Source organism: Ahaetulla prasina, chromosome 8 (genome assembly GCF_028640845.1).
Source record: "Ahaetulla prasina isolate Xishuangbanna chromosome 8, ASM2864084v1, whole genome shotgun sequence".
NCBI lineage: Eukaryota > Metazoa > Chordata > Lepidosauria > Squamata > Colubridae > Ahaetulla > Ahaetulla prasina.
Window position 1 is genome coordinate 81001383 of NC_080546.1, and position 277101 is coordinate 81278483.

The following is a 277101-nucleotide window of genomic DNA, read 5'->3' on the forward strand; positions in this document are numbered from 1 at the left end:
AATCTTTTTGTATGATGTTGTGACAAAATAAATAAATAAAATAAATAAATGACCTCCAGGTCCCTTCCAGCCCTGGATCATCCTCTGAAGCTGCGTCTAGTTCCAAGTTCCTCTCCTTCCTTCCTCTCCTTTCTTTCTCTCTCTTTCTTTCTCTCTCTCTCTCTCAAATGAACCCCTCACTCCCCCCCCATTTTTTGCCTACACCCCCCCCCCATTTTTTGCCTAGCAGGCTTCAGCTTTTTTACCTTTTAAAAATTGCTTTTAAAAGTAGGGGGAAAAAAGGTGCTGACGATCGCGTGGCTCAGCTGGGCATGGGGTGGGGGACAGGGATTTTTGCTACCAGTTCTCTGAACCACCCGCCGCCATTGCTATCGGATCGACCGATCCGGTCCGAACCGGGAGCATTTCACCCCTGAGCTGGGACCTCAATTTAACACACGTCAGACATAACGGGACAGAATTCTAATGCACAAAAACACTGGAAATAACAGACAAGTCTATTGTATTTATAACTGATGTCCAGAGGAAGGAATTTTACTTCTAGCGTCATTTGTGGGTGATGTCATACTACAAATGACGTTGTGATGTAAAATTCCTTCCTCTGACGTCACTATAAATGATCTGAATAACTATTTTTTATTTATTTATAATTCAATTTTATACCGCCCTTCTCCCGGAGGACTCAAGGTTTACAGCCATATTAAAACCGACACAAAATACAAACACAAATTTAAAACAAAATTAAAAACCAAATTACTATAGGCGAATCAAACTAAAATGGTCATAGACCGACATAAAACCCATTAAAATTTCCATTTAAAATTTCGCTTAGGCCAGTCCATACGGTGAAATAATGTCTTAAGTTCACGATTGAAGGTCCGGAGGCGGGAGTTAGCACAACCCGAGGCAGCTCATTCAAAGGGCAGGTGGCGCCACAGAAGGCTCTCCCCTGGGGCCGCCGACCGGCATTGTTTGGTCGACGGCACCCTGAGAAGGCCCACCCTGTGGGAGTGCACAGGTCAATGGGAGGCTATCGGTGGCAGCAGGCAGCATAGCAGGCAGCTATGACTGATGTTGTTTGCAATTGAACAGATGTTTGGGGGGGAGAGATGCTCCCTGTTCCCTGTTCCCAGGCTAATTTGAGCTGCCTACAGTGGTGGCCAAAATTGTGGAAACCTTTTGAGAAAAGTATTTTTGAGGTTTGATGGCTTATAACACCACTTTTTTTGAGGAGAGGGGAGTTTCAAGATAATCCTATTCCACTGCTGGAATGACCTGGGAATAGCCCAGACCTTCACCCAATTGAAAATCTATGGAGCCGACTAAAGAAACTTGTTAGTCAGACGCGACCCAGAAGTAAAACCCAGTTAATAGAAGCAATCATACAATCTTGGTTTCACATCTTAACAGCTGAAGAACTAAAAGACTTGGTTCACTCCATGGGAAGACGTTGTAAGGCTGTAATTCACGCTAAAGGTTACCCAACTAAGTATTAACTGACCTGGTGATAATTTATGTATATCTCGTTTTTTTCTATGGTGATAATTTTTATATATCTCGTTTTCTCTATGGTGATAATTTTTATATATCTCATTTTTTCTAAATGTTTCACTTTTCTTCTTTATACTGTAACTGCTCTTCTAATAGCAAATCCTTCCTAAAAGTTATTGCATTGCATTCTTGATTAAATTATCTTTCCATTGAGATATAATTTTATGGTATTACTCCCAAAACAGAGTGGTGTTATTAGCTATTAGCTAATTAGTTAGCTAATAGTTATTAGTAATTAGCTATTAGTTATTAGTTTTAGAAAATACACTTTTCCCAAAAGGTTTTGGCCACGACTGTAGATGCTGCTTTATAAACTGACAGAATAGGCTTAAGAAAACCTCGCCGCTGAAAAAAAATTCATTATAAATATCTTATCCTATTCTAACCTGCATAATTGTTACAGAGGAATTTTCATATTTTAATCTCATGTATTACCGTGGTCTCAATATCACTTTGAGATAAATGGTTCCTCAAATGACTATAAACTCGAAACTCTCATTTAGTGATGGCGTTAGGTGCGTATAATTCTGTATCTGTAATAGCTTACAAACAGCTGCCTTAATATTACATACCTGGATGGCAAAGCAATAGACACCTGTGTCCACAAGAAGGTTTGAAATCTCTCTCACAGACCTGGCCACAGGAATGTGGAACCAGCCAGGGGTCGAGAGGTGGATCTTCAGTCTTCCCGCAATAGCAGTAGTATCGAGTAGGAATCTCAGATCGCCTGTATTCAAACCTGCATTTTGGACTGAAAAGGAAAAACAAAAATTGAATAGAATTTTTAGAATAGAATAGAATTTTTTTATTGGCCAAGTGTGATTGGACACACAAGGAATTTGTCTTGGTGCATATGCTCTCAGTGTACATAAAAAAGATACGTTCATCAAGGTACAACATTTACAACACAATTGATGGTCAATATATCAATATAAATCATAAGGATTGCCAGCAACAAGTTACAGTCATACAGTCATAAATGGAAAGAGATTGGGGATGGGAACTATGAGAAGATTAATAGTAGTGCAGATTCAGTAAATAGTCTGACAGTGTTGATGGAATTATTTGTTTAGCAGAGTGATGGCCTTCGGGAAAAAACTGTTCTTGTGTCTAGTTGTTCTGGTGTGCAGTGCTCTATAGCGTCGTTTTGAGGGTAGGAGTTGAAACAGTTTATGTCCAGGATGCGAGGGGTCTGTAAATATTTTCACGGCCCTCTTCTTGATTCGTGCAGTATACAGGTCCTCAATGGAAGGCAGGTTGGTAGCAATTATTTTTTCTGCAGTTCTAATTATCCTCTGAAGTCTGTGTTTTTCTTGTTGGGTTGCAGAACTGAACCAGACAGTTATAGAGGTGCAAATGACAGACTCAATAATTCCTCTGTAGAACTGAATCAGCAGCTCCTTGTTGTCACATTCAGCAATATTTGCTCCCTGCTCAATCTGCTCACATCCATATGATGTGAGAAGATGCATTGTTACATTTGTTATATTCAGCAGGATTGAAGCAAAAGAGTCTGAAAGTTCACTTTCCCCAAAAATGTGACGGATATACTGTGAACGGTAAACTAAATTCAACTCAACGCTAACTAACAGAGAAACTCACAGATTACTTGTGTGCCAAATACCGTACTTTTTGGAGTATAAGATGCACTTTTTTTAAGGAGGGCAAACAAAAATAAGGAGGGAAGGAAGTGTCGTGTCCCACTCCTCCGCTGACGGCCGGGTCAGGGAAATCCGAATCAGGCGTGCCTCTGCAGCTCTGCCCAAAGTCCTCAAGGCAGGCAGGAGACCAGAAAGTGACTTCAGCAAGATATGTTCGACTTTGCCTGACTCAGAGAATGCCAGAAAGCAGATCCTTTATATAGGCCATGGGGTGTGGCTCCATGACTCAGTACTTATCCAGGCCTGCCCCTCCCTTCCTTCTGACGCCGCCGCCTATCAATTCTTCTGAAGCGAGGGTCACTCCAGTCGGTAGCTGTTGGTAATTGGCCTCCCTCAGGCTCACATGCTGTGGGGGAGGGGGAGGGGTCTAGTTGCTCCGTTTGCCTGGGCATGGAGCCAGGGCTGGGGCCGGGAGATGCTCCCTCCTCTGCAGCCTATCTGGGCATGGAGCTAGGGCTGGGGCCGGGAGGTGCCCCCTCCTCCTCAGCCTGTCTGGGCATGGAGCCAGGGCTGGGGCCGGGAGGCATACTAGGACATTCCTCAGCGTTCGGAAGCAGATAAGAAGACCCCGGCTGCGGTGAGAGCGGGCAAGACACAACAGGAAGAGACGAGGAGAGAAAGAAGGGAAGAAAAAAAAATACAAAGTTAAAGGATCACTTTGGGATTAATAGAGAAAAGATAAAAACGGGGGAAGAGGGGAGAAGGAGAATCGATGGAAATACAGGACAGGCAAAGAGAGTAGAGAATTTTAAGAGAAAAAAAGAAAAAAAGAGGAGGAAGAGAAAAAGGAGGAAAATAAAAAAGGACTGAAACACATACGGGTTGAAGTATCAATGAAATTGAGAGCATAAAAAAGAGTTGGCAATATATTAAAATATTGATAATGGAATTTAAAATGAGAAAAAATGTTTGAAGGTTATTATGGATTTTATTGATGATATTCTAGAGATGATATTATAAAGAAAAACTGAGTGTTTTCTTGCTTTTTCTTTTCTTTTTTTTGAGAATGGTTAATAGTATATGAATTGTCAATGAATTGTAAAGACGGGATTGATGTTGATGTTGGATAAGTAGAAGATATAAAAGAATACAAATATTAAATGGGAATATAAGGGTTTAATATAAATGGGAGTAGAAAAGGGAGGGGGGAAAAGAAGGAAAATTAGATAAAAGACTAAAATTTGGGGTGAAGGGTAAGATTAGGTTTATAAAGAGAAATGAAAAAAGGAAAATAAAAATATATTTAAAATATATTATATATTATAAATGCATTGATGAAAGCATGTAAGATGTGGTGGAGGAGAACTAAATTTGGTATGAACATGTAACCTGGCTGATATTCTGTTCAGAAAAGATGCATTATATGTTGTTGTTTGTGTGTAAAAAACAAAAAAACTTTACAAAATGCACCCTTTTCCCCGCTAAAAGAGGGTGGAAATACCGGTGCATCTTATACACCAAATACAGCCATTTTTAGCCTCCCGAAGCCCCACCCTGCGCGTCCCGTTTTCGCCAAAAACAGCCCCGTTTTTCACAAAAACGGGATCTGCAGAGGCTTTGGGGGGCCTGCAGAGTGCTCCTGGAGGCTGGGGAGGGCAAAAGCTTTTTTTCCCCTTGTTTACCTCTTCAAAATCTTGGTGCATCTTATACTCCGGTGCATCTTATAGCCCGAAACATACGGGTATAAATATTTTCAAGGTCCAACAATCCTGAATGGAAAGCAAAGGTTGTGCACAATTTTGGATGAATTGGTCCCGGTGAATATATCACAGTGGTCATATTCTTAACTTGTACGATATCCAAGATGTGCTAGATTAGCTAAATAAACTTCAAAATAAATGTAACATTTATCAGCTATGGAGCTTTTACACTGAAATTGCAGCATTTACGGTATAGGCTCCTGGCTACATCTTTTCTTTATTTTCAAAGCTATTGCTCCATTTCCCCCTCCCCATTCCCCGATGCATAGACCACCTTTCAGAACAAAATCTTAAAAGCTTACCATGGCCATGGATAATCTTTCTTTCCAAAATCATCATCTGTCAGAGGAGAAGATACTAAGAAAAGGCTATCCTTCGCCCACTTTTGTAGGCACGGCATGTGAAATATGCAGAAACATCCAGAGCAACTCCAGACCTTGGAAGAAAAACAAGGATATGGTTAGAAGTCCTTCTTGGCAATGTGTTGATGTAAACCGTAAACAATTATTTAAAAATAATATAACTAAGAAAAGGTTGTGCTTCTGTCCGATGTGAAATACCTGGTTGTCTAACTGGCTGGGGCAGCCACTATATTAACTTTGCTCATCTTCATCTTCTGAAAACATAGCATTTTGTGGCCAGAGATGTCTTAAAAGGTAAAGGTAAAGGTTCCCCTCGCACATATGTGCTAGTTGTTCCCGAATCTAGGGGGCGGTGCTCATCTCCATTTCAAAGCCGAAGAGCCAGCGCTGTCCGAAGACGTCTCCATGGTCATGTGGCCGGCATGACTCAACGCCAAAGGTGCACGGAACACTGTTCCCTTCCCACCAAAGGTGATCCCTATTTTTCTACTTGCATTTTTTTACCTGCTTTCGAACTGCTAAGTTGGCAGAAGCTGGGACAAGTAATGGGAGCTCACCCCGTTACGCGGCACTAGGGATTCGAACTGCTAACCTTTCAATCGACAAGCTCAGCATCTTAGCCACATGAGCCACCGCGTCCCTTAGAGATGTCTTAGCCATTAATTAATAACAGTTAACTTTCTTACTTTATTTTTCCCCAAACGTTTCTATCTCCACTTGTGTTCAATGAGGTATTTTAAAACACAAAGCCAAATACCCCCGCTACAGGTAGACCAACTTACAACTGGTAGCTTGGCAATGGACCCCACAAAAGATACTTACTGTCAAGTTCTGACAGCCACTGCCCTCCGCAGTCACATGGTCACATTTTGGTCACTTGGCAACCAGCTGACATATATGGCTGCTTCAGGAGTGAAATGCTCCCGGTTCAGACTGGATCGCCCGATCTGGTAGCAATGGCGGTGGGTGGTTCGGAGAACCGGTAGCAAAAGCCTTTTTTTTTTTTTTAACTTTTAAAAGCAATTTTTCTTCGGCCGAAAAAATGCTTTTAAAAGTAAAAAAAAAAAAAAGCCTCCAATGATCGCGCGGCTCAGCTGGGATCGTCAGAGGTTTTTAAAAGCATTTTTTTACAACCTCTTTGGCTGAAGCGGTTGTAAAAAAAATGCTTTTAAAAGTTTTTTTTAAAAAAAGTTGGTCACGCCCACCCAGTCACATTACCCCCCCCACCAGGCCACGCCCACAAAACTGGTAGTAACAAATTTTACATATCACCCCTGCATAAAGGGCTTTAAAATTAATAACCAACATCTTGAATTGGATTTGGAAGCAAATTGGCCTAATCGTCTTTTAAATCTTTTAAGAATCTTTTAACATCTTTTAAAAGCATTTTTAAAAACCTTTTCGGCTAAAGAGATTGTAGAAAAAATGCTTTTAAAAGCCTCTAACGATCCCAGCTGAGCCGTGCGATCATCAGAGGCTTTTTTTTTTACTTTTAAAAGCATTTTTTTTTGGCCGAGGAAAAAATGCTTTTAAAAGTAAAAAAAAAACTTCTGATGATCGCGTGGCTCAGCTGGGCATGGGTGGGGGGGCAGCGATTTTTGCTACCGGTTCTCCGAACCACTCACCACCATCGCTACCGGATCGGGCGATCTGGTCCGAACCGGGAGCATTTCACCCCTGCCTTTATGGCATGTGTCCAGGTATCTGAGGTGCCATCTTGCCCCAATGGGATTGGCCCACCCAATTCACTCCAGCAAAAGGGACTTGCAACAAACCGCATCAATCAAGGAACTTTGGCAGATGGGGGGTCAAGGAGAAGGCCTTTTCTGCTGTGGCTCCTACCTGGTGAAACGTTCTACCACTGGATATCTCGTCTCCCCAACCCTTCTGCCCTCTGGAAAGGATTTAAAACCTGGTTTTGCCACTTAGCTTGGAGCATCGCTGAGGGAGCGCTTTGCTAAAAATGGTTGATGAGGTAAGAGACAAGATCCTACCCTATGCCACTGGTTTTAATTTTTATTTAAGTCTTAACGATGTTAGGTGTTTATAAATTTAGTAATTTGAACTGTTTGTATAAACTTAATAAGGAAATCTTTTCACTCAGGTTGATTCAATTACCCACCACAGAAAAGGAGACGTGGAATACACCAATGGTGAAATTCAAATATTTTACTACTGGTTCTGTGGGCGTGGCAGGGGAAGGATACTGCAAAATTTCCATTCCCACCCCACTCCTGGGGGAAGGATATTGCAAAATCTCCATTCCCTCCCCACTCTGGGACTAGCCAGAGGTGGTATTTTCCGGTTCTCTGAACTACTCAAAATTTCCGCTACCAGTTTTCCAGAACCTGTCAGAACCTGCTGGATTTCACCCCTGGAATACCACCAGTTGGAGATTCCACAGGGGAACTCTCAAATAAGCATCCTGATCCATTTTGGAAGCCAAGATTATTTCAAGAGATTAGTGAATACAGATTGGGGAAAAAGATAACACAGCAATGTAAGATACTTACCGCTTGGTTTCTCTTAATTGAAGCAATGCAAATCAGACACGTCAGTGCCCCAGATTGAAAGGCGTCATTCATATACTGCTTTGTACGCTCCAATTCACTTGCATCTCCATCTTTGAATAGAAAAAGATCGTAATAAATTTTTTATTATGCTAGCGTATAAAGGCAGATGGGTAACCAATATGTCCTTTTAGAGTTCCATGCTGGTCATTTCTAGCTTCGGCCTCCATGGGCTAGAAAGTGTAGAATCTCAAAACCACTTATGTTCTTTTGAAGCCTCTATCACACTAAGTGTGAAATATTTCCTTTCACCTTCGTTCTAATCAATTCTACAGAATGTCCTCTTTGTGGAACTGTTTAAATTCATTAATATTTCAAAGCTATTTTGCGTGGCCTTGCTTCAAGTCATACCACCTTTCAATTGGGGAAAGTTCAGGCATTCCAAAAAGTGAAATTTCTCTTGCTCCAGCCGTTCGATTATAGAGTTTACTTGTTTGTAATCACTGTGTGATCATTCTTACAACGTGTATTCGTTTAAGCTTCACTTCGTAGACAAGTCCCTGGACATTCCCTCACAGAACTTGCTGGTACAATCTAGATATAATGTTCCCTCAAAGAAGAAGAGCCATCCATATTTGTAGGCTAGCAAGCAGCCTCAGTTTATTTTAATCACCATGCTTCGCGGAGAGGAGAGTCTTTTATAAAAATGTAGTGTTGTATTCTAAAAACTATCTGGATTATCTAAATGATAACTAGCAAACCTGAGAGGGATGGCAATTATTCCAGGGAACAGTGGCTGCCTCCCAGTGGTGGTATTAAGCCAGTTTGGTTGAACCGGTAGTGGCAACCTGCGGTGTCATGCCCCTATTGGAGTCTGAATCTGAAGGGGAAGAGGAACAGATGACAGAGAGTGAGAGTGTGGATCCGTTGGCTGTGGAAGAAACTGGGAAAAGTGCCAAGTCAGGCTGGGCAGAGCAGGAGAGAGGTAGAACAAGGGAGAGGGGGTTCAGATGAAGACCAAGGCCCACCCCCTCCTCATCCTAGGCAGCACAGGGAGGAACGGAGAAAAGAGCAACGTGAGTTGTGTGGCTTACGAGGGAAGAAAGGGACCCGATCCTCTTTACAAGGCACAGATGCTGCTGGAGTTTAAAAGGAAAGGCAAATGGGAGGGGCGGTTGTCGGGAACAAATGCTGAGTTTATCTGGTGTTTCTTTGAATCCTGGCATCCTCCCAACTGGCTTGATTTATTGCCGTGCTACTTTACCTGTGGAATTCCTTATTTTGCTTGCCCTGCCGGATTAATTACTTGTCTTGCCTTGTTGGATTTTTTGTTAGAAGTTTTCTGCTTACAACGTTTGGAACTGTAGTATTGCCAGCCAAAAACTATTACAGGTTGGTGGAAGAGCTCTCTCCAGGCTGGAGAGTTGAAAGGGACATCGGGGACACAGTTGGTGATAATAAAGGGACTCATATCGGTTCACTGGCTGTCTTGCCTTTGTGTCACGCCCCGAGTCATCTTGCCATCCTATTTAGCCACGTTTTCTAAGATGTGCACATGCGTGCAAGATGTGCGCGTGAACAAAACACATGCGCGGAAAGCCGGGCGCATGTGCGGAAGGTGCGCGCGCTCACATTTTTGGTGCGCGGCAAACCGGTGGTAAAATTTTGTGAAACCCACCTCTGCTGCCTCCCTCATACCCTTTCATGCATACACCTTGTATTCAATAATTTCATAATGTAAGAATTTTAAACACTAATGTCTAACTTTGCAAGAGCGACTTGCAGATCCTTTGCTTTTACCCTGAGGTTGTTTGTAATCTTTCCAGGTACAAGTACAGTACACTTGCTTTGAGGGGAATTTTTTGTCTGGCAATCACTCCTAGGATAGTACTGCACACATTTTGCCTGTGAAACAATGAAGGCCAATTTTTGGCAATGATTTTTGTAGCCCCTTTGGGCCTCAAATACTTATAAACCCTTTTGAGTAATCATCATTCACTTCCTCAGATCCGTATCCTGAAGGGTAAATTTCAATTTCACTGGCAGGAACAGCAACCACAAGTTAGCACCTTGAGGAAGCAAATTATCCTGAGATTTTACATACTTTTTCCAAAACACACGAGCAAAGGTTGACATAATATGTTTAGCTTACCAAGTTACGTGAACACGAGCAGCAGCTTTCCAAATGTAGCAAAGTAATATTCTATCGCAAAGATGGAAATTAATCTCTAAGCAATATTTTTAATGTAATGCTATGTTTTTCTTTGAAATGAAAAGCTGGGAAAACAATATAGAAAAACTTACCAGTCTGATTAGTATATTTTGTAAACGTTTTGGCCAAGATTTGTCCGTGCTTTCCTTCAATTTCTTCTTCTTCATCATCACCTTCATCATCGGATGAGGAACTAAATTGATTTTCAACAAGTCTCTTAACTGCAGCTTGATTAGCCTTCTTAATTTCGTCGAACTTTTTCTGTGATGCAAGTTCTGTTAAAATAATAAAATTACACATTAGGAGAACCTGAAACAAGGAATGGTTTGTTCAACTACAATGTTGAATAAATCACATTAACATTGTATCTAAGTATACTCCGGCCAAACCAAACAACCCACGTAACGGTTTAGCATGAACTATGAATCCAGACCCTAGTTTTTCAACATTAAGCTCAATAAATTGAAGTTCTGTGTAAATATTTACCTATAATAAATCTATATAAAGATCAGACACTTTAAAAAGAGTTTTTGATGTGAGCTTTTCTCCAGATACTATAATCTCAATTATCTTCAAGCATGTACGACCAGGAAAATTAAGGTTACTCTTGCCTTATGGTTAGATTTCCTATTTCTTACTGTACTTCACTAATAGCACCCAAAATTCTAAAATAAATAATCTTTTCAATATAATCTTTCAGATGAAAGCAGATCTGAAGAAGGTCAGTCAATGATAGCTTGAATCAAACATTTTATCTAAGCATTAATACAAAAACGCATGAAACTCTTTTTTTCAAGAAAGGCTAATTTGGAGCATAACTATCTGGTTTGGTTCTGCAACCCAACAAGACAGACACAGACTTCAGAGGATAATTAGAACTGCTACCAACCTGCCATCCATAGAGGACCTGTATACTGCACGAGTCAAAAAGAGGGCCGTGAAAATATTTACAGACCCCTCACACCCTGGACATAAACTGTTTTAACTCTTACCCTCAAAACGATGCTACAGAGCATTGCACACCAGAACTTGACACAAGAACAGTTTTTCCCCAAACACCATCATTCTGCTAAACAAATAATTCCCTCAACACTGTCAAACTATTTACTAAATCTACACTACTATTAATCTTCTCATCATTCCTATCACCCATCTCCTCCCACTTATGACTGTAATTTTGTTGTTTGTATCCTTACGATTTATACTGATAGTTTCCTGATTGCTTATTTGTAGCCTATGACTATCATTAAGTGTTGTAAGTTTTGTACCTTGATGAGCCTATCTTTTCTTTTATGTACACTGAGAGCAGATGCATCAAGACAAATTCCTTATGTGTCCAATCACACTTGGCCAATAAAAAATAAATAAATTCATTCATTCTAAAGAAACAGGGAAATTCTTTCTTCAACCTCCTGGCTTTCTTTTCTTGACATATTTTGGAGAAAATAGAACAGGAATCATGGCTTGCCCATTATAAGAATCAAACTATAAACTTCCTGATGACAAAGGAAAGTAAGCTACAATATTTAAGTAATACAAATTAGAACTCTGCTGTTTTGCCCAAGATGTACACGTACCCAGCTATTACTTTGTAACCTGTTTCAAGTAATTTTTCTCTTCCTTTATGAATGTTTCTGTGCCTTTTGAGAATCCAATTTCAGTTATATTAATATCCACAAATATTCCATTAACATGTTAGAATTTAGCTTAGTTCTAAGCTTCCTTCACTCCTTGATTAGTTTGTCACCCGTTGCTGCTTCTCCTGCCCTCAGGTGTTTTGGAGAAACTCCCTCTTCTTTGGGGCAACCCCTGAGATATTGGAACACTGCTATCATGTCTCCCCTAGTCCTTCTTTTTATTAAACTAGACATACCCAATTCTAGCAACTGTTCATTGGATCTCCAGTCCCCTAATCGTCTTTGTTGGTCTTCTCTGAAGTCTTTCCAGAGTTTTGACATGTTTTCCACATCGTGGTGACTAAAACTGGATGCGGTATTCCAAATGTGGCTTTATCAAGGCTTGTGTATATGATCAATGCTAAGACTTTAAGCTAAGGAAGAGGAATGCGTTGCTCGTTTCCATAACTACCATGTGCGGATGCAAAATTGGATCCCTAGCAAGTTTCTTTTCCATTTCTATATCCCTGGAAGGACGAGAATGAAAACTGGAAGCTACTGAAATTCCAAAGACCGTTAAGCAATTGAGAAGCATAGATAGCCTTCGACTTAAACCAAACTGCTTAACAATTGTTCAAAGTGAAATGTATTAAATGTGTTGAACAATTGTTCAAAGTTACGGCTGAAAAAAGTGACTAGTCCTCACATTTACAACCCTTGCCGTGTCAAAGTCACATGTATGTATTAATGACGGTTGCAGTGTCCCAAGATAATGTGATCACTATTTACGACCCTCCAGGCAGGGGGAACCACTTCATTTGTTGACCTGCTTAATGACTGCAACAAAAAGGTTATAAAATTGGATGTGCTTCTTTTAATGTCTGTTTCACTTAGCAGTGGATGTTCTAAACCAGGGGTCACCAACCTTGGCAACTTTAAGCCTGGAGGATTTCAACTCCCAGAATCCCCCAGCCAGCACTGGCTGGGGAATTCTGGGAATTGAAGTCCTCCAGGCTTAAAACTATTACTATTAGCCTTCTCATCGTTCCTATCACCCATCTCCTCCCACTTATGACTGCATGACTGTAACTTGGTTGCTTGTATCCTTACGATTTATATTGATTGTTTCCTAGTATGATTCGGTTGTTTATTTGTACCCTATGACTATCATTAACTGTTGTGCCTTAGGATTCTTGACCAAAGTATCTTGTCTTTTTATGTACACTGAGAGCATGGGAACAAAGATAAATTCCTTGTGTGTCCAATCACACTTGGCCAATAAAGAGTTCTGTTCTGTTCTGTTCTATTCTATTCCACAGCAAACTCACCACGGCCAATGCAGCACAGCCAACTCGCCAAGGGACAAGTCGCTGCAGAAAAATTCGAAGAACCGGTAGCAAAAATCCCTGCCCCCCACCCTATGCCCAGCTGAGCCATGCGATCATCAGAGTTTTGTTTTTTACTTTTAAAAGCATTTTTTCTTGGGTGGAAAAAATGCTTTTAAAAGTTAAAAAAAAAAGAGCCTCTGATGATTGTGCAGCTCAGCTGGGTGCTAGCCAGAAAACAGAGGTGTGGGGGGGGGGGGGCTGAGTCCATTTTTGCTCCCAGCAGGCTTCCCTGAAGTCTGCAAGCCAAAAAACGGGGGGGAGGGGTGTCCATTTTTGCTCCAGCAGGCTTCCCTGAAGCTTGCTAGACAAAAAATGAGGGTTCCCCCCCCCCCCATTTTTGCTCCCAGCAGGCTTCGCTGAAGCCTGCTAGCCAAAAAAGGGGTGGGGGTGGGGGGTTCATTTTTGAGAGAGAGAGAGAGAAAGAAAGAAAGGAGGGAGGGAGGGAGGAAGGAAAGGAGGAGGAGAGGAAGGAAGGAGTACAAACCTGGCACTAGACGCAGATTCAGAGGATAATCCAGGGCTGGAAGGCATCTGGAGGTCATCTAGTCCAGGGATCTCCAACCTTGGCCACTTTAAGCCTGGCAGACTTCAACTCCCAGAATCCCCCCTCTGGGAGTTGAAGTCCACCAGGCTTAAAGTGGCCCAAGGTTGGAGACCCCTGATCTAGTCCAACCCTGCTCCAGCAGGACATTGTCAGTAAAGTTTCTTGTCTTTTGATTTCCCCCCCCTCCGTCACTTGGTTGCATAGCTACGCCCACCCAGTCACATGACCCACCAAGCCACGCCCACCAAGCCCCACCCACCCACCGAACCGGTAGCAAAAAAATCAGATTTCATCCCATCACCCTGGGACCCCCACAAAGGTGGAGGGCTCCAGGTGAGCAGGAAGCCATGGTTCCTCCCCCTCCCCAATTATCACCTTTCGGATAGTGGCGGCTCCAGAAAGCTTCCCATCTGGCCAAAGATGAAGCGCCCCCTCCCCGCCCCGCCATTCTCCTTTGCGGCACAGCAGGGCGGGATACTCACCATGGGCTCCCCCTGCGCTGGCCGGCAACCCTCCCGCTCCTCTCGCCTTTCCCCGCCCGCCGGGTCCGTTCCCCAAAGAGACCCCGCCGGTTGCAGCCCGGCCCCTGCCTCTCCCGCGCCCTCCCTGGCGCCAAGCAGCGGCTTCCATCCCTCCGCTTAGTGGCTTCCTCCGGCCGCCGCTCCTGCTCCTCCGGCCGCTCTTCCGCCAGTGCGAGCCGCGGAGAAAGCGACGTAACACCTTCGGCTCCCGCTCCAGCCGGTTCGGCGGCTCAAACTACGATTCCCAGCCACCCCTTGCGCCGAATGCCGGCCGAAGAACCGGAAACGCCGCCATGAAAAAGGCGAGGGAAGCGGCCATGGGCGGGACTCAAACTACGATTCCCAGCTACCCCTTGCGCCGAATGCCTGCCGAAGAACCGGAAGCGCCGCCATGAAAGAGGCGAGGAAAGCGGCCATCGGCAGGACTTAAAACTACGATTCCCAGCTACCCCTTGCGCCGAATGCCGGCCGAAGAACAGGAAGCGCCGCCATGAAAGGAGAGTGAAGCGGCCAAAGGGCGGGGCTTCGCTGATCGAAGCCAGCCGAAGCCGCCGGAAGTAGCGCGGCCGTGCCGGTCTTTCCGCGGTGGGAGCGTGTCTATGCTTTTCTGATCGCTGTCCTTTTATGTTTATGTTTATGTGCAAATCAATTCGGATAGAAAAAAAAAATCGTCAGTGTCACGTCTTCCGCATCTATTGCAATGCATTGGTTAAAGGCTCCCAAATCGGTTCAGATGCAAACATTAATACAAAAAAGGGGAAGAAGCGGTTATTTATTTATTTATTTATTTAATTTTGTCATAACAATATACACAAGCATCACACAAAGAGATTATATAATATATAAACATATATATGGGGAGAAACAAGGAAGTATTTATTTATTTACCCTCTGCATTTATGGATTAGTATCGAGGTCTCGAACCTTGGCAACTTGAAGCCTGGCGGACTTCGACTCCCAGAATCCCCCAGCCAGCTTTATTTTTGCTGGCTGGGGGATTCTGGGAGTTGAAGTCCACCAGGCTTAAAGTCGCCAAGGTTGGAGACCCCTGGATTTATTTAATATGCCATCAAATCGTTTTCAGCTTCTAGAAACCACATCAATCTACATCCGCTGTGGGTTCCCCTAATTGCAGAAATGCCGCCCTACCTTTTTTGTGTGAAAATAACTCTGCATGGAGCAAGTCAACGAGAAGTGTTAAATCATGTATTCTGCTCCTTAAATCTGAATCTGCACTACTATTAATCTTCTCATCATTCCCATCACCCATCTCCTTCCACTTATGACTGTATGACTATAACCTTGTTGCTTGTATTCTTAATATTGATATTGTTTCCTGATTGCTTATTTGTACCCTATGACTATCATTAAGTGTTGTACCTTATGATTCTTGATGAAGGTATCTTTTCTTTTATGTACACTGAGAGCGTATGCACCAAGACAAATTCCTTGTGTGTCCAATCACACTTGGCCAATAAAAAATAGAATAGAATTTTTTATTAAGGAATTAATGATTAAGGAAAGAGTATTACCTGAGATCAAGTAGGATAAAAACCTAATGGGAAAAAACCCTACAGATCCCTCTTTTTAATTTTTAATTCTTAGAATAGAATAGAAGTTTTTATTGGCCAAGTATGATTGGACACGCAAGGAATTTGTCTTTGTTACATATGCTCTCAGTGTACATAAAAGAAAAGATACCTTCAAGGTACAACACTTAATGATAGTCATAGGGTACAAATAAGCAATCAGGAAACAATATCAATATAAATCGTAAGGATACAAGCAACAAAGTTACGGTCATAACTGAAAGATGGGTGATGGGAACGATTAGAAGATTAATAGTAGTGCAGATATAGTAAATAGTTTGACAATGTTGAGGGAATTATTTGTTGAGCAGAGTGATGGCATTTGGGGTAAAAATTCTCTTCTCTTCTATATAGTTTAGATAGAGTTGCCCACAAAAACCCCTTGGAAGCCACAGCTGCTACAATACAATAATGTGGGCATTGTGCTACTCTTAACAGTACTACTGGTTACCAGTAGGCATTGCAGTAGGATTACTGCAATGCTCTCTACATGGGGCTCCCCTTGAAGGGCATCCGGAGGCTGCAGTTAGTCCAGAACGCGGCTGCGCGGGTGATAGATGGAGCCCCTCGTGGCTCCCGTATAACACCCATCCTGCGCAGACTGCACTGGCTACCTGTGGCCTTCCGGGTGCGCTTCAAGGTCTTGGTGACCACCTTTAAAGCGCTCCATGGCATTGGGCCGGGTTATTTACGGGACCGCCTACTGCTACCGAATACCTCTCACCGACCCGTGCGCTCTCACAGAGAGGGTCTCCTCAGGGTGCCGTCAGCAAGGCAATGTCGTCTGGCGACGCCCAGGGCAAGGGCCTTCTCTGTGGGGGCTCCCACCCTTTGGAACGAACTTCCCCCCGGACTCCGCCAGCTTCCGGACCTTCGGACCTTCCGCCGCGGGCTTAAAACATATTTATTTAATTGTGCAGGACTGAGCTAGGTTTTAAATTTATGGGTTTTAATTGGGTTTTATTTGTATATTTTAATTAACGGGCTTTCAAATAAGTTTCTTAATTGTTTTTATTCTGTATTTATATTTATATGTTTTTAAATGCCTGTGAACCGCCCTGAGTCCTTCGGGAGATAGGGCGGTATATAAATACGATTAATAAATAAAATAAATAAATAAATAAATAATCTGGTTGTAACTCAATATTTTGGTTGTCATGTACAAAGCTCTTCATGGTATAAAGGCTTGGATATTGGAGGAACTATCTAGCTCTGATTATCTGACTGCCCAACAAAATCAAATAGGCTTGGCACAATGCCATCCTTATTACACATTGCCATCTGGTGGTACCCAGGAAGTATCTCCAGTGAGATCTGGATAGTTTATCTCTGATGACCTATAAAAATAAATAAGAGGAGTGAAATACAAAATTGGAGGTCAGGTCAAAAAGCTCCTTACATAAATACATTTTTCCAGGGGAAATGAAAATGCTAGCTCAGCTATGTTTCCTGTTTCAGTCCACTTCAGGGTTTTTTTAAAAAAACTGTTACATAAAAAGGATCCACATCCTGTACTAAGTGGCTGCTCTTCAGTAAATCTAGTTTGTTCCTGGGATGCTAGTTGCTTTCGGGTTGGATCACTGAGTAAGTAAACTAGCAGTGGCTTATGCTAAATACAGCTATTATGCAAATAAGCTATATATTATGTGAATCTGGCCAGTATGGTTTAGTGCAGGGGTCTCCAACCTTGGTCCCTTTAAGACTTGTGGACTTCAACTCCCAGAGTCCCTCAGCCAGCTTTGTTTGAGAACTTTGCTGGCTGAGGGACTCTGGGAGTTGAAGTCCACAAGTCTTAAAGGGACCAAGGTTGGAAACTCCTGGTTTAGTGCTGTATCTTTATTTTATTTTATTTTGTGCCTTCAACTCAGTGTTGACTCCTGGCTTTTCCTTAGACTACTCTCTAGTTTCCTTGGCAACATTTTCAAAAGTGGTTTGCCATTGCCTTCTTCATAGGGCTGAGTGAGTGTGACTGGTCCAAAGTTACCCAAGGCAAGATTAGACATCATTGGTCACCTAGTTTTTTAGCATAGCGCCTAAACCTGTGATGTCTCCCTTGGATGACTCCTCTGACTCTTCCTCGGAGGCCGGCTTGGGGAAGGATGAGCTCGTTCCTGGCACGTCAGGAATGGGGTTTAATTAATGACTGCGAACTGCCAGCAGAAAGAGAATTATAGACTTTAGCTAGGGACAGTTTGCAGATCAATGAAGAGGAGGAGGAGCTGCCTTCTTTGGTGGAATTGAAAGCAAGCAGGGCAGAGAAAAGGTAACAGTAACGGAGGTCTGCCAGATTACTCGTAAGAAGGCCCCATCCGTCTTGATGGGCTGCACCGGAAAGCTAATTATCAGAACAGGCAGAGGGAAGCGTGTTGCTGGGAACGTCTTTGGGTTATGGTTGTGTGTTTGTTCTTGCTTCCGGCTTGACTTTTGAGACTCTGAACTTCTCTTGACAAGTGAGCTCTCATGGATGTACTTTGCTTGGCAGTGTTGTGATCCAGGCCCAAGTAGGTAGTAGGAAACTCAGTCAGCGTAAAAACAAACAAACTTTATTCGAACAGCTGAGAATTACTTCATTCTCAGCGTAGTTCAACTAAATTAAAGCAAATTCCTCCCAACACAAATTCCTCAGTCCTATCACCAACCTTGGTCCAATTAGGCAAATCACCAAAGGCCTTTCTTGGAAAAAGTTCAGAAGACACTGATACAAAACAAACGCAAGAAGACGAAGCTATCAATGTTGTTTTCCAGCAAAGCCCAAATGCTGTTGCTGGTCTTTTAAGACTTATGGGATCAAGAGATGATTGGCCTACTCCCGAGTCGTCCTCTTTGCTTGAGCTGCTCTTGCCTTCTGGCAGCTCTTCTCATGCGTGCATTAGGAACAGGCTCCTCCTGTTCCTCTGCCTCACTACTGTCAGCCTCTGGAGGCTCCGGAGTCTGCACCTCACTCCCTGATGGCTCTGGCCCCATCTCAGCTTCTGATGCAGAGCCCTCAACCAGGCGTTCCCCAACCTCCAGGACTGGCCCATGTTCTTCCTCAGCCTCAATGCTGTCCGACTCGGTTGCCAGCTCCGCAGGCTGCTGGCGGACCACAACAAGTGGCTTTGAATTAGTTTAATGGACTTACTTGTTGGAGCAGCTTTCTGTTTACTTTATGGACTCTTGGCCATTGCCTGGTGGACTAATCTTAGGTTGCTCGTGGCTGCCTTTATTTGGAACAGTTCTGAAGCTGGGTGAAGAGAATTGCTGAGGAACATGAACAGAACTCTCTAGACACCACACTGATGCATGTGTGTGAGTGAGTGGGACAGCACAAAACCAGTATAATAAATTGGTTCTCTTTGTGTTGTATAAACCCAAGTCAAGAAGATTCCATTAACCACAGGGACATTTCTTAGACAACTGAATGGAAATGGATCAGTGGTGGAATTCAAATTTTTTTTATTAATGGTTCTGTGGGCATGGCTTGGTGGGCGTGGTGTGGCTTGGTGGGTGTGGCAGGGGAAGGATGCTGCAAAATCCCCATTCCCTCCCCACTCCTGGGGGAAGGATATTGCAACATCTTCATTCCCACCTCACTCTGGGACCAGCCAGGGGTGGTATTTGCCGGTTCTCCGAACTATTAAAAATTTCCACTACCGGTTCTCCAGAACCTGTCAGAACCTGTTGAATAGCACCCCTGAAAAGGATATTTTTTTCCTTAGCCACTATCCTACATACCAAGTGTCTCCAACCTTGGCAACTTTAAGACTTGTGGACTTCAACTCCCAGAATTCCTCAGCCAGCAGCCAGCAGGTCACTTCCCTCTGAGAGTGACCCTGGTTTAAGACTGGAAGGGAGTTACTGGTCCAAGGTCACTCAACTATCTTCCAAGCCTAAGTGATGATTAGAATCTGGATCCACACTACCCCAAACACTACACCATATTGGCTCTCAAACAATAACATCAATGATACGGTTTTGAGGGCATTTTAAAGAAGAAATTTAAGATGTATAATACAACCTATTATATTATATTATATTATATTATATTATATTATATTATATTATTATATTATATTACATTATATATTATATTATATTATATTATATTATATTATATTATATTATATTATATTATATTATATTATATTATATTATAGAATTATAATTATATAATATAATATAATATATATATATTATTATATATTATATTATATATTACCACCCAACCATCCATCCAAACAACCATCCATCCAACCAGCCAAACTACCATCCAACTATCTATTCAACCATCTGTTGTACACAACCCCCAACCTACTAACATCCAAAACTAGGTATGCACGCCCCTTATCTCTTCAACATCAATCACTACAGATCTCAAATGCAAATTGATAAATGCAAGAAGCATTGTTAACAAATTACCTGAATTTATCCTCTTATTAAACAGTGGCACATTTGATATCATTTTTGTTTGTGTAACATGGCTGAACTCATCCCTTCCTGACTCCATTATCTCAAACAAAGAATATCAAGTCTATTGATCAGATCGTGAAAACCGAAGAGGTGGTGGAGTGGCTATCTTTTATAAAAAGTCACTGAATCTAAAAAATATCCAAGTAGCACATTAACTTTCTCTTCCTGAAACTATTGTATGCGACCTATCCCGTAACACTACTCTTCGATTCTTACTATGCTACAGAGCTCCTGACTATGACATTACCTATGCAAATATGCTAACCTCAATGCTAACATGGGCTACCTCTTGCCCATATCCTCTCATCTTCCTGGGTGACCTAAATCTACCTCTCATTAACTGGATAACTAATGATTTTTCAACTGACCCAATCCATACTACACTATACAACGCTGTTACAAACCTAGGTCTCGAACAACTTGTAACCAACAATACAAGACTCAGCAACTGCCTTGATCTCATCTTCTGCAACAACCCAAATTCAATTTATGGACTACAAATTAAAGAACCTTTTTCCATCAGTGACCACTGCATGATTGATTTTCGTCTCAATATACGTCCATACTTAAATCATCATAACAATAGTATTCCCAACTAAAACTTCAAAAAAGCCAATTACGACCTTATAAACAACGATCTTTCATTTCTGGACTGGCAAAATCTGTTTGCAACCTGCATAACCGCTGAAGACCACTATAGAGTCTTCCTACTTGAAATCAATAGAGTCATTAAACTATATGTACCACAAATGACTACCATGATCAGGAAAAGCAAACTACCCATATCAATAAAAAAGCTTCAATCAAAAAAAAAAATCCCTCTGGAAAAGAAACAAAAAAGGCTATGTTGCAAATTTCAAAATCCGCTACAGAAATATATGCAACCAAATAAAAACTGAATGCACAAATTACCACACCAAGCAAGAAGAGAACCTTCTGCGCACAAATTCCAATCGTGCCTTTTATAATTTTGTTAACAATAAACTTAAAGACTCAAGATCCATCCCACCACTAAAAGATTCTAACAACAAAGAATGCAATGACGAAACAGTTAAAGCAAACCTCTTCAACATTTTCTTTGGCTCAGTTTTTGTTAACTCCGATAACACACATCCGACATTCCACAAATGTACCAGCAATGATTATGATGACTTAACTCATATAGATTTCACAGAAGATAACGTTGGAAAAGCTCTTCATAACTTAAAACCATCGCTATCTATTGGACCCGATGGACTATGTGCATACTTCTTAAAAAAACTTTCCACTAATATAGCAGAACCCCTAAGCATAATCTTTGATAAAGCCTTCACTACCAGTTCCCTTCCCAAACTTTGGTCACTAGCCACAGTAATCCCTATCTTCAAAAAAGGAGGCCCCAGCTTAGTCGAAAATTACAGACTAATTACGATTTCTTTGTGCTGCGTCACCTGCAAAGTCATGGAATCAATCATCAACCAATTCATTACTTCACACTTAGAAACGAACAACCTACTCTCCAATAAACAATTTGGTTTCCGGAAAAAATTAACATGTAACTTACAACTTCTCCACTGTAAAAACATATGGACTACAAATCTTGATCAAGGCAAAACAATAGATGCAATCTACATAGACTTCTGCAAAGCTTTTGACTCAGTAGTACACGATAAACTTCTCCTAAAACTAAAATCCTATGGCATCTCAGGACCCCTTCACAAATGGATATCTGCTTTTCTGTCTAACAGACAACAAGTGGTCAAAATTGGCAATGCTCTATCAAATCCTGTTCCTGTCAAGAGTGGCGTCCCTCAAGGCAGCGTCCTTGGACCAACACTCTTCATACTATACATTAATGATCTTTGTGACCATATCTCAAGTAATTGTGTTCTCTTTGCTGACGATGTCAAACTATTTAACACCACAGACAATACATCTATCATTCAAAAAGACCTTGATCATCTAACCGCTTGGTCTAAAACTTGGCAACTCCAAATCTCAACCAGCAAATGCTCAGTCTTACATATAGGAAAAAAGAACCCAAACACTAAGTACATACTAGATGGACATTACCTTACAGATGACCCCCATCCCGTTAAAGACCTTGGAGTTTTCATGTCAAATGATCTAAGTGCCAAAGCCCACTGCAACTACATAGCAAAAAAAGCTCTAAGAGTTGTAAACCTAATCTTGCGTAGCTTCTTTTCCAAAAACACCACACTACTAACCAGAGCATATAAAACATTTGCTAGACCAATTCTAGAATACAGCTCACCTGTTTGGAACCCTCACCACATCTCTGACATCAATACAATTGAACGTGTCCAGAAATATTTTACAAGAAGAGTTTTCCATTCCTCTGAAAACAACAAAATACCTTATCCCACCAGACTTGAAATCCTAGGCTTAGAAAACTTGGAACTCCGTCGCCTTCGACAAGACCTAAGTTTAACTCACAGAATCATCTATTGTAATGTCCTTCCTGTTAAAGACTACTTCAGCTTTAATTGCAATAATACTAGAGCAACCAATAGATTTAAACTTAATGTCAACCGCTTTAATCTAGATTGCAGAAAATATGACTTCTGTAACAGAATCATCAGTGCTTGGAATACTTTACCTGACACTGTGGTCTCTTCCCATAATCCTAAAAGTTTTAACCAAAAACTCTCTACTATTGACCTCACCCCATTCCTAAGAGGACCATAAGGGGCGTGCATAAGCGCACAAACGTGCCTACCGTTCCTGTCCTATTGTTTTTTCTTTTCTTCTTCTTATATATATATATATATATATGCTTATACCTCCTTATATTTACTCATATATGTGTTTATATATTATATAATCTTTTTGTATGATACCTACATATATTGTTATGACAAAATAAATAAATAAATAAATAAATAAATAAATAAATAAATAAATATGCATTAAATCAGGAGTCCCCCAAACTTTCAGACCTCAGGGACCACTAAATTCATAATTTTAAATCCCCCAGACCACTAATATGATCTGCCTAATGACTGGCTGGGTGGGTGTGTCTAGGTAGTCATGTGACTGGGTGGGCGTGGCCAACTTGATGTTACTCACATTGAGGGGTGCCTCGACAGCCTCTACTCACACCTCCGCTCCCAGCCACTCCTCGCCTCCCTGCCCGGGCTCCTTAGGGCCCCAACAGGAAGCAGTTGCTGGAGCTAAGCAGCCACCATGAGAAAGAGTTGGCAAAACAGCTCAGTTCAAATTGGATCTGACCGAGAAGAAGGCTCAGTAGAAGCACCTCACTGAGGACTACGAGCATAGGCTTTTCAAGCAGAGGGAAGACCTGCGGGAGTGCAAGGCCAGGTACTGGCGCCTGGAGGGTCAGAGGGCTGAGATGGTCAGCCAGTTCCAGGCCATGATGCAGTCCCACTGGAACAAGACCCTCTGGCTCTTCGCCACCAGTGCCACTTCCCTCCAGCCTTCGCCCAAAGCCCTGCATCAGGAGGCCAAAGCAGACCCCAAGTCGGAATTTCTATCCCCCTCTGATTCACACAAAAAGACCCCGAAGGTAGAGATAATAATTTTTCTGCGGACCACCAGTGGTCCAAGGACTACCAATTGGTGACTGCTGCATTAAATTGTTCTTTCCAGATTCAGTTTCCTAGAAACCCACCATGTTCCTTTTGGTTGCAAACCAGCCAGAGGTTTGATTCTTTTTTGACAATCTGTAAACAAAATAAATTGTTTCTTTATAAAGTGATAATGGTTTCAAAAGCACTTTCTGTATGGGGATGAAGATATATTCCAACAGAAATATCAGTTATGGAAAAACAGCACAGAATAATTTGCACCTTTAAAAACGAATGCTTTTATTATGGCTTAGGTAAATAAACAACTTGTTGATTAGTCTTTCAACTGGGATATGTCATCTAACAATAAAATACTCACAAAGAAATGCAACACAATTTAAAAGGTCATCAGCATTAATATAGATCCAATCATTTCATCTCCTCTACAATTAACCCCAATTTGTACCAGATGATATTTTTTTCTGCATTATTCTATATATAAATTGGCCAGCTGTTTTCCTGCTGTTTAGACAATTTAACCTTGGTCACCAAAAGAGTCTAAATTTTACATAATATTCTAACTGATCAGCCCTTTTTACAGCATATAATCAACATTCAAGTAACATACAGACAATATCATCAATGCCATTTGTACAATATATGCCCAACTTTTCCACAACTCTATAAAACCTCCCCAGTTTAACCACTGCTTTGAGCTGTTCAAAAGATGCCTTGGTAAAAACTCATCTATGATTATTAGAATGCAGTAGTGCAGGCTAATTCTGCCAACTGCTAGCTGTTCGATCTTGACCGGCTCGAGGTTGACTCACCCTTCCATCCTTCTGAAATTGGTAAAACGAGGACCCAGATTTTGAGGGGCAATATGCTGACTCTGTAAACCACTTAGGGAGGGCTATAAAGTGGTACATAAATCTAAGTGCTAGTGCTATCAGTTGACTGGAGACATCTTGGGATATCATTCATGTACCAATAAAATAGGATAGGAGCCAAAATACATTTCTGCCTAACCCTATTAAGGTGCTAATTTACTGAAAGCACCATTCATAGCAGATTTTTTCTATATAAAGGCTTGCTGAAATAGCGACGTCTGGTCTCCATATCCAAAGCCATAGTTTCTTGCAAAGTGTATCTATTAATTGAATCAAAAGCTGTGCTGAGAACTGTAAGAACTGTGAAGAAGCCTCACTTTTAGTGCATATTTGCTAATAAAACGACATTATTAATGGTAGAACTATCAGTTCTAAAGCCTGATTGCTCTTCAGGGATTAAAGCTTTTCTAGTACCCAGTCCTTAATTGTAAGCGAAAGATATCTAGCGTACTATTTTTGCCACAATGTAATTGAGGCTTATTTGTCTATAAATTGAGGGACTGTCAACTTTTTTGTAAATAAAAAGCATTGTGATGCTTTTGTAAGCATTCTAATTACTGGAATACCACAGGTAATGCTCATACGTATAAGTAAACTTCCCAAGGGTGGGACCACGGGTGCTATTCAGCAGGTTCTGACAGGTTCTGGAGAACCGGTAGCGGAAATTTCGAGTAATTCAGAGAACCGGCAAATATCACCTCTGGCTGGCCCCAGAGTGGGGTGGGAATGGGGATTTTGTAGTATCCATCCCCTGGAGTGAGGTAGGAATGGAGATTTTGCAGTATCCTTCCCCTGCCACGCCCATAGAACCGGTAGTAAAAAAAAATTGAATTCCACCGCTCTTCAACAATTTTGGCAGAAATTTTTTTTTAATAAAGCCAGGGCTATATTAAATTTCACAGTCTGAATGATACATTTAATTGGTTGTACAAACACTGGAGGCCAACAGGGGTGAAATATTATAAGCAACAGCAGCTAATTATAAAATTCCTCCTTTTCTTTTTCATTTGAATCCATAAATTCTTAACTCAAAAATTCCTCCCACCCAAACGGCTGATATGGCTATGTCCAAGGAGAACCTGTGTTGTCTTGTTACACCTGTCACTGAGTGCAAAAAATTAGGCTAGGACTTTTAGTGCTAGATCAGACCAGACCAAGGCCAAACATTTTGGGTTTTTCACCCAATTCCAATAGAAGAGAATAATAAAAAAACAATGATATTCTGTGTCTAGGTAAATCCATCAGTGCAAGCGAATATGAGTTTGCTCCCTGTTTTTATATACAGCACCCTGCCCAAGTGGGGAGGGGTCACTTTAGTAGTGTTTTGATGAGCATATTGTTTTCTGCTCTTTTGTCTGGTGTTAATTCCTGCTTATCTGATTGTTGGTTGCAGAATATGCGTTCTGGTCTTTTTGATCCCTTCTTCATTTTTTAATTCTCTCTTCTGAGTGGTACGTGGTTTATCTTTTATGTGTCTATTTGTGATTTGTCTCAGCGCCAAGCTTCCAGGAATTAGCTTAGTTAAGGCCTGCTCAGTTTCCCAGTTGAAGCCATGGTCAAGTCTACCCACACATTGTGAAATTAATTTCATTGTTACTGCTAGTTGGTGTTTGTGGATGTGTTGTGCTGGTCTTCTGCCTTCCTATCCTACATAATGACTGCTACAATCATTAAACTATATTTTGTAGATGACTCTGTTTTTTTTCTTCTTGAGTTATTGAATATTTTGGTTAACCTAAGATGTTTTTGAGGGTTTTAACTGGTTTGTGTGCTACGGTGATGCTGTGTGGTTGTAATAATCTGTTGGCTGCTTCTGAGATGTTTTTCATGTACGGTAGTGTTATCTTTTTCACAGCTTGTGTTGGTTGTGCTGTAGGGTGTTGAGTGGTTTTGATAAAGTTGCATGACTGTTTGTTTTGTTGGTGGATGTTCTCTAGTTGTTCCCTTTTTCTGATGTGGCTGCAGTGCATTTCTCATCTCATGTTCTTACACTGCTCCATTTGAAAGAAGTTTGGTTGCCACTTTGCAATGGGACACTTAGTGCAGATTATTTTTTGATAGGTATCAAAGCTTTTTTTTTTATTCCAAGACCCAAGCTCTGCCTTTCCAGGGAATCTTTATGAAAGGTTACATGCCTGTACTATATCTTACATCCGGGGTAGTCAACCTTTTTATACCAGCGCCCACTTTTCTATCTCTGTTAGTAGTAAAATTTTCTAACCACCCACCGGTTCCACAGTAATGCACTGGGTATTGTCGTCTGTGCATGCCTCTCGCACATCGTGGATTGGGTTTGGGGTGGGGGTGATGGCTACCAGCTCTGCTTGTCTGTTATAGCTGGGTGGTGTGGTGGGAGATGCACGAGCTATTCTGGGACGAGGCTCTTTTGTTTGCAGTCGCATTATAGTGCCATTTAGTTTCACTTACGTGACGTGAACTAAACTTATGTGCGGGCGATACAAATAGTATATTTTCAGAAATTTAAATTGTCACAGGGAATTTTATGTAAACCTAACGGGAATGTTTTTAAATAATGCTATGAAATTTTTTTAAAAAGTCAATTAAATTTAAAAAAAGGAAAGTGCTTCAGTATCGGACAAAACCCCTACCGCCCACCATGAAAGCTGGAATGCCCACTAGCGGGCGGTAGGGACCAGGTTGACTATCACTGTCTTACATCTTCATTTTGGATTCCTCAATTAGGTATCTTCTCCATTACTGAGTCTTATAATTTGACAGCAGGGCTAGCTTCATTTCACTTGTATCATCTGGTTGCTACAGAAATTATACTTTGCTGAAAACACTGATAAGCAAAAAGAATAACTCTCATAGTAAACATTGTGTCTGTTTATCCAACAAATACTTCAACTTATGATGAATAGCTTACAGTCAATACAACTAGCACAATTCTGCAAAAACATCATTATTATATTACTAGCAGTGCAGGATTTTCTTGTAGAAATATTTCCACATTACACAAACTACTTTGAGTTTTCTGGATAGTTATGGTAACAAAGTTGTCCTGAATCTAATACGATCAAATAGTTTAACAATGTCCATCAATTGTAAACCCACAATAGCTACTGAGTAGCTGGAAAAAATGTTTCTTTCTAGATGGATTATACAGACGAAATTTAGAATGAAACCTACTGATCCTTCATTAATTCCTTGAGCTTCCACGTTTCCAAATTGAATCATGAAATTCTGATTTGTAGAACCACAGTACATGATGGCATTCTTGTATTTTTTCCAGGGACAAAATTCAAGTTCTTAAACATGTCTGTTAAACACGGTTTATTTAAAAAAAAACACTGCCCAGAAAAAAACCTAGTTGTTATGAATAGTTTCCCATATCTAATGGAATATCTAACATAACTCTGCCCATCATTTATTAATTTATCCTCAAGTATGAACACCTGAAAGGTTGTTTTTTTTAATCCTTAATGACCAGATGTTCTCTGCAGTTCTTCTAAGTCTGACAAATCATACTCTAGGGATGGTTTCACAATGGTCTCCACTTGCCTTAACCTTATTTTTAATTTCTGCTGTGCAGCACTATATTCAGCTAAAAGTTTAGCAAATCTTGTTTGTAAATTATCTAGCATTCCTTCTATTTGGCTAACCTTTTGCTCCAGGTTTTCCGTGTCTCTTTTCATGTTTACTTCCTCTAAATCCAGTAGCCCATCTTTCATAAGGATTTGCTTTCCCTTCTCTTCCAACAAAGTTTTTGCCTCTGGATATTCTATTAAAGCTTCCATCAGGTCATCTTTACGCAGACAAAACAAATCTGAATAGCCAAGACTTCTAATATTAGCTGTCCTCCTATTTCCAGCTTTGCTACCTTTAATGTTAAGGATGCTAATCTCTCCAAAATAGCTGCCATCGCTAAGAACCACAAACTGAGTTATTCCATCATCAGCGACCACTGCCAGTTTTCCTTCTTTGATAATATACATTTCTCGCCCAATATCACCTTTCCGGCAGATATAATCGCCTGGACTATATACCTGAGGTTGTAGTTTCAAGACCAGCTCAACTAACAGACCGGCTTCACAGTCTGAAAAAATCTGGACTTTTTTCAATGTCTCCAAATGAACATTAATAGCAATTTCTGCTCGTAATTTATCTGGAAGAAATTTCAAGACTTCTCTTTCGTCTACGGCCTTTTTATTTGTCCACAAATAATCAAACCACTTGATAACTCGTTTTTCTAAATCTTTGCTTACATTACGAAACTGCATATACTGCTTGATAGCATCAATCTTTGCTTGAAATTCCTCCCGGGCAGCATTCATATTAGAGATCATAGATCCAATATTACCAACAATAGTAGCGAAGATTAATACACCGACCAAGAAATCAACAACAACAAACCAATACTCAATATCTTGAACAGGAGGGGGTGTTTCACCAATAGTTGTCAGAGTCAGTGTTGACCAGTAAAGGCTATACACATATTTTCTAGCGAGCCTGCCAAATTCAGGATGAGTAACATTGGGATAGACCCACGTGTCTGTTCCAAAGCCAATCGCTTTTGAGAGGGAGAAATATATACAAGCATTCCAGTGGATGATAATTATAATGTACATGACAAGATTAGAGATTCTGAAGATATTTGGATAACTTGTCCTCATTTCTGTTTGCTGGAAGAATTCAAACATACGTGATATTCTAAGTAATCTGTTTATTCTTATTTCTGGGTAATTCAGTCCAAATTTGAAGTAAAGTAGATCAGTTGGCAGGATGGACAGCAGATCTAATTTGAATTGTGATGTTTGCTTGTATCTTTTCTTGAGCTTAGATTTTTCTTTCACCAACAAGCCTTGCTCCAAGTAACCTGAAGCAAAGTGTAAGCAATTCTTTATTGTACAAATCTGTTTTTAACGGATGACAAGAGGTTAACAGAATGTATTATTAAACCATTATCTATAACTAGAGGCATCTCTCGTCGTTTTTGCAAGTAGTCAGAATTTTGACCCTTTCCAGTTCACACTTAAAACTAAAATGCGAAGAACCAAACCAACATTTAGAAATTTATCATCTTTTTTCTCCAACAGCACTTTGTTAGGACAGTGAACTTCCATGAAACTTTATCACACTTAAAATTCTGAATTAACTTCTTAATCTGATTGTTCATTATATAAAATTGCGCGGAAACACTGCTAAGTTCTTTTTATATTTTTATGCAGGGCTTACAGTTTTCCCATAACTTCAAAACCAAGAAACTAAGCACCTCTTTCAAACTAGGATTTGGCCTTGGTTTGTGATAATTGGGAATTTGGAAGACCACCTGTTTCCTATTTCTATCCAGCATTATGGATAATTAAGATATTCATCCCCAGAAATTAAAAAATGGGGATCTGAAATTTATTGTTTTTATTTAGTTCCTATCTTAATTTTATTTTTAATACTCAACATACCTAATACTCCCTCCTCCTATTTCCCCCAAAACAGCAACTGTGTGAAGTGGTTTGGGCTGAGAATGAGTGACTGCTTGCCCAGCTAGCATTCATCCTTAGGATTGGACTAGAACTCACGGTCTCCTAGTTTTTAGCCAGTGGTTAAGGCACTGAAACTAGTCTCCGAGTTTCAGCGCCTTAACCACTGAATGAAACTGTGTGTTCTTTTTTCTTTTTTTTTTGTGGTAAGAAATGAGATTCTGGATCTAGCTAATTTTAAAAATTTCCTCATAAAATACATCTCAAACTGTTCCACATTAAAAATAAACACATTCAAATAGAATTCACAAAAAATGCATAAGGTATATTGAATGTATATGGATAAATATCTAGCGCATAAGTGCTATTGAATTTTTGAATATTGAATATTGAATATTTGAATTTTTGAATATTGCTGTGAAAATATTTACAGACCCCTCACATCCTGGACATAAACTGTTTCAACTCCTACCCTCAAAACGACGCTATAGAGCGCTACATACCAGAACAATTAGACACAAGAACAGTTTCTTCCTGAACGCCATCATTCTGCTAAACAAATAATTTGCGCAACACTGTCAAACTATTTACTAAATCTGCACTACTATTAATCTTCTCATCGCTCTCATCATCCATCTCCTTGCACTTATGACTGTAACTTTATTGCTTGTATCCTTACGATTTATACGGATATTGTTTCCTGATTGCTTATTTGTAGCCTATGACTATCATTAAGTGTATCATTAAGTGTTAAATTTGTACCCTATGACTATCATTAAGTGTTGTAAGTGTTGTACCTTGATGAAGGTATCTTTTCTTTTATGGACACTGAGAGCATCTGCACCAGGACAAATTCCTTGTGTGTCCAATCACACTTGGCCAATAAAAAATTCTATTCTATTCTATTCTATTCTATTCTATTCTATTCTATTCTATTCTATTCTATTCTATTCTATTCTATTCTATTCTATTCTATTCTATTCTATTGAAAGTTGATTTCTGGATACATGTGTCCATTCAGAGATACCTGCAAGGTAGAGGACAAAAAACTCAAGATGGCAGCCACAAACATGCAGTCGTATCTGGAAAAGAAGGATGTGGTTTTGATTGCACAATTGTGATCTCCAGCTTGATTTTTTTGGACCACTGTGGACCCTCTGTTTCATTTCTATATCTTGGAGATGCTGTTTAGCCAGTTGAAATACCAGTTTGATTAAATATGCAAACAATAGCTCAGGTAAAATTTATTTAAACACCAATGCCTAGAATGAACGTTATTACAAAAAGATGATTAAACTATTTCTCGTTCTTGGTTTTCCTGTGCACAGTGACAAAATAACAAAAACTGAAAGTTCTACTGGAATTTAGATAGGAAGGGAAAAAAGGCACGAATACTTGGCAATTGGCATTACAGGTAGTCCTCAAGTTACGACCAAAATTGAGTCCAAAATTTATGTTGCTAAGTGAAAATGTGTTAAGTGAGTTTTGCCTCACCATACAACTTTTCTGGCCACGTTTGTTAAGTGAATCCCTGCAGTTGTTAAATTAGTAACCAGGTTGTTAAGTGAATCTGGTTTCCCTATGGACTTTGCTTGTCAGAATGTGGCAAAAATGGTCACATGACCCCGGGACACTGCAACCGTCATAAATGTGAGTCAATTGTCAAGAATCTGAATGTAAATCATGTGACCATGGGGATGCTGCCACGGTCATAAGTCTGAAAAATGGTCATAAGTCATTTCTTTCAGTGCTGTTGTAACTTGGGACGGTCACTAAGTGAACAGTTGTAAGTCGAGGACCACCTGCATATTTATGAGAGCTGTACTGTCCCGGAGTCACGTGATCGCTATCTGGAAACTTCCTTTGCTTCCGATAAGCAAAGTCAATGAGAAAAGCCAGATTTCCTTAATGACTGCAATTTAACAGCTGCAACGATTTGCTTAATTGTGGCAAGAAAAGGTCGTAAAATGAGATGCAGCTCATTCAATAACTGCCTCGCTTAGCAACAGAAATGTGGGGCTCGATTGTGGTCACAAGTTGAGGAATATATGTATCATTGTACCAATTTTCAAGCGCGCAACAGAGACAACAGAACACACTCTTACCTGTCCTCGTCCGCACAAACATGTCAGCGATATAAATAAAATCTGCAGAATAGTCCAAAATCAACCACATCTCTACATTGTTGTGATTAAGTTCATCAAAACAGGCCCTGAGTAAGAACAAATGACACCAGAAATTTAAAATTAAGCATCAAATATCATCATCAACAACAGCAGCTATTCGTTTCGGTGGAACTGAGGAGTGACTGCGTGGCAATTTAGGAAGAGATTCTGGAGAGGAGTTGCAATTGCAAACTTAATGGGCCACAAAATTTGATTGTGTAGCGTAGCCGTTCTACTTTATCTGTTAAAAGAGAATGAAGATTTGCGTATCCCTGCAAATTTCTCCTGCTTTGCAGAAAAACTGATAGCATTCCATTGATAAAGTTCAGATCTATTGTAGCAGAATAGAAAGAACATTGTTAGTCTACATTGGCACCTTTTCCAACTAACAAATTTTAGTAAAAGCTTTTGTCAGCTGCAGTTGGACAATCAATTAAATATGAGCCAGCAACCAAAAAAGCCAATGCAATCCTAAATTGCATTAACAGAGGGACTGAATCAAGATCATGTACTAATACCACTCTATAAAGCCTTAGTAAGACCACATTTGGAATACCGCATCCAGTTCTGGTCACCACACTATAAAAAAGATGTTGAAACTCTAGAAAGAGTGCAGAGAAGAGCAACAAAGATGAAAAGGGGTCTGGAGGCTAAAACTATATATTTAGAAGAACTGGGCATGTCTAGTCTAATGAAAAGAACGACCAGGGCTGACATGATAGCAGTGTTCCAATATTTGAGGGGTTGCCAAAAAGCAGGGGTCAACCTATTTTCCGAAGCAGCGAAGGCTAGGCAAGGAACAATGGAAGGAAACTGACCGCGGAGAGATTCAACCTAGAAATAAGGAGAAATTTTCCGATATCGTGTTTCCGATACGACTCAATCTTGCTCAGTCCTAGCATGATTTTTCCAGATGCTCGTAATATAAGTCCTACCCCAAAAATAAGCCCCAGTTAAGATCGCCAGCTAGATGGACACATTTCCCTGAAAATAAGACCTAACCAGAAAATAAGCCCTAATGTATCTTTTGGAGCAAAAATTAACATAAGACCGGGTCTTATTTTTGGGGAAACACAATGGTAAGAACAATCAATCAATGGAACAGCTTGCCTTCAGTAGTTGCGGGTGCTTCATCACTGGAAGCTTACAAGAAGAGACTACACAGCCACTTGTCAGAAATGGTATAAGGTCTCCTTTTTTTTTAAATTTACATTTATATCCCGCCCTTCTCCGAAGACTCAGGGTGGCTTACAATGTATAAGGCAATAGTCTCATTCTATTTGTATATTTACAAAGTCAGCTTATTGCCCCCCCAACAATCTGGGTCCTCATTTTACCTACCTTATAAAGGATGGAAGGCTGAGTCAACCTCGGGCCGGGCTTGAACCTGCAGTAATTGCAGGCTGCTGTGTTCTAATAACAGGCTTCTAACAGCCTGAGCTATTCATGGCCCTGAGCTATTCTTGAGCCAAGGGTTGGACTAGATGACATACAAGGTCCTTCCAACTCTGTTATTCTGTATTCATGGTAGAATGGCTAGCCAATGTAGGGTTTAAATTGGGATGAGGTGGGGTATGTGTGTGTTAAGGAAGTGGAGATTAGGTCGATTATGCAAATCCTGGTTGTTTGAAACCTTCTGAGTTTCTCAAAGCTACATGAGTTGCTTTGGAGAAGCAGGATTTTAACAGCACCATCAAGTGGCAAATTATTGAATTCAGATAAAGGAAAAGGCTTGGCAGGCACTACCTAGGATTTATGAAAATCAATAGACATTGGGGCTTATAGGAGGGGTGAAATGCTCCTGGTTCGGACCGGATCGCTTGATCCGATAGCGATGGTGGCAGGTGGTTCAGAGAACTAGTAGCAAAAATCCCTGCCCACCCCCATGCCCAGCTGAGCCGCACGATCATCAGAGGTTTTTTTTTCCTTTTACTTTTAAAAGCATTTTTTCTTTGGCCGAAAAAATGCTTTTAAAAGTAAAAAGAAAGCCTCTGATGATCGTGTTACTCAGCTGGGATCATCAGAGCCTTTTAAAAGCATTTTTTCTACAACCTCTTCAGCCGAAAAGGCTCTGACGATCCCAGCTAAGTTGCCTGATTGTCAAAGGCTTTTTTTTTCTTTTAAAGGCAAAAAAATGCATTTAAAATAAAACAAAAGCCTCTGACGATCAGGCATCTCATCTGGGATCATCAGAGCCTTTTAAAAGCATTTTTTTACAACCTCTTCAGCTGGAACCAGGAGCATTTGTAGAAAAAATGCTTTTAAAAGAAAAAAAAAAAGTTGGCCACTCCCACTCTGTCACATTAACCCACCAAGCCCCACCCACAGAACCGGTAGTAACAAATTTTACATTTCATCCAATTTTACATTTCAGATTTCAGTTACTATATTCACAAGCCAACATCAGCTTCGCATGTTAATTACAAGCCTCGGATAAACCTCTAAGCAGGGGAAGAAGGTGCTATTCCTATTTAAATTAACCTTCCTTGAAACATGGGATGTTACATAATTTAAAAGTTTGAACGTTCAGCAAATGACAATTTATAAAACCTTTTTGGAATCTTTGAACAGTCTACGTACATTTTGTCAGCAGCCATCCGAGTGGCTGTTGGGTATTCTTATGTGAATATCCTTATTCCCGTATTGCAGACTTGAGAACAATATACATTTTACACTCTGTTACTGTAAGTTGTTATTTTGCCGAGACCTCCATTGTTTGGCAAGATGTTTCTTAAACCGCAACCCTGGACAACCAATATTTTCTCGATGAACTTAACTGCCTTCGTGGTAGGATCGCATTTTCTGCTTATTTATTTATTAAATGTGCATGCCACACAATTCCCAACAACTCTGAATAGCTTACAGAGGAAAACGGCTTCAAAGAATGCAACAAGAATTAAAAATAAAGATTAAGAAAGAAAGAAGTTCTTTCCCTGTTTAAAGCAACCAATTGCTTTGACGGGTAACAATTATGGGAGTTAAAGCTCACGAGAGTTGAATGATGCCAAGTTGGGAAGCTGAGTTTAAGAAACAGCAACACTTCTAATATTTCCAGTTTTTGTATAATGTTACAATACCTAGCGATGATCATCGTCCAATTGTACATGACAGGCAACGTGATGCAGAACAGCCAGTTGTAATAAAGGTTTCCAGAGGGATCAATGACAAATATTTCTTTCTTCCCCCTGAAGAGGTAAGCATAAGGAAAAATCATCCATTCATACATTAACCGTTCATACAAAATGGTGGCCCAAGTTGAAACAGAAGTGATTTCACTGAATCAACTCTTTCTTAGAAATCTCTACAATTTAACTTTGGCTCCAGGTGTTGCATAATGAAAATATTCTGTTTGGATGCCAAGATATAGGTAGTTATCTATAATTGCTACCAACCTGCCTTCCATTGAGGACCTGTATACTGCACGAATCAAAAGAGGGTCGTGAAAATATTTACAGATCCCTCACATCCTGGACATAAACTGTTTCAACTCCTACCCTCAAAACGACGCTATAGAGCACTGCACACCAGAACAACTAGACACAAGAACAGGTTTTTCCCGAAGGCCATCACTCTGCTAAACAAATAATTCCCTCAACACTGTCAAACTATTTACTAAATCTGCACTACTATTAATCTTCTCATCGTTCCCATCACCAATCTCTTTCCACTTATGACTGTATGACTGTAACTTTGTTGCTGGTAATCCTTATGATTTATATTGATATATTGACCATCATTTGTGTTGTAAATGTTGTACCTTGATGAAGGTATCTTTTCTTTTGTGCACACTAAGAGCATATGCACCAAGACAAATTCCTTGTGTGTCCAATCACACTTGGCCAATAAATAAATTCTAATTCTAATTCTAAATTCTATGTTATTGCTAGGGAGTTGAACTAGAACAGAGTTCCCCAATTTTCTGGTTTTGCGGATGAGTGACGGGGTGGTGGTGGAAGATCGGATGGTTCCATGTAAGTGGCAGGCAAGCATGCATATGCGCAGCTCCATTTTCATACCCGCCACTTGCGCAAATCCTCGCTGGCTCTTTGTGCAGGTGAGATGTGCTTGCATACACACTCGCCCACCACTTCCGCAGCCCGGTTCTGAATGGTTCGAGGCTCAGTAGTGGGCCGTGGGCCGTGGATTGAGGCCCTCTGAAAATAGAAGACCTCCAAGGTCCCTTCCAGCTCTATGATACTGTGACGATAGACTGTAGAAAGAGTTTTCAAGTTACAGCAGCAATGGGGGCTGGAATTTCTATTGCTAAGTGGCAGAGTTGTAAAGTTCAATGTCCCATGACCACCACATCATTTAGCAGCAGCAAAACCAGCATTCTGCATGGCCATTATTAACTGAATCCCACCAGTTGTTAGTCAAAGAACACTACGATCCAAGCTATTCCTGGCTTAATCTTTCCCAGCATGACCCTCAGTTCTTCCAAGGTAAGGGACTGCCTCTCCTTCAACTGCCCACAATGCTCTATTCTTCCCCTACCTTTGTCCCCAATCGTGCAGTTCTGGGGCTGTTTGCCACACAGCATAGTGTGGCCAACACTATAAACAAATACCTCCATAGACTAATGTAAGGTCCAATATTAATATGTTCAAGCTCATAAATGCCAAACAAGAAACTTAAACAGAGGCTTGAGTAAAATAGCATTTAATCTTGATTAAGCTTAAATGGTTAGCTGTTCCAAACACATACAAGATATACATGCAGGGAAGAACTACAAACAAGAGAGGGAATCCAAATTCCCTTTTATATTCTTTAGGAACGTCATAAACCTCCAATTCTGGCATCTTTGATTTGCAAAGCAATGTCCTCTCTTATACCAAAAAGGTCTTTGTAGTATTCTAATTACTACGTTGTAAAAGTCAGTAATGTAATCTAACTCCAGATTTACATCTAGTCATATAATCTAACTACATTGTAAAAGTCAGTGATGTAATCTAACTCCAGATTTACATCCTTCTGCAGTGTTATCTTTTCCTCCTTTTGTCTTCTCAATTAGCCACTTGGTCCCTTATTAACAGTACAAAAGGTGTGTAGATTGCTGACAGTTTCTGTGGGAAACAGAGTGGCATTTTATGGAGGTTTTAGATCTTAATGCAGGATAATGCAGGAAGGATGTACTTTAGTGCAAGCGTATGTTCTTCATAGGAATAGAGAAAGGAAATACTTTTACAGCAGTATAACGTATGTATACATTTACAATAGAATAAATGTCTATAGAATGATAAGTTTCTGTCTATTTATTGCTATTCCCTTCATTTCTCCCTTTTTCTTAAACGATAGAATTCTTTCTATCGTGATGGATATGTTGCAAGAAACAATTAGCAAGTTTCTACTAATTCTAGTATTTCAGTATATCGATTCCCTTACACTAACATCAGAACCAAAGGATTTTGCCTATAAACTGGCTTGGGTAGTAGAATAGAATAGAATAGAATTTTTATTGGCCAAGTGTGATTGGACACACAAGGAATTTGTCTTGGTGCATATGCTCTCAGTGTACATAAAAGAAAAGATACGTTCATCAAGGTACAACATTTACAACACAATTGATGGTCAATATATCAATATATATCATAAGGATTGCCAGCAACAAGTTATAGTCATACAGTCATAAATGGAAAGAGATTGGTGATGGGAACTATGAGACGATTAATAGTAGTGCAGATTCAGTAAATAGTTTGACAGTTTGATAGTTGATGGAATTATTTGTTTAGCAGAGTGATGGCCTTCGGGAAGAAACTGTTCTTGTGTCTAGTTGTTCTGGTGTGCAGTGCTCTATAGCGTCGTTTTGAGGGTAGGAGTTGAAACAGTTTATGTCCAGGATGCGAGGGGTCTGTAAATATTTTCACTGTAAATATTTTCAAATATAATGCATTTTAAAAGAAGATGGTTCTGTGTAGAAATTTAAAAGCACTTACTCCTCATTATTTTTCTTCTCGGGTTTACTTTCATTTTTCTTTTCATCCTTATCTTCCTTGTCCACTGTGTTATTTTTCTTTGTATCACCAGTTTTACTGAAACAAAAAAAAAACACCTATTAAAAATAGCAACCTCATCATAAAGTTACTTTTATTCTGTCTTATTTTTGAATTAAAAATTAAAAACGCTCCACAGCTCTGTATACGATGGTTCATGCTTACTACTTACTGTTGGGAATCTTATGTGTTCATGTTGAATGTATTCCAAATTGGTCTATGACCCCGATAAACTAAACTAACTACAGTCCCATAAAGTATTCTGATATTTCTTTCATTCTTTACAGTACTCTATTTTATGCCATCTTTTCTACCTCCTGAATACCTAACAAATTACTCTATAGTCTATTACACACATAACTGTTATGGCTACAGATTGTATCATAACAGTCTGATAAACCTGTTGGTTGGGGAATGCCGGGAGTTGAAGTCCACAGATCTTAAACTTGCTAAAGTTGAGAGATACCGGTCTCTGCAATCTGTAACTGTTCTTTATTAAGTCCTGATTCATAATGAAAATGCTGACTCTGTATGCCGCTTAGAGAGGTCTGTAAAGTACTGTGAAGCGGTATATAAGTCTACATGCTAATGCTGTTGCTATCTATGTGGTCCCTAAGAATCACAATGATGATAAAACCACTCAGTGAAAACCTAGTGTCAGGCTGCCTCTGATTATATCTAGGAAAGAATACACCTTGACTTCATTTGCAAATAAAGAAAAGTACTTTTACTAGTTACATCTGGAGAGCAGCAGTTCTAAGTTGAATCTGAGACAGAATATGGCTGACAATCTGTATCACCCTATTCCTCCCTCCTCTTCCCCAAAAGGTCATCAGGTCTGGTCCAATGCCAGCTCCTTCCCGGGGTCCCGTGGTAATCTTCTTCCGCAGGTCTCCGGTTGTCAATCAAATCAGGAATGCAATGTCCGTTAGAGTTCGCGCTCAAACATTCCTGTTGAATTCAAAACATTAATCTCCCCTCCCACCTTAATTATGTCAGTCCGACACTCTTAAAGGCCCCTCTCTACTTAAGTTGAATCCAATAGCTATTTACATTAGAAATACAATCCCATTCTATCTAACAACTGAATATAAGGAGTACAAAGAGATACGAAGTTTGGAGTGGAGGCTGACACCTAGGAACTGTGACATTAACCCAAATTTATAGATTACATGGGATTACAATATACATGTTACATTGTAAACCACTCCAAGTTGCCTTGAACTGCGGGATAGATAGCATTTGAATTGAATGAATGAATAAATAAATAAATAAATAAATTCATGCACTCCCACATCTTACTTGCTTTCACCATCCTCCACATTTTCAAGACTTTCCTTTTTACTATGGCTGGCTAAATTACGAGGGTCTGAATCTGAGTGTTGAGTTTCACTCTCCCTCATCCTTGTGATATAATCTGTTATCTGAAACAGAGCGAGAGAGACAAAAATATCTTCAAAAGTGGACCAACACTTTGTAACAAAGCTTTGTTTATAATGATATATGGAAAAAGTCCATCCCTTCTCTGGCAGGCCCAGCGGCTTAACCAAAGTATTATTTGTTTGTTTGTTTGTTTTCCTTATTTATCCATACCACCAAATACCAAGATCTCTCAGCAGTTTGCATTAAAAAAAGAAAAATTAAAATCTGAGGTATTAAAAAAATATTTTAAACCACCATTTAAAACAATGGTTAAAAGCCTGCTTTAAAAAGGTGTGTTTTTGAGCTTTTAAAAAAGTCAGAGAAAACACATGAGGTGTGCAGGGTATTGAAATGGGGCATCTGTTGAGGACCTGTATACTGCACGAGCCAGAAAGAGGGGTGTGAAAATATCTACAGACCCGTGGTGAAATTTAATTTTTTTTACTACCGGTTCTGTGGGCGTGGCTTGGTGGGCGTGGCAGGGAAAGGATGCTGCAAAATCCCTATTTCCTCCCCACTCCTAGGCGAAGGATATTGCAAAATCTCCATTCCCACCCCACTCTGGGATCAGCCAGAGGTGGTATTTGCCGGTTCTTCAAACTACTCAAAATTTCTGCTACCAGTTCTCCAGAACCTGTCAGAACCTGCTGGATTTCACCCCTGCTACAGACCCCTCGCATCCTAGACATAAACAATTTCAACTTCTACCCTCAAAACAACACTATAGGGCACTGAATGTCAGCACAACCAGACAGTATTTTTCCCTCATGCCATCACTCTGCTGAATAACTCATTCCCACAACACTGTCAAACTATCTAAGGTAAAGATAAAGGTTCCCCTCGCACATACGTGCTAGTCGTTGCCGACTCTAGGGGGCGGTGCTCATCTTCGTTTCAAAGCCGAAGAGCCAGCGCTGTTCGAAGACGTCTCCATGGTCATGTGGCCGGCATGACTCAATGCCAAGGGCGCACGGAACGCTGTTCCCTTCCCACCAAAGGTGGTCCCTATTTTTTCTACTTGCATTTTTTACGTACTTTCGAACTGCTAGGTTGGCAGAAGCTGGGACAAGTAACGGGAGCTCACCCCGTTACACGGCAGCACCAGGGATTCGAACCGCTGAGCTGCTGACCTTTCGATCGACAAGCTCAACGTCCTAGCCCCTGAGCCACCACGTCCCTTTTGTCTATCTAGAAAGGCAGTATTACCATCATTATTCTCATCTTCCCTATTCCCTATTTCCTTATCTTCTTATGACTATAACTTTGTTGCTTGAATCTTACACTTTATATTGTTTACTTAGTATCCAAGTATGATTTAATAAATAAATTTGAATAAATAATAACAATAGTTACTCCCCATGGTTATTGGCCCATTAGGTGCCCTGGTGGACACCACTTTAAAAAATCCGCTGTCTGTGACAAAATGTCCATCTGACAATTACAAAGGCCACACCGCTTGATCTACACATATACAACATCCATGCATTACGGGTTCCTAGGTTCTTGGGAGGAACTCGATGCATACAAAGGCCAATATTGGCCAAGAAACCAGCAATAGTGATTTCACATTTTTGTATATATAATAGTCTAATATCTTTGGATTAGATATCAAGGCATACAACATGGTACAATAATCCGACTCAGAAATGTGTTGTGTCTCGTCCGATCTCACCACAGCCGGGGCCTTCTTATCTGCTTCCGAACACGGAGGAATGTCCTAGTATGCCTCCAGCCCCCAGCTCTGGCTCCATGCCTAGGCAAACAGAGCAACTAGACCCCTCCCCCTCCTCCACAGCATGTGAGCCTGAGGGAGGTCAATTGCCAACAGCTGCAGACTGGAGTGACCCTCGCGTCAGAAGACTTGATAGACGGAGGCAACAGAAGAAAGGGAGGGGCAGGCCTGGATAAGTGCTGAGTCATGGAGCCACACCCCATGGCCTATATAAAGGGACCTGCTTTCTGGCATTCTCTGAGTCAGGCAAAGTCTAAACATATCTTGCTGAAGTCACTTTCTGGTCTCCTGCCTGCCCTGAGGACTTTGCTAGGACTTTGGCAGAGCTGCAGAGGCACGCCTGATTCGGATTTCCCTGACCCGGCCGTCAGCGGAGGAGTGGGACACGACAAAATGACAGAAAATACAGCACAGTTTTACAATCTCTTTTTTTCCAGTTACATATCAACAAGATCTTACGAAGCACCATCTAGGAAACCATCAAGTAATCCAGATATACAAGCTGATGATCCGTTACCTTCTGGGAGACGATAACTCCGTTCAAAGCACACTAAGAACTACGGTACTACCTTTCTGGAATTGAGACTCATCATGATGACACAGTGCTGGAAACTATATGGATTTTGATGGGTGAAAAGTGAATCAAAGACAGAATCCCAACAGTTATTTTTGCCACAGAAACCAATTATATATGAGTTAACGGTGTGCGGCGGCAGCCAAAAAAGCCAGCGCAATTCTAAATTGCATTAACAGAGGGATACAATCAAGAACAAGCGAGGTACTAATACCGCTCTATAAAACCTTAGTAAGACCACACCTAGAATGCTGCATCCAGTTTTGGCCACCACACTATAAAAAAAGAAATTGAGTGCAGATAAGAGCAACGGGATGATTACGGGACTGGAGACTAAAACATATGAAGAACAGTTACAGGAACTGGGCATGGCTAGTCTAGTGAAGAGAAGAACCAGAGCTGACATGATAGCAGTGTTCCAATATTTGAAGGGCTGCCACAGAGAGGAAGGGGTCAAGCTATTTTCCAAGGCCAGACAAGGAATAATGGATGGAAATTGATCAAGGAGAGATTCAACCTAGAAATAAGGAGAAATATTTTGACAGTGAGGTCAGTCCACCAATGGAACAGAAGTTGCCTTTGGTAGTTGTGGGAACTTCATTGCTGGAGGCCTTCAAGAAGAGACTGGACTGCCATTTGTCAGAAATGGTGTAGGGTCTCCGGCTTCGCCAGGGGGTTGGACTAGATGACCTACGAGGTCCCTTCCAGCTCTGTTAATCTGTTATATTGCTCTGGACATGCCAAGAAAGACCCAGTGTTTAACTGGTGTGTTTGGGTGTGCGTGCGCACTCCTAGAGAGAGATCCAAAGGAACAATCATTTCAATTTCATGTTGACATAATGCCTATAATTCTGTTGAGGAACCATAAATGTCTGGCAGTATAACAACATGTGCTTTCTAATCAGACTTTGTACTTTAGCTAAAGTGTGCTTGTGTGTATGCGTGTGTGTGCGACGACTTGGCAGTTAAAGATGCTGAGCTTATCAGCTGGAAAGCTGACAGCCCAGGTCGAAAATCGAGTGTCACATGATGGGGTGAGTTCCCGTTGCTTGGTCCAGCTCCTGCCTACCTAGCAGTTTGAAACCATGCAATTGCGAGCAGATAAATAGGTACCACTTGGATGGGAAGGTAAAAGCGCTCTGTGGGGCTTGACATATAGTCATGCAGGCCATGTGACCATGGACATGTCTTCGGACAATGCGAGCTCCCTCAGCTAAGAAAGTTCATCGGATAAGACTGTAACCTTTAGCATTTCTTTTTACTTTAGCTAAAATGTCTGACATTAAAACAAAGCCTGACGTAAGTCAGCGCAAACATGATCCAGCAAATTGAAATCAGATCCAACTGATTTTCACGGAAGCCATAAAAGCATTCTCCCACCGAAAGCAACGGTATTTATGAAACAGTTCTATACCCACTTATGTAGATGTAACTTAACTCAGGGCCCTGCCTCTGACTAGAGATGCACAGAACTGCACTTATAAGAAAGACTAAATGTTCCTTGACGTAGAGGTTATGTACTAAGAACAAGGCAAGCTTCAAAAACCAAGAAAGACAGGTTGCAAATTTTTCAAAGCAGATTTATTTATTGTACCTCTCCTTTAGACAGAAATCTTGCCAAACTAAAGCAGGCTATTTGCACCATAAAGTGGGAACTATTGTGAAGGAGCTGCCTTCATCCTTTTTCTCTCACACAAACTAAACTGCATTTTCTCTCTGGAATGCATTTGTTGTGCCTCGTCCTCCCTTCTCTCCTCAGCCGGGGCCCTCCCATCTCCTCCTGGGCCTGCTATCAGACTCGGAGTCTGATAATGAAGATGAACGGCCTGTCATGCCTCCAGCCCCCGGGTCTGCCCCATGTCCGGACAGGACATGCCCGGACAGAACAAACAAATCTCACTCCTACAGCATGTGAGCAGGGAGCCAGCCACATGCTGGAATTACCGACAGCAGATCTAGCTGAAGAGAATTTACAGTGGGAGGATCCTCGCTTCCGGAGATCTGAGAGGCGACGCCAGCAGAAGGAAGGGAGAGGCAGGCCTGGATAAATGCTGAGCCATGGAGCCACACCCCACAGCCTATATAAAGGACCTGCTTTTGGCATTCCAACTTTGAGTCAAGCAAAGTCTCCTCTAGTTTGTTGAAGTCACAACTTGGACTCCTGCCTGCCCTGAGAAACCTGGAAGGAATTTGGCAAAGCTGCAGAGGCTTCGTTGCCACGCTTGATAGGGACTTCCTAGACCCGGTCGTCGGAGGGGGAGGGGGACACGACAGCATTGCCTCCTTCCTGGGAATCCAGACTACATTCCATTACAGAAAGTATGGTAGACGGGCATCAACTAAATGCAAGTAGGTTTCAACCTCACTCTATAAAAACATTGGGTTGGTATTTCACTCCATGTCACGGGAATTTTTAGGCAGCAAACCTAAACCAAGCAATAATCCCCATAAACACAGTTGGAACACAAATAAGCAAGAATTCAAATACATTTGCATTTAGATGGATTATGCAAAAACTGATATTAATCTTCTGTTTCCAGAAGATCGTTATACATTTATGAATAAACAGAGGTTTTGCAGCTCAGATGCAGTTCTAATTTTGCATTCATAACCTCTACCATAAAAAAATATATTTTTGCACAATATATTAAAAAAATAAAAACAAGCGTCCCTTCTTTTTGTGACTTGTAATTTCCACATTTCTTTCTTCCAAGAAACAGTTAGCAACTTTACTCAATCACACATATTAGCACTGTCTTTTTTCCCCTTCCGCTGACCGTTCCCAAATTCCGTCTATTCATTCATAGCAGGCTGAATTTTAAACCAAGTTAAATGAAGTAGAGGTAGCCCTCAATTTACAATAGTTCGTTTAGTGACCGTTTGAAGTTAAAATGGCACCGGGGAAAAAAATGACGGATTTTCACACCTATGACCGCATCCCCAGGGTCACATGATCAAAATTCAGATACCCGGCAACTGACTCACAGTGTCCCAGGGTCACGTGATCACCTTTTTGTGACCTTCTGACAAGCAAAGTCAATGGGGAAGCCAGATTCACTTAACAACCGTGTTGTTAACTTAACAACCGCAGCGATCCACTTAACAACGGTGGCAAGAAAAGTCGTAAAAATGGGACAAAACACACTTCACGACTGTCTCTCTCAGCCACAGAAATCTTGGGCTCAGCTGTGGTCGTAAGTCGAGGATTACATATAAACCGTAAACACCAACCTTGTTTCTTCCTCTGCGCTGTAATAAATCCAAAGCGATCATGAAATCTTCAATCTTCCATTGAAGAATAAACCTATAATAAAGTAGCTGGGGGTAAAATAAATGAGCTGTCGCGGAGAAAGGATTCCAATATCGCTGTTGGCGATACAATGGAATTAGGCTGCAGCCCCGCTTACCTTGGAAATGTAATCTGCAAATGTAATGAAAGAAATCCTTTAAGTCCCCATACCACGGCAACCACACACATAATGGGAATTAGGAATCAAATAAGGGCCAATAAAATAAACCTATAATAAATATTGACGTCAGGTTTGGAAATGTCCTCCAAATCCAGATTGTGGCTGAAATACGTGAGTGACAGTCACACATTTTCAGAAGGGAGAGGTAAGTTCTTTCGTTGAAATCTTACTGTACTTTTAAAGCAGGGGTCTCCAACCTTGGTCCCTTTGAGACTTGTGGACTTCAACTCCCAGAATTCCTCAGCCAGCTTTGCTTTGCTGGCTTTGCTGGCTGACGGACTCTGGGAGCTGGAGTCCACAAGTCTTAAAGGGACCAAGGTTGGAGACCCCTGCTTTAAACACAGGACAAACTCAGATTTTTTTACTGGTTTTTTTCTCTCCTTTTATAGAGGAATATACCGTATTTTTCAGACTATCTGGGCTATAAGATAAGGGGGCGTGCACAACCGCACCAGCGTGTCTACCGTCCCTGTCCTGCTGTTCCCAATTATATGTAATCATTCTGTGTGTTTATGGCTATGTTTTGCCTATTTTTATTTATTTATAAGATGCACATTCGCTTTAGAGGAGGAAAACAAGAAAAAAAAAACTGCCTCAGCTTCCGCCGTCTGTTCACTGCAGCAGGTTCGCCACAGTCCGGACCATTTACCGCCGCTGCGGCCCGTTCACCGCTGCCTGTTTGCCACAGCCCCTTTCGCCACCATTGTGGCTCGTTTGGGCGATAGATGGCGGCGATTCCTGCCACCTAGAACAGCTGATCGGCGCCGCACCAACCTCCCTCCCCCCTACTACTTTTCACTGGGTGGGGGGGAAGTGTGTCTTACAGTCTGAAAAATACGGGTACTTCTTGTTGCTATTTCAAGCAGCACCTCTATAACTGTCTGATTCGGTTCTGCAACCCAACAAGAAAAATACAGACTTCAGAGGATAATTAGAACTGCAGAAAAAATAATTGCTACCAACCTGCCTTCCATTGAGGACCTGTATACTGCACGAATCAAGAAGAGGGCCGTGAAAATATTTGCAGATCCCTCGCATCCTGGACATAAACTGTTTCAACTCCTACCCTCAAAACGACGCTATAGAGCACTGCACACCAGAACAACTAGACACAAGAACAGTTTTTTCCCGAAGGCCATCACTCTGCTAAACAAATAATTCCCTCAACACTGTCAAACTATTTACTGAATCTGCACTACTATTAATCTTCTCATAGTTCCCATCATCAATCTCTTTCCATTTATGACTGTATGACTATAACTTGTTGCTGGCAATCCTTATGATTTATATTGATATATTGACCATCAATTATGTTGTAAATGTTGTACCTTGATGAACGTATCTTTTCTTTTATGTACGCTGAGAGCATATGCACCAAGACAAATTCCTTGTGTGTCCAATCACACTTGGCCAATAAAAATTCTATTCTATTCTAAAATTCAATTCTATTCTACCTTGGCTCCCTAGGAGCAGCAATCCCAAGGACTGGAGGAAAAAGGAAAAATACCCAATTAGTGATAAAAAGAACTAACTTGAATGTCAGCAGAATGAGGCAATACTATTTTGGGCCCTGAAAATGTACATATTTTGCTCTCTTCTCAAATTCTCTCTCCATGAGGAATAATTGATATTTAAAATCATAACTCCCAGATGATTTGTGTATTTCTGTCATTCCTTTTCAGACCAATGTTAACAGCAAAATAAGTCTACTGTCTATAAACAAATGCAGAAATGTCTAATTTCTGGAGATATATATATATGTGTGTGTGTGTGTGTGTGTATTTACAATTTGAAATCTTAGATGGTTTGGAGAACAGCAGCACTGGGTCAGTTTTAATAGGCCATCTTTAATCTTGTCTCGTATTTTGCTTAGTCAAGCATTTCCCAATTCCTTTCAATCCCATTAAGGCAATCCTTCTTACAAAGCCTTCCAAATCTTCTGAGGGAAAAAAAATTCTGGATAGTTCTTACAGTTTTATTCTGTACATTCCAGAAGCCTGGATTGATTCATACAACCCATTAATATGTATTTGTTTTCATTCTGGTTAAGCAACATAGTGGCCTGCTTCACCCAATCCACTATGTTAGGGGGTCTCCAACCTTGGCAACTTTAAGGCTTGTGGTCCCATTTTACGACTTTTCGTGCCGCAGTTGTTAAGTGAATCACTGCAGTTGAGAAGGTTAGTAACCCAGTTTTTTAAGTGACTCTGGCTTCCCCATTGACTTGCATGATCTTGGTGATCACGTGACCTTGGGACACCGCAACGGTCATAAATATGAACCAGTTCCCAAGCATCGGGGATTTTGACCGGATAGTCATGGGGATGCTGCAAAGATTGTAATTGTGAAAACGGTCATTAAGTCACATTTTTCTGTGCCGTTGTAACCTTGAAGAGTCATTAAATAAACTGTTGTAAGTCGAAGATTACCTGTGCAGAGTGACACCCTGTAACATATTCCATACTCTCTATCATTTCGGTCTTCAAGGCTTCTAATCACCTAAGTCAGGGGTCCCCAACCTTTCGGACCTCAGGGACCACTAAATTCATAATTTTAAATCCCATGGACTACTAATATGATCTGCTTAATGACCGGCTGGGTGGCTGTGGCTAGGTAGTCATGTGACTGGATGGCCATGACCAACTTGATGTCACTCATGTCGAGAGGTGCCTCGCCGGCCTCTACTCACCCCTCCCCTCCTACCCACTCCTACCCTGCCTGGCCGGGCTCCTTAGGGCCCCAACAGGAAGCAGTTGTTGGAGCTAAGGAGCCACCACGAGAAAGAGTTGGGAAAACAGCTCAGTTCAAATTGGATCTGACCGAGAAGGAGGCTCAGCAGAAGCACCTCACTGAGGACTACAAGCATAGGCTCTGCAAACAGAGGGAAGACCTGCAGGAGTGCAAGGCCAGGTACTGGTGCCTGGAGGCTCAGCGGGCTGAGATGGTCAGCCAGTTCCAGGCCATGATGCAGTCCCACTAAAACAAGGCCCTCTGGCTCTTCACCACCAGTATCCTTCACCTGGAATGGAGTGGGAACGGAGATTTTGCAATATCCTTCCTCTGCCACATCCCTCAAGCCATGTCCACAGAACCGGTAGTAAAAAAATTTGGATTTCACCACTGATCTAGACTGCCATTTAACATTTACTGCCCCCACTGACTTTTATTTGGATTTCCTGGGTTCATATACTGCACATGGTTTATCTGTTCTGTATTAGCCTGTGATATACAGGAAGGACTGGAGAGGTTAGTGAGCTCTTCCAGTACCTGAGAACTAAAAGTAAAAAGTAAAAGTAACAGGAAGGAACAGTTTAGGAGTTAGGGTTCTTCATTTTCTTTGGGTTCCTTCAACCCTCTAGGCCAGGGGTAATCAACCTTTTTATACCTACAGCCCACTTTTGTATCTCTGTTAGTAGTAAAATTTTCTAACCGCCCAACGGTTCCACAGTAATGCACCGTGTATCATCGTCTGCGCATGCCTCTCGTGAATTGGGTTGGGGGGGGCGCCGGCTACCAGCTCTGCTTGTCTGTTAGAGCTGGGTGGTGTGGGGGGAGATGCGTGAGCTATTCTGGGACGAGGCTCTTTTGTTTGCGGTCGCACTATAGTGCCATTTAGTTTCACTTACTAACGTGAACTAAACTTATGTGTGGGCGATACAAATAGTGTATTTTCAGAAATTTAAATTGTCACGGGGAATTTTATGAAAACCTAATGAAAATATTTTTAAATAATGCTATGAAAACTTTTTAAAAAGTCAATTAAATTTAAAAAAAGGAAAGTGCTTCAGTATTGGACAAAACCTCTACCGCCCACCATGAAAGCTAGAACGCCCACTAGTGGGCGGTAGGGACCAGGTTGACTACCACTGCTCTAGGCTAAACTACAACTGCGAGTGTATGATGTACAAAAATAGATATGTTTGTGTACTGGGTACAGCCTGGCACATACAGATAAGAAAGCACTTAGTGAAGTTTTGCTAATATTCATGCTTATCTTACCATGATTTCAACGGTCCTGTCTGAATATGGAGCACTTCACACCTATCTTGTAATAATTGGAGTTTCTTGGTCGTTGTCAGGGTTTGTGATCTTGTAGGACGCTTCTACCAGATCATGGTGATTGGGGAATTCTGGGAGTTGACATTCACGCACATCTTCACATCGCCAAAGTTCAGAAACACTGGGCTAGACATGAACCTCGTTGTACAAGAGATGAGAGAGGGATCGGTAGCCTTCATGAAGTTTCTCTCCGGCAATCCATAGGAAGGCAGCTACTACGCTCAGCTCCATGTTGTGGTGCATACTCGTAGACTTGGGCTACTTCTGTAAACCATTATTTCAGATGGTTCAAAACAGCTTAGCATGTTACACGTAGGAGAACGTCTGCAGTGCTTCAAAACTCAAATCTGAAAACTGCTTCAAAGGACGCCTGGGTTATCTGCAAATCTCAAAAACAACTCTTATCGTTTCTTGAAACCATGTGAAACCAACCCTGAAATGCTTTAAAGAACAGCAGGCCGCATTTGCGTTCCGAAGCATCTTTTTCTTCAAAAGGTGGCATAAACCTAGCTTGTTGTAACCATTGCTTTAAGGTAGGGGTGTCAAACTCGATTTCATGAAGGGCCGCATCAGGGTTGTGTTTGATCTCAGGGGGCTGGGGTGAGTGTGGCCAGGGTGGGCAGGGCTAACGCAACATCTCTCGTATCAAGGGCGCCTGCGGTGGTCCGAGCGCTCTTCCAGGCAAAATGGACTCCTGAGCTCCGTTTTCGGCTGCGACGGCCTCCTACAACCCTCTGCCGGTGAAAACAGAGCTGGGGGGCCCCCTGCATGCTCCGTTTTCGCTGGGAGAAGCACTGTGGCCCAGCCCTTTGTTGTTTCCAGGGCGGGCCCACAGGCCAGATCTAAGCCCCCCATGGGCTGAATCCGGCCCCTGGGCCTTGAGTTGAACATCCCTGCTTTAAAGCTAAGCCTGTGTACAAGGGAACTTCAGTAACAGAGTTGTTAATGCCTGGAATGCACTACCTGACTCCGTGGTCTCATCCCAAAATCCCCAAAACTTTAACCTAAGACTGTCTACTGTTGACCTCACCCCATTCCTAAGAGGTCTGTAAGGGGCGTGCATAAGAGCACCAGCGTGCCTACCGTCCCTGTCCTAATGTTCCCTTTGGTTGTATTCACTTTGTGTGGTCATTTCATGCTTATACTTATATATATTGTTGTGTTTGACAAAATAAATAAATAAATAGAATAAACTTATTTTCTCTTATCCCAAGGGCCCTGCCAGGAGCCATACACATTTTGTTGTAGGCCTCTCTAGTCTTCCTTAAATTCAACAATCTGAAGTCAAAATGGCAATCATGATTGTATTTCAAAAATCAACACAGAAGCACGAAGCTGAAGCCTGAAGATGACGAATGAGACTTCGTCGAAACGTCGCCAAGACACTTCCAATTTTACGCGGGAGAAAATGCCAAAGTTCTATCCTACAGTGTTCAGATGGGTTTATGAGTTTCTGAGACCTAATTAATTGCTGTTTCCATGTTGCTCCCCAGAAGTTCCCAGTCGAGCACATTTCGGAGTCAAGTGTGTTTTTAATAATTTTTAATTATAGTGGGGGAAATGACTGGATTCACTAAACTGGGGAGGGGGATGCTAAACCACAAGGCATGAGTTTGGATGCCTGGGATTTGTGCATCTTAAATCTTCTAAACTATTTCCTTTATGAAGGGGATTAAGTTTCTTTAATTCCTTACCCCGCGTTTATTCCCAAACATTCCTAGAGAAGGTAAGGAAGACGAACGGTAACATCCACCACCGCATCCTTTGCTGTACAACCGGAGACTTAACACACAAGGACTAAGGGATCGGGCAGGATGAGGAAAGCAGTGGAGTTAAGATGAATCAAACAGAATAGCAGAATTGGAAGGGACCTTGGAGGTCTTCTAGTCCAACCCCCTGCTCAAGCAGGAGACCCTGTACCATTTTCGACAAAGGGGGTGACATAGTAGCAGTATTTAGGGGTGACGTGATAGCAGTATTTTAGTATTTGATGCGCTGCCACAAAGACGAGGGGGGTCAAATTATTCTCCAAAGCACCGGAAGGCAAGGCAAGAAATAATGGTTGGAAACTGATCAAAAGAGAGAAGCAATTTGGAATTAAGGAAAAAATTCCTAACACTGAGGACCATTAACCAGTGGAACAGCTTGCCTCCAGATATCGTGGGTGCTCAATCACCGGAGGTTTTTAAGAAGAGACTGGACAGTCACTTGCCTGAGATTGTATAGATTCTCCTGCTTGAGCAGGGGGCTGGACTAGAAGATCTCCAAGGTCCCTTCCAGCTCTATTTCTGTTTCTATTATTTCTATTACAAATTCTTATTTCTATTCTATTCTATTCTATTCTATTCTATTCTATTCTATTCTATTCTATTCTATTCCTATTCCTATTCCTTTCTATTCCATTCTATTCCTATTCCTATTCCTTTCTATTCCATTCTATTACTGTTCCTTTCTTATTCCATTTCATTCTTATCCTTATCTATCCTATTCCTATTCCTATTCCTATTCCATTCCATTCCATTCCATCCTTATCTATCCTATTCCTATTCCCATTCCATTCCATTCCATTCCATCCTTATCTATCCTATTCCTATTCCTATTCCTTTTCCTATTCTTATTCCATTCCATTCCATTCCATTCCATCCTTATCCTTATCTATCCTTATCTATCCTTATCCTATTCCTATTCCATTCCATCCCATCCCATCCTTATCTATCCTATTCCATTCCATTTCATTCCATCCTATTCTGTTCCATTCCATCCTTATCCTTATCTATCCTTATCCTATTCTATTCCATTCCATTCCATTCCATTCTTATCCTTATCTATCCTATTCCATTCCATTCCAATCCAATCCATTATCCTTATCTATCCTATTTCTATTCCTATTCCATTCCATCCTTATCCATCCTATTCCTATTCCTATTCCTATTCCTTATCCTATCCTATCCTATCCTATCCTATCCTATCGTTGTCCAGTTATCTGAAACCCCCAACCCCCCCCCAACCCAAAAGACTCACATTCAGCCCAAACTCGGTTGCTTGGACTCGTTTCTGCAGCCAGATAATAAAGCGCCGCTTCTCCTCGGAAGGAACCCAGGTCAGGATGGAACGTTCAACCGATTCCTGGCCTTTATGACGTCACAATGGGTGTGTGTATGTGTGTGAAAGAGCTAGAAAGAAGCGGGCCAGCACCGGAGGTCTCGCCGCGTCTCCCGCCCCTCGGCTGGGATTGGTGGCGCGGCGCGGCTCGCCGAGCGAGGAAGGCGGCTCCGAGCGCTGGGCTGCTGCGGTTCCCACGGGAGCGGGGAGGCTCTCGTTGTCCCGTTGAATCCGAGGGATCGTCCGTCCCTGGCGGGTGTCTGAGCTGCCCGAGCGCGGGGAGAAAATGGTGTTGCTGCCCCAGTCCTGCAAGGAAGGTCAGTGGCTGCCTTTAATTTCTGCCCACCTGGGTCGCTGAGAAAGCTTCCGTGCGTCGTTGAGATGTGAGCAGCTTTGTGTAGCCGTTATCAGTAGTAGTAGTGCTACTACTACTACTAGTGCTACTACTAGTAGTGCTGCTACTACTACTAGTAGAGTCGCAAATAGAGAGGGATTAGCGAGGGGTGGTCCTCGGTTAGGAGGTAACACGCTTTGCGCGCTTGGGTTCCGCCAATTCTCCGCGTGGAAAGTTTCCCCGATCTTTGCGTCTTTTTAAAGAGCAGGTGGCGCCTCCGAACGCAACAGGTGAGAAGGCGGCGAAAGGCGGAACCCTAAGCGCTGCTGAACGGAGCGGCTTTCTTGCGAAAATCGCTACACGAAAAAAAATCAAATGCAAATGCAAATGGATTTCGTTTAAAGCTGGAGGGGGTTTGAAACCGGACCTTGGAAAGGGAGGGGGCAAGGATCTTTAGGATCTTGAGGACCAAATCCGAAGCACAAACCCCCCAAAATAATCAATCAAAGCACAAAACCCACAAGATAATCAAAGTACAACCCCCCCAAGATAATCAATCAAACAAGGAGGAAGGGAGTGGTGAGAAGGAAGGGGGAACTCAATAACAAGGGAAGCCTGTAAAGAACTCGCATGCCTCTACTACACTAATGCTCAAAGTATGAGGAATAAGCAGGGTGAACCTGACCTCCTAGTGCAGGAGGGCAGGTAAGATATAGTTGCCATGGCCGAAGGTAGGTAGAAACAAAACAGGTGCTAATGTTACTTTATTTATTGATTTGATTTGTTTGTCAAACATGTACAAGGTAACCAGTATAGGTATGAACATAAACAATTGGCAACTCCAGATCTCAACCAACAAATGCTCTGTCTTACACACTGTCAAAAAAACTCAGAACACAAAATACATGCTGGACGGATACGACTTAACAGATCACCCCTCACTCTGTCAAGGACCTTGGAGTACTCATCTCAAATGATCTAACTGCCAGAGCTCACTGTAACGGCATTGCTAAAAAAGCATTAAGAGTTGTTAATCTTGCATAATTTCTTCTCTGGTAATATTGAACTGCAAACTACAGCATACAAAACTTTTGCCATACCAATTCTTGAATACAGCTCATCTGTCTAGAACCCACACCACATATCGGACATTAATACAATTCAATGTGTCCAGAGATATTTCAAGAGAAGAGTCCTCCACTCCTCTGCTCGCAACAAAATACCTTATGCCACCAGACTCGAAATTTTGGGCTTAGACAACTTAGAACTTTGCCGTCTTCAGTCTGACCTAAGCTTAGTACATAAAATCATCTGTTACAATGTCCTACCAGCCAATGAATACTTCAGCTTCAACCACAACAATACACGAGCACATAATAGATCCAAATTCATGGTAAACCGATCCAAACTAGACTGCAGAAAATACGACTTCAGTAACAGAGTGGTCAATTCCTGGAATGCACTACCTGACTGTGTGGTTTCTTCCCCAAATCCCCAAAACTTTAACCTTAAGACTGTCTACTGTAGACCTCACATCATTCCTAAGAGGTCTGTAAGGGGTGTGCATAAGCGCACCAACGTGCCTACCATCCCTGTCCTAATATTTTCTTTTATTTGTATCCTGTGGCAAGTTGACCATGATGAATTGGCCATGAGGAAAATACCAGAGAGCACCTTGAAATGAAGAAGACAATTACTTGAAGCCAGCATGGGTTTGTCAAAAACAGATCCTGCCAGACAAATCTTATTGCCTTCTATGTCAAAGTGACTAAATTAATGGATAAGGGAAATGCTATGAGCATAGTTTACTATGGCATAGTAAAGCATTTCACAAGAGGGACACAGTGGCTCAGGGGCTAGGACGTTGAGCTTGTCGATCGAAAGGTTGGCAGCTCGGCGGTTCGAATCCCTAGTGTGTAACGAACGGGGTGAGCTCCTGTTACTTGTCCCAGCTTCTGCCAACCTAGCAGTTTTGAAAGCACGTAAAAATGCAAGTAGAAAAAATAGGGACCATCTTTAGTGGGAAGGTAACAGCGTTCCGTGTGCCTTTGGTGTTGAGTCATGCAGGCCACATGACCATGGAGACGTCTTCGGACAGCGCTGGCTCTTCGGCTTTGAAATGGAGATGAGCACCGCCCCCTAGAGTTGGCAACGACTAGCACGTATGTGCGAGGGGAACCTTTACCTTTACCTTAAGGCATTTGACAAAGTAGACCGCAGCCTACTTCTTGGCGGATAGAACAATGTGAAATAGACAGATGGATTTGCAACTAGCTGACCAAACATTCTCGGCAGGTTCTCCTCAATGGAACTACACCTACATGGACAAAAGCATGCAATGGGGTACCTGAAGGTTCTGCCTTAGGTGGGGAATTCTTGAATAACTTCATAAATGATTTAGATGAGGGGATAAAAGGGGAACACAACTACAAAAAAGATATTTGAATTAATGGTCATTAAGCAAGAACTTATTTTCTTCCATCAGGTGCTGGGTGATATGGGATAGGTTTTTTAAAATTCCCCAGGATTGGTTTTCTGCCTGATGCACTGCAGTTTTGCAAGACAGCTGTACATCTTCTCAGTTGATCTGATGGAAAGAGATACAGGTTAATACAGATACAGATTAACAGAATTGGAAGGGACCTTCTAGGTCATCTAGTCCAACCCCCTGCCCAAGCAGGAGACTATATCATTTCTGAAAAATGGTAGTCCAACCTCTTCTTGAAAGCCTCCAGTGGTGAAGCTCCCACAACTTCCGAAGGAAACTTCTGTTCCACTGGTGCTCTCACTGTCAGAAAATTTATCCTTATTTCTAGGTTGAATCTCTCCTTGTTCAGATTTCATCCATTATTCCTGCTCTGGCCTTCGGGGGCTTTGGAAAATAGCTCTGTGGCAGCCCCTCAAATATTGGAAGGATGCTATCATGATGTTCTGTCCCTCTTTGCCTCCGTCCAAGCGATGGCTTAATTAGCCAGCACTGTGAGCTCTGGCAGCAAACTGGTGAGCGTCTGCCAAGTGACTCTCTTATCTCCCTCGATGCCGATGAGTCACCCAGGAACGAACAGTACTTCAGCTCTCAACAGTTAATTTGCCTGCTACAAAGAGGCACAGCAGCTCTTGCTGCCTTTATATCCTGTGGGGTGTGGCTCCGTGACTCAGCACTTCCTAGGCCTGCCCCACCCCTGCTTCTGTTGTTCCCTCCTCTCCTGCCTGCGAAACCTAGGGTCCAGCCAGGCCTGACTGCCATCAGCTGGGTCTGGAGGCGTGGTCTGGGGGGGAAGAGTCAGGGGACGGAGGCCTCGTTATCTCTTCCACCTGGCCTGCCTCTGGCTCCTGGAGCTGAGCCAGGGAAGCCGGTGCTCCCGAGGTAAGTCCTGATGGCCCTTCCCCCTCACTTTCCAAATCACTTTCTGGCAGGAGGCCCAGCTCGGGGGGCGCAGACACAACACATGTGTCCCCTGGTCGTTCTCTTCACTAGACTAGCCATGCCCAGTTCCTGTAACCGTTCTTCATATGTTTTAGTCTCCAGTCCCGTAATCATCTCGGTTGCTCTTCTCTGCACTTTCGTTTATTTTGCTATGCTCTGCAAACATTTTCTAACATATATGCATCAGATGCTGAGTCCATCCTTTTTCTGTTTTTCCTAGGGGAAGTGTTTCCTTTGGCTTGCCCCAACTCTCAACATGCATGGTGCCAGATCCTCAATGTATCGGAGCTACAAGCGTCTTTCTTTGCCTATTCGGGGAGATACCCCAACGAAACAGTACTGAACGTTTCCACTCCCCAAGGAAGCAAATACAGCTTATACCTAGGTGTCGCATTGGCCATCGGCTCCAGTATCTTTGTGGGTTCCAGCTTTATACTGAAAAAGAAGGGCCTTTTGCAAATGGCTGCCAAAGGTTTCACTAGAGCTGGTAAAAAAAAATTAATACTACTTTCAAATACCTTTTTCTGAAATTGGGAATCAAGTCTCAAAGCATAGCTTGGCTATCTGTCTCCAATGTGTATTTAATATTTAATAGTTCGTGCAAGTTATACTCTTGTGGAAAGCATAGGGCAATGTCGGTGAACGCAACATCCCGCAAAGAATGCGCGGCCTTGCTGGCTCCTATTCCATGTTCCTGTGATCACCCGCACGCTGGTCAGCTGGCTGTCGTGCGTGCAGGAGCGGCGGAACCCGGGAGAGGGACGTTCTTTCACGCATGCGCAGGCCGACACTTGAACTTCTGGGTTGACATCGCGTGCATGTGCGATGGCCAGCTGTTCGTAGGGCGCGTGTCCATGCTGGTATCTAGGTGTTCGAGTGCCAGCTCGCGCATGAGCGACGGACCACCGCTCTTGCAAGTATCGGAGCTGTCGCATGCGCCAAGGCCAGCAGGGCGGCGCATACCTCGCGGGAAGGTTTTATGTGCCACTTCCGGCATGCAGGCCGGTACACAGTGACGTCAAAGGTTCTCCATCACTGGTGTAGGGTATATTCTTCATCAAATATGAAGCATTCTGGGTTTTTTTAGGTCCCCCCCCCCGTCATATCATAGGAGGTCTAAAAAGTGTATTTGGGGCCTTTTGACAAGTAAATAAATTAATCATAAAGAAGGGTGTTGAAAAAAATTGCATTCACAGTATTTTGATCTTTACGTGTGTACATAACAAAAAGTCTTGAAACAACATAAACACATTTACTCTTCTGTTAACTAAGTTTAATAACTTAGTTTCTATATAACTCATAACCATAATATGATTCATTTGCTTTTTATTCCACCTTTATTATTATTTATAAATAACTCAAGGTGGCCAGTGCTTCAAATACCCCTTCCTTCTCCTGTTTTCTCCACAACAACCCTGTGAGGTGGGTTGGGCTGAGAGGAGATGACTGGTCCAAACTCACCCAGCTGGCTTTCATGCCTAAGACAGGTCTAGAACTGACAGAATCCTGGTTTCTAGGCCAATAGCTTCATAAATGATTTAGATGGGGGACACAATGGTTAGAATGCAGTACTGCAAGCTACTTCTGCTGACTGCCGGCTGCCTGCAATTTGGCAGTTTGAATTTCACCAGGCTCAAGGTTGACTCAGCCTTCCATCCAGTGGTGGGTTTCAATTTTTTTTACTACCGGTTCTGTGGGTGTGGCTTGGGGGGGCGTGGCATGGCTTGGTAGGGGTGGCAGGGGAAGGATACTGTAAAGTCTCCATTCCCACCCCACTCCAGGAGAAGGATAGTGCAAAATCCACATTTCCTCCTGATCAGCTGGGATTTGGGAGGCACAGAATAGATGATGGTGGGGCTAGTCAGAATTTTTACTATCGGTTCTCCGAACTACTCAATTCCGCTACCGGTTCTCCAGAACTGGTCAGAAGCTGCTGAAACCTACCTCTGCTTCCATCCTTCTGAGGTTGGTAAAATAAGGACCCAGATTGTTGGGGGCAATATGCTGACTCTGTAAACCGCTTAGAGAGGGCTACAAAGCTGTGAAGCGGTATATAAGTCTAAATGCTATTGCTATAGAAGGAGCATAGTGACACGGTGGCTCAGGGGCTAGGATGTTGAGCTTGTCGACCGAAAGGTCAGCAGCTCGGCGGTTCGAATCCCTAGTTCTGCTGTGTAACGGGGTGAGCTCCCATTACTTGTCCCAGCTTCTGCCAACCTAGCAGTTTCAAAAGCACGTAAAAATGCAAGTAGAAAAAATAGGGACCACCTTTGGTGGGAAGGTAAGAGCGTTCCATGCACCTTTGGCGTTGAATCATGCCGGCCACATGACCATGGAGACGTCTTTGGACAGCGCTGGCTCTTCGGCTTTGAAACGGAGATGAGCACCACCCCCTAGAGTCAGCAACGACTAGCACGTATGTGCGAGGGGAATCTTTACCTTTACCTTATAGAAGGAGCACTAATCCGAATTGTTGGAGATGTGGTCGCAAACAAGGAATGTTCTACCACATGTGGTGGACCTGCCCTAAGATTAAGAAATTTGGGTGGGAGATAAAAAAACAGGGCAGAGAATAGAAAAAACCCGGAACTATTCCTATTGGGCATTTTGGAAGGGAAAATAGAAAAATATATAATATATCATATGACACATACTGAAGGCATGTAGAATTGTGATAGCACAGAATTGGAAACATCCAGGTATCCTTCCGGACCAAATTATAATAAAAAAAATATATGAATGTGCAGAAATGGACAGATTATTGATGGAAATGAAGGAGAGGGAAGATACTGAGTACTATCGAATATGGAATAGATGGTATTCCTGGCTGGAGAGTAAGCATAAAACTTAAGGGAGGTTTTTGTCATGAGACTGAATTCTGACTAGAGGTTAAAGGTAAAGTAAATAAGAATGTTGGTTTATAGAGATACTTAGAAGTAGAATCTGTATATAGAGGTTAAATAGGATAAGAGGTACCGATGTAGGAAAAGCTGTTATGAGTAATGTAATTTTGATGCGTTTGTCTTTGTGTGTTTTATATTTTTTTTGTTTTGTTTTTGTGTATTGTGGTGTGTTTTTTTTGCATTGTGTATTTTAACTTTTGGAAATTCAATAAAAATTATTTTTTAAAATAAAAAAAGATAGAGCACTGATCAAATTTGCAGATAACACCAAACTGGGGGAATCGGAATATAGACTGAAGATTCAGAAAGATCTTGATTGGGCCTAGCCAACTAGATGCAGTTCAGTGGTGAGAAAAGCAAGTTCCTGCATTTAGGCAGGAAAAATCAATTGCACAGGTATAGCATAGATAGTACATGGCCCAACAATAGTAACTAGTAGCGAGAAATATCTAGGTATCCAGTTGCAGGGGTCCTCAACCCCCCGGTTCATGGAAAGGCAGCAATCCACAGAATGTCAGAAACCGGGCTGTGCAAACAAACAAAGCCCCATTCGCAGGATGAAGACAGCACACGAAACCACGCCCCCTCCGGTCTGCAGAAAAAACTTACTCCACGGAACCGGTCCCTGGTGCCCAAAAGGTTGGGGAACTGCTAGCCTAGCAGACCACCACTTAAGTATCAGCCAAGCAGTTTGCAAATGCCAACCAGGTCATTTGCAGTCTTGGGCTCCATCAACAAAGAGACGTCATCAGGATCATGAGAAGTGATGGTACTGCTTTATACTGTGTTAATGAGGCCATCCTTGAAATACTGCATCCAGCTCTGGTCCAATACTGCATCCAGTTCTGATCACAGTCATACAAAAAAAAGTGCAGAGCCACTTATCCTGAATACAATAAGATCTCCTGGCTGTTAGACCAGAAGACCTTCAAGGTTCCTTCCAGCCCAAAGGTCCGTGATGATGATTCTTATTAAATCAAATGGGTTGCTGCAGAGGTGGGTTTTCAGCAGGTTCTGACCAGTTCTGGAGAACCGGTAGCGGAAATTTTGAGTAGTTCGGAGAACAGGTAGTAAAAATTCTGACTGGCCCCGCCCCCATCTATTCTCTGCCTCCCGAGTCCCAGCTGATTGGGAGGAAATGGGGAGTTTTCAGTATCCTTCCCCTGGAGTGGGATGGGAATGGAGATTTTATAGTATCCTTCCCCTGCCACGCCCACCAAGCCACACCCACAGAACCGGTAGTAAAAATTTTTTTTTGAAAACCACCAGTGGGTTGCTGGTATAATTCTGCCTGCAGTTACAATGGAATGACGCCAAAACCAATTATCCTTTGAGGAAAAAAAAAAAAGAGGGGGTAGTTGAGGTATTTGAATAGAAGCCGAGTTGTAGGTTTTCCTTCCGAAAATGTTTTTTATGGTGGCTTTTCTCTTCCCTAGGAGAGGGGGGCTATTCTTACCTCAAAGAATGGTTATGGTGGGCAGGATTGCTTTCAAGTAAGTATTAAAGCTTCAAAGCTTTTCATTTCTGTGTCGTTATTTTTGCATAAAGTAGTTACGCATGTAGTTATTCTCGCTAAAAGAAACTGGCCGTAGTTGTTATTAGTAAGGCTTCCTCTGCCTTAATATTACTGTCCTATAGTATGAATGGAAAGCAGGTCCATTTCCTTTTTTTAAAAAATAATTTTTATTAAACAGTTTGTCTTTAAAAACAACACAAGAAACAATCGCACACACATATATAATAAAAACAAACACCTCAAAACGTAACGTATTGAAAATTACATTCCGTCAAGGGTAATTTTACAGCAGTCCGTATCGACATACGTATTTTGCTTTTGTAGTTCTCTATCATTCCTATTTACTTCTCAGTAGTATTATAATCACATTACTCCAACACACACATATATATGTGTGTGTGTGTGTGTGTGTGTGTTTGGTTATTCGGGTTTTCTCCCGCGTAAAATTGGAAGTGTCTTGGCGACGTTTCGATGAAGTCTCATTCGTCATCTTCAGGCTTCAGCTTCGTGCTTCTGGGAGCAATGTGTGATCGCGAAGCTGAAGCCTGAAGATGACGAATGAGACTTTGCCAAACGTCGCCAAGACACTTCCAATTTTACACGGAGAAAACCCGAATAACAAGACTACATACAAACACCCGCGAAAACCTGTGAAAACGAATATATTTTCTGAGGTTTTCGCAGGTGTTTGTATGTAGGTCTTTGGTTATTCGGGTTTTCTCCCGCGTAAAATTTTACACGGGAGAAAACCCGAATAACCAAAGACCGACCTACATACATACATATGTGTGTGTGTGTGTGTGTGTGTGTGTAGGTCTTTCAGCTTCGTGCTTGTGGGAGCAAAGCTTTGCTCACACAAGCACGAAGCCGAAAGCACCAGCCTGAAGATGATGAGTGAGACCTCGTCGAAACGTCGCCAAGATACTCTCAACCTTACACGGGGAAAGACCCGAAAATGCCAAGACCTACATACCTATACGAGTGAAAACCTACGAAAACAAATACACACACAAACACACACACACACACACACACACACACACACACATATTATAATATTCATTATTCTTATTTACACATTTATATTTGTTTATATTTACATTTCTTTATTTAATGTTGTTCAGTTACTTTCATTTAAGTTTCATCAGTATTAAGTTAAACATTTCCTGTTCTGGTTTCTATTTTCAAGGATGAGAATATCTTCTTCTTCTTCTTCTTCTTCTTCTTCTTCTTCTTCTTCTTCTTCTTCTTCTTCTTCTTCTTCTTCTTCTTCTTCTTCTTCTTCTTCTTCTTCTTCTCCTTCTCCTTCTCCTTCTCCTTCTCCTTCTCCTCCTTCTTCTTCTTCTTCTTCTTCTTCTTCGTCTCACAATCTTCCATCTTGGGAAAATGGTACCATCCTTGGGAGGTTGTATAGGGCAATCTGTTTTTAGTTTGAATCTTTGTAGTCAGTTTTTGAGGCAAGTGGTTTTGGTATTAGTTTAGTGTAAGTAAAAGTTTTAGTAAAAAGGAGTGCTGAAAGATTATAAAACATTGTTTATACTGGGATGGATGGGCATGGAATGCCATTCTCTTCCTTTATCTTTTAATAAGGATTCATTAGAAAAAAATTGTTTTAGTCTGTGTGTTTGTGTGTGTGGAGAGAGAGAGAAAGAAGGAGGGAGAGAGATGGGAAGGGAAAGAGAGAGGAGGAGAGAGGGAGGGAGAGAGGGGAGGGAGAGAGGAGGAGGACATGGGAGGGAGAGAGGGGGAACGAAGGGAAAGGAAAGGGAGAAAGGGCAGAGGGGAGAGAGAAGGAGGAGAGAGGAGGAGGAGAGGAGGACAGAGGGAAGGAGAGAGGTGGGAAGGGAGAAATGGCAGAGGGAGAGAGAGACAAGGAGGGAGACATGGGAAGGAGAGAGGAGAGGGAGGGAGAAGGGGAAGAGGAGGAGAGAGAGAGAGAAGGAGGGAGGAGATGGGGAAGGGAGAAAGGGCAGAGGGAGAGAAGGAGGGAGAGACATGGGAAGGAGAGAGGAGGAGGAAAGAAGGAGGAGGGGAAGAGAAGGGAGAGAGAGAGAGAAGGAGGAGGGAGAGGGGAAGGGAGGGTAAGGAGAAAGGGCAGAGGGAGAGAGAAGGAGGAGAGAGATGGGAAGGAGAGAGGAGGAGAGGAGGACAGAGGGAGGGAGAGGGGGGAAGGGAGGACAGGGAGAAATGGCAGAGGGGAGAGAGAGACAAGGAGGGAGAGACATGGGGAGAGAGGAGAGGGAGAGAAGGGGAAGAGGAGGAGAGAGGAGAGAAGGGAGGGAGGAGAGGGGAAGGAGAAAGGGCAGAGGGAGAGAGAAGGAGGAGAGACATGGGAAGGAGAGAGGAGGAGGAGAGAAGGAGGAGGAGGGGAAGAGAAGGGAGAGAGGAGGAGAGAAGGGAGGGAGGAGAGGGGAAGGGAGGAAGGAGAAAGGGCAGAGGAGAGAGAAGGAGGAGAGAGATGGGAAGGAGAGAGGAGGAGGAGGACAGAGGGAGGAGAGAGGGGAAGGGAGGAAAGGGAGAAATGGCAGAGGGAGAGAGAGACAAGGAGGAGAGACATGGGAAGGAGAGAGGAGCGGGAGGAGAGAAGGGGAAGAGGAGGAGAGAGAGGAGAGAAGGAGGAGGAGAGGGGAAGGAGAAAGGGCAGAGGGAGAGAGAAGGAGGAGAGACATGGGAAGGAGAGAGAGGGAGAGGGAGAGAGAGGAGGAGGAGGGAGGGAAGGAGAGAGGAGGAGGAGGAGGGGAAGGGAGGAAGGAGAAAGGGCAGAGGAGAGAGAAAGAGGGGAGAGATGGGAAGGAGGAAAGGGAGAAATGGCAGAGAGAGAGAGAGACAAGGAGGAGAGACATGGGAAGGAGAGAGGAGGCGGGAGGAGAGAAGGGGAAGAGGAGAGGAGAGAGGAGGAGGAGGAGAGGGGAAGGAGAAAGGGCAGAGGGAGAGAGAGGAGGAGAGACATGGGAAGGAGAGAGGAGAGGGAGGAGAAGGAGGAGAGGGGAAGGGAGAAGGGAGAAATGGCAGAGGGAGAGAGAGACAGGAGGGAGACATGGGAAGGAGAGAGGAGAGGGAGGGAGAAGGGGAAGAGGAGGAGAGAGAGAGAGAAGGAGGGAGGAGATGGGGAAGGGAGAAAGGGCAGAGGGAGAGAGAAGGAGGAGAGAGAAGGAGAGAGGGGAAGGGAGGAGGAGAGAAGGGAGAGAGAGGAGAGAGGAGGAGGAGGGGAAGGGAGGAGAGGAGAGAAGGGAGAGAGAGAAGGAGGAGGAGAGATGGGAAGGGAAAGAGAGAGGAGGAGAGAGGGAGGGAGAGAGGGGAGGGAGAGAGGAGGAGGACATGGGAGGGAGAGAGGGGGAACGAAGGGAAAGGAAAGGGAGAAAGGGCAGAGGGGAGAGAGAAGGAGGGAGAGAGGGAGGGAGGGAGAGGAGGACAGAGGGGAAGGAGAGAGGTGGGAAGGGAGGAAAGGGAGAAATGGCAGAGGGGAGAGAGAGACAAGGAGGGAGAGACATGGGAAGGGAGAGAGGAGAGGGAGGGAGAAGGGGGAAGAGGAGGGAGAGGAGAGAAGGAGGGAGGAGATGGGAAGGGAGAAAGGGCAGAGGGAGAGAAGGAGGAGAGACATGGGAAGGAGAGAGGAGAGGAGGAAAGAAGGAGGAGGGGAAGAGAAGGGAGAGAGAGAGAGAAGGAGGGAGGAGAGGGGAAGGGAGGGTAAGGAGAAAGGGCAGAGGGAGAGAGAAGGAGGAGAGATGGGAAGGAGAGAGGAGAGGAGGACAGAGGGAGGAGAGGGGAAGGGAGGAAAGGGAGAAATGGCAGAGGGAGAGAGAGACAAGGAGGAGAGACATGGGAAGGAGAGAGGAGGCGGGAGGAGAGAAGGGGAAGAGGAGGAGAGAGAGGAGAGAGGGAGGGAGGAGGGGAAGGAGAAAGGGCAGAGGGAGAGAGAAGGAGGAGAGACATGGGAAGGAGAGAGAGGAGGAGAGAAGGAGGAGGGAGGGAAGAGAAGGGAGAGAGGAGGAGAGAGAAGGAGGGAGGAGAGGGGAAGGGAGGAAGGAGAAAGGGCAGAGGGAGAGAGGAGAGAGGGAGAGATGGGAAGGGAGGAAAGGGAGAAATGGCAGAGGAGAGAGAGACAAGGAGGAGAGACATGGGAAGGAGAGAGGAGGCGGGAGGGAGAGAAGGGGAAGAGGAGGGAGAGAGGAGAGAAGGGAGGGAGGGAGAGGGGGGAAGGGAAAAAGGGCAGAGGGGAGAGAGAAGGAGGGAGAGACATGGGAAGGGAGAGAGGAGAGGGAGGGAGAGAAGGAGAGAGGAGAGAAGGGAGAGGGAGGGAGAGAAGGAGGAGGAGGAGAGGGGAAGGGAGGAAGGAGAAAGGGCAGAGGGAGAGAGAAAGAGGGAGAGAGATGGGAAGGGAGGAAAGGGAGAAATGGCAGAGGGGAGAGAGAGACAAGGAGGGAGAGACATGGGAAGGGAGAGAGGAGCGGGAGGGAGAGAAGGGGGAAGAGGAGGGAGAGGGAGAGAAGGGAGGGAGGGAGAGGGGGGAAGGGAAAAAGGGCAGAGGGGAGAGAGAGACAAGGAGGGAGAGACATGGGGAGAGAGGAGAGGGAGGGAGAGAAGGGAGGGAGAGGAGGGAAGGGAGGGAAAGGGAGAGAGGAGGACAGAGGGGAGGGGAAGAAGGGAGAAGGGAGGGAGAGAGAGGAGGAGAGGAGAGAGATTGAGATCTAACATAGGCAGGCAGAAATTACTGATAGAATTCCAAAAAGATCCTCATATTTTTGGAAAGGTTATATCTCTCGAGTAATTCTGCTTTGCCGTCGTATTTTCTGGCAGTGGGAATAGGAGAAGCTGCCAACTTTGCTGCGTACGCCTTTGCCCCGGCAACTTTGGTCACTCCCCTGGGGGCACTAAGCGTCCTTATAAGGTTAGTACAATTGCTTTGCCAACGAAGACATCTAGGATGAGAGTTCAACAGTGGCTCAACAGGACATTGTAAATACATTGCGGGCTCTTATGCTCCTATTTTAATTAAATCATGTCTATATTGTCTTTCTTTCTCAATATTTGAGTATTTCTCAAAACTGGCAACTTGAGGATGTGTGACTTTCAACTCCCAAAATTCCACAGCCAGCCAAAAAACACAGTTCGGAAGAGTCCAAAGTGACAACATACCTCACTACATATCTTAGTTAGATTTTGGCAATATAAAGAGACCTTTGGACTATGCACAAATACACAGCACTGCCCCTGGGGTGGGTTCTAAATTTTTTTACTACCGGTTCTATGGGTGTGGCTTATTTTGTGGGCGTGGCTTGATGGTCATGTGACAGCGGGTGTGGCTTGATGGTCATATGACTGGGTAGGCGTGAACAACTCAATGTCTCTCATGTCAAGGGGTACCTCGTCTGGCCTCTCCCCTCCCAGCTATTCCTTGTCACACCCAGCCTCAACGTATCTATAGTTCTGCAAAAATGTTGTTCACCTTTTTTCAACTTTACTATCTACATACTATAGACCAGGGGTCTCCAAACTTGGCCACTTTAAGACTTATGGACTTCAACTCCCAGAATTCCTCAGCCAGCTTTGCTATCTTAAAGTGGCCAAGGTTAGAGACCTCTGCTATAGATGCACTTTCATGGGCCACTGAAAGGAGGAAATGGCTCACATGCTTTGCCCAAGAGTATGATAGGCAACAGTCTTTTAAGGGGCTGCTAGAAAGAAGGGGGGGGGAAGTATTTTCCAAAGCACCAGAAGGCAAAACAAGAAGCAATGGATGGAAACTCAACAAAGAGAGAAGCAACCTAAAACTAAGGACAAACTTCCTGACAGTATGAACCTATATAGGTTTCAGTCATAATTTCACATATAAAATAGTCATTCATGTGATACAACCTGCATATTGTTCAAAACAGTCATTAGTATTATGGCTGATGTTTGACAGCAAGCCTAAAATCCCCATTCCCTCCCCACTCCAGGGGAAGGTTACTTCAAAATCCCCATTTCCTCCCCACCCCACTAATTTGTTCTGGGAAGGAATCAAACGCCCCCCTCTTCATTTCCCAAATAAAATATCCCAGATAATTAGGGAATAATCAAGCTGCTAGCAAGGAACCTGCCTGGAATTCCACATTCCTGCCAGCTGCATAAAGGAAACTTTGTAAGCAGAAAACAGCTACCGGTGCTTACAGATAATATAAAGTAGAAGCCGGAAGTTCGGCTCCATTTACAAGCAGGCAGAAAACTCATTCAAGACAGGATACTTCACAATGGAAATCGCCCAAACCTTTTTACAAACACAAAGCCCATGTTGCACAAACCCCAAAACTTCAAAAACATTGAACCATATAAGAATTCCTCCTCTTATCCAATTTGTTGTTCAGCTGACCCAGAAAGGAGCTTCTAGCAAAGCTGGCTGGGGAATTCTGGGAGTTTTTTTTTTTTTTTTACATTTATATCCCACCCTTCTCCGAAGACTCAGGGCGGCTTACAGTGTATAAGGCAATAGTCTCATTCTATTTGTATATTTACAAAGTCAACTTATTGCCCCCCCCCAACAATCTGGGTCCTCATTTTACCTACCTTATAAAGGATGGAAGGCTGAGTCAACCTTGGGCCGGGCTTGAACCTGCAGTAATTGCAGGCTATTGTGTTCTAATAACAGGCTCCTTACAGCCTGAGCTATTCCGGCCCCTGGAGTTGAAGTCCTCCAGCCTTAAAGTTGCCAAGGTTGGAGACCCCTGGTTTATAATATTGTTCTTGGTTCTTATTCATTCTAGCTATTCAGAACATCGGTTTCTAGATTAGTTTTTTTTAAATTTGCATTTATATCCCGCCCTTCTCCGAAGACTCAGGGTGGCTTACACTATGTCAAGCAATAGTCTTCATCCTTTTGTATATTATATACAAAGTCAACTTATTGCCCCCAACAATCTGGGTCCTCATTTTACCTACCTTATAAAGGATGGAAGGCTGAGTCAACCTTGCGCCTGGTGGGACTTGAACCTGCAATAATTGCAAGCAGCTGCTGTTAATAACAGACTGTCTTACCAGTCTGAGCCACCAGAGGCCCAGTTACATTCCCAAGGGTTCCATTTTTGCTTAACTTCTCCTTTTTTTTTTTTTTTGGGGGAAAATTTCAAAAACAGTGCGATCTTGTCATCCTATTTCCTGGATGAGAAGCTCAACATTCACGGAAAGCTGGGCTGCGTGTTAAGCATTCTGGGTTCCACCGTCATGGTGATCCATGCTCCTGAAGAGGAACAAATCACATCATTGGATGACATGGAAATAAAACTGAAAGATCCAGGTATGTGTTGTGGCTCCCGCCCCCGAACCTGGTCCCATGCCCGAAAGTGCGTTGGAGCCGGGCCTGCTGCCAGAAAGTGACTCAGAGCCGGGCCTGCTGCCAGAAAGTGATTTGGAGAGTGAGGGGGAAGGGCCGTCAGGACTTACCTCGGAAGCACCGGCCTCCCTGGATCATCTCCAGGAGCCAGAAGCAGGCCAAGCGAAAGAGATAACGAGGCCTCCTTCTCCTGACTCTTCCCCCCCCCAGGCCACGCCTGCAGACCCAGTTGACAGCAATCAGGCTTGGCTCAATCCCAGGTTTCATAGGCAGGAGAGAAGGGAATGACAGAAACAGGGGAGGGGCAGGCCTAGGAAGTGCTGAGTCATGGAGCCACACCCCACAGGATATAAAAGGCAGTAAGAGTTGGTGTGTCTCTTTGTATCAGGCAAATCCACGGATTGACTAGAGCTGAAGGTTGTGACTCACCGGCGTCTTGGCAGCTATTGCGGGCTCTTGGCAGACGCTGGCTCTTTTGCTGCCAGAGCTGATAAGAGCCAGCTAATTAAGCCATCGTTCGGATGGAAGCGAGGAGGACACAACAGTATGCTTACTAGAGAGCTATCGTAGAATGTGAGGACTCCCCCAAAAGGTTCCCCAGTTGCCTCTCCAGTTGTGAATTCGGAGGATGAGCTGATCCTGGGTATGCTAGGAGGGGATGCAGCTGAGGGCTAGGAGCTGTAGTAGTGATGGCTAACCTTTTTGCTGTCCCATGCCAAGAACAGGGGGAGCACGGGGGGATCACATGCGCGTGTGCCCACACCCATCATTCAATGCCCCCCATGCCCCTCCATGCATGTGCACGCGACCTCTCCCTCACGCTCCTCCCACTTTTGGCATGCAACAGCAAAAAGGTTACCGGTGGGCCCGGTAGGCCCATTTTTTGCCATTCCCCAGGCGGCAGAATCTTTCTTGGAGCCTGGGAAGGGCGAAAACGGTCTCCCACCCCCAGAGGCCCTCTGGAGGCCGGAAACGGCCCGTTTCCCAACTTCTGGTGGGCCCGGAATGCCCAAAAATCAGCTGGCCAGCGCGCGCATGTGCGCTAGAGCTGAGCTAAGGCAACGCTCGCATGCCCACAGATGTGGCTCCACATGCCACCTGTGGCACACATGCCATAGGTTTGCCATCACGGAGCTATAGTGTTTCCACAAAAATAACACCTCCCCCCCAAAAATAAGCCCTCTCTGAAATAAGCCTTCTCCGAAAATATTTAAATGCATGCGGAGCCGGTCCCTGCCATTTCCTCTGGTTAGAGTTAGGGAGACAGAGCTGGAAATCAGCTGAGACGGCAAGAGGAACCCCGTCTTGCTCCACCCGCCCCAAAATAATAAGACCTCCCCGAAAATAAGGCCAAGCACTTATTTCAGGCTTCAAAAAAATATAAGACAGGGTCTTATTTTTGGGGAAACATGGTAGGAATGGAGGGGCTGAGGAGAGGGGAGCAACCGGATGAGCAGCTGGCTGAGTTCGAGGCACAGCTGCAGCTGAGAAGCCCAAAGGTTTTGGGTTTGAGAGAACACAAAGCTGCAGCTGGTCAATGGAGATGCTGCCTCCTCCCGATCGGAGAACACATAGGGCTGAGAGGAGGCAGGTACAATGAAGGTCAGCTGGGGTGAAATGTTTCCGGTTTGGACCAGATCAGCCGATCTGGTAGCAATGGCGGGGGTGGTTTGGAGAACTGGTAGCAAAAATCCCTGTGGGGCCCGTTCACCCAATGCCCAGTCTCCCGCTTCCCCGCTTCTTTTAAAAATGCTTTTAAAAGGTTAAAAAAAGGCTCTGATGATTACAGCTGAGCTGCTGGATCATCAGAGCCTTTTTTTTTTACCTTTTAAAAGCATTTTTTACAACCTATTTGGCCGAATGTGTTGTAAAAAAATGCTTTTAAAAGGTTAAAAAAAGGCTGTGGTGATTATCGCTGAGCTGCCGGATCATCAGAGCCTTTTTTTTTTACCTTTTAAAAGCATTTTTTTTACAACCTATTTGGCCGAATGTGTTGTAAAAAAATGCTTTTAAAAGTAAAAAAAAAAAAAGATCACGTGCCACAGCTGATCACACACACACCACACATGCTGTTCTACTTACCCCATGTTTCCTTTTGGCGTGCACGGCACGCGTGCGCGCACCTTGCATTTGGTGTGTGGTGCGCACTGAGTATGCGCGCGCCCAGCGCATGCACAGCCAGAGAACCCATAGTAAACTGGTTCAGAGTTCACCACTGAGGTCAGCCAAGCTACTTGCGAGAAGGCAACCTCACTCCTCTTGATGGGCTGATCATCGGAAATACTGGTTCATCCGAACTGGTAGCATTTTTTACTACCAGTTTGGCCGAAACATTTCAAACCGGTAGCATGTCACCCCTGGCTACAATCTATTTATTTGTCCTATAAACCAGGGGTCTCCAACCTTGGCAACTTTAAGACTTGTGGACTTCAACTCCCAGAATTACTCAGCTGGCTGAGCCAGCTGAGTAATTCTGGGAGTTGAACTCCACAAGTCTTAAAGTTGCCAAGGTTGGAGACCCCTGCTATAAACAGATTTGAGATTGTGCATGTTCTTCCGCATGTTTGTTTGTTTGCATTTATACCCCGCCCTTCTCCGAAGACTCAGGGCGGCTTACACTATGTTAAGCAATAGTCTTCATCCATTTGTATATTATATACAAAGTCAACTTATTGCCCCCAACAATCTGGGTCCTCATTTTACCTACCTTATAAAGGATGGAAGGCTAAGTCAACCTTGGGCCTGGTGGGACTTGAACCTGCAGTAATTGCAGGCAGCTGTGTTAATAACAGACTGTCTTAGCAGTCTGAGCCACCAGAGGCCCCTGGTGTAATATTACAATATTACAGCAGAGATGGAGATACTGAATGGAAATACGTTAGAGTCTGTAGCTATCTAGCCATCCCACAAGTAAATAATTCAGCAGGATTCATTTATAGAAGAAACTTCTTTATATACAATAATATAAAATGTGATGCATGTATACAACACCCATGCAGCTCTTGCAACATAGTAGAGAAGTAGAAGCAAGAACTAGAACTAGAAGCAAGGAGTAAGGACAAACAAACTCTTACATACACAGAACCGCTAAGTTAAGCCACGCCCAGGCTCCGAGCTGTCTGACATGGTTCACAACAAATCCTCTGTCTCAGTCACCAAACAGTTCCCATTGGCTGACTTCTTGTTACGGCTATTCCATTTATTTTTTAATAAAACATCCAGAACTTGAAGAGGAACCTTGGGTTATCAGTTTTCCTCCTAATGCTCCTCACATAGTTCTAACGAGCTGCCTCTACCGGTTCAGGAATACAGTAGAAATTAATACCTATTCTTGCAGATATGGGAAGTATTTCATAAGTGGTTCTCCATTTAGGGAACACCAACTGTGATTTGACATCTTGGCTGTTCTCTAAGTCCTAACCAGTAGTGGGTTTCAATTTTGTTTGCTACTGGTTTGCTTGCGGGCGCACACGGGCTCCACTTCTGCGCATGCGCAGAGATGTCCGGGCAGGTGGGTGGAGCCTCCTGCTGCCGCCACCATTTCGCCCAATCCAGGGCGAACCTGTAGCAACCCATCACTGGTCCTAACATGTATTTCTTTTCCTTTCCTGCAGTCTTCGTTGTGTTTGCTGCCGTTATAATTCTGACCTCACTGGTACTTATTTTTGTCGTCGCTCCACGTTTTGGACAGACCAATATATTGGTCTACATCTCCATCTGTTCCCTGATAGGGGCCTTTTCAGTCTCTTCCGTCAAAGGCCTGGGTATCGCTATTAAGGACCTGCTTTATCAGAAGCCAGTCTTCCGAAATCCGCTGCTCTACGTTTTAGTCGTCGTTTTGGTGCTGGCCGTCAGTACTCAAATCAACTACCTCAACAAGTCGTTGGATGTGTTTAATACGTCTCTGGTCACCCCCATTTATTATGTGTGTTTCACAACCACGGTGGTGATCTGCTCCGTTATCCTCTTCAAAGAATGGAACAGCATGGAACTCGGAGATATCATTGGAACCCTGAGTGGATTCTTCACCATCATCATTGGCATTTTCTTTCTCCATGCTTTCAAAAATGTCAGCATCACCTGGAACCAGTTGGCGGCTTCCGTTAAAAAAGACCCCAGCTTGCCTCTGCACGCTTATGAATCTCATCACACTTTATTAGAAAATATGGACGCGCCCATTTTGATAGGCGACGAGGATAATACTCTGTTCAGCCGAGGAAATGAGCGATAGTAACCACCGTTGAAGTCATTTCTCAAGGCTTACCGCCCACCGGAGGAATATCATCATCTTCACTATCCCAGAATTTGGAGGAACAGAACGGGGGGCGTGTCATTTGCTTTTGGGTTAGAAAAGGAAATCCTGGTATTTCTGTATTTGCCACGTTCGACAGTCTGCAAAAATCACTGACGGCAGTAAAGTTATTTTAAGTGATGGCTATGGTTGCTACTAAAATGAATTACATATGTAAATTGCATTTTTCTAAATCGTATTTTTTAGTTTCAGCGGTTTTAAAATGAGAGTTTTCCTGAGGGCTAAGTGAAGGTATTTTGTGAAAACCACGACTTTTTCTAATGACCAGCATGTTAGTAAATTGGGAATTAATTTATTCTAGTTTCCCAAGCAGGAAATGTCCAAAACATCTTCTCTTTTTTAGGTTTAACTTCCAGCAATAAAGTTTAAAGTCTTAAGTACATTAAATGAAAACAGGGCCTTTCTATGCCAGATAGCAAGAAATCCCTTACAGGTTGAAATCTGGGAATTAAGTTACTGTATACTAAACATTTCTGGAAAGCCTTTTAAGTTTTATTCTCCTCATCAATTCCTTTTAATTGTTCAGGATGATAGATTAGCTTTTAAAACACACACTGTATTCAACACATTAAATTCTCTTCCCTTTTACATAGAAGTATATTATAATACAGTGTTGAGATTTTTAAAAAAATCCATGATGACCTCCTTCGTGATTTTGTGAACTGGAAAGTGATTTTGGTTACTTGTCGATGTCTGAAATAAAATGATCAGTGCCAATAAATCTGGTTTCGAAATAGAATTCCATCTGTAAACACAGGCTTGGCTGCGTGGAGATTTTTGGTCATCTTTTCAGTATTTAATATTAACGCTTTAATTGCAAAACTGCTTAAGAAAGAAAGAAACGGCTAGACAGGTTTTATTACACAAATAAACAAATTATATATTTAGCTCACAGTAATGGATAGGTATGGACTTGGATAAAACAACCTTTTTAGCTCTGATTTTTTCTTATTACTTTCGTTTATTAAGAATTGGCACCTGTCTCATGATAAGGAACCATTTAAGGAAATGCAGGTTTTAATTATTTGAAATGGTCACTTACTGTGTGGCTCATCCGAGAACCATGAGCAGTGACAATGAAGTGCCATTCAGGGGAAAAAATTGCTTTTCTGCATCTGTATGAAGTTTGCCATAACTATTTAAAAATATTTAATATTTAATTTTCTTAATGGAAAATCTTCGAAGCTTTGATACAATATTGACAAAAATGAATAAAAAATGTTTTGACAAAGTATATATATCCTAACGTTGGGCCAGTTTTTATGTTTTATATCACCCTATTCTATCTGGGACCCGTTGGCTCATGGGCTAGGATGTTGAGCTTGTTGATCGAAAGGTCGGCAGCTCGGCGGTTCGAATCCCTAATGCTGCCGTGTAAAGGGGTGAGCTCCCGCTACTTGTCCCAGCTTCTGCCAACCTAGCAGTTTCGAAAGCACATAAAAATGCAAGTAGAAAAAATAGGGACCACCTTTGGTGGGAAGGTAAGAGCGTTCCGTGCGCCTTTGGCGTTGAGTCATGCCGGCCACATGACCACGGAGACATCTTTGGACAGCGCTGGCTCTTCAGCTTTGAAACGGAGATGAGCACCGCCCCCTAGAGCACCGCCCCCTAGAGTCGGCAACGACTAGCACGTATGTGCGAGGGGAATCTTTACCTTTACTTTACCTTAATCTATCTGGAGGATTCTCCTATGGAAAACCTGGATACAGGGAATCAGAGATTTATATCAAGAAAATATTTGGGCAACCCACCCAAGAGTGTGAATTGGTTGCTATTGAAGACGTTAACAATTAAGACAAAAGACAGCTCACCCTTCTTCTGTATGAAGCTCCCTAAATTTTAGCTATTTTTGGGAATATCCCATATTTTTAAGGTAACAAATCATAGGGCAAATTTCTTAGAAGCAGAGACCACGTGTGCTGCAATTTTGCAGAAAGTCTTGATGTAACATGGTAAATAGAGCATTTCTCTTGGAAGAATGTAATCTAGTCCAGGAGTGTCAAACTTGCAGCCTGTGGACCGGATGTGTCATGCGCTGGCCATGCCCGCTGGCCAGTTTAGCAAAGGGGGGGGGGAAGTAATGATATATCATGTGATGATGCGAGTTTGATACCCCTGGTCTAGTCTTTATGTTAAAAAAATGTGGGGCAAGGGGCTTACCAAAATCTTAACTATTAGAAATAGCTAAGTAACAGTTAGGGGACGTGGTGGCTCAGGGACTAGGACGTTGAGCTTGTCGATCGAAAGGTCGGCAGCTCAGCGGTTCGAATCCCTAGTGCTGCTGTGTAATGGGGTGAGCTCCCGTTACTTGTCCCAGCTTCTGCCAACCTAGCAGTTTTGAAAGCAAGCAGAAAAAATAGGGACCACCTTGGTGGGAAGGGAACAGCGTTCCATGCGCCTTTGGTGTTGAGTCATGCCGGCCACATGACCACGGAGACATTTTCAGACAGCGCTGGCTCTTCGGCTTTGAAACGGAGATGAGCACCGCCCCCTAGAGTTGGGAACGACTAGCACGTATGTGCGAGGGGAACCTTTACCTTTTAAGTAACAGTTGGGAATGGTAATGTCCTTTAGCTGCTATTCGTCACACCTAACCTCTTTTCAAATGTAATTATCTTGGATTTATGCAAGCAGCGTCTGGATTGTTTGGGTGAAATTACTTAATGGGTAGGATTGTATAATTTCCCTTCCCGCCCGCACCCAAACAAAAGTCCAAAATGACCTTTGCTGATTTTTGAACAGTTTCAGGATAAAGCAAAACATATTTATTTTCCTTTTTGGAGTCTGCGATGCACTGGGATCTAAGATGGTTTCGATGCTTCTGAATCTGAACCATTGTGTGACATGAGAAATGACCGTACGTCCCCATGCAACTTTCGGATGAACTTTGGGATGGTCATAATATATGACATGGTGAATAGTTTAGCAACTATCTTAACGATGAGCGCAAAGGTTTCATTTTGCTCCACAGACCCACCTGAAAATGAAAAACCAGTGGTTCAACCTTTCATCACAACTTCATATTTATTATATGAAGTACATTTATTAGACATGTTTTGCTATACATTATTTCTTTGGCAATATAGCACGCTTCGCAGTTGGTAAAAAATCAAAATAACAATCTGATTAAAAAAAAACAACCACCCCTCTCCAGTTTGTAATAAAGCTGGGAGCTTGTTCTTTTTTTGCTAAACACCAAACTGAACATGCGGCATATGATAAAGTAGTCGATACGTTGTGCTTTTAAATAGTGTAGGACATACTACATTCTCCCTTGGTACGAAAAACTATGTGCAGTGAGTATTTACAATCCATAAATGGTATTTAGAAGAGGGGTCTCCAACCTTGGCAACTTTAAACCTGGAGGATTTCAACTCCCAGAATCCACCAGCCCGCTTTGCTGGCTGGTGGATTCTGGGAGCTGAAGTCCTCCAGGTTTAAAGTTGCCAAAGTTGGAGACCCCTGTTTTAGAATACATTTATGATGAGTGCCGTGTTTCATTAGGAGCCCTTCTGGTTTCTAGAAAGTTTTAAAGAGGCTTTAATAATATTTTTCTTTTGTGGAGAAATGATATAGCAGATCAAACCGAAAGGGCATTTTTCATCATTAGTGACTGCTTAAACAAGTCACGAGTACTGGAAGGCAGGGGTGAAATCCAGCAGGTTCTGGAGAACCGGTAGTGGAAATTTTGAGTAGTTCGGAGAACCGGCAAATACCATCTCTGGCTGGTTCCAGAGTGGGGTAGGAATGGGGATTTCGCAGTATCCTTCCCCTGGAGTGGGGTGGGAATGGGGATTTCGCAGTATCCTTTCCCTGTCATGCCCACCAAGCCACACCACGCCCAACGAACCGGTAGTAAAAAAAATTGAATTTCACCACTCTTGGAAGGTCATTTGATAGTCTTGTGTTCTTCCTAACGTCTGTTTCGGGCCTGATGGAATCTTTGAGCAGCTTCTAGTCAAGGAGATCTGGTACTTGTGTACTAGTCTTTCTCTTTGTCCCTATTTTCCTGACAAGCCACTGAGATCTTGTATATAAAGACAAGTTCTATAGGATACTCACGGCTCTAGTTCTCCATCTATCTAGTGTACACCATCTCTCTGCTGGCTGGAAACGGAGATGTGGCCAAACACATCTCGAGGGGTCAGCAATGGGCAAGACTATAAACGATAATCGCTTTAAATATTGTTCTTTCACGTCAACAGCTGACTTAACAAAAGGCTTGTGCTGAATTTGGGTTACGTTGTACGGTAGCTTTGTCCTGCTACAAATGGGCATTTTCCCCCCCTCAGGAAAACCACACTGTGGTCCACTTGATAACCATATTATCTGAATAGCCAAATGGACTTTAAATATGCTGGTAAAACTTTCTTCCAGAGAGAAAAGAGCAATATGCACAATTGCCTTATCTTCCCACGGTCCTTTTAAGCAGCATCCAGAGCTGTGTTTCTGGGAAGAATCCAGCAGCATCTCTAAAATGGTACGTCCTTATTGTGAATTCTTGCACCTGCTAAGCTTATAGTCAGGACGAAGAGTCTTCAGCTATACATTCAATCATATGCAGGAGATCCTGAAACGTAGGGCGTCCTTCCGGTTTCTAGAGATAGAAAAGTTTTAAAAAGGCTCCAATTATTGATATTTCTTTTTCTTTTGTCACGCACGATACGCAAATAGTCCTCAATTAGCAATGGTTCAAAGGTGCAACCAACCCTTCAAAAGCTACTTATCGCCAGGTGTGGAGTTCAGATGGCTGCATACACCTGGAGTCATCTTTTGGGAGCTTGGCAATTGGCTCACCTTTACAACCTATTGCAGTTTTTCAGTCAAATGACCGCAATTTATAAAGTTTTCTTATTGGTTCCTGGCTTCTTTGGGCTGTTTCCAGCGAAAACCTTGTAGATGACCCTCACTCCGTCAAAGACCTTGGAGTTTTCATATCCAATGACCTAAGTGCCAAAGCCCACTGCAACTACATCGCCAAAAAGGCTTTAAGCGTTGTAAACTTACTCTTGCATAGCTTCTTCTCCAGAAAGATTACACTACTAACCAGAGCATATAAAACATTTGCTAGACCAATTCTTGAATACAGCTCACCTGTCTGGAACCCACACCTCATTTCGGACATTAAATACAATTGAGCATGTCCAGAAATATTTTACAAGAAGAGTTCTCCACTCCTCTGATCACAACAAAATACCTTATGCCACCAGACTTGAAATCCTGGGTTTAGAAAATTTAGAACTCTGCCGCCTTTAGCATGACCTGAGTATAACTCATAAAATAATCTGCTACAATGTCCTTCCTGTTGAAGACTACTTCAGCTTCAGTCACAACAATACACGAGCACTCAATAGATTTAAGCTTAATGTGAACCGCTCCAATTTTGATTGCAGAAAATACGACTTCAGTAACAGAGTTGTTAATGCCTGGAATGTACTACCAGACTCTGTGGTCTCTTCCCACAATCCCCAAAGCTTTAACCAAAGACTATCTACTATTGACCTCAGCCCATTCCTAAGAGGTCTATAAGAGGCATGCATAAGAGCACCAACGTGCCTACCGTTCCTGTCCTAATGTTCCCTTTGATTGTGTCCAAATTTCGTATAGTTATTACATACTTATGCTTATATATATGCTTATATATCGTATAGTTATTTTATGCTTATATATACTGTTATGACAAATAAATAAATAAAATAAATAAATATAAATAAATAAATAGGGTTTTTTATAAGAGGCACAGTGGGTAGAATGCAGTATTGCAGGCTAATTCTGCCGACTGCCAGCAGTTTGAGTCTCACCAGTTCAAGACTGACTCAGCCTTCCATCCTTCTGAGGTCAGTAAAATGAGGACCCAGTTTGTGTGGGGCAATATGCTGCTTCTGTAAATGGCTCAGAGAGGGCTGTAAAGCACTATGAAGCAGGATATAAGTCTAAGCGCTATTGCTATTGTTATAGGAACATATGAATCTACTTAACAATTCACTCAAAAGTATGGCATTCACGTAATAATTTCGCATTCACTCACCAACCGCCATAAAAAAAGTTGTAAAACTGGGTCTGTTTATGTGGGTGTCTCAACTTACAACCATCATTATTTATGATGGAAATTCTGGGCTCCATTACAGTTGTAAATTGATTAGTAACTAGAAAATCAAACTGAAAGGGTACTTTTCTTCCTCAACTTACGTGACTGCTTAAGTAAATCACAAATACTGGAAGAGGCCATTTAACACAAAATTGTGACGATTATAAATAATTAACATATTACTGCATATGTTTTGAGAGCGATAAGAGCCATGAAATGGACAGTTATCTACATTTTACCCAATTATAAAATTGTTAGTCTTTAAGGTACCACGTGTTTCTTGCTGTTTTGCTGCACTGTCATATTTTGGGAATACAGCACTCTGGTGACAAATAGGTTGACAAACTAAGCAAGCTCAATTCTTCTTTATTCAGTGTTGTTTCAACCTATTGGAATGCACCTCTGAAGTATAGAAGTTATAAGAACATGATAGTTTTACTAAGAGTGAGACAACATTTTATTAGTATTTAATTTCTGTGCTTAGCTCACCCAAATTTTTCTACCTAATACCTCTCTTGTAGATAAAGGTAAAGGTTCCGCTCGCACATATGTGCAAGTCGTTCCTGACTCTAGGGCGCAGTGCTCATCTCCATTTCAAAGCTGAAGAGCCAGCGCTGTCCGAAGACGTCTCCGTGGTCATGTGGCCAGCATGACTCAATGCCAAAGGCGCATGGAACATTGTTACCTTCCCACCAAAGGTGGTCCCTATTTTTCTACTTGCATTTTTTACGTGCTTTCAAACTGCTAGGTTAGCAGAAGTTGGGACAAGTAGCGGGAGCTCACCCCGTTATGTGGCACTAGGGATTCGAACTGCTGAACTGCCGACCTTTCAATCGACAAGCTCAGCGTCTTAGCCACTGAGCCACAGCATCCCTTCCAACAGTATAGTATAGATATATAGTAATAAATCTCCATAAAAACAAGTGACTGTAATTATATAAAATTTATTTACTTATCTATTTAAGTTTGTATTCTGCTCATCTCACTATGGAGAGCAAATCTCACCAGGCTGAAGGTTGACTCAGCCTTCCATCCTTCCGAGGTGGTTAAAATGAGGACCCAGCTTGTTGAGGGCAATAGGCTGACTCTGTAAACCGCTTAGAGAGGGCTGTAAAGCACCGTGAAGCAGTATATAAGTCTAAGTGCTATTGCTATTATTGCATTGACTTATGGCCTGGCAATTTTCACCCGACTGATCGGCAGGGTGCAAAGAACAGTTGCATCTACTTTGGGTCACTCTTCATTCTAGAACAGGGGTCACCAACCTTTTACCCCTCAGGGACCACTAAATTCATAATTTTATATTCCGTGGACCACTAATATCTCCCTAATGACCAGCTGGATGGGCGTGGCTAGGTGGTTATGTGTCTGGGTGGGTGTGGCTAATTTAATGTCACTCAGGTCAAAGGGCACCTCACCAGCCTCTACTTGCCCCTCCCCTCCCACCCACTCATCCCCTGTTTGCCCATGAGAAAGAGTTGGCAAAACAGCTGGCTCAGTTCAAATTGGATCTGACTAAGAAGGAGGCTCAGCAGAATCACCTCACCTGAGGACTACCAGCATAGGTTTTCCAAGCAGAGGGAAGACCTGCAGGAATACAAGGCCAGGTACCGGCACCTGGAGGCTCAGCGGGCTGAGATGGTCAGCCAGTTCCAGGCCATGAGGCAGTCCCACTGGAATGAGGCCCTCTGGCTCTTCGCCACCAGTGGCACTTCCCTCCAGCCTTCGCCCAAAGCCCCACACCAGGAAGCTGAAGCAGACCCCAAGTCAGAATTTCTGCACCCCTCCGACCCACGCAAAAGAAGACCCCAAAGGGGGAGACTTTCTGCAGTAACACAGGTGTTCATTGGACATATCCGGGCCAGGGGCTAAAGTTTGAGGACCCCTGATTTAGTGCAATATAAAACATGCAAATATTTTTTTCTGTGGACCACCAAAATTTTCTCACGGACCACCAGTGGTCCATGGACCACCAGTTGGTGACCGCTGTGCTAGAATACAATATTAGGACTAATGCAAGTGAAATGCAAGTGTAACGTACCTCATGCCAGCACATTACCATCAAGTCAAAAATATTCTTAGAAGCTAGCTTGGGTCGAAATAGTCGGTGTCCTTGAGTAATCATGGTCACTACTTCGTAGTTTGTGTTTGTCTCAAAGGGCATCTTCCCTTCTGTAAACACTTCCCACATGAGAACGCCTGCAAAATGAGAGAGAGAGAGGGATTAGTCAAAGTTCATAGAAATAACTGAATTGAAACATTTCAATTCCAACATTCTGGGTTATCCTCCACGGTGGCAAATACAAATACGTTAATAGAAAATTAATCCTAATGAACTAAATAATCACCTCGCCTAAATCTTCTAAGTTTATTTAGTTTATCAGCAATAGAATGGTTAGACCAGGGATCGGCAACCTTAAACACTCAAAAGAGCCATTTGGACCTGTTTCCCACAGAAAAGAAAACACTGGAAGCCACAAAACCCTTTTGACATCTAAAATGAAGATAACACTGGATATATCGTTGTTTTTACCTTTATGCTATGCATAAACAAACTATAGTGTGTTGCATTTATGAAATGGCATAGGGCCGGGTTATTTACGGGACCACCTACTGCTACCGAATACCTCTCACCGACCTGTGCGCTCTCATAGAGAGGGACTCCTCAGGGTGCCGTCAGCGAGGCAATGTCGTCTGGCGACGCCCAGGGGAAGGGCCTTCTCTGTGGGGGCTCCCACCCTCTGGAACGAACTACCCCCCGGACTTCGTCAGCTTCCGGACCTTCGGACCTTCCGTCGCGGGCTTAAAACATACTTATTTAATTGCGCAGGACTGAGTTAGATTTTAAATTTATGGGTTTTAAATTGGGTTTTATTTCTATATTTTTAATTATTGGGCTTTTAGAATAAGTTTTTTAATTGCTTTTATATTGTATTTATGTGTTTTTAAGTGCCTGTAAACCGCCCTGAGTCCTTCGGGAGATAGGGCGGTATATAAATATGATCAAATAAATAAATAAATAAATAAATCAATGACCTGCTAGAGAGAAAACACATTTTTATTTCTGCATGCAACAAAAACCTTTTGAATGGGTCGAAAAGCTCAATAAATCATGTGCCGGCAGGTGTTGCACATCGGTGGTTGTGACGCATATTTTGAGCGACTGGGAGCCGCAGCAGAGGGATGAAAGAGCCACATGCGGCTCCAGAGCTGCAGGTTGCTGACCCCTGGGTTAGACAAATGCTTATGAAATGAGTCTGAAAAGTGGAAGCAGGCATTAGGGTTACACAGGCACCAAGAATGATTCAGAAGAGGTGCTTCATACCCACTTCTCGGCTACTCATTAAAGCAGCAACATCTTTTTTCAACACTTCTGAGACCCAAAAGAAAAGTCGCCGCGGTTTTCATGAATTGCTTTAATGAGCTGACTATTTAAAGGCGTTCTTTTAAGCTGTGATAAAATAGCTGGTTGCTTTAAGAAGTCACCTTGTTAAAGCAATTGTCAAGAGGCAGCACATTTTTCAGATGTAGCTGCTTTAATAAATAGCGAAGAAACGTGTTCACGGAAAATATGAAGCACTTCTTCTGAATTATCTTAAAAGACACGCAGCTCTTCTAAGCGCAGCAAACTAACTAATGCTACAGGTAGTCCTCGGCTTACAACAGTTCATTTAGTGACCGTTCAAAAAGCGACAGGAGCATTTTTCACACTTACGACCATTGCAGCATCGCCATGGTCACGCAATCAAAATTCACATGCGTGGCAACTGACTCATATTTATGACCGTTGCAGTGTCCTGGGTGCAGGTGATCCCCTTTTGTGACCTTCTGACGAACAAGGTCAATGGGGAAACCAGATTCACTTAACAACCGTGTTACTAACTTAACAACTGCAGGGTTTCGTTTAACAATTATGGCAAGAAAGATTGTAAAACGGGGCAAAATTCACTTAACAAATGTCTCACTTAGCAACAGACACGTTAGGCTAAATAGGGGTGGTAAGTGGAGGACTACCTATAAAGCCAAATTTGAGAGCCTATTAAATAAACATCTTTACCACAAGATTGTGTGTGTGTGTGAGAGAGAGAGACAGATTGTGTGTGTAAAATCAGCATTTTAAAATTAGTAAACCTTTAGAGCATAAAGTTATATAATAATAGATCTATATATAATATAGATAGTATAGTAACAGTATAGTATAAAGGTAAAGGTAAAGGTTCCTCTCGCACATATCTGCTAGTCGTTCCTGACTCTAGGGGGCAGTGCTCATCTCTGTTTCAAAGCCGAAGAGCCAGCGCTGTCTGCAGACGTCTCCGTGGTCATGTGACCAGCATGACTAAATGCCAAAGGGGCACGGAACACTGTTACCTTCCCACCAAAGGTGGTCCCTATTTTTCTACTTGCCTTTTTTACGCGCTTTCGAACTGCTAGGTTGGCAGAAGCTGGGATAAGTAACGGGAGCTCACCCCGTTACGTGGCACTAGGGATTCGAACCGCTGAACTGCCGACCTTTCGATCGACAAGCTCAGCATCTTAGCCACTGAGCCACCGCATCCCTTCCAACAGTATAGTATAGATATATAGTAATAAATCTCCATAAAAACAAGTGATTGTGATTATGTAAAATTTATTTACTTATTTATTTAAGTTTGTATTCTGCTCATCTCACTATGGAGAGCGAATATTACATTATAAACAGCCCAAAGTCACTTAGGTGAGATGGATGATGTAGAAATTTGATAAACAAATAAAACAATCAGAACAGTTAACCAGAAACATGTGTTTTGCAATATATTTAGAAACCACTAGAAGAAAATAAAGCACAAGTTACAAACAGATTACAACATCTGAAACTCCTGAATGTTAAATTTTAAGTTCTAATTTTCATTCTAAGGATTAATGTCCATGACACCCATATTTTATCCAAGATTCCCTGAATTTATTTCACCTAAAACTATTTATTTTTTGTCATTAACATGGAGCATTTTTTTTTGGTTTTATCTTAATTATAATTATTGCTTTGGCAGATAATTTGAAGAGGCTAATGGAAGATCTGAAAAAGTAATTCTCCTAAATTTATTTAACTAATAATAGTAATAAAAAGTTGGCTTGAAACTCAACATTAAGAAAACTAAAATCATGGCATCCGGCCCTCTCAATTCCTGGCAGATAGATGGTGAAGAAATGGAGGTAGTGACAGATTTTATTTTCCTGGGCTCCAAGATCACCGCAGATGGGGACTGCAGCCAAGAAATTAAAAGACGCTTGCTCCTGGGGAGGAAAGCTATGGCAAATCTAGACAGCGTACTAAAAAGCAGAGACATCACCCTGCCAACAAAAGTGCGTATAGTCAAGGCTATGGTTTTCCCAGTTGCAATGTATGGCTGTGAAGGTTGGACCATAAGAAAGGCTGAGCGCCAAAGAATTGAGGCCTTTGAACTCTGGTGCTGGAGAAGACTCCTGCGAGTCCCTTGGACTGCAAGGCGAACAAACAAGTCAGTTCTAGAGGAGATCAACCCTGACTGCTCTTTAGAAGGCCAGATCCTGAAGATGAAACTGAAATACTTTGGCCACCTAATGAGAAGGAAGGACTCACTGGAGAAGAGCCTAATGCTGGGAAAGATTGAGGGCAAAAGAAGAAGGGGATGACAGAGAACGAGGTGGCTGGATGGAGTCACTGAAGCAGCAGGCGTGAGCTTAAATGGACTCCAGAGGATGGTAGAGGACAGGAAGGCCTGGAGGAACGTTGTCCATGGGGTCGCGATGGGTCGGACACAACTTCGCAACTAACAACAACAACAAAGTAATAAAAAAGTTAAACAATCTTACCAAAAGACCAAACGTCAGACTTGCTACTGAATCGGCTGTAATTGAAAACTTCAGGCGGACACCACTTCACAGGAAATTTAGCGCCCGAAGAGCTGGTGTACTGATCATCAAGAACATACCTAAAAGGATGAAAAAAAAGATCCTTCCTCTGAAATGAGTTACAGGGGAACCTCGGTACTCGACCGTTTCAAAACTCGTCAAATTTGGTACTCGACACATTTTGATGAGAAAATGTCCCAGTACTCGATGTTTGTTTAATACTCAATGCGCTGCAATAGGAAAAGGGGGACAACTGCAGAGAATGGACAGGACGTTGTGTTGTGTCCCACTCCTCCGCTGACGGCCGGGTCAGGGAAATCCGAATCAGGCGTGCCTCTGCAGCTCTGCCAAAGTCCTAGCAAAGTCCTCAGGGCAGGCAGGAGACCAGAAAGTGACTTCAGCAAGATATGTTTAGACTTTGCCTGACTCAGAGAATGCCAGAAAGCAGGTCCTTTATATAGGCCATGGGGTGTGGCTCCATGACTCAGCACTTATCCAGGCCTGCCCCTCCCTTCCTTCTGTCGCCACCGCCTATCAATTCTTCTGAAGTGAGGGTCACTCCAGTCTGCAGCTGTTGGCAATTGACCTCCCTCAGGCTCACATGCTGTGGAGGAGGGGGAGGGGTCTAGTTGCTCCGTTTGCCTGGGCATGGAGCCAGAGCTGGGGGCTGGAGGTGCTTCCTCCTCTTCAGCCTGTCTGGGCATGGAGCCAGGGCTGGGGCCGGGAGGCATACTAGGACATTCGTCCGTGTTCAGAAGCAGATAAGAAGGCCCCGGCTGTGGTGAGATCGGACGAGACACAACACGTTGGCCATGCAGGGAAGGTCACTGCAAAAAGAGGGGGACGGCCACAGAAGGTGGACAGGAAGTCGGTCATGATGGGAAGGTCACTGCAAAAGGAGGGGGATGGCCACAGAGAGGGGACAGAATGTTGGTCATGCAGGGAAGGTCAGAAGCAGAAACAAAGGGCCATGTGATAAGTCACATGGTTTGTTTGGAATGCCTCCTTTTTAGTACTCGTCGCACCTCCTGAAACAAATTAACACCAAGTACTGACGTACCACCCTACAAAAAACTGACACAGATAGTCCTCGAATAAAGACCACTTGTTTAACAACGGTTCAAAATTACGACGCCACTGTAAAAAGTGACTTTGACCTATCCTCAAAAGTTATGATTGTTGCAGTTGCTTCATTGCAATTTGCAACCTTTCCAGAGGCCTTCTGGTGAGCAAAGTCAATAGAGGAAGCTGGTTTTGCTTAATAACAACAAGGGCCTCTGGTGGCTCAACGGACTAAGTCTGTCTGTTATTAACACAGCTGCTTGCAATTACTGCAAGTTCAAGTCCCACCAGGCCCAAGGTTGACTCAGCCTTCCATCCTTTATAAGGTAGGTAAAATGAGGACCCAGATTGTTGGGGGCATTTAAGTTGACTTTGTATATAATATACAAATAGGATGAAGACTATTGCTTAACACATTGTAAGCCGCCCTGAGTCTTCGGAGAAATTCAAATAAAAAAATTCCAAAAAAAACCAAAAAACACAACATGTTTCGCTTTCATTACTGCGTGATTTGCTTAATGACCATGGTAAACACGGTTGTAAAATTGGATCTGATCATATGCTTAATGGCTGCATTGCTCATCGACTGAAATTTCAGTCCCAATTGTGGTCGTAAGTTGGGGACTACTTGTATTCAATATTCATGTCACTGCCTAATGGATAAATTTGACAAATATTTGGTTATGTAAGCTACACATTATTGGGGTCTGTTTTAAGTTAAAAACATGGCCACCACTCCACCACTTCGGAAGCTACAAAAATGTAAGCTTAAAATATGCCTGCTTGAAAGGTATAGAGAGGATCAATACCTTGTCATTCCAAAATCAGACACTTTCACCACTCCTGACTCATTCACTAAGCAGTTTCTAGCAGCCTAGAGAAAGAAAAAAAAAGTAAAACAATCGTTGGATACAGATTGCAAATCTTGGATATAGTCTGATTTCTGCTTAAGGTCTAACAGTTACACAAGGGTGAAGGTTTCAGGCTCCAAAAACCAAGAAAGATATGTTAAAGGTAAAGGTAAAGGTTCCCCTCGCATATACGTGCTAGTCGTTGCCGACTCTAGGGGGCGGTGCTCATCTCCGTTTCAAAGCCGAAGAGCCAGCGCTGTCCAAAGACGTCTCCATGGTCATGTGGCCGGCATGACTCAACGCCAAAGGCGCATGGAACGCTGTTACCTTCCCACCAAAGGTGGTCCCTATTTTTTCTACTTGCATTTTTTACGTGCTTTTGAACTGCTAGGTTGGCAGAAGCTGGGACAAATTACGGGAGCTCACCCCGTTACACGGCAGCACTAGGGATTCGAACCGCTGAACTGCCGACCTTTCGATCGACAAGGTCAGCGTCCTAGCCACTGAGCCACCACGTCCCTTAAAGATATGTTACAAGTCTTCAAAAGAGAATTCTTTATTGCTTCTCACCATCAACGGAATCATGCCAAACTAAAGCATGCTACCACCCGCTGAAAGCATGGCTGACTAGGGAATTCTGGGAATCGAAGTCCATATGTCTTCAAGCTGCCACGGTTGAGAAATACGAATTGAGTGTAATGCAAATCAAGGGTCTCCAGGATCATTTGAATTATGGGTTCTTTAAGGATTAGTGGTTCTAATACTTTTCTAGAGAGAAAAGTAAAAGCAATGAACTAAGTTTACTGAAGTGCATCCTGGAGATCATTAGTGTTCCCCCTTCCAGAATGGCTCAAGTGCTCCAATTATGTAACATAATGTTTTTAGGATTTTGATGTTTTTCTGCCCCACTGTCGTGTCCCACTCCTCTGCTGACGACCGGGTCAGGGAAATCCGAATCAGGCGTGCCTCTGCAGCTCTGCCAAAGTCCTAGCAAAGTTCTCAAGGCAGGCAGGAGACCAGAAAGTGACTTCAGCAAGATATGTTAGACTTTGCCTGACTCAGAGAATGCCAGAAAGCAGATCCTTTATATAGGCCATGGGGTGTGGCTCCATGACTCAGCCTGCCCCTCCCTTCCTTCTGTCGCCGCCGCCTATCAATTCTTCTGAAGCAATTGGCAATTGACCTTCCTCAGGCTCACATGCTGTGGGGGAGGGGGAGGGGTCTAGTTGCTCCGTTTGCCTGGGCATGGAGCCAGAGCTGGGGGCTGGAGGTACTTCTTCCTCCTCAGCCTGTCTGGGCATGGAGCCAGGGCTGGGGCCGGGAGGCATACTAGGACATTCCTCAGCGTTCGGAAGCAGATAAGAAGGCCCCGGCTGCGGTGAAAGCGGGCGAGACACAACACCCACTGTCACTTTCCAGCTATAGCTTCCAGATGGCCCTCAAAGGCGGCCTCATGTAGAACATGCTGCAGTAATCCACTTGTAAGAAGAATAAGACATGAGCGGCTGTTAACATGTGTGGAAAATGTGATAAGCTGTTCTGACCCAGCTCCCCAAACATGACAAATCCTCTGAAGTGAACTCAAAGATTCCTTTATTAGGAGCGCCAGCAGCCCCGGCAAAAAATTTCTCTCTCAACGCAGGCTAACAGGTCTGTCTGGCAGGGAGATGAATAGTTGTCTGCCGCATCTGTTCATCTCTGCCCCCTGCCTTTTATCCTTCTGTCCCAAGGACCAGCCCATAGATTTCCATTGCTCTCCTCTCCTCTCCTCTGCCTTCTGCGCATCCGCATGTCAGGACTCAGCTATTCCTCCTCTTCCTCATCAGCCACCTCCAGACCTGGGGGCTGTTGACTCTCCATATGAGGGCTGACGGATGGCCCAGGCTCCGCCTCTCTCTCTGACAGCTCCATTTCCTCTTCCCTCTCAGAGCTCTCAGGTTGCCTTGGTACTGACCCTGACTCCCATGCCTCCTCCTCATCTGATTCGGTTGCTGGAGGGGCTGGCAGCCGACAGGCCACAACGTAAACATACTTTGCCATTCATGGTGGAGCCTCCTTCTCGGTTAAATCCAGTTTGAAATGAGCTGTTTTGCCAACTCTTTCTCATGCTGGCTGCTTAGCTCCAACAACTGCTTCCCGTTGGGGCCTTAAGGAGCCTGGGTGGGGAGGCGAGGAATGGCTGGCAGGGGAGGTGCGAGGAGAGGCTGGCAAGGTGCCCCTCGACGTGAGTGACATCAAGTTGGCCACACCCACCCAGCCGATCATTAGGTAGATCATCTTAGTGGTCCATTGGATTTAAAATTATGAAGTTAGTGATCCCTGAGGTCTGAAAGGTTGGGGACCCCTGCTTTAGATCCTGTACTTTATGAATGCAACACATTTACCACATGTTCATCCCCAGACTTACCAAATCTCTGTGAATGAAGCTATTTCTCTCCAGGTATTCCATTCCTTCCGAGACATCCTGACACATAGTCAGCAGGTTATCTTTAGTGAAGTGTCCACGTCTTTGGCGAAGATAATTTAGAAGGCAGCCGTGTTCCATGAACTCCGTCACTATGTAGATAGGTCTCTGCTGAGTACAAACACCATATAGCTGGACTAATTTCGGATGGGTCAACTTCCTGAAAGTAGAAGAAAGAAAGAAAGAAAAAGAAAGAAAGAAAGAAAGGAAGGAAGAAAGGAAGGAAGGAAGGAAGGAAGGAAGGAAGGAAGGAAGGAAGGAAAGAAGGAAGGAAAGAGTAAAATGGGAAGCAATAGGGAAATATAAATGGAAATATAGATGTCATTTTCTTCATGAAGTTAACTTTATCTAAAAAAACATACATGTTTGGAAAGAAGTCAATGCGAAAGAGCTTATGCAGCCTTTATGCTAAAAACACAAGAAAAAATTCAGAAGAGATAAAGTTGTAGCAGAGTAAAATAGCAAGTCCTCGTCACATAATGGCTTATAACTGCAGGGCAGGGCAATAGCATTCAATATTATGGCAGTTGGAATTAAGCAACCAAGATTTAGGATGTGAAACCAATACAAAATGCAGGCTCAAACTTCAGCATACAGAAATGTGGCTGTAAAACTCCACCGCTGATATTATATCCCAAAATTTAATGTTTTGTAAGAGTACACATCTAAAATAAATACAACAGACAGCTGGAGTTCTGTCAATCTATTCTAATAATAATTTATTTTTCTTCCTTCCTTCCATATAATAGAATTATTTACAGCTAGAGAGTCCTAGTTTCTGAATCTCTAATGTTAAAGGTTATTTCAATTTCAAACCTTCTTCCCATGAAGGTCTGTAAGGAGCGTGCATAAGAGCACCAACGTGCCTACCGTTCCTGTCCTAATGTTCCCTTTGATTGTATCCTATTTCATATAGTTATTACATACTTATGGTTATATATATATGTTTATATATCGTATAGTTATTTCATGCTTATGCTTATATATAATGTGACAAATAAATAATAAATAAATGAAACATCATTTTATACATTAAGCATTTAAATATGTTAATGAAGTGGTTCATGAATATCCCTGTGCTGGAAGATATTAAGCAGCTGGAACAAAAAAAATGCCAAAGGGTTTTTTGTATCAGTAGGGATTTGATTATATCACTGCCTTTAGTATGGGATACTGCATGCATTTTGCTAGCAATATATTGCTAATAATATTAGTATCATTAATTGTTTAAACAGCCCATTCTTCTCCTGATCAAAATACAGATTTGGTTCCTGCTAAATTTGACCTACAGGGACGCGGTGGCTCAGGGGCTAGGACGTTGAGCTTGTCAATCGAAAGGTCGGCAGCTCAGCAGTTCGAATCCCTGGTGCTGCCATATAACGGGGTGAGCCCCCGTTACTTGTCTGCCAACCTAGCAGTTTTGAAAGCATGTAAAAATGCAAGTAGAAAAAATAGGGGCCACCTTTGGTGGGCAGGTAACAGCGTTCCGTGCGCCTTTGGCGTTGAGTCATGACGGCCACATGACCACGGAGACGTCTTCGGACAGCGCTGGCTCTTCGGCTTTGAAACGGAGATGAGCAACGACTAGCACAACTAGAGTTGGCAACGACTAGCACGTATATGCGACGGGAACCTTTACCTTTACCTTTTTAAATTTGACCTTAGCAAGTTCGATACTTCCAAAATAGATTTTTTTTTACAATGCACCAGGGAACAAAATAAGGAGAGAAGCATTATAGGCCTTTGATGTTCTGACTCAGGCAGTAGATGTAATTCTGTAAAACGAAGGGAAACAGCAGAGCATCTCAAGATGTTCAGAAGACATTTCTTAAGACGTTTTGCAGCAAGATTCTTTAGCGATTTCTTAAAATAATAACCGGCACCTTTGCCCGTTACTTACATCATCACTTTAGCTTCTTCTATAAAGTCCTCTTCGTACATGGCACCTTCTCGGATGGCCTTGATGGCTACTTTGTACTGGGCTCTCCATTTACCCAGCCGGACTACCCCAAAGAGACCGCTGCCCAGTTCTCGCATAAAGGTGAGTTCTGCTGGATTGATTTCCCATTTCTCTATAAAAACAAGAAAAGATCACTTGAGGATAAACCTCCAGGGCAAACAGGAAGACAATTTTTTTAAAAAAATATATATATTTATTAAATTTTTCCAATGTTTAAAACACAAAACACAAATTTACACTCATTAGTATCAATATCATCCATAACATTCATATTTACATAAATTCTATTTCTATGGTTCACTATCCTATATTATACCATCGTTTAAATTATAACAATATCCACAATCATATTATCATCAATATGTTATAGTTCAGGGGTCTCCAACCTTGGCAACTTTAAGAATACTCTGGGAGTTAAAGTCCACAAGTCTTAAAGTTGCCAAGGTTGAAGACCCCTGATATAGTTCTTATATATTATACGTTATATATTTTACTTTATACATCTTGTGCATTAATTTTATTCCTATTCTCAAGCCAAGTATACAGTACCATCTACTCCAAATTTGATAATATTCAGATTTCTCTCTCTTTCAATTCCATAGACAGCCTATCCATTTCTGCACTGTATTATCGTTGGTTCTTAAGTAATATCAACCTGTTTCCAATTCTGCGCAAAAATGATTCTGGGTTCTGTTAATATGTGTAATATTATGTATTGAAATTGTTTACCCATTTTCCCATCTAAAACGTCCAAAAGAAGTAATTCAGGCTTCAATTCAATGTTTTTTGTTCAGTTATTTCTTCTAACCATTTTCTTATCTTATGCCAATATTTCCTGGGCTTGGAACAAGTCCACCACATGTGGTAGCAAGTTCCCCTTTTTATTGTCAGTATTCTTTGCCATGAGGGTCTTGTTCTTATTTCATCTTTCTTTCAAACCCAAGAACTTTTGAAAATTCAAACTCTTCAAGAGCACTCTTGACGATTCTCACTGCTTATTCTCAAATACTGCCTTCGGACCTCTTTCCAAGATATAATCTTTTGTCACTCAGCAGAAATGACTCAAGCGTATTATGGGAAGGGATTTTCATCTTGTGTGTTTAGTACTATCAAAAAATGACCAGAGAGAAATGACTGAAAAAACCAAACTCTACATCAAATTTTCTCAAGACTTGAGAGCACTCAACATTTTTCTCAACAACTTATTGTTCGCAGGGATTAAAGCAGGGGTGAAATGTAAATTTTTTTACTACTGGTTCTGTGGGCGTGGCTTGGTGGGGGTGAGGTAATGTGACTGGGTGGGCGTGGCCAACTTTTTTTTTCTTTTAAAAGCATTTTTTCGGCAGAATAGGTTGTAGAAAAAATGCTTTTAAAAGGCTCCTCTAACGATCCCAGCTGAGTTGCCTGATAGTCAGAGGCTTTTCTTTTCTTTTAAAAGCTTTTTTTTTTGCCTTTAAAAGAAAAATAAGCCTCTGGCGATCAGACAACTCAGCTGGCATGGTCAGAGGAGCCTTTTAAAAGCATTTTTTCTACAACCTATTCGGCCGAAGAGGTTGTAGAAAAAATGTTTTTAAAAGCCTCTGAATAGAATAGAATAGAATAGAATAGAATAGAATAGAATAGAATAGAATTTATTGGCCAAGTGTGATTGGACACACAAGGAATTTGTCTTGGTGCATATGCTCATATGGTGTACATAAAAGAAAAGATACGTTCATCAAAGGTACAACATTTACAACACAAACGATGGCCATAGGGTACAATTTAACCCTTAATGATATCAACAAAAAGTTACAGTCATACAGTCACAATGACAATCCCAGCTGAGCCGCGTGATCATCAGAGGCTTTTTAAAAAACTTCTAAAAGCATTTTTCGGCCAAAGAAAAATGCTTTTAAAAGTAAAAAAAAAACCACTTCTGATGATCGCGTGGCTCAGCTGGGCATGGAGGGGGGAGGGGGGATTTTTGCTACCGGTTCTCCGAACCACCCTCCGCCATTGCTACTGGATCGGGTGATCCGGTCTGAACCGGGAGCATTTCACCCCTGGATTAAAGCACACTGACTGATTGTTATCTGCCTGGCACTGGGTGCCAGCGGTGAAATCCTCTGAAGTCTGCTACCAGTTTTGTGAGTCTGTTACCGAGTGCACGCTTTGTGCGCGCATGTGCACCTGAGGCATCCCCACGCAGTGCTAAAAAAGAAACATTTTGAAGCCTTCCGAGCCTGCAAAGGTAAGTAGAACAGCGAGGAGGGAGGAAATCCGCTGTGCCACGCGATTTAGATTAGCTAGAAAGCAGGAAATCAGATGATTCTAGCTAATATAAATCGCGCATCACAGCTGATCGTCGCCCACCTGATCGTCGGAAATACCGGTTCGCCTGAATTGGTAGCATTTTTTACTACCAGTTCAGGAGAACCAGTCCAAACCAGTAGCTTTTCACCTCTGCTGGGGGCTAATAATATTATGAAAACCTGCCAACTCTTTCCTATGTAAAAACATGAGATACTAAATACCTTCTGGGCGAAAATGGATGAGGATAATGGATTTTGACCCAGCTAGCATGATTGTGTATAAACAGAACAATTAGCAAGGTGGTTAATGGATGACTAGATAGAGCATTTTATAGAACAGGCCAGGAGCAGTACAATCCTAAGTATCTGTTGCTTTTTTATTTTTTAAAATACAGGCAAATCATTGCCAAGCAATGATTATTAGATTGCAATCCAATTTGCCTGTTGTGATCCAGGCCCAAGTAGGTAGTAGGAAACTCAGTCAGTGAAAAAACAAACAAATTTTATTCGAACAGCTGAGAATTGCTTCATTCTCAGCCTAGTTCAACTAAATTAAATCAAATTTCTCCCAACACAAATTCCTCAGTCCTATCACAAACCTTGGTCCAATTAGGCAAACTGCCAAAGGCCTTTCTTGGCAAAAGTTCAGAAGACACCGATACAAAAATAAATGCAAGAAGACGAAGCTACCAACATTGTTTTCCGGCAAAGCCCAAATGCCGGTGCTGGTCTGTTTTAAGCCTTATGGGAGGGGCCAATCATCTCTTGGCCCTACTCCCGAGTTGCCCTCTTTGTTTGAGCTGCTCTTGCCTTCTGGCAGCTCTTCTCATGCGTGCATTAGGAACAGGCTCCTCCTGTTCCTCTGCCTCACTACTATCAGTCTCTGGAGGCTCTGGAGTCCGCACCTCACTCCCCGATGGCCCTGGCCCCACCTCAGTCTCTGACACAGAGCCCTCATCCGGGCCTTCCCCAGCCTCATTGCTATCCGACTCCGTTGCCAGCTCTGCAGGCTGCTGGCAGACCATAACACTGCCATCCAAAAGAGACACTCTCATTCTTCCCACCCAAAATAGACACGGAAACGTATTTTGCCTCCTGTATTTTGACAGCTCTGTTGTGTGTTTTCTTTTGCATTTGGAAGCTTTGTCTCAAAAACCCTTTTATAATTCAAACACATTTTGTCATTTAAACACAGCTGCTACGGTTACGGTGAATGTTGCTTGTCCTTGCACTCAGTTTTATCTTCCAGGCCAAACAAATAGATAACCAAGGGCCCGTCTGGTACAGTGCAGTGTTGGTGAACCTTTTCAGCACCGAATGCCAAAACAGGAAGAGCATGCGCGTACCGGGCGGCAGCTGTTCCGGTTTCTGGTGTTTGCATGCACACCGGCTACCTGATCTTCCGGTTTCTTGTATGCATGCACGTGCACATGCGCACGCCAAAAACCAGAAGACCAGTTGCCCGGCGTGGCGGAATCCAGAAGAACAACAGGCGACAGCTCGCATGCCTGGAGAGACGGCTCTGCGTGCCACTTCCAGCATCCATACCGTAGGTTCACCATCACGGGTATAGTGATTAAGGTATCAGTCTATGAACTGGGACAGGGGTCTTCAACCTTGGTAACTTTAAGCCTGGTGGACTGCAACTCCCAGAATTCCCCAGCCAGCTTTGCTGGCTGGGGGATTCTGGGAGTTGCAGTCCACCAGGCTTAAAGTTGCTAAGGTTGGGGACCCCTGAACTGGGAGACTATGAATTCTAGTCCCACCTTAGGCACAAAGCCAGCTTGATGAGCTTGGGCCAGTCACTTTCTCCCAGTCCCTCAGAAGGAAGCAATGGCAAACCACTTCAGATGGTTGAGATTTGAGCCATCATGATAGTTGAGCGGAAATATATTTATTTATTTCAGTTTTTTCTTAATCTACAAAATCAGTCATATCTTCATACAGAAATATAAATGTACCATAGCTGAATCCAGCAGTAGTTGGTGAAGGTTTCACTTTTGGAGTCACTGGGTATCGTAGCCTCGTCACAAGCCCTAAGATTCACAGAAAATTCATATGGCGAATAAGTTACTTTAAAAATTAAGCAAGACAAACAATACTTTCTAGTGTTTTAATGTTAACTAAACACCATGTTATGGTGTTAACTATGTTACTTTCTTATATCATTTGTATATACTTTGAAATAACTTTAAGCACAAAGCATTTTCTTGATAATTTTCAGAAACATTTCAGTATAAGAATTTAGGGCTATCAACAGCATGGAAAATTAACATTTTTTTTACTGCTTGAAACCTGCAAAATATAGGACAAATTTAACAGTTTTCTATAAAAATTTGGAACTTCTAAGCATCATATATATATATATGATATATATATATTTATGATATATATATATATATATTTGTTTTCTGAGGTTTTCGCGGGTGTTTGTATGTAGATCTTTGGTTATTGGGTTTTCTCCCGTAAAATTGGAAGTGTCTTGGCGACGTTTGAAGTCTCATTCGTCATCTTCAGGCTTCAGCCGTGAAGCTTTTGCTCCCAGAAGCACGGCTGAAGCCTGAAGATGACGAATGAGACTTCTGAAACCTGCAAAATATAGGACAAATTTAACAGTTTTCTATAAAATTTGGAACTTCTAAGCATCATATATATATATATATATATATATATATTTATATCCCGCCCTTCTCCGAAGACTCAGGGCGGCTTACAGTGTGTAAGGCAATAGTCTCATTCTATTTGTATATTTATATACAAAGTCAACTTATTGCCTCCCCAACAATCTGGGTCCTCATTTTACCTACCTTATAAAGGATGGAAGGCTGAGTTAACCTTGGGCCCGGTGGGATTAGAACCTGCAGTAATTGCAAGCAGCTGTGTTTAATAACAGGCTTCTTACAGCCTGAGCCACACCGCGGCCCATATATGACTGAAGCAGGAGTGACGTAGAATTATTTGAATAATTTATTTTCTTCAATCATATTAAAACCATTAAAGCATCTTCAAAACAGCTGAAATTTAATAGTTTGGAGACAAAAAGTAAAAATGAAAGGATAGAATACTCAAAGGTCATTTACCTGCAGCATTGTGTTTGTGATAGTCAATTAACTCTGGAATAGAGTCAAACAGATGCTTTTCCGCCAAATAATATTGCTTCTGTGATGTCATCGTTTCTTTTATATGGTAGTGTCTTATGCCAGATAGCCCTTCTCTAAAAAAACACAATGTAGAAATTAAAAGGTTTTCACTCAAAAAAAAATTTCTGAATAAACTTATGCTCTTATCAAACTAACAAAATATTCCATTTAATTTTGGAGATCTATAGTACTGAATATGATGGGTCTATTTAGGAACATGCTTTGTACTCCAGTGATCTTAACTACAAGAAAATGTGGGCAGTTGGAATTTTTTCAATGGAAGAAATGAATTTGACTTTTCAGAAACAGTGTAGTGTTTTGGAAATATGTATGCCCCGCGTTACATTCAATTAACTCAGAAACATCTGAGGGATGTAGTCCAGAGTTTTGAATGCTAACATGATTTCTGAAACCTGCGAAGGGGATCAAAGCAAAATTTAATATTTGCTGCCTACATTAAGTAGCATGCATATCTCTAAGATCTTTGAAAACTAGGTCCATCATTCTATTTGATTCTTCTCTTACACATACTTTTTTAAGGACAAAATGAGAACAGTAAGGAATAGAGGTAGCCCTCGAATTACAAGGGGGAAGGATACTGCAAAATCTCCATTCCCACCCCACTCTGGGACCAGCCAGAGGTGATATTTGCCGGTTCTCCAAACTATTCAAAATTTCCGCGACCGGTTCTCCAGAACCTCTCAGAACCCGCTGGATTTCATCCCTGCCCTAACTCAAAAAAAAGCAAATCTATATTTAAAAATATGTAAAATATGGAGCTACACATTTCTGCAGTCAACAAAGCGTTAATTCAAAAGGTCGAAGAGCTCTATATATGAACCTTAATACGAGCAAGGTAATTGCGGCTATGTGAATAAAAAAGAAAGGAATTTTTGAAAATTGAAAAATGTGTGTGCATATGTGTATGAAAAGTTAATTGATTCCAGATTGTTTATATTTGTTCCTGGTTGCTGAGAATTTAGGAATTAGGTTTATCAACTTCGGGAGAAGGGCGGTATAAAAATCTAATAAAACTAAAACTAAACTAAACTAAACTTTAATCTAATATAGGTAGTCCTCGACTTACGACCCCAGTTGAGCCTAAAATTTCGGTTAATAAGTGAGACATTTGTTAAGTGAGTTTTACCCCGTTTTACGACCTTTCTTGCCAGTTGATATTGCAGTGAATTGGTGCAGTTATTAAGTTAGTAACACAGTTGTTAAATCAATCTGGCTTCCCCAATGACTTTGCTTGTGAAAAGGTCGCAAAAGGGATCACATGACCCCAGGACACCGCAACCGTCATAAATATGAGTCAGTTGCCAAGCATCTAATTTCTGATCACATGACCATGGGGATGCTGCAACCATCGTAAGTGTGAAAAGCAATCATAAGCCACTTTTTTCAACGCTGTTGTAACGGTGAACAGTCACTAAATGAAATGTTGTAAGTTGAGAACTACCTGTAGCGGCAACACAGTCACATCAAAATCAGGCAGCATTTTATTTACCATATTTTTCGGAGTAGAAGACGCACTTTTTCCTCCCATAAAAGAGGGTGAAAATTGGGGTGTGTCTTGTACACCAAATGTAGCCCCGCCCATCCACCAGGCCCTACCCTTTGGCCTCCGCCTCCCAGCAATTTACCTCCTTACAGCAAACAGCCCGTTTCAGCTTCAGTACAGCCAGCAATTTACCATGTTACAGCAAACAGCAAACAGTCCGTTTCAGCTTCAGCACAGCCTGATTGGCACAAGCAGTTGATTGTCGGTTGGATCGGCCTCCCGACCCTCAGCTGTTTCACGCTGCAGGGATTGCCATGGCCTATTGACTTGAAGGCCTCTGCTGCTTGTTGCAATGAGGCAAATTGCTGGGAGACAGATTTTTTTTTCTTATTTTCCTCCCCCCAAAAAGTAGGTGTGTCTTATACTCCAGAGCATGTTCTGTCTCCGTCCTCACTTTGGAGTAACGAGCTGGCCTACAGCCAGTGGATACACGGCTCCTATCAGTCCTGGCCGAGAAAACGCAACTGCCTGCCAAAAAGTTCAAACAGATTAAGACTTCAGCTCACTTCGACACGGTTCATCTAATTTGCTTCCCGTGGAGCTGAGAGCAGTCCCAAAGCTCCTTATATATCCTGTGGGGTGGGGCTCCTGCCCCACCCTTCCCTTTGATGACGCCGGCTCTCTAATCTTCTGAAGCGTGGTTCGATCCAGGCTCGATTAGTATGATTATCAGCTGCGTCTGAAGGCGTAGCCTGAGGAAGGGAGGAATCAGGGGATGTCAGCCTCATTAGGTCCTCCGACTGGCCTGGTTCTGGCTCCTGGAGCCGGGCCAAAGGAATTGGTGCTTCTGAGGTAAGCCTTACCGGCCCTTCCCCTTCACTCTCGGAGTCACTTTCGGGCATGGGGCCAGGTTCGGGGGCTGGAGCCACAACATAGCGTCTTATACTCTGAAAAATACGGTAGTTCAATTGAGCTGATTTGTTGTGTCAATAAATGGATGTCCTCTTACTTAAAGCCTCAAGAGAAGATTTCATTTTTATAGGGCTATGTCTCTGTAAGCATGTAAGAATATATTTAAAATGTTGACGGGAAAACTAGCTGTCATCACTTGGATCAGAAACTTACCCTCCAAATTTTGCGTAAAGCGATACTGTATATAAACCTGGTTGACTGGAGTCCCTCACCATAAACCCCCCTTCTTTATCCTAAAATCCAAGAAAAAGAAATAAAACTTTTATTAGAAACCAACGAAAATTCTTTGTTGCATGATTTGCAAGATTCACAATTTACTTACGAAACTAATTTGGCATTTCAATTGTAAGGGACTCCATCCAGCGGTGGGATTCAAATTATTTAACAACAGGTTCTCTGCCCTAATGACTGGTTGGGTGGGCGTGGCCAAGGTGGGTGTGGCCAGGAGGTGTAACAGGCAGCACTCGGATTCCTGCACCCCCCTGGGAGCAAAGACGGGCTTCCCCTGTGCTCCATTTTGGGCCTAGGAGGTCTCCCTGCAGCCTCCTGGGAGCGAAAAAAGACCGCAGAGGGGTGCACTGCACCCTCCGAGTTCCGTTTTGAGCCTAGTAGGCCTCCCTGCACTTACCTGGGAGCCAAAATGGGGAGCTTGGGGAGTACTATAAGGGGCGGGGCAGGGATGGGTGGGGCCAGCCAGCAACTTACTGCTGGTTCACCAGAGCCGGCCCAAACCGCTGAATCCCACCACTGACTCCAACGAGGGGTGAAATCTAAAAAATTTCCCTACTGGTTCTGTGGGCGTGGCTTAAGTGGTGGGCATGGCTTGGTGGTCAGGTGACTGAATAGGCGTGGCCAATAATAATAAATAATAAAAATAATAAAGTATACAAAACTTGGGAGCGCACTGGTCTACCTTCTTTAAAAATAGAGGCACCGGTCTATCAATTGCCTTTTTTTTGGGAGGCACCAGTCTACCTTCTTTAAAAATAGAGGCACCAGTCTACTAGCCGCCTACAGCACTGATCAGCTGTAGTGCGGCCCTTCGAAGCGCCGTGGCAGTCATTTAAGGCCGTCTGCAGCTATATCACCACCGAGAGCTTCAGGGACGGAGAAGAGGAACAGCGAGGTGTGGGTGGTGGGGGAGGGGGGCAGGGATTTTTGCTACCGGTTCTCCGAACTACTTGCCCCCATCGCTACTGGATCGCGCGATCCACTCCAAACCGAGAGCATTTCACCCCTGACTCCAACCATGATAAATGCTAGCTCTGCCCTGACAAGCTGTTTCCTGGTGGGAAAAAAATGCTACCAGGAACAAAGCAGCTCTCTTTGAAGCGTTAGAACACTCTTGATGTTAAAAAAAATATCAGACTTAAAATTTGATTGTTACACACTCACACGAAGATCTCTCTCAAAGTACTTCTGTGAATCTTCCAAAGGACATGGATGTTTTAAAGTTCCCAAAAGAGGTGCTTGGGACACTCCAGCATACTTGGCAAAGCTCCTCTTTGAAATGCTTTGCATAATTCTAATGAACATTGAGCATTTGCTAACAGTTTTGTATCGGATTTTACTTAGAAGCATTGAACAAAATAACAGAGCGGAATAACAGAGCTGGAAGGGACCTCGGATATCTTCTAGTCCAACCCTCTGCTCAACCGGGAGATCATGTACCATTTTACACAACGGGCTGTCTGGTCTCTTCTTAAAAACCTCCAGAACCTTCACAGCTTCTGGAGACAAATCATTCCACTGTTAAGTTGTTCTGTCAGGAAATTTCTCCTTAGTTCTAGGTTGGTTCTCTCCTTGATTAGTTTCCATCCACTGCTTTTTGCCTTCTTGCCTTCTACTGCTTTGGACAATAGGTCAGGGATCTCCAAGCTTGGTCCCTTTAAGACTTGTGGACTTCGACTCCCAGAGGAGTCGATTCTGGGAGTCGAAGTCCACAAGTCTTAAAGGGACCAAGCTTGGAGATCCCTGCAATAGGTTGACACCCCCCCTTTCTTTGTGGAAGACCCTCAAATATTGGAACACTGCTATCATGTCAACCCTGGTCCTTCTTTTCACTAGACTAGGCATATCCAATTCCTGAAACCGTTCTTCGTATGTTTTAGCCTCCAGTCCCTTAATCATCTTGGTTGCTCTTCTCTGTACTCTTTCTAGAGTCTCCCCTTTTTTTTATATATTGTGGAGACCAAAACTAGACGCAGTATTCCAAGTGTGGCCCATTATAAAGTGGTATTAACACTTCCCACGATCTTGATCCTATTCCTCTGTTTTTCTTGGCAGCTGCAGCAGACTGCTGACTCATATTTAAATAATTGGCCGCTATCTTCTCGCAGTTGCTACTATTGAGGCAGGTACTACCTATTCTATACTTGTGCATTTGGTTTTCCTGGGATAAGTGTAGAACCTTACTTTTCTCTCCACTGAATTTCATTTTGTTAGATAGGTCCAGTGTTCAATCTGTCGGGATCCTGCTGTATCTTTAGCCTGTCTTCTGGATAGGCTAGCTGGCTATTCCTGCCAGTTGATGTCGCCTGTAAATTTGATGAGTTCCCTTTCTATCCTCTCATCGGAATCATTGATTAAGATATTGAAGAGTACTGGGCCTAAGACAGGGCCTTGACTTTTTTCTTGTTTTTTGCATTTTGCAAGAAGCTTTTTTGTAATTTTTTTTTACTTTTGTCACAACCCTTAGTTCATTCTGAGCCTTAGCTTTCCTGACTTCATCTTTGCAGGTTCAGGCTACTTGCTGATTTTCTGCCCTTATTATTTGCCCCTCTTTTCAGTTTTTATACTTGTCCTTTTTGTCTTTCAGTTTATCACAGAGTTCCATGTGCAGCCATGCTGGTTTCTTTAGAGATCTATTTTTCTTCTTCATTGGAATTGTGCTAGACTGGGCTTTTATATCTAACTTTTCAAAGCTTCCCAAGCTTCTTGGGTTGTTTTCTCCTTGAGGATTCTCATCCATGGAATCTTTCCCAAGAAATTAGCTTCCTTAAAGTCCAAGAGACTCTAGTTTGACTTTGTTCTATTGCTTTTGCTTGCATAATGTTGAATTGCAATATTGCTTGGTCACTCCTCCCCATGGTTCCTGTAACTTCAATGCAGTGGTGGGATTCAAATAATTTAATAACCGGTTCTCTGCCCTAATGATTTCTTCCAACAATCAGTTCACCAAACTGCTCAGAAAATTAACAACCGGTTCTCCCGAAGTGGTGCAAACTGGCTGAATCCCACCACTGCTTCAATGCCTTTTATCATTTAATTTCTCTTAGTGAGAATTAGGTCCAGTATGGCTGACCCTCTAATTGCTTCTCTATCTCTTTGGGAAACAAAATCGTCAGCTACGTTTGTCAGGAATCCGTTTGATCTTCCACTAGGTGCAGAGTTTGTCTCCCAGATGATGTCAGCGTAGTTAAAGTCCCCCATTTCTATTGTGTGTGCTTCTTTACATACCTTAATTAACTGACTAGCAAAAAATTCATCTATTTCCTCTATTTGATTGGATGGCTTGTAGTATACACCTATGGCAATGTCATTCTATTCTTCCCTTTTATTTTATCAAAATAATGGTAAGCCTACCTCATTTCTGAGAAGTTGTTCCGCCTGACTTCTGTTCAGATTTCTGCAATACCACCTAATGAAGAAATCAGTAAAAGTTTAGCATATTATATATAAGTGCTACCTTTGCATGTATATGTCTCTTTACTAGGTCTTTAGATTTGAAGGCAAAATACATTTTTCAAAGCTCATGAGGTAGCACCTAACTGCACCTACAAACACATCTCTTCCCATGGTGCAGCTGCAGAAGATAATCACCGTCTCAGAAAAAAAGGTGGCTGCTTTAAGGAGTTCTGGGCCAGTGCCACATTCATGTTCTGCATACTTCAAAGCACTTTTCTGGTATTGAAGTTGGAGCGTTCTATGGGTCTGATGCTTATCTTCCAAAATATACCCCTATGAGTTGGTCCAACTCTTTTTTGAAGCCAGCCGAAGTGGTAGCCAGCACTATATCTCATGGAAGCAAATTCCAAATTATGTATTTCATTTTTTTAAAAAATCCTTTTGTTTCTCGTGATCCTTCTAGGATTCAATTTTATTGGATGGCCTCTGGTTCTAGCATTTTTTGGGAAGAGGAAAATAGTTTTTTCATGTCCACTTTATCTACACTGTGCCTGTGTGTGTGTGTGTGTGTATTTATGCCTCTATTGTGTCCTCTTTCTTTTGCTTCAATTTGCTTCAATATTTAATAAAAAGAGTCAATAAAACCATTTATAAAAAAAGCTAAACTATAAGAGTACTTTAAATAAAATAAAGTGCATTTTAATAAGGCAGTTCAAAAGACAGCTTACTAATTCTAGAATACAGTTCGCCTGTTTGGAACCCTCACCACATCTCTGACATCAATACAATTGAACGTGTCCAGAAATACTTTACAAGAAGAGTTCTCCATTCCTCTGAAAACAATAAAATACCTTATCCCACCAGACTTGAAATCCTCGGCTTAGAAAACTTGGAACTCCGTCGCCTTCAACAAGACCTAAGTTTAACTCACAGAATAATCTATTGTAATGTCCTTCCTGTCAAAGACTACTTCAGCTTTAATTGCAATAATACTAGAGCAACTAATAGATTTAAACTTAATGTCAACCGCTTTAATCTAGATTGCAGAAAATATGACTTTTGTAACAGAATCATCAGTGCTTGGAATACTTTACCTGACTCTGTGGTCTCTTCCCATAATCCTAAAAGCTTTATCCTAAAACTTTCTACTATTGACCTCACCCCATTCCTAAGAGGACCATAAGGGGCATGCATAAGCGCACAAACGTGCCTACCGTTCCTGTTCTATTGTTTTTCTTTTCTTTTTCCTATATATATATGCTTATACCTTTATATACTATATAACCTTTCTGTATGATAGTTACAGGTATTGTTGTGAAAAAATAAATAAATAAATAAATAAATAATGAATCTTAATGGGAAAGTTTATACTTGGCTATGACAAAATCCTTGAGATAAAATCCATTTGCTATATAAATATTGACTTACTCATACTGCTCCAGACTGTTGGACTTCTTTCCTGTTACGTAATTGCTTGGAATATATCCCTGGTTTCTAGAGAGATAAAAAGGAACAATACAGGCAGTCCTTGCCTTATAACAGTTCGTTTAGTGACTGTTCAGAGTTACAAAAGCACTGAAAAAACGGACTTATGATTTTCATACCTATGACCGTTGCAACATCCCCATGATCAAAATTCAGACACTTGGCAAGTGACTCATATTTATGACGGTTGCAGAGTCCTGGGGTCATGTGATCCCCTTTTGCGACCTTCCGACAAGCAACGTCAATGGGGAAGCCGGATTCACTTAACAATTGTGCGACTAACTTAACTGCAGTGATCCACTTAACAACGGTGGCCAGAAAGGTTGTAAAACGGGGCAAAACTCCCCTAACAAATGTATCAGTAACAGAAATTTTGGGCTCAATTGTGCTTGAGAGTCAAGGATTATCAGTATACTAAAATGCATTACAAAAAAGGGCCTCTGGTGGCTCAGACTACTAAGACAGTCTGTTATTAATGCAGCTGCTTGCAATTACTGCAGGTTCAAGTCCCACCAGGCCCAAGGTTGACTCAGCCTTCCATCCTTTATAAGGTAGGTAAAATGAGGACCCAGATTGTTGGGGGCAATAAAAGTTGACTTTGTATATAATATACAAATGGATGAAGACTATTGCTTAACACAGTGTAAGCCGCCCTAAGTCTTCGGAGAAGGGTGGGATATAAATTCAAATTTTAAAAAATGTATATTTTAATAGGGCTATAATTGGTAAGAAATGTTTGAATTCCATATGTAAACCATCTAGGACACTAAAAGCCATGTAGAAAAAATGTACTAACAGATTTCTTTCAGTTATTACCTGAAGACATCAAAGCGCATTATGCTTTTTGTTCAGCCATTTTAAAACTCAGGCAGTGAGAAAATTAAGATTGCTCTTGCGCTGAAAGGACGCAATTTTCCTAAGACATGATTGCCATCTTTTAGTCTCTCTCTCTCTCCCGTGCCCTCCCAAATTAAAAAACACATAAGATTTCAGCATTATCAGACTCAAGGAAAAGAACAAGAATCTGGTTTTTTTAGTGAAATTCTATAATATACTGTAGTTCTCACCTGAAGTCTTTGATATCTCATATAAGACTTTTTTCTTTTTCTTTTTTTTAATTTAATTTGCAGAATCTACAATTATTAGGTAATGCTGTTTGCAGGCATCCCAGCACCCATAGTGGATAGATAACTGTATTGCGATAAAGATTGGAACTTTGGAAGCCATTTTTTTTTTATCTTTGTCTTTTAATTTTATGTTTTTCCCTTTTTTGCACTGGGAGCTTTCTTTTTGATTATTCTGGTTATTTTTTTCTTACTTTTTATGAATCCGTATTAGTTTTGATCTATTTTAAAACTTTTTAAAAAAATTGTTCAGAACAAAAAGATTTATGGATCTGTAAGCACCAGGCCTTCTATGGAGTCTACTGTGTAGTGTAAATATCATAATAAATTAAATATTCAAAAAATTAAAAAGAGGGAAGAAAGAAAGTTGAGCAAAGAGGAAACTGTTACTGAAATAATGTGGCCCCTTCTCTCTTGCAAAGGTGATGAATTTTTCCATGGCTAATCTTAAAGCCTGAATGGTACAGATGCCTTTTGAAAATGACCAACAACAGTTCAAACCTACCATTCATTCCCTGATCTCATGAACATGAGCAAACCCATCAAATCTTTGTCCTATTTTTAGCAATAGCAATACTGCTTAGACTTACCGTATTTTTTGGAGTATAAGACACACCTTTCCCCCCCCCAAAAAGAGGGTGAAAATCTGGGTGCATCTTATACTCCGAATGTAGCCCTGCCCAGCTTCTCAACCTGAGGTTTCAGAGGCTGAAAGAAGCTTCAGAAAAGAAGCTCCCAGACAGAGAGTTTCAGAAGCTTTTTTTTCTGAAGTTCTGTTTCGGAGGCTTTCAGAGGCAGAAAAAGGTTTTTTCTGAAATGGAGTTTCAGAGGCAGAAAAAAAAAGCAAAAAAAAAAAAAAGCAAGGCACAGAGCTCACAACCAAGGAACCTGTTGCTAAAATTCACCTCTGGGAACAGCTGATTGGCGGTATTCCAGGAGGCCTATCCACCTGCCAATCAGCTTTTTTTCTTATTTTCCTCCCCAAAAACTAAGCTGCATCTTATACTCTGAAAAATACGGTATATATACCGCTTCATAGTGCTTTACAGCCCTCTCTAAATAGTTTACAGAGTCAGCCTATTGCCCCCAACAATCTGGGTCCTCATTTTATCCACCTTGGAAGGCTGAGTCAATTCTGAGTCGCTGAGACTGAAACTCACCCAAATCTACCAAAAACCTATTTCTATTTTAATTTTGTTAAAGTATACTATAGAGCCGTGATGGTGAACCTATGGCATCCACAGGTGGCACTCAAGAGCCTGCTTTGCGGGCATGCCAGCTGTCGCCCCAGCCCAGCTCCACCGCACATCCTCGTGCGCCTCCCGCCAGCCAGCTGGTCTTCAGATCTCTGCCATGCGTGTGTGTGTGTGGGGGGATGGACGCATACGGGGGACATGTGTGCGTATGCACCGGGGATGGGATGCATGCCTGGGAGCGCTCGCACTGCATTTGGGGGGGGTTTGCACATGCATGCCACCACACTCGGTTTTGGGCCTGGAAAGCCTACTACACCAACCTGAAAGCCAAGATGGGGGCAGGGTGCCTGTGAAAGGGCGGGGCGCATGCACGGGGAGAGGGCTCTGAGTGCACGGCGGTGAGGCACATGCATAGGAAACGTGCACGCTTGTGCGGGGGGATTTGAGCATTTGGCACCAAAAAGGTTAACCATCACTACTATAGAGGTATGAAAACCACAATAAAATATTAGCAAAGACAGTCGTAATGCATTTATGCATATTGTATATAACATGTAAACTATTTCTGCCTGTACTTAAACCTAAACTAGATAATTGCATTCCTTACCCATATCTATCTTTTGCTTTCCACCAATGGATGTCATTTTTTTCAATTACGATATATTCTTGACCTCTTTCTAATTTCAAATCATGAAGTTCCGTGGGCTCAAAGTCATACATGGCTATTACCACTTCTTCCTCTTCCTCTTCTTCTTCTGGAGGAACAGGAGGTGGGGGCCTTCTCTGAAACTTAAAAAGTTATGATCTGTTATTGATTGAAATATTCTGATAATTGTAATTACTAAGACAATTATTTGGGATGCCTCTATTTTCCCAATGGTTATTCTCAACGAAGCAGGATAAAATACTTTTACACAAAATTATGCTCTAGGAAGACAATTAAAAATGCAAGCAACCAATTTATTCAAGTACATTTAAGTTATCCTATTTGCTGTTCTCATGGAACGAACACAGGTACATTTAAAAAATTAAAAATGAGCTTGTGTTTATTTATTTATTTTTGTTTACATTTATACCCCGCCCTTCTCCGAAGACTCAGGGTGGCTTACAATGTATAAGGCAATAGTCTCATTCTATTTGTATATTTTTTTTACAAAGTCAACTTATTGCCCCCCCAACAATCTGGGTCCTCATTTTACCTACCTTATAAAGGGTGGAAGGCTGAGTCAACCTCGGGCCGGGCTTGAACCTGCAGTAATTGCAGGCTTTGTGTTCTAATAACAGGCTTCTCTACTGCCTGAGCTATCCCGGCCTGAGCTATCCTTATGATGAAGGAAACCGCTAAAAGGTAGTACAGTAAAAAAAAGTAAGGTTGCAAATTAATCTTGGATTCAGAACCCTCCGTTTTACTACCAAATACAGGATTCTGGAAAACCCATAGCTGTTACTTGAGCAGAAAACAAAAAGAAAAGCAAACTAGCTTTAATTATTATCTCTCCAACACTAAGAAGGTTATTTACTTGTGAATTGTTCCATGATGCAAACATGCCCCAAAATCAGGGGTGAAATCCAGCAGGTTCTGACGGGTTCTGGAGAACCGGTAGCGGAAATTTTGAGCAGTTCAGAGAACCGGCAAATATCACCTCTGGCTGGCCCCAAAGTGGGGTGGGAATGGGGATTTTGCAGTATCCTTCCCCAGGAGTTGAGTGGGAATGCAGATTTTGCAGTATCCTTTCCCTGCAGTGGGGTGGGAATGGGGATTTTGCAGTATCCTTCCTCTGGATTGAGGTGGGAATGGAGATTTTGCAGTATCCTTCCCCTGCCACGTCCACCAAGCCATGCCCACAGAACTGGTAGTAAAAAAAAATGGATTCCACTACTGCCCAAAATATATGAAAAACAATCAAATCTCTTCTCTAAAGAATCCCTGGGACAAAAAAAAAATCCAAATATATTTTTCTGGAATTTAATAACACATATTCCCGGAAAGGCAGGCCTGAAAACTTCATTCAGATTTGTTATGTATCTATTATATACATATGCACACACGTTATTTGTATCAGCTATTTAAAAATCACATAGCACAACCCAACCTCACCCCAAATTTCTTGTTTAATCTTTGTCCTGTAACCATGGAGTAAAATAACCCCAAATTTCATTCATTCTGGAGGGAAATGGGGAGAGCAGATTGATATCCTCATTAGAGTCAATGAGACCATATCGATATTGCACTTTATGGGTTGAAAGAACTCATTATTAATCTAATGATATGTCTATGATATCCCTGAGTGAAACTCGCTGACATATACCATATGCCTATGAGTAATGGTGACTAGTACAGGTATCATAGTTAGAGGCTTGTCCATCTTAGGTTGCTCAATTATTAGGGTGTAACTACATGTTACTGCTAGTTCCTAAACTTGTTTTTCTGGAGCTAACATGAATGAACGAGAAATTTATTCTCTGTGAAGCTTAATTCCCAGTCAGGCAGCCTGGAGGAGAATAGTGGAGAACTGCTAAAAACTCATTAGAGAGCAGAAACTACAGGGAGACACTAATGAGTAGGGAATTTTTTTTTTTTTAATGTTTGCCTCGCTGAGGTGACTCCATATTAAGTTGTCTGATGTTGCAAAGAAATGTCATAGCGTACTTTTAGAAGATTATGCATTTAATGCAGGTTTTTGAAAAATGATGACTAGATGCCAAGAGAATGAACAAATCAATGGAAACAAGAAATCTAAGAGCCATTTTTGTTCTTTTGCAGACATAAATTGCATAAATTGGCTCAGACAAGTAGCTCTTCCTAAAATTTCCCAAGTTTATGAAGAGAAAAGTAAAAATATGAGCTTCTCCTCCACACCTATCTATCTGCCTATCTATCCATCAGAGGTGGGTTTCAGCAGGTTCTGACCAGTTCTGGAGAACCAATAGTAGAAATTTTGAGTAGTTCGGAGAACCGGTAGTAAAAATTCTGACTGGCCCAGCCCCCATCTATTCTCTGCTTCCCAAGTCCCAGCTGATCGGGGAGAAATGGGGAAAGAAATAACAATAAAAACATCATTTATCAATTGTTATCGTCTCAATCAAGTAACATCTCATCTTTTGACAGAAATTCAATTTTTAGCAGTTTATGGGCCTCTGGTGGCTCAACAGACTAATGCAGTCTGTTATTAACAGCAGCTGCTTGCAATTACTGCAGGTTCAAGTCCCACCAGGCCCAAGGTTGACTCAGCCTTCCATCCTTTATAAGGTAGGTAAAATGAGGACCCAGATTGTTGGGGGCAATAAGTTGACTTTGTATATAAATATACAAACGGATGAAGACTATTGCTTGACATAGTGTAAGCCGCCCTGAGTCTTCGGAGAAGGGTGGGATATAAATTCAAATAAAAAAAAAAAGAATTATGAACTTGTGAGGTGGCCCCGTTATAATTAGCATCCTTTTGTCTGTAACGTCCCTGTTTTGCTTTGTTTTTTTTAGTTTTAAACTGTTTTTATAATAGTTATGATAAGTGATTTTATGTATTTATCCACTGTTTTTTAGTTTTGTTCTATACCACCCAGAGTGATTTTTGGTGGGATGGGAAAAAATAAAATAAAATAAAATATGCAGGGGACATATCTGAGGTCCATAGGCAGTCTATCCCCCAACATGGAGACAAGTGTTGGAAAAAAGTACCCCTCACCCTTCATGCACTGTGATTAGAGGAGACCACCAGCCCATTCAGAATGCATACATTTCAATCTTTTGACTTATGTATGACTTATGTAAAGGGACGCAGTGGCTCAGGGGCTAGGACATTGAGCTTGTCAATCGAAAGGTCGGCAGCTCAGCGGTTCGAATCCCTAGTGCTGCCGTGTAACGGGGTGAGCTCCTATTACTTGTCCCAGCTTTTGCCAACCTAGCAGTTTCGAAAGCACGTCAAAATGCAAGTAGAAAAAATAGGGGCCACCTTTGGTGGGAAGGTAACAGCATTCCGTGCGCCTTTGGCATTGAGTCATGCCGGCCACATGACCACGGAGACATCTTTGGACAGCGCTGGCTCTTTGGCTTTGAAACGGAGATGAGCACCGCCCCCTAGAGTCGGCAACAACTAGCACGTATGTGCGAGGGGAACCTTTACCTTTATGACTTATGTAGCTACAGATTTTGAAGATAATGATTTAGACACATATGAAATTGGTGGGAAAAATTGTTGAAAGTTCCATTTTGCAGAAGAATAAATTACGCTTTAATTTTTAAACAGCTATCCATTTAATTTAGCAATTACTTAGTCTATAACTTTATCAGAATTCCCAAACTAAATCCCAAACTAAATGCAATTCCCCCCCCCCCCATTTTTGTTTAGTGTGCTGAATTTTATTCTTACCTTATGTTTATCTGTCATTGATGAAGGTAGAGCTTTAATTCCTTTAAAAAAGCAAGAGAAAATAAAACTGTATAAGTTGACACATATCCATTAAGGTTATTGAATATTGAAAAGTGCCTTTTACTGTACAGCTGTTTTCAATTTTTGCTAGTAACCTCTATGTTTCTGTTAATGTTAAAATAATGGCTATATTATACAGTTTATTGTTATCCTAAAACTAATATTCTGGGAAGTATTTCAGGACAGAAAATAATGAAACTGAATGAATTTCCCAGAGTAATGTGATACCATATGGACTGCTTTCTTATTCTGGTGCTATTCTTTATTATCAATATTAAAATTCAATCATCAATCTGTTGTGATACTGAAGTGTAAATATATCCATAAAGATGAAGAAAAAATATGAACATAAATATACACAAGAATGGGAGGGAGGGAGGGAGGAAGGAAAGAAGGAAGGAAGGAAGGCAGGAAAGAAGGAAGGAAGGAAGGAAGGAAGGAATTTTGACACAATTACCTAACCCTAACCCTGTCTGAGCAATTTTTTTCCAGAGATATCAATCCATTTTTAAACAAACATAAAATAGCGTAAAATAAAATAAAAATGAACAATTTACCATACAAAAAACCACAAGGAAAACAAATCACACAAGAAAATATATTTAAAAAGAACCGACAGCTACTATATATCCTGAATTCATCAGATCTTATTTTTAAAACAATTCTAAGCGTTCAGTGTTGATCAAGAGTGTTCAAGATTTTTTTTTCCTGAAGAAGATAATGGGACATTTTCCAATTAGCCAAATATATAATTTTCTCATAAATTGCAAGTCAAAGGTTAAACATGAATTTAATGCGCCCGCAGCAGTGTGTAGTACACCAATGAATTACATAACAGCAACTGCACTCATTAGTAAAGGTTTTTAAAAGATGCATTTATGAAAATACAGACAGACCATAAGGTAGCAGGGCGTGGAAGATAATGGAATCTGCAGAAATGAGTAAATTGACATTTGAAATTAGAGAATAAGAAGATAAGCAATATTATAAAATATGGGATTTATTTTATTAATGGTTAGAAAGAAAGATATGTTAGAAAAGAGTTAAAAAAGGTTATTGTTAAGAGAAGCAATTGAATTAAATTAATCTAGGAGAATGGATGAATAATGGTATTAGATAAAGCACTAATTTGGAGAAATTAACACGAAATGAGAGCATGAAATGTTATAACCATTGTTTAATTAAAAATTGATCGAGTGAGAGATTTGGATAATGCAAGATTAGATGAACGAAAGCAATGTTTATCTTGAAATTGCACAAGAGATATGTAAACACCCCACCAACACACAGTAATTGAATTGAAGAGGCTTTTATGTTTGTTTGTTGTAAAAAAAAAATTTAAAAAAAGGTAGCAGGGCACTTACCATTTTCAAAGAGATTATATTTTTCACACCCAGGTGCCAATTTTTCAGTCTGCCGGCAACACTGATAGATTCCATCTGTCCAGAATTTAGGATGATACTTAACCATTATATTATTATTACTCTTTATTTCTAAAAAAACCGAAAGGAAAAGTTAAAAACAGTTATCTTTCAAATTATTATGTCTCATTTAGTTGCACTATAGTAAATATTTGAACCCAAAGCAGCTTATATAGTAGCCCAACTTGCAACAACCCAAATATTATCAATAACAATGGCAATAAATTGAGATTATTTACATATTAACTTTAAGAACCAAGAAATTTAAAGTGTCAAACCGCGAAAAGTCCAATTATTTTTTGAAAAAAACACCTTTGGGACAACCATGACCTGGATGATTGAGGATCTCTATAGAGAAATCATTAAAAAAATTCATCATAATGGCTCAGGGATGAACAGACCTGCGTTTATATTTTAAGAGCGATCAGGCAGCCAAGAAGTCAATTCTATTTCTACTTAATTATGAAATATATGGGGGGCTTAGAGTCATGCTGAGCTCTTTGAAAAGAAATATCTTCTGCAATAATTATATGCCTATAGCATGGGGGAGATTTAAAATGTTTTTTTAAAAAAGTAGAAAATAAGGTTAAAAGGTAAATGTATTCTCCAGTTGACAGCATTACTGATTTTTTTTCACAGAAACATCAACAATCTGTACTCTGCCTAGCATTCATTGTTTCTATGACCAGAGAAATACCACATTTCCCACAATAAGAATTTGTGGTGATAGATGATAGATAGATAGTGTTGTGGTCTGTCAGCAGCCTACGGAGCTGGCAACGGAGTCGGACAGCGATGAGGCTGAGGTGAGGCCAGGGCCATCAAGAAGTGAGGTGCGGACTCCAGAGCCTCCAGAGCCTGATAGTAGTGAGACAGAGGAACAGGAGGAGCCTGTTCCTAATGCACGCATGAGAAGAGCTGCCAGAAGGCAAGAGCAGCTCAAGCAGAGAGGACAACTTGGGAGAAGGGCCAAGAGATGATTAGCCCCTCCCATAAGGCTTAAAACAGACCAGCATCGGTGTTTCAGCTTTGCCGGAAAACAACCTTGTAGCGGCATCTTCTGCTCCATCTTCTGCTTCATGTACGTCTTTGTTTTTGTGACTTCTGGATGTTTGCCAGGAAGGACCTTTGGCAGTTTGCCTAATTGGACTAAGGTTTGTGAGATAACTGAGGAATTTGTGTTGGGAGGCATTTGTTTTACTTTGAGTTGAATGACGCTGGAAATGAAGTAATTCTCAGCTGTTTGAATAAAGTTTGTTTTTCCACGGACTAAGTTTATTACTACCTACTTGGGTCTGGGTCACAACAGATAGATAGATAGATAGATAGATAGATAGATAGATAGATAGATACATAGATAGATAGAATCCCTTCTGATGGTTCTTTCCTTGTTTCTCCTCCCAGTACATAACATTTTTATCCAAAACAAAAAGAAAACAATAATAGTAAAGTTATGTCCTGTATCAATACCCTTAATATTATTAAACAATAACATCTGCCTTTCTTAGGTCATTGGGATGGACTTAATAGGTGGATGAAAGTGCCAAATCTAGTCGAAACATCTGGTGGTGGGTGATCAACCATAATAATAAGGTTGTCGTGTCCCACTCCTCCTCTGACGGCCGGGTCTGGGAAGCCTGTATCAAGCGTGGCCACGAAGCTTCTGCAGCTTTGCCAAAGTCCTGTCAGAGTTCTCAGGGCAGGCAGGAATACAAGGTGTGACTTCAGCAACCAGATGAGACTTTGCCTGACTCAAGGAATGCCAAAAAGCAGATCCTTTATATAGGCCATGGGGTGTGGCTCCATGACTCAGCACTTATCCAGGCCTGCCCCTCCCTTCCTTTTGCTGACGTCGCCTCTCCATTCTCCGGAAGCGGGGATCTGCCCACCTTTCGTTCTCCTGCTCAGCTGCTGGCAATTCCAGCTCGTGGCCGGCCTCGCGCTCACACGCTGTAGGGAGGTTTGTTTGCTCAGTCTGTCCGGGCACGGTGCCAGGGCTGAGGGCTGGAGGCATGCCAGGCCATTCTTCTTCACTATCAGTCTCTGGCTCAGATAGCAGGAGATGGGAGGGGCCCGGCTGCGGAGAGGAGGGCGGGCAAGATACAACAAAGGTTCATCGCACTGTCACCCAGATGTTCAGACTGGAATTGGCATTTTTGTCCACCTATCAAGTCCTTCCCAAGGATCTGAAATAGGCAGATGCTGTTTATTTCTTAATACGCTGCCTGACTACCAACGACTTTTGGGTAGTCATGAATAAAAACATTAAAAATGGGGGGGAAAAAACCCAGAGAAAAATGAAGAGTAAAGATGGCAAAAAATTGTTTCTTGACTAACAAAAAAAATGATTAAACTAATAAATAGGCAAATGTAGGGGGAAATTGTTTGTTAAATTTCCTTCACACTCTTCACTTAGAGATGTATATTTTCAAGAATTGCAATTACCTTCTTTTAAATTTCTTACCCACTGATCCCTACTATAGGCAGTGGGGGCAAAAATATAAAGAGTGCTATTATCGTAGACAACCTGCAAGAAAGAAAAAAACCGAATATTACTACCACACCTGTTTTGCCTCTGCAGCTATTATAACTAATTGTTCCTCTATTATTACAATTAATTATTCCTCAATAATTGCTAAATTAATACATGATATAAGCAACGGACTGAATGAAGGCCTATACAAATGCAGGTATTTTTAGCTATTTTTTAAAATGTTGTTAACTTCCTTGAAGGGATTGAAGGGTGGAAAGTTAGGTTTTACAACAAAAGTACAAATATGTAGCAATAGCACTTAGACTTACTGTATATAGTGCTTTACCGCCTTCTCTAAGTGGTTTATACAGTCAGCACATTGATCCCCAAAATCTGGTTCCTCATTTTACCCACCTCGGAAGGATGGAAAGCGGAGTCAACCAGAATCGAACTGTCAAACTGCAGTCAGCCGGCAGTCAGCAGAAGTAGCCTGCAGTAGTGCATTCTAATCACTTCACCAACACCGTTCACATAACTAAATCATTATTGTATCTGTATATAATTCTTTTTGTTGTTTCTTGAAAGCTACCTTATGTCACTTTTAAGTAAAGCCAATATCTGCTTTCAATATTTGGAATCTACAGTAGGAAAAATCAGCCATGGGCACCAATCCAGCTGAGTGAATGCCAGTTACGCTATCTCAGCCCTAGGAAAATAGCCATGTCTTGTCCAGTGCTTGCGAGAAGTCAAGACTAATTTGAAAGCACAAGAGCATATGCACCAAGACAAAGTCCTTGTGTGTCCAATCACACTTGGCCAATAAAATTCTATTCTATTCTATTCTATTCTATTCTATTCTATTCTATTCTATTCTATTCTATTCTATTCTATTCTATTCTATTCTATTCTATTCTTCTTCTTCTTCTTTTAATATCAGATTTGCATACTTCCGCTTGTACGTGTACACTTTGCCTCCTCAAGATCCGCAAGATGGCACCGACGAAGGCTGCCTCGGTGAAATGCTCTCAAATGATTTTATTTATTTCTTTATTTCTAATTGTTCTCTGCGACTCACAACGGATGACCATCATTTGTGTTGTAAATGTTGTACCTTGATGAAGGTATTTGTTTTTCTTTTTTCTTTTTCTTTTATGTACACTGAGAGCATATGCACCAAAACAAATTCCTTGTGTGTCCAATCACACTTGGCCAATAAATACTATTCTATTCTATTCTATTCTATTCTATTCTATTCTATTCTATTCTATTCTATTCTATTCTATTCTATTCTATTCTCAAATCATAACCTTAGGCTGGATTTGGAAGCCATGCAAGAGCCAATCTGGTTAGGAATTGGATACAAGACTATACGCAGCTACCAGTGATGTAGGCTAGGCTGAGAAGTAGAAAAACTTATCAACAGAAGGCAATGAAAACAACTTCTGTTTTCATGAAAATTGCATGGTTGAACTCAAAATAAGCTTTGCTTTAATCTAAATGTACACCTGCTTCTTAGCGCTCACAACTTAAGAGTCAAAGCCAGAGAGTGTTGTCAACAGTTACAACGGGAAGGGGAAAGTCCTTAAACAGTTCAGAAGCATTTGGGTGACCATTTGGAACTGTTCATGCAGTTTTAGTTCATGCCAATCAATAGCAATAAAAGGAAGAAAGGAGGTGGGGGGAGGGAAAATTGTATGGAAATAGGAGAGAGAAAAAGCACGAGAAAGTAATCAAACTAACTATGTTCTCTTTGCCGATGATGTTAAACTATTTAACACTATCAACAATGCTGCTACCCTTCAAAAAGACCTTGACTTTGTGTCGGAATGGTAAAAAAATTGGCAACTCCAAATCTCAACCAAGAAATGTTTTGTCTTTACACATTGGCAAAAAGAATCAGAACACAAAATACAAGCTAAGTGGACATAACCTTGTAGATGACACTCACTCTGTCAAGGACCTTGGAGTACTCGTATCAAATGATCTAAGTGCCAAAGCCCACTATAACAACATCGCCAAAGAGGCATTAAGGGTTGTAAACCTAATCTTTTGTAGCTTCTTCACTGGTAATATTACACTACTAACTAGAGCTTATAAAACATTTGCTCAATTCTTGAATACAGCTCGCCTGTCTGGAACCCATACCACATTTCAGACATCAATACAATTAAGCGTGTCCAGAAATATTTTGCAAGAACAGTCCTCCACTCCTCTGCTCGCAACAAAATACCTTATGCCACCAGACTTGAAATTCTGGGTTTAGAAAATTTAGAACTACGCCGCCTTCGGTGTGACCTCAGCATAGCTCATAAAACCATCTGCCACAATGTCCTACCTGTCAATGACTACTTCAGCTTCAACCTCAACAATATACCTTGATGAACGTATCTTTTCTTTTATGTACACTGAGAGCATATGCACCAAGACAAATTCCTTGTGTGTCCAATCACACTTGGCCAATAAAAAATTCTATTCTATTCTATTCTATACGAACACACAATAGATACAAATTGCTCCAAACTCGATTACAGAAAATACGACTTCAGTAACAGAGTTGTTAATGCCTGGAATGCACTACCAGACTCTGTGGTCTCATCCCAAAACCCCAAAAACTTTAACCTAAGACTGTCTACTGTTGACCTCACCCCATTCCTAAGGGGCGTGCATAAGAGCACCAGCGTGCCTACTGTCCCTGTCCTAATGTTCCCTTTAATTGTATTCACTTTATGTATTCAATTCATGCTTATACTTATATATATTATCTAATATGTACTAGACAAAAATAAAAAAATAAAAAAAGACCAGCAGTGTCCGCTTTAGAAATTTTCAAAATAAAATCACTTATGTGCTCATCGAAAGGAAATATATGTTTGCTCTTCTAAGTAGTTAACTTGGCTAACAGTGGGAAATTTAGTTATAATCTAAACCTCTCAGAGTGTATCAGATTAAGGGAGGGAGGGTCCAGAATGTCTGCTATACAAATATTTCCGTGTTTGTTGAAATGCAGCAAACTAGATTTCACTGCTTACCTGAAACGGATATTTGTTTTGACAAGGTATAACAATATCCTCATTCTTCACCGTCTCAACGCATTTGATTTTGGAAATGTCCACCGATCCTTTTCTGTACTTTTTCTGCAATGGGACAAAGATGGAACAGTTTTAAAAGCGAGGAGGATTTCAAACAATTTAAGAGTTAGAAAACCTGGCAAATTGCAATCCTGCAAAGAGTTGGCCAGAAGAGGGCACAACTGTTCAAATAAAGCTGCAGTACCCCAGGTTAAGTAAGAGATTTAAATTTTACTACTTATGAAAATCCCTTTTTCTGATGCACAACACAGGTATAGAAATGTCCACCATTTTTTAAAAAAGAATGATTCATTATATTTTTTTTAGGAAGTCGTACTTGGGATGCGGTGGCTCAGGGGCTAGGACGCTGAGCTTGTCAATCAAAAGGTCGGCAGTTCAGCGGTTCAAATCCCTAGTGCTACCGTGTAACGAGGTGAGCTCTCGTTACTTGTCCCAGCTTCTGCCAACCTAGCAGTTCGAAAGCACGTAAAAAAATGCAAGTAGAAAAATAGGGACCACCTTTGGTGGGAAGGTAACAGCGTTCCGTGCGCCTTTGGCGTTGAGTCATGCCGGCCACTTAACCACGGAGATGTCTTCGGACAGCACTGGCTCTTTGGCTTTGAAACGGAGATGAGCACCGCCCCCTAGAGCCGGGAACGACTATCACATATACGCGAGGGGAACCTTTACCTTTTACTTGTATTTATATCCAACAGAATTTTCAAGTGGCTCAGTTTCCAGGGAGAAAAATATTAGCTGTTTCCTTCCAATCACCTTCTCTGTGTCTAAATCATTATCGTGGCGATTAAAAGTAGAGTGGTACCTCGACACTCCTCATCAATTGGTTACAGGAAGTGCAATGAGTACAAAAAATTATGAGTACCAAACAAAATTTTCCCATTGTGAGTCACATGGCCGCCAACACCTACAAGTTTTAGATTGTGAGTTGAGTACCAATCAAGCGACGAGTACTAAGACAAAAATGTTCAGATCAAATTGCGTTGAGTACCAAATCTGATGAGTTTGAAAGCAGTTGAGTACCAAGGTACCACTGTATCCAAAAAGCCTCCTGACATCAAACAGTCATGTAATTTTCAGTTTAGTCATTGTGTAAGGGCTTATCTATTGCAAATGCAGTGATTTAATCCTAGGTGAAAAATCCTCTTTATTGCCCCTTTCTCTCACTTGTTCCCAGGTGCACAATAAACTCTGCTCACTATAAAGGCACACCCCATTCTGATTACCACAGATTTGTACGAGAGCAATAGGATTCTGAGAGTTTTATTGACATTCCTTTCCTTGTGATCTCCAGTGGGAATTTTCCTTGGTTCAAAGCAGCCACCTCCTGCATCAAAAGTTTCATTTAGCTATCCACCATGTCCCTAATTTTCCTTTAGGGTTGGTTCAGACTAACGGTTCAAAATTTCAATTATGAAATTATTTCTTTGCTCCACTTTTTATAGTTCCAACCAGTGGTGAAATCCACATTTTTTTACTACCGGTTCTATGGGTGTGGCTTGGTGGGCGTGGTGTGGCTTGGTGGACGTGGCAGGGGAAGGATACTGCAAAACCTCCATTCCCTCCCCACTCCAGGGAAGGATACTGTAAAATCTTCATTCCCTCCCCACTTCCGGGAAGGATACTGTAAAATCTCCATTCCCTCCCCACTTCCGGGAAGGATACTGTAAAATCTCCATTCCCTCCCCACTTCAGGGAAGGATACTGTAAAATCTCCATTCCCTCCCCACTCCAGGGAAGGATACTTTAAAATCTCCATTCCCTCCCCACTTCAGGGAAGGATACTGTAAAATCTCCATTCCCTCCCCACTCCAGGGAAGGATACTTTAAAATCTCCATTCCCTCCCCACTTCAGGGGAAGGATACTGTAAAATCCCCATTCCCGCCCCACTCCAGGGGAAGTATACTATAAAATCTCCATTCCCTCCCCACTTTAGGGGAAGAATACTGTAAAATCCCCATTCCCTCCCCACTCCAGGGGAAGTATACTGTAAAATCTCCATTTCCTCCCCACTTTAGGGGAAGAATACTGTAAAATCCCCATTCCCTCCCCACTCCAGGGGAAGTATATTGTAAAATCTCCATTCCCTCCCCACTCCAGGGGAAGGATATTGTAAAATCCCCATTCCCTCCACACTCCAGGGAAGAATACTGTAAAATTTTCATTCCCTCCCCACTCCAGAGGAAGGATATTGTAAAATCTCCATTCCTTCCCCACTCTGGGGCCAGCCAGAGGTGGTATTTACCGGTTCTCCGAACTACTCAAAATTTCCGCTACAGGTTCTCCAGAACCTGTCAGAACCTGCTGGATTTCACCCTTGGTTCCAACCCTAAGTCATATCTGCTTTTCAAATGCATGTGTTTTTTATTGGAAGAGATCCTTGGGAACTTTTCATTATCTATTTTTGTAAGGCTACCCTGAAATATTTGATGCCATCTCCACCCTGGCTACCTCAGTGCTTCCTTCTCTTTCTATATTATTTCTGGTGCTTACTCTTAAAAAGCATTGAAAAGCATATTGAGATTCCTTCAGAATAAGACATATTCTTATAGAGAATATAGACATATTCCTGAAGAGTCTTACATTCTGCTTTCAGTCCTTTAACCAGCAACCAATCCATAAAAATGATCTGATGAACGAGGGAAAGCAAAGCCCTAGTAGTAGTAGTAGTAGTAGTATCACAGATAGAGCAACACAAAAACTGTGCATTGCATGTTCATGCTTTGCTGCCCAGCATCAGGAAGAATGCCAGGATGTTGTTCATCTAGATAAGGTTAAAAATATGCATGAAAAACAGTCTGCAGTTCCTGAAATTAAAGGGATAACAAAACTTTTTTTTTAATTGTGCACACAACGAAACTCCCAGACTTATAATTAAAGAATACCAGACGAAACAACTTTCCATTTTTGATATTGGTTTCAGATTCTTTCAATCAATTTTTAATTACAAGCCAATTTGGGGGCTATTCAAGGTCTCCCTTATGACATACTCCACTTGGAAAAACTATGGGAATACATGTCATTATGACCTGTCTTTTCTCTGTCATACATAAAGGCTTTTCTTTTTAATTAGCAACGCTCTGTGATTAGTGATGCTCAGGTTCCATATTATTATATAAATTGCTCTTTGTAGATAAATCCACTGAGAAGTTTCCACTGAGAAATTGTTGTATTTAAAAATATGTACTTATTTTATTTATTTATTAGTTTGTCAAACATGTTCAAGATAGCAGATATGGATATGAACATGGATATGAACGAAGGAAATGAATACAAATAAATGGAGGCAGAAGGACAGGGACGGTAGGCACGCTCGTGCACTTATACACGCCTCCTTTGCGGACCTCTTAGGAATGGGGTGAGCACCACGGTAGACAGTTTAAGGTTGAAGCTGTGAGGGTTTGAGGCTGTAACTACGGAGTCAGGTAGAGCATATTAATACATTAATACATTAATAACATTAATTAATAATATTAATAATACAGAATTAAAAAGAAAAAAGAATACAAAAAAGCAATAATGGAAAATGTGGATAGAACAAATAATAAATCATCACTAAATTTAACATTCAACTTAAAATATCCTCCCTGACTGAACGCTGACAAATATATTTCAAATATCTTATTTTAACTTTGGAGATAATTTTAAAAAAAATATATTTAAAAGAAATTGTTTTTGATACGTGGCACTTTCTATTCACCCAGGCACAGATTTGATTTATTGTATGTGTAGCTGAGCTATATTGTACCTTACATCCCTACCTACCCTAATGTCTAATATAGGTAGTTCTCGACTTAGAACAGTTCATTTAATAATGACATTACTGAAAAAGTGATTTATGACTGGTTTTTGGACTTACAGCCATTGCGGTGGTCACTCGATCAAAATTCAGATGCTTGGCAAGTTATTTATGACAGTTGCTGTGTCCCAGGGTCATGTGATCACCTTTTGCAACCTTCTGATAAGCGAAGTTAATGGGGAAACCAGGTTAATTTAACAACCGTGTTACTCACTTATCATGTGCAGGGATTCACTTAACAACTGTGACAGGAAAAGTCACAAAATGGGGCAAAACTCACTTAACAAACATTTCACTTAGCAACAGAAATGTTGGGCTCAATTGCGGTCGTATGTTGAGGATCTGCTCCAGCCACTGAATGTTGCATGGGATCTGGGAAACTGACTTTCCAAATGAATTCAAGACCATTATATCGAAAAATATATGCAGGTACAGTGGGGCAAAAAAGTATTTAGTCAGCCACCAGTTGTGCAAGTTCTCCCACTGAAAAAGATGAGAGGGGCCTGAAATTGTCATCATAGGTATACCTCAACTAGGAGAGACAACATGAGAAAACACATCCAGAAAATCACGTTGTCTGATTTGTAACGAATTTATTTGCAAATTATGGTAGAAAATAAGTATTTGGTCAATATCAAAAGTTCATCTCAATACTTTGTTATATATCCTTTGTTGGCAATGACAGAGGTCAAACGTTTTCTGTACGTCTTCACAAGGTTTTCACACACTGTTGCTGGTATGTTGGCCCATTCCTCCATGCAGATCTCCTCTAGAGCAGTGATGTTTTGGGGCTGTCCCTGGGCAACACGGACTTTCAACTCCTTCCAAAGGTTTTCTGTGGGGTTGAGATCTGGTGACTGGCTAGGCCACTCCAGGACCTTGAAATGCTTCTTACGGAGCCACTCCTTCGTTGCCCGGGCGGTGTGTTTAGGATCATTGTCATGCTGAAAGACCCAGCCACGTTGCATCTTCAATGCCCTTGCTGATGGAAGGAGGTTTGCACTCAAAATCTCACAATACATGGCCCCATTCATTCTTTCCTTTACACGGATCAGTCGTCCTGGTCCCTTTGCAGAGAAACAGCCCCACAGCATGATGTTGCCACTCCCATGCTTCACAGTAGGTATGGTGTTCTTTGGATACAACTCAGCATTCTCTCTCCTCCAAACACGACGAGCTGAGTTTCTACCAAACAGTTCTACTTTGGCTTCATCTGACCATATAACATTCTCCCAATCCTCTTCTGGATCATCCAAATGCTCTCTAGCAAACTTCAGATGGGCCCGGAAATGTACTGGCTTAAGCAGGGGGACATGTCTGGCACTGCAGGATCTGAGTCCCTGGTGGTGTAGTGTGTTACTGATGGTAGCCTTTGTTACGTTGGTCCCAGCTCTCTGCAGATCATTCACTAGGTCCCCCTGTGTGGTTCTGGGATATTTGCTCACCGTTCTTGTGATCATTTTGACCCCACGGGATGAGATCTTGCATGGACCCCCAGATCGAGGGAGATTATCAGTGGTCTTGTATGTCTTCCATTTTCTAATTATTCCTCCCACAGTTGATTTCTTCACACCAAGCTGCTTGCCTATTGCAGATTCAGTCTTCCCAGTCTGGTGCAGGTCTACAATTTTGTTTCTGGTGTCCTTTGACTCTGAGAGTGAGGGGGAAGGGCCAGTAAGGCTTACCTCAGGAGCACCGAATCCTTTGGCCCAGCTCCAGGAGCCAGAACCAGGCCAGTCGGAGGACGTAATGAGGCTGACATCCCCTGATTCCTCCCTTCCTCAGGCTACGCCTTCAGACGCAGCTGATAATCATACTAATCGAGCCTGGACCGACCCGCGCTTCACAAGATTAGAGAGGCGGTGTCATCAAAAGGAAGGGTGGGACAGGAGCCCCACCCCACAGGATATATAAGGAGCTTTGGGACTGCTCTCACTTCTACTGGAAACAAATTAGCTGAACCGTGTCAAAGTGAGCTGAAGTCTTAATCTGTTTGAACTTTTTGGCAGGCAGCTGCGTTTTCTCGGCCAGGACTGATAGGAGCCGTGTAACCACTGGCTGTAGGCCAGCTCGTTACTCCAAAGTGAGGACGGAGACAGAACAATCTTTGTTGCTCTTCTCTGCACTTTCTAGGGCCGTGATGGCAAACCTATGGCACGTGTGCCAGAGATGGGTATGCGAGCCGTCACCCCAGTTCAGCTTCGATCAGCTGGGACTCGGAAGGCAGAGAATAGACGGGGGTGGGGCCAGTCAGAGGTGGTATTTACCGGTTCTCTGAACTACCCAAGATTTCCATTATCGGTTCTCCAGAACTGGTCAGAACCTGCTGAATACCACCTCTGTACTGGATGCTCTCCTCCACGTAGATGTAGTTCCAGTGAGGATCACACATAGAGTGTGGTTGATCACCCAACTGCAAATCAATCCAGTCGTGGTCCAGTATATTTCATATTGTTCTGTCTTCCCAAGAAGATGAATGTGGTCTACTTTATCAAATGCCTTACTGAGATCAAAGTATACCGTATAAATATATACTAAAATGTATTATTTTCCTAGCCAGAGGTCATACATCAAAACCAAGCATAGGACCCTACAGGTGTTCTTGGAAATAAAAATAACTGACACCAGAATCTCTTTTACAGCAGTAGCCAAACTAGTGTCAGGTGTGCAGGTATTTATACCTGTGGGCCCCAAAGTACAATGGGTCACGTTGCCTATGTCTGATGGTTTTGCACAGTCTCAGCGCTTTGAAGGGGGGAAGACGCAGAAGTTGATATGCCAAGGCTGGTGGGTTGATACCATCAATACCTGAACACATCAATATCAATGATTCAGAGAGATTTTGATTGTTCTGTATTTTTCTTATGTGCTGATTTGCTTCTTCCGATATTTTAAAACTTTAATAGCTTTACGTGCCTAGAATATACTTGGGCAACATGTCTGTAAATTAGAAAATGCTGTCAGATTAAATTTACGTTCAATAACTCCCCAGTGTTTTATCTTTTGAATTTGACTATTGTCCTGGTTCAAACTAGATGGCCCGCTGACCTCCAGATTCCAGTCCCGTTACTTCTTGGGATGCTAACTGCCAGGGCATCCTGACAAGATTTTAATTAATCATCCATTTAATTTGTCACCAGCTTCACTTCAGCACAATCCTGGAATGCAATGATGCAAGCTGAATTCCAGCAGTTTCTCATATTACAGGCTTCTCCCTAACATTTAACCAAATGAGTTTTTCCTCCGAGTTCTCGTTTCTAAGTTCTAATAAGGCACTGAACCAACTGGTCAACTATTTTCTTATCCTCCAACACTTCCACGAAAACACCCAGAGCGTTGTTTTTAATTAAAAAGGTTTTCTGTATAAGGAGGAAAGAAAAAACAACAACCCACAATGAAGCAAAATAACAATTGCCTGCCCGTCAACATTTCTTCCAAAACGACAGACAGTTCCAACCAAATGAAAAAGGACTTTCTACACACGCTGTACATACTACAAAAGAGATCCAAACCAGTGGTGGGATTCAGCCAGTTCGCTCCACTTCGGGAGAACCGGTTGTTAACTTTCTGAGCAGTTTGGTGAACTGGTTGTTGGAAGAAATCATTAGGGCAGAGAACCAGTTGCTAAATTATTTGAATCCCACCACTGATCCAAGCCCTATTTCACAAAAATATTTTTCTTCTATAAACAAAGAGAGCGAGTTGAGTGGCCCGCAAAGGAAATTGTCTAAAGTCTTTTTCTTTAGTTTTCAGCAGTGGTGGGTTTCAATTTTTTTTACTATCGGTTCTGTGGGTGTGGCTTGGTGGGTGTGGCATGGCTTGGTGGGCGTGGCTTGGTGGGCGTAACAGGGGAAGGATACCGCAAAATCTCCATTTCCTCCCGATCAGCTGGGACTTGGGAGGCAGAGAATAGATTGGGGTGGGGCCAGTCACAATTTTTATTACCAGTTCTCTGAACTACTCCAAATTTTCGCTACCGGTTCTCCAGAACTGGTCAGAACCTGCTGAAACCCACCTCTGGTTTTCAGGTTTCCTTAAATGGACTGAAAAGAGGCATTGTACTTACAAAGGTCTATCACAGTGTTGGTGAACCTTTTTATTTATTTATTTATTTATTTATTTATTATTCATACTTTTATACCGCCCTATCTCCCTAGGGACTCAGGGCGGTTTACAGGCATATAAAAACACATATATATACCGAGTGCTGAAATGGGTGCGCACACGTGCTCAGGAAAACACTGGAAACTGAGCAGCTTGCCGGGAAGCTGAGCTTCTGGTTTCTGGCACGCGCATGCACGCCAGCCACCTGGTTTTCCGGTTTCTGGCACACATGCATACGCAAAGAGTGGCTGGATGGCGCACATGCACACACCGCAAACCAGAAGCTCAGCTTCCTGGCGCGTGCATGGGCGCCAGGGAGCTGCTCTTCCAGTTTCCACTGTTCCTGCGCGTGAGACCATCAGCATATGTGCTGGAACCTGGAAGAGCAACGGGTGACAGCTGGCGTGCCCGGAGAGATGGTTCTGCATGCCACTTCCGGCACATATGCCATAGGTTCACCATCACAGGTCTATCATTTTCAAATACACACAGCCATATTAACTAAGACACAAAGGAGTAGACGGATACTTCAGCAACTAATCAGACATTTGGGAGGGGTTTCCAACTCTCCGGTTCTTGGATTGAACTTAGATCCAACTTTGGCATGTTCTTATCACGTGCTTGTGTGTGTTGTGTCTGCGCCCCCCGAGCTGGGCCCCCTGCCAGAAAGTGACTTGGAAAGTGAGGAGGAAGGGCCATCAGGACTTACCTCGGGAGCACCGGCTTCCCTGGCTCAGCTCCAGGAGCCAGAGGCAGGCCAGGTGGAGGAGATAACGAGGCCTCTGTCTCCTGACTCTTCCCCCCAGGCCATGCCTCCAGACCCAGCTGATGGCAATCAGGCCTGGCTGGACCCTAGGTTTCGTAGGTAGAAGAGGAGGGAACAACAGAAGCAGGGGTGGGGCAGGCCTAGGAAGTGCTAAGTCATGGAGCCACACCCCACAGGATATAAAAGCAGCAAGGGCTGTTATACCTCTTTGTGGCAAGCAAATCAACTGCTTAACTAGAGCTGAAATACTGTTTGTTACTGGTTGACTCATCGGCAGCAAGAGAGATAAGAGAGACACTTGGCAGACGCTCGCTAGTTTGCTGCCAGAAGCTGATAGTTGCCGGCTAATTAAGTCATTGCTTGGACTGAGGCGAGGGGGACAGAACAGGTGTGTTCTTATCCCGTGCTTACGTGGGGCTACCATACCGGATGTAGAAAAATCTGGATGTGCATTAGAAGGCAACAAAAACTTAGAATTCTCTCTCTCTCCTTACTGCCATCTAAGGGATGTCTAGATTTCCACCGTGGTCTAGTCATGGTAGCCCTCTGGTGATATGGCCTTTCTCAGAAACAAGGATGACACTACTTCTGAGTCTACACCAGTGGTGAAATGTAAAAAATTTGGCCTACCGGTTCTGCGGGCATGGCTTGGTGGTCATGTGACTGGGTGGGCATGGCCAAGTCAATGCCACTCACGTCAAGGGGTGCCTCGCCTGCCTTCTCCCCTCCCAGCCATTCCTTGTCACACCCAGCCCAGTGGTGGGTTTCAAATTTTTTTACTACCCGTTCTGTGGGTGTGGCTCGGTGGGCATGGCATGGCTTGATAGACGTGGCTTGGTGGGCATGGCAGGGGAAGGATACTGTAAAATCTCCATTCCCACTCCACTCCAGGGGAAGGTTACTGCAAAATCCCTATTTCCTCCCGATCAGCTGGGACTTGAGAGGCAGAGAATAGATGGGGGTGGGGCCAGTCAGAATTTTTACTACCAGTTCTCCAAATTACTCAACATTTCCACTACCGGTTCTCCAGAACGGGTCAGAACCTGCTGAAACCCACCACTAACCCAGCCTCAACATATTTATAGTTCTGTAAAAATGTTGTTCACCTTTTTTCAACTTTATTATCTACATACTACAGATGTACTTTCATGGACCACTGAAAGGTGGAAACGGCTCACATGCTTTGCCCAGGAGTGTGATAGGCAACAGGCTTTTAAGGGGCTGCCAGAAAGAAGTGGGGGCAATGTATTTTCCGAAGCACCAGAAGGCAAAACAAGAAGCAATGGATGTAACCTGAAGAAACAGAGAAGCAACCTAAAACTAAGAAGAAACTTTCTGACAGTGAAAAGAATTAACCAGTGGAACTGCTTCACTAGAAAGGGCTTTCTTTTGCTCCAGGAGAAAATCAGAATAAAGAATTGGAAAAGCCTTCACAGGAAGAGGCTTTTTTATTCTGCTGTGGAAGAAAAATAGAAGACAGAGAAATCTTCCCTGGAAGAGGCTGTCTGCCTCTTTTGCTCAGGAGGGAGCAAAAGGCAGTTTCTTTTGAGGCAGTTTTTCAATTCAGGTAAGGTGGTTTGCAGTTTCCGAACATTGTAAGGAGGTGATAATTGCTCTTGGCTGAACAGCCAGACATCTCATTAAAGCTAGTATTCCTTTCCCAGCTTGGGGGCGGGGAGGGGGGGGAAGCCGCAGAAAGTTTCTCTTTATTATTCTAGCTGAGGGCAAATGAGACTAAGACTCATTTGCTCCTTTCTTAGCTCAGCTGAGGCAATTGCTCTGCCTCGTGAATCAGCTGAGCAACAGAATATAGGAGAGGTGAGAGGAGGGGGAAGGCAGATGATAGAAGGGAGAGGGCAGGTGGGCAGGGCCAATCAAAATTTTCCCTACCCAGAACCGGTCCGTACCGGTAGCATGTCACTCCTGGTCTACCCATTCTGATGTTTTCATGAAGGTAGGGTTTTGAACAACTCTCTTATAGCAGAATAAGAAGCTCTTCAGGCTTTTGGAGAAAAAGAATTAGCTTCTAAGAATCTGTAAGTGACATGGTTCATACAAGCAGTCAATCATGTATATTGTATTATATATTGTATTATATATTGTATTAATATTATATATTGTATTATAAGAGGAACGGTATATATGAAATGTCAGTCGCAGTTATTATTCTTTTAAATACAAAGCGATTCAAAGATTTATAAAACACACACAAACGAATAACTAAAGGCGATAGCAAAAATGTAAAATTGAAATCCAGTTTCCTACCTCTGGGCGACCTTCATAGTAAGCTAACATGGATTTTGTTAGTACAAAAAGCCTCTCTTTGTAATTTAAAGGTGACGTCCTCTTCTTTTGTTGAGACCTTTTAATCAGAATCTCTTCTAGGATAGCATTCATATTCATTTCAACCCCTTCCTCGTTCTTTCTCCGGCCATTGAAGATCCAACTCTGTAAAAGAAACAGCAGCAGCAACAACCCTTAAGGTCTTTTTTTTTCCAGCAACACAAACGCACAGTGAGAAACAGAAAGTAACTGATCAGGATACTTCATTGCTCTGGGTGAAAGGCAGAAATATGCGGAAGTTAAATATTAGACAGAAAAGTCCACATTTTGCTTCTCCAAGGACTGCAATAACTTTGCATATCTAACTGGAGCGCAGTACTCAGCTGGCATGACACACAACAATTTTCATATAGTTTACATTCGAATATGAAATTCATATTAGGCAATGTAGAACAGAGGTCTACTTATTTTTAAAGTTGATATATGGCCGCCCACCTAACATATGAAATCCAAATGACAAACAACAATCGTCAAAAGCAATACAGTACAATAAAATCTCTTATCAGCCGAACAGAAAACATCATTAAAATTAAACATACTGAAGTACAGGTAGTCCCTGAGTTACGACCACAATTGAGCCTAAAATGTATGTTGCTAAGTGAGACAGTGGTCACATGAGTTTGCCTCATTTTACGACTCTTCTTGCCACTATTGCAGAGGTGGGTTTTCAGCAGGTTCTGGCCAGTTCTGGAGAACCGGTAGCGGAAATTTTGAGTAGTTCGGAGAACCGGTAGTAAAAATTCTGACTGGCCCCGCCCCCATCTATTCTCTTTCTCCCGAGTCCCAGCTGATCGGGAGGAAAGAGGGATTTTTGCAGTAACCTTTTTCCTGCCACATCCACCAAGCCACGCCCACCAAGCCATGCCATGCCATGCCCACTAAGCCACGCCCACAGAACAGGTAGTAAAAAAATCTGAAACCCACCACTTGTTGTGTCTTGCCCGCTCTCACAGCAGCCGGGGCCTTCTTATCTGCTCCCGAACACAGAGGAATGTATGCCTCCCGGCCCCAGTCCTGGCTCCATGCCCAGACAAGCTGAAGAGGAGGGGGCACCTCCCGGTCCCAGCACTGGCTCCATGCCCAAGCAGGCTGCAGAGGAGGGAGCACCCCCCGGCCCCAGCCCTGGCTCCATGCCCAGGCAAACGGAGCAGCTAGACCCCTCCTCCTCCTCCACAGCATGTGAGCCTGAGGAAAGTTTATTTCCACCAGCTGCTGATTGGAGTGACCCTCGCATCAGAAGACTGGATAGGCGGAGGCAACAGAAGGAAGGGAGGGGCAGGCCTTAATGAGTGCTGAGTCATGGAGCCACACCCCATGGCCTATATAAAGGATCTGCTTTCTGGCAGTCTCTGAGTCAGGCAAAGTCGAACTTATCTTGCTGAAGTCACTTTCTGGTCTCCTGCCTGCTCTGAGGACTTTGCTAGGACTTTGGGCAGAGCTGCAGGGGCAAGCCTGATTCGGATTTCCCTGACCCGGCCGTCAGCGGAGGAGTGGGACACGACACCACTGCACTATTGTTAAGTGAATCATTTCATTTTTTATTTTTTTTACATTTATATCCCACCCTTCTCCGAAGATTCAGGGCGGCTTACACTATGTTAGCAATAGTCTTCATCCTATTTGTATATTTATATACAAAGTCAACTTATTGCCCCCAACAATCTGGGTCCTCATTTTACCTACCTTATAAAGGATGGAAGGCTGAGTCAACCTTGGGCCTGGTGGGACTAGAACCTGCAGTAATTGCAGGCAGCTGCTGTTAATAACAGACTGCATTAGCAGCCTGAGCCACAGAGGCCCTGTTTATTTATTAAATTTATTTATTATTTTATTTATTATTTGTTTATTTATTAAATTTAAATTTAAATTAGTAACATGGCGGTTAAGCGAACCTGGCTTCCACATTGATTTTGCTTGTCAGAAGGTCACAAAAGGGAATCACGTGACCCTGGGATACTGCAATCGTCATAAGTATGAACCTCTTGCCAAGAATCTGAATTTTGATCATATGACCATGGGAATGCTGCACAAGGGTGAAAAATGGTCATAATTAAGTTCTCTCAGTGCCATTATAACTTTGAACGTGCACTAAATGAACTGTTGTACGTCGAGGACTATCTGTATAATAACCAAGGCATTGTATGACAAACTCACTAATACAAATTTTACCTACAGTAGTGGCCAAAATTGTGGAAACCTTTTGGGAAAAACGTATTTTCTAAAACTAGCTAAGAATGCCACTTTTTTTTTAGTAGTACCGTAAAATTATATACCAATGGAAAGATAATTTAATCAAGAATGTAATGCAATAACTTTTATGAAGGATTTGCTATTAGAATAGCAGTTACAATATAAAGAAGAAAAGTGAAAGACGTAAAAAAAATGAGGTATACAAAAATTATAACCATAGAAAAAACGTCAGTTAATACTTAGTTGGGTAACCTTTAGCGTGAATTACAGCCTTACAATGTCTTCGCATGGAGTGAACCAAGTCTTTTAGTTCTGCAGCTGTTATAATGTGAAACCAAGATTGAAGGATTGCTTCTATTAACTGGGTTTTATTGCTGGGTCGCTTCTGACTAACAAGTTTCTTTAGTCGGCTCCATAGATTTTCAATTGAGTTAAGGTCTAGGCTATTCCCGGACCATTCCAGCAGTGGAATAGGATTATCTTGAAACTCCCCCCAAAAGTTGTGTTATTAGCCATCAAACCTCAAAAATACACTTTTCCCAAAAGGTTTCTACAATTTTGGCCACTACTGTACACCTGGGCTCAGCTATCATCCCAGCTCAATACCTGAGGGAAAGCCAGATCTTCACAGCCTTCTGGAAGACTGAGAGGATTGTGTCCTCCATAGCTCAAATGGGAAGTTGTTCCATTGGTCAACCACTGGAATGGAGAAGACATGGCTCCTTAGTCCCACCAAATAGAGGGACCTAGAACACATCCTCCCTGTTGAATCTCATATGACAGGAAAAAACCTTCCGTAATCTCTCTAGGCTAGTGGACATCATTTGAAATTTCGAGAGCGTATGACGGGCACATCCACAAAATGGCAACCGTGAAGGGCATTAATCACAAGATAAACAAAACCCTAGGCTGAAGTTTTATTTTCTAAGAATACCCATCACATCTTTTATTTTCTAACAATGTGGAATTTAAAGATAGGTTTGGTTCACAGTTTGATAAAGATACCAGTGGAACTGTTTTTCCACTGTCAGTGAAGAGACCTACCACCTGCCTGAATCACAGTAAGTTTATTAGAAAGAAAACCAAAACGTTTGCGCTGTAATGTATACAGGGGGATATACTCAGAAATAGTTCAGTTGCTGGAATTATTACAGGTAGCCCTCAACGTATGACCACAATTGAGCCCAAAATTTTTGTTGCTATATATAACATCTGTGAAGTGAATTTTGCCCCATTTTACGACTTTTCGTGCCACGGTTGTTAAGTGAATCACTGCAGCTGTTAAATTAGTAACACGGTTGTTAAGTGAATCTGGCTTGCCCCTTGACTTTGCTGGTCAAAAGGTCACAAAAGGTGATCATATGACCCAAGGACACTGCAATCGTCATAAGTATGAGTCAGTTGCCAAGCGGTCAAATTATGATCACATGCTGCAATGGTCGTAAATGTGAAAAACGGTCATAAGTTCCTTTTTTCAGTGCCATTGTAACTTTGAGTGGCCACTAAATGAACTGTTGTAAGTTGAAGACTATTTGTATAACCCCAAGCACCAATTAAAGAGTAAACTCTGCATTAAAGCTGTATTCACAGAAAAAAAAGTATACCCCACTTCTTCTTTGTGGCAACCCCTGAGATATTGGAACACTGCTATCATGTCTGCCCTAGTCCTTCTTTTCATTAAACTAGACATACCGAGTTCCTGCAACCGTTCTTCATATGTTTTAGCCTCCAATCCCCTGATCATCTTTGTTGCTCTTCTCTGGAGTCTTTTTCTTTCTAGATTCTCCACATCTTTTTTACATCGTGGCGACCAAAACTGAATGCAGTATTCCAAGTGTGGCCTTACCAAGGCATTATAAAGTGGCACTAACACTTCACATGATCTTGATTCTATCCCTCTGTTTATGCAGCGCAGAACTGTGTTGGCTTTTTTGGCAGCTGCTGCACACTGCTGGCTCATATCTAAATGGTTGTCCACTAAAACTCCAAGATCCCTCTCACAGTTACTACTACTGAGCAAGGTACCACATTTATGGTACTTGTGCATTTTGGATTTTTGCCTAAATGCCTTACTTTTGCCTTACTTTTTTTACTGTTGAATTTAATTTTGTTAGATAGCGCCCAATGTTCAAGTCTGTCAAGATCCTTCTGTATCTTAAGCCTATCTTCTGGAGTATTGGCTATTCCTGCCAGCTTGGTGTCATCTACAAATTTGATGAGTTCTCCATCTATCCCCTCATCCAAGTCATTGATGAAGATGTTGAAGAGTAATGGGCCTAAAACAGAGTCTTGGAGTACTCCACTGAATATTTCCCTCCATGTAGATGCAGTTCCATTGAGGACTATATGTTGAGTGCAGTTGGCCAGCCAGTTACGAATCCATCTGGTGGTGATGCTGTCTAACCCATATTTTTCTACTTTATCTAGTAGTAGGTTATGGTCTACTTTATCAAATGCTTTACTGAAGTCCAAGTAAATTATATTGAAAGCATTTCTCTGGTCCACTAACTTTGTCATTTTGTCAACAAATGCAATAAGATTAGTTTGGCACGATCTGTTTTTGACAAACCCATGTTGGCTTTTGGTTATTACTTGGTTTGCTTCTAGGTGTTCGGTGATTCGTTGCTTGATTATCTTTTCCAGAATCTTCCCTGGTATTGAGGTCAGGTTTTTTTTTTTAAATTTACATTTATATCCCGCCCTTCTCCGAAGACTCAGGGCGGCTTACAGTGTGTAAGGCAATAGTCTCATTCTATTTGTATATTTACAAAGTCAACTTATTGCCCCCAACAATGTGGGTCCTCATTTTACCTACCTTATAAAGGATGGAAGGCTGAGTCAACCTTGGGCCTGGTGGGACTAGAACCTGCAGTAATTGCAGGCAGCTGTGTTTTAATAACAGGCTATCTTACAGCCTGAGCCACCATGGCCTGTTGATAGGTCTGTAGTTTCCTGGATCTGTTTTTTTTCCTTTTTTGAAGATGGGAACTACCTCAGCTCTTTTCCAGTCCTCTGTCAGTTTCCCTGTGCTCCAGGATCTTTGAAAGATATAGTTCGGTGGTTCTGAGATCTCGTCCGCCAGTTCCTTCAGAACCTTGGGGTGTAATCCATCCGGTCCTGGTGATTTGAACTAAATGTACTGTTGTAAGTCAAGAACTATCTGTACAATATAGTGCCTTTAGTGTACGTTTGTCCTGAAAATCTCCTAGACTAGAAATCATTTCTCATTCAAATCATCCAATAAAAACAGTGGCCTTTGGTGCTCCAGAATATGATCCCTCTCAAATCTCTATGAATCTCAGTTTCACCAGTCCTTGTTTAGCCAGTCTGACTAGTTGAGACATTGAGGTTTTGTAACTAACACCCACGTTTGAGGGAGTTTTAAATATTCAGCTTTTCTGGTCAAGGTTGCTTCTGCTTAGTTTTCAGAATAACACTAGGACCTCTTAGGCAATTTGGGGGAAAAAATGGAAGGAGGAGAAATTATTACTTCATTCAGTTTTGGTATCAATCACCTCTAAATTGGGTGGTTCACAGTATAATACACCGTACAACACAATACAGATAGTTCTCAACGTACAACAGTTCCATTTCGTGAGCATGCAAAATTACAACAGCACTGAAAAAGGTGACTTCTGACTGTGTTTTAACACTTACGCCTTGTCGCAACATCCCCAATGCTCAATATTCAGATGTTTGGCAATTGACTCATATTTATGACAGTTGCCGTGTCCCGGGGTCCTGTAATCACCTTCAGTGACCTTCTGACAAGTCAATGGGGAAGTCAGATTCACTTAACAACCATATTTCTAACTTAACAACTGCCGTGATTCACTTAACGGCTGTGGCAAGAAAACTCGTAAAATGAGGCAAAACTCACCTAATAAATGTCTCATTTAGCAACAGAAAATTTGGGCTCAATTGCGGTCATAAGTTGAGGACTCCCTGTACCAATCACTCTTCACAGGGGTGTCAGTCTGACGGCCCGTGGGCATCACGTGCAGGCCACGCCTACCCCAGCTGCGTGAAGGGGAAAACATCGCAAAAGTCACGTGACAGCCACATGATGCGGCAAGTTTGACCTCCATGCTCTACACAAAAACATACAAGGACATCCAACAAGGGCTCCATTCATCTCAGTCCAAAGTTTGGGAGCACAACCAAGGTCTTACGGAATACAAGAGACCAGAAATGAAGACCTCACTCTTTTTGAATAAATGCTGCCACAGTGTTCCACACAATCAGTGTTCTACATGTGAAGTGTTAATACCATTTTATAATGCCTTGGTAAGGCCACACTTGGAATACTGCATTCAGTTTTGGTCGCCACGATGTAAAAAAGATGTTGAGACTCTAGAAAGAGTGCAGAGAAGAGCAACAAAGATGATTAGGGGACTGGAGGCTAAAACATATGAAGAACGGTTGCAGGAACTAGGTATGTCTAGTTTAATGAAAATAAGGATTAGGGGACACATGATAGCAGTGTTCCAATATCTCAGGGGTTGCCACAAAGAAGAGGGAGTCAAACTAGTCTCCAAAGCACCTGAGGATAGAACAAGAAGCAATGGGTGGAAACTAATCAGGGAGAGAAGCAACTTAGAACTAAGGAGAAATTTCCTGACAGAACAATCAACCAGTGGAACAACTTGCCTCCAGAAATTGTAAATGCTCCAACACTAGATGTTTTTAAGAAAATGTTGGATAACCATTTGTCTGAAATGGTGTGGGGTTTCCTGCCTCAGCAGGAGATTGGACTAAAAGACCTCCAAGGTCCCTTCCAACTCTGTTGTTGTTGTTGTTGTTGTTGTTGTTGTTGTTGTTGTTGTTGTTGTTGTTGTTGTTGTTGTTGTTGTTGTTGTTGTTGTTGTTGTTGTTGTTGTTGTTGTTCTTCTTCTTCTTCTTCTTCTTCTTCTTCTTCTTCTTCTTCTTCTTCTTCATCATCTTCTTCTTCTTCTTCTTCTTCTTCTTCTTCTTCTTCTTCTTCTTCTTCTTCTTCTTCTTCTTCTTCTTCTTCTTCTTCTTATTATTATTATTATTATTATTATTATTATTATTATTATCAGCAGTGAAGCCCCATGGTTTTCTGATCCTATACAGGCCATCATTGCATTCAACATGAAATTTGAAGTATAACCATATAATATAATAGCAAGGCATCAAAATCTCGTACAATATGTTGTCGCTTGGATTTTAATGTGACTATCACAATTAGGTTATTCCTAAACACAAAGCTTAGGGGAATATCAGGGGAATGTAGTTCCAAATAAGTTGATTTAAAAAGTCTGAATGGTTATATCTCTCATTCAAACTGACAATATGAGAACTGCCAGCATTTCATTCTGAAAGAAAGTGGAGTGAGAGAGACATTGAAGAGGCACTTGAAACTCTTCAATAATTCACATAATATTTTAGTGTTTCAAAGCTAACAAGCTAACAATTTCAGATTTGGAGGAAAACAAACTCCTCAGCCAAAAACTTAATTATGCTTACTCAACGCGAGTCACCCACGTTTACAAGTATGATTTATATACCGTATATACTCGAATATAAGCCGATCCGAGTATAAGCCGAGGTCCCCAATTTTACCCCAAAAAACTGGGGTAAACTGGGGACTCGAGTATAAGCCGAGGGAGGGAAATGAGGCAGCTACCGGTCAGGGAAAGCCTCCCTCCCTCAGCCGAGAAGGCTGGCGGCTCCCCCGCCCCGCCCTCTCACTGCACCGGCAGGGCTTCCCCGCGCTAATGCAAAAGCCCGCCATCCGGTATAATGTGAAAAAAAGAAGAAAAAAAAAACAACTCGAGTATAAGCCGTATATACTCGAGTATAAGCCGAGGGGACGTTTTTCAGCACAAAAAACGTGCTGAAAAACTCGGCTTATACTCGAGTATATACGGTACTTACTTGAGATAGAAACTAATCCACAACTACTTTCATTCACCTGTTTCATCTCGAAGTACATTATGAATGTAAAGCTATATATAGATCTCCAATCTGATTTTAAGAATGGTCTCAAGACTCTTAACTTTCCATATGCGGAAACCATAATGCTGGGAAGCTGAGTAACTTGAGCTGTCATTGGGTGATTCAGTGGCAAAACGAACCTTGATTCTCAAAATCAGATCCTTTGCTTCCAACGCTTAACACTAGACAATGGAAAAATGTCGGAAACTCCTGACAATCTTCCTTGTGAACAGAAAATAAATCATGTATTGAACACTAAGAATGGTTTTGCTCCATCCAATTTGGTGTAAAAAAAAACAAACTTTTAAGCAATCAAAAGTTATATACATAATAGGCAGATCTGATTACTTGAAAGGAAGTGGTTTCAGGCTATGGTCAACTATTAGAAGATCTGTATTTTACCAAACTCGGTACAAAAGCCAATATATTCAACTTTTCTCTACCACTAATATAGAAGTTATTTAAAAAAAAAAACCTCTGCAAGAGAACATCACACCAGGCCTATTTTAAAAAATGTGACTGACATGTTTTAAAATATTTCCCTTCTCTTTTCAAAACTGTCCTTGCAGTTACATGCTCAAATCTTTATTGTCAGTGCACAACATATGTACAATGAGATTGGTTGGGCTCCCTCAGTGCAGCCCCCCAACGAAATACAACTCACAGTGAAGACAGAAAATCCCTAACTCAATAAATCCTATTAACAAAACACCCAGTCCTATTGCACCAGTGTGAACATGTTACACATTGCGCCGGCCCTGCGGTCCATCATACTACGTAGTTATGATGCTATTTCTCATGCAGGAGTCTGACAGCCCACAGATAAAAACTGTTCTTCAGTCTGTTTGTGCGGCTGGCTATATTCCTATATCTCCTTCCCGATGATAGGAGGGTAAAGAAGTGATGAGCAGGGTGAGAGTTGTCCCTGAGGATTTTCCTCACTCTTCTAAGGCAGCGAGCCCTAGTGAGCTCATCTAGTGGTATCAGGGGACAGCCCACGATGTTTCGTGCTGTGCTCACCATTTTTGTGCTAAATGCTATTTAGTTGCTGGTGGTCTTCTGGGTGCACTTCAAGGTGCTGGTTATCACCTTTAAAGCGCTCCATGGCATGGGACTGGGATACTTACGGGACCGCCTGCTGCCGCCAGTTACCTCCCATCGTCCGGTGTGTCCAGTCCGCTCTCACAGGGAGGGCCTCCTTAGGGTGCCGTCAGCCAACCAATGTCGGCTGGTGGCCCCCAGGGGAAGAGCGTTCTCTGTGGGGGCTCCGGCCTTGTGGAACGATCTGCTGGTGGGACTCCGTCTCCTCCCTAATCTTCGGACCTTTAAACGTGAGCTCAAGACCTTCTTTTTTCACCAAGTGGGGCTGGCCTGATTGATTTTAATACTGTGGGTTTTTAGTGGGCCTTTAACAGGGGTTTTATTCTATTTTGTAATTTTCTTACTTAATATTTTTAACATACAGCGATCGAATTAGATTTTTAAACTGGATATTATATTTTAAATTTTTTTGGATTATTGGTGTTTTATTTGCTGTACACCGGCCTGAGTCTTCGGAGAAGGGCGGTATAAAAATTTGAAAAATAAATAAATAAATAAAATAAATTAGATTGACTATTTTGGGTGAAATAGCCAACAGAATGGATTTGAATTTCTGTCTGAAAATTGATTACAGGTAGTCCTCAACTTATGATCACAATTGAGTCCACCATTTCTGTTGATGTTGATCACATGGCACTGCAACTGTCATAAATATGAGTGAGCCACCAAGCATCTGAATTTTGGTCACGTGAACCATGGGGATGCTGCAACGGTCGTGGGTCACTTTTTTCAATGCTGTCGTAAGGTCAAACTGTCACTAAATGAACTTTTCTAAGTCGAAGAATACCTGTGCTTCCCATCGGTGGCACGAATCCCAAACCCCAGAAAGAGCTACAGGGAAAAGTGCAGATGAAGGAGATCAGCCTTCAAGCACCGGGTGTGACCTCAAAGTGAAATTCCACTGAGGCAGCCAAGTCATTGCAATCTAGAGTATTTATTTTATTTATTTATTTATTTATTAATCACATTTATATACCGCCCTATCTCCCAAAGGACTCAGGGCGGTTCACAGGCAAGTAAAAACATATAAATACAAATTAAAATAACAATTAAAAAACTTATTCTAAAAGGCCGAATTATTAAAAAGCAGTATAAATAATAAAACCCATTAAAAACTAATATAAATTTAAAATCTAATCCAGTCCTGCGCGGATGAATAAATGTGTTTTAAGCTCGCGACGGAAGGTTCGGAGGTCCGGAAGTTGACGGAGTCCTGGGGGGAGTTCGTTCCAGAGGGTGGGAGCCCCCACAGAGAAGGCTCTTCCCCTGGGTGTCGCCAGACGACACTGCCTAGCTGACAGCACCCTGAGGAGTCCCTCTCTGTGAGAGCGCACGGGTCGGTGAGAGATATTCGGTAGCAGTAGGCGGTCCCGTAAGTAACCCGGCCCTATGCCAGTAGTTTAATTCATGCTTTTAATTCAGGAAACACTGGTCAAAATCTGAAACTAATAACAATAACGTACCAGGGGTGAAATCCTACCAGTTTGAACCGGTTTGGGAGAACCGCTAGGGATTATGGGCTTCAGTTCACTGAACCGGTAGTAATTACCCCTCCTTGGACCCACCCACGCCTGGCCAGTCACCCGCTCGCCTCTTCCGGCTGCTCGATATTCCACAGAATTCAATGTTAAATGCAGCAGGGAGAATGCTAACTTTTCTCCCTCCATTCACAGAGGAGCCGCTGCAGCCTGTCCTTTAAGGTAGTCCCCAGGAGGGAGGGGGACGGGAGGAGGAAGCAGCTGGAATGGAGCTGTTTTTGTGAAAAGCAGGAAAATGGAGAAGGGGATTTTCCTGCCTGTCATCCTCAGCAAAGGACTGAGGGAAGGATGGTAGGCAGGAATATTCCCCTCCCCATTTTCCTGCCATTCGCGACAAGGAGGGGCTGGAAGGGGAGGGGCCGGTGAGGAGCCCCTCGATGTGAGTGATGTCATGTTGGCCACGCCCACCCAGTCACTTGACCTCTGCCCAACAAGCCCCGCCCTGTAGGAATTTAGCACCCCCCCCCTCCTAGAGGAATGAGATATTTTGAAAAATATTTGAAAAGGCAGAATATATTTCCCTGGATGAGAAATGGAGAAACATGTTTTAAAGACAAAGCAGCTCCCTGACTCCCCCCCACCTTTGTCAATGGGCCATTAAAGCCTCAACCAAGCTCACTCATTTCCCCCCACCTTTGTCAATGAGTCAGAGGTAGAAACTCAATCCCCCCACCTTTGTTAATGGACCATCATTTGCAACACAATAGAACAGAAACTCACCACATGACACCTGGGAAGATTACATCAGCCAGCAAGGCTAGCTAAGACCCCCACCCCCTGGGAGTCTGACAACCAATCAGGATACTCTTCCTGTGCCCCAGAAAGTTCAAAGCTCATAAAAAGCATAAAGCCAGGGAGTACACAGGATCTCAGCCCTTTTCTGTTCAGGATCTCAAGCCATGTGATCCTGACCACCATTAAACCATCTTTCCAAGCAGTCTCCATGTTTCCAGTGTCTTTGTCCCCACTTGGAACTGAACCCAGATGGATATTTCTTCCAACAGCCCACAGAACCGGTAGGGGAAATTTTTTTAATTTCACACCCCTGGTAAGAACAGAGACAAATAAAGAAGTGCTTTTATGCCAGTCCAAGTCTTGCAGAAGACAATGTTCCTTTTTCTTCTTAAGAACTCGTCAGGTATAAAACTTCCTCGAACGAGGCACCAAACAAAAATATCTACATTGAAAACATCTATTTCTGAGGAATAGGATTATGATATGTTTAACTGCAAACATAAAAGTGTTGAAGGAAGCCACGGGGGGGGGAAAAAAAAGCCAGGCACCTTGACTAATGCAATACAGACAAATATGAATTACTTCTCTAATTTTGCCAATCTTGCGGGGAACAATTTCTCCCCAATAGGTTAAAAAAGTTCTGGTGCAGAGTATAATTTCGGTAATGATCCGTAGTCAAAATATATATATAAAAAAATAGTGATAGATGTATTTTCTGCCCATCGCAAAGTTCAGGCGACTCTGAGCAGCTCACATTAAGATAAAATAAGCCTTCAGCAATTATAAATATTGCTTAAAGATTAAAATTAAAGAAATTAAAGCCAACTAAAAAAAACAAGGGTTTGGAGGGGAGGCATCAAGTACCAACCACCCGCAGCCAACCTCCAAAATCAATATTCCTAAATTCTAGCTTTTTAAGAGTGTCTGGTAATCAACTGAAATTAGTTAAAGGAACGATATAACATCATTTTTCTCCTTCTCTTGTTGACCTATCCTCCTACCAAAAAATATTTAGTGCAGCAATTCAATGGTTGTCACCTCTGCTATAAAACTTGGTTTACTAGCTAAATGAAACTTTTTGGGAAACTGAATTACCTGTTTCTTTGTGTTGAAATATGACTAGATCAGGGGTCTCCAACCTTGGCAACTTTGTGGACTTCAACTCCCAGAATTCCTCAGCCAGCTTTGCTCTAACCTTGGCAACTTTAAGACTTGTGGACTTCCATTCCCAGAATTCAATTTTTTTTACTACCGGTTCTGTGGGTGTGGCTTGGTGGACATAGCTTGGTAGGCGTGGCTTGGTGGGTGTGGCAGGGGAAAGATACTGTAAAATCTCCATTCCCACCCCACTCCAAGGGAAGGATACTGCAAAAACGCCATTTCCTCCCAATCAGCTGGGACTTGGGAGCAGAGAATAGATGGAGGCAGGGCCAGTCAGAATTTTTACTACCGGTTCTCTGAACTATTATTTTTTATTTTATTTTATTTATTTGATTTTTATACTGCCCTTCTCCCGAAGGACTCAGGGCGGTGTACAGGCAAAAATAAAACAGATTATACAATATACAATTTAAAATGCAGATTAAAAAAACTTATTTTAAAATTAGCCTGATAGATTAAAATATACTAGACTAAAAGCGCTCCATGGCTTAGGGCCTGGGTACTTACAGGACCGCCTGCTGTTACCACATGCCTCCCACCGACCCGTATGCTCTCACAGAGGGACTTCTCAGGGTGCCGTCCGCCAAGCAATGTCGGCTGGCGGCCCCCAGGGGAAGGTCCTTCTCTGTGGGGGCTCCCACCCTCTGGAACGAACTTCCCCCGGGTTTACGCCAAATACCTGACCTTCGGACATTCCGTCGCGAACTGAAGACGCATCTTTTTATTCGCGCGGGGCTGGCTTAAATGGATTTTAACAAATTTTTAAATTCTTAGAAATTAATTTTAAATGGGGTTTTTTAGCTTATTATATATTTTATTTTTCAGGCCAATTTTGAAATAAGTTTTTTAACTGTATTTTAATTCTGTATATTGCACCGTCTGTTTTATTCTTGCCTGTACACCGCCCTGAGTCCTTCGGGAGAAGGGCGGTATAGAAATCAAATAAATAAATAAATAAATAAATAAAACCCCATTTAAAGTTCATTAATAAAAATTTAAAATTAATAAAATTCAGTTCAAGCCAGCCCCGCGCGAATGAAAAGATGTGTCTTCAGTTCGCGACGGAATGTCCGAAGGTCAGGTATTTGGCGTAAACCCGGGGGAAGCTCGTTCCAGAGTGTGGGAGCCCCCACAGAGAAGACCCTTCCCCTGGGGGCCGTCAGCCAACATTACTCAACATTTCCTCTATCGGTTCTCCAGAACTGATCAGAACCTGCTGAAACCCACCTCTGTTCTCCAATCTTGGCAACTTTAAGACTTGTAGACTTCAACTCCAAGAATTCCTCAGCCAGTTTTGCTGGCTGAGGAACTCAGGGAGTTGAAGTCCACAAGTCTTAAAATTGCCAAGGTTGGAGACCCCTGGACTAGATCATCTGATGTTGTCTTTTTACAGGGTGCTTTTTTAAAAGCTTGCCCTAATACAATATATGCGATAACATTCTTATCTTAAGATTACTTCCTCTGTCATTTCCTTCCTTGCATGGGTAACTGAGCACATGCATTTTAGAGCAAACTGAGTAGAGTAACCTCCTACACAAAGTCTTGTAATCCATTATAAAACATTAAATTAGTCTGTAGAGAGAAAGTGGCTACAACATGGAAAAAAATCGAGTCAGGGGTCCAGAGGTACTTTACAAAAAAGACTACTCCACTCCTCTACTCACAATAGAATTCCCTATGCCACCCGACTTGAAATTTTGGACTTGGACAATCTGGAACTGTGCTGCCTGCGGGATGATATAAGCACAGTACACAAAATTATCTGCTACAACGTCTTGCCTGTCAACAACTTCTTCAGTTTCAACCTCAATAATACACGGGCAAGCGATCGATACAAACTCAAGGTACACCGCTCCAAACTCGATTGCAGAAAATATGACTTCAGCAACAGAGTGGTCAACGCCTGGAATGCTCTACCCGACTCTATTGTTACATCCTCTAACTCTTACAGCTTCAACCTTCAGCCAGTTGCGCCCCTTCCTTGATCGGGATGCCTTGTGCACAGTCACTCATGCTCTTGTCACCTCTCGCTTGGATTATTGTAATGCTCTCTACATGGGGCTCCCCTTGAGGTGCACCCGGAGGCTTCAGTTAGTCCAGAATGCAGCTGCGCGGGTGATAGAGGGAGCTCCATGTAGCTCCCATGTAACACCACTCCTGCGCAGACTGCACTGGCTGCCTGTGGTCTTTCGGGTGCACTTTAAGGTCTTGGTTACTACCTTTAAAGCGCTCCATGGCTTAGGGCCTGGGTACTTACGGGACCGCCTACTGTTACCTCATGCCTCCCACCGACCCGTACGCTCACACAGAGAGGGACTTCTCAGGGTGCCGTCCGCCAAACAATGTCGGCTGGCGGCCCCCAGGGGAAGATCCTTCTCTGTGGGGGCTCCTACCCTCTGGAACGAACTTCCCCCTGGTTTACGCCAAATATCTGACCTTCGGACCTTCCGCCGCGAATTGAAAACACATCTATTTATTCGCGCGGGGCTGGCTTAAATTTCTCTTGGTTTTTAAACTTCTATTATGAATTTTAATGGGTTTTTAGTTTTTATATGTTTTAAAGTCTTAGGCCAATTGTGTAATAAGTTTTTTAATTCGTATTTTAATTGGATATTGTATTGTTTGTTTTTATTTTGGCTGTACACCGCCCTGAGTCCTTCGGGAGAAGGGTGGTATAAAAATCGAATAAATAAAATAAAAATAAATAAAATAAACCTTAAACAGTCTACTATGGACCTCACCCCATTCCTACGAGGTCCATAAAGGGGTGTATGCATAAGCGCACCAGGGTGCCTTCCCTCCCTGTCCTACTGTCCCCATTTAATTGTATTCATTTCTTTCGTTCATATCATTTGCATAGAACAGTCTATTTATCAAGGGAAATTAGTAATAGCACAATTTATACATAATCTTTCCAGATCCAATAAAAATGTGATTCATCCCTTTGAAAAGCAAGTGCCTGAATTTTATTGGTAACTTTTTCCATAAAAGCAATTTTCCATACCTTTCCATGCCAATTATTCAAAGATAAGTTATCCAAAAATGAACAGTTTGGAGCAAATCTTAATCCTGTGAGCAGGAAAGCTACAATAAACTCTAGAGCAGGGGTGTCAAACTCGTGGCCCACAGCTGGATTCGTCACGTGCTGGCCACACCCATCCCCGTTTTAGGGAAGGAGGAAAAGTTGCGATACGTCACGTGACAACGTGAGCTTGGCACCCCTGCTCTGGAGTTATCTTTCTCAAAAATATGTAATAATCCCAATTCTGGATTACTTTTTTACTTTTTCTTTAGCTATTATTCTAAATTATTCATCAATGTTTTGATGACTGACTATGTGTTTAGTCTAAACCAGCTGAAATTAAATGCCAACAACATAATATTGTGCTTTCCTCTGTATCTCTCATATCGAAGCTGGTGTCACTTGGCGTCCTCCATTTGTTTTCCTAAATTTGTATCTCAAATTTATTTATGCATAAACCTAAATTTATGTATAAACCAGGGGTGAAATGCTCCCAGTTCAGACCGGATCACTCGATCCGGTAGCGATGGCGGTGGGTAGTTCGGAGAACCAGTAGCAAAAATCCCTGCCGCCCCCAGGCCCAGCTGAGCCGTGCGATTCTTTGGCTGAAAAAATGCTTTTAAAAGTAAAAAAAAAAGCCTCTGATGATCACGCTGCTCAGATGGGATTGTCAGAGGCTTTTAAAAGAGGTTGTAAAAAATGCTTTTAAAAGGCTCTGGCGATCCCAGCTGAGTTGCCTCATCATCAGAGGCTTTTTTTTTCTTTTAAACACAAAAAAAATGCTTTTAAAAGAAAAGAAAAGCCTCTGACAATCAGGCAACTCAGCTGGGATCGTCAGAGGAGCCATTTAAAAGCATTTTTTTACAACCTCTTCGGCCAAAGAGGTTGTAGAAAAAAATGCTTTTAAAAGCAAAAAAAAAAAAAAGTTGGCCACACCCACCCAGTCACATTACCCCTCCCACCAAGCCACACCCACAGAACCTGTAGTAACACATTTTACATTTCACCACTGGTATAAACTGAACATGTTGCCTCTCTGACTTAGGGTAAGTACCTATAGCACACCAAACTCAAATGCTGACTGCGATGCCCTGGAGTCAGGATCTCAATTTGATGCTCTTGTGCAAATTAGGATTTGTAAATTAAGAAAATATTAGTTTAAGAGCCATGATGGTGCAGTGGTTAGAATGCGGTATTGCAGGCAAACTCACTGCTCACTGCCAGGAGTTCGACCCCGACCAGCTCAAGGTTGATTCCGCTGTCCATCCTTCCAAGGTCGGTAATATGAGGACCCAGATTGTAGGGGGCAATAGGGTGACTCTGTAAACCACTTAGAAAAGGCTGTAAAGCAGTATGAAGCAGTATATTAAGTGCTATTGTTATTGCCATTATGGAAGTGGGAAAAAGGCCCAGTAGTCAGTTTGTTTTTTATTTCCAATTGATTTAGTGGCTTAGATAAGCAGATACAAAGCTGCTCAGATAGATAGCTATTTCACTAAAGTGAGTAATTGTTTCTCCTTTTGTGTGAGAGTGGACACTGGGTTTTTCCAAACGGCAGACCGATTATTTTTTTGATATGATTTTTTTTAATTTACATTTATTTCCCGCCCTTCTCCAAAGACTCAGGGCGGCTTACAGTGTGTAAGGCAATAGTCTCATTCTATTTGTATATTTACAAAGTCAACTTATTGCCCCCCCCAACAATCTGGGTCCTCATTTTACCTACCTTATAAAGGATGGAAGGCTGAGTCAACCTTGGACCTGGTGGGACTAGAACCTGCAGTAATTGCAGGCAGCTGTGTTTTAATAACAGGCTTCTTACAGCCTGAGCCACACCGCGGTCCTATGATTTATATGGCCGCCCACCTCACAAAGGTAACTCTGAGCAGCAGACAAAATTAGAACAATACTTAGCTTAGATTAGTGGTGGAATTCAATTTTTTTTTACTACCGGTTCTGTGGGCGTGGCTTGGTGGGCATGGCAGAGGAAGGATACTGCAAAATCCCCATTCCCATCCCACTCCTGGGGGAAGGATACTGCAAAATCCCCATTCCCACCCCACTCTGGGGCCAGCCAGAGGTGGTATTTGCCGGTTCTCCAAACTACTCAAAATTTCCGCTACCGGTTCTCCAGAATCTATCAGAACCTGCTGAATAGCACCCCTGGATTAGATCTATAGCAGTGGTGGCGAATCTATGGCATGCGTGCCAGAGGTGGCACGCAAAGCCCTCTCTGTGGGCACATGTGCCATTGCCCCAGCTCTGTTTCGGGTCTGTGCCACGCATGTGTGCGTGCCTCCCACCAGCCAGCTGGTCTTCGGGTCTCTGCCATACATGCGTGGGGCCGTTTGCAATTTGGGCGCGCGCACTTTGGGCACTCAGTGCTTAAAAGATTCCTCATCACTGATCTATAGGTAAGATACGTCACAATTTAATGGGTTAAGTTGAAATCAATAGAGTAGTCATGACCCCTGAGACATAATCCAACTAGTTGGGATCCAATGAATAATTTTACCACGAACATATTAACATAAAAGAAATATGAAAGAATGCCATTGTTTGGACATTGAACAAGTATCAGAAAGCTTATAGTTTCAAGAAAGACTTGCACCATCAAAATATATTACATATATACCGTATATACAAAAGTGGGTGAAAATTTAGGTGTGACTTTACACTGAATGTAACACCGCACACCCACTGGCCCCCACCCTTTGGCCTCTGCCTCCCAGCAATTTACCTCCTAGCAGCAACCAGCAAAAAGAAACAGCCCATTTCAGCTTCAGCACAGCCTGATTAGTACAAGTTGATTGGCCTCCCGACTCTCAGCTGTTTCAGGCTGCAGGGACTGCCATGGCCTATTGCTGCACGGGCCTCTGCTGCTTGCTGCAAGGAGGTAAATTGCTGGGAGCAATTTTTTTTTTCTTGTGCTAATCAAGCTATGCTGAAAACGAAAATGAAAGCAAAGCAGGCTTTTTGCTTTTTGCTGCAATGAGGCAAAATTGCTGGGAGGCAGATTCCTTTTTCTTGTTTTCCTCCCCAAAAAAGGTAGGTGCATTTTATAGTCCAGAGCAGGGGTCACCAGCCTTTCAGACCTCAGGAACCACTAAATTCAAAATTTTAAATCCCGTGGACCACTAATATGATTTTTTAAAAAAGATAAATAGCATTTAGTGCAATATAAAAAATGGAAATAATTTTTCTGCGGACCACCAAAATTTTCTCGCGGACCACCAGTGGTCCATGGACCACCAGTTGGTGACCAAAGGTCCAGAACATCTTATACTCTGAAAAATACAGTAAGTTTGGTAAGCAAAAGTTCTGAAACCCTTCCTACCTCCATTCCTACACCGTATCTTCTTTTGGTTCTAAGAAGTAAAACATTCTAAGGATGTTTTTCCATTCCAAAATGATTCCAAAAAATTATTTATGCAAGAAAGAGGAAGATCCCGAAATAATAATAGATGTAGCTAATAAAGGGAAGTGTCAAAAGTAATGGTAAGAGAACTGTGGAGCATAATCACACCTCCCGTTCCTTCAGATGGGAGATGCCACAGTAACTATACTTTAACTCTTCTTTCAGACTGCTAAAGAAACCAAGATGGTCCTCCTCCATTGCTTTCTCTAGCAATCTTAGAATGGTGCTTATTATTTTACGTGATCAGCTGGTCGGACCCATGTGGAAACAAATGCCCAGCAGTCAAGATGCATGTTATGGTTTCCTCTGAAGAGGGCAACCAGAGTCCATCAGCCCAGAGTGAGGTGGCAGGCAATCCGTCAGCTGAGGCAGTTCCCAAGGAAAATGAATCTCAGAGATCTGGAGCTAAGTCAGAGAAAGAGACGGCTGATCTTGATCCAAGAACTCACCAGCCACTAAGACATGCTGTTGTGACTCCAGCCCCCAAACCTGGCCCCATGCCCGAAAGTGACTTCGAGGGTGAGGGGGAAGGGCCAGTAAGGCTTACCTCGGGAGCACCGATTCCTGTGGCTCAGCTCCAGGAGCTAGAATCAGACCAGTCGGAGGACGTAATGAGGCCGTCATCCCCTGATTCCTCCCTTCCCCAGGCTACGCCTTCAGACCCAGCTGATAATAATAATCAAGCTTGGCTTGACCCACGCTTCAGAAGATTAGAGAGGCGGCGTCATCAAAAGGAAGGGTGGGGCAGGAGCCCCACCCCACAGGATATATAAGGAGCTTTGGGACTGCTCTCACTCCATGGGAAGCAAAAGTTTAGCTGAACCGTTTCAAAAAGAGCTGAAAGTCTTGCTCCGTAAGTCATTTGTTTGAACTTTGGCAGGCAGCTGCGATTTCTCTGCCAGGACTGATAAAGAGCTGTCAATCCACTGGCTGAAAGGCAGCTCGTGAGTCTGAAGTGGGGTAGGAGACAGAACACATGCAGAACACAGGCGGTCAGCTTGTCTCCTCAAGAAGAGTTGATGGCAAACCCCTAATAAAACCCTGCCAATGACTGGCCGATGTAAGAACAATCTCCAGGCTCTTTTGTCCCCCTTTTTGGAAACAATATCCCCATTTTTGGCCTTTGTACATTGAATCTATGGCAATGCTTCTGAATTGGACCCTGCCCGCCCCTGAACTTCTCTGCTTCTTCATACTCTTTGTCAACATACTTTGACTTAAAGGCAAAATGCATACATCTCCTGACTCTTGGTTTGCAACCTCTCCAATCAAGTATGATCTCTGCCACTCACATCGACAAATTTATAACTCCAGCATAAAACTGTTTGTGAACTTCCAATCTACAGGCTACACTGCAGGACAATGCTGCAGTCAAGGTCTCTTTTTTTTCTACACAAATCTGACAGGCAGGTTACACCAGGATCACTAGGCCAGTACTCAACTCACCCAACTTACTGTACGTTTTGGAGTATAAGACACACTTCTCCCCGCCCTCAAAAGAGGGTGAAAATTTGGGTGTGTCTTATACACCAAACGTAGCCCCCCCGCCCCCCACCATTCAGCTGTTTTTGGCCCCTGCATGCTGTTTTAGACCTATTCCAGGCTGCGGGGATCACCACAGCGCATCGCCGGCTCCGTGCCTCGTGTTTTTGTTCTCCGTGCATCGTGGTTTTGGCCTCCATGTGTCGCGATTTTGGCCTCCGAACAATCCATTTTAGACCCGTTCTAGGCTGTGGGGATATGTGGGCATATCGCTGCCGATTGCCGCCTCCGCACATTGCATTTTCAGCCTCCACGCGTTGTATTTTCGGCCTCCACATGCCCTGTTTTTGGCCTCTGCGTGTTGCGTTTTTGGGTGGTTCCAGGCAGCGGGGATGGGCAGCAGCGAGGATTGGTGGGCAGCGATCCCCGCCACCTGGAACCGTCCCAAAATGCGATGCGCCAAGAACAAAAATGGGGCGTGTGATGGGTTGATGGGTTTCTATGCCAGCGGGAAAGCAGCCACCAATCACTCCCTCAACGTGGATGGCTTTGGTTGGGGAAGGAGGCAAATCTTGATAGACAGAATGATAGGTTTAGCAATAGCAATAGGAGTTAGACTTATATACCGCTCCATAGTGTCTTACAGCACTCTCTGAGCTGTTTGCAAATGTCAGCATATTGCCCCCAACAATCTGGGTCCTCATTTTACCCAACTCAGAAGGATGGGTAAACCCAAAAACGCAATGCACGGAGGCAGCGATCGGTGGTGCTGTGCTGTGGTGATCCCCGCAGCCTGGAATGAATCTGAAATGGAGCGTTCAGAGGCCAAAAATGCAAGGCACAGAGGCCAAAAATATGAAGCAAGGAGGCGGCGATGGTCTTTGGCAATCCCTGCAGCCTGGAACAGCTGTTTGGGGATATTCAGGGAGTCCGATCCACCTGCCAATCAGCTGCTCATGTTAAATCAGGCTGCAATAATGTGCTGAAGCTGACCAGGCTATTAGCTCTTCGCTGCAAGGACGCTAGCCAAATGAATACCGACGGATGCTGGTAGACAGAGGCAGAATTTTTTTTTTCTTGTTTTCCTAAAACTAATGTGCGTCTTATACTCCAAAAAAATACGGTAGAGAGCTAAAGAAACTGTGGTGGTGCAGTAGTTAAAATGCAGTATTGCAGGCAAACTCTGCCCATAACCCGTTTGATCCTGACCAGCTCAATGTTGAGTCAGCCTTCCATCCTTCTGAGTTGGGTAAAATGAGGACCCAGATTGTTGGGGGCAATATGCTGACATTTGCAAACAGCTCAGAGAGTGCTGTAAGACACTATGGAGCGGTATATAAGTCTAACTCCTATTGCTATTGCTAAACCTATCATTCTGTCTATCAAGATTTGCCTCCTTCCCCAACCAAAGCCATCCACGTTGAGGGAGTGATTGGTGGCTGCTTTCCCGCTGGCATAGAAACCCATCAATTGTTGCTCCTTACTCGTCTGTTAGCATAGTAGTAGCGCTCGCGGCTTTACTCTGCTCAAGGCAGAGTAGAGACCGTATGTAGTCCTGATAGGTAGGCAGAACAAATTGTGCCACTTCATAAAATGGCACATTCAGCATGTCTGCCTGAATGTGCCCTTATGAGTCAAACACAGTTCAGTCTTCTAAGCGAAAAGAAAGACCAGAGCCCTGGGAAAGAACAACTAAGAACCACAACTGTTGTTCTCCAGCAAATATTCCTCCAGCAACAAGTTGTACCAATCTAATTGTACAGGCAATATTCCCATCCTATCCACTTTAGCCAAACGTCCATTACTTAAAAGTCAAGAGAAAACAGCGGAATTTTTACAGAAATAGAAAGTTAACAGAGTGGGGCAGATTAGAAAAATGAGATACCTTTCTCCTGATCCTTTTTCTCCTCCATTGGTGCCTGAGCCACGCCAGCATCAGAGGTTCACAACTGAATAAGCAACTTTGCACTCACTGCTAAAAGCTCTTAGAAATAAGGGTTATTCCCTGGAAAACAGGCCTCGTGCAATGGTTCTTCTGTCCCATGGGGCCATCATAAACGACGTACAAAGGTTAGAAGATAAAAAGCTCAAGGGAATTAACTGAAGCCAAGATGAATAGCAATAGCACACACACACACACAAAAAGACAAATGAGAGGGGGAGAAACAACTTTTGAGGAAGAGGGGAAAAACCGCTTGTATATCGTGTGACTGTGAGAAAGAGGAAATAGCATGCGGTAGGCAGAGGAAGCATAATTGAAGACGGACATCAGTGGTTTAGCAGTCTTAACAACCCAAATGAAAATTTTTGTGTGATGGTTTAAAGTGGGTCTCTTAAAGTGGACATTGAAAAGATTTTGTCTGGGCTGTAATTGCACTAGAAAACAGCAAAACAGAAATATTTTTGACCATTATTTCTTCTTTACTTGCGTTGGTGTATTTACGCTATAAATCAGGGGGTCTCCAACCTTGGCCACTTTAAGACTTGTGGACTTCAAGTCCCAGAGTTCCTCCCCTGAGCCAGCTTTGCGGGATCCAATTCAAAGTTATGCTGAGCATTTTTGAGAGCAGAATATCTGAAGATTCTCCCTTCCTTCTCCTTGAAACCTGCTAGCTTAACTATTTAATACCATTAATAATACTTCTACCCTTCAAGAAGACGTCGACTTAATTTCTGATTAGTCTAAAACTTGGCAACTCCAAATCTCAACCAGCAAATGCTCAGTCTTACATATTGGAAAAAAGAATCCTATCAACAAGTACAAACTTGATGGTCATTACCTTACTGACGATCCCCACCCTGTCAAAGATCTTGGAGTTCTCATATCAAATGACCTTAATGCCAAAGCCCGCTGCAACTACATAGCAAAAAAGGCCCTAAGAGTTGTAAACCTAATTTTACGCAGCTTCTTTTCCAAAAACTCTACACTACTAACTAGAGCATACAAAACATTTGCCAAAACATTCTTGAATACAGCTCATCCGTCTGGAACCCATACCACATCTCTGACATAAATACAATAGAACGCGTCCAGAAATATTTTACTAGAAGAGTTCTTCGCTCCTCCGAAAACAACAAAATACCTTATACCAACAGGCTTGAAATCCTGGGATTAGAAAACTTACAACTCCATCGACTTCGACATGACCTGTGTTTAACACACAAAATCATCTATTGCAATATCCTTCCCGTAAAAGACTACTTCAGCTTCAATCACAATATTACAAGAGCAAAAAATAGATTCAAGCTTAATGTCAACTGATTCAAACTTGATTGCAGAAAATATGACTTCTGTAACAGAGTTGTTAATGCTTGGAATGCACTACCAGACTCTGTGGTCTCTTAAAGTGGACATTGAAAAGATTTTGTCTGGGCTGTAATTGCACTAGAAAACAGCAAAACAGAAATATTTTTGACCATTATTTCTTCTTTACTTGCGTTGGTGTATTTACGCTATAAATCAGGGGGTCTCCAACCTTGGCCACTTTAAGACTTGTGGACTTCAAGTCCCAGAGTTCCTCAGCCAGCTTTGCGGGATCCAATTCAAAGTTATGCTGAGCATTTTTGAGAGCAGAATATCTGAAGATTCTCCCTTCCTTCTCCTTGAAACCTGCTAGCTTAACTATTTAATACCACTAATAATACTTCTACCCTTCAAGAAGACCTCGACTTAATTTCTGATTGGTCTAAAACTTGGCAACTCCAAATCTCAACCAGCAAATGCTCAGTCTTACATATTGGAAAAAAGAATCCTATCAACAAGTACAAACTTGATGGTCATTACCTGACTCCATAGTCTCTACTCAAAATCCCAAAATCTTCAACCAAAAACTGTCTACTATTGACCTCACCCCATTCCTAAGAGGACTATAAGGGGCGTGCATAAGAGCACAAAAGTGCCTACCGTTCCTGTCTTATTGTTCCCTTCATTATATCAAATTAATATAGTTGATGCATATTTTTTTTACTTATATATATATATATTTCTTCAAGATATGTTGTTTTATTTATGACAACGTTTGTGTATACTGTTGTGACAAAAAGAAATTAAAAAAAAAAACTAAGATCATCACTTGAGGTCCTTATGTGCATCCCAGGGTCACAAGAACTCTTAGTTTGGAACTGGAGATGCCCTGATATTCCACAGCTTTCTTAGGCAGAATCTCACCTCCCTTTTTATTAATGTATATGGCTAAACATCTTCACCTAAGGAAGTTTTTTCAAATTTGCATGACTTAAGCTCCTGAAATTAAACCTACTGCACATAATCACCTTAAGTCTAAGGGCAGGGCAGTGGTGGGTTTCAAATTTTTTTACTACCGGTTCTGTGGGTGTGGCTTGGTGGGTGTGGCATGGCTTGGTAGGCGTGGCAGGGGAAGGATACTGTAAAATCTCCATTCCCTCCCCGCTTCAGGGGAAGGATACTCAGGCATGATCTGAGTATAACTCATAAAATCATCTGCTACAATGTCCTTCCTGTCGAAGACTACTTCAGCTTCAATCGCAACAATACACAAGTACACAATAGATTTAAACTTAATGTGAATCGCTCCAATCTTGATTGTAGAAAATATGACTTCAGTAACAGAGTTGTTAATGCCTGGAATGCACTACCAGACTCTGTGGTCTCTTCCCAAAATCCCCAAAGCTTCAACCAAAGACTATCTAGTATTGACCTCACCCCATTCCTAAGAGGTCTGTAAGGGGCATGCATAAGAGCACCAGTGTGCCTACCGTTCCGTCCTAAAGTTCCCTTTGATTGTATCCAATTCGTATGGTTATTTCATGCTTATACTTATATATATTGTTGTGTTTGACAAATAAATAAAATAAAAAAAATAAATACTGTAAAATCTCCATTCCCACCCCACTCCAGAGGAAGGTTACTGTAAAAATTCCCACTTCCTCCCAATCAGCTGGGAATTGAGAGGCAGAGAATAGATGAGGGCGGGGCCAGTCAGAATTTTTACTACCGGTTATCTGAACTACTCAAAATTTCTGCTACCGGTTCTCCAGAACTGGTCAGAACCTGCTGAAACCCACCTCTGGGGCAGGGGTGTCAAACTCAAGGCTCAGGGGCTGGATCTGGCCCACAAGGTACTTAGATCTGGCCCACGGGGCTGCCCTGAAAACAGCGAAGGACCGGCCCGCGGTGTTTCTGTCAGTGAAAACGGGCTCCTGAGCTTCATTTTTGGCTGCCACAGCCTCCTGCAACCCTCTGCCAGTGAAAATGGTGCCCCTCCGGAGCTCTGTTTTCACTGGCATCACTCCCTACCCCCTTGTTTGATTGGTTGTCTTGGGGCTTATGCTTGGGATTCAATCCTAAAAATTGGTCACCTTCCACCCCCACTTAGTTTTAGTTTAAAGCTCTTTGGATAAGCTGAGGCACTTATTTTCTGAATACATTCTTCCTGGTTCTTGTGAGGTGCAGCCCATCACTTCCCAGGAGCCCTTCGTGTTGGTAATGCAGACCACGGTTGAGTTTACATAGTTTGCATACCAGTTTACATAGATTAAATACCAGTTTACCTAGCTATTTTTCATGCTTTATGTTTCTCAACTTTTTACGTTTCTTCAAGTTCCTTTTGCTATTTATTGAGGAGGCTGGGTTTTCCTTACTTGGTTCACAAAAACGGATCGTGACTGAAAATTAATTAACGGAAAAGTACAAATAGTATGAAGCTACAAAAAGCTACAAATAATTCCATCAACACTGTCAAACTATTTACTGAATCTGCACTACTATTAATCTTCTCATAGTTCCCATCACCAATCTCTTTCCACTTATGACTGTATGACTATAACTTGTTGCTGGCAATCCTTATGATTTATATTGATATATTGACCATCAATTGTGTTGTAAATGTTGTACCTTGATGAACGTATCTTTTCTTTTATGTACACTGAGAGCATATGCACCAAGACAAATTCCTTGTGTGTCCAATCACGCTTGGCCAATAAAATTCTATTCTATTCTATAAAAAGCAACTTCAGTTAGGGCAGGGGTGTCAAACTCGATTTCATCGAAGGCCGCGTCAGGGTTGTGTTTGACCTTGGGGGGCTGGGGTGGGCGTGGCCAGGGTGGGCGTGGCCAGCTCGATGTCACTCCTGTTGGGGGCACCTGTGGTGGCCCAAGTGCTTTGCCAGCGAAAACGGGCTCCTGAGCTCCGTTTTTGGCTGCCACAGCCTCCTGCAACCCTCTGCCAGTGAAAATGGAGCCCAGGAGCCCGTTTTTGCTTGCAGAAGCACTGTGGGCCGGACCTTTGCTCTTTCCTGGGTGGCCCCGCGGGCCAGATCTAAGTATCCTGCAAGCTGGATCCGGGCCCCAGGCCTTGAGTTTGATACCCCTGGTCTAGGACAATGATGAAGAGGTTGCAAGTGCAGTTACTTTTAGAGTTACCAGTATTATTACCGTATTTTTGGAGTATAAGACATGCGGAGTATAAGATGCACCTTAGTTTTGGGGAGGAAAATAAGAAAAAACTGATTGGCAGGTGGATCGGCCTCCCGGAATACCCGCAATCAGCTGTTCCCAGAAGTGAATTTTAGCAACAGGTTCCTTGGTTGTGAGCTCTGTGCCTTGCTTTTTTTTGCTTTTTTTCCTGCCTCTGAAAGCCTCCGAAACAGCTTCAGAAAAAAAGCCTCTGAAGCTCTTTTGGGGCTTTTTCTGAAGCTCGGTTTGGGGCTTTTTCTGAAGCTCTTTTGGGGCTTTTTCTGAAGCTCTGGGGCTATCACTGTACTAGTACTTTAAATTCACCCTTTCCTCTAAAGTTTGAGCATTAGTGCATAGGCATCTGAGTCCTTTATGGCTGACCCTGGGTATACTTTCTACCTCTCCTGCTTTATATCTGAGGTTTTCTTCCTTCCCATCACTCCCTACCCCCTTGTTTGATTGGTTGTCTTGGGGCTTATGCTTGGGATTCAATCCTAAAAATTGGTCACCTTCCACCCCCACTTTTTATTTATTTATTTATTTATTTATTTATTTTGTCACAACAATATATGTAGGTATCATACAAAAAGATTATATAGTATATAAACATATATATGAGTAAATATAGGAGGTATAAGCATATATATATATATAGGAAGAAGAAAAGAAAAACAATAGGACAGGAATGGTAGGTACGTTTGTGCGCTTATGCACGCCCCTTATGGTCCTCTTAGGAATGGGGTGAGGTCAATAGTAGAAAGTTTTTGGTTAAAGCTTTTAGGATTATGGGAAGAGACCACAGAGTCAGGTAAAGTATTCCAAGCACTGATGGTTCTGTTACAGAAGTCATATTTTCTGCAATCTAGATTAAAGCGGTTGACATTAAGTTTAAATCTATTAGTTGCTCTAGTATTATTGCAATTAAAGCTGAAGTAGTCTTTGACAGGAAGGACATTACAATAGATGATTCTGTGAGTTAAACTTAGGTCTTGTCGAAGGCGACGGAGTTCCAAGTTTTCTAAGCCTAGGATTTCAAGTCTGGTGGGATAGGGTATTTTATTGTTTTCAGAGGAATGGAGAACTCTTTTTGTAAAATATTTCTGGACACGTTCAATTGTGTTGATGTCAGAGATGTGGTGAGGGTTCCAAGCAGGTGAGCTGTATTCTAGAATTGGTCTAACAAATGTTTTATATGCTCTGGTTAGGTAGTGTGGTGTTTTTGGAAAACACCACTTAGTTTTAGTTTAAAGCTCTTTGGATAAGCTGAGGCACTTATTTTCTGAATACATTCTTCCTGGTTCTTGTGGGGTGCAGCCCATCACTTTCCAGGAGCCCTTCGTGTTGGTAATGCAGACCACGGTCGAGATTACATCGTTTGCATACCAGTTTACATAGATTAAATACCAGTTTACCTAGCTATTTTTCATGCTTTATGTTTCTCAACTTTTTACGTTTCTTCAAGTTCCTTTTGCTATTTATTGAGGAGGCTGGATTTTCCTTACTTGGTTCACAAAAACGGATCGTGACTGAAAATTAATTAACGGAAAAGTACAAATAGCATGAAGCTACAAAAAGCTACAAATAATTCCATCAACACTGTCAAACTATTTACTGAATCTGCACTACTATTAATCTTCTCATAGTTCCCATCACCAATCTCTTTCCACTTATGACTGTATGACTATAACTTGTTGCTGGCAATCCTTATGATTTATATTGATATATTGACCATCAATTGTGTTGTAAATGTTGTACCTTGATGAACGTATCTTTTCTTTTATGTACACTGAGAGCATATGCACCAAGACAAATTCCTTGTGTGTCCAATCACACTTGGCCAATAAAATTCTATTCTATTCTATAAAAAGCAACTTCAGTTAGGGCAGGGGTGTCAAACTCGATTTCATCGAAGGCCGCGTCAGGGTTGTGTTTGACCTTGGGGGGCTGGGGTGGGCGTGGCCAGCTCGATGTCACTCCTGTTGGGGGCACCTGTGGTGGCCCAAGTGCTTTGCCAGCGAAAACGGGCTCCTGAGCTCCGTTTTTGGCTGCCACAGCCTCCTGCAACCCTCTGCCAGTGAAAATGGAGCTCAGGAGCCCGTTTTTGCTTGCAGAAGCACTGTGGGCCGGACCTTTGCTCTTTCCTGGGTGGCCCCGCGGGCCAGATCTAAGTATCCTGCAAGCTGGATCCGGGCCCCAGGCCTTGAGTTTGATACCCCTGGTCTAGGACAATGATGAAGAGGTTGCAAGTGCAGTTACTTTTAGAGTTACCAGTATTATTACCGTATTTTTTGGAGTATAAGACATACCGGAGTATAAGATGCACCTTAGTTTTTGGGGAGGAAAATAAGAAAAAAACTGATTGGCAGGTGGATCGGCCTCCCGGAATACCCGCAATCAGCTGTTCCCAGAAGTGAATTTTAGCAACAGGTTCCTTGGTTGTGAGCTCTGTGCCTTGCTTTTTTTTGCTTTTTTTCCTGCCTCTGAAAGCCTCCGAAACAGCTTCAGAAAAAAAGCCTCTGAAGCTCTGTTTGGCGGCTTTTTTTCTGAAGCTCGGTTTGGGGGCTTTTTTTCTGAAGCTCTTTTTGGGGCTTTTTTTCTGAAGCTCTGGGGGCTTTTTTTCTGAAGCTTAGTTTCTGATGCTTTTTTCAGCCTCTGAAACCTCCATTTGAGAAGCTGGGCAGGGCTACATTCGGAGTATAAGACGCACCCAGTTTTTCACCCTCTTTTTTAGAGGAAAAAGGTGCGTCCTATACTCTGAAAAATACGGTATTTTATCTGCTATGCCAAGTGGAATTGATGTCTTATATAAGCAAGCAAATAATGTGTGAACAGGAAATAACACCGATGAGTATCTAAAACTGTAATTGGGCTGGATATCCATTCCCCAACTCCCACACAATCCTCTGAAGTATTATGTTCTGAAATTTTGTCAACTAATGTCATAAAGCTACAGAGTTCTTATTGTAAAGCAGGAAATACATAAAATTATTCAAGGGGAAAATGATTTCGGCTAAATATTTTGAGTTACAAAATCTAATGAAAAGACCTTTAAAATAAAAAAAAAAGATAAGAAGGCAGAGTTAAATATTAATAATAATCATTATCGTATACATTGAAAATGTAAACTTGAGATTCTGTGGGAGATTAAAAATGTATGTGTTTAAGTCAGTGGTCCTTGCATTTTCTGAATGTCCATGACAACAAAATGTTTAAGAAATGCACCTAGTACCTATGCCTCGTAGGAGATAAATACTAAAATTAAATGCAAGATGATGATGTTCCTTTTTCTTCTCTCACACCCTCTTCTGTGTGGCAGGCAGAGAGGAAAATTGGTGAAACTCTCCTTGTATGTAAATATAATATTTGAAATTGGATCAAGAAGGGCCACTAAACCCCTCAACTGAAATAGACTAAATAATGGTATGTCTATCCCACATCTCTAAAGAATCATACAACTGCAATTATCATGTCGTTTCCTATTTATGCTTTTGAGTTGTTTCTACTGACACTGACTTATGTCGAGTCTCAATTGACTCGGTACCCTCTCCATCAAGGAAATTGTGGGGCATGTTAAAACCACAACTGACAAAACACTTTTAGGTATCACCACAACTAATTTCTCAAGGTAGCAAGGACATTCCTAAACGTTCAACCTGTTTCATCGGGAGGATTATGTCCCCAACAGTCATAGGATACCCTACCCAGAGGACTCGAAAACTATCATGCCTAGGTAAGTAAGTAAGTAAGTCAGGCAGGCAGGCAGGCAGGCTCCTCCAGCAACATTTATGTCATATGTAGCTTTTAAGAGTAGACTTCTTCAAAGCATGACTTTTTTCCCCCCCCAAGGGGGTGCGATGGCTCAGTGGTTAAAGACATTGAGTTTGTCAGCTGGAAAACCGACAGCTCTGGTTTGAGACTCATGCAACAGGGTGAGTTGTTCCTGTTACTTGTCTCAGCTCTGCCCACCTAGCAGTTCGAAAGCATGCAAATGCAAGCACATAAATAGGTACCACATCAGTGGGAAGGTAACAGCATTCCATGCGCCTTGGCATAAGCCATGCTGGCCACATAACCATGGAAATGTCTTCAGACAATGCTGGCTCCCTCGGCTAAGAAACAGAGATGAGCATTGCTCACTAGAGGAGGACACAACTGGGCAAGGGAAACCTTTCGGAAAAAGTTGCCATTATAGCAATATATAAGTTAGCATGTGATTTGGCATGTTAAAATAGCACCAAAGAGAGAACTTTACATGAAAATAAACATATCTGAACAGAATCTTAAGGATTATTTGGTTTCATTACTGGCCCCTTTTTTTCAACAATCCAAAGGTATGATACGCAAGGGGGAAGTACTGCGAAAACAATTAGAGATACACGAGGTTGGCATGTCAGCATTTCCGATTGCTTAAGTGTCAAACTATTTTTTTTTAAAATTAGCAGTGACCTGTTCCACCAGCTGTCATGAAAACTGCTGTGATGAAAATGCTCTGCCTGCATTATAGTTTTGTTATTCGTGTATTTTTTTTTTTTTAAAAAAACTGTTTAACCTAGTGGAACGGTCACCAACTGGTGGTCCGTGGACCACTGGTGGTCCACGAGAGAATTTTGGTGGTCCGCAGAAAAATTATTTGCATTTTTTATATTGCACTAAATCAGAAGTCATCAAACTACAGCCACTGGAACAGATACATGCAATGAACGTTTGTGTTGCTGCAGAGAGTCTCCCCTTTCGGGGTCTTTTTCTACGGTCGGAGGGAGGGGAGAAATTCTGACTTGGGGTCTGCTTCATCCTCCTGATGTGGGGCTTTGGCAAAGGCTGCAGGGAAGCGCCACTGGCAGCAAAGAAAAGAGGGCCTCGTTCCAGTGGGACTGCATCATGGCCTGGAACTGGCTGACCATCTCAGTCCACTGAGCCTCCAGGTGCCTTTATCTGGCCTTGCACTCCTGCAGGTCTTCCGTCTGCTTGGAAAGCTATGCTCGTAGTCCTCAGTGAGGAGCTTCTGCTGAGCCTCCTTCTTGTTCAGATCCAATTTGAACTGAGCCAGCTGTTTTGCCAACTCTTTCGCATGGTGGCTCCTTAGGTGCAACAACTGCTTCCTGTTGGGGCCCTAAGGAGCCTGGGCGGGCAGGTGAGGAGTGGCTGGGAGGGAGGAGAAGAGGCTGGCGAGGTGCCCCTTGACATGAGTGACATCGAGTTGGCCACCTAGTACCTATGCCTCGTAGGAGATAAATACTAAAATTAAATGCAAGATGATGATGTTCCTTTTTCTTCTCTCACACCCTCTTCTGTGTGGCAGGCAGAGAGGAAAATTGGTGAAACTCTCCTTGTATGTAAATATAATATTTGAAATTGGATCAAGAAGGGCCACTAAACCCCTCAACTGAAATAGACTAAATAATGGTATGTCTATCCCACATCTCTAAAGAATCATACAACTGCAATTATCATGTTGTTTCCTATTTATGCTTTTGAGTTGACATTGACTTATGTCGAGTCTCAATTGACCGGGTACCCTCTCCATCAAGGAAATTGTGGGGCATGTTAAAACCACAACTGACAAAACACTTTTAGGTATCACCACAACTAATTTCTCAAGGTAGCAAGAACATTCCTAAACGTTCAACCTGTTTCATCGGGAGGATTATGTCCCCAACAGTCATAGGATACCCTACCCAGAGGACTCGAAAACTATCATGCCTAGGTAAGTAAGTAAGCAAGTAAGTCAGGCAGGCAGGCTCCTCCAGCAACATTATGTCATATGTAGCTTTTAAGAGTAGACTTCTTCAAAGCATGACTTTTTTTCCCCGCCAAGGGGGTGCGATGGCTCAGTGGTTAAAGACATTGAGTTTGTCAGCTGGAAAACTGACAGCTCTGGTTTGAGACTCATGCAACAGGGTGAGTTGTTCCTGTTACTTGTCTCAGCTCTGCCCACCTAGCAGTTCGAAAGCATGAAAATGCAAGTACATAAATAGGTACCACATCAGTGGGAAGGTAACAGCGTTCCATGCGCCTTGGCATAAGCCATGCTGGCCACATAACCATGGAAATGTCTTCAGACAATGCTGGCTCCCTCGGCTAAGAAACAGAGATGAGCATTGCTCACTAGAGGAGGACACAACTGGGCAAGGGAAACCTTTCGGAAAAAGTTGCCATTATAGCAATATATAAGTTGGCATGTGATTTGGCATGTTAAAATAGCACCAAAGAGAGAACTTTACATGAAAATAAACATATCTGAACAGAATCTTAAGGATTATTTGGTTTCATTACTCAACAATCCAAAGGTATGATACGCAAGGGGGAAGTACTGTGAAAACAATTAGAGATACACGAGGTTGGCATGTCAGCATTTCCGATTGCTTAAGTGTCAAACTATTTTTTTTTTAAATTAGCAGTGACCTGTTCCACCAGCTATCATGAAAACTGCTGTGATGAAAACGCTCTGCCTGCATTATAATTTTGTTATTCGTGTATTTTTTTTTTTAAAAAAACTGTTTAACCTAGTGGAGCGGTCACCAACTGGTGGTCCGTGGACCACTGGTGGTCCACGAGAGAATTTTGGTGGTCCGCAGAAAAATTATTTGCATTTTTTATATTGCACTAAATCAGAAGTCATCCAACTACAGCCACTGGGACAGATACATGCAATGAACGTTTGTGTTGCTGCAGAGAGTCTCCCCTTTCGGGGTCTTTTTGTGTGGGTCGGAGGGGGACAGAAATTCTGACTTGGGGTCTGCTTCATCCTCCTGATGTGGGGCTTTGGCAAAGGCTGCAGGGAAGCGCGGCTGGCAGCAAAGAAAAGAGGGCCTTGTTCCAGTGGGACTGCATCATGGCCTGGAACTGGCTGACCATCTCAGTCCACTGAGCCTCCAGGTGCCTTTATCTGGCCTTGCACTCCTGCAGGTCTTCCGTCTGCTTGGAAAGCCTATGCTCGTAGTCCTCAGTGAGGAGCTTCTGCTGAGCCTCCTTCTTGTTCAGATCCAATTTGAACTGAGCCAGCTGTTTTGCCAACTCTTTCGCACGGTGGTTCCTTAGCTGCAACAACTGCTTCCTGTTGGGGCCCTAGGAGCCTGGGCGGGCAGGTGAGGAGTGGCTGGGAGAGAGGAGAAGAGGCTGGCGAGGTGCCCCTTGACATGAGTGACATCGAGTTGGCCACACCCACTCAGTCACATGACCACCTAACCATACCCACCCAGCCAGTCATTTGGCAGATCATATTAGTGGTCCGCAGGATCTAAAATTATGAATTTAGTGGTCCTTGAGGTCCGAAAGGTTGGTGACCCCTGATCTAGTGGTATATTGGAAAGTAAAGTCTCTTTCCATCTTTCTGTCTGCCTATCTGCATGATAACTCTCCAAAAATTGAACAAATGGGACAAGATTTGGGCCAGAAAGAAAGCTGGGGGGGAGGGGAGAGTGGATCTGGCAGGGAGGGAGGGAAGGAGGGAGCCAGTCACTCTCTCTCAGTCTAATCCACCTCACAGGGTTGATTTTGTAGGGAACATAGGAGAAGTGTTATGGTCCGCCAGCAGCCTACGAAGCTGGCAGCAGAGTCGGACAGTGAGGAGGTTGGGGAGAAACGTGGGCCAGTCCTGGAATCTGGGGAAGGCTCAGACAAGGGCTCTGCATCGGAGGCCAAGAGGGGACCAGGGCCATCTGGGAGTTATGTGCTGCCTCCGGAGCCTCCAGAGTTGGACATCAGCGAGGCAGAGGAACAGGGGGAGCCTGTTCCCAGTGCGCACATGCGCAAAGCTGCCAGAAGGCAAGAACAATTAAGACAAAAGGGGCGACTCGGGAGTAAGGCTTGGAGATAATTGGCGCTTCCCATAAGACATAAAGGAGGAGCAAAGGCACATGAGCCTTTGCAGGAAGCAACTTTGTTCTGGCTGGTTTAAATTCTGCAGCTCCCTTTTGACTCTGTGCTCCGTGTGGCCTTGCAAAGCTAATTGCCAATTAGGTCTTTGGCAGCGTGTCAAGGGAGATAAAAGTGGGTGCTTATCAGCCTTATCCCGAAGGACTGTGGCAGACTTCTGTCGGACTCTTTACAAACTATTTGTGACTCATTACGGGCTGGGAATGAACAGAATTTACAGCCGTTGAAATAAAAAGAATGTTTTTGGGACTAATCGTGTGCTTTTTACTGTCTCAGGAAGCCTAGGTCAGAACAAGAAGGGAAGCATGTATGTTCACCACCTTGAGTTATTTATAAAGGAATAAAGAAGGGATAAAAATCAAATAAATAAACAGACAGCAAATTGAAATGCTGCCGTTTTGTCCAGAACACATGCAACCCACCTTGTATATCCTAAATCACACATATACAAAACTACAAGTGCGGCCTATATGACTTGGTTAGACACAGGAACGGTTGCCCTGGGGGGCTGCGATGTTGTCACAGTGGGTCCATGCAGGCTTGAAGAAATGTTGTTATTTAAATCTTGAGTTAATTCTCGACCGTGCCCCATGGCCACTAAAGGGGGAGGGGGAGGTCACTGGTAAAGAATAGGTTGAGAACCATCGCTCTAATGAAATCCAGAGTAGAGATGTCATCTGAGGTAAATTTCATAATTAGTGGCTGGGAAGAAAACTTAGACCAAGCTGCTTTTCTTAAGGTATGTTGGACTTCCGTTTCTAGGCATGGAACAATCTGCCCGCAATATTTAAGAATTTTTGATCAGGTAACCAAACTAGTACCCCAACGTAAAGTGACCTCCTTTAGTCATGTTCCAGGATTTATCTGCAAAACTACTTTGTGATGATAAAGGAATCTAAAGTGTGTTAAAGGGGCAAGGTCCACATGCAAGGCACAACTTCTTTTCAACCACTTGATCTCCATCCAATGAAATGACCTACTCTCTGGCGAACAGCAATGAACCTTGATCCAGGAATAGCTCTGCATACAGGCATAAATTTAGTTTCTCTAAGAATTCCATAGTTTGGTATCTCTAAGACAGGGGTCTCCAACAGTGGTAGGTTTCAATTTTTTTTACTACTGGTTCTGTGGGTGTGGCTTGGTGGGCGTGGCAGGGGAAAGATACTGTAAAATCTCCATTCCCACCCAACTCCAGGGGAAGGATACTGCCAAATCCCCATTTCCTCCTGATTAGCTAGGACTTGGGAGGCAGAGAATAGATGGAGGCAGGGACAGTCGGAATTTTTACTACCGGTACTCAAAATTTCCTCTGCTGGTTCTCCAGAACTGATAAGAACCTGCTGAAACCCACCTCTGGTCTCCAACCTTGGCAACTTTAAGACTTGTAGACTTCAACTCCCAGAATTCCTCAGCCAGTTTTGCTGGCTGAGGAACTCTGGGAGTTGAAGTCCACAAGTCTTAAAGTTGCCAAGGTTGGAGATTCCTGCTCTAAGAAGTTCATATGATATGTATACAGGGCAGATTCCCGTTTTCCAAACAGAAGGCCAAGGGAGAATATTAAGTCCTTCTCAATTAAATCCTGAAGTTTTATCAGTGTTGTACTGTACCGACATTCTTAGTGTCTTTAATGTCAGCCTCTAAATAGACACCCAGATATAAGACATTTGGGTTACATATCCTGCTGCCATAGTTTAGCCGTAACTTATTAAATAAACCACAGCTGCTAGGGATCACCCCTAATGCACCTAAAAATAATATTTTAACTTTGTGTGTTATATAAACACACCAGTGTCTATGGTGTATGTATTCTAGACACAGTTCCTTAGCTTTTGAAAATATAGAACAATGACTTACCTCATCAGGGCTACGTTGGCTGTCTGTATAGATTGATTGATTTTCCACAATTGCTTTGTTATGGAAAAATAACTGTTTCCACAGTTATTTTTGTTATCATTTATTACTGTTGTGTTATTAGTCATAGACTACTAGAAGTGAAAGAGACCTTTCTTCTAGTCCAGGGGTCAGCAACCTGGAGCCACTTGTGGCTCTTTTACCCCTCTGCTGCAGCTCCCTGTCACTCAAAATATGCATCACAACCACCAATGTGCGACACCCACCAGCACACGATTTATTGAGCTTTTCAACCCCCAGTAGGCCAATGATGAATAAATCCAAGAAAAGAAAAGTTTCAGAAGAAAACAGAACGTTAAATTCATCTACATACAATACTTTTATTTTTATTTATTTATTTTATTTTATTTATTTTGTCACAACAGTATATATAAGCATTGGCATGTAACAACTTATAATATATAAGCCTATATATGAGCATAAGTATGTAATAACTATATTAATTAGATATAATGAAAGGGAATAATAGGACAGGAACGGTAGGCACGTTTGTGCTCTTATGCACGCCCCTTACGGACCTCTTAGGAATGGGGTGAGCTCAATAGTAGACAGTTTTTGGTTGAAGCTTTGGGGATTTTGAGAAGAGACCACAGAGTCAGGTAGTGAGTTCCAAGTGTTAATAACTCTGTTACTGAAGTCATATTTTCTGTGCTTTGTGGCAGCTCAAGAAATAATCAGGCACAGGAAAGGTTTTGTGGCTCCCAGTGTTTTCTTTTCTGTGGGAAATGGGTCCAAATGGCTTTTTGGGTGTTTAAGGTTGCAGGCCCCTGTTCTACTCCAATGTCCTGCCCAAGGCAAAAACCTTTATACCAGGGGTCTGCAAACTTGGCTCTTTTAAGACTTGTGGACTTCAACTCCCAGGGAGTTGAAGTCCACAAGTCTTAAACGAGCCAAGTTTGCAGACCCCTGTTTTATACCATCCTGGGCAAATGATTGTTCAATCTTTTCTTGAGAACCTCCAGCGAGGGAACACCCCCAACTCCAGGAGGAAAGCTGTTCCACTGATTAATTGTACTCACGAATTAATTTCATGATTTTCTTGTACTCAGGAAATTTCTCTTTAGTTCCAGTTTGGGTCTTTCTTTAACAAGCTTCCCCCCATTGTTTCTTATTCTGCCCTTAGGAGAATAAATTGATGCCCTCTTCCCTGACAGCCCTTCAAGTATTGTAGGCCGGCTGTCATATCACTCCTAAGTTTTCTCTTCATTAGGCTAAACCTACAAAACCTAGTTTCCTTAACCCAGGGGCCTGCAGTCTTAAACACTCTACTACTACTAACTTAACAAATGTAGCAATTCACTCATAACTGTGGCAAGAAAAGTCATAACATAGTTTGCTTAACAACTGTTAAGTGTTAGCAGCAGAAATTTTGGGCTCAATTGTGGTTTTAATTTGAGGACTACCTGTAATAAAAGTTTTGAACACGAAAAATAAATCCACGTTGGCTTATTTTAACTCTGGGAGCCAACCCGAGTTGTAAGACAAATAGCCACATGAATTAGTTAAATAAAATAAATCATAAGTAACAACCCACAAGTCTATGTTGGGGAAACACTATGTTGGGGAAATATCTACCTGGAAAACTGAGCTAAATAAATCAGGGATAAATTCATTATGAGTAAGCATGACATATAAACATGGCCTCTGATGGCAAACAAGGTGAATATAAACACAGCGTCATTATTAAAAAGCTAACTGGTTCCTACAGAGTTGTTAACTGACCTTCCTGTTGTCGATCTATACAATTGAGTGTAGGGCATCTAATATTATAGAATATCTTTGCTGGCTATTTCAGGACAAAGTTTGAGATTCATCAGCTTTGTTAATAGCCCTAAACTTGCAAATTTTAGGCTACATGGTCAGCACATACTGGCTCGCTCACAGTAATACTGAAATCATGTTTCTTGTAATCAGAGAAATGACTCATCAACATGGTTATAATAATTGCCTGGATATTAATTTAAAATGTATACTTTATCCTAGCAGGGTGATTATGGAAGATCCTTAGCCAGTTCAACTTTTTATCAATAAGACCATTAAATTCAAGTTGAGCTTTAGAAAAAGGTTGAGCAATTCTTTGGATAAAAAAGCAAGAAGGACCTTAACAATATTTTTAAAAAACCGATTTCATACACATCAACTATTAAAAAAGGGTTTCTGATATTTGTCTTCTCTGAAATCTAGCTGTGAAAAAGTCTTTTGAAAACAGTTTTCAGCATTTATCTCCTCTGAATCAACCCCTTAAGTCATTCAAATATCAATTCTAAAAGTCACTGAAGGAAGGAGGAGGGTTTTTATCCTGGTGCAGGCACACATAAATACTGTATTTATTTCAAATAATTCAAGGTGACAAACATGCTACTGAATTCCCTATCCAAGTTATCTTAATGAAATAAAGGTAGTCCTCGACTTACGACCACCATTGAGCCCAAACTTTCTGTCGCTAGGACACTGTTCTAGGACACTGAATCTGAGTCAGTTGTCAAGCATCGGAATTTAGATTACATGACCCTGGGTCATCAGTGTGAGAAATGGTTATAAGTCACTTTTTTTCCCATGCCACTAAAACTTCAAGCGGTCATTAAATGAATAAATGGTAAGTTGAGACTACCTGTAGTTATTGCTCCCTTTTTTTAAAAAAATTTAAATTTATATCCCGCCCTTCTCCGAAGACTCAGGGCGGCTTACACTATGTCAAGCAATAGTCTTCATCCATTTGTATATTATATACAAAGTCAACTTTGTATATAATATACAACTTCTATCTCCCATCGTCCGGTACGTTCCCACAGAGAGGGACTCCTCAGGGTGCCGTCAGCCAAACAGTGTCGACTGGCGGCCCCCAGGGGGAGGGCCTTCTCTGTGGGGGCTCCGACCCTGTGGAACGAACTTCCCCTCGGACTTCGACAATTACCTGACCTTAGGACCTTTCGCCGCAAACTTAAAACTTATTTATTTCGTATGGCTGGACTAGCCTGATTTTTATTTTTATTGGATGGGTTTTTAAAATTTTGTGATTTTATGGGGGAGTATGTTTTTTAACATTTTGGGCATTTAAATTAGTTTTTTAAGGGATGTTTTTAATTATTGTGTGTATTTATATTTTATCTGCCTGTTCACCGCCCTGAGTCCTTCGGGAGAAGGGCGGTATACAAATTAAAATATTATTATTATTATTATTATTATTATTAACTTATTGCCCCCAACAATCTGGGTCCTCATTTTATCTACCTTATAAAGGATGGAAGGCTGAGTCAACCTTGGGCCTAGTGGGACTTGAACCTGCAGTAATTGCAAGCAGCTGCTGTTAATAACAGACTGTCTTACCAGTCTGAACCACAGAGGCCCACAGAGATAGGGAGTGGATACTTAAAATTAATTTTCCCCGGTCTAGCTCAACATCTGAACCCAGTCACTCCCAGCTATGTTCCACTGCAACTCCCATTAGCCCAGTTCTTATACGACCAGAGAGAAAGCTTATAGTAGTCGCTGCACTGCCACTATTTCTAGATCAGGGGTCTCCAACCTTGGCAACTTTTAAGACTTGTGGACTTCAACTCCCAGAATCCCTCAGCCAGCAAAGCAAAGCTGGCTGAGGAATTCTGGGACTTGAAGTCCACAAGTCTTAAAAGTTGCCAAGGTTGGAGACCCCGATCTAGATTGACTGTTGACACATCGAGCACCATATTCATCAAAAGGCTGCCGACGACTGTTTTAAGAGCATGCAACGCAGGCAGTCCTCGACTTAAGACCACAACCGAGCCCAACATTTCTGTCATTAAGGGAGACCTTTTGTTAAGTGCGTTTTGCCCCCCCTTTACGGCCTTTCTTGCCCCAGTTGTGACGTGAACCACTGCAGTTGATAGGTGAAGTCAACGGGCTGTGACGTGTACCTGACTTCCCTGTTGACTTTTCTCGTCAGAAGGTCGCAAAAGGGCATCATTACCCAGGACCCCAGGACATAGCAACGGTCATAAGTCTGAACCCGCTGCCAAGTGTCTGAATCTTGAGATCACGCGGACCATGGGGAACGTTGTGAGAAAGGTCATTATCTGTGAAATGTAAGTCCCTAAGGGAATTGTTGTACGTCAAGGACTATCTATACAAAGCTTTGGGAAAACTCCAATTCCAGAGATTCGGTAGGGTCTAGTCTAAGAGTTGAGGCTCCCTTGAAGACTTTCTGGACTGTGAAGTTTAAAGAATCCCACACACACACACACACACACACACACACCAGTCAACCAGAGCTGCCCATTACTAGTAAGGTTCAACAGGTTTACCACAGTGGTGAAATCCAAATGTTTTTACTACCGGTTCTGTGTGCGTGGCTTGGTGGGTGTCGCAGGGGAAGGCTACTGCACAATCTCCATTCCCTCCCCACTTCCTGGGGGAAGGCTACTGCACAATCTCCATTCCCTCCCCACTTCCTGGGGGAAGGCTACTGCACAATCTCCATCCCCACCCCACTCCTGGAGGAAGGATACTGCAAAATCTCCATCCCCACCCCACACCTGGGGGAAGGATACTGCAGAATCCCCACTCCCACCTCACTCCTGGAGGGAAGGATACTGCAGAATCCCCACTCCCACCTCACTCCTGGAGGGAAGGATACTGCAGAATCCCCACTCCCACCTCACTCCTGGAGGGAAGGATACTGCAGAATCCCCACTCCCACCTCACTCCTGGAGGGAAGGATACTGCAGAATCCCCACTCCCACCTCACTCCTGGGGAAAGGATACTGCAAAATCTCCATTCCCACCCCACTCCAGGGGAAGAATATTATAAAATCCCCATTCTCACCCCACTCTGGGGCCAGCCAGAGGTTGGTATTTGCCGGTTCTCCGAACTACTCAAAATTTCCGCTACCGGTTCGCCAGAACCTGTCAGAACCTGCTGGATTTCACTTCTGTTTTAATCACCTCCTTTTAGCACCATAAGCTCCATGGTCCGGAATTCATTCTATCTATCTATCTATCTATCTATCTATCTATCTATCTATCTATCTATCTATCTATCTATCTATCTATCATCTATCTATCTATCTATCTATCTATCTATCTATCTATCTATCTATCTATCTATCTATCTATCTATCTATCTATCTATCTATCTATCTATCTATCTATCTATCTATCTATCTATCTATTTTGTCACACAGTATATATAAGCATGAGCATGAAATAATTATACAACATATAAGCATATATATGAGTAGGAGTGTGTAATAACTATATTAATCGGATATAACGAAGGAAAACAATAGAACAGAAGAAATAAAGAATAGAATAAAGAGAATAGAAAACAATTCTAAGGCAGAGTAAAGCAGCCGTTCAGAATAGCCGGACAAGCGGGCCGGTGCGTTGCCTTGGACTTACAACCAGGTGTACAACCGTTCAAGTCCGGAATTTCAAACACCTGCGCGAACAAGGCGAAGGAGACTGACGGGACCTGCCCTTTTCTCGGCTCCGTCTTTCACCACCCAAAGTGACTTGCAAAAAAAAGGGAGAATCCTTGTGGTTGTGGCTGTTTTTTCCCCCCCGCTCCTTACCTGACCGTACGAAGCGGAACCTGCCGGCGGGCTCTGCGAGCGGAGGGCGAAACCGCCGCCCGCGACCACCTCCTTCTCTTCGTCCTCCGTCCCTTTACGACGGAGCGGGAGGCGGTTTCCGAGCCGGCGTTTCTTTAACCTCGCCCTCTCCGGAAAGGCTCGGTGTGTTTTTTCCGACTGGAGGCGCTGGGGGAGAAAGGAGGTCGCGCCTCACCGCCGACCAAAAGGAAGCCAAGGCTGCGAAACTTTGGCTGGTTCGCGCCCCGCGCCTTCCAAGCGCTCGCTGGACCTTCCCGGCGCGCCTCGCCGGGGCTGCTTCGCAGGCGGAGAGGAGGAGGAGGAGGAGGAGGAGGAGAAAAGGAGGAGGGGGAGGAAGAGGAGGAGGAGAAGAGAAAAGGGGGAAGAGGAGAAGGGGGAGGAGGAGGAGGAGAGAAAAGAAGGAGGAGAGGAGAAGAGGAGGAAAGGGAGGGGGAGGAGGAGAGAAGAGGAGGAAAGGAGAAAAGGACAGGGAAGAAGAGGAGCAGATGGGGAGGAGGAGAGAAAGAAGGAGGAGAGGAGAAGAGGAGGAGGAGAAGAGGAGGGAGGAGGAGGAGAGGAGAAAGGACAAGGAAGGAGAGGAGGAGAAGGAGAGGGAGGGGAGGAGGAGGAGAGAAAAGGAGGAGGAGGAGAGAAAAGGAGGAGAGAAGAAGAGGAGGAGGAGAGCGAGGGAGAGGAAGACAAGAAGGAGAAGAGGAGAAAAGGAGAGTAGAAAAGGACAAGAAGTGGAGGAGAAGGAGGGAGGGAGGAGGAAAGGAGGAGAGGAGGAGGAGAGAGGAGAAGGAGGAGGAGAAAGGACAAGGAAGAAGAGGAGGAGGAGAGTGAGGGGAGGAGGAAAGGAGGAGAGAAGAGGAGGAAGAAGAGGAGAAGGAGAAGAGAAAAAGAGGAGAGGAGAAAAGGACAAGGAAGAAGAGGAGGAGAGCGAGGGGGAGGAAGAAAATGAGAGAAGAGGAGGAAAAGGAGAAGGAGAAGAGGAGAAGGAGGAGAGGAGAAAGGACAGGAAGAAGAGGAAGAGGAGGAGGAGGGAGGAGGAAGAGAAAAGGAGGAGAGGAGAAGCGGAGGAGGAAAAGAGGAGGAGAGGAGAAAAGGACAAAGAGGAGGAGGAGGAGGAGAGGGGAGGGAGGAGGAAGAGAGGAGAAAAGTAGGATAGAAGAGAAGGAGAAGAGTGGAAAAGGATAAAGAAGGAGGGGGAGGGGGAGGGGAGAAAAGGAGGAGGAGAAGGAGAAGAGGAAGAAGAGGAGGAAAGGAGGAAAAGAGGAGGAGGAGGAGGAGAGGAACAGCAAGAGCCTCTCACCTTTGGAGGGCGGCCCCTGCAATGCGAGGGGACGGAGGGCAGCAGGCCAAAGGAAAGGCGACCACACCAAGAAAGTCTGGAAGGGAGGGAGGGAGGGAGGGAGGAGCCCCCCCCCCCTTGAGAAGGACTTTGCAGAAGAGCAAAATCAACGGAGCTCTCAGCCTGTGTTTGGCTGCAATACCGGAACTTCGGTGTTGCTGCCTGTGGTTGCCTCGACCTAACCCACTACACTTCTGCAGAAAACTATTGCGCAGAGGAAGTCACCCCGGGGTTACGGGAGCCAAAACATTCAGAGCAGGGGCCTCCAACCTTGGCAACTTTAAGCCTGGAGGACTTCAACTCCCAGAATTCCCCAGCCAGCAAATCTCAAGCCAGCCCAAAGCATTCTGGGAGTTGAAGTCTTCCAGGCTTAAAGTTGCCAAGGTTGGAGACCCCTGATTCAGAGGATCTCCTCCGTCCGTCTGTCCCCTGTGAGCAACATGGTCGGAACTGCAGTGCCTCTTCCAGGATCTCTTTGGATTTGCCCGTCTAACCCCCCCGGACGTTTAAAATTCTCAGAAAGGATTCTCAGAAATTAAAATTCTCAGAATTTTAAAATTCTCAGAAAGGAGGAGGAGCCCCTTGAGAAGGACTTTGCAGAAGAGCAAAATCAACGGAGCTCTCAGCCTGTGTTTGGCTGCAATACCGGAACTTCGGTGTTGCTGCCTGTGGTTGCCTCGACCTAACCCACTACACTTCTGCAGAAAACGATTGCGCAGAGGAAGTCACCCCGGGGTTACGGGAGCCAAAACATTCAGAGCAGGGGCCTCCAACCTTGGCAACTTTAAGCCTGGAGGACTTCAACTCCCAGAATTCCCCAGCCAGCAAATCTCAAGCCAGCCCAAAGCATTCTGGGAGTTGAAGTCCTCCAGGCTTAAAGTTGCCAAGGTTGAAGACCCCTGATTCAGAGGATCTCCTCCGTCCGTCTGTCCCCTGTGCCCCTCCCCCCCGAGCAACATGGTCGGAACTGCGGTGCCTCTTCCAGGATCTCTTCTTTGGATTTTCCCGTCTAACCCCGCGGACGTTTAAAATTCTCAGAAAGGATTCTCAGAAAGGATTCTCAGAAAGGATTCTCAGAAAGGATTCTCAGAAAGGATTCTCAGAAAGGATTCTCAGAAATTAAAATTCTCAGAAAGGATTCTCAGAAAGGATTCTCAGAAAGGATTCTCAGAAATTAAAATTCTCAGAAAGGAGGAAAGGAGGAGGAAGAAGAGGAGGTGATGGGGAGGAGGAAGAAGAGGAGAAAAGTAGGATAGAAGAGAAGGAGAAGAGTAGAAAAGGATAAAGAAGGAGGATAGGAGAAGAGGAGAGGAGGAGGAGAAAGGACAGGAAGAAGAGGAGGAGGAGCCCCTTGAGAAGGACTTTGCAGAAGAGCAAAATCAACGGAGCTCTCAGCCTGTGTTTGGCTGCAATACCGGAACTTCGGTGTTGCTGCCTGTGGTTGCCTCGACCTAACCCACTACACTTCTGCAGAAAACTATTGCGCAGAGGAAGTCACCCCGGGGTTACGGGAGCCAAAACATTCAGAGCAGGGGCCTCCAACCTTGGCAACTTTAAGCCTGGAGGACTTCAACTCCCAGAATTCCCCAGCCAGCAAATCTCAAGCCAGCCCAAAGCATTCTGGGAGTTGAAGTCCTCCAGGCTTAAAGTTGCCAAGGTTGAAGACCCCTGATTCAGAGGATCTCCTCCGTCCGTCTGTCCCCTGTGCCCCTCCCCCCCGAGCAACATGGTCGGAACTGCGGTGCCTCTTCCAGGATCTCTTTGGATTTTCCCGTCTAACCCCCGGACGTTTAAAATTCTCAGAAAGGATTCTCAGAAAGGAGGAGAGGAACAGCAAGAGCCTCTCACCTTTGGAGGGCGGCCCCTGCAATGCGAGGGGACGGAGGGCAGCAGGCCAAAGGAAAGGCGACCACACCAAGAAAGTCTGGGAGGGGAGGGAGAAAAGGAGGAGGAGCCCCTCGTGGCTCCGTGTGACACCTATCCTGCAGACTGCACTGGCTACCTGTGGCCTTCCGGTGCGCTTCAAGGTGCTGGTGACAATCTTTAAAGCGCCCATGGCATAGGGCCGGGCTATTTACGGGACCGCCTACTGCTACCAAATACCTCTCACCGACCCGCGCCTCCCAGGAGACAGTGAGTTCTAGTCCGCCTCAGGCCTAAAAACCAGCTGGGTGACTTTGGCCAATCACTGGGAGACGGAGAGTTCTAGTCCCACCTCAGGCCTGAAAACCAGCTGGATGACTGAGAATTATTGTCCTCCTTTGGCATGAAAGCCACCTGGGTGATTTTGGGCCAATCAGTAGAGACGGAGAGTTCTAGTCCCACCTCAGGCCTGAAAACCAGCTGGGTGACTTTGGCCAATCCCAGGAGACAGTGAGTTCTAGTCCCCTCAGGCCTGAAAACCAGCTGGGTGACTTTGGCCAATCAGTAGGGGACGGAGAGTTCTAGTCCGCCTCAGGCCTGAAAACCAGCTGGGTGACTTTGGCCAATCCCAGGAGACAGTGAGTTCTAGTCCCGCCTCAGGCCTAAAAACCAGCTGGGTGACAGAATTATTGTCCTCCTTTGGCATGAAAGCCACCTGGATGATTTTGGGCCAATCACTAGGAGACTGGAGAGTTCTAGTCCGCCTCAGGCCTAAAAACCAGCTGGATGACTGAGAATTATTGTCCTCCTTTGGCATGAAAGCCACCTGGATGATTTTGGGCCAATCACTAGGAGACTGGAGAGTTCTAGTCCCACCTCAGGCCTGAAAGCCAGCTGGGTGACTTTGGCCAATCCCAGGAGACAGTGAGTTCTAGTCCCCTCAGGCCTGAAAACCAGCTGGGTGACTGAGAATTATTGTCCTCCTTTGGCATGAAAGCCACCTGGATGAACGCTGTCTTTGAAGATCATTTGACGGCCGCTCCAGGAGAGTTTCCACCAGGTTCGCCTGGTGTCCCAGTTGCGCCTTTCTAGACCGGGATGTCTTATGCACGTCACCACGCCTCGTGACGCCTCGCCTGGATTACTGCAATGCTCTACATGGGGCTCCTTGAGGGGCATCCGGAGGCTTCAGTTAGTCCAGAATGCGGCTGCGCGGGTGATAGAGGAGCCCTCGTGGCTCCCGTGTGACACCTATCCTGCAGACTGCACTGGCTACCTGTGGCCTTCCGGTGCGCTTCAAGGTGCTGGTGACAATCTTTAAAGCGCCCATGGCATAGGGCCGGGCTATTTACGGGACCGCCTACTGCTACCAAATACCTCTCACCGACCCGCGCCTCACAGGAGGGACTCCTCAGGGTGCCGTCAGCTAGGCAGTGCCGTCTGGCGACACCCAGGAAGGGCCTTCTGTGGGGCTCCCACCCTCTGGAACGAACTCCTCCAGGACTTCGTCAACTTCCGGACCTCCAACCTTTCGCGAGCTTAAAACACACCTATTCATCTGCGCGGGACTGGATTAGATTTTTAAAAATTGGTTTTAAGGGGTTTTTATTATTTATATTGTTTTAAAAATTAGGCTATAGAATAAGTTTTTTAATTGTTGTTTTTAATCTGTATTTATATGTGTTTTAACTGCCTGTGAACCGCCCTGAGTCCTTAGGGAGATAGGGCGGTATATAAATATAAATAAATAAATAAATAAATAAATAAAATAATATAGTGTAAGCCGCCCTGAGTCTTTGGAGAAGGGTGGGATATAAATGCAAATAAAGAAAAAGAATTGGTGGTTTACCAAAGGTATATGCCTAATGAATAGGTGAAAAAAAGAAGTATATTTAATTCACACACACACACAAATACACACAGAGAGATGGACACACACTTTATTAATCAAATGTGTGTACTGCCTCTGGATAGTTCACAACCATTAGAACACAGATGCAATATCCTGTGTACAGTAGTGACGAATGAAATTTATTATTTTAACGTTACATATATGTAGGAAAAGTCCTTGTGTTTTGGTACACATAAATACATTTCATACCAGGCAACTGTAGCGACAAGAAACTTTTTAACAGTGGACAATAGAAGGAACCGAGCCCAAGGAAATGCTTTCTCCAACCAGCCAAACTTGTATTGTTTCTGTTTGGAAATCTTGCAAGGGAAAAATGGCAGCATTCCTCCCCCCACCAAAAATAATAATAATAATAATAATAATAGGAGCAAACACTAGCATCCTCACCCTTTTTTATTTTTTATTTTTGTCTTTTTGGCATAGTCTGGTGAGATGATTACAATTGCAGGAAAACAGCCTTAGGAATTAAAGTGAGATTTGGGAGCGATCATCAAGAGATTGGGAGTTCTAGTCCCGCCAATGTAAGAAAGTCCGCTGGGCGATTTTAGGCCGATCACCAGGATACTGCTAATTCTAATCCTGCCTCAGGCATGTAAGCCAACTGGGTGACTTTGGCCAATCCCCAGGAGACAGTGAGTTCTAGTCTCACTTTAGGAATTAAAGTGGGCTTTCTAACTTGGACTGATCTCCAGGAGTTTGTGAATTCTAGTCCTGCCTTATGTAAGAAAATCTGCTGGGTGATTTTGGGCCAATCACTAGGAGACGGAGAGTTCTAGTCCCGCCTCAGGCCTGAAAGCCAGCTGAGTGACTGAAAATTATTGTCCCTCCTTTGGCATGAAAGCCACCTGGGTGATTTTGGGCCAATCACTAGGAGACGGAGAGTTCTAGTCCCGCCTCAGGCCTGAAAACCAGCTGGGTGACTGAGAATTATTGTCCCTCCTTTGGCATGAAAGCCACCTGGGTGATTTTGGGCCAATCACTAGGAGACGGAGAGTTCTAGTCCCGCCTCAGGCCTGAAAACCAGCTGGGTGACTGAGAATTATTGTCCCTCCTTTGGCATGAAAGCCACCTGGGTGATTTTGGCCAATCAGTAGGAGACGGAGAGTTCTAGTCCCGCCTCAGGCCTGAAAACCAGCTGGGTGACTGAGAATTATTGTCCCTCCTTTGGCATGAAAGCCACCTGGGTGATTTTGGCCAATCAGTAGGGGACGGAGAATTCTAGTCCCACCTCAGGCCTGAAAACCAGCTGGGTGACTGAGAATTATTGTCCCTCCTTTGGCATGAAAGCCACCTGGGTGATTTTGGCCAATCAGTAGGAGACGGAGAGTTCTAGTCCCGCCTCAGGCCTGAAAACCAGCTGGGTGACTGAGAATTATTGTCCCTCCTTTGGCATGAAAGCCACCTGGGTGATTTTGGGCCAATCACTAGGAGACTGGAGAGTTCTAGTCCCGCCTCAGGCCTGAAAGCCAGCTGGGTGACTTTGGCCAGTCCATCCCTCTCAGCCAACCCACCTCACAGGGTTGTTGTTGTAGGGTTAGGGTCGAAGAAAATGAATACCGTATATATCTGGAAATTCCAAAATCGAATTCTGATTTATTTGTTTTTTTCAGAACTTGTCTGAGGGAAGATTTGTAAGATTATGCCACCATCTGCTGGAAGAATTTGGAAAAACTTGGCAAAGAAAGTGGATAACAAAAAGAAAAGGAAACCCAGGCGGGCAATGTAGTAAGGTAGTCCTCGACTTACAACAGTTCATTTAGTGACCATTCAAAGTTACAACGGCACAGAAAAAGAGTGACGTAGAACCGTTTTTCACAGCATTCCCAGGGTCACGTGAACAAAATTCAGACGTTTGACCACTGATTCACATTTATGACGGTCACAGTGTCCCGGAGTCATGCGATCAACTTTTGTGACTTTCTGACAAGCCAAGACAATGGGGAAACCCGATTCGCTTAACGACCGTGTCAGGAAATTGTTATTTGCCTTTGTGTCAAGGCTGTGTCTTGGTTGTTTCATGCGTAGGGTACTCTGCTCAATAGTCCACAACCTTGGTTGTGTACCCACATTACTCTTAACAGACCGTGTGACTAATTTAACTACTGCGGTGATTCACTTAACGACTGTGGCCGGAAAGGTCATAAAATGGGGCAAAACTCACTTAACAAATGATTCACTTAGGAACAGAAATGTTGGGCTCCATTGTGGTCGTACGTGGAGGACTATCTGGGCTAAGTATTAGGTAGTCCTCGACTTACAGCCATTCATTTAGTGACGCCTTGAAGTTAAAACAGTAAAAACAGTTGAGTTATGACCATTTTTCACACTTATGACTGTTGAAATATCCCCATAGTCACGTGATCAAAATTCAGGTGCTTGGCAACTGGCATGTACTTATGACGGTTGCAGTGTCTCAGGGGGCATGTGATCTCCTTTTGCAACCTGCCGAGCAAAGCCAATGAGGAAGCTTAATTCACTTAACAACCTTGTTACTGATTTAAGAACTGCAGTGATTCACTTAACAAATGTGGCAAGGAAAGTCATAACATGGGACAAAACTCACTTAGTGTTGTGCCTCGTCCTCCTCAGCCGGGCCCCTCCCGTCTCCTCCCGGGCCTGTTATCAGACTCGGAGTCTGATACTGAAGATGAACGGCCTGTCATGCCTCCAGCCCCCGGCCCCATGCCCGGAGAGGAGTCAAGGAGTGAAAACAGAAACCCAATACAGCTCACTCACACTGTGTGTGCTCCTTCGAGGCAGCCGTCAGAGCAGGAAGTCAGCCAAGTGGTGCAATTACCCAGACTTGGGACACGACACTTAACAAATTTCTCACTTAGCCACAGAAATTTTGGGCTCAGTTGTGGTCGTAAGTCAAGGACTACCTTAGTTTTCTGGAAATCAACCACAGGGATGCTGCGGGGGTCATCAGTGTGAAAAAGGGATGTAAATCACTTTCTTCAGTGCTATTGTAGCTTCGAACGGACACTAAACGAATGCTTATAAGTTGAGAACTACCTGTACTGATATTTCTATGCATTTTTGGTCCCCATTTCTCTACTTTTGGGCATCTACCAAAATTAGATGCCATTCTTTTCTAAAAAAAAAAAAAAGAATAATAAGAAGAATTAGGGGTGCCATGATAGCAGTCTTCCAGTATTTGAGGGGCTGCCACAAAGAAGAGGGTCTCCTGAAGGACAGGAATGTTGTGATGTCATCCAGCTGCTGATGTCAGCCTGATGTCACAGAACACGGGGTGGGGGGGGAGACCAACTGCCACCTGGTTCTTCGTTGAAGAGCTTGGATGTTTGGATGTAAGTGGAACAAGTTGCTAAGTTGAATGCTAAACTTTTCCCTTGCGGAAGCTCTGTTGATTAGGGAGCAAGTTGACTTTCCTGCAGGAGGGCCCCCATAGCTGTTCTGGGTTAGAAGTGGACTGACCAGCTCACTGTAAAAAAAACAAAGTGGAGGGGGGAGGATTGGAGGTTTGAGAAAGTCTCTCACCTCACCCCACTCCATCCCCATCATCAGTTGGTGATTCCTCAACCAAATCTGGCTTTCATCTCTGGAGAACCATCGTCACATACCGGTATTTCCAAACCGAGCCCCAAGAGATGACACGGGACAATGTGAGCCAGTCAAATAGGAAGAGAAAACTGAGATGGCTCCAAAAAGGTTTCATGTTGAAGAACCACGCAGGCTGTCCAAATGTCTTCAGCCTTTCTAAACTCTCTCTAGGCAGAAGACTATTTTGTAAAGTCCATCAGTTGCCCTTCCCAGAGTTCCTGGCTGGCTTAAAGGATATTCTTTTAGACTCCCACCTGCCTCTGGATCCTCTGTTGTTTAGGATCGGCAGAAGGGTCCCTACCAGCTTGTAGGAGACTCTGGCCTTTTGCAAACTTTCTCCTTTCTTCTCTTTCTCCTCGTTTCCCTGTCACTTCCCTTCAGAGGTTAGGTTTCCCTCTCCTTTGCTTGCTGTTTGAGATTTCAGCAGAGACCTTTTGCTTTGGCAAGATGAGTTATTTTATTCGATTGGATGGTTGCTTTACTAATAGTTTATAAAAGAGAATGGTAGGTAGGTAGGTAGGTGGGTGGGTAAATGGATAGGTGGGTGAATGGATGGATGGGTGGGTGTATACTATTTTATTTATTTATTTTATTTTGTCACAACAATATATGTCAGTATCATACAAAGATTATATAGTAAATAAACACATATATGAGTAAATATAAGGAGGTATAAGCATATATATAGGAAGAAGAAAAGAAAAACAATAGGACAGGAACGGTAGGCACGTTTGTGCGCTTATGCACGCCCCTTATGGTCCTCTTAGGAATGGGGTGAGGTCAATAGTAGAAAATTTTTAGTTAAAGCTTTTAGGATTATGGGAAGAGATCACAGAGTCAGGTAAAGTGTTCCAAGCATTGCTGATTCTGTTACAGAAGTCATATTTTCTGCAATCTAGATTAAAGCGGTTAACATTAAGTTTAAATCTATTAGTTGCTCTAGTATTATTGCAATTAAAGCTGAAGTAGTCTTTAACAGGAAGGACATTACAATAGATGATTCTGTGAGTTAAATTTAGGTCTTGTCGAAGGCGACGGAGTTCCAAGTTTTCTAAGCCTAGGATTTCAAGTCTGGTGGGATAGGGTATTTTATTGTTTTCAGAGGAATACTAGCGTGAACATAGTTTTAAATTGGGGTTTTAAATCAGGGGTTTTAAACGGGGTTTTAAATTTGTATTTAAAAGTTTTAGGCCATCAATTGAATAAGTTTTCTATTCTTTTTTAGCTGTTTTATTATATGTTTTCTGTTGTTTTTATTGGCTGTGAACCGCCCTGAGTCCTTCGGGAGAAGGGCGGTATACAAATATAATAAATAAATAAATAAATAAATAAATATAGATAGAATGAAATGATGTTAAGAATTGTTTTTGATTAATGAAAAACCAGTTCATTCTTTTCCGATGATCTTGATAGCATTTCATATTCAACTACTAAAGTTTGATTATCTTGTGGAAATCTCTGACAATCAACTATATTAACAGGAAAACAATGTTTTATCTTTTTTTCACCAGTCTTTTGTTTCAATAAGTTACTATGGGTAACTTACTGAATTCTGTCATCTTCCAGCTATCCAGAGAAGGTAGGTGTGAAAAATTAGTTTCGAATGTCTTAATAATTTTTACTGCTGGTGTTTTATTTATTGATTTATTCCTTCATTCAAAGCTGCCTTAAATACGTGACTTTGGGCAGCTTATAGCAATTAAAAACAATATAAAAACAGATTAAACTATTAAAAAGTTTTTTTAAAAAACATGAAAATCATGTAAGAGAATCTTCAGTACAAAAAGCAGTCAAAAACATCAATATTATTCATTTTTTGTTTGGAATTATATAGCCACAGCTGCGCCGCGCGATCATCAAAGCCTTTTTTTTTCGGCTGAAGAAAAAATGCTTTTAAAAGTAAAAAAAATCCTCTGATGATGGCGCGGCTCAGCAGGGGCAGGGGGCGGGAGCAGGGATTTTTGCTACCGATTCTCCGAAGCACCAGCCGCCATCGCTACTGGATCGGGCGATCCGGTCCAAACCTAGAGAATTTCACCTCTGATACAGGATAATCCAAGTAAGACATTTCTGGAAATAGTTCATTCTGTTCCTTTTAACTTTATTGGTTGTATTGGAATCTTAACAGTTGTCATGTGTTTATGTGCACCTGCAAACAACAAGAAGCTGCTTGAACGTAGAGAAAATCGGTGGAGTTCTTCGGACGCCTTCGAGAATTGCAGCTCTCCTCTAGAGTCCCATCTCCCTTTCCAGGTGCTGGAACAACCCACTCACAACATGGAGAAGTACCACATTATAATTGAACGCCATTTTATTTTGCAAAGTTGCTTTGCATCGGTGGAAACCTTCCTTGCATTATATAGGGATGTGCAAAATGCCACCTAAGTGCAGCAAAACAGTTTGATCTTGTTGGACAACTTGATTTGGAATGGAGAAGTGGGATGCTTCTTCAAAAAATTGGGACCTCATTTTGATTCAAGTTCATAATTGATGGAATTTACAACAGAATTTGCCACTCATATATAATTTGTAACTCATCATTGGAAAGTTCTGGAATTAATCTTGATGAATGTCTATGGAGATTCTGAGTCATCCAGGTCACGGTTGTCCCAAGGGGCTTTTTCAGACAGCAACTGGACTTCCTTCGTTTTTTTTCTTGAAGACGTTTCGCTTCTTAATATAATAATGTGAATGAATTGATGTTCTAGGATCCATCCGTCAACTCTGCCTACGTCACAAGCTGAGCAAGTCTGCTGATGGCGTTGTCAATCAATTGCCAATCAAGAAGAAGCTGGAAGCCTTAAGCCATCTAAAGGTACATACAATAAAGCATCTGGATGAAGCTATCTTTGCACGGAAGAGCTATTCTGGAGTGTGGGCTAATTATTTTACTTAATGTAAAATGTAAGTCATTAATGAGATAGCAGTGAGGGCTTCTCCCTCATCAGTGCTGGATGCTGCGGTCTTCCCATTGAGGCCGACGTCAGCCTTTATGCAGCACCTGTAGAAAGAGGAGCCTGTTGTGTAGCCAGTAGGTAGTAGGAAACTCAGTCAGTGTAAAAACAAACAAACTTTATTAGAATGCTCGTTCTCAGCATAGATCAACTAAACTAAAGCAAATTCCTCCCAACACAATTCTTCAGTCTTATCACCAACCTTGGTTTAATTAGGCAAGCTGACAAAGGCCTTTCTTGGCAAAAGCTCAGAAGACACCGATACAAAACAAATGCAACAAGACAAAGCTATCAACGTTGTTTTCCGGCAAAGAGCCCAAAAGCTGTTGCTGGTCTTTTAAGCCTTATGGGAGGGGCCAATCATCTCTTGGCCCTACTCCCGAGTCGTCCTCTTTGCTTGAGCTGCTCTTGCCTTCTGGCAGGTCTTCTCATGCGTGCATTAGGAACAGGCTCCTCTTGTTCCTCTGCCTCACCACAGTCAGGCTCTAGAGTCTGCACATCACTCCCTGATGGTCCTGGCCCCACCATTGCCTCCGACACAAAACCCTCATCCGGGCCTTCCCCAGCCTCCAGGACTGGCCCATGTTCTTCCTCAGCCTCATCGCTATCTGACTCCATTGCCAGCTCTGCAGGCTGCTGGCGGATCACAATAGAGCCTCCTACATCCTAGGTCTGAAATTAGGCTAAGAGCTAGACTCGGTTCAAGAAAAACAGGCCCCTGGAGATACTCACCCATATGGAAACCACCAGATTAAAGGCAATTCTATTAAGGATCTGGAAGTCCAGCAGGAAAGGCTGCATCTCTCAAACTGTTGTTTGTGATATATATACAGGAAGGTTTTATATCCTGGGTTTTCAGAGCCTTCCAAGAAAGTTTCCTGAATAGACTGATTTGCTGATCCAGTGAAATAGCTTCTTTCCTGCCCCATGCAACCCTCTGAGAATGAGAAGGGAGAATCTAACAAAGAATTGCCCATTTCCTTCCATCAATTTATGTATACTGTACTTTTTAAATTACCGGGGTGGTGGTGGTGGTGGTTATTTGTTGCAGAGATTGCTGTCATGTATACTTAGCCCTAGATTCTATTCAATTCGCTGGCTTCTCCTAATTAATCTTTCTCTTATCTAGAACATTCTGAAGGAGCCCCCGACATGTGACTGGGAGATAATAAATTGCCAAAACGCGGTGAAGGCCGTCGCCCTTTTGCGGTAGGCATTTCTTTTGTATTTCTGTGCTTTTCAAAAATGTCCCATGATGATGTGCTAATGTTCAAAGTCATCTCTTGAAGCAATATCACATGAAACGTTATGAAAACTTGAAACGTTAAGTGAAATGTAAGGAAAAAGAAGTAAAAGGACCTGCAGATTCTCAGTACAGTAAATAGAGGTTTGAATATAACCCAGTGAATACAGATTTGAATATATAATGAATTCTGTAAAAAACTGTGCGAACAGGTGGGGGGGGGAAACCAAACTATATGAACGGGTGGGGGGGGGGGCTTTCCCCCCCCCAACCCCCACCTGTTCCCCCATTTTGTCTCCCCCCCACACCTGGTCCCACAGTTTGGTTTCCCCTCCCCCACCTGGTCCCACAGTTTGGCTTCCCCTCCCCCACCTGGTCCCACAGTTTGGCTTTCCTTCCCCCACCTGTTTCCACAGTTTGGTTTCCCCTCCCCCACCTGTTTCCACAGTTTGGTTTCCCTCCCCCACCTGGTCCCACAGTTTGGCTTCCTCCCCACCTGGTCCCACAGTTTGGCTTCCTCCCCACCTGTTTCCACAGTTTGGCTTCCTCCCCACCTGTTTCCACAGTTTGGTTTCCCCTCCCCCACCTGTTTCCATAGTTTGATTTCCCTCCCCCACCTGTTTCCACAGTTTGGCTTCCCCTCCCCCACCTGTTTCCACAGTTTGGCTTCCCCTCCCCCACCTGGTCCCACAGTTTGGTTTCTCCCCACCTGGTCCCACAGTTTGGTTTCCTCCCCACCTGGTCCCACAGTTTGGCTTCCTCCCCACCTGTTTCCACAGTTTGGTTTCCTCCCCACCTGTTTCCACAGTTTGGTTTCCTCCCCACCTGTTCCCACAGTTTGGCTTCCTCTCCCCCACCTGTTCCCACAGTTTGGCTTCCCCTCCCCCACCTGATCCCACATTTTGGCTTCCCCTCCCCCACCTGTTCCCACAGTTTGGCTTTCCATCTCCCACCTGATCCCACAGTTTGGCTTCCTCCCCACCTGGTCCCACAGTTTGGCTTCCTCCCCACCTGGTCCCACTGTTTGGCTTCTCCCCACCTGGTCCCACAGTTTGTTTCTCCCCACCTGGTCCCACAGTTTGGCTTCTCCCCACCTGGTTCCACAGTTTGGTTTCCTCCCCACCTGTTTCCACAGTTTGGTTTCCCCTCCCCCACCTGGTCCCACAGTTTGGCTTCCCCTCCCCCACCTGGTCCCACACTTTGGCTTTCCTTCCCCCACCTGTTTCCACAGTTTGGTTTCCTCCCCACCTGTTTCACAGTTTGGTTCCTCCCCACCTGGTCCCACAGTTTGGCTTCCTCCCCACCTGTTTCCACAGTTTGGCTTCCTCCCCACCTGTTTCCACAGTTTGGCTTCCTCCCCACCTGGTCCACAGTTTGGTTTCCTCCCCACCTGGTCCCACAGTTTGGCTTCCTCCCCACCTGGTCCCACAGTTTGGCTTCCTCCCCACCTGTTTCCACAGTTTGGCTTCCTCCCCACCTGGTCCCACTGTTTGGCTTCCCCCCACCTGGTCCCCAGTTTGGCTTCCTCCCCACCTGGTCCCACAGTTTGGTTTCCTCCCCACCTGGTCCCACAGTTTGCCTTCCCCCCCACCTGGTCCCACAGTTTAGCTTCCCCCCCCAACCTTGTCCCACAGTTTGGCTCCCCTCCAACTGGTCCCACAGTTTGGCTTCCTCCCCACCTGGTCCCACAGTTTGGCTTCCTCCCCACCTGTCCCACAGTTTGGCTTCCTCCCCACCTGTTTCCACAGTTTGGTTTCCTCCCCACCTGTTTCCATAGTTTGATTTCCTCCCCACCTGTTTCCACAGTTTGGCTTCCTCCCCACCTGTTTCCACAGTTTGGCTTCCTCCCCACCTGGTCCCACAGTTTGGTTTCCTCCCCACCTGGTCCCACAGTTTGGTTTCCTCCCACCTGGTCCCACAGTTTGGCTTCCTCCCCACCTGTTTCCACAGTTTGGTTTCCTCCCCACCTGTTTCCACAGTTTGGTTTCCTCCCACCTGGTCCCACAGTTTGGCTTCCCTTCCCCCACCCGTTCCCACAGTTTGGCTTCCCCTCCCCCACCTGATCCCACATTTTGGCTTCCCCTCCCCCATCTGTTCCCACAGTTTCGCTTTCCATCTCCCACCTGATCCCACAGTTTGGCTTCCCCTCCCCCACCTGATCCCACAATTTGGCTTCCTCCCCACCTGGTCCCACTGTTTGGCTTCTCCCCACCTGGTCCCACAGTTTGGTTTCTCCCCACCTGGTCCCACAGTTTGGTTTCCCTCCCCCACCTGGTTCCACAGTTAGGCTTCCCCTCCCCCACCTGTTTCCACAGTTTGGTTTCCCTCCCCCAACTGGTCCCACAGTTTGGCTTCCCCTCCCCCACCTGGTCCCACAGTTTGGCTTTCCTTCCCCCACCTGTTTCCACAGTTTGGTTTCCCCTCCCCCACCTGTTTCCACAGTTTGGTTTCTCCCCACCTGGTCCCACAGTTTGGCTTCCTCCCCACCTGTTTCCACAGTTTGGCTTCCTCCCCACCTGTTTCCACAGTTTGGCTTCTCCCCACCTGGTCCCACAGTTTGGTTTCTCCCCACCTGGTCCCACAGTTTGGCTTCCTCCCCACCTGGTCCCAGTTTGGCTTCCTCCCACCTGGTCCCACAGTTTGGCTTCTCCCCACCTGTTTCCACAGTTTGGCTTCCTCCCCACCTGTTTCCACAGTTTGGCTTCTCCCCACCTGGTCCCACAGTTTGGTTTCTCCCCACCTGGTCCCACAGTTTGGCTTCCTCCCCACCTGGTCCCACAGTTTGGCTTCCTCCCCACCTGGTCCCACAGTTTGGTTTCTCCCCACCTGGTCCCACAGTTTGGTTTCTCCCCACCTGGTCCCACAGTTTGGCTTCTCCCCACCTGTTTCCACAGTTTGGTTTCCCCTCCCCCACCTGTTTCCACAGTTTGGTTTCCCTCCCCCACCCGGTCCCACAGTTTGGCTTCCTCCCCACCTGGTCCCACAGTTTGGCTTCTCCCCACCTGGTCCCACAGTTTGGCTTCCTCCCCACCTGGTCCCACAGTTTGGCTTCCTCCCCACCTGGTCCCACAGTTTGGCTTCTCCTCCCCACCTGGTCCCACAGTTTGGCTTCCTCCCCATCTGGTCCCACAGTTTGGCTTCCTCCCACCTGCTCCCACAGTTTGGCTTCCTCCCCACCTGTTTCCCCAGTTTGGTTTCCCCCCCCCACCTGGTCCCACAGTTTGGCTTCCCCTCCCCCACCTGGTCCCACAGTTTGGCTTCCCCTCCCCCACCTGGTCCCACAGTTTGGCTTCCCCTCCCCACCTGGTCCCACAGTTTGGTTTCCTCCCACCTGGTCCCACAGTTTGGTTTCCTCCCCACCTGGTCCCACAGTTTGGTTTCCTCCCCACCTGTTTCCACAGTTTGGTTTCCTCCCCACCTGTTTCCACAGTTTGGTTTCCTCCTCACCTGGTCCCACATTTTGGCTTCCACTCGCCCACCTGATCCCAGAGTTTGACTTCCCCTCCCCCACCTGTTCCCACAGTTTGGCTTCCCTTCCCCCACCTGTTCCCACAGTTTGGCTTCCTCTCCCCCACCTGTTCCCACAGTTTGGTTTCCTCCCCACCTGGTCCCAGTTTGGTTTCCTCCCCACCTGGTCCCACAGTTTGGTTTCCTTCCCCACCTGTTTCCACAGTTTGGCTTCCTCCCCACCTGTTTCCACAGTTTGGCTTCCTCCCACCTGTTTCCACAGTTTGGCTTCCTCCCCACCTGGTCCCACAGTTTGGCTTCCTCCCCACCTGGTCCCACAGTTTGGCTTCCCTCCCCACCTGGTCCCACAGTTTGGCTTCCCCTCCCCCACCTGGTCCCACAGTTTGGTTTCCCTCCCCCACCTGGTCCCACAGTTTGGTTTTCCTCCCCACCTGGTCCCACAGTTTGGCTTCCCCTCCCCCACCTGTTTCCACAGTTTGGCTTCCTCCCCACCTGTTTCCACAGTTTGGTTTCCTCCCCACCTGGTCCCACAGTTTGGCTTCCTCCCCACCTGCTCCCACAGTTTGGCTTCCTCCCCACCTGTTTCCACAGTTTGGTTTCCTCCCCACCTGCTCCCACAGTTTGGCTTCCTCCCCACCTGTTCCCACAGTTTGGCTTCCTCCCCACCTGGTCCCACAGTTTGGCTTCCTCCCCACCTGTTTCCACAGTTTGGTTTCCTCCCCACCTGTTACCACAGTTTGGTTTCCTCCCCACCTGGTCCCACAGTTTGGCTTCCTCCCCACCTGTTTCCACAGTTTGGCTTCCTCCCCACCTGTTTCCACAGTTTGGCTTCCTCCCCACCTGTTTCCACAGTTTGGCTTCCTCCCCACCTGTTCCCACAGTTTGGCTTCCTCCCCACCTGTTTCCACAGTTTGGTTTTCCTCCCCCACCTGCTCCCACAGTTTGGCTTCCCCTCCCCCACCTGTTCCCACAGTTTGGCTTCCCCTCCCCCACCTGGTCCCACAGTTTGGCTTCCCCTCCCCCACCTGTTTCCACAGTTTGGTTTCCCTCCCCCACCTGTTACCACAGTTTGGTTTCCCTCCCCCATCTAGTCCCACATTTTGGCTTTCCCCCCCATCCCCAAGCTTTGCTGGCTGGGGGATTCTGGGAGTTGAAGTCCACCAGGCTTAAAGTTGCCAGATTGGAGACCCCTGCTCTTTTCTATGGCATTTTTTGCTTGTTAGCAGCACAAGTTGTTGCCCTTTTAGGAATTGTAACAGAGATGGGTTAGAAATTACAATATGTAGAAAGAGAGATATAATACTTAGGATATTTGACCGAGTACCTTATTTATAGACGTACAAGATTAAATATGAACAAGAACTGTCCAGGTGTTTTTCTCTTTTGCGACAGAAAGGCATTCTTGCACAGAGACCACCCTTGGAATTTGCTGTAGATCGATATAAAGCCGGACAGTGGGTGTTGATAAAAGCCTGGAGAGATGAGAAACTATCTCCCACCTGGGAAGGACCTTACATTGTCTTGTTAACTACTGAGACGGCTATCCGGACGGCTGAAAAAGATTGGACTCATTACTCCCGAGTAAAAGGGCCCGTGCCAGCCCCAGAGAGAGGTGGGAGGTGGAGTCTCACCAAGGAGACCCACTGAAGTTAAAGTTTCAAAGGACATAACTACCAATAGTCGATCTTCTTGAAAGAAGGAGGGGTAATAGAAGCATAAGGATCGAAACTTCGCAAATTTTTCTATCCAGAACTGTATTGTTGTTTATATTTCTGCCTCAATCAAAGGAAACAAAGAGTGAGAAAATCCACTACCTCCCAGATGTGCTGGTTTTGCAGGTGCCTTTGTGGGTGTTGTTGTTGTTCTCACTGTATTGATTGTGTTCTGTGAACAGGGTGTAAGATAGAGTGTGATATTAAAATAGTAGAAGATGTATTGGCACATTACATGGTGGTGTTGGAAGAAATATCCATCTGGGTTCAGTTCCAAGTGGGGACAAAGACACTGAGTGTACGTGTGGGGAAACCTTCTTTTTATACTTTTAAAACCTGCCCAACCATTAGAGCTGGGTACGTAAAAATGATGTAAAAATGACAAAGAGAGAGGGGAAGATTGAGAACACAATGATATACCACACTACGATTCCTGATTGTTTGCAGACTGACTTAACAATCTGCATACAAACTGAAACTCAATACAAACGCGGCAACACCAGTACAGGGATAGAATGTTATGACCCAAAAGCAATAGGACCAGTAACAGCAAGAATGTGGGTATATGCTTATAAAGGAGGAGGAAATGCATTTCAGATGTTCTCATTAAGCCAAAGCATATAAGGTTATATAACACATAATGAAACTAGGGATGAAACTAGTGTGGATGTGAGTTTTGATGCATGCCAAGCCATTAATAACGGACAAGGATCCGATAACTTGTTTGGGGTAAGATGTGGAAACTTGGAGTGGGAAAGAAGTTATATGAAAGAAAGGAAGCATCTACTTCAGAGAGTGTCTACATTAAGCACATGACATGTAGCTTTTGCTCCAAGCTATGATTACTAATACGCTACTACAGTCCCAAATGAGAGAAGTAAAGGACCAAAAGAAATGAACATCAGTATGGGTAGTACCAGAACTGATTGCACTCAAGGAAAATGTAACCCCATTTGTATATATACAAATCAGTCACTAGAACAAGGAATCCAATATAAAGAATTTGGAATAGGAATAGACGGAACCGGAAAGGATCCATGGGGGTGGCTAGTATTAAAATTAGAAACAACCAAAGTAAAACCAATACGCAAAAGTATTACTACGAATTCGAGAAATTAGAATTACCTGAATTTCCTAAGAAAGCAGTGAATATATTTGTGCAACTGGCTGAAGAAATTGCTAAGACTTTAACAGTAAGCAATTGTTTTGTGTGTGGAGGAACAAATATGGGAGAACAATGGCCATGGGAAGCTCAGGAATTGAAACATGATATTATGATAAATATGTGGAAAAATAAAACTCTCAAGTTCACAAAAGGAAAAGAGGGGACCCGGGCATTAACTACAAATTTAGTAGGGAAAGTATGTTATGAAAGAAAAAGGAAAAATAGGAGAATAGCAGTAGGGGACATGATTTGCTTGACTGTATGGAACAACGACAGTTGGTGGGGAGAAAGCGGAATATCAAAGAAGGAGATATTAAGTGAAATAACTGAGATGGCTTATTTAAAGGATCCTGAAAACCACACCCTGGACTGGGTAGCCCCGAAAGGTATGCATTGGATATGTGGAAAATATGCCTATGGGTATCTACCCAAGGGGTGGTACAGATCTTGCATTCTAGGAATAATAAAGCCAAGTTTTTTTTCTCCTCCCCATTGAACAGAAACAATTGCTGGGACTAACTGTGTATGATGATTTATCAGATAAAAGTCCGAGCAAAAAGAGCCATACAACCAAGCGATATAAAAATCGGAAGTTGGAAGTTAGGGACCGGCTACATGGGTGGAAGATGGCACCTTAGGTACCAGAGAGCCTATTTATATTTTAAACAGGGTAATTCGGCTGCAAGCAGTGCTCGAAGTAATTACCAACAACACTGTAAGTACTATGACACATTTAGCAAAGGAAAGTGCAAAGTCTCGAACCTACATCATGCAAAATCGGTTAGCCTTGGATTACTTATTAGCCCAAGAAGGAGGTGTGTGTGGAAAATTTAATTTGAATAATTGCTGCATTGAAGCAGATGAGAGGGGAAAGGTAGTAAAAGAAATTACAGATAAGATGATAAAATTAGCTCATGTCCCAGTCCAAACCTGGAGAGGATTGACCTTAGATGCAGGGGTAAAATGCAACCGGATCGGACAGGATCGGGCGAGTAGGTAGCGGAGACTGGGTCTGGTTCGCCGAACCGGTAGCAATCGCTGGCTGGCCACACCCCCGAACCAGTCCATGGCCCGCAGTCCAGCCTTCGCAAGCTGGACACCGGGACACTGGGAAGGCAGCTTGCCACCTGCTCGCCCTTCAGTCAGGGGCCGGGGCTCATTCCCCGAAGCCCCAGAGCCACCGCCTGCCCCAGCCGGGTCCGGGAATGCACCATTCCTCAACACCAGTCTTGCCCCGGAGCAGCTGCCCGCTCTTCCTTTGCTACGCGGTGTGTACTTCCCTTCCTCCAGCGGCTGGCTGCCAGGAAAGGCAAGCAGCCAAAAGTTACCAGAGTCGCTCTCCTTGAATATGCCGCTACCATCCCTGTCTTGTTCCATGCGCCGGCTGCGCAAGTGCACACCATTTATTTCATTTATTTATCAGCAGCAGGCTGGGTGTGCGCTTGTGCAGTCGGCGCATGGAACAAGGTAGCGATGATGGCGGCATATTCAAGGAGAGCAACTCTGGTAACTTTCGGACACTTGCCTTTCCTGGCAGCCAGCTGCTGGAGGAAAGTAAGTACAGCCACGTGGCGAAGGAAGAGCTACCAGCAGCTCCAGAACAAGGCTGGTGTCGGGGAATAGTGCATTTCCCGACCCGGTTGAGGCAGGCGGCAAGCAGGTGGCGACTCTGGGGTCTCAGGGAATGGGGTGTCTCTGGGCCCCAGCCCCTGACCGAAGGCGAAGGGTGAACATACGGCGAGGTGGCAGCGAGTGGGTGGCAGCTCCGGGGAACGGCCGGAGTCGGGGAATGGTGCATTCCCCAACCTGGTTGAGGCAGGTAGTGGTTCCGGGGCCTCGGGGAATGGCGCATCCCTGTGCCTCAGCCCCCGACCCAAGGCGAAGGGCGAACAGGCAGCGAGTGGGTAGCAAGTGGGTGGAGGGGCTGCAGCTGCAGGCATCTCGCAAAAAAAGAAAAGGCAGAATAGAAATTAATTATTTTTCCTACTAGGTTCTGTGGGTGTGGCTTGGTGGTGGGGGTTCTGACTGAGTGGGCATGGCTGTGAGTGACATTGAATTGGCCACACCCATTCAATCACAGGACACACCCACCCACCAAACCACACCCACAGAACCGGTAGGGAAAATTGTTAGATTTCACCCCTGCTTAGATGGGGTAAATAACTGGTTCAGAGGATGGTTTGCAAATTGGAAATTCGCAATATTAGGATTCTTGGCTACTGTGTTTTTACAATGTTTGATTCCTCTCATACAAATGCTAATAAAACGAACAATGACTTTAATAACAACTTCAATAGAGAATGGGAGGAAAGAAACAATATTAATAATGAGGGAAGGAAAACGGGTTGGGGAAAGAAGATTCAGAATATAAAAACTTGCTTCCACAGGAACCCAAAGAAAACTTAGGGAGTTATGAATTATTAAAAGTATAAAAGAATAATTCAGGTAGAAGAGAAGAAGGATAGAATTAAAGGAAATACAATTTATTTTATAAATTGTAACAAATGTAATACCAAAGTGTGAGACTATCTGTCTGCTGTTTCCTGACTATGCAAAGTGACTACAAATGGTAATCAGTGGAGACAATGTATTATGACTTGTTAAGAGACAGGAACTTACGCCTGGGGCAAAAATCCTATCAGGCGACAGGAACATCGGTCCAAGGTGAAAATTACAAGTAAATAAGATAAGATATTGATGGATGGACGGGAAATCGCCAAGATAACCCTTTAAAAGTGTAAAACAACTAAAAGGATAAGAGAATAAGGAGGAGTTGGGAGTTTCTTGGGCGTGGCGTGCATTGTGTAGGAGTATAAAATGTGTAGCTTGAAAACTGCTTCTTGCGTTCTTTGAACTCAATCCATTTGGGAAAGGTCTATGAGGCTGCGCTTGCAACCGCTTTTCTTTTTTCTTTTTCCTTTCATATTTTCTCCAATAAATCTTTGATTTTGTTAATCAGACTTGTCTTGGAGTTGTGAGTATCAAATTTGGGGGTTTTAAATCTCACACCACAGTTTGTCTTTCCCCCCCAGTTTGGAACCAAGTGGGGGGTGGGGTGGGGGAAAAGCCAAACTGTGGAACCAGGTGGGGAGTGCGGTGAAAAAGTCAAATTGTGAGACCAGGTGGGGGTGGGGGTGGGTGAATCGACCGTTTGCTGCTGCAATCGGGATTGGTGGTCGCATCAACGAGACTCCTTCACAAGCGTATCGAGGCGCATGTGGAAGAGTTGGCATTTTACGTGGCTGTGGTGCCACACTTCCACTGGTTCTTGGGTTGGAGTCGTTGCAGGCTTTGCAAATGTGCATCTCTCATGTCTGGCTCTGATTGGCTTCTGTCCCAGGTTGAACCAATTTTTTGGACAACAACATTTTCCTTTAGTGCGGTGATGGGTGTTAAGGTGTCTACCTATATGCAGAGATGAGGATGATGTAATTGCGTGTGTAGGAATTTAGCACCCACCCCCCTCCTAGAAGAATGAAATATTTTAGAAAATATTTAAAAAGGCAGAATATTATATTTTCCTGGAAGAGAAATGGAAAAACATGTTTTAAAGACAAAGCAGCTCCCTGCAACTTCCTGCCACCCCCCCCCGACCTTTGTCAATGGGCCATTAAAGCCTCAGCCAAGCTCACTCATTTCCCCCCACCTTTGTCAATGGGTTAGAGGTAGAAACTCATTCTCCCCACCTTTGTCAATGGGCCACCATCATCTGCAACATAATAGGACTCATCTAGCAACAGAAACTCACCACATGGCAAGGCTCAAGCAAGCTTGAGAGACAACCTACAACGTTAGCTAAGACCCCTAGACCACCTGGGAGTTTGACAACCAATCAGGATACTCTTCCTGTGCCCCAGAAAGTTCAAAGCTCAGAAAAAGCATAAAGCTAGGGAGTGCACAAGATCTCAGCCCCTTTTTCTGTTCAGGAACTCAAGCCATGTGATCCTGACCACCATTAAACCATCTTTCCAAGCAGCCTCCATGTTTCCAGTGTCTTTGTCCCCACTTGGAACTGAACCCAGATGGACATTTCTTCCAATACGTGTATGTGTGTGTGTGTGTGTGTGAAAGAGGTCCAATTAGAAATTTGAAGAGAATTCCTGATAGAATATGAATGTCTGGTAGAATGATTTAGACTATGGTCCCCAACCTTTCTGGCTTGGCGGCCTGGCCGGGATGGGGGAGGGGATAGTTCCTTGTGAGTGGTAGGTCGGGCACGCGCGAGTATGCGCAGCTCCATTTGTGGGAGTGTGCGGAGAAGGTACTTTGGCATAGGAGTACATACTTTTGTAAGTATTAAAATTAGCACTGTGAACACTCACAAACAAAGAGGTAACCGCTAGCATTTTAAAAATGGCAATACCAAACAAATACAAATCCCTTGGACTCATCACTTGAGTCTCAGTCAACTTACAAAACCAGTTGACTGATAACTCTTTGAAGCAATTGAATCGGGACTTAACTTAAGAGCATGGATGACCGAGCAGGTTTTCCCTGCCTAGGAATATTGTCAAGCCAGTATTGTTCGTCTACTCCCATCTACAACTTGGGAGGTTAATGTCGAAGTTATAAATGTCAAAGGAAAGAAAATTTAAAATCCGCTTTGGAGATTCATGCAAATCACTGGGAGTCTGGATGAACGCTAATCCTTCAGACAGGAGGGAAAGGGCCTCTGGTGGCTCAACAGACTAAGACAGTCTGTTATTAACACAGCTGCTTGCAATTACTGCAAGTTCAAGTCCCACCAGGCCCAAGGTTGACTCAGCCTTCCATCCTTTATAAGATAGGTAAAATGAGGACCCAGATTGTTGGGGGCAATAAAAGTTGACTTTGTATATAATATACAAATGGATGAAGACTATTGCTTAACACAGTGTAAGCCGCCCTGAGTCTTCGGAGAAGGGCGGGATATAAATGCAAAATAAATAAATAAAAAAAGACAGGAAAATCAGTTAAAGCAGAGCACCAACAAAGGAGAATATTTGAAGCTCTGGGCGGACATGAGGGCTCCTTGGTGCTTGTTTTCTTGCAGATGTTTCATTACTCAGACTAGTAACATCATCAGCGCTTGAAGGGAGGGGGGGTTTGCTCTCAGTTTCCATTGTAGGGGCTTCCCTGTCGATGGGGGCGATGGTCTTGGAGGTCCTTTGGTTGGGCTGTTTTCTGATTGTTTCTTTGGCAGTTTCTTGATTGGGGCGTTGTTGATTGTTGGTCTGCTGTGAATTCAAATCTAATCCGCACCCAGATCAGCAGAGATCAACTCCAAGCTGATGGAAAACAGCCCGCCAATCACGTTCCTGAAAGCAGGAGGGGAGGAGGAGGGAGAGGGATGCCTGGACTGGTAGACTCAGCCATCCCATCCAAGCTTGAACCCAGCTTAGTACAAATACAGGTAGTCCTCGACTTACAAGAGTTCATTTAATGATCGTTTAAAGTTACAACCACACTGGAAAAAGTGACCGATGACTATTTTTCACCCTTGTGACCTTTGTGTCAACCCCACGATCATGTGATCAAAATTCAGATTCTCGCAACTGGTTCGCAACGTTCATAATGACGGTGCAAAAGTTGATGGAGTTAGCAGAGATGGCTAAATTGACTGCTTTGATTGAAGGAAAAAGCACCATTATTTTTGTTTCTACTTGGAAACCGCTTCTGGACTTTGTGCTTGAGGTGGAAAAGAATGAAACTTTGATCTTGGGTTTTACTGATTAGATAGATTTGTTGTTACAGAAATGGCTACTTTATACTATTGTGGAAAAGTAAAAGTTGAGATTTGATGTTACTCTCTTATTCTACTGGACCAGAGAGTCGGAAGTCAACGCCATTTTTTTTCTTTTGTCCCTTCTTTCCTGCACTTCTCTCTTCCCCTTTCCCTCCGTTATTCCCTCCGTTATCCTCAACGGAACTACATCCACATGGAGGGAAGTATGCAGTGGAGTACCCCAAGGCTCTGTTTTAGGCCCAGTACTCTTCAACATCTTCATCAATGACTTGGATGAAGGGATAGATGGGGAACTCATCAAATTTGCAGATGACACCAAGCTGGCAGGAATAGCCAACACTCCAGAAGATAGGCTCAAGTTACAGAAAGATCAGAACACTATGGCACGCATGGCACAGCTGGCATGCAGAGCCCTCCCTGTGGGCACACGAGCTGTCAGCCAGCTCAGCTCCACTGCATATGCGCGCGTGCGCTCCTGCCAGGTGATTTTCAGGATGTGCAGCAGAGGTGGGTTTCAGCAGCTTCTGACCAGTTCTGGAGAACCAGTAGCGGATATTTTGAGTAGTTCAGAGAACCGGTAGTAAAAATTCTGACTGGCCTCGTCCCCATCTATTCTCTACCTCCCGAGTCCCAGCTGATCGGGAGGAAATGAGGATTTTGCAGTAACCTTCCCCTGCCAGGCCCACCAAGCCATGCCCACCAAGTCATGCCACGCCCACCAAGCCACACCCACAGAACCGGTAGTAAAAAAATTGAAACCCACCACTGCTGTGCAGGTTGCTAACATTTTTGAATCCCGCTCCTCGCGCGCATTCGAGGAATGGGGCGCGTGCGGGGGGCAGGGGGGTTGTGCGCGCATGTGTTTGGGGTGTGCATTGCATTACAGGTGCCGACAACACTTGTGCGCTCTTGCGTACGTGCGCTTTTGGCACACGAAGGGAAAAAGATTAGCCATCACTCATTTAGGTGTGTCCATTGTACCTGTGTGTGCGTGGTCCAAAGTGAAGAATAAAATTACCATTGTTTTCTCTTGTGATCGTTTATTTCCAAGCTAGACAATGAATCCTGCACTTGGGAGGCTACGTCAAAGTTATAAGGGCCAAAGGAGAGAACATTTAAAATCTGCTTTGGAGATTCGTGCAGATCTCCACTGGGTGGCTGGATGAACGCTAATCCTTCAGGCAGGGAAATCAGTTATGCAGAGCACCAACAAAGGAAAATATTTATAGCCCTGGGTCGACATGAGGGCTCCTTGGTACTCTCTGACCTTCCTTGTTTTCTTGCAGATGTTTCATTACCCAAACTAGTAATATCATCAGTGGTAGAAGGCAGAGGGGTTTATACTCTCAGTTGATATTGCAGGGGCTTCCCTGTCAGCATCGATGGGGATGATGGTCTTGAAGGTCCTTTGGTTGGGCTGTTTGCCGATGGCTTCTTTGGCCGTTCCTTGATGGGGGTGTTGTTGACTTGATGGTTGGTCTGCTGTGAATCTGACCCAGAGGTGGGTTTCAGCAGGTTCCGACCAGTTCTGGAGAACCGGCAGCGGATATTTTGAGTAGTTCAGAGAACCGGTAGTAAAAATTCTGACTGGCCTCGTCCCCATCTATTCTCTACCTCCCGAGTCCCAGCTGATCGGGAGGAAATGAGGATTTTGCAGTAACCTTCCCCTGCCAGGCCCACCAAGCCATGCCCACCAAGTCATGCCACGCCCACCAAGCCACACCCACAGAACCGGTAGTAAAAAAATTGAAACCCACCACTGCTGTGCAGGTTGCTAACATTTTTGAATCCCGCTCCTCGCGCGCATTCGAGGAATGGGGCGCGTGCGGGGGGGCAGGGGGGTTGTGCGCGCATGTGTTTTGGGTGTGCATTGCATTACAGGTGCCGACAACACTTGTGCGCTCTTGCGTACGTGCGCTTTTGGCACACGAAGGGAAAAAGGTTAGCCATCACTCATTTAGGTGTGTCCATTGTACCTGTGTGTGCGTGGTCCAAAGTGAAGAATAAAATTACCATTGTTTTCTCTTGTGATCGTTTATTTCCAAGCTAGACAATGAATCCTGCACTTGGGAGGCTATGTCAAAGTTATAAGGGCCAAAGGAGAGAACATTTAAAATCTGCTTTGGAGATTCGTGCAGATCTCCACTGGATGGCTGGATGAACGCTAATCCTTCAGGCAGGGAAATCAGTTATGCAGAGCACCAACAAAGGAAAATATTTATAGCCCTGGGTGGACATGAGGGCTCCTTGGTACTCTCTGACCTTCCTTGTTTTCTTGCAGATGTTTCATTACCCAAACTAGTAATATCATCAGTGCTAGAAGGCAGAGGGGTTTATACTCTCAGTTGATATTGCAGGGGCTTCCCTGTCAGCGTCGATGGGTCTTGGAGGTCCTTTGGTTGGGCTGTTTGCCGATGGCTTCTTCGGCCATTCCTTGATGGGGGTATTGTTGACTTGATGGTTGGTCTTCTGTGAATCCGACCCAGAGGTGGGTTTCAGCAGGTTCCGACCAGTTCTGGAGAACCGGCAGCGGAAACTTTGAGTAGTTCGGAGAACCGGTGGTGAAAATTTTGACTGGCGCCGCCCCCATCTATTCTCTGCCTCCCGAGTCCCAGCTGATCAGGAGGAAATGGGGATTTTGCAGTAATCTTCCCCCAGGAATGTGGTGGGAATGGGGATTTTACAGTATCCTTCCCCTGCCACGCCCACCAAGCCATGCCACACCCACCAAAGCCACGCCCACAGAATCGGTAGTAAAAAAAATTGAAACCCACCACTGATCCAACCTAATCAGCCCCCAGATCAGCAGAGATCAACTCCAAAGTTAACCTCAGACCAACAATCAAGTCAACCACTTGATCCCCCCATCAAGGAACCTGCCAAAGCAGCCCACAGCCCAACCAAAGGACCCCCAAGACCCTCATCCCCACACAAAAGGCTTGCCCTCTGCTTCACTTCAGGGTTCAGGAAAGAGCCCTGAAGAGAAGCAGAGGGCAAAGCCCCCCCCCTCCTCCTCAGCGCTGATAAGGTTACCTAGTCCGGCGGTGAGACGTCTTGCCAGGAAAGCAGCCCCGCCCAGTGAGCGCAGCTCTCCTTCCCAGCCCACCAAAAGCAGACTACACTTCAGGATCTGACCAATCATTTGATTCCGGAGGACAAAAGCCAGTTTTGGAACTTCTGCTTTGCCAGCCGCCTCCCTTCTTATATTTAAAATGAGATTTTTTTTCTCCTTCCAGACACAATTTTTAAAAACCTCCAAAGAAAGAAAATAAATAAATAAATAAATAAAAGAAAATAAAGAAAGAAAGAAAGACAAATAAAAAATAAATAAATAAATAAAAAGAACAATATATAGTTGATGCATATTTTTTACTCATATATATATATATTTTCTTCAAGACATATTGTTTTATCTATGACAATTGTTTGTGTATACTGTTGTGACAAAAAGAAATAATAAAAAACAATAAAAAACAATAAAAAACAATAAAAAACAAGACGCCAACGAAGATAGCTCGGCAGTGACGTGTCTTGGCTACTTCCCGGCGACCGACGCTAGAGGTCAGGCGCGGACGCCCTGGGACGCCGCACGGGCATTCGGCCGCCGTTCGGCTGGCGGAGCGCAGGAACCGGAAGCGAATGTCCGTTTCCGGTTCCGGCCGGGTAAAAATGGCGCCCCTCGGGCGCTACGTCCTGGTCTTCGGCGGCTTCGCTGCTGCGGTGGGCCTGACCCTCTACCCCATCTTCTTCTACCCCATGAGCCACATGGGGGACTACAGTAAGGGCGGGCACGCGCGGCATTCTTCGCCGGCTCCGGCCTTTCCTTGGGAGGGGGGGGGGCGCGGGAGGGGAGAGGAGAGGAGGCTGAAGCTTTGAGGGAGGTCAGAACTGCGCCTGCTGGGCTTAATTGCGGTCAGTGGGGCGCCTTTCAGTGGAATAAACAATTATCATAGCCGTCCCGTAGCTCCCCCTCATTTTAAATCTGTTCTAAAAGCGCAGCTAACTGGCAGTGCCTCCCAGCTGCAGTAAGAATGGCGGTTGGGATCTAGTCCTTCTCGGCCCCCCCCCCCCCACATTGCAGACCTCCTCTAAAGTCAGTTGAGAGGGCAGCCTCAAGACACTCCTTTAAAAAAAAACAAAAAACTGGGGTATTATTATTATTATTAGGTATTATTGTTAGGTATTTTATTGATTTATTTAGAGTATGGGGTCTACTGGGGTGATGCACTAAATAAATAAAAGTTTATGCTTAATTTATCACTTTATTATAATTAATATAAATAATACTAATAACAATTGAATTGAATAGAATTTTATTGGCCAAGTGTGATTGGACACACAAGGAATTTGTCTTGGTGCATATGCTCTCAGTGTACATAAAAGAAAAGATACGTTCATCAAGGTACAACATTTACAACAACCGGTAGCAACCATTAGTGCCAGTCAGTGGTATTTGTGATACATTTTTAAATATTCAGTTGACTGAGTTCCATGTTTAATGAATAAAAGTGATATAATAATAACAATAAGGGCCTCTGGTGGCTCAGACTGCTAAGACAGTTATTAACACAGCTGCTTGCAATTACTGCAGGTTCAAGCCCCACCAGGCCCAAGGTTGACTCAGCCTTCCATCCTTTATAAGGTAGGTAAAATGAGGACCCAGATTGTTGGGGGCAATAAATTGACTTTGTATATAATATACAAATGGATGAAGACTATTGCTTAACATAATGTAAGCCGCCCTGAGTCTTCGGAGAAGGACGGGATATAAATGCAAAATAAAATAAAAAAACAATAACAACAACAATAACAATAATAATAATAATAATTACGATGACCCATTGTCATCGGGGCACTTGGTACCATGTCCAAGAATTTTATAAGATACATCAACAAATTGCAGCTTCCTGCAATAACACCAGCAGAAGTGCAAAAAACTGCACTACTTGGAGCATCATATATTTTAAAAAGGTCTGGGACTGGTAAAAACAATTCAAGTCCTAACCAAGAACGTAAGAGCTGTTAAGGTAACATCCGAGTATATAGGCAGTTCCGCATAAGGTGTTATTAGTAGTAGTATATTGAGTACTATGCTATTAGGTGAATAGCATAGTACATTAGGTGAGTAGCATAGAGACATGGGCTTGTTTGTATATAAGTTTGCATAAGCAAAATCTTAGCATGGTCAGTAACAAACTCTGATGGGAAATAAGAACCAAATGCACTGTAGGAAAGATGGAAGCACACAGTAAAAGTGTACAGGAGTAAATTTTAAGAAATTAAGAAAATTTCATAGCGTGGTATTGGGAGAGAGCAGGGAACAGATACAGAAGGATAAGAAATAGCTGTTGTGAGATTTAGCCTTAAACAACACATTTAACATATTCATGAATATTGAGCAGTAAGTCAACTAAGTGTGCATTTTACCTACTTATGTATTTTATATTTATTAGAAAAGGCACAAAGTATAAATCGAGCCGGCATTATCCAAGAAGATGTACAGCCTCCAGGTATATCTCTAAATTACTAATTGAGATGTGTCTGTTTAGGAATATTATGCTTTAAATAATTATCCCAAAATTGATAAGCAGCGGAGTTTAATTTGGATGCCAGCCTGAAGATATGAGATACATTTTTAAGTTGATAGTTTCTGCTTGGTTGAGTCATTCTGCTGCTGCTTAGAGAATTGTTCCTGAGTGTGTATTATTGTGTCACCTCCGTATATTTTACTCCTGATCAATTTTGGAAATATAAATTGGAAAACAGATGCAGATTGGATCTTAGTTTATTCCTCTTTTGTTGAAAAGAAAGAAAACATGTAAATACTCCTCTGCTCTATATTAAGATACCGCCTTCGAGACACAGCTGTGATTTGTTTCCCTCAGATGCTCTACCAGAAGCATATTTCTTCATATTGTTCAAGGGACAGATTGTCTCAAGCTGTTTGTCAGCTGCAGTGGCTGTTCTCTACAAAAGCAACACTCACTCTCACACTACCATCACTACCTCTTTTGGAGACAAAGTCCTCAAACAGGTGGCAGCTGTTTAACTTCAGGTTCTCTTAAGTGGCACAGATCAATTGTATTCTCACAAAATATTTGCCCATAATTCAGTTTCTTTATTCAATCCAATTTTCTGGTTTTGCGAAATACATTGCACTTCAACAATTAGCTTTCGGGTAGTTTATAGTCGAGCACAATCCAAAGTCACAACTGTTATTTGAATTGGTTTTGATTTGTAAACTAGTAAATTATAAAAACAAATTTTAGCATGGATCAGAGTCTGATTTTGGTGCATAAAGCACTTAGCTTTTTAAAATAACTGAAAGTGTTGACTCGGCAATTATCAGAATAAGTTCTCTAATGGAGTCTTGCCGACAAAGATGCCCATGAACGAGATGTTAGTCATGCTTTTTACTATCTACTTTTGCTTCTAAGTACAGATGGTCCTCAACTTATGACCACAATTGAGCCCAAAATTTCTGTTGTTAATTGAAATATTGGTTCAGTTTTGCCCTATTTTACACCCTTTCTTGCCACATTTGTTAAATATTCAGTTGACTGAGTTCCATGTTTAATGAATAAAAGTGATATAATAATAACAATAAGGGCCTCTGGTGGCTCAGACTGCTAAGATAGCCTGTTATTAACACAGCTGCTTGCACTTACTGCAGGTTCAAGCCCCACCAGGCCCAAGGTTGACTCAGCCTTCCATCCTTTATAAGGTAGGTAAAATGAGGACCCAGATTGTTGGGGGCAATAAATTGACTTTATATATAATATACAAAATGGACGAAGACTATTGCTTAATATAGTGTAAGCCGCCCTGAGTCTTCGGAGAAGGGCGGGATATAAATGCAAATAATAAAATAAAAAAACAATAACAACAATAATAATAATAATTACGATGACCCATTGTCATCAGGGCACTTGGCACCATGTCCAAGAATTTTATAAGATACATCAACAAATTGCAGCTTCCTGCAATAACACCAGCAGAAGTGCAAAAAACTGCACTACTTGGAGCATCATATATTTTAAAAAGGTCTGGGACTGGTAAAACCAATTCAAGTCCTAACCAAGAACGTAAGAGCTGTTAAGGTAACATCCGAGTATATAGGCAGTTCTGCATAAGGTGCTATTAGTAGTAGTATATTGAGTACTATGCTATTAGGTGAATAGCATAGTACATTAGGTGAGTAGCATAGAGACATGGGCTTGTGTGTATATAAGTTTGCATAAGCAAAATCTTAGCATGGTCAGTAACAAACTCTGATGGGAAATAAGAACCAAATGCACTGTAGGAAAGATGGAAGCACAAAGTAAAAGTGTACAGGAGTAAATTTTAAGAAATTAAGAAAATTTCATAGCGTGGTATTGGGAGAGAGCAGGGAACAGATACAGAAGGATAAGAAATAGCTGTTGCGAGATTTAGCCTTAAACACCACATTTAACATATTCATGAATATTGAGCAGTAAGTCAACTAAGTGTGCATTTTACCTACTTATGTATTTTATATTTATTAGAAAAGGCACAAAGTATAAATCGAGCCGGCATTATCCAAGAAGATGTACAGCCTCCAGGTATATCTCTAAATTACTAATTGAGATGTGTCTGTTTAGGAATATTATGCTTTAAATAATTATCCCAAAATTGATAAGCAGTGGAGTTTAATTTGGATGCCAGCCTGAAGATATGAGATATATTTTTAAGTTGATAGTTTCTGCTTGGTTGAGTCATTCTGCTGCTGCTTAGAGAATTGTTCCTGAGTGTGTATTATTGTGTCACCTCCGTATATTTTACTCCTGATCAATTTTGGAAATATAAATTGGAAAACAGATGCAGATTGGATCTTAGTTTATTCCTCTTTTGTTGAAAAGAAAGAAAACATGTAAATACTCCTCTGCTCTATATTAAGATACCTCCTTCGAGACACGGCTGTGATTTGTTTCCCTCAAAAGCTCTACCAGAAGCATATTTCTTCATATTGTTCAAGGGACAGATTGTCTCAAGCTGTTTGTCAGCTGCAGTGGCTGTTCTCTACAAAAGCAACACTCACTCTCACACTACCATCACTATTTTGAGAGTACCTCTTTTGGAGACAAAGTCCTCAAACAGGTGGCAGCTGTTTAACTTCAGGTTCTCTTAGGTAGCACAGATCAATTGTATTCTCACAAAATATTTGCCCATAATTCAGTTTCTTTATTCAATCCAATTTTCTGGTTTTGCGAAATACATTGCACTTCAACAATTAGCTTTTGGGTAGTTTATAGTCGAGCACAATCCAAAGTCACAACTGTTATTTGAATTGGTTTTGATTTGTAAACGAGTAAATTATAAAAACAAATTTTAGCATGGATCAGAGTCTGATTTTGGTGCATAAAGCACTTAGCTTTTTAAAATAACTGAAAGTGTTGACTCGGCAATTATCAGAATAAGTTCTCTAATGGAGTCTTGCCGACAAAGATGCCCATGAACGAGATGTTAGTCATGCTTTTTACTATCTACTTTTGCTTCTAAGTACAGATGGTCCTCAACTTATGACCACAATTGAGCCCAAAATTTCTGTTGTTAATTGAAATATTGGTTCAGTTTTGCCCTATTTTACGCCCTTTCTTGCCACATTTGTTAAGTTGGTAACATGGTTAATCTAAATCTAAATTTGAGTCAGTTGCAAAGTGTCTGAATTTTAACCATGGGGATGTCACAGTGGTCATAAGTGTGAAAAATCGTCATAAGTGCTGTTGTAACTTTGAATGGCCACTAAGTGAACTGTTGTAAGTCGAGGACTACAAGTATGATATATAAACAAACTGCCTAAAGGTTTTTGGGGGGCTTGGAAGAAAATATATCTCAAGGGTGATTATCAGTACATTGCATACTTTCTCTGGAAGATGGGAGGCAGACAATGGTGTAGAGGTAGCAAACATCCCCAGGGTCATGTGATCAGAGGCCAGGTGCTCAGCAATTGTCACAGATTTAGGATGACCGTATGATCCACTTAACAACTGTGGCAAAAAAGCTCATAAAATCAGTTGCAACAAGCTTAACCGCCTTAGCTTAGGAAAGGAATTCTGATCCCAATTATGATCGTAAGTCGAGGCCTACCTGTAGCAAGAGTGAATGTAAAAGCAATAGGCGGTGTAGTTACTTAATGATGTGTGTGAAAGAGGTGCAGTGACTATATTAGAAGAAATGCAGTGTGGAAATCCAGACTTTTGCCCTACGATTGAATCAGTACAAAAATGTGTCTTTTTTTACTGGGTCACTTATTTTTGTATTTAGGGTACAGTCATTGAGATGCCAGGGACACGGTGGCTCAGGGGCTAGGACGTTGAACTTGTCGATAGAAAGGTCGGCAGCTCAGCGGTTCAAATCCCTAGTGCTGCCATGTAACGGGGTGAGCTCCCGTTACTTGTCCCAGCTTCTGCCAACCTAGCAGTTTCGAAAGTATGTAAAAAGTAGAAAAAATAGGGACCACCTTTGGTGGGAAGGTAACAGCGTTCTGTGCACCTTTGGCATTGAGTCATGCCAGTCACATGACCACGGAGATGTCTTCGGACAGCGCTGGCTCTTCGGCTTTGAAAATGGAGATGAGCACTGCCCCCTAGAGTCGGCAATGACTAGCACATATGTGCGAGGGGAACCTTTACCTTTACATTGAGATTTTAGTTTGCAGAAGTTTGGTTATATGGAAAAATTGGGGAATGAATTATAAAATAATTGTGTGAAGAAAGAAGAATGAATTATAAAATAATTGTGTGAAGAAAGAAGGGTGAATAGGTGGAGAGGGGGTACAAGGCAGGAAGTCATGATTGGTGGAATTGACAAAATCTTCAAATCAAACAAGTGAGAAGCTTAAAGAACAAAATAATGTGGATATAGGGAAAGCAAAAGGGACACGGTGGCTCAGTCGCTAAGATGCTGAGCTTGTCGATCAAAAGGTCGGCAGTTCAGCGGTTCGAATCCCTAGTGCTGCCATGTAACGGGGTGAGCTCCCGTTACTTGTCCCAGCTTCTGCCAACCTAGCAGTTTCGAAAGTATGTAAAAAGTAGAAAAAATAGGGACCACCTTTGGTGGGAAGGTAACAGCGTTCTGTGCACCTTTGGCATTGAGTCATGCCGGCCACATGACCACGGAGACGTCTTCGGACAGCGCTGGCTCTTCGGCTTTGAAAATGGAGATGAGCACTGCCCCCTAGAGTCGGCAACGACTAGCACATATGTGCGAGGGGAACCTTTACCTTTACATTGAGATTTTAGTTTGCAGAAGTTTGGTTATATGGAAAAATTGGGGAATGAATTATAAAATAATTGTGTGAAGAAAGAAGAATGGACTTCCGGGTGGCTCCACCTCTTCGCTGAGCCCTAATTAAAGGGGCTCCGCACTGAACATCGTAAAGCCAGGAAAAGCCGGCTTTAATCTTTTTCCCTGGATGAAAGGGGAAGATAAGAGCAGCAGGAAATGTTGGTAGACCTCCCCAGAGGCTTTGTTTTAATTAAGCAGAGCTTCGAAGGGTCGACGGGTCCCATAAATATTCCTGCCATAAGCTCCGACTTCAGTGCGCTCCTGCAAAAGCAGGAAAAGAAGAAAGTGTCCATCTCTGCTAATTGTCTTATCTTTATGGATCTCTTTAAGCAGGCGGAATGAGTGCCAGCGGACAATTATTGGATTGCAAGTATTTTTGATTTCCTGACTTCTACCTTCTAAAAAAGAGAAAAATTTTTTTCCTTTGTTTTAATTGACTCTTAAAGATGGCGCCTGAACGGGAGTGAAAGTGACGAATGGAATTTCAAACAGTCTGTGCAACTAAGAAGATAAGAAATGTTATGTGTGGATTTTAATGAAGTGAACTGAGCTCTCCTATACTTAAAGGGGAAAAGAGAAGTTTCTAGACTTATATTTTGTGAATTTTAAAACTGAAATGGCTACTAAACCACCTAAGACTGGGGGCAGAAGGGTTCTGAACCAGCTTTAGAAGATCTGATTAAAGAGCAAGGAAAGTGTCTGAAGAAAGGTTTAAGGAGATTATGGATAATAATGAGAAAATAAGAGAAGAAATAAAAGAGAATAATAAAAAATAAGAGAAGATATCTTGATGGCTTTTCAAGGTTTGGCAAAAGACTGGAGGTGGTGGAGGAGGAGGTGCAAGAAATTGTTCAGTCAAATCAACAAATAGAAAAATAGAATGGGGGAATGCAAATCAAATTGGATAAAAATGAAGATCAAGTGGTGGTGATGCAGTATAGAATGATGGAAGGAGCTCTGAGAATTAGAGGTTTGAATGAGGAAAAAGGGGAAGATTTAAAAAATTTTTTATCAGAAGCTCTGGCTGAATTTATTGAACTTGATCCACAAGAGGTTGCTTATCAAATTGACAAAATTTATAGAGTTAATTCTTGGATTGCTAGGCAAAAGAAACTTCCTAGAGACATTGTGGTTTATTTTTTGAAAAGAACAGTGAGGAATCAAATTTTGCAAGTTGCTTTTCAGAAAAACTTGAAAATAGGGGAACAGGAGTTGAAGGTTTTGAAAGAGATTCCTCCCAAGATGTTAAGGGATAGAAAGGACTTTACATTTTTTACACAAGAACTTAAGAAATACCAGATTCAATTTAGATGGGAGGTTCCAGTTGGCTTGACAGTGTATTATCAAGGAAGGAGACATCGTATTGACACAGTGCTTAAGGCCAAAGATTTTCTTTCTACAGTGCTGAAATTTGAAATAGAAATAATAGAAAAAAGAATTCAAGAGACTCAAATGGGTGTGGAAGCTGAGGTGATTCCAGTGATGTTACCATCAGAGGAACAACCACAAGAACAAAGACTGACGAGGGGAGCCCTTAAGCGTAAAGAAAAGGAGCAACAAACCCAAAGTAAAGTTCAGGATTCTGCTACAGAAGCGGTGGGAGGAGCACGGCCGAAGATACGGGAGGACGATCTTCAGTTGATTGCCCAAAGGCTTCAGCAGCCCAGTAATGGCAAATAAAATCTTGACTTGGAATGTCAATGGTTTGAACTCAGCTCAGAAGAGAAAAAATATTTCATTATTTGAAACAATTTAAAAATGATGTTATTTGCTTACAAGAAACGCATATTAAATTATCAGATCAAAAGTACCTAATAAACTCAAAGTTAGGTAAACATTTTGTTGCTTCAGCTTTGGAGAAAAAACATGGCATAGTGGTTTATTTGAGAAAAGATATACCAGCCAAGTTAATAGAGGCAGATATTCACGGAAGATATATTGCTATTGAACTTACAATAGAAACAAAAAGGACTCTCTTGCTTGGTATATATGCACCCAATCAGCAACAAGAAAAATTTTATAGAATGTTATATGATAAGTTGAATCTATGGGATTATAAATCGTGCATTATATTGGGAGATTGGAATGGAGTAATAGATACACGAAAGGACAAGAGAATTTCTTCCAAGAAGATACCTGCACATGCAAAGCTGCCTAAATCCTTTTTTGATATGATAGAAGATTTTGAGTTAAGAGATGTATGGAGACTGCGGAATTTGGAGGAAAGAGACTATACTTTTTTCTGATAGGCATCAATCCTTCTCACGTATTGATTTTATTTTAATTTCTAATGATTTGCTTTTTAGGGTGAAGAAAACTAAGATATTTCCAAGATGTTTGTCTGATCATAGTCCTGTTTGGATGGAATTGCAATATGGAAAAGAGGGTAGAAGAACTTGGAGATTAAATGAAAATTTGTTTAGATATCAGGATAATGTAAATCAATGTAAAAAGCAGATGAAAGAATTTTTTGATTATAATTTGAATAATGAAACATCGATAGAAATGGTTTGGGACTGCAGTAAAGCTTTTATGAGAGGTGTATTAATATATCTTAATAATAGACAGAGAAATAAGCAACAAAGACAGCGTAGGTATTTAGAAGAGGAAATTTATAAGAAACAACAATTATTAATACATAATCCACATGATCAAAAACTTAAAGATGCAATAAAGTTACTACAGAATCAATTTAATATGATAATGGCTGATCAGGTGGCAACAAATATACAATATGCCAAACATAATACTTTTTGTAATGCAAATAGGCCTGGTAGGTGGTTAGCATATACTTTAAGGAAAAGACAAAAACAACGTACTATAGAAAAAATAGAATATAAAGGTAAAGAGAGATATCAACAGGATAAAATTAAAAAAGCTTTTTTAGAATATTATACAAATTTATATCTTAAAGATAATATATTGAATAGGGATATTGATAATTATTTGAAGGAATATAAGGTTAAAAATTTAACTTTAGAACAAGCGGATGAACTGAATCGGCCTATAACCTCGGAAGAAATTATTTTGGTAATTAAACAATTAAAATGGGAAAACTCCTGGTACGGATGGGCTCACAGTTAGTTATTATAGGAATTTACAGGATGAGATGTTAGGTCCACTTAAGGAATTATTTAATCAGATACAACTAGGAGAATTCCCCTCATGGAGAACCTCTTTATTTCATTGATACCAAAGAGGAACAGGATTGTTCTAAACCTGGGAATTATAGGCCAATCTCACTTTTAAATAATGATTATAAGATTTTTGTTAAAATAATAGCTAATAGATTAATGTTGATTCTGCAGCGAAGAATTCATAATGATCAATCTGGATTTATAAAAGGGAGACAGATGAGGAATAATGTTAGGCAGATTGTTAATTTACTGGAGTACTTAGAAAAGAAAAATTTTATTCCAGCAGCATTTATTTTTCTCGATGCAGAGAAAGCTTTTGATCGATTGCATTGGGATTTTTTATTTAAATTAATAGAAAAGATGCAATTTGGAGATGGTTTTTTAAGAATAATTAGGGCAATTTATGGAGAGCAAACAGCACAGATTATAATCAATGGTAGCTTAACAGAACCTTTTAAGATTGCGAAAGGAACAAGACAGGGATGTCCTTTATCACCATTATTGTTTATTTTAACTCTAGAACCATTATTGGATAAAATAGAAGTAAAGGAGATAGAGGAATTAGAGTTAGACAGTATGAATATAAGTTAAGAGCTTTTGCAGATGATTTGGTGATTACTTTAACAAACCCTATAAATTCTAGTAAATCTTTGTTGGAAATAATTGATCAATATGGGAATGTCTCAGGGTTTAAGGTAAATCAGAAAAGACAAAAGTGATAATAAAAATATGGCCAGACAACAGAAAGAAAAACTAGAGGAAGTAACAGGATTTGAAATTGTAAAGAAGGTTAAGTATTTAGGGGTTTATATTACGTCATCAAATGTGAAATTGTATAAGAATAACTATGAGGTTTTATGGCAAAAAGTTCAGAAGGAGTTGATTGTTTGGAAAAATTGCAATTATCTTTGCTGGGAGAATTGCTGCTATTAAAATGAATGTTTTACCTAGATTTTTATTCCTCTTTCAGATGATACCAATAATTAAGAAAGATAAGAATCTTGAGGAATGGCAGAAGGGAATTAACAAATTTATATGGGAAGGTAAAAAAGCTAGGGTTAAAATGAAAATAATTCAAGATTCTCGGAAAGGGAGGTTTAAAATGCCTAATTTTAAATTATATTATGAAGCAGCTGCTCTCTGCAATAAGTGATTGGTTTAATTTAACAGAGGACAGAATTTTGAATATAGAAGGTTATGATTTGTTATATGGATGGCATGCATATTTAATTTATGACAAAAAGTGGATAAGGCCTTTAAAAATCATGTGCTAAGAAATGCCCTTCTGTGTTTGGAAAAATACTCTTATAAACTAAATTATAAGGTTCCTATATGGGCAAGTCCTAGACATACAGTAGAAAATATAAACATAGAACAGAATCAGGAAATGATTACATATAGAGATCTTTTGTATACTGAAAGAGGTAATTTGCAGTTAAAATCTCTGCAAGTATTAAGAGAGGAAGAAAAATTTTATTCCAGCAGCATTTATTTTCTCGATGCAGAGAAAGCTTTTGATCGATTGCATTGGGATTTTTTATTTAAATTAATAGAAAAGATGCAATTTGGAGATGGTTTTTTAAGAATAATTAGGGCAATTTATGGAGAGCAAACAGCACAGATTATAATCAATGGTAGCTTAACAGAACCTTTTAAGATTGCGAAAGGAACAAGACAGGGATGTCCTTTATCACCATTATTGTTTATTTTAACTCTAGAACCATTATTGGATAAAATACGAAGTAAAGGAGATAGAGGAATTAGAGTTAGACAGTATGAATATAAGTTAAGAGCTTTTGCAGATGATTTGGTGATTACTTTAACAAACCCTATAAATTCTAGTAAATCTTTGTTGGAAATAATTGATCAATATGGGAATGTCTCAGGGTTTAAGGTAAATCAGAAAAGACAAAAGTGATAATAAAAATATGGCCAGACAACAGAAAGAAAAACTAGAGGAAATAACAGGATTTGAAATTGTAAAGAAGGTTAAGTATTTAGGGGTTTATATTACGTCATCAAATGTGAAATTGTATAAGAATAACTATGAGGTTTTATGGCAAAAAGCTCAGAAGGAGTTGATTGTTTGGAAAAATTGCAATTATCTTTGCTGGGAGAATTGCTGCTATTAAAATGAATGTTTTACCTAGATTTTTATTCCTCTTTCAGATGATACCAATAATTAAGAAAGATAAGAATCTTGAGGAATGGCAGAAGGGAATTAACAAATTTATATGGGAAGGTAAAAAAGCTAGGGTTAAAATGAAAATAATTCAAGATTCTCGGAAAGGGAGGTTTAAAATGCCTAATTTTAAATTATATTATGAAGCAGCTGCTCTCTCTGCAATAAGTGATTGGTTTAATTTAACAGAGGACAGAATTTTGAATATAGAAGGTTATGATTTGTTATATGGATGGCATGCATATTTAATTTATGACAAAAAAGTGGATAAGGCCTTTAAAAATCATGTGCTAAGAAATGCCCTTCTGTGTGATTGGAAAAATACTCTTATAAACTAAATTATAAGGTTCCTATATGGGCAAGTCCTAGACATACAGTAGAAAATATAAACATAGAACAGAATCAGGAAATGATTACATATAAAGATCTTTTGTATACTGAAAGAGGTAATTTGCAGTTAAAATCTCTGCAAGTATTAAGAGAGGAAGGGAAAAATTATACTTGGTTTCAATATGAGCAACTACGTGCTAGATGGAAGGAGATCAGAAAATTGGTATAGAGCAGAACGAGGGAAATTTGGTAAAGCAAATTAGAAATCAGTCTCAGGAGCATATAAAGAGATTGTATAATGTGTTACTTGAAATAGATTCTGAAAGGGACTTGGTAAAGGACTGTATGATAAAGTGGGCACAAAATTTTCAGGAGCCAATATTATTGGAAACGTGGGAAAAATTTGGGTTAGAAATGTTAAATTCACAGGCACAGAATCTGAGGAAAATTTTATAAAATGTTTTATAGATGGCATCTAGATCCTAAAAATTATCGTATGTATCCAGAAATGCAAGCAAAATGTTGGAGATGTAATTGTGATGACGCTACATATTTTCACATTTGGTGGACTTGTAAGGACATAAAGGCCTTTTGGATAAAAATTTGGTGGATTTTACAAAATGTTCTGAAAAGAAGATAAAGTTCCTGCCGCAATTTTTCTTGTTGGGAATTATTACGGATTGTACAGTAATTGAGACTAAATTGATTTTAAATCTAATAACTGCAGCAAGATTACTAATAGGACAATATTGGAAGAAAAAGAAGTACCAACAATAGAAGAATGGATATTGAAAGTTGCCAATTTGGCTGAGATGGCGAAGATATCAGCCTTTTTGAAAGACAATACGCAAGAAAGATACTTAAAGGAATGGAAAAAATGGATTGACTATATTCAACGTAGATATCAGACTAAGAGTTATCAGACTGTTTTGAATGATTATGATGTATTATTTTGATTGCTTTTGGGGAAGTTAGGAATTGATGATTGTAGGGGTACAATTAAGTTGGGATGAAAATTTTTTAGCATATGTTTGTTTTATTTTTAACTATACCTTGTGCTCGTTCCGGGAAGTCGGGGGGGGGGGAGGGGGGGAAAGGGGGAAAAAATTTTTTTTGTAAAACCTTTTGAATAAAAAAAAAAAAAGAAAGAAGAATGAATTATAAAATAATTGTGTGAAGAAAGAAGGGTGAATAGGTGGAGAGGGGGTACAAGGCAGGAAGTCATGATTGGTGGAATTGACAAAATCTTCAAACAAGTGAGAAGCTTAAAGAACAAAAAAATGTGGATATAGGGAAAGCAAAAGGGACACGGTGGCTCAGTCGCTAAGATGCTGAGCTTGTCGATCAAAAGGTCGGCAGTTCAGCGGTTCGAATCCCTGGTGCCACGTAACGGGGTGAGCTCCTGTTACTTGTCCCAGCTTCTGCCAACCTAGCAGTTCGAAAGCCCATAAAAAATGAGAGTAGGAAAATAGGGACCACCTTTGGTAGGAAGGTAACAGAGTTCCGTGCGCCTTTGGCGTTGAGTCATGCCGGCCACATGACCACGGAGATGTCTTCAGACAGCGCTGGCTCTTCAGCTTTGAAACGGACATGAGCATTACCCCCTAGAGTCGGGAACGACTAGCACATATGCGAGGGGAACTTTTACCTTTACCTTTAGGCAAAGCAATGATGATTTGCAAGATAGAAAGTTATGGAAAGGAGCTGCAAGTTGTGTTAATAACTAGATTTAATTGTATTTTCTTTTTAATGCTTTTAGTTCCTTCTGTTTGCAGTTTCTTATTCCCTTTCTGTAATTCTCTAGTTTATATTTGTGAAATCCTAGCCACTATGTGATGTTATCCAGCTCTTTTTCTTGTCAGTTACATTACTGAAATTCTGTTTGCACAAATTAGCCAACCACATTTTTCTTGGCTCGTTGTGCAAGCTCAGCCTATCTGATTAGTTTTGTGGCTTACAAGGCCATGCAAATCCAGAAGATTTGGGTTAGTACAGGAAAGTTATTAAATTACCCATTAGTGAGGATAATTAGTGAACTCAGCTGTATGAAATCTATTTTTTCTAGGTTGGATGAAGGCCAATAAGTAAAATATACCAAGAAATAGAAGTGCTATGCATAACTGATTTTCCCTGTTTGAAGAATTAGGATCCATCCAGCCACACAGTGGTTTTGTACTAACCTACAAAGCAGATTTTAAGTTTGTTTTTCCTCTGGCATTTAACTTTGACAGAGACTCCCAAGTGTAGTTGGAGTAGACAACCAATACTGGCTTGTCAATATTCCTAGGCAGGGAAAACCTGGTCATCCATGCTCAATTGCTTCAAAATGTTATAAAGCAACTGGCTTCGTAAATTGTTTGGCACTCAAATTATGAGCCCAACATATTTGCGTTTGTACAATATATTATTGTATTGCCATTTTTAGAACTGCTGGCTACCTATTTGTTTCTGAGTGTTTAAAGTGCTAATTTAGATACTTACAAAAGTATGTACTCCTTTGCCAAAATACCTTCTCTATTCTATTGATACTCAATTACTTCCCCTTTTGAGATGAAATAGAAGAGAGGGGGAAAAAGGGTTTTAGTTACTAGAGCCTAGTTAGGAAATATCACGTTAACAAATTTATCAGTGTTGTTACTGATTGAACTCATTGTTTGCAACCAACATTTGTGAGGATTCAGATTCAAATAAAACTAAAAAATTGGACTCTTTACATGTTAACCAAGTTCCCCTGAAGTTTTTTTTTTTGCCATATTTCGCCCCTCACTCATTTATTATGCAACTATTTTAGAAAGTAGTATGTGCATTAGTGTTCCAAGTTACTGGTTATTGCTGGATAATTTTTTTCCCCTGCTACAATTCTAAACATGTTTATTAGATAATGAGTTTATTGACAGGTTTATTTATTGGGAAATGTCATTTTATAGTTTAGCTTTTAGCTTTGGTATTTATATATTGTTTGTTGTTAATTTTTTAAATCATTGTATATTGTGCATCCTTCCAGAATCACATTGTCAAGTCGGGCAGCTTTTAAATCTTGAAATAAATGAGTTAGATTTAAGAGTGGAATTTCTTTCCGAGACAAACTGCTTCAGTGAATAGTTGTTCTTTCTTCTATTGTTCTTTTCCCCAAAGTATTTTGTCTCGGAGACAATACTATACCCAACCTGTATTTGATGCTCATTTTTCAAAACAGTTAAATCTATCCTGTGTTGTTGTAAGTTCAGCAAGAACTGTGGGCAGTGTTACCTGATCAGTTAATGAAAATTTCATCAGTTAATGAAAGTGGAAGGCTAACCAGAGTCTTAGATTACCTTCATACAGAGGTGGGTTTCAGCAGGTTCTGATCAGTTCTAGAGAACCGGTAGCGGAAATTTTGAGTAGTTTGGAGAACCAGTAAATACTACCTCTGACTGGCCCCACCCCCATCCATTCTTTGCCTTCTGAGTCCCAGCTGATCGGGAGAAAATGGGGATTTTGCCGTATCCTTCCCCTGGAGTGGGGTGGGAATGGAGATTTTACAGTATCCTTCCCCTGCCACGCCCACCAGGCCACGCCCACCAAGCCACACCCACAGAACTGGTAGTAAAAAAATCTGAAACCCACCACTGCCCTCATAGGAAATCTGCATGTTCTAATGTACACATGTAGGAACGTCATTTCTGAGTCAACTCCTCAGACTAATTTTAAACGAGATCTGCTTTTTTTCGGGGACGGGTGGGTGGGAGCAGGGTGCTTGTTTTATTATTTAAATTATAAGGGTTATTGAGGTTTTCCCTTTGATGTGTGTACGTTTACAATTGGGAACTATCTCCTTGCACTGATACCGATATTAAAAGGAAGAATTCTAAACGCTCTAATCGTATGTTTACCTGTAGGATTAAAAGTGTGGTCTGATCCATTTGGAAGAAAATAAAAAAACATCTCCCTGGATAAGAGCTTGAAGAAGTGTGGATTTCCCCCTTTGCCATCCACGATACTCCCAAGACCTTTCTGACAACTGAGATAATGTAGAAAAAGAGTTTGGCATGTTGGCTTGCATTCGTGCATATAGACTCCGTAGCAGTTGCTAATTTTCAAACATTAAGTTTGTCTCTGATCTTGCTATGGCAAAGAGAACTGTATGGAATGTTTTCTGTTAAGAAAATGGAATAATTGTCTTTTCCTTTATTGAAAGAATAAATGTGTTTTATCTGTACAGATGATGCAGCTGATATCTGTATAAAATATGCTAATAATAAAATATATTATAAAAAACACATGGTTCTAAAATTGTGAGAGAGCCTTTTTATAATCTACTACAGGATACAGTGCTCAGTGTTTTAGTTGTTCTTTAAATGAAAAGGTGAACTGATAAAAACAATAGTTATTTCTGAAAAAGATCCCAGATGAACATATTATTTCAGGCTTCAAGAAGAGATGGTTTTTAAATGGATTTAATTTCTAATTAAAACTCTACCATTTTGGAGTCAGGGTTTTTAAAGTTAATTAATTAATTAAGAGAAACTATATTTGTCATTTTCCTGTTAAAAATAAAAAAATGTGTATTACTCATTTTGAAATCTTTTTTTCGTAAAGTTATATACTGTTTTTCTTTATATGAAACTTCTGAATAATTTTGTGTTTAAATTCTCACTAGGTTGGCTTCGAGACATACCGTACTTTTTGGAGTATAAGACGCATCTTTCCTCCCCCCTAAAAGAGGGTGAAAACTTGGGTGCGTCTTATACCCCGAATATAGCCCCACCCAGCCTTTCAAACGGAGGTTTCAGAGGATGAAAAAGCAAGGTGCAGAGGTCACAACCAAGGAACCGGGAGCATTTCACCCCTAGTTCAGGGATATAAATATTATCGTGTTTTTCACGGATTTACTTTAAAACAAATATTTGACACAAGAATGGTCCTTCTCTTCATTAGACTAGTAACTGATAACCTCCACAGTAAGACTGTAGCAGTACATATAAACATCTGTATCTGATAAAACCTTTGCAAGGCTCTCCAAAATTATCAGATTTAAATATTTGTTACAGATTTGTTACTAACCAAAAGTACACATATAGACTGGTGAAACCAGGCATAATAGCAGTAACTATGAGAAGGCTCAGGGAGTCTTAATGGACAACCAGTTATGAGCCAGCAGTGTGCGGTAGCAGCCAAAAAAGCCAATGCAGTCCTAACTTGCATTAACAGAGGGATACAATCAAGATCAAGGGAGGTACTAATACCAGTCCATAAAGCCTTAGTAAGACCATACCTAGATTGCTGCATTCAGTTTTGGTCACCACACTATAAAAAAGATGTTGAGACTCTAGAAAAAGTGCAGAGAAGAGCAACCAAGATGATTAGGGGACTGAAGGCTAAAACATGAAGAACGGTTGCAGGAACTGGGCATGGCTAGTCCAGTGAAGAGAAGGACCAGGGGAGACAGGATAGCATCCTTCCAATATTTGAGGGGCTGCCACAGAGAGGAAGGGCTCAAGCTATTTTCCAAAGCACCTGAAGGCCAGGCAAGGAATCATGGATGGAAACTGAACAAGGAGAGATTCAACCTGGAAATAAGGAGAAATTTTCTGACAACCAACGGAACAGAAGTTACCTTGGGAAGTTGTGGGAGCTTCATCACTGGAAGCTTTCAAGAAGAGACTGGACTGCCATCTGTCAGAAATGGTGTAGGGCAGGGGTTGGCAACCTTAAACCCTCAAAGAGCCACAAATGCCCTAACCAGAAGCCCCCTGTTCAATTCTGGAGCTGACCGGAAGTCCGGTTCCCCCACCATAGTGTCTCCTCCTAGTGCGGAGTCCTTTTTCCTCTACTTGTCCTAACCATAAGCCCTATCAATTTTGGAGTCAAATGGAAAATCCACTCCTTGCCATAGTCTCCTCCTGGCACGCCATGCCCCCCCTAACCGGAAGCTCTTCTCAAAATTGAGGTGCCGACCAGTGACGGGGAGCTCCAGCAGAGGGATGAAAGAGCCACATGCGGCTCCCGAGCTGCAGGTTGCTGACCCCTGGTGTAGGATCTCCTGCTTGCGGGGAGGGGTTGGACTAGATGACCTACAAGGTCCCTTCCAACTCTGTTAATCTGTAAACTACATTCCCTGCAGTATTGTTTTGATCACAGCACACAAGGTCTTTACCAATGGTCAGCAGTACATTTGCCTCAATTATTGTAATGGTCCAAAGGAAGTTGAATTGCTTATTTCTAGCCCCTAATGTCTTCAGAGAGGGACGCGGTGGCTTAGTTGGTAAGATGCTGAGCTTGTCGATCGAAAGGTCGGCAGTTCAGGGGTTCAAATCCCTAGTGCCGCATAACAGGGTGAGCTCCCGTTACTTGTCCCAGCTTCTGCCAACCTAGCAGTTCGAAAGCAGGTAAAAAAACTGCAAGTAGAAAAACAGGGACCACCTTTGGTGGGAAGGTAATAGCGTTCTGTGCGCCTTTGGCATTGAGTCATGCCGGCCACATGACCACGGAGACGTCTTCGGACAGCGCTGGCTCTTCACCTTTGAAACAGAGATGAGCACCGTACCCTCGAGTTAGGAACGACTAGCACATATGTGTGAAGGGAACCTTTACCTTTACCTTTAATGTCTTCAGAAAGCTGAATGCCCTTCATACTGGAAACTTAGCACAGGTAATCCTCGATTTAACCACAATTTGAGCCCAAAATTAATGTTGTTAAGTGAGAGGCGTTGAGTGAATTTTGTCCCATTTTATAACCCTTTTTTGCCTCAGTTCTTAAGTGAATCACTGCAGTTGATAAGTTAGCCATCTGGTTCTTAAGTGTCGTGTCCCACTCCTCCGCTGACGGCCGGGTCAGGGAAATCCGAATCAGGCGTGCCTCTGCAGCTCTGCCAAAGTCCTAGCAAAGTCCTCAGGGCAGGCAGGAGACCAGAAAGTGACTTCAGCAAGATATGTTTAGACTTTGCCTGACTCAGAGAATGCCAGAAAGCAGATCCTTTATATAGGCCATGGGGTATGGCTCCATGATTCAGCACTTATCCAGGCCTGCCCCTCCCTTCCTTCTGTTGCCTCCGCCTATCAATTCTTCTGAAGCGAGGGTCACTCCAGTCGGCAGCTGTTGGCAATTGACCTTCCTCAGGCTCACATGCTGTGGAGGAGGGGGAGGGGTCTAGTTGCTCCGTTTGCCTGGGCATGGAGCCAGAGCTGGGGGCTGGAGGCACTTTTTCCTCCTCAGCCTGTCTGGGCATGGAGCCAGGGCTGGGGCCGGGAGGCATACTAGGACATTCCTCAGCGTTCGGAAGCAGATAAGCAGACCCCGGCTGTGGTGGTGAAATCGGACGAGACACAACATTAAGTGAATCTGGCTTCCCCATTGACTGCTTATCCGAAGGTCTGAAAAAGTGATCACATGACCTTGGGACACAGCGAGGGTCAGAAATATGAAATCAGTGGCCAAGCACCTGAATTTCGAGATCACGTGATCATGGGGATCCTGAAAAGGTTTTAGCTGTGGGAAAAACGGTCACTTTTTTAGTGCTTGTTGTAACTTTGAACGGTCACTAAACGAAATGTAAGTTGAGAATTACCTGTACAGTATTCAGATGGCAGTGCAGTAAAGTGCCATTACTATTGTGTGCTATTCTCTTTTTGTCCACTAGATGGAGCACTCCAGCCGTTTCTCAGACTAGACTTAAGAGTAGAGTAGAATGGAATGGAGTGGAATGGAATAGAATAGTACAGAATAATGGAATGAAGAATAGAATAGAATAGAATAGAATTTTATTGGCCAAGTGTGATTGGACACACAAGGAATTTGTCTTGGTGCATATGCTCTCAGTGTACATAAAAGAAAAGATACGTTCATCAAGGTACAACATTTACAACACAATTGATGGTCAATATATCAATATAAATCATAAGGATTGCCAGCAACAAGTTATAGTCATACAGTCATAAGTGGAAAGAGATTGGTGATGGGAACTATGAAACGATTAATAGTAGTGCAGATTCAGTAAATAGTCTGACAGTGTTGATGGAATTATTTGTTTAGCAGAGTGATGGCCTTCGGGGAAAAACTGTTCTTGTGTCTAGTTGTTCTGGTGTGCAGTGCTCTATAGCGTCGTTTTGAGGGTAGGAGTTGAAACAGTTTATGTCCAGGATGCGAGTGATCTGCAAATATTTTCACGGCCCTCTTCTTGATTCGTGCAGTATACAGGTCCTCAATGGAAGGCAGGTTGGTAGCAATTATTTTTTCTGCAGTTGTAATTATCCTCTGAAGTCTGTGTTTTTCTTGTTGGGTTGCAGAACCGAACCAGACAGTTATAGAGGTGCAAATGACAGACTCAATAATTCCTCTGTAGAATTGAACGGAATGGAACAGAATGGAACAGAACAGAATAGAATAGAATAATGGAATGAAGAACGGAATGGAATGCAATGGAATGGAATAGAATAGAATAGAATAGAATAGAATAATGGAATGAAGAATAGAACGGAATGGAACAGAACAGAATAGAATAAGGGAATGAAGAATGGAACGGAATGGAACAGAACAGAATAGAATAGAAGAACGGAATGGAATGGAATAGAATAGAATAGAATAGAATAGAATAATGGAATGAAGAATAGAACGGAATGGAACAGAACAGAACAGAATAGAAGAAAGGAATGGAATAGAATAGAATAGAATAGAATAATGGAATGGAATGGAATGGAATGGAATAAAATAGAATAATGGAATGAGATGGAATAGAATAGAATAGAATAGAATAGAATAAGAATAGAATAGAATAAGGGAATGAAGAATGGAACGGAATGGAACAGAACAGAATAGAATAGAAGAACGGAATGGAATAGAATAGAATAGAATAGAATAGAATAGAATAGAATAGAATAGAATAGAATAGAATAATGGAATGAAGAATAGAACGGAATGGAACAGAACAGAACAGAATAGAAGAAAGGAATGGAATAGAATAGAATAGAATAATGGAATGGAATGGAATGGAATGGAATAAAATAGAATAATGGAATGAGATGGAATAGAATAGAATAGAATAGAATAGAATAGAATAGAATAGAATAGAATAGAATAGAATAATGGAATGAAGAATAGAATGGAACAGAACAGAACAGAATAGAATAAGGGAATGAAGAATGGAACGGAATGGAACAGAACAGAATAGAATAGAAGAACGGAATGAAGAACGGAATGGAATGCAATGGAATGGAATAGAATAGAATAGAACAGAACAGAATAGAATAATGGAATGAAGAATAGAACGGAATGGAATAGAATAGAGCTGGAAGAGACCTTGGAGCTCTTCTAGTCCCGTGCCCTAGTCAAGCACTTATACAATCTCAGACAAGTGACTGTCCTGTCTCTTGTTAAAAACCTCCAGTGATGGAGTGCCCACGATTCCTGGAGGCAAGCTGTTCCACTGGTTAATTGTCCTCACTGTTAGGAAGTTTATCCTTAATTCCAGGTTGCTTCTTTCTTTGATCAGTTTCCAGCCATTGTTTCTTCTCCTGCCCTCTGGTGCTTTGGAGAAGAATTTGACCCCCTCTTCTTTGGGGCAGCCCCTCAAATACTGAAACAGCGCTATCATGTCATCCCCTGATTCTTCTTTTCTTTAATTCTTTTGGAGTTTCAAGATAATCATATTCTACTGCTGGAACGGCCTGGGAATAGCCCAGACCTTCACCCAATTGAAAATCTATGGAGTTGACTAAAGAAACTTGTTAGTCAGAAGCGACCCAGCAATAAAACCCAGTTAATAGAAGCAGTCATTCAATCTTGGTTTCACATGATTACAGCTGAACTAAAAAACTTGGTTTACTCCTTGGGAAGATGTTGTAAGGCTGTCATTCATGCTAAAGGTTACCCAACTAAGTATTAACTGACATGGGGATCATTTTTGTATATTTCATTTTTTCTATTTTGATCATTTCTATGTATCTCGTTTTTTTCTACGTGTTTCACTTTTCTTCTTTATAATGTAACTGCTATTCTAATAGCAAATCCTTCATAAAAGTTATTGCATTACATTCTTGATTAAATTATCTTTCCATTGATATATAATTTTATGGTACTACTCCATTGGTGGGTTTCAATTTTTTTTTACTACTGGTTCTGTGGGTATGGCTTGGTGGGTGTGGCAGGGGAAGGATACTGTAAAATCTCCATTCCCTCCCCACTCCAGGGGAACAATACTGTAAAATCCCCATTTCCTCCTGATCAGCTGGGACTTGGGAGGCAGAGAATAGATGGGGACAGGGCCAGTCAGAATTTTTACTACCGTTTTTCCAAACTACTCAAAATTTCCAGTACCGGTTCTCCAGAACTGGTCAGAACCTGCTGAAACCCACTTCTGTAGTACTCCAAAAAAAAAAAAACCCCACAAAAACAACTGGTGTTAGTAGCTAGTTTTAGAAAATACCGTTTTCCCAAAAGGTTTCCCCCTAGAGTCAGGAACGACTAGCACATATGTGCGAGGGGAACCTTTACCTTATTTGTACTTAATTGAATTTGCACTGCTAGTTAAATAAGCCTTGATTCATTAAAAGGATACACTTGCCCTGCTGTGCAGTTTATGCCTGATATAAATTAATTATCCCGGCTGTGTTAACAAAACATTTGCACTCTCACTTGATATCTGGAACACAAACTAATTAATCCCAAAAGTGTGTTTTCCACCCCGCAAAAAAAGGCATCTGGACTTTTCTTGTTTTTGTTTTCCTTTGAAAACGTTTCGTTCCTCATCCAAGAAGCTTCACCGGTTCACTTGGATGAAAAGTGAAACATTTTCAAAGGAAACGTCAAAAAAACAAAAAACAAAACAAAACAGTTGCCTTTTGGAATGTTGGAAGAAATATCCATCTGGGTTCAGTTCCAAGTGGGGACAAAGACACTGGAAACATGGAGGCTGCTTGGAAAGATGGTTTAATGGTGGCCAGGATCACATGGCTTGAGTTCCTGAACAGAAAAGGGCGAGATCCTGTGTGCTCCCTGGTTTTATGCTTTTTCTGAGCTTTGAACTTTCTGGGGCACAGGAAGAGTATCCTGATTGGCTGTCAGACTCCCAGGGGGTGGGGGTCTTAGCTAGCCTTGCTGGCTGATGTAATCTTCCCAGGTGCCATGTGGTGAGTTTCTGTTCTAGATGGGTTCTATTATGTTGCAGATGAGGATGGCCCATTGAGAAAGGTGGGGAGAATGAGTGAGTTTAGCTGAGGCTTTTAATGGCCCATTGACAAAGGTGGGGGGGGGAGTCAGGAAGCTGCTTTGTCTTTAAAACATGTTTCTCCATTTCTCATCCAGGGAAATATATTCTGCCTTTTTAAATATTTTCTAAAATATTTCATTCTTCTAGGAGGGGGGTGGGTGCTAAATTCCTACAGGAAAAAGCATCTTTGGGACAGCCCTGATCCCGATGACTCAGAAACTCCGTAAGCGAAACAGAAACTAATCCTAAATCTATGGATGTATACAGATTGCTAAACTGTATTCACTTAGAACGACAAAATCTATCTCAAAATGCATGGAGCGATGCCTTCACTTAGTCTTTGTAACTGGCACTCAAAATCTGCCTTTGCTTTCCTCTGGGCAAGAAAGGAAAAAAACCAAGGCATGTTTCTGAATTCTCGGAAAAAGATGAGGAAAAAGGGGAAGAGAGTGAAATGGGGAATATCTTGTCAAAACACCGAGACTTTGGCGATCAGAGTTGGGTGCTCTTAATGCCTTTCCCCCCATATATAATTATTCTATACACTTTTCATCCAGCAGAGGGCAGGCTGTTAAATCTTGCAATGGATATGCTCTGTGGACAGAGAATAGAATAGAATAGAATAGAATAGAATAGAATAGAATTTTTATTGGCCAAGTGTGATTGGACACACAAGGAATTTGTCTTGGTGCATATGCTCTCAGTGTACTCTCAGTGTACTCTCAGAGGGTTTTAAAGTATCAAACTGTTTTACCTGATTAAATGCATCGTTCTTAGATTGTAAAAGCATGGAACTCAAAGACACGTCTCTTGGGGGATCGATTTCCCGAAGGCTGGCTTGGTTGCTTGCTTGCTTGTTTGTTTACTTTCTCTCTCTCTCTCTCTCTCTGTTTCTCACTTCTTTCTTTTCTTTTCTTTTCTTTTCTTTTCTTTTCTTTTCTTTTCTTTTCTTTTCTTTTCTTTTCTTTTCTTTCTTTTCTCTCTCTCTCTCTCTCTCTTTCTTTTCTTTCTCTCCCTCTCTCTCTCCTTTCTTTCTTCTTTCTTTCTCTTTCTTTTCTTTTCTTTCTTCTTTCTTTTCTTTTCTTTCTCTCTCTCTCTCTCTCTCCTCTTTCTTTTCTTTTCTTTCTCTTCTCTCTCTCTCCTCCCTCCCTCCCTCCTTTCTTTTCTTTTCTTTCTCTTTCTTTTCTTTTCTTTTCTTTTCTTTTCTTTTCTTTTCTTTTCTTTTCTTTTCTTTCTCTCTCTCTCTCTCTTTGTTTTTCTTTCTCTCTCTCCTTTCTTTTCTTTTTCTTTTCTTTTCTTTCTTCTTTCTTTTCTTTTCTTTTCTTTTCTTTTCTTTTCTTTCTCTCTCTCTCTCTCTTTTTTCTTTCTCTTTCTTTTCTTTTCTTTTCTTTCTCTTCTCTCTCTTTCTTTCTGTCTTTCTTTCTTCTTTCTTTTCTTTTCTTTTCTTTTCTTTTCTTTTCTTTCTCTTTCTCTCTCTTTCTCTCTCTCTCTCCTCCCTCCCTCCTTTCTTTCTTCTCTCTCTCTCTCCTCCCTCCTTTCTTTTCTTTTCTTTTCTTTTCTTTTCTTTTCTTTTCTTTTCTTTTCTTTTCTTTTCTTTTCCTTTCTTTCTTTCTTTCTTTCTCTTTCTCTCTCTCTCTCTCTCTCTCTCCTCCCTCCCTCTTTCTTTTCTTTTCTTTTCTTTTCTTTTCTTTTCTTTTCTTTTCTTTTCTTTTCTTTTCTTTTCTTTTCTTTTCTTTTCTTTTCTTTTCTTTCTCCCTCCTCCTCCTCCCTCCCTCCCTCCCTCCCTCCCTCTTTCTTTCTCTCTCTCTCTCTTCCTTTCTTCCTTCCTTCTTTCTTTCTCTATTTTTTCTTCCTCCCTCCCTCTCTTCTTTATATTCTTTTCTTTAATCAAAATAATCAATTTTGCCATTTCAGCCAACTCCCATCAGCTTCTGCAGCCGTTCGTCCATTATGGGAATCGAAGTGTCCTTCCATTTTTGTGGCGTGTAATAGTCTTGCTGCTGTCCACATATATAAAAACAAAGGTCCACATTTTTTCTCCAGGTCTTTTCCCATTAAACCCAAAAGAAAAATTTCTGGTTTCATTTTCGTTTTCGTTTGAAGAATTTTCTGTATTATAATATAAATCTTACTCCAAAATTTCTTTGATTTAGTTTATCCCATATCCACCATACAAGGGTAAAGGCGTGCATAAGTGCACCTGTGTGCCTACCGTCCCTGTCCTAATGTTCCTTTTTTACTTACTCTTTTCATGTATCCAAATTATGTTTATATTTTTACCTGTTAACTTATATATGATTGACAAAATAAATAAAATTAATCAATCAATCAATAAATTCCTTCTTTGCTTTTATACTTCCAGTCAGTGGTGGTATTTGGCCAATTCAGACTAGTTCGGGCGAACTGGTAGCGGCGACCATAAATGAGCCCGCCCACACCTTCCGGTGTAATACTGTCCTATTTAGCCACGTTTTCGAGGCCGGGCAGATGCGTGGAAGGCATGTGCACAAGCAAAGCACATACGCAGAAGGCTGGGTGTGTCAACTTTGGAAGCCATATTAGGCCGAAGGCTTCCACGCTGCCACTTTCTCCAGTGTGGGAAAGTAGGAGAAGGGGACGGGGTTGGTACAAGGGGCCATTAGACATAATAACATTCTTCCTGCCAGTCAAGGTCAGGCCAAGACTGCATCTGGAGAAGGAGTGGTCAGAGTGATGCCTCGAGATGGGACGGTTGGTGATTGGAGCACGTGATCGCCAGAGGAGTCAAGGAGGTGGTGGTCTGGGGTTTTGTACTACTGAGGAAAAACCCGGATCTCCAGATTCGGAGTTTATCCAGCTGTGCCAGTTTACCTGTGCTAGTAAAAGAACTTTGAAAGATGGTTGCCTCGGAGTTTTTTCTGCAGGAGGGCTTTTTCTCGAATGCTGACAGGGTGCATGCACAAAAGGCAAACCCGCGCAGTGGTCCAGGGGTAAGAATATGTAAAACCCACCTCTGCTTCCAATATTAATTTGACATACCTTTATACATTCTAGACAACTTATCCGGAGTTAAATACCAGCGATACATCATCTTATAAAATTTTTCTTTTAAATTATAGTTTAGTGTAAATTTTAAACCTTTCATCCACATATTTTCCCATTGCTCAAGCATCACGTTGTGTCCAAAATTCCTTGCCCACTGCATCGTGCAATATTTTTTACATGTCCACTTTCCAAATTCAATTTCAATAACATCGTATAAATCTTAGCAATAATATGAGCTCATCGCTACCACACGGTAAGCTTTCCAAATTCATTTTTAGCAAAATCCAACCCACAATTTTTTTTAGCTGATTTAAATCGTTCTTTAACTTACGGACCATGATTGAGCCCAAAATTTATGTTGCTAAGTGAGAAATTTGTTCAGGGAGTTTTGCCCAGAGGTGAAATGTAAAATTGGTTACTACCGGTTCTGTGGCCATGGCTTGGTAGGGGGGAGTAATGTGATTAGGTGGGTGTGGCCAACTTTTTTTTTACTTTTAAAAGCATTTTTTAAGATATAGATATAGAAGAGATAGAGATAGACATAGAGATAGATGTAGATGTAAATGTAGGTGTTGGTGTAGATATAGTTATAGAAGATATAGATATGGATTCAGAGATAGAGATAGATAGATAGAGAGAGAGAGGGAGAGAGAGATGTAGTTGTAGATGTAGATATAGATATAAAAGAGACAGAGATAGAGATAGATGTATATGTATATATAGATATAGAAGAGATAGAGATAGATAGAGATAGAGATGTAGATGTAGAGATACATATAGATATAGAATAGATAGATAGATAGATAGATAGAGAGATATGTAGATGTAGAGATAGATATAGATATAGAAAGAGATAGAGATAGAGATAGATGTAGATGCAGATGCAGATGCAGATATAGATATAGAAGATATAGATATAGATACAGAGATAATGTTGTGCCTCGCCCGCCCTCCTCTCCTCAGCCGGGCCCCTCCCATCTCCTGCTATCTGAGCCAGAGACTGATAGTGAAGAAGAATGGCCTGGCATGCCTCCAGCCCCCAGCCCTGGCACCATGCCCGGACAGAATGAGCAAACAAACCTCCCTCCTACAGCGTGTGAGCAAGAAGCCAGCCACGTGCTAGAAGTGCCGGCAGCAGAGCAGGAGGACGGAAAGACACAGTGGATGGATCCCCGCTTCCGGAGAATGGAGAGGCGACGTCAGCAAAAGGAAGGGAGGGGCAGGCCTGGATAAGTGCTGAGTCATGGAGCCACACCCCATGGCCTATATAAAGGATCTGCTTTTTGGCATTCCTTGAGTCAAGCAAAGTCTCATCTGGTTGCTGAAGTCACACCTTGGATTCCTGCCTGCCCTGAGAACTCTGACAGGAATTTGGCAAAGCTGCAGAGGCTTCGTGGCCACGCTTGATACAGACTTCCCAGACCCGGCTGTCGGAGGAGGAGTGGGACACGACAGAGAGAGATAGATAGAGATAGATGTAGATATAGATATAGATATAGAAGACATAGAGGTAGAGATAGATAGATGTAGATGTAGATGCAGATGTAGATATAGATATAGAAGAGATAGAGATAGATAGAGATAGATGTAGATAGAGATAGATAGAAATAGAGATAGGGATAGGTAGAGATAGAGATATGCATATATGTTTTAGCCTCCAGTCCCCTAATCATCTTTGTTGCTGTCCTCTGCACTTGCTTAGTTTTTAGCTTTATTTGTTTTCGGATGATTCAGTTAGGAGAGCATTGTGGTCATTTCCAAAGGCGCTTGCTTTGCATTGTATATTTTGAGGTTTCTGACTCAGCCAAGTAAGTGCCGAAAGATTTGGCTGCTCGCTTCCATTTTCCTATCCAAAGGATTTTTTTTCTTATTATAAACTTTCAGAAGGAACTGAAAGAATGCTACGTCTGAGCCAGACTATTTTTCAAAGCGGCCATTCTCGGCGGCCTGCACATTTTCTGCAAAATTGCAGAGGCTCCTTTTCTGCAGAAAACCAAGGAAAAACCTGCATTGTGCAATTGTGACAAATTGTTTTCATTTGTGGCTTTATCATCCTTACGTTCTCCCCGAGGTTCTTTGCGATATGCCATCCCTTGATGTTCTTGTGTTTGAGTGAACGTATTTCCCAAAAATGTTATACATATAGTCCTTGACTTAATTTGTTAAGCAAGACAGCTGTGAAGTGAGTTTGGCCCTACTTTAAGGTCTCTCTTGCTACAGTTGTTAAGTGAATCACTGCAGTTAAATTAGTAACACGTTTGTGAAGTGAATCGCGCTTCCCCATCGCAAAAGGGGATCACGTGACCAAGGATGGGATTGAAAAAAATTAGCAACTGGTTCTCTGCCTGGTTGCTGGGTTGGCGTGGCCATGGGTGAGTGGCCTAGTCGGCTTCCTGCACCACGGGGGGGGGGAGCATTTTCATCCTCCTCAGGCTCCGGAGGCTTTCCTCAAGCCTCCAGGAGTGCAAAATCGGCCTCCCCTGGGCACTGGAGGCCCTCCGGAGGCCAGAAATGGGCCTGTTTCTGGACTTCCAGGACTTCCGGTAGACCCGTTTTTCACCTTCCCAGAGGCTCCGCACAGGCCCTGTACTTACCTGGTATCCAAAACAGGCCGCATGGAGACTCCTGGGATGGGCGGGACAGTACGTCCTTGCAGCTACTGGTTCAGCGAACCAGATTAAAATTAACACCCGGTTCGCCCGAACCGGTCTGAACCAGCTGAATCCAACCCCCGCACGTGACCCCGGGACACTGCAACCATCGTAAATGGGAGGCAGTTTTCAAGCATCCAAATATAAATCACGGGGCCCTGTGGATGTTGCAATGGTCATGAGTGTGCAAAAATGGTCATAAGTCAATGAGGGAAACCTACCTGTGGCTGGAGCTGGAAATTTCATGTTCAGAAGCCAAGCGGTGGCAGTTTGGTCCCAGTACCAAAAGGCAGGTTCTCTAATGGACATAGAAAGGGACCAACAGGCCAATCAAATGTCCCGTGCGTTTGATGGACGGCATCTGCGGAATAAGACAGGCACACGTTGAAGCAAGGCTGACATTCTGGAACCCAACAGGTAGCCCATCTCATCCAGGTGTTAAAAAGGCTGCTTCCTCCCAGGCAGTCAACAAACACACCTCAAGAGGGATCTGCCTTTTGTAAATTTGAAGCAGCTGGATCAGGGACCGAGTTGCTCTCTCATGCGACGTCAGCCAGTTCCCCAAGGCCTAGAAAAATCAGAGATAATTCCTTTTTCTACACACGACATGGGTAAATATCTTGTTATTTTTAGAATAGAACAGAAGACTAGACTAGAATAGACTAGAATAGATAGACTAGACTAGACTAGACTAGACTAGACTAGACTAGACTAGAATAGAACAGAATAGAATAGATATTGGAATGAAAGAAGAGAAGAGAGAAGAGAAGAGAAGAGAGCTGGAAGGGACCTTGGAGGTCTTCTAGTCCAGCCCCCTGCTCAAGGAGAAGAACCTATAGTATTTCAGATCATTGGTTATCTAGTCTCTTCTTAAATACGTCCAGTGATGAAGTGCCCAGGATTTCTGGAGGCAAGCTATTCCACTGGTTAATTGTCCCCACTGTTGTTCCACTCTGTTGGCGCATTTACAACTTCTGGAGGCAAGTTGTTCCACTGATTAATTGTTCTAATTGTCAGGAAATTTCTCCTTAGTTCCAGGCTGCTTCTCCCTTTGGTTAGTTTCCAACCATTGTTTCTTGTCCTGCCCTTCGGTGCTTTGGAGAATAATTTGACCCCCTCTTCTTTGTGGCAGCCCCTCAAATACTGGAAGACTGCTGTCAAGGCACCCCCTAATTCTTCTTTTCTTTAGACTAGCCAGGCCCAAATCCTGCTCATCTGTTCCTCGTATGGTTTAGTCTCCAGGCCTTTTTGATTAATATTATTCAAAGATGGGTATCAAAATATAATGTATTTCTGTTGTGCCAGGTTGCAGGGATTTTTCTCTAGGGCAGGGGTCTTCAACCTTGGGAACTTTAAGCCTGGAGGACTTCAACTCCTAGAATTCCCCAGCCAGCAAAGCAAAGCAAAGCAAAGGTGGCTGGGGAATTCTGGGAGTTGAAGTCCACCAGGCTTAAAGTTCCCAAGGTTGCAGACCCTTGCTCTAGAGTACAAAGGTACCCATCATCTAGGCTGGTTAGCTGGCTGAGTGCCTCTTCTTTGCACTTAAGGTAACAGCTGAAGGATAGATTAGGACTTAGCCTGCAAATAATATGGTCTTCTGTTAATTGCTATTTGGAAAAACCTTTAGAGCTACGTGCAGCACTGGAATCAGGCTTCTCCTATGTTTCTATCTCGTCTGACTTTAACTGGTTTAAATAAGGAGAAAATGAATCTGATCAAGGTCAGTGAAAGGTGAAAAACTCACTATGGGGGCCCTCCAGGCCGGATGATGGCAAAGCCAAGGTTTGAGAAGGGGCCTGAAAAAATGAAGTTGAGAGGTAGGTTTTGAATCTCACCCGTCTGTCTGAATTTTTTGAAGGCATGTGTGGAGGAAAGGATGGGAAAAGGAATCAAAGTGATGGTTGTGTCTGTCAATCAGGACTCTTTTTAAAGATGTGTGCAGATGAAAGGGGAAGACAAAGGGGGGAAAGGAAGGAAGGAGACTGAGAGAAGGAAGAAAGGAGACTGAGAAGGAAGGAAGGAAGGAAAGAGACTAAGAGCTTGTCGATCGCAAGGTCAGCAGTTCAAATTCGTAGTGCTGCGTTACTTGTCTCAGCTTCTGCCAACCTAGCAGTTCAAAAGCATGTAAAAAAATGCAAGTAGAAAAATAGGCACCACCTTTGGTGGGAAGGTAACAGCGTTCCATGCGCCTTTGGCGTTGAGTCATGCCGGCCACATGATCACGGAGACGTCTTCAGACAGCGCTGGCTCTTCGGCTTTGAAACGGAGATGAGCACTGCCTCCTAGAGTCGGGAATGATTAGCACAGGGGTCAGCAATCCGCAGCTCTGGAGCCGCATGTGGCTCTTTCATCCCTCTGCTGCGGCTCCCTGCTGCCAGTCGGCTCCACAATTGATACCGCATTTGGTTAGGACAAATAGAGGAAAAAGGAGGCCGTGCTAGGAGGAGACTCTATGGTGGGAGAACCTGGACTTCTGATTGGGTCCAGAATTGAACAGGGGGCTTCCGGTTAGGACCTTGGTGGCTCTTTGAGTGTTTAAGGTTGCCGACCTCTGGACTAGCACATATGTGCGAGGGGAACCTTTACCTTTATCCTTTATTTGTTATCCTGCCCTCTGGTGCTTTGGAGAATAAGTGGAACCCCTTCTTTTCTATGTACTCATCACCCCTAGTCCTTCTCTTTGACAGACTAGACCAGGGGTCCCCAGACATAACAGCTTTAAGACTTGTGGACTTCAACTCCCAGAATTCTCCAGCCAGCTGGCTGGAGAATTCTGGGAGTTGAAGTACACAAGTCTTAAAGCTGCCAAGTTTGAAGACCTCTGGACTAGACATACTCAACTCCCTCAGTTGTTCATTCTGTGATTTTAGCTTCCAGATGCTTTATCATCTTCGTTGCAATTCTTTGCACACGTGGTCTCAACAACTTTTATGTATCAGCTACAAAAAAGAGAAGAAGCATTCACATGTCCTGGGTCTAGAATAGAATAGAAGAATAGAATTTTTATTGGCCAAGTGTGATTGGGCACACAAGGAATTTATCTTGGTGCATATGCTCTCAGTGTACATAAAAGAAAAGATACCTTCATCAAGGTACAACACTTAATGATGGTCACAGGGTACAAATTTAACACTTAATGATAGTCATAGACTACAAATAAGCAATCAGGAAACAATCAATATCAATATAAATCATAAGGATTACCAGCAACAACAAATATATTTATATTTATTAATGACTTGGATAAGTCTAAGAGCCATGGGCTTGGCATACCATTGGATTCCTACTAGTAAACAATTAATCGGCTGTCAAAATGGATCGCCGTTCACTTTTATTGTGACTGAATCGCCCCCTGATGTTGTAGACACTTTTGAATTAATCCAGAATTCTGAATTAATAGGGCGGGACTGCTTCTCTACCCACAACTTCCTCTTGCAAACACCCTGTTCTCCTTTTCCGTGGCCAAACGGCAGGAGTTAGTGGCTACTAGGGAAAAATAAGTTTTTTTGGTCTGCTTAACTTCCCTGTTCTGAAAATTTTCTGGTACGAGGTTTGCCTGGTGTCGCTTTATGGTATAGATCGATTCCAGATGAAAACCTTTCACTCTCTGGTTTAAAATCCTGAAGCTTGAAACTGCAGGTTTTCATTAGCCTTTTTCATCGGCTGTGGTTTTTTTTTTTATTATTAACCATCTGATTTTGGTTACATGAAGACTTGTTCACGTTTTGTGATCTGCCTAAGGATAAAAAACGGTTTTGCACTGCAGGTAGTCTATGGAAATACCACACAGAATTTGGACCTCATCTTCCATGTCCCTAACTCAATATCAGGATGCGTAACATGGTATTATTGTTATTTATTACTCTATAAACTGTTTTGTGGGGATGTTTTTGAGAGTTGAGATCGTATTTTCCCCAAAATAAGACCAGGTCTTATATTAATTTTTTCTCCAAAAGACATATCAGGGCTTATTTTCCAGTTAGGTCTTACTTTTGGGAAAACACGGTACTAAATGCGTCTTTCTGGCTGACAACCATAACTGGGGCTTATTTTCGGGGTAGGGCTTATATTTACGAGCATCCTGAAAAATCATATTAGGGCTTATTTTCTGGTTGAGTCTTATTTTAGGGGAAACAGGGTAGTTAAGGGAATTGATAACTAAGGGAGTCATTTTTAATGACTCATTACCTATCTTTAGAAATACATGTACTTTATTTTTTTTTGTCCATAAAGCAGTGGTGAGTTGCTACTGCTTTGCTCTGGATTGGGCAAACCAGTAGTAGCGGCAGGAGGCTCTGCCCACCTGCCCCGATGCTTCTGTGCATGCTCAGAAGCATTGCGCGCGTGCCCACGAACGAACCAGTAGTGACAGGTTTTATAACCCACCCTTGCCATAAAGGCCTTCGGGGCAAACCATAATAACGTTGTGCAAACGGTACATTAATTTATAAGGCAAAATATAACATCTACGGATAATACAGATAATCCTTGACTTACGACCACAATTGAACCTAACGTTTCACTCACTAAGCAAGACAGTTGTGAGTTTTGCCATCGTGTATGACTTTTCTTGCCACCGTTGTTAAGTGAATCACTGCAGTTGTTAAGTTAGCAATGTGGTTGTTAAGCAAATTTGGCTTCCCACTAGTTCTAATCTTTTACAACTGTCCTCTTTTCACTACACGCATATGCGTAATTGTTTATATTTTCTAGCTTTTTTCCCCATTCCTTCTATGATCTAAAATATCTCTTGCCTTGCCTTCCTCTAGCAGCTCAGCAGAAATGGCCAAATATTACAAAGGTACACAACAGCAAAATAACTAGGTGGAATCGAAGTGTTAAGGACTTGGCAGATGCTCCTACAATTTGCAGATTCAATGCCTGTATGCTGTACAGACCTTCTCACTGGGGGTGTTTAGCCATATGGAAACGATTTACATTTTTATTTTTCCTCAGGCAACTTTGAGTGCTATAAATTACAGGAAAGAATGGCCTTTTTATGAGTTCAGTTTTTATTTTATTTTTTTGCTTTCTCTCCAGCTTGGCCCATGTTCATGCTTCATGACTAATAGGGAGGCACATTTTTGGGGGAAAATCAACAGGGGAAATCCCATATAAAATACAGGGTAAAGAGCTAGGAAATCGGAAGATTTGCTAAAGTTATAATTCACCCTTCTTCCAAGCTGTTCAAGAAAACATAGCAGGAGACCTCATTCTTACCGCTACCTGCAAAGATTGATTAGAGTAAGGAATTTTTCAGCCAGTGAAGCAATTACCTGGATCCATAAAACCACACTGGCTAAATCAGATAAATTAAGATTTCGGGAATGCTTAATCTCACCTATTTTGAATGTAACAGGAGGACAATCCTAATGGCTCCAGATGAGTTCAGACTTAAAACTTCCATTCCCATTACAAAAGTGATCAAAACTGAATGACAGAAAAGAGAGGGTTAATTGAAAGCACCGTCTATATAGCAATGAGGAACTGACCTTTAGATTTGAGGGTAATGATAAGTAACATGAGTCCTCCAGATGTGGTGGACTTGAGAATTCTCCCCAGCCCTAGAGAAGATTACAAGGGATGTCCCAAAGGTAGTTTTTTTTCCCCAAAAGGCAACTGGACTTTCTTGGTTTACTTCTTTTGAAAAACTTTCATTTCTCTTCCAAGAAGCTTCTTATGTCGAATTAAAGAATACAAATAGGAGTAGGAGTAGGAGTAGGAGTAGGAGTAGGAGTAGGAGTAGGAGTAGGACTAGAATAGAATAGAATAGAATAGAATAACAGAGTTGGAAGAGACCTTGGAGGTCTTCTAGTCCAACCCCCAGCTCAAGCAGGAAACCCTACACCACTTCAGACAAATGGTTGTCCAATCTCTTCTTTAAAACTTTCAGTGCTGGAACTAGAACTCCACAACTTCTGGAGGCACGTTGTTCCATGGATTAATTGTTCTAACTGTCAGGAAATTTCTCCTTAGTTCTAGGTTGCTTCTCTCCTTAATTAGTTTCCACCCATTGCTTCTTGTCTTTGTTCTGACCTAGGCTTCCTTAGAAAGTAAACAGCACAAACTTAGTCCCGGCAAACCTCTTTAATTCAAACGGCTGTGAATTATTGTCATTCCCAGTCAAAAGGCTTTTAGAATAGAATAGAATAGAATAGAATTTTATTGGCCAAGTGTGATTGGACACACAAGGAATTTGTCTTGGTGCATATGCTCTCAGTGTACATAAAAGAAAAGATACGTTCATCAAGGTACAACATTTACAACACAATTGATGATCAATATATCAATATAAATCATAAGGATTGCCAGCAACAAGTTATAGTCATACAGTCATAAGTGGAAAGAGATTGGTGATGGGAACTATGAAACGATTAATAGTAGTGCAGATTCAGTAAATAGTCTGACAGTGTTGAGGGAATTATTTGTTTAGCAGAGTGATGGCCTTCGGGAAAAAACTGTTCTTGTGTCTAGTTGTTCTGGTGTGCAGTGCTCTATAGCGTCGTTTTGAGGGTAGGAGTTGAAACAGTTTATGTCCAGGATGCGAGGGATCTGCAAATATTTTCACGGCCCTCTTCTTGATTCGTGCAGTATACAGGTCCTCAATGGAAGGCAAGTTGGGAGCAATTAATTTTCTGCAGTTCTAATTATCCTCTGAAGTCTGTGTTTTTCTTGTTGGGTTGCAGAACCGAACCAGACAGTTATAGAGGTGCAAATGACAGACTCAATAATTCCTCTGTAGAATTGGATCAGCAGCTCCTTGGGCAGTTTGAGCTTACTGAGTTGGCGCAGAAAGAACATTCTTTGTTGCCCTTTTTAATGATGTTTTGATGTTAGCTGTCCATTTGAGATCTTGCGATATGATAGAACCCAGAAATTTGAAGGTTTCTACTGTTGATACTGTGTTGTCAAGTATTGTGAGAGGTGGAAGTATGGAAGGGTTTTTCCTAAAGTCTACCACCATTTCTACGGTTTTGAGTGTGTTCAGTTCCAGATTGTTTTGGTTGCACCACAAGGCTAGTCGTTCGACCTCTCGTCTATATGCGGATTCGTCATTGTCTCGAATGAGACCAATCACTGTTGTGTCATCTGCGAACTTCAGTAGCTTAACAAATGGATCATTGGAGATGCAGTCATTGGTATACAGAGAGAAGAGAAGTGGGGAGCACACAGCCTTGGGGCCCTGTGCTAATTGTACAGGTATTTGATGTGATCTTGCTTAGCTTCACCTGCTGCTTCCTGTTTGTTAGGAAGCTTGTGATCCACTTACAAGTCTGTTCCGGTACCTGTAGCTGGTTTAGCTTAGTTAGAAGAATGTCTGGAATGATGGTATTGAATGCTGAACTAAAGTCTACAAAAAAGACCCTTGCATAGGTCTTTGGAGACTCAAGATGTTGTAGGATGTAGTGCAGAGCCATATTAACAGCATCATCTGTTGATCTATTTGCTCGGTATGCAAATTGCAAGGGGTCTAAAAGCGGATTCGTGATGGTTTTCAGGTAGGAAAGCACTAGCCTTTCAAAGGTTTTCATGACTACAGATGTTAGAGCAACTGGTCTGTAGTCATTCAGTTCCTTGATGGTGGGCTTCTTCGGCACTGGATGATGGTAGAGCGTTTGAAGCAAGAAGGAACATAGCACATCTCTAGAGATTTATTGAAAATATGGATGAAGAGGGGACCAATTGGTCAGCACAGACTTTTAAGCAAGAAGGAGTTATCTTGTCTGGGCCTGGAGCTTTTCCTGGCTTTTGTCTGTGAAATAGGTCCTGCACTTCCTTTTCTGTGATCACTAGGGGTTGTGAACCCAATGAAATGGGGTCAGTTGTAGGAGGCTTGGCTGTTGTTGCTGTGTCTGAGATGGGGGTTGTGGAGATAGGTGGCTGTAGTTTCCTTTCAAACCTGCAGTAAAACTCATTCAGGTCATCTGCCAGTTGTTGATTACCTTCAGCCTGGGAAGGAGGTTTGCCATAGCCGGTGATATTTTTAAGAGTTTTCCACATGTTTGCTGGTTCATTTGCTGAAAATTGATTCTTTAGCTTTTCAGAGTAGCTTCTTTTGCTGCTCTTATCTCCCTTGTTAGTGCATTTCTGGCCTGATTGTACAGCATTTTATCACCTTTTCTGTAGGCTTCCTCTTTGGAATGTCGTAGCTGCTTAAGTTTAGGTGTAAACCAAGGTTTGTTATTACTGTGTATTCGCAAGTTCCTTGTAGGTACACATAGGTCTTCACAGAAGCTGACATATGATGTTACAGTATCTGTGAGTTCATCCAGGTCTGCAGAGGTATCTTTAAAAATATTCCAATCAGTGCAGTCAAAACATGCCTGTAGCTTTAATTCTGATTCCTCCGTCCAGGTTTTCACTGATTTAATTATTGGTTTTATGGCTTTAAGTCTTTGCCTGTAAGCAGGTACAAGGTGAATCATGCAATGATCAGAATAGAATAACAGAGTTGGAAGAGACCTTGGAGGTCTTCTAGTCCAACCCCCAGCTCAAGCAGGAAACCCTACACCACTTCAGACAAATGGTTGTCCAATCTCTTCTTTAAAACTTTCAGTGCTGGAACTAGAACTCCACAACTTCTGGAGGCACGTTGTTCCATGGATTAATTGTTCTAACTGTCAGGAAATTTCTCCTTAGTTCTAGGTTGCTTCTCTCCTTAATTAGTTTCCACCCATTGCTTCTTGTCTTTGTTCTGACCTAGGCTTCCTTAGAAAGTAAACAGCACAAACTTAGTCCCGGCAAACCTCTTTAATTCAAACGGCTGTGAATTATTGTCATTCCCAGTCAAAAGGCTTTTCAAACAGTCTATCAAGGGAGTGTTTACAAACACTCACCTTATCTCCCTTGGAATGCTGCCAGAGAATTAATTGCCACACGCAGGGCAAGGCCAAACTTAGCATAGAGTCAAACAGAGCTTTTCCAAAGCTTTTACTGACCAGATGAACTAATTGCTTCCTGCAAAAGCTCACGGCCCGTTCGCTTCTCTTTTACGTGTTATGGGAGGGGCCAATCATCTCCAAGCCTTACTCCCAAGTTGACCCTGTTTTCTTAATTGTTCCTGTCTTCTGGCAGCTCTGCACATGTGCATACTGGGAACAGGCTCCTGCTGTTCTTCTGCCTCGCTGATGTCAGACTCCTGAGGCTCTGCAGGCAGCAAAGAACCACCAGATGGCCTTGGCCTCCTCTCTGCCTCCGACTCAGACCTCTCATCCGACCCTTCCACAGATTCCAGGACTGGCTCACGTTCCTTCCCAACCTCATCACTGTCCGACTCTGCTGCCAGCTCTGCTGGCCACTGGTGGGCCACAAAAGTCTTACCCGCAGACGCTTTGGAGAATAGCTCGACTCCCTCTTCTTTGTGGCAGCCCCTGAGATATCAGAACACTGCTCTCATGTCACCCCCTAGTCCTTATTTTCATCAAGCTAGACATACCCAGTTCCAGCAACCGTTCTTTATATGTTTTAGCCTCCAGTCCCCTAATAATCTTTGAAGATACTTCTTGGATGAGAAGCGAAAGCTTTTGAAAGGAAAAACAAAGTCCAGTTGCCTTTTGGAAAAAGCACCTTTGGGACAACCATGACCTGGATGGCTGAGAATCTCCATGGGATTGTCGTGTCCCCCTCCCCCTCCAACCACCGGGTCTAGGAAGTTTGTATCAAGCGTGGCCATGAAGCCTCTGCAGCTTTGCCAAATTCCTTTCAGATTTCTCAGGGCAGGCAGGAATCCAAGTTCTGACTTCAGCAAACTAAATGAGACTTTGCTTGACTCAAAGTTGCTTAACTCAAGCTGGTCCTTTATATAGGCTGTGGGGTATGGCTCCATGACTGAGCACTTATCCAGGCCTGCCCCTCCCTTCCTTCTGCTGACATCGCCTCTCAGATCTCCGGAAGCGGGGATCCTCCCACCGTGAATTCTCTTCTGCTGGATCTGCTGCCGATAATTCCAGCACGTGGCTGGCTCCCTGTTCACACGCTGTAGGAGTGAGGTTTGTTTGTTCATTCCTGACATCCTGTCCGGCCATGAGGCCAGGGCTGGGGGCTGGAGGCATGACAGGCCATTCATCTTCATTATCAGACTCCGAATCTGATAGCAGGCCCGGGAGGAGACAGGAGGGGCCCGGCTGAGGAGAGGAGGGAGAACGAGGCACAACAGGGATGCAGATCAAAACATATGGAAGGTTTCAGTTCTCCATCCGAGAACCAGTGGTGGGTTGCCCCAGTTTGGACCGGTTCTATAGAACCGGTAGTAAAACCATCGGGAGGCTCCACCCACTGACCAAACGTCATCAAAACTCTTCTGCGCATGCGGAGCGGAGCGCGCGGGTGCATGCGGGCACGATGCAAACCGGTAGTAAAGGTGAGTAGAACCTACCCCTGCCGAGAACATCCAAACATCTGTCTCTCTAGTCTTTTGGGGATGACATTAGCCTGTATTTTTCAGATGAAATTAGCCAGATTTATAATAGGTGGTCCTACCAATTGCACAAATGACTCCTTACCATCCGGAAAAAAATAAAATACAAGCAGTTGCTATTGACTATTTCGGCCAAGATGACTGGACATCACGAGTAGAAGAGGAAGGATTTTAATTGTTCTCTTTAGTTTCCCCATACCGGATAATTATTCATAGAGGATTCATTTAAAGAAAATTGCTGTGGTCTCCTCAGCTGATTAGAATGACGTGAAATCCATCATGTTACCCCAGGAGAATCCTAGAAGAGGGATCGATTGAAAGCATTTCATTTTTAGAGGCGGCAAAGCCAGAAGGAAATACCAGGTTTTTCTTTTCAAATCAAAGGCGGTCAGCTGGCAGTTTTGTGAAGCTTAACGCAAACAAGGATTTGTTCCTTTGTAAAGCTCTGTAATGTATCGCACACGGTTTGTGTTTGTACGAAGGGGATTTTCAAAAGAATTTGGGGGTAAAAAAAGACTCCGTGGTGAATTTTCACACTGCTCTTTCTTGAAAGATGGAATATCGACTTACTTCACACACACACAAGATAATTTCATTGCCTTCCATTGAGGACCTGTATACTGCACGAGTCAAAAAGAGGGCTGTGAAACAGACCCCTCACATCCTGGACATAAACTGTTTCAACTCCTACCCTCAAAACGACGCTGCACACTAGAACAACTAGACACAAGGACAGTTTTTCCCCGAACGCCATCACTCTGCTAAACAAATATTTCCCTCAACACTGTCAAACTAGTTATTAAGTCTGCACTACTATTAATCTTCTCATCGTTCCCATCACCCATCTCCTTCCACTTATGACTGTATGACTGTAACTTTGTTGCTTGTATCCTTATGATTTATATCGATATTGATTGTTTCCTGATTGCTTATTTGTAGCCTATGACTATCATTAAGTGTTGTACCTTATGATTCTTGATGAAGGTATCTTTTCTTTCATGTACACTGAGAGCATATGCACCAAGACAAATTGTGTGCATAATCACACTTGGCCAATAAATAATTCTATTCTTTTTGTTGTTAGTTGCGAAGTCGTGTCCGACCCCATGGACAACATTCCTCCAGGCCTTCTTGTCCTCTACCATCCTCTGGAGTCCATTTAAACTCATGCCTACTGCTTCAGTGACTCCATCCAGCCACTTCGTTCTCTGTCGTCCCCTTCTTCTTTTGCCCTCAATCTTTCCCAGCATTAGGCTCTTCTCCAGTGAGTCCTTCTTTCTCATTAGGTGGCCAAAGTATTTCAGTTTCATCTTCAGGATCTGGCCTTCTTTTTTTTAAATTATTATTTGCATTTATATCCCGCCCTTCTCCGAAGTCTCAGGGCGGCTTACACTATGTCAAACAATAGTCTTCATCCATTTGTATATTATACACAAAGTCAACTTACTGCCCCCAACAATCTGGGTCCTCATTTTACCTACCTTATAAAGGATGGAAGACTGAGTCAACCTTGGGCCTGGTGGGGCTTGAACCTGCAGTAATTGCAGGCAGCTGCTGTTAATAACAGACTGTCTTACCAGTCTGAGCCACAGAGGCCCTTTTTTTCTAAAGAGCAGTCAGGATTGATCTCCTCTAGGACTGACTTGTTTGTTCGTCTTGCAGTCCAAGAGACTCGCAGGAGTCTTCTTCAGCACCAGAGTTCAAAGGCCTCAATTTTTTGACGCTCAGCCTTTCTTATGGTCCAACCTTCACAGCCATACATTGCAACTGGGAAAACCATAGCTTTGACTATGTGCACTTAAATTTAACTTAAATTTAAATTTAAATTTAAATTAATTAAAATTAATTAAATTTAAATTAATTAAATTTTAAATTTAATTTTAAATTTAAATTTAACTTAAATTCTATTCTATTCTATTCTATTCTTTTTTTTTTTTTGCAAATTTTTTTTATTTTTCCATAATAATTCCCACAATTTGACCAGTGTACAATACAATCACTTATCCAACAATCAGTCCTATACTCAAATTATACTCAGTCAGGGCTGCTCGACTGCCACTCCCCCCTTTAATCCTTTCTTCCCTTCTCATCCTTCTTAAACTTCCCCCACCACCTTCTCCTCGCTTTCCTACTTCCCCTCCTCTTTCCCACTTCTCACTACCATCCTTTCTAACCCTCTATCTTCTCCTTCTCCTCCTCCTCCTATCCTTTCTTCTCCCTCCCTTCTTTCCTCCCTACCCACCTACCTACCTACTTTCTTCCTTCTTTACTCCCCTTTCCTTACCCTTTTCGTTCGGGAGTGTTTGCCGAGCAGTCCCGACATTACACCATTCCAACTTGTTTAATTCTACCATTATTCCTGTACAATGGCAACCAATCAATTTATAGTCTTCCCTTCCCGCCTCCTTCCCCGAGACTTCCCAGAACAGAATACAGGGTATTGTAACTAACAAACATAATCTAAAATATAACATAAAACATATTCCATTTCACACCATCACACTATCAATTCCCTTCTTTCTTAAACTAATACATAATAATTCCTAACTTCACTCAAAAACTAATTGATATTTTTTAATCTGATACTTATTTTGAATATAATCAATCCACTTCCTCCATTCCAATATATATTTTTCTTGTGTACAGTCTTTCAAGTAGGCAGAAATTTTTGCCATTTCTGCTAAATTTGATACTTTACTAATCCATTCTCCAGTTGTAGGTAAGTCTTCTTTCTTCAAATATTGTGCAATCAATAATCTTGCAGCAGTTATTAAATCTATTCTATTCTTCTATTCAAAAGATAATGATATCCTTGCAGGTAATCCTTGACTTACGTCCACAAGTGAACCCCTCAATTCCTGTTGCTAAGCGAGACCGTTGTTAAGCAGCAGCTTTGCCTGATTTTACAACCTTCCTTGCCACAGCGGTTAAGCGAATCATTACGGTTATTAAGTCAGTAACATGGCTGTTAAATTGAGTCTGGCTTCTATACTGACTTCGTTCATCTGAAGGTCACAAAAGGGGAATCATATGACGCCAGGATACTCCAACCGTCATAAATATGAGTCAGTTGCCAAGCTTTGATCATGTAACCTCAGGGATGTTGCCGTGGTCGTAAGTATGAAAAACGGTCGTAAGTTAATTTTTTCAGTGCCGTCGGAATTTCGAACGGTCACTAAATGAACTGTCGTTTAAGTCAAGGACTACCTGTACCATTACTGAAAATGTTTATATCTCCTTTCGCTAACTTTGCTTGTGAGAAAGGGCAGAGAGAAAAAGGAAAGGTACTATGATAGTTAAACCACGCCTTCTACTATCTATTGGAAAAGATTCACATAGCAGCTTTGGTTTTTATAGTCGTTAGTATGGATTTTTATATTTTAAATTTTTCCTTTAACATTTATTGTTTAACTGACTGTCAGCCACCGCCCAGAGTTTTTCCCCCAAGTTTTTTATTTTATATTATTTATACATATCAATGCAAACCAAAACCAAAGACCTACATATCAATGCATGTATATACAATACATATCAATGCATGAATATACGCATTGATATGTATGTATCGATATATATCAAAATATATATCATCCCCAGTATGATACCTTGGTATCATACATTTTGATACAAAGAGACATAATATTATTACTCATGGATATCACATTTCTTTTTCATAATTTTATATTGTTTAAACATGCCTAATACTACTGCCCTTCAACTTCTAAACCTCCCTGTTATTATTACATATATCTTGTTATATATGGCTTTGTTATATATGGCTTTGGTTATTCGGGTTTTCTCCCGTGTAAAATTGGAAGTGTCTTGGCGATGTTTCGACAAAGTATCATTCGTCATCTTCAGGCTTCAGCTTCGTGCTTCTGGGAGCAATGTGTGATCGCAGCTGTTTCTTCCTTTTAATTGCTAGTGGGGGTTTGAACTGATTGGGTGGGAGCTTGGCTGTGCTCTGATTGGATGGGGGTATTTTTGTGCTCTGATTGGCTGGGGGTGTGTCCTGTTTGGGTAGGGGCTTGATTGAGCTCAGATTAGTCTGAGTTGCAGGGGGATTTGAGCTGGTGAGCTGCATTGCTGTTGTTTGGCTTCGTGTTCGTGGTTCTAAAAGGAAGAAACAGCTGCAATCACACATTGCTCCCAGAAGCACGAAGCTGAAGCCTGAAGATGACGAATGAGACATTGTCGAAACGTCGCCAAGACACTTCCAATTTTACGCGGGAGAAAACCCGAATAACCAAAGATCTACATACAAACACCCACGAAAACCTCAGAAAACAAATATGTATGTATATCTATATATCTATATATGTGTGTGTGTATGTCTATATATATACACATATACATAAAGGTAAAGGTTTCCCTCGCACATACATGCTAGTCATTCCCGACTCTAGGGGGCGGTGCTCATCTCCGTTTCAAAGCCGAAGAGCCAGCACTGTCCGAAGACATCTCCATGGTCATGTTGCTGGCATGACTCAACGTCAAAGGCACACAGAACGCTGTTACCTTCCCACCAAAGGTGGTCCCTATTTTTTCTACTTGCATTTTTTACGTGCTTTCGAACTGCTAGGTTGGCAACTAACGGGAGCTCACCCCGTTACACGGCAGCACCAGGGATTTGAACCACTGAACTGCTGACCTTTTGATTGACAAGCTCATCGTCCTAGCCCCTTGAGCCATCGCTTACCCCTTACACATATACATACATACATACATATATTATATATATATAATTATTATTATTCCCTCTTATTGCTATCTCTATTTTTTTTATGTCACCGTAATATTCAGACATTTCTTTTCTATTTTCCATCTTTCACCTACTTTATTATTCCTATCACCCTTATTTAGGTCTTCACATCTATTTATATTAAAGTTGCATCTTTTATTCTTTTCATTACTCAGTGTTTCAATGTACACTTCTAGTACCAATTGCAATCATTTAAACATATAGAGTAAATCTATTCATGTTCTTTCCAATCATCCATTACGTGTGATTCTACTATTAATACACATATTTACATTAAAATGTATTATTTCATTATCTAATCACCCATTGTTTATTTTTATAATTTCACTGCTAAGCATAATATTTTTATTCGTATTTAATAATACCATCATTCAATCTTTAAGTTTCCAATTAATGCTTAATTCTTATTTATAATTCCTATATTTCACTCTTCATATCTATTTATATTAAAATATTATAGTAGTGCTTTGCCGAATAGGTTAATCCCTTCTTCTCTGTGAAGACTCAAATATTGAAAATTGCTATCATATCTTTCATCCATCTCTTCATTAGACTACACATAGCCAGTTCCCTTAACTATTTATCATATGGTTTTAGTCTCCATATTCTTATCATCTTTGTTACTTTTCCCTGTAGTCTTTCTAGAGTCTCAACATCTTTATTGCGTTGGGGCGACTAATTGGATTAAGTCTTTGAAGTATTGATTGCCGATTCCATGATAAAATTATAATCATTGGAGTAACTGGCACAATCTCAAGGGGAAAAACACACAATGGTCAAAGAAAGGAATAATCTACTTTTACCATTGGTGTGTGATTATCCTCCCCTTTTACCAAAAAAATAACATTTTTGTCATAAAAATATTGTACATCATTGTATTGTATAGTTGAATTAAAGATTCTGTTTCTTTCTGAAACTTTTCTTTATCCATGGTTGGCCTACCAGGGGTCGAAAAGCTTAATAAATTGCGTGTCAATGGGTGTCACATTGGCAGTTGTGCGCATATTTTGAGCAACAGGGAGCCGCAGCAGAGGGATGAAAGAGCCACATGCGGCTCCAGAGCCACGCTTGCTGACCCCTGGTATACATAATCTGTTTGAACTTGACCAAAAGGGTGTGACTCCCCCACTTAAGGGCAGAGAGAATATCTGAAGTACGATTTCCGTTTTCATTTTAATAAAAGATACGAGAAGACAAAATGTGGCTGCATATTCACGTATTGCACAGATTAATCATCTTCCATTAAAGAGAAGGACATGGTGGCTCAGTGGCTAAGACACTGAGTTTGTCGATTGAAAGGTCGGCAGTTCAGGGGTTCGAATCCCTAGTGCTGCCGTGTAATGGGGTGAGCTCCCGTTACTTGTCCCAGCTTCTGCCAACCTAGCAGTTCGAAAGCATGTAAAAAATGCAAGTAGAAAAAAAAAGGAACCACCTTTGGTGGGAAGGTAACAGTGTCCCGTGCACCTTCGGTGTTTAGTCATGCCGGCCACATGACCACGGAGACGTCTTTGGACAGCGCCTGCTCTTCGGCTTTGAAACGGAGATGAGTATCGCCCCCTAGAGTCGGGAACGACTAGCACATATGTGCGAGGGGAACCTTTACTTTTACCTTATTAAAGGAAAGGCCATATGGGCTTTGAAATGCTTATGCTACATATACCTGGAATTTTCTTTACCTCCATTATTAATAGTACAGAGTTTATGCTATTAAATCGGTCTCTGGAAGTGTAGTACGAGCCTCTTGGTGACAGTGCCAAGACCTCCTGCAGAAAGGAAAATAAGAAATTATGAAGACTCCTTGATGTCTATCACTCTGAAGCGTTTAGGTGATGATGTTTGGATTAATTAAGGCAGTTAATTTATCTAAAGAAATGCACCATTATATTAGGTGTGGAACAATGTCTGCTAGGAAGCCCCTGGGCTTAATATTTAGAGTCGCTACATAGTGATTATAGTCTATATTGCCAAAGAACTTGCAGAGAATTGTTGGTTTATTTCTGTTGCAAAGCACTTTTAAGGTTACAAGTACAGGCATTAAACACCTTAAAATGAGCTAAGCAGAATTAATAAGCTTGTGTGGCTAAATTGTAAAGATGGGAGGAATTCATTTTGGTTTATTAATTTTGCCTTTGAAGGAAGTCACCCCTCCTAGAAGAATGAAATATTTTGAGACATATTTAAAAAGGCAGAACGTTATATTTCCCCTAAAAGAGAAATGGATACTCCCTGCTGCCAGCCGGTATTTGGTGCCCATTGAGAAGGACTGGGCCAGCCTATTTACAAAACAAAAGACCTTCAACTCCAGGGTGATGGGATTAAGACATGACCCTCCAGGACATACAATAGAACCTCTGGTCATGAACACTTCTGACCACGACCAAATCGGGTGACGACCAAAAATTTTGCAAAATTTTTGCATCTGGTCGCAAACAAATAGTCAGGTGGCGATCAAACACAGCCATGGCGATTTCCTCTTCTGTGCCATTTTTTTTTTTTGGTATGTGCATGTGCAATCAGTCTCACTTCCGGTCATGACCAAATTGGGTTGTGACCGAAGTCATGGAACAGATTATGGTCGTGACCGGAGGTTCTACTGTAATAGGATTATCTAGCCACAGGGCTCACCACATTACAAAATCATCTGGGGACATTGCATCACCCTCCAGGCTTCAACCAAACTTGATTCAGACAAACAAGACCCCACATGGCCCCATGGGAGTTTGACTACAGCCAATAGTATAAGATGTCCTTGCCACAGGAACAGGAAGCTCAAGGGCAAGGCCCAAGAGAGGGCATAAATAACTCTCACTTTCCACTCCATGTAGTCAGCCGTCCATGACCTCAAACCCATGTGGTCCTGTTCATCAATAAACCATCTTTCCAATCAGCCTCCGTGTTTTCCAGTGTCTTTCTCCCAGCTTGAAACTGAACCAGATGGATTTTCCTTCCATCACTAGTTTATAATCCCTGCAAATCTCTCTTCTTATCTCCTAATTCTGCAGAAGTATTTCAAGTATATTAGCCCGCCTCGTTATCTTGGACCGATAAACTTGAACAGCCGGTCAATCTGTCAAACTTGGTTAATATTTGGGTGGCAGATCTTCAGGTGTCCTAAAATGTTGGCTTAGGTTGGGAAGTTTAAAAAAAAAATAAAACCACTTCAAAAAGGCGATGAAAAGCAAGTTTCACTGTGTTGTCAGCAAAGATACACAGATTTAAAGGCGATCTTAATTTTACTACTAGTAGCAGAATAGTGGAGTTGGAAGGAAACTTGAGATCTTCTAGTCTAACTTCCTGCTCAAGCAGGAGAGCCTATGCCATTTCAGACAAATGGTTATCAAATCTCTTCTTAAAAATCTCCAGTGTTGGAGCATTCACAACTTCTGGATGCAAGTTGTTCCACTGATTGATTGTTTTCACTGTCAGGAAAATTCTCCTTATTTCTAGGTTGCTCCTATCCTTGATTAGTTTCCAACCATTGTTTTTTGTTCTGTCTTCAGGTGCTTTGGAGAATAGGTTGACTCCCCCCCACTTCTTTGTGGTAGCCCCCTAGATATTGGAACATTATTATCATGTCAGCCCCAGTCCTCCTTTTCATTAAACCAGACATACTGGTTGCAGCATGCCAAATGTGGTCTTACCAAGGCTTTATTAAGTGTAATAACAAATTATATGATCTTGATTCTATCCCTCTGTTAATGCAATTTAGGATTGCATTGGGGTGTTTTTGTCAGCTGCAGCATACTGCCGAATCAAATAGAAATAGAAATAATAGAAATAGAAATAATAGAAATAGAAATAGAATAAGAATAAGAATAGAAAATAGAAATAGAATAGAATAGAAAATAGAAATAGAAATATAAGAATAGAATAGAAAATAGAAATAGAAATATAAGAATAGAATAGAAAATAGAAATAGAAATATAAGAATAGAATAGAAAATAGAAATAGAAATATAAGAATAAGAATAGAATAGAAAATATAAATATAAATATAAGAATAATAATAGAATAGAAAATAGAAATAGAAATAATAGAAATAGAAATAATAGAAATAATAAGAATAAGAATAGAAAATAGAAATTGAAATAGAATAGAATAGAAAATAGAAATAGAAATATAAGAATAGAATGAAAATAGAAATAATAGAATAGAATAGAATAAGAATAAGAATAGAAATATAAGAATAAAATAGAATAGAATAGAATAGAAATATAAGAATAAGAATAGAATAGAATAGAATAGAAATAATAATAGAATAGAATATAAATATAAATATAAATATAAGAATAGAATAGAATAGAATAGAATAGAAATAATAGAAATAATAAGAATAAGAATAGAATAGAATAGAAAATAGAATAGAAATATAAATAGAATAGAATAGAATAGAATAGAATAGAATAGAAAATAGAATAGAATAGAATAGAATAGAATAGAAATAATAGAATAGAATAGAATAAGAATAAGAATAGAATAAGAATAGAAATATAAATATAAAAATAATAATAGAATAGAATAGAATAGAAATAATAGAATAGAATAGAATAAGAATAGAAAATATAAATATAAGAATAAGAGTAGAATAGGAAATAGCATTGCATTGGGGTGTTTTTGTCAGCTGCAGCGTACTGCCGAATCAAATAGAAATAGAAATAATAGAAATAGAAATAATAGAAATAGAAATAGAATAAGAATAAGAATAGAAAATAGAAATAGAATAGAATAGAATAGAAAATAGAAATAGAAATATAAGAATAGAATAGAAAATAGAAATAGAAATATAAGAATAAGAATAGAATAGAAAATATAAATATAAATATAAATATAAAAATAATAATAGAATAGAAAATAGAAATAGAAATAATAGAAATAGAAATAGAATAAGAATAGAAAATATAAATATAAGAATAAGAGTAGAATAGGAAATAGCATTGCATTGGGGTGTTTTTGTCAGCTGCAGCGTACTGCCAAATCAAATAGAAATAGAAAATAGAAATAGAAATAATAGAAATAGAAATAGAAATAGAAATAGAATAAGAATAGAAAATAGAAATAAGATAATAAGAATAGAATAGAAAATATAAATATAAATAATAGAAATAGAAATAGAATAAGAATAGAATAGAAAATAGAAATAGAAATATAAGAATAGAATAGAAAATAGAAATAGAAATAATAGAAATAGAAATAGTATAAGAATAAGAATAGAAAATATAAATATAAGAATAGAATAATAACAGAGTTGGAAGGGACCTTGGAGGTCTTCAAGTCCAATCCCCCTGCTTAGGCAGGAAATCCTACACCATTTCAGACAAATGATTGTCCAATCTCTTCTTTAAAACTTCCAGTGTTTGCAAGTTGTTCCACTGATTAATTGTTCTAATTGTCAGGAAATTTGTCCTTAGTTCTAGGTTGCCTCTCTCCTTGATTGCTTCTTGTCCTGCCCTCAGGTGCTTTGGAGAATAGATTGACCGCCTCTTTTTGAAGTGATTTAAGTGATTGTCCACTAGGACTCCAAGATCTCTCTCACAATTACTATTAGTAAGCCAGGTACCACCTATTCTATACCTATGCATTTGGTTTTTCTTGCCTAAAGGTAGAACCTCATTTTATTCACCGTTGAATTTTTATTTTGTTAGATAGCGCCCAATGTTCAGGTCTGTCAGGATCGGTCTATGGAGATTCTCAGTCATCCAGGTCATGGTTATCTCAAAGGTGCTTTTCTTCAAGAGGCAATGGGACTTTCTTGTTTCTTCCTTGAAGACGTTTCACTTCTCATCCAAGAAGCTTCTTCCGCTCTGACTGGATGGTGGGGAATGGAAGGATTTGTATCCTTTTAGAGAGTTCGTTGAGGCCACTTGGAGTTTTGTCTGTGTCTTCAAGGTCCCCTGAGTAGTGCAAATGTCAGTCAGGATCCTTCCTTAATCACACCCCATGTAGTTTTGCTGTTTTTCCTTACACAGCAAATTCATTTTTCAGCAAGGCTTAGATGTGCTTGAAGGTAGTTATTTAACTTGAACAGTCGTCCCAACATCGAGACGACGTCTATGTAAGAGAAAGTCAATGATCTAGATCGGGGTAGTCAACCTTTTTATACCTACCGCCCACTTTTGTATCTCTGTTAGTACTAAGTAGTTAGTAGTAAAATTTTACTGCTCTGTTAGTAGTAAAATTTTCTAACCGCCCACCGGTTCCACGGTAATGCACTGTGTATCGTCGTCTGTGCATTTATTTATTTATTTATTTGCATTTATATCCCGCCCTTCTCCGAAGACTCAGGGCGGCTTACACTCTGTTAGCAATAGTCTTCATCCTATTTGTATATTTATATACAAAGTCAACTTATTGTTCCCAACAATTTGAGTCCTACCTTATAAAGGATGGAAGGCTGAGTCAACCTTGGGCCTGGTGGGACTAGAACCTGCAGTAATTGCAGGCAGCTGTGTTAATAACAGATTGTCTTACCAGTCTGAGCAACAGAGGATGCCTCTCGCACATCGTGGATTGGGTTTGCGGGGGCGGGGGCGGCTACCAGCTCTGCTTGTCGGTTATAGCTGGGTGGTGTGGGGGGAGATGGGTGAGCTATTCTGGGATGAGGCTCTTTTGTTTGCGGTCGCACTATAGCGCCATTTAGTTTCACTTATGTAACGTGAACTAAACTTATGCGCGGGCGATACAAATAGTATATTTTCAGAAATTTAAATAGTCACGGGGAATTTTATGAAAACCTAATGAAAATGTTTTTAAATAATGCTATGAATTTTTTTAAAAAAGTCAATTAAATTTAAAAAAAAAAGGAATGCTTCAGTATCGGACAAAACCTCTACCGCCCAACATGAAAGCTGGAATGCCCACTACTGGGCGGTAGGGACCAGGTTGACTACCACTGGTCTAGATGAAGAGCAGGGGTGAAATCAATTTACCTTCCCTACTGGTTTGGAAGTGCACATGCCGCAACCGGTTCACCGAACCACGCACCACTGGCGCTACCGGCTAGGGCAAGCCGGACAGAACCGGCACAGTTGTGGGTTTCAAATTTTTTTACTACCAGGTCTGTGGTGGGCGTTTGGTGGGCGTGGCATGGCTTCGTGGGCATGGTTTGGTGGATTTGGCGGGGAAGGTTACTGCAAAATCCCCATTTCCTCCCGATCAGCTGGGACTTGGGAGGCAGAGAATAGATGGAGGCAGGGCCAGTCAGAAATTTTACTACTGATTCTCCAGAACTGGTCAGAACCTGCTGAAACCTACCTCTGAACCGGCAGGATTTCACCACTGACAAAGAGGTTAACAAGGATTCTGAACCTATTATTAACCGCGGCAAGATGAGCATTTGCTCAAAAATGGACGTGTAAAGAAATACCCTCAGAAGAAGAAGTAATAAGCAAAATTTACAACTGTGCAGAGATGGACAGATTTACTTTAGAACTCAAAGACAAAAGCGAATCAAGATACTATGAGGTCTGGAGTAAATTTTACAACTGGCTTGACAGGAGGAAGAATGCCAAAAACAAGAGACAATGAATGTCTGGAAATGTATATATCAACGTATATTGTACTTGTGAGGATATAATAGTCTTATTAAATATGTATATAGTTGTAGGGGTAGTAGTAATAGAGTATATACTAGATTAGGAATTAGGAGATATGTAAATTTGTATATAGACTGAGGAATATATGATATAGTAACTTGAATTTGACGTAAATGTTAGAAACCAGAGACGTCCATTGCTTTTGTTTGTTTTTAAAACCAATAAAATTTTCAAAAATAAATAAATAAAAGGATTCTGAACCGTTGGTCCTTCAAGGGAGAATTAGCTAGGAAGATCAAAAATTCTTCATCAGCCTTTCCATTCTTGGCTCTTCTCCCGAACAAATTCTCCAAGGCCTACATCTCCACCCAACCTAATTGGCTTATTTATAGTTTGGAAGCTCCAGTTGGCTGGGGGCACAAATTAGAACAGCTAGGGAAACATTTTTTTGACAGAGAATTTCTTGAAGGACAGAAGAATCCCTGCGACCCTTCTTGCTCGCTGCCCCGGCTTCACAAGGAACTTTGCTTCCAACCCCCTCATCTCATATATTTTATATCAATATATCAATATTTTCATCCGTGAAAATATTTACAGATCCCTCACATCCAGGACATAAACTGTTTCAACTCCTACCCTCAAAACGACGCTATAGAGCACTGCACAACAGAACAACTAGACACAAGAACAGTTTTTCCCCGAAGGCCATCACTCTGCTAAACAAATAATCTCCTCAACACTGTCAAACTATTTACTGAGTCTGCAATACTATTAATCTTCTCATTGTTCCCATCACCACTTATGACTGTATGACTGTAACTTTGTTGCTGGCAATCCTTATGATTTCTATTGATATATTGACCATCATTTGTGTTGTAAATGTTGTACCTTGATGAACGTATCTTTTCTTTTATATACACTAAGAGAATATGCACCAAGACAAATTCCTTGTGTATCCAATCACACTTGGCCAATAAAAAATTCTATTCTATTCTATTCTATTCTATTCTATTCATCTGGTGGAGAGAGAAAAATAATGTAGTCGAAGGTTTTCTGCTTTTCTATGTAAAAGGAAATGACTGCTCCAGATAATGGGTGATCATCAATAAATGGATCTTCTTTCCAATCGGCCTCCAGCCTCCATTTTCTTTCCAGCATCTTTCTCCCGCATGGAACTGAACCAGATGGATTTTCCTTCCTTTTTTAAACTCCCCATGTGAGACCCACAGTACAAAACTTCTTGACCCAAGGAACTTCTCTTTTGTCCCCCACCCCACCCCCATCCTGTGTGAGTGGGAACTGCTGTTCTTAGGTCATCGTTCTCCATCGTTTCCCTTTTTCTCCAACCAAGGACATTAGTTTCAGAGGGATGACGTAGGACCTTCCTACGTAGGACCTTCCCCCACTGCTGAATCCAACTCTATCCTCCCATCTTGAGTCAGCAGCAAACTGAGCGGACGGGCCACCTGCTGCCGGCATCCCCTGTCTCCTTCCGACTGCCTCTGCTTCAAGTCCTTGCCGATTTCCTGACTTCTCACCAAGGTAATTGGTTGCTAAGCTTAACAGATTTTTACACCCCTTGCGGCTGCCATTGGGCGGTGTTAGAAGAAAGACGGAGACGCTATTTTAATAAGGGTACAGCAGCTAAAGGGTGATTTAAGCTTCTCCCTGTCTTGGGATAAAGGCCACAGTGCAGAAATACATTTGAGGAAAAAAATGAATCTTGTATGGTTGTATTTGTGGAGAGGGCAGAGTTAAATGAGTCATTAGCCTAGACTCCTTATGTTTCCACAAATGACGTAACTCTAATCCGCCTTGAATTCTGTTGACCCTTATCTACTGCCCATTTAGTACTGAACTTTAATTGACTAGATTCTTGTGTATAATAAATCTGAGCTGCAACTTAAGATATGGTCCTTATTCTTTGCCCCTGACAGATTAAATCTAAATGGGGGAAAGACCTAATTATGATCTATTATCTCACCAGAAACTTTGATCTTGTTCCTCTACCGCAACAAAAGATACAGGTTCCCTTAGGAAAAAAAAAACTCCGAAATTTACCAATGGGAACACGTTTTTAATCACAATCTGGGAGCCAGATTCAAGATCTCCCTCAGAAGCCATCTTCTTGGGTGGTTTTAACTACAACATCGAGAGGGGATTAAATTGAAGGAACAGGTTTCACCTGCTCTACATGGGCATGGAATTATAGCTCCATTTTAATTTACGAGAGAAGGGTGTTCACCACTGGACATTTTGATGAGTAACATGCATTGTTCATTATGGTAATTTCACAGCTACTGTAGATGAGGTCATTCAGAAGACTTCATCCTTCTACCTACCACTTGGCCATTTCTCCCTTTCTCAAACAAGAATAATCTGTTCGGGCAGAGACTTAGAATTGCAGGTCTCCAAAGAAGTGACTGTTCAAAGCCAGTTCAATACTAAAGAGTTTTTTTTTCTTTGTGTGGGTGTGTATTTGTGTTTCCACCAAGAGCGGGGATATTTCATCTCTGGGGCTCTCTCCTCCCTTTCCATATCCTCTTCCCACGCGGCCTAAGTCAGCAGTCGGCAACTTGTGGCTCTGGAGCCGCATGTGGCTCTTTCATCCCTCTGCTGTAGCTCCCTGTTGCCGGTTGGCTCCACAATTGATAGGGCTTTTGGTTAGGACAGGTAGAGGAAAAAGGACGCTGCACTAGGAGGAGACTCTATGGTGGGGGGACCGGACTTCTGGTCGGCAGAGGAAAAAGGACGCTGCGCTAGGAGGAGACTCTATGGTGGGGGAACCGGACTTCCGATCAGCAGAGGAAAAAGGACACCACGCTAGGAGGAAACTCTATGGTGGGGGAACCGGACTTCCGGTCAGCTCCAGAATTGAACAGGGAGCTTCCGGTTAGGACTTGTGTGGCTCTTTGAGTGTTTAAGGTTGCCGACTCCTGGCTTAAGTCTTGAATCCCTATTTTTTTTCTAATATTTCTTTCACCGGAATTCAGAATATTTTGATAGCATATCTCAGTAGAGTCCACTAATTTTGTAATTTGGCATTTTCTCAAATTCTAATTAATACAGTTCGCCTCTTGGGGTAGGTCTAAAAAGCAGCCTTGGGCTTAATATAGCTACCGATTTGTGTCTCTAGTTTTTTGTGCCATCAAGTCCTAATGAATACTGCTGTGGTCCCTAATTTGTAATAGTTTGGGCACCTTGATAAAGGGGTTGTCCATTAAGTGGGATTTAGGATTTCTTTCTTAATATGAGTGTCCTAATACGATGATTTACAAACTGAAGAACAGAAAATACATTTAGCACTTTATTGTGTGTTCCCACATAAAACGAATGCTTCCTCCAACTGAAAACTCCAGATGATTCCATGAACGCAACCATTTTCCCCCCATTTGCAGCCATATTCAGGTGATTTTGCAATTTGTACACCAAGTCTGGATGATTTTTTTTTATTTCACACAGCTTTGGAGACCTCCCACCCAAAGTATTAACTAGACTTTGTGAGCCCCAGCTATTTGGCATGAAAGATCAAATCCATATGTGAAGCAAGGGTGAAATGCTACTGGTTCAGGCCGGTCCACTCGAACCGGTAGTAAAAAATGCTAAAAAAAGGGGGAAAATGTTCCGAAGATCATGCGGCACAGCTGATAGTCACACGCTGATCGTCGGATTTTTTTTTAACTTTTAAAGCATTTTTTTATGACTAGTTCGCCGGAACTGGTAGTAAAAATGCTAAAAAAAAAGTTTTAAAAAAGTTCTGATGATTGGGTGGCACAACTGATTGTTGCACAGGTCATCGGACCCTTTTTTTTTTTTTTTTTACTTTTTAAACATTTTTTTTTCTACCGGTTTGCTGGAACTGGCAGTAAAAAATGCTTTAAAAAGTAAAAAAAAAAGTTTTGATGATCGCGCGGCACAGCTGTTCCCCCGCCCTTGCTGTTCTACTTACGTTTGCAGACTCAGAAAAGGCTTCTTAGCATCTGTGGTGCGCATGCGTGCTGTTGTGCCTCGTCCTCCCTCCTCAGCCGGGCCCCTCCCGTTTCCACCTGGGTCTGTTATCAGACTCCGAGTCTGATAATGAAGATGAATGGCCTGTCATGCCTCCAGCCCCCGGCCCTGGCCCCATGCCCAGACAGGATGTCAGGAGTGAACAGACAAGCCTGGGAAACATCATTCCTACAGCGTGTGAGCAGGAAGCCAGCCACGTGCTGGAATTACTGACAGCAGATCCAGTTGAAGAGAGTTCAAAGTGGGAGGATCCTCGCTTCCGGAGATCTGAGAGGTGACGCCAGCAAAAGGAAGGGAGGGGCAGGCCTGGATAAATGCTGAGTCATGGAGCCACACCCCACAGCCTATATAAAGGACCTGCTTTTGGCATTCCAACCTTGAGTCAAGCAAAGTCTCATCTAGTTTGCTGAAGTCACAACTTGGACTCCTGCCTGCCCTGAGAAACCTCAAAGGAATTTGGCAAGCTGCAGAGGCTTCATTGCCACGTTTGATACGGACTTCCTTGACCCGCTCGTCGGAGGGAGAGGGAGACACGACACGTGCGAAGCAAACCGGTAGCAGAATTCAGAGCATTTCACCCCTGATGTGAAGGTCTAATTAAACTGGTTTATTGTTATTTTTGCTACTAAGCACAGGGATTCTTCTCAACTAACTGTTAGCACTTGCTAGGAGTTAGATGAGGGTCAATGAAATTCAAAGGGGATTGGACTTAATCCACTTGTGGCTACATAGAGATTGTAGGCTGATCCCACTCTTAACTCCACCCTCAGATTCTGTCACTCATTCCCCTCCAGTAGCCTAGCCAAATGCTGCATTTGCTAGAAAAATTAATACGTAAACCATAATCCAGAAATCTTTCCTAACTTTATTTACTGTTCTTGTCGAGCACAGCTCTGGCTCGACACATGACGCTACCGGGATCCGGATCATGGGAGCAGCCCCTACTCGAAGATCTAAGGGGAAAACATATCAAGGACTTGTTTGAGGGCTGCAGGGATCTGCATTTGGCAAGCATGAGAAATGAGTCAGCACACTGGCGGCCGGGATAGAGGGAGATGATGGCTGAATGTTAGAAAGAGCTGCTTTTGTTCCGGGGTTTAGCAGATGATGTGGCAGCTAAGGCTGTCAGATGAGGAGGGAGAGAGCGGGCGGGCATCCAATCAACAGAGTGGTTCAGCCATGGGGCGGGGCCTGAGCAGCGCAGGATGTTTAAAAGGGGCTGAGAGGCAGAAGCTCTCAGTGCTGACTTTATATAAAGAAACCTTGACTTTTCCTGAGACCCGGTTTGTAGCAGACCAAATAAAAGCAGTCATTATCTGGAAGAAACCCAAGTTGGCTTGCTTATTCTTACGGCATCTGACACAACTGTGGCTCAGCAAGCCAAGAGGTCCTCAGAGCTGAACAGGGGTGGTATTCACTTACCTTCACTTCCGATTCGCAAATGTGAGCACGCACACTCGTTTCGCTCACACGCGCCACCTCCGCGCATGTGCAGAGTCTTCTGTGCATGCACAGATCATCAAAAACGGGAGCCTCCTGCATCCGCCATGACTGGTTCGCCCGAACTGGATAGAACCAGCTGAATACCACCACTGTAGCTGAACCATTGTGATGAACACCGGACTGATGTCAAGGACTGAGCAGCAAGAAAATATCTTCAAACTTTGGGAAATACGACAGAAAAAAGTGACTTAGCCATGGAGATATTTCATGTAAAGGTAAAGGTAAAGGTTCTCCTCACACATACGTGCTAGTCGTTCCCGACTCTAGGGGGCAGTGCTCATCTCCATTTCAAAGCTGAAGAGCCAGCATTGTCCGAAGACGTCTCCATGGTCATGTAGCCAGCATGACTCAACACCAAAGGCACACGGAACGCTGTTACCTTCCCACCAAAGGTGGTCCCTATTTTTCTACTTGCATTTTTTACGTGCTTTCGAACTGCTAGGTTGGCAGAAGCTGGGACAAATAATGGGAGTTCACCCCATTACGTGGCACTAGGGATTCGAACCGCTGAACTGCCGACCTTTCGATCGACAAGCTCAGCGTCTTACCCACTAAGCCACCGCGTCCCATATGTTTCATTGTATATAGGACAAATCTAACATCCCACATGGCTGTTTTTTGTTGTGGTGTTTTAACTTAGCTCTCACGAACCGTAGATAGAATTGGGCGTGCGCTTTGGAGCTTACCACTTGAGCAGAAAATTGATGCTTTTGTGATTAACTATTTCTTCAACCCACATTGCCCTCCATTTAGAAAAACCCAAATTCCCTCAATTCCTTTCAGTCGGTTTTCTGCTTCTGTGGAAGTATGTTTGCGGGTAAGATTCTTCATCTCTCGCGGCTTTAATAGAAGCGACCCAATCGGTTTACCATTTCAACTGGCATTGAATGAAACTTGCCTATCGTTACATTTTAAATCGGAAAAGATGGCCTCAATCTTTGGTAAGTAGGAAAGCACGCAAGAAAGATCGAGTGTTCCAGAAAGAAATATGTAAAATAACATTTAACCAAGGCAGGCCAAATGTTAGGTTAAATTCTGGAAGTGACTTTGGAAATGATTCTTTCGTTTAGCATCGCTCCAACAAAAAGAAATTACGCTGACAGAAATTTTTAGCGCCGTGACCAGCAGAGTTCTTCAAGGAAATGCATCCAGTCTGTTGCGCCAAAGCTAATATTGACCCAGTCTGTCAGCCAATCAACAAATTCCATTATTTATAAGACAGGGTTTTTCTTGGTTGAAGTTCAAAGGAAATCTCCAAGGAGTTTCAAAATTATAAGTCAGAGATGGCTTAGTTTTCCAGAGGAACTATGGTTTGCTTTCCCTCACAGTGGGTAGGCTAGGTCATCGCAAGAAAACGTATATAATAATTTCCAGCCAGGTTTGCATCCAGCCTTGAAATGTGATGGGTTTGAATTAAGGCCCTGTCATGAAGCTGAAGAGAAACAGTTTGTTTTCCACACAAGCGCTTTAAATTGTTTTTCCTATTTCCTCGGTTAATAATTCAAAGATAATCTTTATATTGGCTAGAACGTTCCGTTGCTCTTTGAAGGGTGCCCTTCCTTGAGAAGGCTCTTCGTGATAAATTGGCACATTGATCCAGGGATGGGCTTCAAAAATTTTAGCAAGGGGTTTTCTGCTTGGTTGCTAGGTGGGTGTGGCCATGGTGGGCGTGGCCTAGTTGGTCTCCTGCATCACAACAGGGGGCGGGGCATTTTTGCCCTCCCTGGCCTCTGGAGACTTTCCTTGAGCCTCCGGGAGGGTGAAAACGACCTCCCCAGGCTCCGGAGGCCCTCCAGTAGGCCCATTTTTCACCCTTCCCGAGCCTCCGAGCGCGACCTGCATCCAAAACGGGCTGTGTGGGAACTCCTGGGAGGGGCGGGGTGGAGTGGACGGGGCCAGCCAGGAGTGGGATTTGGGGGTTCTCCGAACTGCACAGAATCTTAGCGAGAGGTTCTCCCGAACCCCTGCGAACCCCCAGCAGCGAACCCCTGCATTGATCCCCGTACGTTAAAAATTCTTTCCGACATGAAAAAATCTATCTTTAGCAAAGCAAGCTGCAATGTTTCTTTCTTTTTGCTTTTCCAAAGACCACAAGCTCTGAGATCAGTGATTCAGGTGGAAATGATGCCCCCGTGGAAAATGACACCCTTCTGAGGAAAGGATCCAATCCAGGAAAGCTCTATATAGCGGACCGGAGATAAGGCATTCCTTAGTGACGGATCCTTGGAAAAAGACAGGAAGAAAGTAAGAGATCAGAGCAAGAGGCAGAAGGATAGAATTGTTTTCTTCCTGAACATTTGGAGGGCTTTTTTTTTGGTTTTTTTGGTTTTGGTCATAAGACCGAACCTGCATGATATAAAGCCATTCCTGTCCTCTTCAGATTGTTTTGAGGTTCTTCGTTTTTGGAAGTTTTTAGCAGTAGCAATAGCACTCAGACTTATATACCGCTTCACAGTGCTTTACAGCCCTCTCTAAGTGGGCTACAGAGTCAGCCTATGGCCCCCAACAATCTGGATCCTCATTTTACCCACCTCAGAAGGATGGAAGGCTGAGTCAACCTTGAGCTGATCAGGATCGAACTGCTGGCAGTCGGCAGAATTAACTTGCATTCTAGAGACATGGTGGCTCAGTGGCTAAGACACTGAGCTGGTTGATCGAAAGGTCAGCAGTTCGAATCCCTAGTGCTGCATAACGGGTTGAGCTCCCGTTACTTGTCCCAGCTTCTGCCAACCTAGCAATTCAAAAGCACGTAAAAAATGCAAGTAGAAAAATAGGAACCACCTTTGGTGGGAAGGTAACAGCATTCCATGCGCCTTTGTCATGTAGTCATGCTGGCCACATGACCATGGAGATGTCTTCAGACAGCGCTGGCTCTTGGGCTTTGAAACGGAGATGAGCACCGCCACCTAGAGTCAGGAACGACTAGCACGTATGTGCGAGGGGGACCTTTACTGCATTCTAACCACTGTGCCACCACGGCTCCTTTGACCATGGTCAATAATGGGACGAAGATGGGATTTTTAATCCAAAACCATCTGAAAAGCCACATTTTCCCTTTCCTGATTTATAAAGCGAATGTTGATTTATGCGTTTATGTGAGTTTTGTGATTGTCAACCCTTTAGGGTGGACCAGTCAGGAAACGGACACCACAAGAAAAATCAGAACTCTACTGTTAAAGATAATCGAACTGGCCACGCCCAACCCTGGCCACACCCACCCTGGCCACACCCACCTTGCCACACCCATTCAAGGTCAAACAGAATCCTGATTCGGCCCTAATTAAAATCAAGTTTTGACACCCCTGGTCTACAGGATCAAGGGTAAAGGGAAAGGATGGAGCAGCAGAAGGATCTTGGCTAATCACTATGCTGGAATCTCAACAGCTTGGGAAGTCCTTTGAAGCTCCTTGGGAGGTAGATAATCTATTCCAATTGCAGTTGCACAAGACATAAGTAATTCTGTGGCTCCTTTTTGTCTTGAGTTGGTTGAGTTTTTAGAATTGGTCATTACTATAAGTCAGGGGTCAGCAACCTGTGGCTCTGGAGCTGCATGTGGCTCTTTTATCACTCTGCTGCAGCTCCCTGTCGCCGGTCACCTCCACAATTGATAGGACTTTTGCTTAGGACAGGTAGAGGAAAAAGGATGCCACTCTAGGAGGAGATTCTATGGTGGGGGAACCGGACTTCTGGTCGGCAGAGGGAAAAAGATGCCACTCTAGGAGGAGATTCTATGGTGGGGGAACCGGACTTCTGGTCGGCAGAGGGAAAAAGATGCCACTCTAGGAGGAGATTCTATGGTGGGGAAACCGGACTTCTGGTCGGCAGAGGGAAAAAGATGCCACTCTAGGAGGAGATTCTATGGTGGGGGAACCGGACTTCTGGTCGGCAGAGGAAAAAGGACGCCACACTAGGAGGAGACTCTATGGTGGGGGGAACCGGACTTCCGGTCAGGTCCAGAATTCAATGGGGGGGCCCCCCTTCCGGTTAGGACCTTTGTGGCTCTTTAAGGTTTAAGGTTGCCGACCCCTGCTGTAAGTGAACGGCAACATCTACAGCAGGGGTGTCAAACTCAATTTCATTGAGGGCCGCATCAGGGTTATGTTTGACCTCGGGGGTGGGGTGGGGTAGATGTGGTCATGGTGGTCATGGCTAGGATGGGCGTGGTCATGGTGGGCGTGGTTATGGTAGGCGTTTGACACAGGCTCTCAACATAAGCTTTTTTCTTCCTTCCTTCCTTCCTTCCTTCCTTCCTTCCTTCCTTCCTTCCTTCCTTCCTTCCTTCCTTCCTTCCTTCCTTCCTTCCTTCCTTCCTTCCTTCCTTCCTCTCTCTCTCTCTCTTTCCTTCCTTCCTTCCTTCCTTCCTTCCTTCCTTCCTTCCTTCCTTCCTTCCTTCCTTCCTTCCTTCCTTCCTTCTTTCTTTCTTTCTTTCTTTCTTTCTTTCTTTCTTTCTTTCTTTCTTTCTTTCTTTCTTTCCACAGTACTCCCCGGTCTCCAAAATCACTCTGCATCCATGAGGCCTGTCTTTGGCAGAGAGAGCTATTGGAGACCAGAGAGGCCAAAAATGGGCTGTGTAGCTCATTTTGGCCAGCAGAGGCGCTACGAACTGGTCCTTTGATATTTCCTGACCGGCCCTGAAGGCCAGATTTAAGCATCCTGCAGGCCACATCCAGCCCACAGCCTTGAGTTTGACACCCCTGATGTACAGTGTGTGACAGCAGCCAAAAAAGCCAATGCAATCTTAAATTGGATTAACAGAGGGATACCATCAAGATCAAGTGAGGCCACTTGATAATACCAGTCCATAAAGCCTTAGTAAGACCATACCTAGAATACTGCATCCAGTTCCGGTCACCACCCTATAAAAAAAGATGTTGAGACTTGAGAAAAAGCGCAGAGAAGAGCAACCAAGATGATTAGGGGACTGGAGGCTAAAACATACGATGAACGGTTGCAGGAACTGGGCAGGGCTAGTCTAGTGAAGAGAAGGACCAGGGGAGACATGATAGCATCCTTCCAATATTTGAGGGGCTGCCACAGAGAGGAGGGGGCTCAAGCTGTTTTCCAGAGCACCTGAAGGCCAGACAAGAAATCATGGATGGAAACTGAACAAGGAGAGATTCAAGCTTAGAAATAAGAAGGAATTTTCTGACAGTGAGAACAATCAACCCATGGAGCAGAAGTTGCCTTCGGAAGTTGTGGGAGCTTCATCACTGGAGGCTTTCAAGAAGAAATTGGACTGCCATCTGTCAGAAATGGTGTAGGGTCTCCTGCTTGAGTGGGGGGTGGACTAGATGACCTACAAGATGACCCGTCCAACTCTGTTTAATCTGTAATCTGTAAAAAGACATAATCTTGCCTGGAATGGGAAGTTAACTGGTCAGGCATGGGTGGTAGTTCCAATAAAAGATAATATTTGTAACTCAGGGTTGAAAGGAGAGGTCGTTGGTTCTCTCTGAGCTTGGCGGCTTTCCAACATTACCCAAACTTAAAGTGACCAATCATCCTCCTTTAGGGAGGACAGTCCTTTTATTTTTTTATTTTTTTTTTATTTATTTTTTATTTGTCAAACACAACAGTATATATAAGTATAAGCATGAAATAACCATACGAATTGGATACAGTCAAAGGGAACATTAGGACAGGAACGGTAGGCACGCTGGTGCTCTTATGCATGCCCCTTACAGACCTCTTAGGAATGGGGTGAGGTCAATAGTAGATAGTCTTTGGTTAAAGCTTTGGGGATTTGGGGAAGAGACCACGAAGTCAGGTAGCGCACTCCAGGCATTAACAACTCTGTTACTGAAGTCATATTTTCTACAATCAAGATTGGAGTGGTTCACTTTAAGTTTAAATCTATTGTGTGCTCGTGTGTTGTTGCGATTGAGAGCTGAAGTAGTCTTCGACAGGAAGGACATTGTAGCAGATGATTTTATGAGCTATGCTCAGGTCATGCCGAAGGCAACGGAGTTCTAAATTTTCTAAACCTAGGATTTCAAGTCTGGTGGCATAAGATATTTTGTTGTAAACTGAGGAGTGGAGAACTCTTCTTGTAAAATATTTCTGGACACGCTCAATTGTATTAATTGTCCTTCTTTTGTAAGTTCTGTCCTCTCTCAAAAAGTGTCCTCCTACATGTCCTCCTTTTCGATATTTGAAGACTAATCTGTAAATCTCCGTATTCAATCGATGCCGATCCGATCCGTTGCATGTGATGTGATGTATTTGTATTTGACATGACGATTTGTCAAGCCTCGGTACAGTGCGGCGAGACGCGATTATGGGACGCATGTGCTCCGCACAGGAGAATTGTTTTGAGAGAGTGCGCCGCGCGCAAGTGGCTTTGTTTACTTCTTACTGAAACACGACATGGCACACATGCACGCATTAGACTCACTTCTTTCTCAGTGAATATTCAATCATACAGAGGTGAGCACAATAATTCACATTTTGTTAATTCATTATCTAGTTGGTAATTTCCAAATATGTATAATTTTATTTACAAGTTTATTTATTCAATGGAAAAGTACTCATTTAAACAATAATTAATAGGCATGTAAGCATAATTATAATATAAAATGTTATTGTTACAAATGTTTTTTATCATATTATAGAGTATTCTGTATTATTGCTGCAATGAATAAAAAGTTTCTTTTCTTTATGATATTTTATAATAATAACAATAACAACAACAACAACAACAACAACAATAACAACAACAACAACAACAACAACAACAACAATAATAATAATAATAATATCAGAGTTGGAAGGGACCTTGGAGGCCTTCTAGTCCAACCCCCTGCCCAGGCAGGAAACCCTACACCATTTCAGACAAATGGCTATCCAACATTTTCTTAAAAATTTCCAGTGTTGGAGCATTCACAACTTCTGCAGGCAAGTTGTTCCACTGATTAATTGTTCTAACTGTCAGGAAATTTCTCCTTAGTTCTAGGTTGCTTCTCTCCTTGATTAGTTTCCACCCATTACTTCTTGTTCTACCCACAGGTGCTTTGGAGAATAGTTTGACTCCCTCTTCTTTGTGGCAGCCCCTGAGATATTGGAACACTGCTATCATGTCTCCCCTAGTCCTTCTTTTCATTAAACTAGGCATACCGAGTTCCTGCAACCGTTCTTCATATTTTTTAGCCTCCAGTCCCCTAATCATCTTCGTTGCTCTTCTCTGCACTCTTTCTAGAGTCTCAACATCTTTTTTTACATCGTGGCGACCCAAACTGAATGCAATATTCCAAGTGTGGCCTTACCAAGGCATTATAAAGTGGTATTAACACTTCACGTGATCTTGATTCTATCCCTCTGTTTATGCAGCCCAGAATTGTGTTGGCTTTTTTGGCAGCTGCTGCACACTGCTGGCTCATATCTAAATGGTTGTCCACTAGGACTCCAAGATCCCTCTCACGGTTACTACTATTGAGCAAGGTACCACATATCCGGTACCTGTGCATTTTGTTTTTTTGGCCTAAATGTAGAACCTTACTTTTTTCACTGTTGAATTTCATTTTGTTAGATAGCGCCCAATGTTCAAGTCTGTCAAGATCCTTCTGTAACTTGATCCTATCTTCTGGAGTGTTGGCTATTCCTGCCAGCTTAGTGTCATCTGCAAATTTGATGAGTTCCCCATCTATCCCCTCATTGATGAAGATGTTGAAGAGTACTGGGCCTAAAACAGAGCCTTGGGGTACTCCACTTTTTTTCTTCAATTTATTTGTGTCCTCCTTCTCATTGTAAAAAAGTTGGTCACCCTACCAAACTGCACTGATGATGTTACCTAGTTTGGGTAATGAAACGTCTACAAGAAAACAACCAAGCTCAGAGAGCCCCATGGACCCCTGGTTGGTAGCTGGATGCTGATTTCTAAGGAATCTCAAATTGATTCCTGGGAATCTAGGATCCTGCAGGAAGGCTGTATGGAATCACTTCTATATTGCTGACAAAGCCAGTCGAACCTTTGTGTCTTTGAATTCAAGCTGGGTTTGAAGGAAACTTGATAACTAAACATCACAATTAAATCAAGCCGAAGAGTCCCCGATGATCTTCCAGTGCATGTTAGCATGAGACAATATAATATATACTCGTAAATTCATTTAAAAAACAACAACAGAGGGAACATAAAGAAGTGTCACCACCTTACACCTGCCATTAAGAGTACAGCTCACCTGAGTGGGTAGGCACAAGAAGCTATTTGTTGCAACTTGTCATGACTCACCCAATGGGTGTGACTCTTGTGTGAAAGAGCACCAAGCTTTGCAGTCCTGCAGGCAAATCAGCAGAGGCTTTCTCTCCGCATTCTTGCACGGTGCACAAATGAGCACAGCGCTTGGGGAGCTGTGAGTTAAAGCAGTCCACATCTAGGAACACTTGGCGTTCTGGGCTAGACTGGGAAATCAGAAAATATCCTTGAAGGAGGCAGTGACAAGTAGAATAACAGAACAACAGAGTCTGAAGGGATCTTGGAGGTAGTCCAACCCCTTGTACAAGGGATGGTTAACCTTTACTGGACCGAGTGCCCAAAGCACACGCATGCAAATGCACGCATGCGCAACCGAATCCCCATAATGCAATGCAAGTGCAGCCCCATGCATGCGACCTGCCCCCCTGCTTATGCACGCGCGGGTCCCTACACGCACCCAGCCCAGGGGTGGGTTCTACTTACCTTTACTACTGGTTCACAATGGGGCCGCGTGCGCAGAAATTTCCTGATGATGTCGGGGTCGGTGGGTGGCGCTTCCCCACTGGTTTTACTATCGGTTCCTGCGAACCGGTCTGAGCCAGAGGCAACCCACCACTGACCCAGCCCCTCACGCTCACACACCCACATACGCCCCCCCCCCCCACATCCATGGCAGAGACCCGATGACCAACTTGCCGGCAGGAGGCAAGCACACAATTTTTCACTTAACAACATAAACATTTTTTTGGGGGGGGTCAATGGTGGTCGTAAGGCGAGGACTACCTATATTTGGGTACATGTTCCACGTGCTTAATGAAGATCCAGAATTCAGCTATTTGGGGTGGGAGGTGTTTTTAATTCTTCGTTTTAAAGAGTCACCTCTGAATTTCTGAGCAAGATTAAGAATAGGAGGAAAGTTAAGATCGATGGCTTCAAAGTGGCTCTTGTAAATTATAGGATGGACCAACCGTTGGGATGTGCACAGCAGGATAGGCAAAAGAATGAATAAAGGCAAGTGCCAACTTCAATAGGAGGACATGAGACTTTCAGAAATCAACCATAGTGTTGTGTCCTGCCAGCTGCCGGCCCCTCCGGCAGCCAAATCAGATGAGGAGGCAGTGTAGGAGTCAGGATCAGCATCAAGGCAACCTGAGAGCTCTGAGAGGGAAGACGGAATGGAGCTGCCAGACAGAGAGGTGGAGCCTAGGCCATTCATCAGCCCTCAGATGGAGAGTCAACAGCACCCAGATCTGGAGGTGGCTGATGAGGAACAGCTGGGTCCAGTGCCTGATGCGCAGAAGGCAGAGGAGAGGGGAGCACTGGAAATCTATGAGCCAGTCCTTGGGTTGGAAGAGCCGCCGCTGCTAATGAAGCTCTATCCTATCTCTGGGGTTAAAAGGTAAGGAGTGGAGATTAATAGGTATGGCAGACAACAGTCTTGCTAGCCTGCTGAGAGAGCGGGTGGGGGAGAGGGAGAGGGAGAGGGAGAGGGAGAGAGAGAGAGAGAGACAATGAGACAGAGAGAGAGAGAGACAGAGACACAGAGAGAATCTTTTTGCCGGGGCTGCTGGTACTTCTAATAAAGGGAACAATTAGGTAACTATAGAGGGTTTGTCATGTTTGGGAGCTGGGTCAGAACACATAAGGTCAGGCGTGAACAGTGGTGGGATTCAGCCAGTTCGCACCTATATGGGAGAACCGGTTGTTAACTTTCTAAGCAGTTCGGAGAACCCATTGTTGGAAGAAATCTTATTTTGTTTTTCCCCCACTTTACAGGGCTAATCCTATTAGGAAGGAGGGAAGGAAACATTCCGGTGTTGTTTCTAGCCTAATTTTTAATGCCCCGCTTACAGAAACTGCCTCTCTGGTTAACCCTTATTACATTGTAACAGCTAAGGTGAAGCGCCCATCGACGTGAGTGACATTGAGTTGGCCACGCCCACACGGTCATATGACCACTGAGTCACGCCTACCCAGCTGGTCATTAGGGCAGGGAACTGGTTGTTAAATTATTTGAATCCCACCAGTGGGTGATGGCTTGCATGTCCACAGTGAGGGTGTTGCGTGCCTCTGTGGCACACGGTGCCGTAGGTTCGCCATCACGACCCTATACCATTATGGACAACTAATTGTCTAATCTCTTCTTAGTATTACATTTTTTAAAATTAAGTTATAGAGTATTATAAAAATACAAAATACGAAAGTAAATAGAAGAACAGGGAGGGGAAAGGGGGAAATGAAATGAGGAAAGATAGGGAAAAGAAAAAGAAGAATTGACTTCCAACTATCTCTGTTGCAGTAAAATAAGGCATTCACATCAAATCACAGCTGTTTGTTTTTCCATAATAGTATGAGACTCTTCTGGTCAAATGATTGTCCAATCTCTTCTTGAAAACCTCCAGTGTTGGAGCACTCAGAACCTCCAGAGTCTGGGGAAGCCATTTTTTGCCCTTCTGGAGGCTCAAAAAAAATCTCTGGAATCTGGGGAGGGCAAAAAAGCCCCCCCTTCGCCGTGGTGCAGGAGGTCGACTAGGCCACGCCCACCATAGCCATGCCCACCCAGCACCCGGGCACAGAACCCCTTGCTAAAATTTTTGAAGCCCACCCCTGTCCACTTTTATATGTGCAATGAAATAGGTCATACTTTCTTTGTGCACCAACTCAGAAAGCTCAAACTGCCCAAGGAGCTGCTGCTCCAGTTCTACAGAGGAATTATTGAGTCTGTCATCTGCACCTCTATAACTGTCTGGTTTGGTTCTGCAACCCAACAAGACAGACACAGACTTCAGAGGATAATTAGAACTGCAGAAAAAATAATAGCTACCAATCTGCCTTCCATTGAGGACCTGTATAATGCACGAGTCAAAAAGAGGGCTGTGAAAGTATTTAGAAACCCCTCACATCCTGGACATAAACTGTTTCAACTCCTACCCTCAAAACGATGCTACAGAGAACTGCACACCAGAAAAACTAGACACAAGAACAGTTTTTTCCCGAAGGCCATCACTCTGCTAAACAAATAATTCCCTCAACACTGTTGAACTATTTACTAAATCTGCACTACTATTAATCTTCTCATCGTTCCCATCACCAATCTCTTTCCACTTATGAATGCATGACTTTAACTTAGTTGCTTGTATCCTTACGATTTATATTGATATTGATATTGTTTCCTGATTGCTTATTTGTACCCTATGACTATCATTATGTGTTGTACCTTATGATTCTATGTACTGTATGACTGTAACTTTGTGGCTGGTAATCCTTATGGTTTATATTGATATATTGACCATCATTTGTGTTGTAAATGTTGTACTTTGATGAACGTATCTTTTCTTTTATGTACACTGAGAGCATATGCACCAAGACAAATTCCTTGTGTGTCCAATCACACTTGGCCAATACAAAATTCTATCCTATCCTATCCTATCCTATCCTATCCTATCCTATCCTATTCTATTCTATTCTATTCTATTCTTGATGAACATATCTTCTCTTTTATGTACACTGAGAGCATATGCACCAAGACAAATTCCTTGTGTGTCCAATCACACTTGGCCAATAAAATTCTATTCTATTCTATTCTATTCTATTCTATTCTATTCTATTCTATTCTATTCTATTCTATTCTATTCTATTCTTGATGAACATATCTTCTCTTTTATGTACACTGAGAGCATATGCACCGAGACAAATTCCTTGTGTATTCAATCACACTTGGCCAATAAAAAAAAATCTATATTTTGCAGCTTCTGGCTGAATTGGCAAGAAGGAAAGCTGTGCTAGCTGTCTATAGTAAAAGGACAAAAAATTAGAAGGAGTCCAGAAACACTTTTGTCCCAATGAAAGCACAAGTTTTCAGAAAAGGCAGTCCCAATTTTTTGAATGCAGGGCTAACACTTTGCCGCCGACCCTTCATCTTTCCTATCGCTCTCTCGTTTGGCAAAGCGTGTATCGCCATGCTTGCTAAGTCCCCTTCAAGTGCAGGGATATGTTCATTCCAGTTCTGCTGCTAGTTCTCCCCAATCCCCCCAAATTAAAAAAAGAAACCTGCAATGGGTATGGAAGCGAACAAACTTCAGAAGCCTCCTTGCCAAACCTTGAGTCTTTAATTTGCAATTTGTTAACTAGCGTCGCTTACATTTGGCTTATATTTCCCTCCCATTACTCAGACATTCTTGGCCTCGGTCTTTTCTGCTTATTCTTGTATCCTTCTATTTCCCAGAGGAGTAAGCAAACAATCTGTTCCTGTAAATTGATCTAATGGTTCCTGGCTTCGGGTTTCTCTTATCTGTTTTGTTTCTGCTTTTTTTGATGTGTCAGTGTTCGTAGCACAACCAAACTCTTTGAGCTGTTTCTTTGCCAGATGCCTACAGAGCCCTGCAAGCATGTAATTTAATCCTAATATATACCGTATGCAGCCCAATGGTGAAATCCAATTTTTTTTACTACCGGTTTTGCGGGCGTGGCTTGGTGGGCGTGGCACAGGAAGGATACTGCAAAATCTCCATTCCCACCCCACTCCAGGGGAAGGATACGGCAAAATTCTCATTCCCTCCCCACTCCAGGGGAAGGATTCTGCAAAATCCCCATTCCCTCCCCACTCCAGGGGAAGGATACTACAAAATCCCCATTCCCACCCCACTCCTGGGGGAAGAATATTGCAAAATCTCCATTCTCACCGCACTCTGGGGCCAGCCAGAGGTGGTATTGGCCAGTTCTCCGAAACTGCTTAAAATTTCCGCTACCAGTTTTCCAGAACCTGTCAGAATCTGCTGGATTTCACCTCTGATGCAGCCCTTTCTCTCTGTAAAATATACATCTAGAGTAGATTAATATCATAGCATCTTTTCCATGCAAACAAATTCAACGGACAGCCACACGCTGCATGAAGGAGAACACAAAGTTGTTATACATGGTTTCCACCAAAATTCATGAGTCTTAAACCTTGTACAGTAGTGGCCAAAATTGTGGAAACCTTTTGGGGAAAAGTGTATTTTCTAAAATTAGCTAATTACCTGACTTTTTTTTTGGGGGGGGGAGTAATACCATCAAATTATACATCAATAGAAAGATAATTTAATCAAGAATGTAATGCAATAACTTTTATGAAGGATTTACTTTATTTATTTATTTATTTTATTTATTTATTATTTAAACTTTTATACCGCCCTTCTCCCGAAGGACTCAGGGCGGTGTACAGCCTACATTAAAACAGTTAAATATACAAACTTAAAATAACAATTAAAAAACTTATTCAATAAAGGCCGAAATTAAAACCGTCAAATTGACCATATTAAAATACCCAATAAAATTATTAAAATTGAAAAAAATTTAAAAAATTTAAAAAAATTTAAAATTCAGGCCAGTCCCGCTTGGATAAATAGATAGGTTTTCAATTCCCGGCGAAAGGTCCGAAGGTCAGGTAATTGGCGTAAACCGGGGGGAAGTTTGTTCCAGAGAGTAGGTGCTCCCACAGAGAAGGCTCTTCCCCTGGGGGCCGCCAGCCGACATTGCTTGGCGGACGGCACCCTGAGAAGACCCTCTCTGTGAGAGCGCACGGGTCGGTGGGAGGCATGAGGTAACAGCAGGCGGTCCCTACTATTAGAATAGCAGTTACAGTATAAAGAAGAAAAGTAGAAACACGTAGAAAAAAACCAGATATACAAAAATGATCAAAATAGAAAAAATGAGATATACAAAAATGATCCCCCTGTCACTTAGTTGGGTAACCTTTAGCATGAATTACAGCATTACAATGTCTTCGCATGGAGTGAACCAAGTCTTTTAGTTCTGCAGCTGTTATAATGTGAAACTAAGATTGAAGGATTGCTTCTATTAACTGGGTTTTATTGCTGGGTCGCTTCTGACTAACCAGTTTCTTTAGTCGGCTCCATAGATTTTCAATTGAGTTAAGGTCTAGGCTATTGCCAGGCCATTCCAGTAGTGGAATAGGATTATCTTGAAACTCCAAAACAAAAAGTTGTGTTATCAGCCATCAAAAAACAATGGCTACCAACCTGCCTTCCACTGAGGACCTGTATACTGCACGAGTCAAAAAGAGGGCTGTGAAAATATTTACAGACCCCTCACATCCGGGACATAAACTGTTTCAACTCCTACCCTCAAAACAACGCTACAGAGCACTGCACACCAGAACAACTAAACACAAGAACAGTTTTTCCCCCGAAAGCCATCACTCTGCTAAACAAATAATTCCCTCAACACTGTCAAACTATTTACTAAATCTGCACTACTATTAATCTTCTCATCGTTCCCATCACCAATCTCTTTCCACTTATGACTGTATGACTGTAACTTTGTTGGTTGTATCCTTATGATTTATATTTATATTCATTGTTTCCTGATTGCTTATTTATACCCTATGGCTATCATTAAGTGTTGTACCTTGTGATTCTTGATAAACGTATCTTTTCTTTTATGTACACTGAGAGCATATGCACTAAGACAAATTCCTTTTGTGTCCAATCACACTTGGCCAATAAAAAATTCTGTTCTATTCTATTCTATTCTATTCTATTTTTTTTTTTTACATTTATATCCCGCCCTTCTCCGAAGACTCAGAGCGGCTTACATTGTGTAAGGCAATAGTCTCATTCTATTTGTATATTTATATACAAAGTCAACTCATTGCCCCCCCAACAATCTGGGTCCTCATTTTACCTACCTTATAAAGGATGGAAGGCTGAGTCAACCTTGGGCCTGGTGGGACTAGAACCTATTCTATTCTATTCTATTCTATTCTATTCTATTCTATTCTATTCTATTCTATTCTATTCTATTCTATTCTAGTGTAGTGTAGTGTAGTGTAGTGTAGTGTAGTTCAAAAATATACTTTTCCCAAAACGTTCCCACAATTTTGGCCACTACTGTAACTTTTCTCATTGCAGCAGTTATTGAAAACAATTTTTCCTGTTGAAAACAAGATATAATGCAGTTTGTTACGGGTTAGCGCGTCCTACCAAGCCTGTGGTGGAAATTAGTGGTCGAAGCCTGTCGCTTGATCTCCGGCAACCCAGTTCCACCATTGAAAAGCTCAAATAAAATAAAAAAGTGGAGGGGGAACAAAAATGAGTATAAAGCATGCCACAATGTTTTTACAGGAATAGATGGCAATAAATAATCTCCGTTGGTTTCTGGAGGCTGGAAGGAGATTATTTTTGGACTGAAAAGCTGGGTAAGAATGCTTTAATCGAATAGACAAGATTGCTAAACGTTATGGTGGACAAGCAGTTCTAGACTGGGATGCTAAATCACCATCAAATGGCAAGAAAGAAATGTAGAAAATTCCCCCCCTCCTCCGTGGCGATCATGCAGAAATCGTCTGCAGTTCTGCAGACCTGATGGGCCTCAAGATGAAATTACTATCAGAGGCACTTCTAAACTGATTTGTTAAACGGTGGAAGAGAGGGGCGTGCATATGCGCACCAGCATGCCTACCGTCCCTGTCCTATTGTTTTCTTTTATTCGTATCCTTTAAAAAAAAGGTAAAGGTTCCCCTCACACATACATGCTAGTCGTTGCTGAATCTAGGGGACGGTGCTCATCTCCGTTTCAAAGCCGAAGAGCCAGCGCTGTCCGAAGACGTCTCCATAGTCATGTGGCCGGCATGACTCAACACCAAAGGCGCACAGAATGCTGTTATCTTCCCTATTTTTTCTACTTGCATTTTTACGTGCTTTCGAAATTGCTAGGTTGGCAGAAGCTGAGACAAGTAACGGGAGCTCACCCCGTTACACGGCAGCACTAGGGATTCGAACCACTGAGCTGCCGACCTTTCGATCGACAAGCTCAACGTCCTAGCCTCTGAGCCACCGTGTCCCTTTCGTATCCTTTACATGTATCTATAACTACGTTTACCCTTGTATCTGTCATAAAATACATGCTTGACGAAATAAATAAATAAAATAAATAAAATAAAATAAAATAAAATGAAATAATCATATGTACAATGAGATTGGTTGAGCTCCCTCAGTGCAACCCTCCAATACAATACAACTCATAATGAAGACAGAAAATCCCCAACCCAATAAATCCTATTAACAAAACACCCAGTCCTACTGCACCAGTGTGAACATGTTACACATTGCGCCGGCCCTCCAGTCCATCATACTACGTAGTTATGATGTTATTTCTCATGCAGGAATCTGACAGCCCACGGATAAAAACTGTTCTTCAGCCTGTTTCTGTGGCTGGGTATACTTCTATATCTCCTTCCCGATGGTATCATCTCTTAAACTGACGTCTTGGACTAGTGTAGTCTACCAAATTAGTAACCTCCCCCAAGGTTCTTTGTCAGGACCGGGTTCAAATAAGAGCTACGAGCCTTCTCCCCCACATGCAGAAACTTCTGCTTTCTGCTAATGCCTCATGATATTGCTGTCATTGTCTCCAGCCTGGTGGGGGGGGGGGTGAGACAGGCTAAAGTTCACCTTTCTTGAATTGGCTTTAAAATAGTCCCTTCTCCTTAGTCTGTATAGCTCAAATGCACCCCCTTAATGTATGAAAAATCTGCTAGGCCAGTGATGGCTAACCTTTTTGCCATTGCGTGCCAAAAACGGGGGGAGAGCCCATAATTCAATGGCCCTGCCCCCCACGCATATGTGCGCGACCGCCCCCACACTTCCCCCCTGCTTTTGGCATGCGATGGGATGGTGGGCCAGGTAGGCCCGTTTTTCATCCTCCCCAACCTCCAGAGACTTTCTTGGAGCCTGGGGAGGGCAAAAAACGGCCTTCCCCACCCCCCTGGAAGCCCTCCAGAGGCCGGAAATGGCCCATTTCCTGAATTCCGGGGGGGGGGGAGGCAGTTTTTTGGGTAAGGCTCATTTTTTGGGTAAGGCCCATTTTTTGCTCTCCCTAGGCTCCAGAGGCTTTCTAGGAGCCTGGGGAGGGGTGAAAATGGCCTTCCCCATTCCCCCCCCCCGAGGCCCTCCTGAGGCAGGAAACAATCCATTTCCCAACTTCTGGTGGGCCCAGAAGGCCCGAAAATCAGGTGGCTGGCACATACGTGCATGCTGGAGCTGAGCTAGGGCAACGCTCACATGGCCACATATATGGCTCCATGTGCTACCGGTGGCACGTGTGCCATAGGTTCGCCATCACGATGCTAGACTTTGCCGCCCATCACCTTGGAAAGAAGTCAGGGAGAACATCCCAGATTGAAATACAGTAGTGGCCAAAATTGTGGAAACCTTTTGGGAAAAGTATTTTTAAGGTTTGATGGCTAATAACACCACTGTTTTGGGGGAGTTTCAATATAATTCCACTGCTGGAATGGTCTGAGAATAGCCCAGACCAGGGATCAGCAATCTTAAAACACTCAAAGAGCCATTTGGATCCATTTCCCACAGAAAAGAAAACACAGGGAGCCACAAAAACCCTTCCCGTGCCTGACTATTTCTTGAGCGGCCACAAAACTAGCATATGTAGTTGAGTTAAATGTTCTGTTTTCTTCTGAAACTTTTCTCGGATTTATCCATGGTTGGCCTACTGGGGGTTGAAAAGCTCAATAAATCGTGTGCCGGTGAGTGTCGCACATTGGCGGTTGTGACACATATTTTGAATGACATGGAACTGCAGCAGAGGGATCAAAGAGCCACATGCGGCTCCAAAGCCACAGGCTGCTGACCCCTGGCCCAGACCTTAACCCAATTGAAAATCTATGGAGCCAACTAAAGAAACTTGTTAGTCAGAAGCGACCCAGCAACAAAACCCAGTTAACAGAAGCAATCATTCAAGCTTGGTTTCACATTATAACAGCCGCAGAACTAAAAGACTTCGTTTACTCCATGGAAAGACGTTGTAAGGCCGTAATTCATGCTAAAGGTTACTCAACTAAGTATTAACTGACATAGTGATAATTTTTGTATATCTTGTTTTTTCTGTGTGTTTCACTTTTCTTCTTTATACCATAACTGATATTCTACTAGCAAACCCTTCATAAAAGTTATTGCATTACATTCTTGATTAAAATATCTTTCCATTGATGTATAATTTTATGGTACTACTCCAGAAAAAAATGGGGTTATTAGTCATCAAACCTCAAAAATATACTTTTTCCCAAAAGGTTTCCACAATTTTGGCCACTACTGTACAAATACTAAATGAAAGAGATCCATCGTCCATAGGGACACTAAGGATCATGATTGCTGGCTGGTTTTGGTTATCTCAAAGAACCCACAGTAAGGAGAAAGATCCGATGGAAGGCTAGATAATTTGACATTCCCAGCGAAGGTCTGGAAGAAATACGGTTCCACAGGGAAGATAAATGTCTAAAACAAACCAAAATCTTTTGAAAACAAGCAAGAAGAAATCTATTTCCGGTGCCCCGTGGGTCTTTGATCTAGCTGCAAAATAGTGAGCAACCTCATTCATCTTGTATATTCTTGATGTTCCAAACTTTGGAGGCAGGAATGGAAATTCCTGGGGCTTGCCTACTCAGCTAGACTGCAGATTTATGAGCGAGTTACAGCTCTGTATGACCAATTTGGAAATACTGCCTGGATTTAGAGAACGTGGTGTACACTGTATACTGTGTTTTACGATGACGATTTGATGGGGCAGCTAGGGTGAAGAGCTGCCTGCATCTTGACTTTCATTCTGAGCCATCTAAAGTAGGTGGAGCACATTTTTCTCTGCAATAATCCATATTCACATATTGGCTGTCAACTTTTTTCCCCCTCCTGGCTCAATTGCTGGCGTGGGTTGGGACCTCAGGGTTAAAAATGCAAAGGTTTATAGCTCTAATTTAGTCGGCCCTCCAACCCTTCTCTGGGTAGGAATTACCAAATAGCAAAACCGGGATAGCTCAGGCTATTAAGAAGCCTGTTATTAGAACACAGTAGCCTGCAATTACTGCAGGTTCGAGCCCGGCCTAAGGTTGACTCAGCCTTCCATCCTTTATAAGGTAGGTAAAATGAGGACCCAGATTGTTGGGGGGGCAATAAGTTGACTTTGTAAAAAAAAAAATACAAATAGAATGAGACTATTGCTTTATACACTGTAAGCCGCCCTGAGTCTTCGGAGAAGGGCGGGATATAAATGTAAAAAACAACAACAACAAAAAAACTATCGGGGTTTTCTGCCAGGTTCCTCTTCTTCTATTTATCTGCCAGTCCATGAACAGCTGGTGGCACTTTCAAAGAAAGCCACTTGGCAAACAAAGGGTTCATGAAAGTTCCGACTCTTCGCGGAGATTCATGCAAAGTTCTAATAATAATTGAGGTACGAAGCCAACAGAATACGTTCTACTTTGAATCTGGATAACTCTGATGACCAGGTGTACTGTGTGAACCAAATATGGCAAAGGATGGGAATCTTGACATGTTACAGAATATTTCCATCAGAGGTGGGTTTCAGCATTTCCATCAGAGGTGGGTTTCAGCAGGTTCTGACTAGTTCTGGAGAACCGGTAGCGGAAATTTTGAGTAGTTTGGAGAACCGGTAAATACCACCTCGGGCTGGCCATCTATTATCTGCCTCCCGAGTCCCAGCTGATCGGGAGGAAATGGGGATTTTGCAGTAACCTTCCCCTGGAGTGGGGAGGGAATGGAGATTTTGCAGTATCCTTCTCCTGCCATGCCCACCAAGCCAAACTCACCAAGCCATGCCACACCCATCAAGCTACACCCACCAAGCCATGCAACACCCACCAAGCCACCCCCACAGAACAAATAGTAAAAATTCTGACTGGCCCCATCCCCATCTATTCTCTGCCTCCCGAGTCCCAGCTGATCGGGAGGAAATGGGGATTTTGCAGTAACCTTCCCCTGGAGTGGGGAGGGAATGGAGATTTTGCAGTATCCTTCTCCTGCCATGCTCACCAAGCCACGCCCATAGAACCGGTAGTAAAAATTCTGACTGGCCCCACCCCCATCTATTCTCTGCCTCCCGAATCCCAGCTGTTTGGGAGGAAATGGGGATTTTGTAGTAACCTTCCCCTGAAGTGGGGTGGGAATGGAGATTTTACAGTATCCTTCCCCTGCCACACCCACCAAGCACACCCACCAAGCCATGCCACATCCACCAAGCTACACCCACAGAACCGGTAGTAATTTTTTTTTTAATCCCACTACTGATTTCCATATACATTTCAAACATTTGTGAGGGATTTAAAAAATCTACTTGGATTGTTTCTAATCAAACCCATATTTAGGGAGTTTCCAGTGACGATTAAAG

General features: G+C 42.5%; 4 protein-coding genes across 21 annotated transcripts in view; 2 read left to right on the top strand and 2 right to left on the bottom strand.

Annotated features, from left to right (window-relative positions):
- NFXL1 (nuclear transcription factor, X-box binding like 1) overlaps positions 1-14397 on the bottom strand; it is a 92591-nt gene extending 78194 nt beyond the window's left edge. The window contains exons 1-5 of the mRNA XM_058192978.1: positions 14027-14397; positions 10089-10271; positions 7788-7897; positions 5215-5348; positions 2124-2302 (exon numbers count right to left, since the gene is read on the bottom strand). Of these exons, the coding sequence (XP_058048961.1) occupies positions 2124-2302; positions 5215-5348; positions 7788-7897; positions 10089-10271; positions 14027-14174 (754 nt within the window). The 5' untranslated portion in view covers positions 14175-14397. The remainder of the gene's footprint in view (positions 1-2123; positions 2303-5214; positions 5349-7787; positions 7898-10088; positions 10272-14026) is intronic.
- A 12742-nt stretch (positions 14398-27139) lies between these two features.
- Positions 27140-171143, bottom strand: LOC131202771 (tyrosine-protein kinase Tec-like). 17 transcript variants are annotated; one of them, XM_058192024.1, is made up of 22 exons: positions 170705-171141; positions 128251-128433; positions 117259-117363; positions 114202-114283; positions 111700-111828; positions 110276-110316; positions 106513-106694; positions 103529-103594; positions 102059-102113; positions 98627-98706; positions 95938-96071; positions 94819-94893; positions 90504-90675; positions 88547-88763; positions 86098-86162; positions 84188-84306; positions 80400-80557; positions 39416-39537; positions 38057-38152; positions 35201-35308; positions 32064-32170; positions 27198-29357 (listed from the first exon to the last, which is right to left on the bottom strand). In XM_058192024.1, exons 2-22 carry the CDS (start codon positions 128386-128388, stop codon positions 27961-27963), a joined length of 3648 nt encoding a protein of 1215 aa, XP_058048007.1. In that variant the 5' UTR covers positions 128389-128433; positions 170705-171141; the 3' UTR covers positions 27198-27960. The 17 variants fall into 17 exon arrangements, with proteins under 17 accessions (XP_058048016.1, XP_058048018.1, XP_058048019.1 ...); XM_058192031.1 differs by having other exon boundaries at positions 29169-29394; positions 170705-171132; XM_058192027.1 differs by lacking the exon at positions 128251-128433 and having other exon boundaries at positions 27192-29357; positions 170705-170907.
- Positions 52652-73918, top strand: NIPAL1 (NIPA like domain containing 1). Its single transcript, XM_058192043.1, has 6 exons — positions 52652-52789; positions 56454-56720; positions 60573-60629; positions 65450-65540; positions 67762-67922; positions 71573-73918. The coding sequence occupies exons 1-6, from the start codon at positions 52759-52761 to the stop codon at positions 72187-72189; spliced, it is 1224 nt and encodes a 407-aa protein (XP_058048026.1). The 5' UTR covers positions 52652-52758; the 3' UTR covers positions 72190-73918.
- A 28171-nt stretch (positions 171144-199314) lies between the features above and the next one.
- On the top strand, positions 199315-215895 carry SMIM20 (small integral membrane protein 20). 2 transcript variants are annotated; one of them, XM_058193384.1, is made up of 3 exons: positions 199315-199457; positions 201133-201189; positions 215515-215895. In XM_058193384.1, the coding sequence occupies exons 1-3, from the start codon at positions 199319-199321 to the stop codon at positions 215550-215552; spliced, it is 234 nt and encodes a 77-aa protein (XP_058049367.1). In that variant the 5' UTR covers positions 199315-199318; the 3' UTR covers positions 215553-215895. The 2 variants fall into 2 exon arrangements, with proteins under 2 accessions (XP_058049367.1, XP_058049366.1); XM_058193383.1 differs by lacking the exon at positions 201133-201189 and adding an exon at positions 203206-203262.
- Positions 215896-277101: the final 61206 nt, after the last annotated feature.

What these genes read in the sequence shown, in the direction of transcription:
- NIPAL1 (XM_058192043.1), top strand. Translation starts at nt 52,759, where the DNA reads ATGGTGTTGCTGCCCCAGTCCTGCAAGGAAG. An exon ending in CAAAGGTTTCACTAGAGCTG is followed by an intron (nt 56,721 to 60,572) that starts GTAAAAAAAAAT and finishes TCTCTTCCCTAG; the next exon opens with GAGAGGGGGGCTATTCTTAC. An exon ending in GTGGGCAGGATTGCTTTCAA is followed by an intron (nt 60,630 to 65,449) that starts GTAAGTATTAAA and finishes ATTTTCTGGCAG; the next exon opens with TGGGAATAGGAGAAGCTGCC.
- LOC131202771 (XM_058192024.1), bottom strand. Translation starts at nt 128,388, where the DNA reads ATGAATATGAATGCTATCCTAGAAGAGATTCTGATTAAAAGGTCTCAA. An exon ending in AACAACTTCTCAGAAATGAG is followed by an intron (nt 98,707 to 102,058) that starts GTAGGCTTACCA and finishes CTTGGATTTTAG; the next exon opens with GATAAAGAAGGGGGGTTTAT. An exon ending in GTCTGACGTTTGGTCTTTTG is followed by an intron (nt 80,558 to 84,187) that starts GTAAGATTGTTT and finishes CTCATTTTGCAG; the next exon opens with GCGTTCTCATGTGGGAAGTG.
- SMIM20 (XM_058193384.1), top strand. Translation starts at nt 199,319, where the DNA reads ATGTCCGTTTCCGGTTCCGGCCGGGTAAAAATGGCGCCCCTCGGGCGC. An exon ending in GAGCCACATGGGGGACTACA is followed by an intron (nt 199,458 to 201,132) that starts GTAAGGGCGGGC and finishes TATATTTATTAG; the next exon opens with AAAAGGCACAAAGTATAAAT. An exon ending in AGAAGATGTACAGCCTCCAG is followed by an intron (nt 201,190 to 215,514) that starts GTATATCTCTAA and finishes GTTTACCTGTAG; the next exon opens with GATTAAAAGTGTGGTCTGAT.